A 288,358-nucleotide genomic window follows, 5' to 3' on the forward strand; every position below is an offset into this window, starting at 1 on the left:
AAATGTCTCCTTACTCTTCCAAAATCAAAGGAATCTGAGTCAAAGTCCCCAGTGCACTGCTGGTGAAAAATCAATCTCCCTCCTCATAGAAACCTCCCCCGGCGCTCTACGCACCACACGCTCGTCCTGGGGCTAATGCTGAGCAGACCAGTTTTAGGAGTCCTGCTCGTCAGAACACACCACTCACTGCTCGCAGAGGCGCATGGCAATTCCCTGAAGGCTGGTGAGGCACCTGGCCAACCCTCAGGGCTTCTCCCACAGCACCTGGGCTTCCCCTGCTGGGTCAGAGCTTCCGCCTTGGACCCAAGAGCCCTTCCTCCTCCCTCCTCCCTCCTCCCTCCTCCCTCCTCTGTGTCTACAGTCTCCTTCCTGGGAAAGCTTGTCTCAAAATGTCCCAAACAGTGTTGCTTCAAACACACACACAAACACACACACACACACACACACACACACCACAGACAGACACACACACCACAGACACACACACACACCACAGGCACACATACACACCCTCCACACACATGCACACACACTCACACACATACACACACACACCAGGAAATCAGAGCATCTTTACAACTCATTTCTGTCCTGAGAATGGCCCTGAGACAAGGTCTTTAGGGGACAGAAGAGGAAAAATGTAGGCCCAAAGCAAAAATTATACCTTAATAAATGAACTAGCCATGTTAGCAGAGTCTTCTTTTCTCATTAGTATTGCAAATTTGCTCCTTATGCAATGCATCTAGCTTTGGTTAATACTAAAACACCCAGTGGTTGGTACTATTGGTATATTAACCTTGGAAAAGTGAGTTAACCCCTATAGGTCTGTTTCTTACCACAAACTGGGGCTAAATTGTAGGTCACCTCATAACAATGACAATGAGAGTCAAAGGAAACAATTCAGGAAAGGTACAGGATTTGTGCCTGACCCAGTGTGTGCTCAGTAACTTCTGTGCTGAGTCATTCCCTCACACTATGGAGAACACCTTTCTCTGGTGGACCTTCTTTATTCAGTCTGTCCCTGCTTGGGGGAAGGCAGTTGTCCCACCCTATTGGAAAACCTCTTTTCCCACCCTGTGGAGTTTCTGAAACCCAATAAGAGACTGAGAATAACAATCAGCCGGCAGAAAGAAGCAATTGCCCCACTCTGTTGGAAAACCACTATCCCACTCTGTGATCGATAGCCTGAGGTTAATCAAGACTGAATACAATCAGACTGCAGGCAGAGGCGGGTATCTGGAGGCTTTGAGTCTTTGCCTGATCTAATTTGGGGCCCAGGGCTAGAAAAAGTAGAGCTTGGTGGACACCTTGGTCCTTTCCAAAAGCACCCAGTCCCAGCAGAGGGAGCCACAAGCTGTGGATTGCTGATAGCTCCAAACAGGGTACTCAGAAACAGCATCTGACACTGTTCTGCACTAGAGGTTGGGAGTCATAGCACATCTACCTAATACACAAATCTAAACAGGTAGCCAAAATGGGGAGACAAAGAAAAGCCCCAAAAGAAAGAAAAAGAGAATTTTCCAGAAGAAGACCTAAATGAAATGTAGATAAGAAATGTATCATACACAGAGTTCAGAATAATGATGGCAAAGATGCTCAACAGCATGAGAAAAGATATAATAACCATGAAGAGTGACATAGCACTAATAAAGCACACATTGGAAGGAATACACAGCAGATTAGGGTAATCCAAGGATCTGATCAGTGAATTAGAAGACAGCGTAGAAAAAAAATCACTCAATCAGGAAACCAAAAAGAAAAAGCAATTATAAAACAGAAGGACAGTTCAAGGGAGCTGTGGGAAAACATGAAACATTACAATATTCACAACATTAAAAAAGTGCCAAAAGGGAAAGAAAGTGAGCAAAGGATAGAGAAGCTATTTGGAGATAATTGTAGAAAAATTCCCTTACCTGGTGAAGGAAAAAGTCACACAAATTCAGGAGGCACAGAGAGTCCCAAGCAAAAAGAACCCAAACAGGTTCACACCCAGACATATCATAATTAAAATATCCAACATTAAAGACCAAGAATCTTAAAGGCAGCAAGAGAAAAGCAATTTGTTACCTTCAAAGGAGCTCCCATAGGCTGCCAGCTGATGTCCCATCAGAAATTTTACAGGTCAGCCAGGCCACGATGGCTCAGTGATTGGGCATCGACCTATGGACCAAGAAATCATGGTTCGATTTCCAGTCAGGACATGTGCCTGGGTTGCATGTTGGATCCCCAGTGTGGGGTGTGACTCTCTCATCATTGATATTTCTATCCTTTTCTCTCCCTTCTTCTCTGAAATCAAATATATATATATATATTTTTTTTTTTTAAGAAACTCTATAGGACAGAAGGGACTGACATGAAATATTCAAGGTAATGAAAAGCAAAGATCTGAAACCAAGATTACTATATCCAGCAAGGCTATCATTCAAAATAGATAAATAGATGGTTAAATAAAGAGCTTCCCAGACAGAAAGGCTAAAGGAGTTTATTATCACCAAACCAGCACTGCAAGAAATGCTAAAATGCTGTAATGAGAAGGAGTAGAGAGAGATAGAAACATAGGCATAAAGAATTAAAATGGCAATAAATAAGTAACTTACAATAATAACCTTAATGTAAATGGATTAAATGTTCCAATCAAAAGATATAGGGTAGTTCAATGGATTGGAAAATATGACCCAAATATGTGATGTCTAGAAGAGACAAACCTCAGAACAAAAGACTCACACAGGATGAGAGTGAAGTGATAAAAAAATAAATTTCCATGCAAATGGAAATGAAAGAAAATCTGGGTTAGCAATACTCATATCTGATAAAATATACTTCAAAATGAAGGCCATCATAAGAGATAATAAAGGTCACTATATAATACTAAAGGGATTGATCCAACAAGAGTATATAACCCTGATAAACATATATGAACCCAATATAGGAGCACCTAAATATATTTTTTTTAAAACTTCTGTGGGACTTGAAGGAAGAGATCGACAGCAATACAGTCATAGTAGGGATTTTAACCCTACCAGACCTGAGGCCCTGAACCTAACTGTCCCCTATACCTGGGCTCCTGAGCATTAAAGAGAAAACCAACATGATATAGAAAAATGTTAGTTACATGCAAACAAGTGGTTAGAATAAGATGGAACTTGGAGACATTGTAGAAAATAGGTCTAGAAAGTACCGAAAATTAGGTACAGCGGTATAGCGGCAGATTCGGAAATTACCGAAAAATCAGTACAGCGGTCTGGTAGGGTTAACACCCCACTGACTTTACTGGATAGTTCTTCCAGACAAAAAATTAACAAGGAAATAGTGACTCTAAAAGACACACTGGATCATATGGACTTAATTGACATTTATAGAACATTTCACCCCAAAGCTGCAGAATATACATTGTTCTTAAGTGCACAGGGGTCATTCTCAAAGATAGACCACATGTTAGGACAAAAAGAAGTCTTCACAAGTTCAAGAAGATTGAAATCATATCAGACATCTCCTCAGGTCACAATGGAATGAAATTAGAAATCAACTACAGTAAAAACACTCATAAACATTCAAACACATGGAGGCTAAATAGCATGTTATTAAACAATGAATGGGTTACCAATGAGAGGAAGAAAGAAATCAGAAACTTCCTGGAAACAAATGAAAATGAACACACAACAACCCCAAATCTCTGGGGCACAAGCAAAAGCAGTCCTGAGAGGGAAGTTCATAGCTCTATAGGCCTACCTCAAAAAACAAGAAAAATTAATAATAAAGTATTTAACCCTACTACTTAAAGAATTAGTAAGAAAACAAGAAGTAAAGCCCAGAGTAACCAGAAGAAAGTAAATAATAAAGATTAGAGCAAAAATAAGTGACATAAAGACTAAAAAGTAAAAAAAAAAGTACAAAAGATCAATGAAACCAAGAGCTGGCTCTTTGAAAATATAAACAAGATTGATGAAGCTTTAGCCAGACTCATCAAGAAACAAAGAGAGATGACCTAAATAAATAAAATAATAAAGGGAAGCAGTGAAGTAACAACTGACATCACAGAAATACAAAGGATTATAAGAAAATACTATAAACAACTATATGCCAACAAGCTGGACAATGTGGGTGAAATGGACACATTCCTAGAAAAATATAATCTTCCAAAACTGAATCAGGAAGAATCAGAAAACCTGAGTAGCCAATAACAATTGATGAAATTAAAGCAATAATCAAAAAACTCCCAGCAAGAGACTAAAAATGGCGGTGGAATAAATGGATGCTACACAGACATGCTCCCAGAACCAAACTAGAATTACAACTAAAATACAGAAAAACTTCCTGAATAATCATACAAAGACTTGCTAGAGAGAACTCTGATAACTGAGGACCGAAAGTGGAGACCACATAAAGACTGGTAGAAGGGGCAGAGGCATAGAAAGGCTGGTGGACTCCCACAGACAGCAACCAAATTTCCAGAGAGATGTCTCAACTGTGTGTGGGGAGTTGCCACTAAGAACTCTGGGGTCTAAACCCCAAACTCAGCTCCCCAGTAGAGAGCACCAGAACTGAGAAGGGTAGCCACATAACATCTGGCTGTGATAAGCAGCAGAGTTGCTGTCTACCAGGGAGAAATGGCTGGAAATTCAGGCATCTTCTTAACGGGCCAATGCACAAAATTCCCTGTGGAGCCACCCACCTTGTGCTCCAGCAGAGGAAGGGCAAAGTGAACTGAAACTGTGTGAGCAGAAACCAAGATCAGGGGGTCTGAGGTTAGAGCTCAGGAGGCAGACACCCTGGTTTCCTGTCCTGAGTCATTCCTTCATGCTGTGGAGGTCATCTTTCTCACAAAGACATTTGTTATACAGGTGACCTTGCCTGGAGGGAAGACAGTTGACCCACCCTCTTGGAAAACACCTTATCCTGCAGTGCAGAGTTTCTCAGGCCCATTAAGAAACTAAGAATAACAATTAGCCTCCAGGCAGAAGCAATTGCCCGACCCTGTTAAAACAAACTTTTGCCACAGCTGTGAACAATTGCCTGAGGGTAATTCAAGACAAAATCCTATTATTCTGTAGACAGAGGCAGTCTCTGGAGGCTTTGAGTCTTTGCCTGATCTAATTAGGCAGAAACAGCATGTGATACTGTCCTACACTAGAGATTGAGAGGTATAGCAGATCTATCTAATACATAGTCACAAACCATAGTCACAAAGCCAAAAGGAAGAGACAAAGAAACAACCTTCAAATGAAAGAACTAGAGAATTCTCCAGAAGAAGAGATAAATGAAATGAAGATAAGAAATTTATCTGATATAGCGTTCAGACTAATGATGGTAAAGATGTTCAACAGCGTGCGAAAAGATATAGTAACTATGAAAGTAGAAGTAAAGAATGACATAGCACAAATAAAGAACACAATCTATAATAGCTAAGATTTGGAAACAGCCTAAGTGCCCATCAGTAGATGAGTGGATTAAAAAACTGTGCTTACCTCTATACAATGGAATACTACACTGCTGTAAAAGAAAGAACTCTTATCATTCGCAACAGCATGGATGGACCATTATGCTAAGCAAAATAAGTCAGTTGGAGAAAGATAAGTATCACACGAGCTCACTCATTTGTGGAATATAATGAACAACGTAAACTGATGAACAAAAATAGATCCAGAGACATAGAAGCATCGAGCAGACCGTTAATCCTCAGAGGGAAGGCAGGGGAGGGTGGGAGGAGGAGGGATAAGAGATCAACCAAAGGACTTGTAGGCATGCATATAAACATAACCAATGGACACAGACAGTAGAGGGGTGAGGACAAGTGCCGGGAGGTGGGAGCAGCCAGGAAGAAGTCAATGCAGGGAAAAGGAGACATATAATACTTTCACAAATAAAGAAAATTTTTAAATGCCCTAGCTGGTTTGGCTCAGTGGATAGAGCATCGACCCTAGGACTGAAGGGTCCCTGGTTCGATTCCCGTCAAGGGCATGTACCTTGAATGCCTGTTCCCTGGCCCTGGTCAGGGTGCGTGCAGGAAGAAACCAATCAATGTGTCTTCCTCACATCGATGTTTGCCTCTGTCTCTCCTTCTTCCTTCCACTCTTTCTAAAAAATCAATGGAAAAATATCCTCAGGTGAGGATTAACAAACAAACAAAAAAGAATTAAACAACAAAAAAAAAAAAACAGCCTGGCACTCGCACAAGAACTGGCATATACTGTAGACCAATGGAACAGAACAGAGAACCAAGAAATTGACCCAAGCCATTATGCTCTATTAATATTTGACAAAGGAGGCAAGAACATACAATGGGATCAAGACAGTCTCTTCAATAAATGATGTTGAGAAAATTGGACAGATACATGCAAAAAATGAAAGTAGACCACCAACTTACACCATACACAAATGTAAGATGTGAAACCATAAAAATCTTATAAGAAACCACACACAGCAAAATCTCAGACATCTCCCAAAGCAATATGTTTACCAATACATCTCCCAAGATGATGGAAACTAAGGAGAAAATAAACAAATGGACTACATCAAAATAAAAGGCTTCTGTACAGCAAAAGAAACCATCAACAAAACAACAAGAAAGCCCACTGCATGGGAGAACATAATTGCCAATGATGTATCCAATTAGGGGTTAATCTCCAAACTTTACAGGTAACTCATACAACTTAACAAAAGGAAGACAAACAATCCAATGAAAAAATGGGCAAAGACCTAAATAGACACTTTCAAAAGCAGAAGGCCAAAAGACATATGAAAAAATGCTCAAAGTCACTAATCATCCGAGAGATGCAAATAAAAATGACAATGAGCCTAGCCCAGTGGTCGGCAAACTGCGGCTCACGAGCCACATGCAGCTCTTTGGCCCCTTAAGTGTGGCCACGAAGTTTCAATCGCACTGTACGTGCGCGCCCACGCATGGCATTTTGTGGAAGAGCCACACTCAAGGGGCCGAAGTTTGCTGACCACTGGCCTAGCCGGTTTGGCTCAGTGGATACAGCCTCGGCCTGTGGATTGAAGGGTCCCAGGTTCAATTCTGGCCAAGGGCACATACCTAGGTTGCAGGCTTAATCCCCAGTGTGGGGCCTGCAGGAGGCAGCCAATCAATGATTCTCTCTCATCATTGATGTTTCTATCTCTTTCTCCTTCTCCTTTCCTCTCTGAAATAAATAAGAATATACATATTTTTAAATGACAATGATGTACCATCTCACACCTGTCAGAATGGCTATCATCAACAAATCGACAAAGGACAACTGCTGGTGAGGATGTGGAGAAAAAGGAACCCTCGTGCACTGCTGGTGGGAATGCAGACTGGTGCAGCCACTATGAAAGACAGTATGGAGTTTCCTCAAAAAATTAAAAATGGAACTCCCGTTTGACCCAGTGATCCCACTTCTAGGAATATATCCCAAGAAACCAGAAACACCAATCAGAAAGGACATATGCACCCCTATGTTCATAGCAGCACAATTCACCATAGCTAAGATTTGGAATCAGCCTAAGTGCCCATCAGCAGGCAAGTGGATTAGAAAACTGTGGTACATCTACACAATGGAATACTATGCAGCTGTAAAAAAAGAACAACATAAACTAAGAACAACATAGTTTATGTTGTTCTTTTTTACAGCTGCATAGTATTCCATGTACAGATCCAGAGACAGTCAAACCTTAAAGCAGTGGTTCTCAAAAAGGGATTGAAAATTAAACCCCAGACTTCTATATCTACCATCATTTACCCCATAGAAATCAAAATACAAGGGCCTTATGATTTCAACTCGATGACATTATGGAAAAGACAAAACCTAGAGACAGTAAAAAGGTCAGTGGTTGCCAGGGTTGGGGTGGAGTGAATAGGAAGATCTTTAGAGCAGTCTAGTGATGGATACATGATATTACCCATTTGTCAAAATCCGTAAGTAAGATGCCCAACAGCAAGTGTGAGTCTGAGGGAAAGTGGACTCTGGCAGCAATGGTGTGTCAGTGCAGGGCCAGGGACTGTCAGCTCTGGGGTGGGGGAGGAGGGGAAGGGGAAGGGGGTGATAGTGGGGAGACTGGGCATGTCGGGGAGAGGGAGGGAGTATCTGGGAAATCCCTATACCTTCTTACTTTTGTTGTGAACCTAAAACTGCTCTTTAGAAAAATGAAGTCTTTTGAAAACTGTGAGGACATAGCATTCACAGAAACATTGTTTATGGTGATAAAAATGTGACCTCAAATAAATGTCTATTAGCAGAGGGATGGCCAAATGCATGCTGGTCACCCACGCACAGCCGTCAGGAAGCATGCGGTGTGTCCATGCACAGGCGTGTAATGGAACAGACCGTGGCTTCCCGTCACATCTGTGCAGGAGGCAGGGAGGCGTCTTGGGAGGGATAAGGGGAGAAGACAAGCAAAAAAGAAAAAGAAAAATTCTGAAAAGCAGCATTATGGTGTGACTCATTAATGTATTGATTTAAATACACGTGTGTGTGTGTGTGTGTGTGTGTGTGTTTACATGTGCAAATGGAAAACTTTATCTATTGGCTCTTTCCTCGTCGCTCATATCAGGCGTTCTCTGATTCCTCAGAAAATGTCTCTTCCTCCGAGGTAGACAGAAATTGGCCAAATATCATTTCACCCGTGGACTCGCAGCAACAGTTCTGGGTAAGAAAACTGCCACTTAGCCCTGACTGGTTTGGCTCAGTGGGTAGAGCGTCGGCCTGCAGAATGAAGGGTCCCAGGTTCGATTCCCAGTCAAGGGCATGTACCTTGGTTTCAGGTATATCCCGAGTAGGAGGTGAGCAGGAGGCAGCTGATCGATGTTTCTCTCTCATCGATGTTTCTAACTCTCTGTCCCTCTCCTTCCTCTCTGTAAAAAATCAATAAAATATACTTTTTTAAAAAAGAAGAAGAAAAGAAAACTGCCACTTGAATCTCATCAAATGAAGTTTTTGTTTTTCTTTCCAGCTGGGGCTTTTCCTTGGAAAAACAGCTCCATGAATGTTTAAAATCGGCACAGCTTGTCATCTGAATAAAATATGGCTGCATCAAAAATTGGTTCCAGGAAATTCAAAACCAATGCACTTTGTAAACTAAAATAGAATGGGAAAAGTTGCCCTGTCCGCAGGGAGATGTCCAAGCAATGCAAAACAAAGGTCGCTCTTATCAAAAGAAGGTTAAAGACAGCAGTGGGCAGCCTCCCCAGGAAGGCAGCTTGCCTCGCTGAGGGAATGAGCAAACTCACTCAGCCAACCGTGTGTCCCCAGGCAGCCAGCTGTTGCTAATTGGTCTCCTTTATTTTACTGCACTTGTTGGCAAATCGCTTGTTCAGGATCGTCCAGGCCTGAGGACATCCTTGTCTCATTAAGATCTCCACTGAATTTTCTGACTTTGACCTCATTTGAGTTACTTTAGCTTTAAAGCTTGATTCAGAATCTTCAATCAGATCTTAAAGAGTTGAAAAATGTTTACTGTTTCTCTGAGTAACTATCCAAACTTAGGGATGTTTAAAATAGCAGCCGATGATACGATTAAAAATAGTTGAAGAGAATGATTGCTTATCTCTGGCTCTCGCTTTCCCCTCGCCTTTGGGCCCTCCCTCACCCCACCCGGATCCCGGGGCCAGGGAGTTAGTTGTTGAAGAGCTGCCCCACCATCAGCCCAGACTGGAGCTCCCCTCGCTGTGGAGAGGACAGACCGCAGGGAATGAGGCAGGCTCTGTCCTGTGAAAGCCGTACACATGCTCCCCTTTCCTGGGCCCTCTGGTATTTCCTTATATGAGGACAGACACCCAGCTGTAGGCGCCACACTTGGCAAAATTCTCTAAGGCCTGAGGGGTGGCTGCCATCAACACATAGTAGAAAGCAGGGGTCCTGGCTGCCAGGCAAGTCCAGGGTAAGCTCACAGGGTAGGCTGCCCCCTGCTGGTTAGTCTAATGGATCCTTCCCAGGTCTTTGGCATCTTGGCATGTGGAGAGCAATTATGACATGACTAGAAGCCTGGTGCACAAAATTCGTGCACAGTGGGGTCCCCTCAGCCCAGGGAGTACCCTCTCCAATCTGGATTCCCTTGGGGGATGTCCGCCTGCCGGTTTAGGCCCAATTAGGACGACTGGCTCCTAATTGCTCACCTGCCTGCCTACCTGGTGGCCCCTAACTGCCCCCCCACCACCAGCTTAATAGCCCCCCAACTGCTTCTCCTACTGACCTGGTCACCCCCAACTTCAGCCCCTCTCCTGCCAGCCTGGTCGCCCCTAACTGCCCCCCGCCCCCCACCAGCCTGGTCACCTCTTACTGCCCCCCCCCCCAGCCAGCCTGATCACTGCTCATGGCCCCCCTGCTGGCCTGGTCACCCCACGCACCCTGCTGTTTAGTTATTTGGTCATCCCTCACTAACCCCCCTGCAGGCCTGGTCACCTCACGCAGCCTGCTTATTCAGTCATTTGGTCGTCCTCACTAATCCCCCTGCCAGCCTGGTCGCCCCATGCAGCCTGCTTGTTCAGTCGCTTGGTCGTCCCTCACTAACCCCCCTGGTGGCCTGGTCATAAGCAGCCATCTTGTGAGGGTGTGAGGGTCAATTTACATATTACCTCTTTATTATATAGGATGGTATGTGTTCCTGCATCATAACTACCCATGTCCTTGAGAGAGAGGAGGCGTCTTTCCCTGTTTTGCTCACTGGAGTGTCACACACACCTGGACACTTCTGCTCACTGTGGATGCTCAACGAATGCTTGCCCATGGATGGCCAGTTGAGGCACACAGATGAGCCTCGACTGGGGTGACCAGCAGAGGGACTCTGACTGCCCCAGGGCTGGGCCCCGATATCCAGGATGCCCTGTAACTGCCTTATAGCATCATGAGTGGGGGTTCTGCTACCTGTGCTTCCAAGGAGATGCCAGGCCAGTCCTCCCCCCGAAAGTCCACTCAGTCCATCATCAGTGACTATGAGCTACCATCTCTCCGTGTATTCAAGACACACAGTGACTTACGCCCTGGGAGGGGAGACAGCCCAGGTGCCTCAGGCAGTGGCGGCATACATAAACAATGTGAACTGTTGTTTCTCTTCTAGGTTTGAGATGAATATTCATTAAATAAGCATCACTATAGGCCTCAGATGATAGGTCAGATACTCTCAAATATTCACCTTGATTCAAACTATTGGATGTCAGTCAAATTGGCCATAATAAGAAAATACCCTTTTGACTGACATTCGGGTAACTAGTGTCTCCCCAAATGACCTTTTGTTATCTTGAGCCACACAACACAGAGGTGAAAATGAATTACATAAAGAGCGAAGCCATGGACAGCAGTATGGTGATTGCGGCAAGGGGCAGGGAGTAGAGGTACAAGAGAGTATAGAGGGAATAAATGGAGATGGAAAAAAAACAAAATAAAATGAAATAAAATAAAATAAAAGCGTGAAGTGTAGGATCTCTCTGGTTTGAGCGTCGTCAGCAAATTCTCAGAGGCTCCAGGCCCTGCTGCCTGCCTGTCTCCCTCGGCCTGGCTCAGTGGAACTGCCCTGCCCATCACCATCAGCATTGTCTGGGAACTTGATAGAGGTGAGAGTCCTAGGCCCACCTTACACCTACTGAACCAGAAATGGTGGAGGTTGGGCCCAGTAATCTGAGTTTGAACAAGCGCCTAAGGTGATCCTGATGCACACGAAGGTCTCAGAGCAACTAAGCCTTTAGAATGAGGTTTTTCATTACTGAGTGTTTCGGGGAAATTCTTGTGCAAATATCAGAAGAGAGTTGCTAGAATTCTTGCCAAAACAAGTCAATAAATAACTTACCTTTCTAAGGTACTGTGTGCAATGTTCAGAACTCTCAGAAGAAACTATATTTATGAATATATCATGAGAAGTGCATTTACCATATGGAAATAATATTCCCCTTAGAAAGGGGTTCACATGAACTTGGTGATTGGTCTGATAGGAAACAGACAAGAGGGGTCAAGAGTCTTCTGGTTGTCTCAGGTTACCTACCCCCCTTTTCATCTAGTGCCCACCTGGAACAAACCAAGCTCATTTCTCCCTCAGAAATGTACCCTAGTTTCCTAACTTATTTGGCCCCTTCCATCCTGAAACCCTATGCAAGCTGTTTTCCATGTTGAAGCCAGAATGGTTTTTCTGAAAATATGAGCTTGCTTAAAGCCCTTGAAGTATTATTATTTCTTACAGGATAAGAACAAAAACGTGTAACAATTGTAGAGAACCACAAGATACCCCAGGGGTTAAAGCAATCTAGAGAAAGGACAAAGCTGGATGCATCACAATTCCTGATTTCAAAGTATATTACAAAGCTACAGTAATCAAAACAGTATGGTATTGTCATAAAACAGACACATGGGTCAATGAAACAGAATAGAGAACCTAGAAATAAACCCATGTATATATGGTCAGTTAATACATGACAAAGGAAACAAGAATATACAATGGGGAAAAGACAGTATTTTCAAAAAATGACATTGACAAAGTGGACAGCAACATCACTGATCATCACAGAAATGCAAATCAAAACCACAGTGAGGTATCACCTCACACCTGCTATGATAACTATCATCAGAAAGACAAGAGGCAAGTATTGGCAAAGATGTGGGAAAAAGGGAACTTGTACACTGTTGGGAAGATTGTAAATTGGTACAGCCACTATGAAATACAGTCTGGAGTTTCCTCAAAATATTAAAACAGAGCTGCCATTTGATCCAGAAAGCCCATTTCTGGGTATACATCCAAAGGAAATGAAGTCAGCATCTTGAAGAGATACCTGAACTCCTGTGTGCGTTGCAGTATTATCCATAATAGCCAGGGTATGGCGACCACCCCAGTGTCTGTAAATGGAGGGACGTATAAAGAAGGTGTTATACACACATGTACAGTGGGGAGAGTATGATGAGAAGCAGCATATCTGCACGGTCCGAGAGGTCTGCCTCACTAGATTTTTGTTGGTGACAGAGGGGGAACGGTAACTCGACAGTGGAAAGCCTGGATGTCACCTTCGCCAAGGGATGCAAATGCCCTCGCCAGGACTGGGCAGACTCATACCATGCGCCTCCAGGAACATCCCTTCGGCTGTAGCTCTGCTGAAATGCATGAACTTTCAGCATCACAAACCTGATTTGAAGGATAGTCAACAAAATAACTGAACACTGCCCTTCAAATGTGTCAAAACCACAAAAGATTAAGGAGCAAGGGCTGAGGAACTATCCTGACCTAGAGGAAGCTAATTAGACTGGAGGACTAAATGCAAGGTGGGATCTCGGATGGGATCCTGGGCCAGAAAAAGAACATTACTTGGCAGGTGTGGCTCAGTTGGCTGAGTGTGGTTCTGTACACCAAAAGGTCACCGGTTCAATTCCCGGTCAGGATACAAGCCCAGGGTGAGTACAGGGGGCAACTCAACTCGTCCATGTTTCTCTCTTGCATCCATGATTCATTCTCTCTCTCTCTCTCTCGCTCTCGCTCTCGCTCTCGCTCTTTCTCTCTTTCTCTCTCTTTCACACCCACAGGAGAGGGGACGAGAGAAGCAAATACAATAACATTGCTGTGCTCTTTTTTTGCAAGTTTTTATAAACCTAAAAATATTTCAAAACAGAAAATGTTTAAAAAGAATAAAACAACAAAACAGTTTGGGTGGAGGAGGTGCTCAGGGGGCTGAGGAGGAGGCCCCAAGCCAGCCCCTCTGAACTCTACCTCAGTCCCCCCCACCCTCGGTGGAAGGACAATGGTGTGTTCTGGAGGAAGTTACAAAGGTCCAGCTGAGGGGGTCAGCGGTACCCGTGCTCTTCCATTGCTCTAGTTTTCAGCCTGGGACGGTTTAGCTCCTGGATGGAGCTATAACAAAACAATTAATTTAAACAAAATTCTGTTTCGGTTATTCAATGGCAGGCTCCTGGTGGTCCTTCTCCTTCCTGGAATACTGTGTAAAATCCCAACCCATTCCTCGCTGGGCTGAAAAGTGACTTAATAGCAGAAATCTCTGGAGCCTGATGCACTGGGCTGGGGGTCTGGATTCGAGAAGCTTTGGTTTCTAGAGCGTTGATTTCCCTTCAAAGCAGCTGCTTAATCCCACCACAGGCACTCTGAGCTCGAAAAGCGACGAGCACCTGGGCACAGAAGTGATGGGTATTTCCTAGCTCCGGTCCGGGTCCTGGGGAGCAGGCCATGTGGCCACACCGTGCAGAAGCCACGCCCTCCGCGGCAGAGGGCTGGAAGAATTTTCAAGGTGGATGTGAAGATCAGCATCCTCCTCTCGCTGTGCACTTCCCAGACGAGCAGAAGTTACAAGCTGGTTAACTGGTTTGTAGAAGGGTTTGGAGAACCATGTCATTCTCAAACAAGTGAACGCCACATCATACAGCCCAGACTTCTCAGATTCCAGATAAAGAACCTGAAAGCCCAGTGAAGCAAAGGACTTATCCACAGTTCATCGCTGGTCGGGGCAGACTAAGCTGAGAGAGCCTCCCGGGTGCCCCAGGGCACACAGGGGGCCACCTGACCGGGAGGGGGCCTCACAGACAAGCTCCTGGAGAAAGAGCACACGGCAGGCCAGTTCTGGGGATGCGTGGGGATTCGCCAATGAGGAGGGAGAAAGCGTGTTCCCGGGAGACAAATCCCCAGAGCTCACTGCTGAGAGAGAAGGCGGACAGGGCCTGCCCCTCCAATGGGGCCAGTGGGGACAGGGCCTGCCCCTCCAATGGGGCCAGTGGGGACAGGGCCTGCCCCTCCGATGGGGCCAGTGGGGACAGGGCCTGCCCCTCCGATGGGGCCAGTGGGGACAGGGCCTGCCCCTCCGATGGGGCCAGTGGGGACAGGGCCTGCCCCTCCGATGGGGCCAGTGGGGACAGGGCCTGCCCCTCCGATGGGGCCAGTGGGGACAGGGCCTGCCCCTCCGATGGGGCCAGTGGGGACAGGGCCTGCCCCTCCGACGGGGCCGGTGGGCAGCCAGGCGGCCGTGGAGCTGCGGAGCATGAGGAGCCTGGGAAGAGCTCGGGTTTGGTTCTGAGGACACATGGAGCCTCTGAGGACACTGCAGCCAGGACTCGCCTCTCGCCCTTCGGGCTCCACTCTAGGCAACGTCCACATGGGCTCCGCCTGCCCGACGGGTGGCTCAGAGGACGGGGACCCAGATCCGGGCGGACGGGCCAGCAGGAGCGGCAGGCTGCGGCAATCTCCGGCCGGCTGGGGTGTGATGCTTATTTTAGTGTCAACCTGACTGACCGCAGGCGCCCAGATATTTGGCTAAACATGATTTCTCGTGTGTCTGCGAGGGGCTGCCCGATGAAATTAGCATCGATCTGAAGGCTGAGTAGGGCATGTCGCCCGCCCCAACGTGCGTGGGAGCCTTCCAACCCCCTGAGGCCTGAAAGAGCGGGGGGGGGGGGGGGGGGGGGGGGCGTCCGCGCTCTCTCCTTCTGCCCGACTGGGGAGCTGGGACACGGTCGCCTGCCCTCTAAGACTGACACCTTCAGCCTCCTCATTCCCAGGCCTTCGGACTTGGGCTCAATCTTGTACCTCCAGCGGGCAGAATGTGGAACCTCTCAGCTTCCATACTCATGATACGCACACACACACACACACACACACACATGCTCACACACACGCACACGCACATGCAGGCACACACAAGGGCACACGGACACACGTGCACACACGTGCACTCGCACACACAGACATTCCAGTTGCTCACTTGCTCTTTTCTCCCCTCTCCACAAGCTTCTTCAGCCTTTACAAAGGGGAGGGCACCCAAAGGGGTATAGGTGCGGCCCACCTCTCTCTGGCCCTCCTTCCTGGCTGCTCGTGCTCTCGAACCCCACGGTTCTCTGAGGCTGAGCGCCCAGCCCTGCGATGCTCCTGTGAACAGCTGGGGTGGGGTGGGTCCCCCTCCTCGGGCTGGGCATCACCAATGCCCAGGTGCCCAACCTCACCGCACACCGTGCCCTTCCCTGCCTCACTGGGCCTCCACGCCGTTGCCTCCGGGCACCTGCTCCCCCCTGCAGACCAGAGGTCCCGGGGGCAGGAGCCCCAGGAGCAGTACTAGGGTCACCCCTCACTCTCCTGGCCTCAGAAGGACCTGGCAGCTCCTCTCCCGCAAGAAAAAGCTCCTCACCGAGGCGCTCCGAAGTGATGCCTGGGCTCAGCGAGCCTTTTGGTTAATGCTCAGTTTGTTTGAAGGTCATGTGATGTAAATGTGTGCTGTCCGCATGGGTCACATATCGGCTTAGAAAAGTAATTGGAAGAACACACACTAAAATGCTATGCTGGGCGGTAGGAGGTTACCTAGATTAATGTCCTATGTTATCCAACTTGGTACAGGAAATATGCGGCAGTTTTAGAACCAGAAAACATACATATAATTTTAATGTAAAATAAAATCAGGTTGCATTTTAAAAGTGTGAGAGTAACGTTGGTCGCGACATCATCTTCATTCCATAGAGGCTCACCGAGAGGGAGATGACCATGAAAACGTGGCCATGCCCAGGGGCGGCTGGTGGCTGGGGCCCACGCCGGGGCTTTTCCAGAACCTTCCTGCAAGCTGGGCTGGGGACCAGGACGTGGTGAAAAGAAAATGCTGATGGATTCTTATTCCAATAAAGGTGTTGATGTATAAAATATGTATCACAAGACTCTGCATTATCATTTTGGTCAGTAGTTAACTTCTTAATAAATAGGTTTTTATTTTCTGTGATATACTGCTTGAAAATCACTGGAAAAATATTTTGAGCCACGTGAAAACCCCGACGATAAACAGGCACATGGTGGAAAATGTGGCTTTACATTCTCCTAATAACCCCGCAGGGTGGGTCAGGGCGTGGAAAGTGTGTGAAAACCACAGAGGCCACCGTCCCGCCCCGGGCTCCGAAACCCTCTTGGAACCTGAGCCTGTGCGTGGGGCCGCCTCCCCACGGACCACGAACAACTCCAGACCCGCGAGGCCTGGGAACTAACTCCAGCCGCCTTCCCTCTGTCCTTCCTTCCTTCCTTCCGTGTCCTTTCTCTAGTCCTCTGTCCTCCCAATTATTTTACCTCTTACTAATACCTGCAGAGACAAGATGAAGAGGAATATTGTGAATTTGGAACACAAGGAGAAACACGTGAACTACCCGAATAATTGCGTTACTGGCATGTTGCCTGGACTTCAGTGGCTCAGGTGACTGCCCCAGTGCTTCCGAGAGGATAACCGGGGGCTTTGTCGAGCGTCCTCTCAGAGGCTTAGAACTACCACTTCCAATTTATAGTTTTTCCTGAGGTGTGTCACCAAAATTACAGGACAGTGCATTTCTCAGTGCTCAGGATGTGATCTAGTGACCCCTGGGGTCGCCAGGATCCTTTCAAGAAGTTCATGAAGTCAAAAATATCTTCATGATAACACTAAGGGGCTATCTGCCTTTTTCACTTTCATTCTATTATGAGTCTATGATGGAATGTTCCAGAGGCTACATGAGGAGTTACATCACACCAGATTGAGTACAGAATGATATGAGAATCCAGCTGTTTTCTATTAAGGTAGGCATTAAAGGTTTCTTTGTTTTAATTTCTAAAATGTTAATATCAATAGTTATAATCTACTTAAATAAGATCTGTAGGATCCTCAATAATGGTTAAGAATGTAAAAGAAGCCTGAGACCAAAAACTTGGAATACAGCTGTTCTAATACAACTAGCGACAGACAAATTTTTTTGATGGGCTCATTTTACTTTGGCCTGTGTGATATAATCTACTTGGAGGCTGGATATGGTGGCCAAGAAAAAAAGAGAATAGACTCAAATTACTACAATCAGTAATGAAGAAGGTGATGTTACCACTGACCTTACAGAAATAGAAAGTATTATAAGAGAATACTATGAACAATTGTGTGCCAACAAATTAGATAATTTATATGAAATGGACAAATTTCTAGAAATGCACAAACTGCTGAAATTGACTCAATAAGAAATAGAAAATCTGAGTGTACCTATAAGAAGTAAAGAAATTGATTAGCCATCCAAAAACTTTCAATAAAGAAAAGCCCAGAATTAGATAGTTTCACTGGTGGATTCTGCCAAATTTAATGTTTTTATTGATTTTACTAGAGGCCTGGTGCACAAAAATTTGTGCACTCGGGGCGGGGGGCGGGGGGTCCCTCAGCCCGGCCTATGCCCTCTTGCAGTGTGGGACCCCTCGGAGGATGTCCACCCCAGTGGGGACCCTCACTCCATGGAGGCTTGGCCAGCCTGGGTGACGGGCTGATGGCTGTTTTCAGGCTGGGGCCACACCCCCTTTAGGATGAGGGGTCCCCACTGGGGTGCCTGGCCAGCCTGGGTGAGAGGCTGAGGACCGTTTTCAGGCTGGCCAAGCACCCTGGTGACATAAGCTCCTAGCCTCTCCTTTTTTTTTTTATTCTGGGATTTATTTATCTTCTATAATTTAAACTTTGTTGCTTTCAGCAGAGCTCAGAGCTGGGCCATGGCAGGCAGGGAACCTTGGCTTCCTCCATCACTGGAGCAAGCAAGCCTCCTGCTCACTCCAGCTCCATGGTTGCTGGCCGCCATCTTGGTTGGGTTAATTTGCATATAGTCGCTCTGATTGGCTGGTGGGCGTGGCTTAAGGCATAGTGAAAGTACGGTCAATTTGCATGTTTGCCTTTTGTTATAGGCCTTTTATTATTATTGCCTTAAAGTATAGGATAGAGAGAGGAAGGGAAAGGAGAGATAGAAACATGGATGAGAGAGAATCATCAATGGGCTGCCTCCTGCACACCCACTATGGGGAACAAGCCCACAGCCCTGGCATGTGCCCTGACCGGGAATCTAAGTGGTGACCTCCTGGTGCATGGGACAACACTCAACCACTGAGCCACACCAGACTGGCAAATCAAATTCTACCAAATTTTTAAAGAAGAATTAATAACAATCCTTCTCAAACTCTTTCAAAACAGAAGAAGAAGGAACACTGTTTAACTCATTCTGAGGTCAGCATTATCATGATAATAAAAACAGACAAAGACATCACAAGAAAAGAAACTACAGAATAATATGCCTTCTGAATATAGTTGTAAAACACTCAACAAGCCCTAACCAGTTTGGCTCAGTGGATAGAGCATCGGCCTGCAAACTGAAGGGTCCCAGGTTTGATTCCGGTCAAGGGCATGTACCTTGGTTGTGGGCACATCCCCAGTAGGATGTGTGCAGGAGGCAGTTGATCAATGTTTCTCTCTCATCAATGTTTCTAACTCTCTATCCCTCTCCCTTCCTCTCTGTAAAACAATCAATAAAATATATTTTTTAAAAAAAATAAAGAAAACACTCAACAAAATATTAGCAAATTTGTGTGCCAACAAATTAAATAATTTGTTGATTATATAATTTAGATAATCAAATTAGATAATATGAGTCAGGATCATATTCAAAGGATTATATCCAATGACCAAATGAGGTGAACCCCTGGAATGGAAGGCTGGTTTAATAAATAAAAATCAAAGTTATGTATCCTATCTAATTAAAGAGAAACATGGTAATTAGCCATACGTCTGCTACCCTTCACATTGGCTAATCAGGGCGATATGCAAATTAACTGCCAACTAAGATGGCGGTTAACTGCCAACAAAGATGGCGGTTAATTTGCATATGTAGGCAGAATGCTGGGAGGCGAAAGGGAAAGGACGGAAGAAGCCCCCTGCCACTGACGGTGATTGGAAACCCAGGGGGGAGCTAAGAGCTGGGGGCAGGGCAAAGGCAGCCCTGGGGGCTGCTTTTGTCCTGCCCCCCCAGCTGTGATCAGAGAACCCAGCGCCTTTGCCTCCCCGGACAGTGATAGCAGGAAGCAGGGGTGGAGCCGGCAATGGGAGCTGGGCAGGGGCAGAGCCGGAAGTCCGGGGTGCTAGGGGTCCCTTGCCCAGGCCTAAAGCCTTGGCCAAAGACGTTAGGCCTGGGCACGGGTTGAGCCTGCAATTGCGGGGAGCTGGAGGTCCCCTGCACAGACCTAATGCCTTGGCCAGAGGCGTTAGGCCTGGGCAGGGACGGAGCCAGCCATCGCAGGGAGCAGGGGCGGAGTCAGTGATTGTAGGAAGCTGGGGGTCCCCTGCCCAGGCCTAAGGCCTCGGTCAGAGGCATTAGGTCTAGGCAGGGGCAGAGCCTGCAACCACGGAGAGCTGGGGGTCCCCTGCCCAGGCCTAACACCTTGGCCAGAGGCATTAGGCCTGGGCAGGGGTGGAGCCTGCAACCTCGGGGAGCTGGGGGTCCCCTGCCCAGGCCTAATGCCTTGGCCAGAGACATTAGGCCTGGGCAGGGGCGGAGCCTGCAACTGGGGAGCTGGGGGTCCCCTGCCCAGGCCTAATGCCTCCACCAGAGGCCTTAGGTCTTGGCAGGGGCTGTGCCAGAGATCCTGGGTAGCAGGGACAGAGCCGGGGATGGTGGGAGCTGGGGGTCCCCTGCCCAGGCCTGACACCTCTGCCAGAGGCCTCAGGCCTGGGCAAGGGGCCAATCCGGCGATTGGAGGGTGATGAGGGTCAACTCCTCTGGCCAAGGCATCAGGCCTGGGTGAGGGCGGAGCCAGTGATCGGGGGGAAAGGGGGGTTCCTTGCCCAGGCCTGAATCCTGGGCCAGAGGCATCAGGCCTGGGCCAGGGGCGGAGCCAGCAATTGGAGAGGTCTGGGGGTCCCCTGCCCAGGTCTGATGCCTGGGCCAGAGGCATCAGGCCTGGGCAGGGGGCAGAGCCAGTGATCAGGGGGAAATTAGGGTCCCCTGTCCAGGCCTGAAACCTCTGGCAGAGGCATCAGGCCTGGGCGAGGGGCCAATCCTGCGATTGGAGGGTGATGGGGGTCAACGCCTTTGGCCGAGGCGTCAGGCCTGGGCGGGGAGTGGAGCCAGCTATGGGAGGGAGATGGGGGTCCCCTGCCCAGGCCTTACACCTCTGGCGGAGGCATCAGGCCTGGGCAAGGGGCCAATCTGGCAATCGGAGGGTGATGGGGGTCGACGCCTCTGGCCAAGGCGTCAGGCCTGGGCAAGGGTGGGGCCCGTGATCGGGGGAGATGGGGTTCCCCTGCCCAGGCCTGAAGCCTGGGCCAGAGGCATCAAGCCTGGGATGGGGGTGGGTGGGGTGCCAAGCCGCAGATTGGTGTGAACTACAGAGGAAGCACCTTTTCTGACCGCTCATTGGTTAAGCTCCTTGTATGCCACTGGTAATATTCTTAGTAACTTGGGTAATAAGAATCCAAAACGGTGATCTAGGGTTTTTCACCACACTCCTGGTGAAAAAAACGAAGGTCCGCTGCTGGAGGGCTAAGAAATGTCATATCCTGCCCTAGCCACTTTGGCTCAGTGTATAATGCCTTGGCCTGCCGATGGCAGGGTCTGGGTTCAATTCTGACCAAGGGCATGTACCTAGGTTGCAGGCTCCTCCCTGGCCGGGGCCCAGGTCAGGGCTCATGCAGGCGGCAACCAATCAAAGTGTTCCTCTCAATTTGATGTTTCTCTGTCTTATCCTTTGTCTTTCACATTCTCTAAAAATCAATGGAAACATATCTTTAGGTGAGGATAAAAAAAATAATAAAGAAATTATTATTATATGAAAGACACATCTTGAAAATGCCTAAAGAAAGTTGTCATTTTTTCATGGTGAAGGGACTGGAGTCCGTGTTGATGAAAAAACCTTGCTGGCTGCGGTGACTGGCAGTGGCTGCAGCAGCGGGGTTATGGGGCTGGTTCCTTCCCCTGATCAGCCCAGTCACCTCCCACAAAGGGAGGCCAGACTGCGGCTTAGGCCCGCTCCCCAAGGGGAGCAGGGAGCGGGCCTAAGCTGTCAATAGGACATCCCCTGAGGGCTCCCAGTATGTGAGAGGGGGCAGGCTGGGCTGAGGGACACTCCCCACCCCCAGTGCATGAATTTCGTGCACCGGGCCCCTAGTATGTATATAAAAGCCTAAGCTCAATGCAGGAGTTGCCCCATGGTGGTCAGTGCACTCCCACAGCCAACCTCCTGCAGCCAGCCAACCTCCCACAGTCCCACCCCCAGGCTGGCAGGACCCCATCGGCCCCTATTGCCGGCCAGGCTGAGGTACCCCACCCATGCACAAATTCATGCACCAGGCCTCTAGTACATTAATAAAGAAGAAATTCACTCCTCAATGAGTTGCATTTAGGACTCAATACTTTTTTAAAGATATATTTTTATTGATCTCGGAGAGGAAGGAAGAGGGAGAGAGAGATAGAAACATCAATGAGAATCATTGATCGGCTGCCTCCTGCACACCCCACACTGGGGATCAAGCCCACAACCTGGGCATGTGCCCTGACTGAGAATCGAACCATGACCTTCTGGTTCATAGATCAATGCTCAACCACTGAGCCACGCCAGCTGGGTTAGGATTCCATACTTTCTACTCCACCAATAAATTGCTGTAAGATCACTAATTATATGTTCATTGCAGAATTTTATAAATAGGTTTTAGTCTTTAGCCCTTGAGGACATGACCACGTGCTGCTAGTTATCCTGTTGCCTGTCCAGGCATTTCTCTTCAGTGTCCCACCCGTGTCCCCTTTTTATCTACCCTGGAGAAGTGCCCTATGTCCTCACTCCCTAAGGTCTCCCTGATGCAGTCATCCTCTCTGGCTTAGCTACCACCTCTCATGTTTCCTCCCGGGCTTACTCTCCAGACCAGGTATCTGTCTGCCCACTGGACAGGGCAACCTGGGTAATCTCAGGAGGTTCAAGTTCAACACGGTTACAATTGGATTTCTCATCTTCCACTCCAGACCTTCTACTCTGCCTACATCCCTTGATATATTAAAGAAAATAACTACAACCCTATTATTTCATTAATTTATTACTGTATATATATTTACTTATTCTACCATCCCTTATCCCCTCTCTGACCTCTTCCACCTTCACCCAACCTCCTCCCCCTCCAGAATCACCACCCATGTCCATGTCCATGAGTGCTCTCTCCTTTTCTTTCTTCTTTGCTCAATCCCTTCACCACCCCCAGCCACCACACTCACACTGGAGCTGTCTGACTGCTCTCTGCACATCTTTCTCAAGCAGTCCAAGCAGTCATCCAAACCACCCTGGGGTCTGCTGGCCATGTCCTCTTCCTCAGTACCCAGCACCCAAGGGGCCACGAGTCCTGTAGGCTATTGCCCTGCTGCAGGTCTGCCCGAGTCCGAGTCTTCATCATCTCTCTCCTGGACCATTACTCTGGTCTCCTGAGTGGACTTTACTCTTCTTCTCCCTTCAGTTCATTCTCCACATTACAACCGAAGTGATCTTTCCAAAACGATCGTGGCCTTGTTACTCCGAATAACAAGACATGTAGATGTACCTGTGCAATGGGTGCACCTACACACACACACACACACACACACACACACACACACACACAAATGATACCAAAGCATTCTCTGTGTGCTTAAACACTGCTGAGTACTGGGGGGCTCCACTTATCTGACAGATAGTGCCTTCTTCTAGACCCAAACAAAGAAACCCACTTTTTGTAAAAACTTTCCCAAAAATTTCCCTTAAAACCTCATACATATCATGACACCCTTCCTTGTGCCCCAGTCCCTCCCCCTCACACACACACACATACACACACACACACACACACACACACACACATGCACCCACGCACGCATCCCATACCTCATACCTAGCTATGGTCAACCATCCAGCATAGCAGTAAGTCCTCACAACTCCCAGGTGCTTGAAAGCTGGGCTGTGGTGTTTGTCTCTGTGGCCTCAGTGCGTGCGCCCCTGTCTGACACACGGTGCATTAGGAGCCCACGTGATGTTCCCATGCGACTGAGGATACGTCCACACAGCGCCTGCTCAGGCCGCAGCAGCGGGGCCTGCTACTGGCTCTGAAACCAGACAGCACCACAGTTCCATCTGCACACAGAGAGCGAGGAGAGAACAGAAAGAACATACCTGAAGGTTGGGAAATTTGGGAAAGGCTAAAGAATCAACTCAACTTAAAAATGGAGGGTAACAAGGGGTTTGAATATATCTTCAAACAAAGCCCTTGCGAGGAAATCAATGGTGTCCAGGCACCAAAGACCAGGCTCTGTCTGCAGACGCTCCACGGCCGTGGCCTCGCTGGGCCCACCTGCTGCCTCCAAGTGCACAGCTGGCTGCTAAGCCTCTTCCCAGCGCGAGGGCCCGGCTCTCAAGTTATGAGTTAAAAACGGAATAAATACATACACATACGAATCGTTACACTGAACCTGAAGCTAGTGTAATGTTATGTAAATTATGCCTCAATTGAAAAAGACAGAATTTTAAAAATTCACAAATGTCAGCATGAGGAGCTCTGCTAGATGCAAGAAAGCATTTTCCGCCGAAACCGGTTTGGCTCAGTGGATAGAGCGTCGGCCTGCGGACTGAAGGGTCCCAGGTTCGATTCCGGTCAGGGGCATGTACCTGGGTTGCGGGCATATCCCCAGTAGGAGATGTGCAGGAGGCAGCTGATCGATGTTTCTCTCTCATCGAGGTTTCTAACTCTGTCTCTCTCCCTTCCTCTCTGTAAAAAATCAATAAAAAAATATATTAAAAAAAAAGAAAGAAAGCATTTTCCCAGAGGAGCCTGCGGGGCACAGCGTGAGCCCTCCTCCTGCAGGGCCTGCGCGGGCTCAGCCCTGGGTGGGAGGCCCAGGAGGTTTGGACCAAATTCCCCAGCCTGAGCCTCTCCGGTTCCGATAACCATCACTGGCCTGAGGCCATTCTTCCCAGAAGGAAGCCTGGCGGCTTCTCCCGGTGTCAGAAGGATCCGCGAGTGCGTCACAGGAAGGTGCGTCGTATAATCGCGGTGACATCTCCTACAGCGTGGCATGCTGTGAGGTAAGGAGGAAGTGCTCTTTGTACAAAATATAACTTTGTCCTGACATTCTATAAATTCAAATGCAACTGGGGCTATGTTTTCACAGCAGGTGGAGTTTCCCTCCAGCACCCGCGGGGATGGCGTCCCCTTTGTCTCTAAGAAGCTTGGTGCCAGGAAAAGAACCGCTCTCCGAAAAAGCACGTGACAAACCAGGGGCAGCTCACGGCCGACCTGGGTGTTCTGCCCTGACTGCTCCTCGAGTCTATCTTTAGCAGGATCTGATCGCTGAGCGCACATGCTCTGCGTCAGCTCAGCCCAGACATCAGCTACGATTTACTTCCAACGGCAGAGATGAATCTCCGGCCGGGAACTGCATTCGGTGGCTGCTGGCTAGTTTCCAGGCCATTTGTATTATGCCTCAAAGCTGTAAAGATGTAGAATAAAAATGGACATGAGATATCTACATCTACAGGTCTATCTGCTCCCCTGAATGCATCCGACAGCATGGAATAATCACTTTAAACATCATTAACTATGGTCATTTGTTCAAGGATCCATATATTTGGGGGGTGGAGGGAATCACCTTCCAGTAACCACTTGCCTCACTGTGATCTCCCTCTGAGAGAAATAAATTCTGAATTTCTTCCAGCTGCTGAAAATGGCAATCCCACCACAGCAGCGGGGAAAGGGCCCTCGTAGGTAAAGATGTTTAGGCCAGGTTACCACTTACGGTGCCTGGGTTCGAGCTGGGTGGGGGGTGCCAGCACATCCTGGAAACGACAAGGTTCACATTCGCATTCCAGTAACTGCAGCCTGACCTGCCCCGGGGGAGGCCCTTCCCTAGACGACCCTGGGGCTCTGCCTGCCGGCAGGACCGTCCTTTCTGGGACTCAGGAGGGTGGGATAGGAGAGAGAGACATGGAGCCTGGGCTGGAGGTGCTGGGGTCCAGCCCCAGCAGGTCCAGGGATCCCCAAAGGCGTAGACGGAGTCGGCGAAGAAGGAATGACATGGAGACGGAGTTCAGTTGATCAGCAGCCTAGCCAGGATCTCTAGCCAGGATCTCCGGCCAAGTTCTGGTCTGGATCTCCAGAGAGGTTCTGCTCTGGATCTCCAGCCAGGTTCTGTGTCCATGTTCTCTTGCTAGGTTCTCCAGATTCTCCAGCCAGGTTCTGTAGCCATGTTCCCTCGCTAGGTTCTCCAGCCAGTTCTGTCCAGGTTCTCCAGCCAGGTTCAGTAGCCAGGTTCTAGTCAGGTTCTCTTGCCAATTTCTGTAGTCAGGTTCAGTCCAGGATCTTTTGCCATGTTCTCTCCAGCGAAGTTCTTCTGTCTGTAGGTTCTGTGTAGGTTCTGTCTTCTTTCTGTCTCCTAAGTTCTGTGTTCTTACATCTGTATTTATACCAGTTGATTCCAATCCTATCAATCTCTATTACAAAGGTTAGGGCGTTTCTTATCTCCATTCCAGGGAGTAAAGATTATGTAGCTTAAGCATGATTGTTCGTAGTTAAAGTGATTAATTACCCGCCTGGCACTTAGTTAAGAGGTTTTATTCCCTCCCTAACTTCAGGGGAAAATCCCTACCTGGGGAAACAACCTTTCTCAGAGACCTTGGTTAAAACACATAGTGCCTAGAAGGTGAGCAAACATATTAAGAACAGTATGCCATATATGCCAGGTCCTTTGAAACAGCAAGGATGGACCGGCTCCCGGCATGGAGGCGGCCAAGCCATGTCACCGGGTCATGGCGTTGAGGTTTTGGGCCCATTCAGTTCAAATGTCCCTAACGCTTCTTCCCAGGAGGAGCTACAGCCCACACTGGCCTGTGGACTCCCGCCAGGAGCCAGCTTAGCTCGGACCCTCGGGGCCTTCTCACCAGGGCTCCTGGTAGAAGAAGCCTGATGCTCTAGGGCAGCCCGCAGAGGTGGAGAGTGAGCTTCTCTCTGCGCCGTCTGCAATGGCACTCGCTAGGCAGCACTCCCGGGGACACTGAGAAAAGAGTCACTCCGTCACTCACCTGTCGGCATCCAGGTGGAAATGGTTGTGGTTACAAACCTTCAGGGATTGGATCAAGTCTTCCGAGACCACCAAACAGACCCTGCTCTCCATCCAGCGGTTCTCAACTTGTGGGTCGCGACCCCTTTGGGCGTCGAACGACCCTTTCACAGGGGTCGCCTAAGACCATCAGAAAACGCATATGTAATTACATATTGTTTTTGTGATTAATCACTATGCTTCAATATGTTCAATTTGTAACAATGAAAATACATCCTGCATATCAGATATTTACATTATGATTCATAACAGTAGCAACATTACAGTTATGAAGTAGCAACAAAAATAATTTTATGGTTGGGGGTCACCACAACATGAGGAACTGTATGAAAGGGTCGTGGCGTTAGGAAGGTTGAGAACCACTGATCTAGAACATTGAAGATCAGGGGGGGTCTGGGTCTCAGCCAGTCCTGGCATGGAGATCATGCCTTCTGCCACCAGTGCGGCCACCAAGCTTCCACAGGAACTGCCGACTGTGCCGCCCCGATGCGGGCCGTCAGATTGCTCCTGCTGCCGCGGGAACGCACTCATATGCAGGAAACGTTGTTCCGTCTGGTTTCTGTCCTGTTTGCAAAAATCCAAGGTGAGTTCCAGGGCATAAGGAGGTTGAAAATCATGGCCAAAAGCAATGACTTCTACCGAGATGTGCTCATCCCATTTCTCTTTTTAAAAATATGCTCTCGCTGGCTTTAGGGTGTGGGGGTTGCAGCTGTGGGTCCCTGGAACAGACAGAACTGAGCCTGGCATCCTCTGTCTTATCACTTACACACTCCCTGCACGGCCTGTCTGCACTGAACACGGCAACGGGCGACAGAGTACCTGAGAAATGAGTCCTCCAATTCCCCGGCTCACAGACCTGAGCAAGTTACCAGACCAGAGGGGACAGGAGGCACCCGGGGAAGTCCCTGAGTTGAGGAGACAGAGCTGAGAGTCGGGGCGGGGGCGGGGGGGCCGAAGATGGCTCGAGTTCACAAGACAGAGAACCAGAGAGGAGAGGGCGACAGAGAATTCCAGAGATCTGCAGGGGGTGGCGCAGGCGTCTCCATCGCTGTGGAGGAGGACCTGCCCGGGCCGATGAGAGGATTAAAGGGGACAGTCCCAGGGTCAGCAGAGCAGGGCCACTGGGTGTTTCCCCGCCAGACCGAGCACCCGCACCTCCCAGTTCACAGCAGCACAGGCGGGGTGCGGAGAAAGCCTGCCTCAGTGCGGAGAGTAACGAATCCTAGACAGAACTGCTGTGGTCGCAAAGCTTACAAAACAAATCGTAAAGACTAGAAAGAACCAGGATGTTTCCATGAAACTTAACTGTGTCCCAGAACAAAGTTCAAGAATATTTATAGAAATACAGAAATATCCAGCACCAAACAAGGTAAAATTCACAAAATCTGACATTCAACCAAAAATTATTTGATATTCAAAGAAGCTAATACAACCCAGAATGAGGAGAAAATCCAATCAGAAACCCAGGCCAGGATCCGTGTGGCTCAGTGGTTGATCGTTGACCCATGAACCAGGAGAGCACAGTTCAATTCCGGTCAGGGCACATGCTTGGGTTTCGGGCTCGATCCCTAGTGGGGAGTGTGCCGGAGGCAGCCGACCAAAGATTCTCTCTCATCATTGATGTTTCTATCTCTCTCTCCCTCTCCCTACCTCTCTGAAATCAATAAAAACATACTTTTAAAAAAAACAACCCAGGTGAGAGAATTAGCAAAGAAGAACATTAAAACAGTTATTTTGAGTATATTTTATATGTCTTAAGACAGGAAAATTATTTTTTTCAAACCACCTAACTCAAACTTTCGAACATAAAAACTACAATGTCTGAGAGAAAAAATAAACAATAACATTAATAGCAGATTATACATTACAGCAGAAAAGATCGGTGGCTTTGTAAACAACAGCAATAAAAACCCTTCAAATTGAAAATGGGGAGGAATAATAATAAAGGAAGAAATCAGAAAGAACCAGGAAGCTTTGGGACAACTTCAAAAGGCCTCCGTACGTTAACGAGTTCCTGATGAGGAAAGGAGTGAGGAGGACAGAAGACGTATTTGAAGAAATAATAAATGAAATGTAATGAAAACCCACAGATGTAAGAAACTCGATAAATTCCAACCACAAGAAACATAAGGAAAACCATACAATTGCTTAAGATCAGGGACAAAGATAAAATATTTGTAAAAGTCAGAGAAAACAAAACAAAACATTAGGTAGAGGGGGAAGAAGGTACGTCTGACTGCAAAGTTCTCACCCAAATTTATGCGTGTGAGAAACAGTGGGGAGGAGAGAAAAACACCTGTTTACTAAGAACTCAATGCACAGGAAAATATCTTTAATGTCAAAGAGATGAAATTCAAACTATTTCAGACTTAGGAATGGTGAAAGGGTTCCTCCCCGCAGACCCACATGCCAAGAAACAGTGAGGGAAGTCCCTAAGGCGGGCGTGTGATGAAGCCGGCGGAAAGCGGATCTAACGAATGCATACAGCACAGAACTAGCCCAGCACGTCCGGCAAGGCTCTGCTCTATGGGAATGTTCTGCTGTCCTGGGCTGGGACCTCTGTGCGTGCGAGGAAAGAGGGAAGCTCCCAGAAGGTGCATTACTGTCAACACATTGCGAAGTGTGCACTGGCCTCCCGGGGAGCAGTGGGTAGAGAGGGACGGGCTCCTGTCCCCACTGGGAACGTGTGCAGGACACAGACCGACTGGAACCTTCCAGCGGTTGCTCTCAGCAAGTAGAGCCGCCCCACCTCCGTGGGTAGCCTGCGCTTCCCTGCCCTCCCTCCCACCACGGGAGGTTTCTGTGACTAGTTCGCCCCCAGGTAATCTCCCTCGTTCAAGGCCAAGTGTACCGTATAACAGCCAATCATGAGAGTAACATCTGTCGCATGCACAGTCCCAGGAGGCATCTTGCAGTTCTGCCAACTGCATACAAGAACTTAATATATTTTAAAAATCACAAGCCAAAGATGTAATATATTAGTCAATGTGCTGCTAAGAAAAGTATTGCTCTCAGGAAAAAGAAATCTTTTTGGGGCCGGATTTCATGTGCATATCAGAATAAATGGTGGATGGATTAAAATGTTACATATAAAACTGAAATCATAAAAATAGTGGAAAAAGATGTAAGTGGTCAGTTATCTTTCTATTGGACAAGTGTGGGGAGCTTTTATGCATAAAACACTGATGGAACTGACCACGTGCTGGTTGAAAATTACTACAAACAAATTAAACATGCACCAAGCAGGGGAAATGTCTGCATCGACTAGGGTAAAACTTAGCAGTCAGCACTTCAGGAGCTCACAAATTAGGTGAAAAAACTAATTGAAAAACAAACAAGGGTGGGTGGGGTGGGGTTCGGTGGGGTGAGGGCATTGGATGAAGGTCAAGCAGTACACACCTCCAGCTATAAGACAAGTAAGGCCTGGGGATCGTATGTGCACACGGGGAGTTGGCACTGCTGCCCGTTTACCTGAGAGCTGAGAGAGCAGGTCCTACGGGTTCTCGTCACAGGGAAAATAGTTTAGTAACTATAGGAGGTGATGGTTGTTAACTAGACTCACTGTGGTGATCCTTCTGCAGTATATGTCAATCACATCGTTAGGCTGTATACCTTAAACTTGCAATTTGTATGTCAGTTATATCACAATAAAACTGAAAAGATAAAAATAATACACAAGGGACAGACCTTCCAACAGGAAATACAAATGTGTAAGTATGTGTTGGTACAAAGGTCTGACCTCTTGCCCGGCTGGCGTGGCTTGGTGGTTGAGTGTCCACCTATGAACCAGGAGGTCATGGTTGAATTCTCCGTCAAGGGCACATGCTCGGGTTGTGGGCTCGATCCCCAGTGTGGGGCGGGCAGGAGGCAGCTGATCAATCATTGATGTTTCTATCTCTCTCTCCCTCTCCCTTCCTCTCTGAAATCAATAAAAGATATATCTTTTAAAAAACAATTTAAAAATAAAGGTTTGCCCTCCCGGTGAGGAGAGGCGCAGGTCTGACGCACAGTGGAAGGCCTTTCACCCATCAGACTGCAAATACTGAAAACACTGACCTCCTAGCTAGGGTATCAGCTCGGCTGCTGTTGAAATTGTTAAGTCAGAGCAACGGGTCTGAAATCAGATTTTAACAATGTGCATCAAGTATATTAAAAATCCTTTAAAATCTCTGACCTAAGAATCCCACCTCTAGGAATACACACAAAGGAAATTAAGTGGGAAAGAGTCAAAATGTCACAGCAGCGGCAACCCGCGGGCCGCGCGTCCCGGCCGCTAGAGGGCGCTCGCGGGGCGCTGAGCCCGGGCTCCCGGCGGCCTGGAACGGAGGGGAAAGCCGCCCAGGATGCGGTCTGGTCACTTCCTCACTTGGCAACACTCCTCCTGGGATGTCCTCCCTGGAGTCCCGGGCCCCCTGCTGGTGGAGGATCTCGAAGAAGCCCCGACGTTACATCCGAAAGCCAGCGCGTCAAGCTCCTGAAATGACCAAAGAGGCTCTAACCACTCTCTTCCCCTTCACAGCTACCTTTCCGGGCAAAGGAAGGCCTGCAATCAATGCCACGGGGCCGGCCGGCCGGCGCTCCCCTCCTTTGCCACCCCCTCCATCACCACCACCCCCCCCCCCCCCCCCATGTCTCCAGAGCTCAAGACAGAGGCAGGTGTGCCCAGGGGGTGTGCCCGGGAGGCTGGGAGGAAGACTCACCTTCCCCTTGATCGGTTAGTTTTGCATTTCCGCGCTTTTTTTGCATTTTTTCAAAAGGTAGGACACTTCCTGGCTCAGCCCCACCGCCTGGGAGAAGGCGCAGGTGCACCTGTAACCAGCGCGGATTCCTCCGCCCTGAGCCTGCGCGGCTCTGGGCGCTGCCTCTGCTCCAGGAACCAGGAGAGCAGAGACGGCGCCTCCTCTGCTTTGGCTCCCGGGTCCCCCTCCCCGAGGGTCCAGGCGGAGCCCGAGTGCCTCGGGCGTCCGGCCGCCCCCCGGGGGGCCCACAGCTCCCCGCTGCCTGCTGGGGCCTCCAGGGCCCAATGGCCAGATGCTGCAACCCCATCAGGGCGTCTGGGGCGCTCAGCGCGAGGCCGGTCCCATTGGCCGTGCTGTGGCCTTTGGCCCCAGAATGCCTTTGCACGTTCCCCTGCCTTTGCACGTCCCTTCCAGGGGACGGACCGAGGCCTGTGGAAAGAAGGCCCACGCGTGTCCAGGGCTGCCACTCACACGGGCTCAGCGGGGCTCAGCCTCTCCCAAACCAAGCTCTGGCTCAGCCCCAGGGTAATACGTTTCGGCTGTGAGCTGGCGGGGCAGGGCCTGGGGTGCCTGCGGGCTGGGCTGCGCCCTCCTCCTGAAGGCAGGGTCTGGGGCTGCGGGGACGCGCACACCTTTGCTTATTATTTATTTATTTATTTATTCACTAACCGGCACGGCTGTTCCTTCCCTCCAGCACTGCACACCAGTGTCCGCCCCAGGCTGGCGGCTGAGGCCCGGGATGGGGCCTCGGGGACCACAGAGCCACTGGCCTTGCTCACAGCATCGCCGCCGGCTCATGGGCCCCGCCCCCTTGGGGTTCGGACTCCGTCCTAAAGTGACAAAATCATTTTGAAACTGACCCCAAACTGGCAGGATGCCACCAGCATTTGCCCCTTAGGCCCCAGCTCTGGTTTTTAAGTCGGTGAGGCGGCCAGGAGTGCCAAGGTGGCGCTGTGGGCGCCCTTTCCTGGCCTCATGCAGCAGCGACTTCCTCTGAAAAACAACCTAACTTCTTATTTGTGTGACAATATCTGATTTCATACACAATAGAGAGTGGTGAGCTCACACGGAAAGCACAGACTTGTCGTTGTATCGGTGATTTTCATGAAGAACCATTAGGTAAAGAGGAGGAGTCCAAGGGGGGGTGACCTCACCAACACCAGAGCAGCCCTGGACCCAACCCTTCCCATCATGGAGCCCCCCCCACCCCCCCTGCCTAGGACTCAGCTGCCACAGTCGGAGCTCAGAGCCAGCAGGGGAGGGGGGTGGGGGGGAATCCGTTTTAATGGAACCTTCCATGTAGCTGAGGGTCAGCCTGCCCTGTCCTGTTGTTTATGGCACACAGAGTCCTTCTGGAAGATTCCTTCTCCGCCCTCTCCTCTCCTCCCCCTCCTCCCCCTCCTCCCTCTCCTCCTCTCCTCCCTCTCCTCCCTCTCCTCCTCTCCTCCCTGTCCTCCCTGTCCTCCCCCTCCTCCCTCCCTTCCTACCTCCTCCTCCCCCTCCCTCCTCCCCCTCCTCCCCCTCCTCCCCCTCCTCCCTGTCCTCCCTGTCCTCCCCCTCCTCCCTCCCTTCCTACCTCCTCCACCTCCTCCCTCTCCTCCCTCTCAGCCTTTCCTCCTGGAAAACTCAGCAGCATCCGTGGGGCAGCTGAACCAGGGTCCCTCTCTCCTTCCTTCAGAGAACGCTGCATCTGCTAAAATTGCCACTTCAATGGAAATTCATTACCAAGTACCTGACAGGTCAATGGCACCCCCAAACTCCCAACTCACTTCGCTTCCTGCTTCTAGGGTAGCTCCCACCTGGACACCCACGCTGTGGGCTTGGGGGCCTGGGTGAGATGAAACACTGAAGTGAGGGGGGTGGTGACCCCCACCCCGGCCTCGCGGTGAAAGGGCAGCGGGGACCCAGGAGCGGGAAAGCCGCCCGCACGTGCCCATCCTCGGAGAGGCTGGCATTGGGTGCCGTGTGAGGTGCCCTCTAAAGGCTTCGCTTTTCTTGTCTTTTCTTGTTTCTGGAGCTGGTGTCTTCCATCTGCCCACGAAGTCACTGTCCTTGAGGGCCTTGGATGGAGGGTGGCGTCCACACCGGACTGGCCCTTCCCCAGTCAGATCAGTAAAGACCCTCTTGTCGGAGGCCCCGCCCGAATAACTGTTTAAGGAAGCCCCGCCCCACACCTCCCTCCGGCACCGGTCCCTCGGTTATCACACGCATATAACAGGCAGCGGTGGCGCTGACTTCTCCGCCTGCCCCTGGGCCCAGGCCCTGAGTTACAGCTCGGCCACCTCACCCCGGGAGCGCTAGAGAGCAGATCAGGGACAATGAGGTTCGGTTTATTTCTATTTTTTAACAGGTTTCTTAAGATGTAATTCACACACCATATGACGCACCCACTTACGTGCATAAATCAATGATGTTTTATTTACCTTTATTGCTGAAAGTATTACAGACACCCCGTCCCCCCCCCACCCCCCCATACCTTAAACCAAAAATAAGGCCCGACCGGATCGTCAAACACCAGAAACACGCTCATCCGTCTCTGCTGTCATGACCTGTGGATTAAGGCCGGAGAGGAGAACTGCGCAGGAGGCGAAGGCAGGTCGCCGGGAGCCGGTGCAGCCACAGCCGGAAACCAAAGCCCCGGAGAAGCCAGGAGGAGGCTGGGACAGGCGCGTGCTGGAGGAGCCGCTGTTCTGTGCCTGAATGAAAGCCAGCTGGGGGTGCGGGGGGGGGGGGGGGGGCCTTACAAGGGGAGCAGCAACAAGGACGCGGGAAGATAGGAAAGGCGAAAGCAGGGCCTGGGCGCGGCGCAGGGAAGGGAGCCACAGCGAGGGACGAGCAAGGGCGAGCGCGAGGCCAGCGCTCTCACCCTCATTGAGGGGAAAGCTGGGGAGGCAGCCGTGCCAGTTCTCATAAACGTGTTAATTAAATGTGGACTCGGGGCAAGGCAACCGGATAACCTTGTTTTTAAGTTTATTAAAGCTGGGACAGTAAAACAAGGACGGGCTTAGCGTAGAAGCAACAGGAGAGGCAGGCTGGGCTGCCTTGGGCCCCTGGGAAGTGAGAGAAAAGGGAATCTCAGGGACAGGTTCAGGGGTGGCCGGGATGCGCTGCCGCTGCTCACTGCTCTCCTGGCTGCAGCTCTGTGGGACCCTGACTGTTCAGGAGACATAGGCCTGAGGGGGGGGGGGGGGGGGGGAGAAGAGGAAGGAGGGGAAAGGGAAGAGGAGGGGACAGGCCTGCTCCCCAGAGGGAGGGCACAAGGATAAGAAGATAATCTTTTTTATTATTACTGATTCAGAGAGCGAGAGAGACATCAATTTGTTGTTCCACCTAGTGAGGCATTCCTTGATGGATTGGTGTATGTGCCCTGACCGGGGATCCAACCGGAAACCTTGGCATGTCAGGATGATGTTCCAAATAACTGAGCCTCCCAGCCAGGCCCCCAAGATAATCTTTTGAACAAGATACTGAAGCTCAGCTTATTGTGGAAAAAGTAAGTTATGAGAATACCCAAGAAAATTCCCAAAAAAATAGAGAAAACAAGGGAAGCTGAGCTCTATCAGGTATTAAAACACGTTATAACAACACAGGAAGCAAAGCAGTTTCATAGGATAGATGGGTGCGTGTACGACATGGGAAGACCAAAAACAGACCCAAATATACATAAATATGGAAAGAAACAGACGAAGACAATTCTTCAAGTCTCGGCTTGTGGCTCACTGCTGACCGCCCAGGGCCCTCTCAGGACAGCCACAGGCCTCCGTCCTGCCTGCCCCCAGGTCAGAGCTGGGCACCGGCTGGGCGGCAGAGACGTCACAGACGCCCTTATGCTCAGATGCAGCCATGTGACCAAGTCGGGGCCAGGGTGATGGAACTCAGCGTGAGTTCTCTGTGTCATAGGGCAGCCAGCAGCCACAGGCAGCCATTTCCTTCCATGGGCAAATTCAACTGGAGTGTCGTTGGAACCCAGCTGCTCAGCCACAAGGGTTGCATTGCATGGTGCCTGGTTGGTGTGCGTTTCCATGAACCTGGTCATCTCCAACTTACAAGCAAGTCTTTTCCCGGGTCCCCTGGAGGAGGCTGCCCCACACCGACAGTGACCTCCTGTGGTCACACCGGAAATGACCACACCTAGGGCAGGGCTGGGGCCAGGTGAGGCAAGAGGGGCTGTGCTCAGGGTCCTGAAGTGAGGGTCACCTTGAACTCTGAGCCTGGACACCTCGCTGGCCTCAGGCTGGTCCTGCCCTGCACTGGGGGGCACAGAGCATCCGGAAGGAGAGCAGGTGCCCTGGCCGGGACCAGCTCCCCGCTGGGTCGGTATTTACTTCACAGCCCAACGCCCTTGCGAATGCAGCAGGGAAAGCAATTCCCGACTCATGATGGACGACGGCACACCACTTGGAAAAATAGAGGCTAGTCATCCTTTTACTCTTATCAGTTCATTGACAAACTCCTTATATTCCAACAAAAATGCCGCAAGGCACATGTAGGAACAGTTAAAAACTGGCGTCAAGTCCATCAGGGTAGGCCTGGACGGAAAGCTGTACAGCGCGTCCTCACAGGGACAGACATAGACATTAGCAAGAATTCAGCGAGTCAACAGGTGCTCACAGAGCATCTCCTAGGCACCAGTTCCACGAACCAGACACGAATGGAATTTCTGCTCTCAAGGAGGTGACATTCTGTCTGGGAGGAAGATGGAACACAGATGATAGATTAGATGGCATATAGGTATATGTGACACATATAATAGGTGATTGATAGACATATAGATTTTGGATGATTGACAGATTAGATAGATAGTGTAAGGAAGCAACATTTGCCACCCCAAAGTATGCCACTACAGCAGTGGTTCTCAACCTTCCTGATGCCGCGACCCTTTAATACAGTTCCTCATGTTGTGGTGACCCCCAATTTCATTGTTACAAATTGAGCATAATTAAAGCATAGTGATTAATCACAAAAACAATATGTCATTATATATGTGTTTTCCGATGGTCTGAGGCGACGCCTGTGAAAGGGTCGTTCGACCCCCAAGGGGTCGCGACCCACAGGTTGAGAAACGCTGCCTGCCCTACAGTGTATTGGCTATTTGGGATCAGACTCAGCTGAGAAGCAGCGGCCAAGAACACTCTGACCCCCTCTCTGTCCCCGAAAGCAGGCGCCCAGGCGGAGCCTCGTCCTCTCCCGTCAGGAAGCCCCGCGCGGAGAAGACTGGACTCGCTTAGCTTCCTCACCATCTAGTGCCCACGCCCACGTTTCTTGGTCTTGTCAGTTCCGCACACGTTTATTGCCTCTTTGTCTAAAAAGTATAGGAGCTGCCTGCTTTGGTCATTTCTTTAGGTCCCATGTCTATGAGACCTCCCTACATACATAATTAAACTTTATTTTCTCCAGTTCATCTGTCTCACCTCAATTTAATTCTTAATCTAGCCAGCAAAACCTAGAAGGGAAGAAGAAAATTTTTTTTCTCCCCAGCAATAGGTAAATATAGATAGATAGATAGATGATAGATAGATGATAGGTGATTGACAGATATCTAGATTATTGATGATTGATAGATCAAATAGATGATAGATATCTAGATTATTGATTATTGATAGATTAGATAGATAAATAAATAGATAAATAAACAGATAACATCAAAGAAAGGCTTTGGTGAAAATCAAGCACGTGGGAGTGAGGTGCCGTGTGGAACAGGCTGGGCAGGTGTGGGGCGCGGCCAGTGTTCGGACAGGTTCAAGCCTCGGACTGAGGCAAGGGCACAGTCCTCTCGTGGCCGCGTGCAAGGCCCAGCTTGGAGGGCAGAGCCTCCCCAGCGCAATTACAGCCAACAGCTAGAGTTGTGAACTTGAACCTGTGGTCCGAACACGTGGCCCCACGTGCCTGAGTGATAGAGTTCAGGTGCACGTAGTGGAGTGGGGATGAAACCCACGAGAATGCTGTAAACAACTTGATCACACCCCTACTTTGCCTCGTGGCATCAGCTATAAAATAAAGACACGGCTTGTGGGCGCCATCTCCTCATCAGGGAGGCAGCGTCCCACCGAGACCCAGCTTTCATTCTCATGTCTGTCTTTTCTAAGCTTTTCACCACCCCCACTCAGGGTCACTGAACCAGGCTGAGCTGGCGTGGCACATAAGGCGCCTGGGGCTGAGTGCGCCATGGCCGTGCCAGCTCCCCACAGTCAGGGAAGGGGTCTCTGGGGAGCTGGTGGTCGGGGCCTGAGTCATTGGGAGCGTGAGTGTTGCAAAGAGGTAGAGAAGGACACCCCAGGGAGAAAGGAAGGGGGTGTGGCTGGGGTGGAGAGTGGGGCACCGAGGAACAGGAGAGCCGCAGGCTGGTGGCAAGAGAAAGCTGTGGGCTTAGTCTGCGGTGCTGAGAAGCAGGGAAATAACATCAGATTTCAGCATCAAAAGGACCCTTCTCGTTGCCGCGGGACCACACATTCCAGAAGGTATGGAGTGAATGTCAAGAGCCAGCTGGGGGATGGCAGTGACTGACCAAGTGACAGGCAAAGGGAGCCTGGGGGAGGTGCTAGGGGAGGACAGGGAGGGGTGGGAGGTTGGAGGGGGAGCCCTCTGAGGAGCCAGGTGGGGAAGCCACGGGAAAGCGGGAATTGGAGGTGGTCCCAGACTTTTGGCTTGAGCAATGGGAAGATGGGAGAGCTCAGCGTGCAAATACTCAGCAAGTGGCAACAGATGCTGTGAAGGAAAAATACAAGCTCCAGGCCGGCTGGAGCAGGACGCTGCCATGTGCGTGAGCGCGGCGTGCGCGTCTGTGTGCGGTGCCGCCAGCAGGCACCGGCGTCTACCTCTGTATTCCGGCCCCAGCCCCCAAGTGCAAAGCCCTCAGTCTGAGTCATTCTAATGTGTTGTCAATAAGCCACATTCCCGCTGCTGCCTGCTCTATAGTTTGTATTTCTCTTGTTGTCCTGCTGCAATTTAGACTGGTTGGCACCTTTCCTTTTTCTCTTACTTTCTTACTTTTTATTGAAGGTTAAGTGAAAGAATAGCTTGTCAGGTTTTCACCAAGTGCCCACACGGTTACCCAGCACCCTGGCACCCCTGTGCGCCCTGCCGCCGCCCCCGGGGCAGTCCCTGCCTTCACCGATGGACGTCATCGGTGGTTGTACTTGAGATGCAAACGCCATTGCGTGCTTTTCACTCCGCGCTCGTCCCTGAGATTAGCTCCATGGCCGGGCGCTTGCCGGTCCTCGCTGGGGAGCCCACTCCCGACGACCCCGCGCTGGGCCCCAGCGGCTCCTAGTTCGGGGCTGTTACGAACTGTGCGTGTAGCTCGGGGTTTGGTGGCACCGGCTCTGCGGAGATAAACCGCGGGGCTCCTGGCCCACCGGGTTGGAAATGGTCAGCTTCAGTGGATCATCAACCCGTCCCCGCAGGGACCACTGGCCGAGCTCCCAGCAGCGGGGCCGCAGCCGCCTCCACCCTCCCCCCGGGTCGGCGCTCGGCACTCGGCATCCATCGCTGTGTGCGCGGCTCTGTGGGTGTGGCTGGGCTCGCACCTGGGTTGGTTGGAGGGGCTTCGCATTCTTTGGGCAGCACCCAGGGCGCATTGCCATCATCGGGCAACGTGGGGCCGCCCTGCTTCATTTGCTCCGGTATCTACGCTCCTTGGTGTGCCCACGCCCCGTCGGCGCCAGGGCCTCAGTCCGGCCGTCTCGCCTGCAGACTGTGCCCGCGTTCCCGGGCCACGCGTGCGTGTATTTCCAACGACGCGCAGGCAGTGCTGCATCCCGCTCGTTTCTCACTCTGTGCCGTGTGCCCTCGCTCAGCGCAGGGCTTCCAGTGGCCACCCGCGTGCTGTGTGCCCTGGGGGCTGTGTGTAAGCAATTCCTGAGCTAGCCTGAGCCTTTTCTAACAGAGGAAAGCCATTCCCTCCTGCCCTCCACGCCGCCAGCCCTTCCCGAGGGCTCCAGTGATCCAGGGCTCACCCCCGCCTTGGGGCCTTTTCAGCAAACACTTCTGGTGTGGGGCCCTCGGGGAGCTGGAGCCAGGCAGGTGGCATGTGGCCAGCGCCGGGAGGTTCATCCCCACGGGGAAGAGGGTACGAGGGTGCGAAGCAGTGAGCTGGAGCCTGAGGGGAGATGCCTCCGGCCGACTGGTCCAGGAGGGGCTGCGGTGCGAGTTGGCCAGGCCTTTTCAAAGCATCTTCGCGGAGGCCAGAACTTACTGGAAAAGGTTTAAACTATAGCTCGGAGCCTGGCTGGTTGGGCTCAGTGGAGCATCAGCCTGAGGACTGAAGGGTCCCAGGTTCGATTCCAGTCAAGGGCACGTGTCCGAGTTGTGGGCTCGATCCCCAGCAGGGGGCTTGCAGGAGGCAGCCACTCAATGATTCTCTCATCATGGATGTTTCTTTCTCTCCCTCTCCCTTCCTCTCTGAAATCAATAAAAAATATATATTAAAATCAATAAACTACAGTGCAGCGATTTGCATTCCCGTTTCCTGATGGTGAAGGACAGGGAGACCCTGCAATTACGCCTGCAGGCTCCCTTTCTGCGCAGCTTCTGCCAGCTCTGCCTGCTTCTGGGAACCGGGCAGGTGCCCCAGCTCCCTCTCCAGGCCCAGCTTGGTTGGCTTCGCTCCAAAGGCGTTAGAGACCTCCCGACGCAAACACTACCGTCCCATCAGTCAAAGCGCTTGGTTCCCAAGACTTACTTGATCACGCTTGCAACGTGGAGGCTTTGCTTGGCCTGGGGCACGCGTGTGGCCAGGAGAGCGGGCGGGGGGAGGGGGGGCAGAGTTGAGGCCCAGAGCTGGGGAACCAGCAGGCCCTTGGCATTCCTATTGCCATGGTCGTTGCTGGGGAGGCTGGCGGGCATGGAGGGCAGAAGCTCCACGGCTCCAGGAGGATCTCAGGGGCCTCTCTGAGGTCTCAGCAGAGCTCAGCAGCCTGGGTTTGCCCAGAACCAGCCTCCTGTCTCCAGGGAGCTGCTGCTTCCGAGGGTGGAAGCACTTTCCCTGTCACCTGCCGGCCACACCACAGGCTGGGGACGACCCTGCGCGCCCTGTCCCCATCCTGCAGGCACCTCGGGAAGGCAGGCCAGGAGAGCAGGTGCTGAGAAACCAGGTGCAGGGAGCTGGGCCTGTCTGCCCACGGAGAGCTTCCAGGAGGCTGAGTGCTGGGTGCGTTGTGGGCTGAGTTGTAACCTTCCCCCAATTCAAATGCTGAGGCCTTAGCCCCCGGACCTCAGCGTGTGACTGTGTTTGGAGACAGGACCTTTACACGGTTACGACGGTAAAAGGAAGTCACTAGGGTGGGCCCTATTCAACCTGTCTGCTTTGGACACAGGCCTGCACAGAAGAAAGGCTGTGCAGACACAGAGAGAAAGCAACCATGACACGCCCAGGAGTGAGCCCTCGGGCAAAGCCAACCCTGCTGACAACTTGAGTTCAGGCTCTCAGACCCAGGCTGTGAGGGAGTAGATTTGTGGTGCTTGTTACACAGCCCCGCTGACTGAGACAGGTGCTGGGAGCTAAGGGTGAAGGCAGGGCCCTGTGACCTGAGTGACCTGCCATCTCCTCCCAGTTGGACCAAGTCCTGAGAAGTCCTGGCAGGAGAAAGATACACCACCATCCTCCCAATGAACAATTCTCAAAATTCATCTGAATGGGGAGTGGGGGCGGGAGGGAGGGGCAGAAAGCATGCTGACCGTATTTCCTGAAATGTGGAGGAGAGACTCGCTCAGAACACAGAAAGACGAACTGACCCTCCTAGGATTATGTTCCTCTCTGACTCAGAGGTTCTTGAGTGCAGGGGAGACTGCTATTTGTTTCCTGCTTTCAGCACAGCGCTCTGGGTAGGGTGAGGGATGGAAGCACATCTGTAACCGCTGTGGCCAGACTGGGTCAAGGCCAAGCTCCCAGAGCTGGATGGCGCCCCAGGCTGCCCGGGGCTATGGATGGGCATCACCCACCTGACACCAGGAAGTGGGAGGAACAGTTGAAGGCTGTGGAGACTGTAACCAGGATGAACTTGACAGCAAGGATCATCTGTTTACGTGTTTGGGGGTGTCTCATCAGCACCTCCCAGCTTGTGCTCCAGCACCCCTGACGCAGGGCCTCCAGGGCCCGACCTCTGCCAATGGCACTGACGCGCTGAGACTCCAGGGCGGCTGGGAGAGCCCGGGGGGGGGGGGGGGGGGACAGGCTACCCTCACGGCTGAGGTTTCTTTGTCCCTTTAGAAGCTGGGACAGGGAGGAGGAGTGCTCGGCCTTGTCAGGGGAAATTTACAAACAAGACAGCAACTTGTACAGACATTTGCGCAGTTAAAACTGTCCCCTATGACTCAGAAGCCTCACAACCTCTCCCTCCCACACCATCGGTACCGAGGCCAGGCCGTCACCACGCCCTCTTCCTGGGACCTGGCCTCTATTCCAGCTGCTGGTTCCGTTGGTCCCAGGAGAGCCCCCTGCTGGCCTCACACGCTGCAAGCGGACAAGGTAAGGAGGCCAGGTGTGTGAGCTGCGTGGGGAGGCTGTAGGGAGGCTGTGCTGAGAGAAGGTGAGGCAGAAACATCCCTAAATGATGAGGGCTCTTCTCACAGCTGACGGCGTGCTCTCACCACGGAGAAGTAATCACCCCTGGGAATGGCCTCAGACCTGCTCGCAGGAAAGGGGCACTGACACCCCCATGGAAGGGCCTGGACTGTGGCAGCCACGCAGCCGTCCGCGGGTCCGCCAGCCCCGCTCTCCTCTCCAGCTGACGCCCAGCCTGGGGTCCCCGCTCCATCATCACAGACCCTTCACGTCCCGTGGGAAGCTGCCAGGCCAAGGCTCAGCGAGCACCAGGTGCTGTCGAATGAATGAATATCCAAAACCTGGTATTTATACAATGCACTTCTTCCCGAGCTGGAGATGATTACTCATAACAGATAAAGTCACGACACATGTGTACGGAAGGAGAATAGAGTAAATGCTTTTCTGTTTCAGAAAGAGAAGCCAGGGAAGTAAAGGATGTAGAAAAATGATTTATGCCTAATCACTGAGGCAGCTGGCCCTGAAACCACGGAGCCCTAATCCCAGAGGTTTCTATTTACCTGGAATAGTAAGAAACCTTTCATATGCCCTAACCAGTTTGGCTCAGTGGATAGAGCATTGGCCTGCAGACTCAAGGGTCCCGGGTTCGATTCTGGTCAAGGGCATGTACCTTGGTTGCAGGGACATCCTCAGTGGGAGGTGTGCAGGAGGTAACTGATCGATGTTTCTCTCTCATCGATGTTTCTAACTCTCTATCCCTCTCCATTCCTCTCTGTAAAAAATCAATAAAATATATTTTTTTTTAAAAAAAGAAAACTTTCATATGACACACGAAGGAGCCATGTCTGCCGTGTCCCTAGCCAGCCTTCTCCCTGTCACTCTGCAGCCAGAAGAGAGAATGTGCCCTTCACCCTGTCGATGGGCCACCTCCCCAGCCTCTGGGTCACCCAGGGCCTGAGTGAGGCCAGGGGACAAGGCAAAGGGAACCAGCGCGCTAAAACCTGCTGCGATGCGATGAGGCGTTCAGGGAGAGGGGCTGGAGCAGAGCTGTGTGGCTGGCCTCGGAGTGCACGGAGGTTTGGGGGGCTGGGGAGCGGAGCAGGGGGTGTTAGATGTGTGGTCGGGTTACAGACTGGATCTTCTCAATTATTTTCCAAACAATGCAAGTAATCAATGGGATTCTCTTTTAATTACCGTTGCCAACCGGGATGTCTTCTGGGAGACCACGCCAGGGGAAGCAGGGGAGTGGAGCCAGGGCTGTAGAGCTCAGATTCACGCCCGCCTACACTCGGGCTCCAGCCCCTCTAGGTCTGAGTCAGGGCAGCTTCCCCAGCGCTCCCATTGTTCTCTCCTTCCCCACAGACAGAGAGACGCTGCAGAAACAACACTGAGCCGCAGTGACAGTCTGCAGACACTGTGAGGACTAGAAACCCACGTTCAACGCAGAAAACCGCTTCTAAAGCATTTTGTCAGATTAAGACTCGGATAACCTGTGGCGCTGCAAGCTCAACCTGCGCTCCTCTCGGCCACAGGCAGCTTGAACACACACAGTTTCCCTCCCTGAGAGGCATTCCAATGGTCTTTTAAGTGAAGAACAAAGAAGGAAACAAGAATGGTTTGGAAGCTCCACAAACAGCCCCCCACGGTGGCCCCAGCCAGCACCTGACACGGGAACCAATCGGCTTACCCCTGGGGCCTGTCATGAAGTCCTGAGACCTAGGCTCCTCCCACTGGGAGACTCGGGGTCTGGGTGGGGTGACAGCTCTGCTCTGAATGTCCGGGAGCCCCTAACATTCACGTTAGAGCCCTGCCCCATGTATGGGCAGTTAGACGGGCCCTGAGGCGGGGCGGTGATGGGTTAGAGCCCTGGTTAGATGCCAGGCTCTCTCTCTCTTCCCCCCCCCCCCCCCACGAGGACACATCGGGAAGGTGGCCCTCTGCGAGCAGGAAAGAGCCCTCCCTGGGATCGACCCGGCTGGCTCCTGGGTCTCGGCCTTCAGCCTCCAGAGCTGTGAGAGATCTGTGTTCCTAGTGTTTCATGCTGCAGCCTGAGCTGACACACAGCCACACGCGTCCCAAGCTCCCCACTGCACTGAGGGCCGTGGGGGAGAGGGGTGGAGCAGGATGGCGAGAGCCTCGGGCTGTAGGTGAAGCGGCGATCGGAGGCCTCGGGGTGTCAGTGCTGAAACGCCCACAGGGCTTACCTCCGGGAGACGGCTTTGCCCTCGCTGCCCACCATGGTTTGCTACTGTAATACAAGGGCAAAAGGCGCTTTAGCATGGACACCAGTGACATCGTCCCCTGAAAGAAAGCTGCCTGAAGTTAAGGAAAATTACTTGTCAGGGATGTTATTAAAGGAAATGTATTCTGTTAACAATCATGTCGGGACACATCTCCCTCTCCGCCTGGGCCAGCCCCGGGGGAGAAGGCACGTGCCAGCAGGGCTGCGCCCAGGCCTCCCGCCCTGCAGGTGCCTGCTCTCCAGCCACCGAGCACCATGGGTCTCGGGCTCCCGTGTGGCAGCTACAAGCATGTTTATCAGGAAGGATGCATCCAGTCTTTAAGAAGTCTGTGACTGTGGTTTTACACACGCACGCGTGCGCGCGCGCGCACACACACACACACACACACACACACACACACACACTGTTTGTGGACTTTCCATCTGCAAGAGATAACCCCCTCCCCCAGAGAATGTGTGGTTAAAAATACCATAATTAGCCCTGGCCAGTATGCTCAGTGGTTACAGCACCAGCCCTGGCACTGAATGGCTGAGGGCTTGATTCCCAGTCAAGGGTATATACCTGGGTTGCAGGTTCCATCCTGGCCTGCCTTGGGCGCCTGCAGGAGACAACCAATCCATGCATCTCTCTCACATCAATGTCTCTCCCCCCTGCCCTCTCTCTCCCTCCCTCCCTCCTTCCCTCTACTCCCTCTGAAAAAAGAAAAAATATCAATGGAAAAAAATCCTTGGGTGAGGATGAACCAAAAATATATGTATGTATATACACCATCATTAGATCTTACGTGTTCTTATCCAAAAACAGATACGGCAACCACATGACAGGCTGGAGTGCTGGCTGAGCTGTGTGGCCCTCATCTGTCCTTTATACATGCACCAAGCCAGCAGCTGCACACCTAAACTTACCCAACGTCAGTTACAGCTCAGCGAGGCCGGAAAAAATACCACAATTAAGTCAATATTGTTTCAGGAAAAGAACTGCACCCCTGCGTGCTTTATTTCTGGGGCAAATGATGACCAGATTAACTCCATCAGCTACGTCTTTAGTCAATCCCAGTCCCCAGTCCGGTGGTCCCCTGAGGGGATAGAGGACAGGCGGGAGGTCCAAGTGACAGCATGGAGCCCCCCCCCCCCCTTAAGCCAACAACGCGGCCTTCCCCTCAGGGCCCAGCCCTCACCTCTGGGCCAAAGCCTTCTTCCCTCCTACCCGCGCTCTCCACGGGTTGCAGGGGAGCTGGGGCGTCCCTGGGTCCTGCGCACAGCTTGCTCCCCTTCCCAGCCCAGGGACCAGCGCAGTGGGGCGCGGAGGGGACTGGCTGGGGGGGTATCTCCGGGTCCCCCCCCCTCACAGTGCAGCTGGAAAGGAGGGAAGGTCTGGTCTGGCCACGGGACAAGCTGCCCAGCGAGGCGGGCAGGACCGGCTGCAAACCTGAACCTGTGGCTCCCCTCTTGCTCTTTTCTTTCTTTAAGAAACAGAGTTTATATGAGCTTTATTATTATTTTTAATTTGCTGATTGAGAGAGAGAGGACGGGAGTGGGAGGGAAGAAGGGAGAGGGAGGGAGGGAGAGAGAGAGAGAGAGAGAGAGAGAGAGAGAGAGAGAGAGAGAGAGAGAGAGATTGCTCCCCTTACTTCCGCACCCATGGGTCGCTTCTTGTATGTGCTCTGACCCGAGCCCAGCGGAGGCTCGAACCCACTGCTCCCAGCCAGGCGCCTCCTGCGCTTCGGAGCCGGAGCCGACGAGGTTTGGTCCTGACGGGACTACACAGCCTCGACATTGTCACTACTTCTTAGGATACGATGATGCTGTTATTCATTAAAAATAAATGTGAGCACAAAACAGAAGAAAACATCGCAAAGAAAGCACCGTTGGGGCACAGGCGCAGTCCTCCTGGGGGAGCTGGAGCAGGCAGCGCCGCCAGGGAGAGCCCGGACACACCGCCTCCTGCAGCGCGGGGAGGGCGGCGCCGCACAGGTCGCGGGCAGCGCGGGGAGGGCGGCGCCGCTCAGGGTGCGGGCAGCGCGGGGAGGCCGGCGCCGCTCAGGGTGCGGGCAGCGCGGGGAGGGCGGCGCCGCTCAGGGTGCGGGCAGCGCGGGGAGGCCGGCGCCGCTCAGGGTGCGGGCAGCGCGGGGAGGGCGGCGCCGCTCAGGGTGCGGGCAGCGCGGGGAGGCCGGCGCCGCTCAGGGTGCGGGCAGCGCGGGGAGGGCGGCGCCGCTCAGGGTGCGGGCAGCGCGGGGAGGCCGGCGCCGCTCAGGGTGCGGGCAGCGCGGGGAGGGCGGCGCCGCTCAGGGTGCGGGCAGCGCGGGGAGGCCGGCGCCGCTCAGGGTGCGGGCAGCGCGGGGAGGCCGGCGCCGCTCAGGGTGCGGGCAGCGCGGGGCCAGCAGCGGCGCCAAGAAGTGGGAACAGCTGGAGGCCGCGGGGGCCGGGCCGGGCCGGGGCGGCACCGCGCGCTTCCGCTGGCACCCACCCCCTTCTCCCCAGTGCTGGCCGCAGCACCGGGCCCCACGCCTGCCCAGGTCCCGGCTTCACCCGGAGAAGTTCTGAAAGACGGGGGCGGCCTCCACCCAGCTTTGGAAGCAGGCCGGGCCCCGCTCCCGGATCTGCTGGCGCCCTTTGTCGGTGATGACCTCCCCACTGGGCTTCAGGATCACAAGCTTGGGGGTGGCTGTGACGCGGTACCTGGTCCTCAGCTCACTGCGGAGAGAAGCGGGCAGGCCGGGGTCAGCGGGCGGGGAGGCTGTGCCCCCGCCAACCCTGCACAGCCTCAGGGCCACGCCCGCCAGGGGCCCGGGAGCCTCCTTCCTTCCGCGTCGCCCTCCGCCAGCCTGTCCCAGAGCGTCAGCAGCTGGGCTGCTCGGGCCTGTGCTGTTACAGAGCGAAACTCTCTCTCCTTATCCCAACCATGCATCCAACAAGCGCCCTGTAGACACAAAGCTCTGCACAATGTCTAGTCGGACCTTAGGGCAACAGAGAACCCCGAACACTACAACATGTAGTGTTAGGCTCGAGCCATGGCGGGCACAGGCCTCCCAGGCCAGAGATGTGCCCGGTGTCCCCAAGGGCACGGCCGAGGAGGGTCTGCCAAGGGGGGTCCACGGTTGGGGGATGTGGTACGTAAACCCTTTAGGGGTGGGAAGTGTGGGAAGTGTTCTGGAATCTCAGTTGTCCAGTCTGGACAGAACACAGGTGGAAAGGGCAGGCGTGGGAGACAGTGTGGTCAAATGCTGGGGGGCAGGAAGATGCAGACTGAGAGCCACTGGAGAGCCGGCAAGGGCACGGCAGGACCAGACCTGTCTTTGATGAGATGAGGCAGGTGTGAGAATAAGAATCCATTGAGTGGGGACACCGAGGCTGGGGGGCCGATTAGACCAGTGGTCGGCAAACTGCGGCTCGAGAACCACATGCGGCTCTTTGGCCCCTTGAGTGTGGCTCTTCCACAAAATACCACATGCGGGCGCGCACGTACAGTGCGATTGAAACTTCGTGGCCCATGCGCAGAAGTCGGTATTTTGTGGAAGAGCCACATTCAAGGGGCCAAAGAGCCGCGTGTGGCTCCCGAGCTGCAGTCTGCCGACCACTGGGTTAGACTATTCTAGCAGTCCAGGGCCTAACTGAAGTAGAAATGAGCAGGAAGGCAGGAAAGGGCTGGAGAGCCACAGACTCGGCAGATTCGGGGCCTGACGGAGGCGCTGGGTCAGGAAGTCCAGGAGCTGGGCCCTCAGGTGGAGAGGGCACCGTCGAGCAGCCTGGCCCACGCACTGGCTCACCCATGGTTCTGAGGGCTCTGCCGGGGCTGTTCTCTACCCGGGACATGAGCCACGGCCGGCTGGTTCTCCATCTGTCCCAACTGGTGACCTGGAGGCCAAGGTGCTCCAGCCATGGGGCCATGGGCGGGGCAGTGGTGAGAACCAGAGCGGGGGGATGGGGGGTCGAGGAGGGAATACTCCAGAGCCCAAGTGAGCGTGAGTGCGGTCAAGGAACAATCACAAAATGCGTGTGACACCAGCACTGAGCAGGTCTCACCTGCAGGGCACACGCCACAGGAACGCCTGCTGGCAAACGTGCTGTTCCTTCTTCCTGCGCCCACAACACAGGCAAGGAAGCCAGACAGGGTGGCCGGTCAGTGGTGCTGCCCCAAGCCAGGCCTGGGAGTCACCCCTCCTCTTGCCCACACCGCCTGGGGCTGAGGGATGCCAGTAAGCACGTCCCTGTCCAGGCAGAGGAGGGGCACTCGCACTGGTTTTGCGGGGGCTGCACTGCAAAGCCAAGGCCTAAGGAGCTCTGAGGACTAGGTGAGCACCTGGGCATTTTCCTTCTGCCGGGGCCTTGGCGGTGGTCCCCTCCAGCCATGCCAGCGGGACCTGTGGGGGCTCGGTGGTGGGTTCCTCTCTTCCTCCCACGACTCGCCATCAGCAGTCACCAACGGGCGGCTGTTACCATCGTAGCTAGCCCGTTCATATTACAAATGGGAAGGCAGCAAAGGGGAGACCAGACATTGTAAGCAGTTATCTGGGCAGCTCCGCCAGCAAGCTGCAACTTCACGCTCCCTCACCCACTGCCTGCAGGTCACTGCGGGAAAGGGCCCAACGAGGGGGAAAGGGATGCATGGGCAGTGAAGTCGGGGTGACGTAGGGAAGGCGCTGGCCTGTCAGTCTAACCTGGAAAAGGATAACTGGCTAGAGGGGGTGGGGCCACTGCAAGTGCACAAAATCCAAAGGATTCATTGGATAAGCTCCCGGTTAAAAACCACAGACAAAGGAATTCTCTCTCTCTCTCTCTCTCTCTCTCTCTCTCTCTCTCTCTCTCTCTCTCGCTTCGCTCCTGCTTCCTGGCACTGGCTTGTTCCGTGACCCAAGCTAGCCTGCCCAGCATGTGGCCGCGGACCCCACAGGCAATGGCCTGCAGCTGGGAACACTAGCTCAGCCAGCCAAATGCTGGACCAGACCTGAATATGGACTTCTTCCAGGGCAGAGGGAGATGGCACCTCGGTGGGGAACTCCCTTAATGTTACATCATCAATAAAGCTTCCTACCATACCTCACCCTCCCATGGAGGCCTCAGAAGTTCTTGTTCGTGTGGCACCCCAAGAACTCCACTTCCATCAGCAACATGGGGACACAGAGAACACCCCACCAATAACATAGTCACTGAGGGAAGACAGGCCAGGGCCCTCACCATGACCCAAGGGGGCCCAGGAGATTACTCCCCCAGCCCCGTAGCACCAAGCAGAGTGCTATGTTCTGAACACAGGACCTTCCCCCCTGCTGCCTGTATGCTCCTTACATTCTCTCTCTCTCTCTTTTTTTTAATATATTTGTATTGATTTCAGAGAAGAAGGGAGCGGGAGAGGGAGAGAAATCAACGATGAGAGAGAATCATTGATTGGTTGCCTCCTACACACCCCCACACTGGGATCAAGCCCAAAACCCCGGCATGTGCCCTTGACGGGAATCAAACCCGGGACGCTTCAGGCCGCAGGCCTATGCTCTATCCACTGAGACAAACCAGCTAGGGAACTGGCACTTTCAAAACTGTGTTATTTCAAAAGCTGTGCATAACTTGAATACTAAGCAAATCAAAAGGCATTTTATGACCGGCACTAGCCATGATGCTAAAATGCATCCTTTTGCCGAGTGAACCCCGGTCATTGGGACTTATCTTCGACGTGTGTCGCTACTCCTGCTGTGAGAGAAGTGGGCTTGCCCAGCTCACCTCTCCCTCCCATCATGCAAGCAGGTGTTGGAGAAAGAATCACACTTCCAGGGGACTTGCAAAGGTAGCTTCCATTTTTAATTGCCCAGAAGGAATGTCCTTTGAGGACAATTAATTTGGGAGGGTTCATGCCGCAGGGAAACCATAATCCCCATGGAAATGCACAGGTGCTCTGTAAACAAAGCCCAGAAACCTCCCGTGTGCCCGCCGAGGGCCCGGGTAATGCCCTCCGTGAAGCCGATTTAACCCAAGCCTGGAGCTTACACCACAGGGACCGCCAAGATGCCCACGCGAGGGCTCGAGCCACGTTCCCTCTGCCAACCCACCCTCAAGTCCTCCCTGCCCCTCCTCCCTCTTCCCGCAACCCCCCCCCCCCAACCCGCCCGCCCCTGCGGAGCCCGTGCGCAGCCAGGGGAGAACTACGGCCAATTTCTAGTTGATTCACAAACTCTGAAACCCAGCAAAGCTGAGCGTCCGCGCCGTCACGTCTCTAAACAGGAACGCGAGATGCTCCAGGGCAGGCGTTTGTGTCACCCTGACGCCGCCTCCGCGGTGCCGGCACCCGGTCCCACAGCTGGTGCGGGGCCGCGCTGGCGGCGAGGACATGCCAGCCACGCGCAGTGAAAATGAACCCGGGCTCTCCCCTCCCGGGCTCCGAGCCCGGCCCCGCACCGCTGGCCTGGGCAGCCACCCCTCGGCTCCGGTTCTGACAGAGCGACTTCCCGAGTCCCCTCCCTTCACACTCAGTCTCCCCGTGCGGTGGGGCTCCGCGCCCGCAGCGCCGCGCAGCTCGGAGAAAGGCAGGCTCTGCAGCCGGAGCGTCCCGACTCCGGGAGCGACCGCCCGGTCCCCGAACCGCTCCAGCCTCCCTGGGAACCTGCGCCAAACGACTTGGACCCGGGCCGGGGCTCCTGGCTGCAGGGACAGGAGGGCGGGGCGCGGGGCCCGGGCGAACCCCGGCGGCCACACTCACTGCCGGTAGGGGTCGTGGAAGGGGAGCGCCAGCCAGGCGCCGGGCAGCTGCCGCAGGAACCCTTCCATCTCCGGGGCGCTGCCGTCGGTGGACACGAGGACCACGGCCAGGGGCGCGGGCGGGCGCGCCTGCTCCACCAGCTCCGCGTAGAAGTCGCAGAGCAGCGGCGTGAAGTCGCGGCTGGGCGCGCAGCGGCCCGACGCGAAGTACAGCGCCACCACCTTGTTCTGCAGCGCCGCCTCGGCCTCCACCCAGGCGCCGCCGGGGGCCAGCAGGCGCCGCCCGCCCAGCACGTCCACCATGGCTGGCGCGGAGGGACGGTCGCTCGCGGCGGGTGGTCGCCTCTTTTCTCCCCGCTCCGTGCGCTGGCGGCGCAAGACCCTCCCGGGCATCAACACCGGCCTCGGCCGGCGACTGCGCAGCAGCGTCCGCACGGGGGAGGAGGCGGGGAAATGCAGACGCCTGCGGCTCCCGCGGCCACCGCAGCAGCTCCGCGCCGCGCCTCCGGCAGCGAGCGGCCCTCTAAGCCCTAGCGCTCTCCCCGCCCCTCCCATCGCCCGCAGCGCCCCAAAGTCTCCCCGCCCCTCTCTCCTCCTCTCCCATCGCCCGCAGCGCCCCGCAGTCTCCGCGCCCCTCTCCCCGCCCCTCCCATCGCCCGCAGCGCCCCGCAGTCTCCGCGCCCCTCTCCCCGCCCCTCTCTCCTCCCCTCCCATCGCCCGCAGCGCCCCGCAGTCTCCGCGCTCTCCGCCCACGCGCTTCTCTATCCTCGGACCCTGCCCTGCGCCTGCCCACTGCTCCACCTCGCGGCGCCCCCCCTGCGCTCGGTCCCGCCCCCCCCTGCCTGGTGTTCACCGAGCAGTAGGCCCGGGAGGTTCTGTCCGGAGGGGAAGGGAGGGGAAGGGCGGGTGGAGGGGAGACGACCCCGTTCTTTCCCGGGATTGCAGGACATCCTGCGCCTGGCCTGGGAGTCCTGTACTTGAAGGAGCTGCTGCTGCTTCTTTTTAAAAATCTTTATTTTTAATTTTTATTATGGAAATATTCAAGTATACATAACAGTAGAAATAGTATAATGAAGCCCAATGTTCCCATTAGTCCGGCGTCAGCAATCCACACTCACAGTACATTTGACATCACGATGTCCTTGTGAGGCAGCTTCTTAAAGAAGCGAAGAGTGAAGTGTCCCGCACCCGTGAGGCCTGGGAGCAGAGTCTCAGCTTCCGGCCGGGGCGGAAGGACACGCGCCTGGGCGCAGAATTTGAGGAGTCATAACTCACACACACAAACAAACAAAAACCCTAGGCGAATGAGGACAACTCATTGTGCTTGCTTTGGAGAGGGAGGGGCAGGGCTGCCGAGGGGGTGAAGGTAGACACCTGGATGGAGGTTGACCCCTCCCGCTCTCCCGCACCATGAGACTGACATGTTGGGACACTATGCACTTGGCAGAGCCAGGGCTAAGTTCACATTCTGTTGCCGGACAGATGGCCCATGAAGAGCGCTACCAAAGCCCCCATTCACTGTCGTCTTAGAAGAGTAGGAATTTACAGGCAAACCTGGATTCTCCAAAGTCTCCCATCTCCAACAAGTGGGTTCTTGGCCAAGTTCTTCACGGAAAATGTCTCAGTTGTCAAACAAAACTTCAGTTCTCGACCCAACAATCCTTTTGTGCTGATACCTGTATGGTCAGTTACATGTCTCTCAGGTGACAAACAAAGGAGAGAGTGCGTGAGTATGGGTCAGTTCACCACTAAACCTCAAACTGTTAACATCTCAGGAAATTGTGCTGTGAATATTTTTTGCTTTTGTTGCTACTCATTATTATCAAACTAGAGGCCCGGTGCATGAAATTCGTGCATGGGGGGGGGGTCCCCTCAGCCCAGCCTGCACCCTCTCGCAATCCAGGACCCCTCAGGGGATGTCCGACAGCCGGTTTAGGCCCAATCCCATGGGACCTAAGCTGGCAGTCAGACATCCCTCTTGCAATATGGGACCACTGGGTCCTAATCGCTTGCCTGCCTGCCTCATCGCCCCTGCCTGCCTCATTGCCCCTAACCACTCTGCCTGCCTGCCTCATTGCCCCTGACCACTCTCCTGCCTGACTGATCACCCCTAACCACTCTGCCTGTCTGCCTGATCACCCCTAACTGCTTCTGCCTTGGCCCCCACTGCTGCGGCTTCATCTGGAAGGACGTCTGGAATGACATCTGGAAGGTCGTTTGGCTGTCTGGTCTAATTAGCATATTATGCTTTTATTATTATAGATATGTACAGTAAGTCATATTGATTCCTAAGGTTAGTGATAGCAACAAAGTGAAAAGGAAAGTTGTGAGAACAACAATAGAGCTTAAAAAAGAAATAATTGCAAGTATGATGGAGATGTTCGAGTGTCTGATCTGGCTACCGAGTATGGAATGGCTAAATCAATGATTAGCACACTTTTATTTTATTTTAAAAGACAGATTTTCTACTTTTTATTTTATTTTTTTAAATATATTTTATTGATTTTTTACAGAGAGGAAGGGAGAGGGATAGAGAGTTAGAAACATCTATCAGCTGCCTTCTGCACACCTCCTACTGGGGATGTGCTCACAACCAAGGTACATGCCCTTGACCGGAATCGAACCTGGGACCTTTCAGTCCACAGGCCGACACCCTATCCACTGAGCCAAACCAGTTAGGGCATTAGCACACTTTTAAAACACAAAGAGGCCATCAAGAGTGCTGATGTTGCTAAGGCTGTGAAAGTGCTCATGAAACAACAATCACAGGCAATTGAAGAGGTAGGAAATTGTTGTTGATTTGGATGAAGGACAAGCAGGAGGTGACAGCATTTCGGAGGCAGTGACATGTGAAAAAGCAAAGATGCTGCAGCCTGACCTGAACACCCGAACAAGGGCTGAGGGTGGCTCGTCAGGCCTGGATAGATGCAAGAAAAGAGGTGGCCTTCATTGACGAGGCTGCCGGCTCTAACAAAGCAGCTGCGGGTAATTTCGTGATGGAATCTGAACAATCCTTCGGGGCCAGAGGACTTGTTCCCCAGCGAGTGTTCAGATGTGATGAGACAGGCCTCTTCTGGAGAAAACGCCCAGAGGACCTACATCCCACAGCAGGAGTCATGGCCGGGACGCGAGCCAGTGGAGGACAGGCTGGGCTGATTGCAGGGTGGGATGGAGTGGCCTTCAAATGGAAGCATCTACTGAAACCCTCGCGTTTTCAAGAAAAACAATGTCATAAAAAACAAGTTGAATTTGACATGGAGGGCTCCTAGCAAAGCTTGGGTAAACAGGCAGGTTTTTTTGTTTTGTTTTGTTTTTTAAAATATACTTTCATTGATTTTTTTACAGAGAGGAGGGGAGAGGGATAGAGAGTTAGAAACATCGATGAGAAACATGGATCAGCTGCCTCTTGCATGCCCCCCACTGGGGATGTTCCCGCAACCAAGGTACATGCCCTTGACCGGAATTGAACCTGGGACCTTTCAGTCCACAGGCCGACGCTCTATCCGCTGAGCCAAACCAGTTAGGGCAACAGGCAGTTTTTTATTGAGTGGATTCATGAAGTGTTTGCCCCATGTGTGAGGACATACCCCTGGGAAACACAAATGCCACTCAGGGCACTTCCTGTCCTGGCGGGGCTGCTGCCCGCCCCCAGGCCTGGAGCAGAGCTGCTGGAGGAGCACAGCTTCCCCACTGCGAGGTCCTCCCCACCTGCAGCGCCCGCCCCCAGCCCACGGGCCAGCAGGTCGTTTCTAACCCCACACAAAGGTCCTGTTTCAGAGGTGGTTTTCTTTTTATCCTCCTCACCCAATATATTGTTGAATATTCTCTATTTAATAAAAATTGATATGTTTTTATTGAATTTTAGAGAGAGAGGAAAGGGGAAAAAGAGAGAAACACACACACCCTGGGTCTGTGCCCTGACTGGGAATCAAACCCAAGACCTTCTGGTGTTTGGGACGACACTCCAACCAACTGGGCCATCCAGCCAGGGTGGTAGAGGTGTTGTGAGGTGACCTGTGAGACTAAGTTAACCCTCAGGGGGTCCTGGAAGGAGCGTTTTAATATCCTCACTTGCGTGAGGCTCATAGAGCATGGGGGAGTGTGCTCCAGGACCACGCAAACAGCTAGCACAGTGGTTCTCAACCTTCCTAATGCCGCGGCCCTTTAATACACTTCCTCATGTTGTGGTGACCCCCAATTTATTGTTACAAATTGGACATAATTAAAACATAGTGATTAATCACAAAAACAATACGTAATTATATATGTTTTCTCCGATGGTCTTAGGCGACCCCTGTGAAAGGGTCGTTCGACCCCCAAAGGGGCCGCGACCCGCAGGTTGAGAACCGCTGCGCTAGAAGAAACTGGCCAGAGCCTGTTACTGACAGAGCCTGTGCGGAATGAGGGGGCCTGGCTGTTGTGGGGACACTGTGTCCCTGGGCAAATCCATGGCCTGGCGGGGGTGGCGGTGGGGGAGTCGGTGAGGACACAGCCCTGAGCTGACCACCCAGGAGCTCCAGGGCCTTCAGAGGAGGGGGAAGGAGGCCATTCCTGCTTCACTCATCAAGGGAATGCTGGGAAATGAGCAGAAATGCAGTTTTATTGAGAAATATCACCCTGACAAAGAAGTAGCAAACCCTGCGATAAATTTGTTCGTTGACAGTGCCGTGTTTCACGTCAGGCAAGTGTTAAAACGCAGGCAAAACACAAAACTAGTGAATAGTCCTTTGGTTTATTTTTCTAGAGAAAGTGGAAGGGAGAAAGAGCGGGAGAGAGAAGCAGATGAACACATCCATGGGTTGCCTCCCGCATGCGCCCCAAGCAGGGCCAGGAATCGAGCCTGCAGCCGAGGTGTGTGCCCTTGACTGGAATCAAGCCCAGGACCCTTCAGTCCGTGGGCCAGTGCTCTATCCACCGAGCAAACTAGCTAGGGATTATTTTTGTTTTAAGGTGTTTACTTATAGATTAAAGAAAGTTAAAACAGGGAATTATCGGGGGTCTTGAATGGATTGTTTCAATTTACATTCTTTCTAATCGGGGAAAATGATTCATTTTTCGAAGAAATCACTCTCAGCAGCCTTCCGAATGAGTTAAGTTTGAGAACTGCAGTGCCACTGTATACTGAACTCAGAGGGAAAGCAAGAGGGGCTGCGAGCAGTGTACCAGTAAATCCTGTATGTGGAGGCCTATGACTTTTGCTAAATCTCAGAAGCAAGATGAATGGAATGTCCCTAAACTCTAAATATCAAAACTCTATTTTGATCTGTTTGGCTTTTTTTCTTAGATCACAACAGTGAACGGAGTGGAGAAAACATTCCAAAACTTTTAGTGCCACCCATCCACGGGAGAAATATCCGATTATTTGTGTAAACGCCGTGAGCTGAGGGGGCAGGTGTCTGTTCCCAGGAGAGCAGCCCACCTAGGGAGCCACCCCAGTGCTGACGCTGGGGCAGCCCTCCCTCTCCTCCAGGGGCTGACGCGCGCGTGTGTGTGTGTGTGTGTGTGTGTGTGTGTGTGTGTGAGGACTTCTCCCTCAGAGCTCCTGGCAGGCACCCAGGGGAGGGTGATTCATTCCCTCCCTCCTGTCTAGAGGCTTCTCCACCCCCTGCCCCCGGTCTTCAAGGGCCTTCTCGGGCCCTTCCTGTTGCATGAGGCTCCCGGGAGTGACAGCCTGGGTGGCCTGAGTCCTCCTCCCCACTTGTCCTCAGGGCTCCCGGCCCCCAAGCATGGCAGACACAATTAATCCCCAGCTACCTCAGCCCAAAGCATAAGGTTTCGGGTAACGAACTATGGGAAATCAACATAAAATACACAAGGTTCATACTCAGCTGCTGTTTTGGGGGGTTTCTCTGTGTGTGTGGTGTTTTTGCTTTGCTGGTCACACTCCCTCTTTGGTCTGCCGGCTGCCTCTTCTGGTTCTGCCTTTCTCATGGGCCCACCCCACTTCCGGACTGAGCCCCTCCCTCGGTTCCAGGCAGAATCTCAGTCAGCATGGGAAAGGCCACCTGCAGGCCTCGCAGCCCAGACCCGGCAAGCACTGCTGTCCCCAGGCAAGCAGACTCCGCAGCGGCCTCCAGCCCGGGCCCAGGGCCACCCAGCAGTGAGCACAGGGAGCTCTTTCCTCATCTTCCTGCCTTTCCTTCCTACCAGCTTTCCTTTGTTTTTCTCTTATTTATTAATTTTTTAAAATCTTTATTGTTGAGATTATTACATTTGTCCCTCTTCCCCTCCCCCACCCCCCGCCAGTACCCCCCTCCACCTGGTCCCTGCCCCACCCCAGGCCTTCACCACCCTATTGTCTGTGTCCATAGGTAATGCATATATGCATATAAGATCTTTATTTAATCCCTTCCCACTCCCAACCCCCCTTCCCTCTGAGAATCATCAGTCTGTTCCATTTCCATGCCTCTAATTCTATTTTATCCACCAGTTTATTCTGTTCATTAGATTTCTTATTTATTTTGATTTTTAGATTCAATTGTTGATAGATATGTATTTATTGCCATTTATTGTTCATACTTTTGTTCTTTTTCTTCTTCTACTTCTTCCTCTTCTTAAAGAATACCCCTTCCTGCTCCGCCAACAGTAATCAACTCTCCGTGTCTAGTTGTCCTTCCCTGGGACAGCTCCTGTAAATTAAATCACATGTATGTTTTTCATCTGGCTTCTTTCATTTTGTGTGTTTGAGGTTCCTCACATAGCGTGTGTCACTCATTCCTCTTCCTGAGCAGTGCCCCAGTGTGGACACGGCGTTGTGCTGGCCGTTCACTGGCTGGTGGAAATTGGGGCTATTATGAACAATGCTGCTATAATATTACATTTTCTGTAGACATACTGCCTTTCAATTCTGATGTGTATATTCCTAGGAACCTAGAGTCTTATGGTAAATTTATATTTAACTTTTAAAGAAATTACTGAACTGTTATCCAAAGAGTTGCAGCAGCTTTTCCACACCTTCACCAACATGTGTCATGCCTGTTTCTTGGATTAGTTGTGGTGGTGAGTGGGAGGTAGTATCTCAGGTGTAATTTGCATTTCCTTATTGACTAAGGATGTTGAGCATCTTTTTGTGTGTTTATTGGCCATTTGCATATCTTCTTCAGAGCAATCTACTCAAATCTTTTGCACTTCTACTTGGACTGTCTTCTTGTTAAAGAGTCCTTTATATATTCTGGATACCAATCCTTTATCAATATAATTTGCAAATATTTTCCCTCAGTCTGTGTTTTTTTCATTTTCTTAACAAGATTTTAATTTTGGTGAAGTCTAATTTATCAACTTTATTTTTTATGGATTGTGGTTTTGATGTTGTATATAAGAAAGCTTGGTCATGAATATTCTCATCTCTGATTTCTTCTAAGTTTTATAGTTCCAGCTCTAACATTTAGGCCTACAGTTCATTGTGATGAAGGGTATAAATTCAACTTTTCAAATGTGAATATCCAATTATTCCAGCCTCATTTGTTGAAAGGGCAATCTTTTTTTCCTATGAATTACTTTCCTACCTCTGAGGAAAACCAACCAATTAACCATAAATGTAAAGATTAATTTCAGGACTTTCAATTGTATCACTGAGATAGATGATAGGTAGGTAGGTAGATAGAGCAGTCTACATATATCCCCATCCCAGTACAATGCTATCTGGATTATTGTTGATTCATAGTAAGATTTGAAATCAGGAAGTGTTAGTTCTCCAAATTTCTTTTTATTTTTCAATATTCTTTTTGCTATTCTGAGTCTTCTGCATTTCCATTAAAATTTTAGGACCAGCTTATTCATTCCTCCAGCAAAGCCTGCTGGGGTTTTTATAGGGACTGCCACCTTAATAAGTCTCTTAGCCATGAACAGGGAAAGTCTCTCCCTGTATTTAGACCTCCTTTAATTTGTAGGCTTCAGGGTACAACCTTACACTTGTATTAAATTTATCCCAAAATATTTTAACCTTTTTGATGCTGTTATGAGTGGAATTAATTCTATTTTGGGTAGTTCATTGCTGTATTTATTGTATATAGAGAAATGCAATTAATTTTTATACATAACTCTCTTATCTTACAACCTTGCTGACTTGATTTTGTCACTGGATTTGTTGAAGGTTTTTTGGATCTACAGTCAAGGGAAATTGGCCTGTAGTATTCTTGTGATGTTTTTGTTTGACTTTGGTGTCAGGGTAATAGAGACCTCATAGATTAGAACTGGTAAGTATATCCTCTTCTATTTTCTGAGCCTGTGAAAGATTCACATTGGCATTTCTTTTTTACATGTCTGGTAGCATTTGCCAGTGAAGCTATCAGGCCCTGGGCTTTATTTCACGAGAAGAGTCTACTTTCTAGTCAATTTCTTTGCTATAGATCTATTGAGATTTTCTCATTCTTCTTGGCTAAGTTTTCGTCATTTGTCTAAGACTTATCCATTTCATTTGAGTTGTCCCAGGTGTTGGAATTAAGTAAATCATAGCATTTCTTTACAATTCTTTTCATTTCTGTAGGGTTGGTAGTAATGTCCCCCTTTCATTCCTGACAGTGATTTGTGTTTCTTTCTTGGTCGGTGTAATTAAAGCTTTGCCAAACGTGTTGATATTTTCAAAGACCCAGCTATTGGTTTCATTTTTTCTCTATTGTTTTTGTTTTATATTTCACTGATTTCCATATTAATCTTTTTCTGTTTGATTTATATTTATTTTGCTCTCCTTCTTCTAGCTAAGGTGGAAGCTTAGACTATTGATTTGAGATCTCTGTAATACAGGTTTTTACAGCTATAAATTTCCCTCTAAGCACTATTTAGCTGTGTCCATTAATTTGGATATAGTGTGCTATGCTTAGCACTTCTTAGGATGTGATGTTCAATTTATTTTATCAATTCCTGTATAATATTCAATTATAGATTTTGCAAAAAGGTAACAAGGAATTTAATATAAAACATAGGTTTCGAGTAAACCAGTACAAGTTCTCTCAGCTTCTAAAAACCTGAAGCATATTAAGACCTCTCTCCACTACCTATGCAGCACAGTGCAGTAATCGGATTAGCTGAGCCATCTAGAAAGAGCACTGGCTGCCGGGGTCCAACCCCAGCAGGTCCAGGGGTTCCCAAAGGCGTAGACGGAGTTGGTGAAGAAGGAAGGACACGGAGACAGTGTTCAGTTGATCAGCAGCCTAGCCAGGATCTCCAGCCAAGTTCTGGTCTGGATCTCCAGAGAGGTTCTGGTGTTTATTTTCTTGTTACATCCGTATTTATACCAGTTGATTTTAATCCTGTCAATTTCTATTACAAAGGTTAGGGCTTTCCTTATCTCCATTCCAGGGAGTAAAGATTATGTAGCTTAAGCATGATTGTTTGTAGTTAAAGTGATTAACTACCCGCCTGGCACTTAGTTAAGGAGTTTCATCCCCTCCCTGACTTCAGGGAAAAATCCCTACCTGGGGAAACAACCTTTCTCGGAGAGGTGACCTTGGTTAAAACACACAGCGCTAAGGGGAGCAAACATATTAAGAACAGTATGCTATATACGCCAGGTCCCTTGAAACATATGCTGTGCAGATGTTTCTTTCCTGCAGCGACTGTGTCAAGCAGCAAGGATGGACCGGCTTCCGGCAAATGTGTTCAGCATCAGACCCTGTGCACAGAGACACCCACGTGGTAATTCAGATGGTTTGTAGGCCACGTTCCAACCTCTTACATGAATTCTGTCAAACACACAGCTAAGGTGATTATTCAGAGAAATTCCAAGTGTACATGACAAATGCATTGTGTTGAAATACTATTATTTTGTTCCTATTTAAAGTAGTTGGTTTCTTGTAATAAATACTATCTTCCAGAGTTATAAAATATCAATCCACTTCCCAAAGTTAATGTGTGAGAGAATGAGACAGCATCCTGCAGGCGAAAATCATTTGATACAAGGATTTCCCTGTCCTGCAGGTTTTCTGTTGTTTTTGGGGTGTGTGTGTGTGTGTTTTTGTTAATCCTCACCTGAGGATATTTTCCCATTCACTTTTAGAGAGAGTGGAAAGGAGGGAGAGAGAGATTGCTGTCTTCCACACATACACCAACCAGGGCCAGGGATTGAACCTGCAACCCAGGTAGGTGCCCTTTACTGGGAATCAAACCTGCAACCCTTTGGTGTATGAGCCAATGCTCTAACCACTTGGCTACACCAGTCAGGGCTCTATTTGTTTTGTTTTAAAACTTATTACTAGGTATCCTTCCAGGAACAAAATGAAGTAACCTAAAGAGTCTTGAGTTCGTTTCTGATGAAATTACCAACATCATTTGAGTGTGAAAGCGTGAGGCCTGTTTTCCACCAACAGCCTTCCTAATGGCCGACAGCAGGTGAGGGTCACTGGAGCTAGATAGCCCTGCTGTGAATGGGCAAACACAGGAATGCCATGTGCTGCTGATCTCAGCAGCCCGAACAGCAGTCACAGAACCCAAGCAGAACAGCTTTAATCATGTCCACACTTCCAGTCTTTTAAGACTCTTATCTATATTAATAGAAGGGTAATATGCTAATTAGACTGGACATCTTCTGGATGTCCTTCCGGACAAAGCCACAGTGGTGGGGGCCAAGGCAGAGGTGGTTAAGGGCAATCAGGCTGGCAGGGGAGAGCAGTTGGGGGTGATCAGGCCGGCAGGGGGGAGCAGTTAGGGGGCAATCAGGCCGGCAGGGGGGAGCAGTTAGGGGGCAATCAGGCCGACAGGGGGGAACAGTTAGGGGGCAATCAGGCCGGCAGGGGGGAGCAGTTAGGGGGTGATCAGGCTAGCAGAGGTGGTTACAGGTGATCAGGTCGGTAGGCAGAAGTGGTTAGGGGTGATCAGACAGGCCGGCAGGCGAGCAGTTAGGAGCCAGTGGTCCCGAATTGCGATAGGGTTGTCAGACTGCCAGTTTAGGCCCAATCCTGCAGGAATCGGGCCTAAACCGGCAGTCGGACATCCGCCAAGGAGTCCCGGATTTTAGAGGGTGCAGCCCGGGCTGAGGGCCCCCCATGCACTAATTTCATGTACCGGGCCTCTAGTCTATATATATAAAAAGCTAGCAACCGGAATGCCATAACGACGGGAAAGACCAGTTGTTATGACACCCACTGTGGTCAGTGAACTGGCCCAATCAGGGGTGGGGCTGGCTGGCCAACCTCCCAAGGCTCCTCCCCACAGCAGGCCCCGCCCAATTGCCCCCCCCCCATAGGGGGCGGGGCTGGCCGGCCAACCTGACTGCTACCAGGCCCTGCAACCAAACACCGCTCTTCCCAACTGCAATGCAGGGCCAACTCCTTGAGCTGCAAATCCAGCACGGCCACAGCCACAGCCACAGCCACATGGGCACTGGGGCGGCTCCTTGGCTGTGAAGCCCTTCTTCCTGGGCCTGCAACATCTACAACAGGAGTGTAACTGAGATGGCAGCTACAGGACAGATCTCAGAACAAAGGAAGCAGTTCTCACTGCTCCTAGTGGAAGACAGCCTGAGGGGAGGCTGGGCAGCAGGGTCCCTGGGGGTCAGGAGGCATCCTGACTTATGAGGTCTGAGTGCCATCTCAGTGTCCAGCTGATAAAATTCATGACCAGGGACTACACTCGCCACTGGCCATGAGGCCTGGGCTGCTCCCTGGACTTCACAGCAGTGACGACAGGTGACAGCACCAACATTCAGGTGCCTGGGACACAGGCCTGGCCTTTGGTAAAGGCTGTGCAGTGGGCAGAGAGCCCTGGTGGAGGGTAGCACAGTGGAGGCTCACCCTGACTCTGCCTGGTGACTTCATGTGCTGCGGGCACTCGGAAGCCGTGCTGGGAACGACGGACACGCGGCGAGCTGGAGAGAATCTGCCCTGGGAGTGTGTGCTGATGCTGAGTCCCTGGACACTTCCTCAGTGCTGTGCTCACATCCTTCCCTTCGTGGGGATTGTTTTCTCAGACTCAGAAATCCAGCACTTTTGCGAAAGATTGCTCCAGACAGTACTTGCCAGTGAACAAGGACTTAACCATCTAACAATTTTCATGAAACAAAATTCCTAAAGTCTTCCCTTTAAAGATTATAAAAAGAAAACCAAGTGTTTGAGTATCAACCTATGAACCAGGAGGTCATGGTTCAATTCCTGGTCAGGGCACATGCCTGGGTTACAGGCTCGACCCCCAGTGTGGGGCATCCAGGAGACAGCTGACTGATGATTCTCTCTCATCATTGATGTTTCTATCTCTCCCTGTCCTTTCCTCAAAATCAATAAAAATGTATTAAAAAAAAAAAAGCACAAAATTATATTAACACTAGAGGTCTGGTGCACGGTTTCGTGCACTGGTGGGATTTGGCGAAACCGGCTCTGCGACATCCCCCGAGGGGTCCCAGATTGTGAGAGGGTGCAGGCCAGGCTGAGGGACCCCACCGGTGCACGATCAGGGCCTGGGAGGGGCCCAAGGGAGGGCTCCAGGGCATGTCCGGCCCTTTTCGCCCAGTCCTGATAAGCCAGACCCCAGCAGCAAGCTAACCTACTGGGCGAAGCATCTGCCCCCTGGTGGTCAGTGCACGTCATCGCAACTGGTCAAACAGTCGCATGGTTTGAGGGACAATTAGCAGCATATTAGGCTTTTATATATATAGATGGTCCTTAAAAAGAATCCTTAATAAAGGTATGACAATTTTATCTTATAGACATCATGATTTCACAAAGAGCAGAGGAATATTGGTAATATGGTTGATTATAAAAGGGACTATTAAGTCAAAACTAGGATTCTCTCACCCTGGCCAGGTAGCTCGTTGTCCTGATAGGACAAGGTTGTGGCTTCCATCTCTGGTCAGGGCACATATAAGAAGCAAACAGTTAATGCATAAATTAAACGAACAACAAATTGATGTCTCTCTCTTCTCTTTCTCTTTCAAGTCAATTTAAAAAACAAACCAGGATTCTCTCCACAGTATTGTAATGGGGTGACCCGTGGAGACGACCACCAGGGACTCAGATCAAAATTTAGGAGCCTTTATTAAGCTGGCCAGCGACTACAGTTACAGCACCCTGCCGAAACAGAGGCTGAACTGCAGTGCCGACTACAGGAGTTACATTTTATTATTAAATTCTGTGCAGGCCCAGAGAAAAATGTGTCTTTCAAATTCTGGGCCCCCCAATATGGAGGAAACTATTTATACTTTTTCCAGTCCTCTGTCTCCCAAATTTGGAATGAGACTTCCGGGCCTTCTGAGAAAGAAGGCCTGTGTGCTGGTAAGGGGCCATGAGACCCTATCTCAAGGCCTGGCAACTGTCTGGTGTCAGCACTGACAACTCTGGGGCATAGTTTACGGCCTCTCTGGAATGGGAGTAGTCCTATTTTCCTTATTATTTAAGACAGAAGCCAGAATAGCAGGGTTAAAGTTTCAAACAGCAGTTTTTGTATAAGATGGATACTTCAGTATAATGAAAATACCCACACACTGAAGGATTGTGGGTTCGATTCCTGGTCATGGGCATGTACCTAGGTTATGGGTGCATTCCCCACACCCAGTCAGGGCGATTGCGGGAGGCAGCTAATCTGTGTCTCCGTCACATCACAAGTTTCTCACTCTCTCCCCCCTCCCTCCCTCCATCTCTGAAAAACAATGGAAAAAATATCCTCAGGTGAGGATTAACAAAAGAAACAAAAAGCCCCACCTTGGTTTATGAGATGTGCAGCTGGTCTTTGCCCACTGATGGGAATATAGAGCCTTACTGAATTGGGTAATTCACCCAATTAAAGTTACGATGGCTGTCTACCCAAAACCACACCCAGCACTCCACCCTGCTCCAGCCTGACGCTGTAACTACAATTGTTTTTAAACAGGAAAATGAAACAAACAGTTTTAGGATATTTTCGATTATGAAGACACAGAAACTAGGAACAAGGTTTGGGTAGCAATGGGAAGCAACTTGAAACGTCACCTGGCAATTCATGATCAACCAGGACAGTGGGCGCATAAACCCGAGACAGCGGATGGAAGATGCAGCGTGACCGGCCAGGACCTGACCTCTTCTGGGGGAGGCGGGCAGCAGCAGCCCTGTGGACGCCAAAGGACCAACATGCTGTCGGCTAGTCAGCTGGGAGAATTAGGACTAAACTAAAAATACAATGCAACTTTTTGTACTTTTTGTGTTCTCGAGAAGCCAAACACCACTCTGGCTTCACTGAGAATTACGATGCAGCGGTGGAGCAGAGCCCTCTGTGGAGCAAGCAGTGAGCAGAACCTGGTGAGTCATCAATGCTGTCAGCAGCTCCGTAGCTTTGCTTTCTCAGGACACAAACGCGCTCTCGGTACCCACAGCCTCCATTCCCCGGGCGCGTGGAGAAACACGCAGGGGCCCAGCTGCCCTGGCCTTCATCACACCCCTGGCAATTGTGCTGGTTATTTCTCTCGAGCTCACGTTAACCTGAATGAGATTCTGTGGCTTTAAATAAAGCAGCTGGCTCTGCTTAGAGTGTGGGACCAAGGCTACTATCCATACCAGAAATTTAAGATGGGATGTCCAAAAACTACAGTGAATTTTAACGCCTGTAAGCTGTACCCTCCTAGAAACATAATCTACTTTTATTTTTTTCTCATTAAACTTTATTTTAATGGGTCTCAAAATTCTGTGACAGATTTTTGGTCATGTTGTTTCCTTTAAAAAATACTGATTTTAAAAACTAATAACTTAAAAACTGCCACACACACAAAAGAACCAAATGGTCGACAAAACATTCTCCTCTTCTGAATGTTTTACGATGCACTGTAATCATTAGCAGCCTTTTCTATTAAACTTAAATGGCCAATTGAGACAAACAGTCCTGAGACGGTTCTTCCACCACTGATTAAGGCGGGGTGGCGGCAGGTATTGGGGATAATACTCATTTAGCCTCTGAGCTTTCTGGGCAGGCTTGGCGACTTTGCCAGCTCCAGCTGCCTTCTTGTCCACTGCTTTGTTAACATCCACAGCATCTGTCTGTCTCTTGTCACAAACAGCAAAACGGCCCAGAGGAGGGTAGTCAGAGAAGTTCTCAACACACATGGGCTTGCCAGGAATCGTATCAACGATGGCAGCATCACCAGATTTCAAAAACTTGGGGCCATCTTCCAGCTTTTTCCCAGAACGACGATCAATCTTCTCCTTCAGCTCAGCAAATTTGCAAGCAGTGTGAGCTGTGTGACCATCCAGCACCGGTGCGTAGCCAGCACTGATCTGGCCTGGGTGGCTCAGGATAATCACCTGAGCTGTGAAGCCAGCTCCTTCCCCTGGTGGGTCCTTTTTGCTGTCACCAGCCACATGGCCTCGGCGAACATCTTTGACAGACACGTTCTTGACGTTGAAGCCCACCTTGTCCCCAGGAAGAGCGTCACGCAAAGCTTCATGGTGCATTTCCACAGGCTTCCCTTCTGTGGTAATGTTGACTGGAGCAAAGCTGACGGACCACCTGCCGGGTTTGAGAACACCAGTCTCCACTCGACCCACAGGGACAGGACCAATACCACCGATTTTGTAGACATCCTGGAGGGGCAGACGCAGGGGCTTGTCAGTTGGTCGAGTTGGTGGCAGGATGCAATCCAGAGCTTCAAGCAGCGTGGTTCCACTGGCATTGCCATCTTTACGGGTGACCTTCCATCCCTTGAACCAAGGCATGTTAGCACTTGGCTCCAGCATGTTGTCACCATTCCAACCAGAAATTGGCACAAAGGCTACTGTGTCAGGGTTGAAGCCAATTTTCTTAATGCTGGTGCTGACTTCTTTAACAATTTCCTCATATCTTTTCTGGCTGTAGGGTGCTCAGTGGAATCCATTTTGTTAACACCAACCATCAGCTGTTTCACACCCAGTATGTAGGCAGAAGGGCATTTTCACGGGTCTGCCCATTCTTGGAGATGCCTGCTTCAAATTCACCAACACCAGCAGCAGCTATCAGGACAGCACAGGCAGCCTGAGATGTGCCTGTGATCATGTTTCTGATGAAGTCTCTGTGCCCTGGGGCATCAGTGATGGTCACATACTTGCCGGTCTCGAATTTCCACCTCACTTCTGCTCAGCTTTCAGTTTATCCAGGACCCAGGCATACTTGAAAGAGCCCTTCCCCAGCTCAGCAGCCTCCTTCTCAAATTTCTCGATGGTTCTCTTGTCGATGCCCCCACGTTTGTAGATCAGATGGCCAGCAGTGGTAGACTTGCCAGAATCTACGTGACCAACGACGACGATGTTGATGTCTTTTCCTTTCCCATCTTGGGTTTGAGTTACTGGTGGTTTTCATGACACCTGTGTTCTGGCAGCAAACCCGTTGTGAAAAAGCCATAATAATCTACTTTAAAACTTCTCCACGAAGGGACCGATTTCAAATTATCATGGGAGAGGGCAAAGAAGTGATTCAACACAGTGCACCAAGGCCTACCAGGGATGGAAAGCAGATCACTACCCCCACTGCACACACAGCTACAATTCATTGGGAATAACTGTCCTTTTTAAAATACAGCTTCCGCCTGGCCGGTGTGGCTCAGTGGCTGAGCATTGATCTAATCACATGCCTGGATTATGGACTTGATCCCCAGTAGGGGTTGTGCAGGAGGCAACCAATCAATGATTCTCTCTCATCATTGATGTCTCTCTCTCTCTGAAACCAATAAAAATATACTTAATAATAAAGGCAGCTTCCCTCTTTGATAGTAATTCTTTCTGAAAGTAGACCTGCTATTTAAATTACTACCAATCGGACCATTGCCTGACATTGCAAAGTCCAACAACACTAAACAAAAGCAGGTTAGTGCTTGTGACTGCTGTGATGTGAAAACGTCAACAGACACGTATCTTTATTCAAAAAGCTTAGACTTACAGACAAGCCCTAAGTTACACTAAAATAAAAAATGTGGATGGACCATCCCACTAATATCTCAAGGGTGCTTATTATTACAATTGTTATATATGCAGATGCTAGTTTTCTGAAAAAACATAAAAACGGGAATCTTCCAGGCATTATATAATAAATGAAACTATGTGGAACTAAAGTGTGATCTCAAAGATTAAAAAAAAAAATCAAAGCACACATGGCAAGGTCTTAAATAACAAAGCTGCTATCTGTACAAGGCACGGCGTCCTGGTTCGATGCCAGCCTGGAGGCTCAGGCCTGCACCACGCACGTCAGCATCGCACTGGAGAGTCACAGGGCAGGATGCTCCCCATATACAGACAAGGAAAACAAGTGAGAAGGGCTAAATCATTTGCCTGGATCACACCAGCAGGAACTGGGCAAACAGATCTAGAACTCAGGGAGCTGGCTCCTTTCAATATTCTTTTTAGTATACTATGTATAGCTATCCCTTTTGTATCAAAACTAGAGGCCTGGTGTACGGATTTGTGCAATGGCAGAGTCCCTCAGCCTGGCCTGCGGGGATCGGCCAAAACCAGCAGTCCAACATTCCCCGAAGGGCCCCAAAGTGTGAGAGGGCACTCTGCAAAGTTGCTGTCACTTGGCAGCTCCAGTGTTGAGTGCCTGTCCCCTTCAGTGCACATCATAGCTACCAGCCGGTCACTTATGCTTTATATATATAGACAGATGTGCCTGTATTTGGAGACTGGGTGTTTAAAAAGGTGACTAAGCTAAAATGAGGTCATAAGTGTGGTCCTTAATAGAGACTATATCCTTATAAAAAGGAGAGACCAGGACAGACACACACAGAGGGAAGGACATGTCAGGGCACAGGAGGGAGACAGTGATCTACAAGCCCAGGAGAGAGGCCTACTGAGAAACCAACCCTGCTGACACCGTGACCTTGGATTTCCAGCCTCCAGAACAGAGAGTCAATGCCTGCTGTTGAAGCCTGTGCTGTTTGTTACAGCAGCCCAAGCTGTTACACGCATGTAGAATTTTATCACAAAGCACTTCTTCAGTGGTCTACCACAAGCCCTTACTCAGAGCATGACCCTTTAAAAAATACCATTACCAAACAAAAAATAGGGCCAATGACGATCGCTGAGCCATTTCTGTAATTTTTTATGAATGTGTGTGAATTAAACAAACGGACATCATAGTTCCCTGGGCTCTGGTGTGTTCTCTCTCCCGTGGACAGCTCAGAGGCAGTCCCTGCAGTTGTGGGTGATCAGACTATGAATTCTGTCGATCAGACACATTTTTGAGTCTTTAACCTTCTATTTCCCCTGCAGGGCTGTTCTAAAAAGACCACAATCTTGCCTCTCCAAGTGTGGCACATCAGATTCCGGGGAAATTAAGACACACACCCAGTGGTTAGAACTACTTACCATAGTATTACAGGACAACTCAATGCAACACTATGGTAAAAATGATGTCCCTAGTAAATACCAGACCCAGTGAACACAAGACCACAATCAGGAACAACTTTCAGGAAAAGAGCATGTCACCAGGGGCCTCTCTTGGTTTTCTAGTGAGCATGCCCACAGCTTATCACAGGTGTGTGTATACAGAGCATGGGTAGTAACTACCAGATTTCTTGCAAATCCGTTCATTAGGAGACAAATTCAAGGCAAAAGCTTTAAAGCTATTTTGCCATCTACATTTGAAGACAATTCAGAATGCTGAATTCAACTCAATTTGTTGATAACTCATGTTAACATCAAGGTTTTTAAAGACATCCTTCTGTCCTTTTCACATCATAATCTGCTTCAGGGGAGTCAACATGAAGACACGGAATTTTAAAGTTATAGGAATGTGTCCATCCTATGAAGGACTTTAGGTTGTTCACATGTTACTTCCAGCTCTTACATTCACCCAGAGCATGAATTTTCAAGCGTAAATGAAAGCAATGGAGGAAGATGAAAGTGGAGGCAGAAATGTGCCTACAATGTGGCTGGCAGCTTGCTCACCTATTAACGACCAACGTAAAAAATAAATGCCTGGAAAGGGCCCACCCATACTTCAGTGTTACCATCGCCACTTGGTCCAGTGCCCTCACGTAAAAGTGAAGCAGAAAGAATTCAATGTCATATTTATGCAAGATGATGTGCCAAGGCAATACCCGAAAGCCATCTGCCACTGGTTACCAAAAAGTTAAAAGAGTTTTAAGGCCAGCATAAGGGTAGAGACTATCTAAGAATGCCTGGCAAAAAAATTTAAAGACTCACTGAGTTCTCTGAAACACAGAAGACTAAAAACAAACTTACAAATACATGACATAAAACAAACGAATTACTATAAAAATTATGTGTAAGATTTTGTGTTATGGCCTGGCTGGTGTGGCTCGGTGATTGAGTGTTGGCCTGTGCACCAAGAGGTCACTGGTTTGATTCCCGGTCAGGGCACATGTCCGGGTTGCAGGAGGCAGTTGATCGATGATCCTCTCACATCGTTGTTTCTATTTCTCTATCCCTCTCCCTTCCTCTCGCTCTAAAAATCAACAAAACATTTTAAAAAAAGAAAATATGTGCTATGGACATAAACAAATCCACATTTTATAAGAATATTAGACGCTCAATGCACAAAATTCGTGCAAGGGGCTCGGTCCTCGCAGCCCCAGCTGGCCCTCGCAGCCCCGGCTTCATCCGGAAGGTTGTCGGACGGTTGTCGGACGGTTGTTCTGCTGTTTGGCCTAATTAGCATATTAGCTCTTTATTATATAGGATTAATTTAATGACAATGGAAAGTGCCTTTGAAATAGAAAATATTATCTACATTTCAGAGAGGAAGGGAAAGGGAGATAGAAAGAAACATCAATGATGGGAGAGAATCATCAATTGGCTGCCTCCTGCACACCCCCCACTGGGGATGGAGCCCACAACCTGGACATGTGCCCTTAACCAGAATCAAACCCAGGACAATTCAGTCTGCAGACTGATGCTCTAATCACTAAGCCAAACTGGCTAGGGCTATCTACGTTCTTGTAATGGAAATTATTTAAATTTCTTGAGCAGACTTCTCTCCAAAATAAAATATTTATTTTTGCTAGAAAAAAATAACTTTGGATTCTAATTCTTACTATACAGAGACATAGATTCCTACATTCTAGTGACTAATACCGGTATGACTTTTTATTAGGCAATTTGGAAATAAAGAAGTTTTTGCTATTAACTTATAATTAAGGTTACAAAAACTATCCACAGAAATTAGACTATAGATTATTCCGATCATCCCACTGCAGTAATGTAACTTTGAGGCTTTGACACAGCAGCGCTGAGGGTCTGAGTCCTGGCAGCCTCTGTGATCCTGGACAACATACTCAACATCCCCTCCCCACACCTGCACAACACAGGAAGTCTTGCCTTCCTCACAGGATTAAGAATTCAATGACGTAACGGAGGAAAGTACTTGGCAAGGTGCTTACTCAGCATCTGCAAGTGCTGTTCTGATCACAGAGCTGAGTACTGATAGGGAACAAGAAGGCAGGCCCATCCCTGCAGTCCCCAAGAGTGAGGACTGCTCTCAACAGACCCGACTGATGAGACCTGACAAAGAGCAGCCAGCAACCACCAACACTCAGACTACACTTGCTCTGTTAGTTTCTGGGAGAAAGGTTTCCTGAACTGTAGCTCCGTCACCACAAGACTACAACTAAGGGCCGGCCCAGGGTGAGCACCTGCGCTTCCAGGTTCATCTCCCCCCCCCACATTGTCTGTAGAGCCTCCCGCCAGGGCCAGGAGGCCACCCTGCATCCCCTTGGCTGTGCAAGACAAACCAAACTCAACCAGGAAACATAAAAACAAGGAATCTAATAAAGGCACATCATATACTCTACTTTCACTTCGCTGATTAAAATGACGCCGGTGAGTAAAACAGATACATATAGGTCACAGTAGTACCTACATCTCTTTGTCCTTGCCACTGAGAAATGAAGATGTTTTTACTACAGAATCTCACAGGTTGCTATTTAAGTATTCATAAAGCATTATAAGCAGCATACAAAGCAAGAATAGATATGAAAGTATAAAATACATATTTAATTCTATTTAAACAAGTTAAAATTTTATGATAAATTAAAATCTCTTATTAATGGCAAATCACAAACTTTAATATTTGGAACTATGTATATAATATATTTGGGATACTGATTAATGCCCCCATTCCTTTCAGATATTATTGAATATTATCATTCAAATAAAAATTCTATTTGTTTTTATGTATATCTAACATTTACACGTGGTGAAAGGGGTAAAAAAGGGTCACTTAAAATCTTAAAGTAAAACTTTAAAAACTTTTTTAGAAGGTTTTACACATCACATTTTGCTCATGAGCACAAAATTTACAGTCAAAAGTTGCACATAAAGGGTTTATTTTAAATGTCTTAAGGATAGGATAGAGTTACATCATAATTATAAAAATTACTTACAGAATTAACAGATTTATATAGTTTATACTTCTAAATGCAGAGAACAGGGAACTGTCTACACATTGTATAAAATAAAATTAAAAATGAATTCAAGCTTGAAAGATGAGGTCATTACCTACTTTTAAGATGTGAACACGAAGACCTCTGAACTATACACATTCATTCAAACTGCACTACGATGATGGAAAATACAAAAAGTGCAGCATTTCCAAGGAACCACAGACATTTTGACCATAATTACTTGTTTCTGTTTTGTCTTTGGATAACTTTCTCTCTTTTCTTTTTTTTTTAAAGACAATCAGCTTAAGAATGTTTTCAGGCACTACAATTTGTGACAATCAAAAGAGTCTTCCAATGGGTCCACAGCATTCAGCGATTCAAGCCCAATGCACTTCGGGGTTTGGCACGTAAAAATAATATAAATGAAATCTGGTTTAGAGGTCACTGTGATTGTTCTAAGATGCACAGTCCCTTCAAATGCTGCATGACACACATAACTGGAAAATCACCTCCTGTTGGCACTACATTTGCTTCACCAGTGCATTTTATCCTACAACCACTAAAACAGCACAGTAAGCAAATATACAGAAAACTGAAAACAAGTAAAAACAAAGATAAAAAAACAAACGGAAAAAAAACCTAAATTATCTTTAACATGCACTTTTCATTAGTTACATTGGACATTTTACTTAGAAGAGAGCATGCAAAAAGGGATGGTCTGCTTTAAGGTTTTCCTTCGAAGCTTTACATGGCAGCCAGACATCACACACGCACACACGACACGATAATACTATAGCAGGTCAGTGAGGAAGGCCAATACATTTTATACAGATTCAAGTCTTGTGTTGTCACAAGTCCCATGATAATTTTGGAAAATAATGTTGGATTCCTAGAACAAGGAGCCAACATTCAGATACCAGGAAAACGCAAGCAATGCATGCAGATCTGAAACATGAGCCTAAAATGAAGCCTGATATATTTGGCTAGGGAGCAGAATTAGTCACAGCATCAGGAAGTGTGGTATAAGCCACACACACACACACACACACAAAAGGAAAACAAACAACAAAAACCCTTCCCCTTCCTTCACCCTTAAAGGCAAAAAAATCGAACAATAATTAAAATAATAACAATAATCACTTGTCACATTCATCAAGAGTGGCAGACCATGTGATACTGAGAAGCTGCTAAAGGTACTTGTGGAAATAGCACAATGCAAGTCATTAAGGAATGCTAGAAATGTTTCCACTGACCCAACCCTCAGCAGGACACTCCGGCGAGCTTTGTTTCTCGGCCCGAAGTCACTGTGCTGTTTGTGTAGTGCACGTGCTAGACACACTCTCTCTCTGGGCCACATGTCCACTTGGGTTTGGGGAGCCGGGATTGGCCTTAGATTCACATGCAGGCACTCTTACAAGAGCCACCAGGAGAGCAGCGGACAGGCGTGCAGATGACACTAGTTGAGACACGGGAGGAGTACCTAAGACCGAGGTAGCTCACTGCATGGAGAAGCTCGCCCTTGGCTGCTGTGATGAGGCGCTGGATATGCTGTAGGAAACGTGGTGTGTACGTATATGGTGTGCGGGGTTACCATCCAACAGCACTCGGCGCAGCCTTCCTGGAGCGAAGTGGGCATCATGCAAACCACACGTGAGACCTTTAAACTACAAAATCTCTGACATCAAGGACAGCCATGATGGAGGTCGATTGACAGCAAGAGTGTTTAGCATTCTACCCAAATCTTAGGTAAGATTTCCAATCTCCCCGAGAGACTGGTTTCATGTAAGGCCTTTATCCTACCTTTCAAACCGCCATGGCTTATCTAAAACAAAGTGACACATGGGTGTATTGCTGCTAAACCAAGCACTTTTTTAGTTAAAACCACCTTGAAGGAACAAGCCAGGGAAGGATTCTGTGGCTAAGGGCCGCTATCAGTCACACCAACAGAAGAGCATGGGCCACTGATCCTGGTGTAACAGTGTCCACAGAAGCAGCACATTATAAGCAAGAACATACAGCACCCCAAAAGATGTCAGGAGATTGTAGCTGGTATTTGCCTAGACATTCTTTGTGGGGGAAAGCCGGGGAAAAAGCCTTTGGACCATAATCATGTATCAGTAATAGTAGCAATAAAAATGCAAGTGTCCCAGAGAACTTGTTCGAGGGCAACATTGTCATTCTTCAACTTACATTATTCATATAAAGTACTATGTTCTTCCAGGACCTCGCCACATACACGCAGGTGAGTGATGTGCTGTTGCTTTTAAATCTGTGTACCAAAATCCAGGTTACTGATTTGTACAAATAACGGACCCAACGTGCGTCCAAAATACACTGGCGTTACACTGTGTGGACCAAGCACCTGGGCTTTGCTTCAAAAAAAAAAAAAAAAGTATTTGATAAAATATGTAAACAAAAGAATTTACAAAACTTAGACTTAAAGGCAGCCTTTTACCCAGATTTCTAACTGTCTTATAAAATTCTACTGTGGGTCATTAGCTGTTGGGAAGTGATTTATATTTGGACTTACGGTTTGAAGCCTCCAAACTGGAAAAGGTGCTCTGAACTTTTGACTTTGAAACGAGCTGAGCATCCCTATGTGCTTCCTGTGCCCAAATTTAATTTTAAATCAGCAGCACTAATATGTCAAATATGACCGACTTGGGTCAAGCGCTCCTATTAAACTGGAGAAAATGATTTAACCCCATCCAATCCACAAAGAAAGGACTGCCAATAAAGTGTGTGTGTGCGCACACTCACGTACACGCGCGCAAAGATCTGTGTGTGCATATATATATATTATATACGTATACACACAGACATAGGTAGATACTGATACATATATATCTCAAAAAAAGGCAGTAACAAAAATACCAAACTATGCTTGCATTGTGGCAGCAGAATAAGAGAATGTTAAGAGTGAAGGGGAAATGGATAAAATTGATTACAGTTTTAATTGACAATGATACTAGTTTAACTTTTACCTGTAACTCCCCTCCAGACAGACTGACTTCTTTTAAGAGGAAGGAGTTGCTTACACAAAAGGCTTTGTGTTCACATAAATCTGTACTATTCAGAACAAAACCCGTTCTGCTGGCAGAGATTGTGGGTTCGCAGGGACATTTAAGCTTTCATTAAACTGGAAAGCAGAAAGTCTTTATGTCTACAAATTATACATTTAATAGTTCCACAAATTTGGCAAAGTTCATGACGACATCTAGGATGTTTTCACCAAATCGTAGACATAAATATGGAAATCATCATCAAACTTGATGAAATAGACAGACGGTTTGGCTTCTACTTGATGAATGACCATGCCAGTCCTTTTAGAGCCATCTTCTTTGGCATATTCCACTTGTTTGCCTACTAGGCTGTCCACAACTTCTCCTGGTTCCCTTTCTGCTGGAGGTGAATCATCTATATGTAAATAGTGGAGAAAAATAATTTATAGCCATTTTTTAGAAACATACCAACTCATATCTATTTTAACAAACATTTTTAATATCCTGGGTTTATCTTATCTAGACCAAGAGTCAGCACATTTTTTCTTCAAGGGCCAGACTTGAGGCCATGTGGTCTCTGTAGGAACTACCCAGCTCTGCTTTGTGGTGTGAGAGCAGCCACAGATGATACATAAATGAATGGTGTGGCTGTGTGCCAGTAAAACTTCATTTACTACCCTGACCGGTGACTCAGTCGGTTGGAACATTGTTCCATACACTAAATGGTTGTGGGTTCAATCCCTGGTTGGGATGTGTACGGGAGGCAACCAGTCGATGTTTCTCTCTCGCGCAAATCCATAAAAACAAAAACACATTTTTGGGTGAGGATTGAAAATAAAAACAAAAAATAAACAAAACTTCATTTACAACAACAGTGTGTTGATCCCCAAGATCTAGACATGTAAACAAATTTAAGAGTGCTCACCAGAAATCCCCTTGGCTCATGTTTAATTACGGCTATAATTACTTGAGGTAAGGACTAAATGAAGAAAAGGGCTAAGGAGAAAAAATCTAAATAATTATATGCCTTCTTAAAAATAAGTCTGAGTTACTCTAAAATAGGACTTCAAAGCAGACAATGCCTACTGGGATAACTAAGAATATGCTACACACTTAAAATGCCTAAGTACTTCTGCTCTTAAAGCTTCTTTATCCTCAACTTCACTGCATTACACATTGTCTTCCTAACCCAGTTTCAAAACAAAAGAGATTTATTTCTACAGATGATGTATTAAAGAATTGTAAACCTGAAACCTCTACGGTTTTATTAACCAATGTTACCCCAATAAATTCAATATAAAAGAAAACAAAAGATTTCCTATGCTTTAAAATTAGTTGCTAAGTGAACATGATCCCCAGACAAATTACAACTGAGTCTCCCAGGATGGCTGAAGCACCTGTATTTTTTAAAAGGTTCCCAGGAAAACTTAAGTGTGAAGGAACACGGCCCTATGACCTAGCAGGAACTCTGTTCTAGTAATACACATGTAATGAGAGCAAACCATCACCACCAACAACAAAGGAACAAAGTAACAGAGAAAAAAGGGGAAATGAAGGTAGGAGTTAACAATTCTATCTTTGGAAGCCTCTATAGGTCCTGAAGAACAGGCGCTTTCTCCCATGTACCAGCAGAGGGCAGGGCCTTCAGGTAGGGCAACCGGACATCTGGTTTTCTCAGGGCAATCCAGGCTTAAGCTGATCATCCCGGCACAATGGTTGGCAGTGTACCATTCTATTCTTATAGGGATCCTGGTTTGGATCATTAGCATGTTACCAGTAGTTTGCCTCTGAATACAACAAATTCTCTTATTGAATAACATGATCCAAACCCTATTCTGATCTCTGGTACTAAGACACACAAAAAATACAACTAAAATGTTTGAGCACACATATCTTATCAGTACTTTTTTTTTAAACAATAAGTGAAGAGGAAACCAAAGCTGAAATCTCTTCAAAAATGCTTTTCCCTCAAGCAGCAGCATCATACCACCACTTTCATGGCCCTTCATGTTTACAAAGGAATCCCACAGGCATGGTTCCCAGACATTTTACAGTAAGATGAGCAAAGAAACAAGGGACTCACAGAGGCCACTGCAGAGCTCTGACTCAGAGCATCAACACTGTTTCTAATGGCAAGAAAGCTTCCATACCACTCGCAAAAGCACTTAACAGTCTGGAGAGAGAAGATAGGATGGAGAAGTGGTTGGGATGGGAGAGGAGATGGGTAATGTGCAAATGACCACACACTTTCTATCATCCAAGTCCACAACACTTACTTTGACTGGATATATCTCTTTTAAAAAATAACTTCATACAGGTTGGAGTAATGCTCTTGAGAAATGCTTTCATGGTAACTCCTGCCTATATGAATACTTTCCATTACACATCTGTAACAAATGTACACAAACATTAAAAAAACAATCTAGAAGGTAGAAAGTCAGGGCCTGATGAACATCTGAGTAGGCTCACTGACTCGCTTGTTCACAGAAAGAACTGAAAAATGGGGAACAGAAGCCCTGGCCGGGTAGCTCGTTGGTTAGAGTATCATCCCTAAACGCCAAGGTTGTGGATTCGATCCCCAGTCAGGGCACACATAAGAATCAGCCAATGAACACATAAGTAAGTGGAACAACAAATCCATGTTTCTGTTTCTCTCTCTCTAAAAATCAATAGAAAAAAATAAAGGTAATAGAGATGCAGTCACACTACTAAAATCATATCTGTGTCTGCCCAGGGTTCCAATGTTTGAAGAAAGGATATGGAGTAGTCTTAAAAAGAACAGGCTAATTCCATTCACAATAGCATTAAAAAGAATAAAAAACTTAAGAAGAAATCTAACAGAAAATAGTGTAAAACTTATACTTTGAAAACTACAAGACACTGTAGATAGAAAAAAAAAATCTCAATAGATAGAAAAACATCCAATGCTCACGGGTCAAGACGGGAGTTCTCCTTGAACTGACCTAGAGATTCAACATGATCCCTTCCAGAGTCCCAGCTGGTTTCCTTGCAAAAACTGATTAAGCTGATTCCAAAATTCATATGAAATTTCAAGAGACCAGAAGAGGCAAAACAATCGTGTGTGTGTGTGTGTGTGTGTGTGTGTGTGTGTGTGTGACAGATTCACACTTCTGGACTTTAAAACTTATTACAAAACAATTTAATCAATTGCAACCAGACATATGAGCAAATGGAAAAGAAGTGGAAGTCCACAAATACACCCATACATCTATAATGAATTGATTTTCAACAAGGGTGCCAAAACCATTTAATAGGGAAAAGAATTGTGTTGGTATTTGTTTTCTTTTAAATGGTGCTCAGATAATTGTACTGTCACATGCAAAAGAATAAAGCTGAACCCGTAAGCTACATTATAAGCAAAAATTAACTCAAAACATATCAAAGATCTCAATAGAAGAGCTTAAGAAATAAAACTTAAGACTCTTAAAAGAAAACATAAGGGTAAGTCATTGTAGCCTTGTATTTGTCAAGAGATTACAAGATACAACACCAAAGACACACACAACAAAGGCAACATAGGTAAAATGGACTTCAGACCACCATCAAGAGAGTGAACAAGAACCCACAGAATGAGACAAAGTATCTGTAAATCACGGAGCTGACAGGAGACTTGAACATAGAATATTGACTCTTTCAACCCACAACAGCCAGCCAGCTGAAAAAAGTACAAAGGACATAGGCATTTCTCCAAAGACATACAATGAAAAGATACTTGATATCTTTAGTCATCAGGGCAATTAGATATCACTTCACAACCAATGACATAAAAAAGTCAGATAACAAGAAGTGTTGGTGAGGGTTGGAGAATCCAGAAGCCTCACACACTGTTGATGAGAATGCATTAACAGTGCAACCATTTGAAATCAGTCTGGCAGTACCCTAAACAATGGAAAAACAGCCTCAGATGAGGATTAATAAAAAGAAAAGAAACAACAACAGAGAGCGATCACTATGACCCACCAATTCCGCTCCTAGGTATATATATACCCAAGAGAAATGAAAACACCCACCCATTCAGAAACTTGCACACAAATATTTATAGCTACTGTCTTCATAGTAAATAAGATAGAGGACAATCCAAATGTCCATCAACAGGTGACCAAACAGAAGTGCTGACATGTGCTGTAACACAGACAAACCCTGAAAACAGTGCTGAGTGAGAGAAGCCAGTCACAAAGGGCCCCATACCACATCATCCATATGAAAGTCCCAAGTCCACAGCAGGGAAATAGCCACAGAAAGTAAATTACTCTTGGCAAAGAGGTAAAAATTTCACAACCTATGCTTATGTGTGACTTATCCCTATTAATTAAAATTAAAAATGTATCTGCAAAATAGTTTAGCAAGTATCTTGCTCTAAAATTCAAATTACTTTTGAATAATCAAAAATAAAAGTTGTCAATTCATACTTACTAGAATCAGGCATAATGCGAAGGTCCCCTTCTTTATAATCATCTAAGAGCTGGTACATGTACAAGACGGGGTCTTTCTCATAGGTGATGTAAAACCATGTGTTCATTATAGGGGCACGTGCCAAGACCATTCCCCTCCATTCGTCTTTAGAGCCATCCTCGGTCTCAAACATGTGCTCTACAGCTTTGCCAATCATTGTGTCGGCTAAGTGTGCATCGCTGATTCGAGATGTTGCTAGGAACAAAAACAAAAGAAAACCACGGTCTATAAAGGGTTTTACTGAATATGTACTGTGAAAACTGAACTTATTCAAATGGTGTCCACACGATACACTAGCCAGCATCAGAATCCTCTGGTGGTTTTTAAGAATTACCACCAAAATTACGTTGCTGGGCCTAGCGCAGATTTGATTCCATCAGAACTATTTTATTGCCCCAAGTCAGTTATTTTGAGAATATTTTTTCCTCTAAATTTTTCTGAACTCATCTGCTCTTGGTGCTATATCTAAACTAGGACTTCCTTCCCTTTATATTAACCTCTTACATAAATAACCACAGACCATTTATTAAAACTAAGAAATTAACCTATTTAGGTTTTTATTTTATTCTTGCTCCTTCAATTTATTTCCATAGCAACCAGAGTGACCTTTGTGGCAGTTTTAGGATTGTGTTATTCATTTGGTTTTTTGTTGTTGTTGTTTCTTTTCTTTTTATTAATCCTCATCTGAGGCTATTTTTCCATTGATTTTTAGAGAGTGGAAGGGAGAGGGAAAGACAGAGAGAAACACTGATGTGAGAGAAACCCATCGATTCATTGTCTCCTGCAACCAAAGTAGATGCCCTTGACTGGAATCGAACTGGGGAGCCAAGCTGGCCAGGGCTGTTGTTTTTTAAAATATATTTTTATTGATTTCAGAGAGAAAGGGAGAGGGACAGAGAGCTAGAAACATCAATGATGAGAGAAAATCATTGATCAGCTGCCTCATGCATGCCCTCTAATGGGGATCCAGCCTGCAACCCAGGGCATGTACCCTGACCCCTTGGTTAATAGGTGGATGCTCAATCACTGAGCCATACTGGCCCGGCATGTTCATTTGTTTAAAATGCACTCGTGTTTTCCTTTCACATAATTTGAATAATGAACTGCTTCTCATGGGCCTTCTCCTCTGGGCCCTCTTCACCCCTATGGTCACCTCCCTCCCTCCTGCCTTCACCTCAGCAACATGGGCACCTGTTTTCCTGGAACACGCCCTGCTCTCCTCATCTGGACCATGTGCTGCCCCCACACCTTCAGGGGCTGGCTCCTGAGCAGGTCTCCTCCCAGAGGCTCTCCACGATCACCCTGGGGAAAGCAGCCCCACCAGCCACAGTCACCAGTCACCTCACCCGGTTTTATTTCTTAATGGCATTTATCATCATCTACAGTTATCCTGTTTTACATGTTTGCTGACTTGCTTTTAGTCTACCACGATGCAAGCAGAGGCCTTTCCCATCCTGTTTCCAATACCAAGCTCCCAGTGGTTCCTATTTGTTGCATGAGTTCATTATTCTAGAGAGCGGGCTGTTCTGGACGGCTTGTGTGACTGGCAGCATAGCCTCCCCACTGGTGTGTCAGCCTCTGCAGCCCTGCTCCACCTTCTTTAAAGAGGTAGACAAAAATTACAAGCTTCATGTCTTTAACACTGGGAATTGCAGAGGTTCTCACTGATTATAAGGTTTCTCCTCAGTTTTAGACAAATGTCTTTAGAATAAATAAGCAAACATATTTTACTCATGAGTGCTTTTCTTTCAGTTAAATAAAATTCAAAGGAACAAAGATTAGAATTTCTTGGTAGAGATACTGCTTATCCAGTTTATCAGGATATTCTAAAAACATACAGTGGTTTTCTTTGCTTAATTATAGGATAATTAATAAAAAGTACATAGAATTCCCCACTGTGTATAATTTTAAAACAAAATCCAACAAATTTCTTCATATCAAAAGTTCTCAAACTTTTTGATCTCAGGACTCCTTTACATTCCTAAAAATTTGAGGACCCCAAAGAGCCATTTGTTTATACAGATGACATCAATATTAACTACTGATATTGAAATTATAAGAAATTAGTAGAAATTATAAATGACAAATCTAAAAATATTTATTTAAAAGTATCTACATAAACATTTTTTTAGTAAAATGTTTTTATTGATTTCAGAGAGAAGAAGAAGAAGGGGGGGGGGGCGCGGAAGAGAGAACATTGAGGAGAAAGAAACATCGACTGGCTGCTTCCTGCATATCCCTTTACTGGTTATTAAGCCCACAACCTGGGCATGTGCCCTGACCGGGAATTGAACCTGCGACCTCCTGGTACATGGGACCATGCTCAACCAACTGAGCCACACTGGCCAAGTATATAAACATATTTTTAGTGAAAAATAACTATCTTCTAACAAAAACTTAGTAAGAAAAGTGGACAGCTAGATTCTTATATCTGCTTTAGCATTCCATCTGTTAAATAACGTGATCAAAAAATGGGCAAGGACTTGAACAGACATTTCTGCTAAAATCACATACCAATGGTCAAAAAGCATAGGAAAAGATGCTCAAAATCATTAATCATCAGAGAAATGCAAATCAAAACCAACAGAAAATAACAAGTATTGGTGAGAATGTAGGCAAACTGGAATGCTAGTGCACTGTTGGTGGGACTGTAAAATGTTACAAACACTATGGAAAGCAGTAATTGTATGTATGTTGCTCAGAAAATTAAACAAAGAAGTACCATATGACCCAGCAAGTCCACTTCTGGGTATACACCCAAAAGAACTGAAAGCAGGCTCCCAAAGGGATATTTGTACACCCATGTTCATAGCAGCACTGACCACAACAGCCAAAAGGTTGAAGCAACTCAAGTGTCCACACACGGATAAACAAAACACGGTCTATACATGTAATGGAGCAGTATTCATCCTTGAAAAGAAAGGACAGCCCAACACATGCTACAACATGAATGAACCTTGAGGACATTATCCTAAGAGAAAGAAGCCAGTCACAAAGACAAATACTGTATAATATTTATGAAGTATGTAAAATAATCAAACTCATAGACACAGAAACTAGAATGGTGGGTGCCAGCGGTTAAGGGGAGGGAAAAAAGGGAAGTTGTTCAAGGGAGATAGAATTATAGATTTACAAGATGAAAAAGTTCTAAAGATCTGTGTCACAACAATGTGAATGAATATACGTAACACTACTGAACTGTAACCTTAAAAACAGTTAAAATAGTAAATTTTATGTTGTGTTTCTTACCACAACAAAAGTCTGTCAAATCTGTTGGTCTTGCCCTAACCGGTGTTCTCAGTGGTTAGAGCATCGGCCTGTGGACTGAAGACTCCCAAGTTCGATTCCAGTCAAGGGCATGTACCTTGGTTGCGGGCACATCCCCAGTAGGAGGTGTGCAGGAGGCAGCTGATCGATGTTTCTCTCTCATCGATGTTTCTAACTCTCTATCCCTCTCCCTTCCTCTCTGTAAAAAATCAATAAAATATACATTAAAAAAAAAATCTGTTGGTCTTGCCCTGGGCATCATCCCGTACACCCAAAGGCAGGGGACATACCGGAGTTTAGGATTTGATCCCTGGTAAAGGCAAATATGGCAGGCAACCAATCAATGTTTCTCACATCGATGTTTTTCTCTCCCTTTCTAAAATTAATAAAAACATATCCTCTGATGAGGATTAAAAAACAACAGTCTGTTTTTTACAGTTAGTTATGAGTGGCATTCTCTTATGTTAATAAAGCCACAGTAATACTCATAACCTGCATGTCTTTCTCCATACAAACTATAAACTTACTTTTGCCCACCCCTGTATTTATACCCCCACAGTTCCTGGAACTGTAGATTCAGCCCATGCACTGATCAATTTTTGTGGTATTAGGTGACTGATGTAAATAGATAGTGCTTGCGTTCCAATAAAAATAAAAATACCAATAATACAGAAGAATAATCAGAAAGCATCCATTTAAGTAATTATCTTTAAAGCTTATAAACGCAGAAATAGTAAAGAGAACTTACCAACTCTATCAGGGAGGACTTCAAGCGCAGACACTCTTTCATCTTTATTAAGTTCTAGTCCATAAACACAGTCAAATCCATCGTATTTTATAAGATACAAAGAAGGGTTTACAGGCACCTGGTCCAGAACGGTTCCTTTCCACTGGGTGACAGGGCCACTGCCCTCCTTCCACCCATGCTGAATCCTGCAGCCTACGATGTTCCGCCGAGGCTGGGACACGGGCTTGCTCGGCCCCACGCTGCTCCGGTGTTTTCTGTATTCACACATACACAGACACGGAAGGTATCAGCTCAAAGGTATGCACTACCGCACCCAACACAACTGCTGCTAGCTAGCATGCTCTTCCTAGACCACCAGACTGTGCTAGCTAACGGTGCCACTCAGGCAGTCCCACAGCCATGCAGTGTGGCTCACGGGGGGCTCTTCTCTACCACCATGTGTGTCCACGATGGGTTGGCAGTAGGAGCTTCTTGTGCACCCCAAGTGTGGACAGGCAGAAAAACTTCGACTACTCAGGGGCAACTCAAGCCCCAATATTAAGTTTTTCAGCCAAGTTTCCTAGTACAATCAACTCACAATTATCCCAGTTAATCAAAGAAAGAGGCACTTGTATATAGCATTACAGAATATAAGTGCATTTCTAGTAAACAAACAAACAAAAAAAGTATAGCGCTGGCTGGTGTAGTTCAGTTGGTTGGACATTGTCCCATAGACAGAAAGGTTGCTGGCTCTATTCCGGTCAGGGCACATGCCTGGGTTGAGGGCTCCATCATTGTGTGTGCGTGTGCGTGCGTGCGTGTGGTGGTGGGGGGGAGGGGGGAGCCTGCGCATGTAGGAGGCAGCCAATCAATGTTTCTCTCTCTCCCTTCCTCTCTTAAAAAAAACTCAGTAAAAATTTAAAAACATAATAAAGAAGAAAATTAGAAAGAAATGTATAACTACTCATTTTCATCAATTCTAATGCTCACATAATTTTGCACCCTCACCCCCCAGGCTTAAACAATAAAAATAAACTAGACATTTAAGTTTATTCTTAAAACTGCATTTCAGATGGGCTTATATCCATGTATTATACCACCATTACTTCTCTAGAAAGCATATAATCTTAAACACATTTGTCAAAAGTACTCACATATTAAAAATTATTGGGGCAACACCAAACTACATTCTTTCTGGATTATTAACAATTGAAAAATCTACATACAATGTAGTAGATTTGTAGTAAAAACAACACCTGGCTCTTGTTATTAGGAAAAAAAATATTTGTTTCACCTAGATATCCAACAAAACTCAAAGGGGCACGACTTGGCCTGAATACAAGCTGGCACCTGAATACACAGTCTATGCCAAGAATGAGAAAATTTAGAGAGAAAAGAATTCCCCTCCCACACTTTTTGAAATATATATGTTTTTATTGATTTTTAAAAAGGAGGGAACAGAGGGGGATAGAGAGAAATATCAATGAGAGAGGACCTCATCCTGCACGCCCCCTACTGGGGATCGAGCCAAAACCCGGGCATGTGTCCTGACCAGAGAATTGAACCAGCAACCTCCTGGTTTGTGGGTCAGTGCTCAACCCCTGAGCCACACCAGCCAGGGCCCCTCCCACACTTTTATGGCAAAGGCTCTTATTTGGTATATCATGAATAAAAGTTAGGAACAACTGGCATAAACACAAATACACTTTACAGAAACCAATTTATTATAGGCTGTAATATTTAAAACTACAATTATATATATTTCAAATAGACCAGTTTGGTAAATTTTAGTGTTTTATGAAACAGAAAAATAGGTTACAGCAAACCATTAGAATTGCCTCGACCAGGCCTGTTTTACCTAAGCAAGACGGGACGGACGCCATTTGGAGGGCCCGCAGAGGAAACTTCAATAGACGGAAAAAGGTTCCCAAGGTCCCATGCAGAGTGTGAGGAGACCAGGAAACACCCGGGCCACCCCAGCCCTCAAGGCTCTGCAAACACCCAGCAAGCTGCCTTCCACGAAGGCAGAGCCTGCACTGAGGAGGCATTGCTGGGGACAACATCCTAAATGAGGAGGATGGGGCCACAGGAAAGGAGGTTCAGAAGCTGAGGGCAAGTCCCAAAGGAGGCAGCCCTCAAAAGGTCTGATCAAGGCTACTCAGAGGCTCTACTTTCAAGCATGCCACAGGCAGAGACAGACAGCTGCAGCTGACCTGGAACCGTCTCACCCTCTCATGTACAGGAGAAAGGAGAGGACTGTGATGGGACCAATACAGGGTGACACTGTAACAATCGGAATGATGCGCCAACAGGCCATGGAGGCAGACCCACACTATGCTCAAAGGAAGAGGAAACGACCCCCTAACATTAGGCACACAGAGAGGCCATGAAAGGGCCTGATCACAGCAACAAGACAGCTACACCAGACACGAGGAGAAGCAGGCACGGGTCAGGAAACAAGTAACACTTGAAAACTTCTCAGAAATGACTAAACTTGAGGAATATAAAAAGAAATAGACACTGTGGGGCACATAAGGGAAATAGATGATGTAAAGATGAGGCAAAAAATGTAAGAATTAATAGATGGTGACAGGTATGGAATTTCAACTTCAATATTAACAGAATTACCCAAAACTAAAACCGAAGAAACAGAATACTGAAATAATGCAAAAAATTTTTCCTGAAATAAAAGATTTAAAATGTACAAATGCACATAGAGCTACAGACACTAAGACATTCTAGTAGAGCAAATGCACCTTAAAGAAAACAACATTTCTTGGGCACCCAGGCAAAAGAATTACATGTGTAAGGGAAAGAAAACCAGAACGTGACAGTAACACTATCGGCCACAAGACAAGGGGATAAAAAACTTTAGGTTCGCAGGAAAGAAAATGTAGCCAAAGATTTTATTATACGCCAAGAATTCTACACTGACCTCAAAAGTAAAAGGCCACAGACAAAGCTGTGAACGGGTGAGATTTTGGGGAACACTGATCTCACAGATGCTTCCTACAGAAGTCGCAGGACAGAGCTGGATACTCAAGAAACACTTGGGAAAGATTCAGCCTGGGGCCAATAGTGAGCTATGAGTGTATCTGACTGTAGAACAATCCTGGGAACAAGACAACTAGAATAGTATGTAACTGTTATCTGCTCTGACACTGGAGTTCACACTACTCTAAAGGGGAGGGAAGAACTGTAGAGTAGAAACAGTTCCATGTAACATGGAACAGACTCCCTTACATTCAACAGAGAGAAAGGGCAGAGACAAGGGCTAAATTCAATACTGTTCACTGAAGGAACCAACGTGTATCACCAGAAGGATAAGTAAATAAATAGGCTCTGCATGTAAACTTCCGTGGAAGAGAAGAAAAAAACAATGAAGTACTATCAAGTCTGTAAATTGAAAATATTAATACTCAAACAACAAAAGAAAGTAAAATTCAAGATCTTCTCATAATCCCTGGGAATGTCGCATTACGTCCAACTGGCCCTCTGTGGAAAAAGCCTGGTGACAGTGACTACATTTCCTTTGGAATACAGGCATTTTATAGAGTATACTAGAGGCCTGTTGCACAAAGATTCATGCAATAGGCCTTATTTTCCCCTGTCTGCTGGCACCGGTTTGCCTCCGGCACCCGGGGCCCAGGCCTTTGCTCTGCCAAGTTCTGGCCGGAGCAGGCCCTGGAAACATCAGGCCTCGCTGCTCCGCCGGCCCCGGAAACGTCAGGCCTCGCTGCTCCGCCGGCCCCGGGCCGTCAGGCTTTGCTCCACGGCTTGGAGCCTATGTATGCAAATTAACCACCATCTTTGTTGGCAGCTAACTTGCATATCACGCTGATTATCCAATGGGAGGCGTAGCAAAGGTATGGTCAATTACCATGTTTGTCTATTATTAGATAGGATGTTTCATCAGAGACAACCAATTACCTATCTTTTGATCTTAGGCAAAAAGTCCTAGTGATCCATGCTGGGTACAGATCAAGCTTTCCTCACAGCCAAGTCAGAGGCGAGTTCCCAACCTCACAGAGGAAGGCATTCAGTCGTATGCACCATTTTGCAATTCACTACCAAAACTGTAAGCAAATACAGCATCCTCACCAGTATGATGGGGAATTTTAATGTGCCACTTGGCTGAACCACAGTACTCAGGCGGCTCCTCTACTTTTCCCCCCCGTTAAGGGACTTTTGTAGAAAAACAACATGTAAACCAGCAGACCCCTCCATAATACAGGTCGGCCATGTCCAATCAGTTGAAGGCATAAAAACTGTTCTCCCTGAAAAAAGCAATTCTGCCTTCCAACACTAGCTGCACATCAGCTCTTCTCCAGGCTCTAAGCACTTTCTCTGTGTACACACACACATGCACACACCACTGGTTCTGCTGCTTAGGAGAACACTGACTACAAACCAAAAGATATTCTATCCTAGACTCAGAGACATGAAATTTATTGTACCATGCTTCTAAAAAAACCCATATAAATTCAGAAAACAAACAAACAAAAACATAAACTTAGTCCTGGCTGGTGTGGTTCAGTTGGTTGGAGCATTACCCCAAACAACAAAAGGTGGAGGGTTCAATTCCCAGTCAGGACATATACCCAGGTTGTGGGTTCAATCGGGATGCATGCAGGAGGCAACCAATGTTCCTCTCCCACATTGTTGTTTCTCTCTCTCTCCAAAAAAAAAATCAATAAAAAAACCACATCAATATAAACTTAGCCAAGTGAGGGCAGAAAAGTGCAACTGGCAAACTCAGAGCAGCGGTTTCCAGTTCAGCTGCTCATCCTTTCTGTGCTTATTGGTGGCCTTCTCCTGTGCGGTTGGCTCTTGAAGAGGGACACAGACATTCCTTCAGTCACCAGATTTCAGAACAAAAACCTTCTTCCCACTCACCTTCAAAATGGCCACAGGCTGTCTTTCCCTCTCTTCTGAACTGTACAGGAGACGAACATGGCTAGTGGGCATCTCTGTTCAAGTGGCTCCTGCATCCTTTCATTCTGATGACATGCAACCCTTTCTTTTGCACAGACTTTATTTCCTTACTTTCTCTAAGGGGATTTTAATTAATTTTTGCTGTGGTAAGTAATATGCCTGGGTCTGTTCCAACATGCTATTTTGTGTCTGCTTTCATTTCCTCATCCCTTTCTTCCTTTAATCTGTACAGTTAGAATGAGGTTTCTTTGCACCAAATAAACCTTATCTACAGCTCTTATTTCTAATCTTATAGCAAGGACCTCTATCTAACTTCCAAAAATATCAAATTTTTACTTACATTTTTCTACTAAAAACCTACAATTAAATCAAAACCTACACCAGTGATGGCGAACCTTTTGAGCTCAGCGTGTCAGCATTTTGAAAAACCCTAACTTAACTCTGGTGCCACGTCACATATAGAAATTTTTTGATATTTGCAACCATAGTAAAACAAAGACTTATATTTTTGATATTTTATATATTTAAGTGCCATTTAACAAAGAAAAATCAACCAAAAAATGAGTTCGCGTGTCACCTCTGACACGCGTGTCATAGGTTCGCCATCACTGACCTACACTTTCCCTTTCCCAAACCAAGCACGACTAAAAATAAACAAAAAAATTCTTAGTTAAAAAAAAAAAAAAAGGAAAATTTAAAAAACCAAACATATTAGCTCATAGTAACATCAGCTGGCCACTTTTACATTGCAGAAATTTAGACTTTTGTTCCAAATTGTTATTTTTCCTTTTACTACTATCTTAAGAACTTTTTAAACCATTGCCTTATTTAAAATAAACAAAAAAGGATTGTTGTTCCTTTTTCCTTAATGTTTCCACATATTTTCTTCTATTTTGTCGTTCAATATATCCTCTGATGAATCAGATAGTGTTCATAAATGTAAACTCTATATTATTGCATGCATCAAAGTATTATTTTGCCCTCATCCCTGAATAACCTAGGTACACAAGTCAGGTTCCAAATCCTTTTCCCCTCAGCACTATTATTGGAAAAATTACTTTCATTTCTTCTATTTCCCAGAGTCATAGACAACAGATGCCAATCTGATCCTCGCTCCTTTGACAATAACTCATTTATGTCTTTGAGCTGCTTTTAGATTTTTCTTTGTTCCTGGATTCTGAACTACCACCAGAACTTGTGATGTGTTTGTTTTTTAAACACTTTGAAAACATTTTTACTTATTTTTAGAGAGGGAGGGAGAGGGAGAAACATCGATATGAGAGCAGGACATCAATCAGCTGCCTCCTACCGGCCCCCCTACCGAGTAACAAGTGCACCTGACCAGGAATTGGAACAGCAACCCTTCGGTGCACGGGAGGACACTCAACCAACTTAGCCACACTGGCCAGGGCTTGTGATATGTTTTTAATGGTCCCTCACTAGCACTTGGTCAATCTACAGAAATCTGTGCAAAATTATCTTCATTATTTATTTTCCTCTTCCACCCCCTTTTTGAAGTTCGTATTAGATGAATGAATGCTAGTACTTCCAGATCTATCCACTGTGACTGAACTTCCCTTTCATACTGTTCATCAAGAACTCCTCAGCAAGCCCTGGCTCAGTTGCTGTGGTTCAGTTGGTTGGCTATCGTCCTGTGCACTGCAAAGTTGTCAGTTCGATTCTCAGGGCCAGGGCACATGCCTGATTGTGGGGCTTGATCCCCGGTAGGGGGTGTACAGGAGGCAGCCAATCGATGTTTCGCTATCACATCGATATTTCTCCCTATCTCATTCACCCTTCCTCTCTCTCTCTAAAAAATTTGAAAAAACAAAAACACTCCTCAGCTCAATTTTTCTTGAATTAGTTAAAACAGATAGGCTTGAAGTTCAGCCTGAATATCTTATATAGTATTTTTAATTTCTACAAATTGACTGTTTCCTTAGCTAATTTTGAAGTTTGTTTTTTTAATGAACATGCCCCCGATCCCTAAGGATAATGTTCACTTCCTTTTCTGCTTTCCTCTATGAACTCTTGGTTGGCCTTCTGTGCGGCCTGGTACCACCTGAGTGGTGGTTTTCTTCACGCTGCTGACTTCTGGTTAGCTCTCCTGTTCTATGTATGACTTCCTGTCATGCTGCCAGTATTCCTTGGTAACTGATGACACCTGATGTGCATACTTAAAATGCAAGGCAAGATAAGAGTTGTATCTGTGGCTGTAGTATATGACTTCAGGACAAGTCGAGGTCCAGGCCTCGGAGCATTAAGTGCAGTTTCTCATGAAGCAGCCATGGTTCAGGTAGATATAGGGCAGCCAGGAGTGAGCAGAGACCCTAAGTCAGGGAGGTAAAGTGAGCACCTGCTGTGGGTTTCTCATCTAGAGTGACTCTGGAAGGCATGGCCAGCCTTTACTGTCTCTGGCCTGGGCAGTAAGTGTCTAGCGCAGTGGTTCTCAACCTTGTGGCCCTTTAAATACAGTTCATGTTGTGACCCAACCACAAAATTATTTTTGTTGCTACTTCATAACTGTAATGTTGCTACTGTTAGGAATCGTAATGTAAATATCTGATATGCAGGATAGTCTTAGGCGACACCTGTGAAAGGGTCGTTCGGCCACCCAAGGGGTTGTGACCCACAGGTTGAGAACCGCTGGTCTAGCGCCAATACCCACTTTTTGGAGGTTTTCATTTTCAACTCAGAAAGTGGCTGTGAGTTTCTCAGCTCTGCTTAGTTTTTCTATGAATCTGTCCCCGTTTGCATTGTATCTTTCAGAAGTTTCTCAGTGTTCTGTTCTGCTGGTAAAATGACCTTTCTGTATTAATAATAACAAAAACTGCAAATTTTGAGGAGTTAATTTAACGTAAATTACAGTGAGATATTATTATCTCTCTGCTCATTGAATAGATACAACCCTTTTGGTAAACAATTTGGCACTCTGCTGCCCCAGTGATTCAACATCTAGGAAATTTATCAAAAGAAAATAATGAATGAGCACCAAGATATAGCTAGTGATGTTTTGGGCAAGTGTTCACAATAGGGGAAACTGAAAATAAAAATGTTCAACAGGTTCGACTGATTCAATAAGTAAGAGTGTATCTTTAAAATGAAATAACTACATAGCTATTAAAATCATAGAAAAGGATTTAAAGACATTTAAATACCTACAAATGAAGAAAATGTGACCACATGAAAAACTTTATACACACAACTATCCATTCAGATATGTAGAAAAGACTTTAAAAATAGGCATTCAATTATTAACAGCTGCAATCCCTGGATAATGGCAAGAGTAAAATGTTCATACTAGAAAGTTAAAAATTATATATTAATCAAGTCCTTACATTTTATTTTAGTTGCTAATTTAGATTTTTAAAGCAACAAAAAAAACTTTAATAAAAATTAAAGCTCACTTTAGTTGAAATGGTCTCTATAGAAGCAAACAATAGAACCTGTCAGACTACTGGAAGAAAGTGTGAAAAGAACACAAGCACCCTTTGGTCACCTCTAGACCGTGCAATCAAAGAGCAGCACAAGCAGATATGGGAGATTAAGGATTTAAAGTAACTTTTTCATTTAAAATGGGGGTTCCTTAAATATGGTGATTTTTATTTATGTTCCTCTTGATATATATATATATATATACTAGAGGACCAGTGCACATGTACCAGTGGGGTCCCTCAGCCTGGCCTGTGGCGATCCGGCTGAAACCGGCTCTCCCGACATCCCCCGAGGGATCCCAGATTGTGAGAGGGCGGATCTCGGGTGTTGAACCGGAATCTTCCGGGCTCCCTCCTCTCTGGTTCCGGGTGCGTCACCGAAGAAACGCAGCTGCCAAGTGACCGCAGCTCCTGTGTTAAGCATTTGCCCCCTGGTGGTCAGTGTGTGTCATAGCTACTAGCCGATCACTCAGGCTTTTATATATATAGACTAGTGGCCCGGGGAACAAAATTCGTTTATGGAGGGGTGTCCCTCAGTACGGCCTGGCCCCTCTCCACCGCGGCTCCCAGTCCTGTCCACCAGCAGCCCCACTCCCGCCACCGCCGCTCCCATGTGCTGACAGCGCTGGCCCCACCCACACTCGCTGATGGCGCAGAGCGATTCAGGCCAGTGCCAGCAGCAGGTGCAAGCGGTGGCTGCTGCCCCAATCGCCCCTCAGGAGCAGGGGGAGGTGGAGAAGCTCTCAGGGGCAAATGGGGCCAGCAGCCACTGCTCGCACCTGCTGACGGCACCGAGCGATTGGGACTGATACCGGGTGCCAGCAGCGGCTGTGAGCGGCAATTCTGTTGCCGGCAGCGGGTGCAAGAGGTGGATGCCAACCCCGATTGCCCCTCAGGAGCATGGGGAGGTGGAGAAGCCCTGATGGGCAATCGGAGCTGGCAGCCGCCTCTCGCACCTGCTGATGGCACCGAGTGATCAGGGGTGGCATCAGGAGCTGGGAGCAGGTGTGAGTGGCAGCTCCAGAGCTGCCAGCAGTGGGTGATAGTGGGGCCGGCGTGGGCACCAGGTGTGAGCACTGGGCAGGACTGTGGCGTGCAGGAGCAAAGAATTTTCATTAACCACCAGAGGCTCACCCCGATGACAATGACTGGCACCCCGCCTTGGTCTGGCGCCCCCACTCACCTGCTCCACCATTCCGCCATGGCCAATGCCCACCATGTTCCGCCCCTCCCCCCCCACCCTGGTGTTCAGCACACGTCATAGCAACTGGTTGTTCCGCTGTTTGGTCTATTTGCATATTAGCGTTCAGCACATGTCATAGCAACCAGATGTTCTACTGTTCAGTCTATTTGCATAGTAGGGTTTTATATGTAGAGATTATTGACACACTTGCCTTATTCTATTTAGTACTGTGATATAAAAGCAGTTCCCTTACTCTGTTCCAGCAGATTTCAGAAGAAAATATTGATTAAATCAAAACAATGGTCTTTTGCAAGATATACATCAGCAAGTAGAAGGGGAAAAAGCCTGCTTTTCTGATTACCTGTTGCTTGATAAAAATTCTATACTAATATTATCATTCCCAGCTTTGAGTGACAAATATAAAAACAGGAGAGAGAAAGAAGTCAAGTGTTCCATCCCAATCCTTATGGTTTCTCTCATTACTGGGTCTACACAGTGTACCTGGAAACACCTGAGATGTCCAAGTGCCCGGAGGGTCTTCCACAGGGCTATTCACTTTCACTGGTGTGAATAACATATTCACTTCCACTGCTATAACCAAGGTACTGCAAGTTGACTGAAAAGTATTACATGTTTTGACCAATTTAAAACAGTCTGCACAATGATTTAAACATTTGCTCTAACAGTTATCTAGTCTGTTTATGACTGAAATAACACATTTTTCAGAGATGAGACAACAAAACATGTTCGGGAAATATAGTGTGGTAATGAATATGAGTTCTAGAATCAGACTGTCCTGTTCTGAATCCCACTCAGTCACTTCTTAGTTGTATGACCTGGGACAAGTTACAGAACCTCTATATGCATAGAGGGGCTCATGTTTCCAACTTGAGAGGGATGCCATGAAAACTACAAGAAACTATAGCAGGTATATGGGGAGGAGAAGTACAATGACAATCTTTGTCAATGACTAGTGTTATGTCTTGAAGAAAAACATTCCCTGGAAACAGAGGTCAAATTAGTGTACAAAAGTAACAGTTCCTGTCCATTTTCCAGATGTATGTTAGTAGCAAACAGACGAAAGCGCCCAGTCATACTTTCCAACAGTGCCCTGAAATGGAAACTATCCACTATTCAAATTAGGGAAGAAACAGACTTATATTTGAAAACTGAAACAAAGAACCTCTATTCACCTTAGTCTCCCCAACTATAGTACTTTCCCTTCAGGATGTCCTTTCCATGCAAACGCTTTTCCCAAACAACCTCCTGGGAAGTCAGGCAAGGCTTGTCCCAAGCTTGTCCCCAAAATGTGGTGAGGAGTCTGGCCTGCAGGAAGGCACATGTAGCTTTGTTTCTATTTACTTTAAAAACAAAAACAAAACCCAGCTACATAAGGTTTCTGGGTGCCCAGGCACTGCTCTAAGCACCTCAGACCCGATTCCCTGAACCCCCGGGCACCCACGGGACAGGAACTGCTGTGCTCAGGACAATGACCGCTGCACTCCTCTGCTGTGCGTCCCTGGGACTCTCCCTCAAGCAAGCAGAAGCGCGTGCACAGGGGATTATTGCTCAGATGCCCTAGGCCAGTGGTTCTCAGCCTTCCTAATGCCGCGACCCTTTAATATAGTTCCTCATGACTGAACATAATTGAAGCATAGTGATGAATCACAAAAACAATATGTAATTATATATGTGTTTTCCAATGGTCTTAGGCGACCCCTGTGAAAGGGTCGTTCGACCCCCAAAAGGGTCTTGACCCACAGGCTGAGAACAGCTGTCCTATGCTAACATGTGCCACGGGACAGACCTGGCCACCAGAGGAGAGCCGCAGTGTGGCAGGAAGGGGAGAGTGAGGCTCCAGCTCTGCTTTTCTACAAACATTTCATCTGCAGAAAGGACTCTATGCTAAAGCTGAAAACCCATGACTCTAATCCAACACTGATTTTAACCATGAGTAAACGGAGCACCAGGCAGACAAAGCAGCCTGCTGAGCCCGCCACTGCGCAGCCCTGGTTCCCTCAGCAAAGCCCAGTTGCCAGCCAGCTTCAGAGCAGGGAGCTCCCCACCAGCATAGCCCCGCGTACCACTCCAAAGGCTACTATTAACTGCCACCATTGGCGAAATGGGGAATTTTATTTAGGTCCTTGTTTCTGTTATTTGCATTGAGATTAGAAAGACAGGAAAATGTTAACGTTTTCTTACATTTCAACTTCTCCCTTTTGCTACAGAGTAGCCTGTTCAGGCTTCTTCTAGTCTGTGAGACAAGCACACCTCCTATTTAAAGCACTGGCTGGAGTTCCCTGTGTCACAGAACATGCAGGACCAAAGATCCTTTGAACTCGTACACATATGATTTGCAAAAACCTAATAGGACATGTTAATTCCTTGTGCTTGAAGAGAAAAAGGTAACTAGTATATCAAAGCCATGAGTTAACAAACATAGCTTAGGATGAAGCAAATGAAACCTCTCACACAAAATGCATTCCTAACCGGCCAAGATCTCAGATCCATGAATGCCTGAAAACCTCTATCCAGAAATATGTAAAAATGGATAAAACAAAATATACATTACATTCTCAAAGGCATTTATTCTAACCTAAGTAGCAAAATCTGTTTTGCATGAACTGCTCTGGTCTTGCAAAGTTAATGTGTAGTTTCTTTTTATTCCCCACTGTATTTAAGTTTTTATCATCACCTTCTATTATGCCAAGAAATGGTTTACCATTTATAGTAATAATATGATGCTGAGTGGAGATATATTACACCAGTTATCAGATCACTGGATATGGCAGAGCCATGACAATAATGGGAAATAAAATGAAATTTAGAAGAACTTTATCAAACCTCAGGGACACAAGAGCATACTTACCTTCACATTTTAACTTCCCAGGTCATTTCATGAACTGAATATCACAGACATTTACAGTACATACTCACATGTTCATTTAAATGGACAGGTTTGCTTTAATCACCAAAAATTACTGAAAATAACTGTTTTTCATGCAGACCTTCCACAATAGCCCAGAGGCCTCTTGCATTCTTCAACCACTATGGCAGTGACCAAAGGCATAAGCCTTTCAACAGGAATAATTTGGAAACAACTGCTATAAGAGGCTCCGGGGTGCTGGGGTCAGAATCTATGATTAAGACTTATACTATCGCCATAACCGGTTTGGCTTAGCAGATAGAGCATTGGCCTGAGGACTCAAGGGTCCCAGGTTCGATTCTGGTCAAGGGCATGTACCTTAGTTGCGGACACATCCCCAGTGGGGAGTGTGCAGGAGGCAGCTGATTGATGTTTCTCTCTCATCGATGTTTCTAACTCTCTATCCCTCTCCCTTCCTCTCTGTAAAAAAGCAATAAAATATATTAAAAAAAAAAAGACTTATACTATCAGAACTGATCTGTTAGAGCGGTTTCCATGGTGTAGTAGCAGCCACCAGTAGTGGTGGATACTTGTGAAATCTATTGAATATAATATAATACAGGTGGATAGTATTTTTAAGATAATAGTATTCCAAATTTCTCCTTGGACATATTATATTACACACAAAAAACAATTTGAGGGAGAAAAAGTGGCTTCAGTCGTCTGGTACCTATAGAATTTAGGATTTATAACACATTTGTCACTAAAAATACACGGCTATTTAATTATCTTGCAACATGCAGATGCTTTCTCTAAATTATAAGCTCTTCATTCATCTGAAAATGTTATAAAGTAGTGAGTGTGCCAGGCAGTGTGCTAGCCAGGCCCTCAAGCATAAGCTATGGTTTCTGTACAGCAGACCCAAGACCCAACCTGCAGGCTGAAAGTGCAGCCCTTCTATAAAGAGAGTGGGAGAGGCTCATGGCAACCTGCCTTGAGTGATGCCTCTGCTACCAGTCCAGCTCCCATCACGCTGGAGGGGGAAGCAGAGCCCAGAGGCTTTTACAGGTTGGAAGGACAGACCTAGGCACATGTAGGCTAGGCCAAGGCCAAGGGCGTGGTCAGGGATATGACCCACTCCATGATTCAGCATGCAGTAAGGTTATGTGAGGCTGGCTGCTGTGGGTCATGAAGACCTCCTCACTTCAGGGGAGAGGGCCTCACATGACTGACCTCATACCCCACATAACCAAAGGCCACAGCCTGCTATTGAAAAGCAAGTTTCAGAATTGCTTACTTGTGGGATGTCCTTTTCTTCATCATGCTTGCAGATACACCGGCATGGCCTAAAAGAGAAGTGAGTGTAAGTCAATGAAAATTGGATTAAAAAAAAATAGTTCAATCGTAAAAAAAAAATTAACTTTGAAAACTATGACATAAAGCATGAAATAAAAATAAACTGTAGATGGCCATTCATTTACTGAACTTCCAAAAAGGAGATGTAAGGGATTGAAAAGATAAAATGATGAACAACAAACAGTTCATCTCCCCAAATTAGCCATAAAACACAAAACCAAAATCATGTTGGCAAGAAAATATAATCAAATTACAGTGACAATCCAACCCGAAAGTACTAAAAGTTACAGAATTTGTCTTCCTGCCACACAACAACTAAAAATCAGGACAGAAGATATGAAACACCTGGACCGAGATATTGAAAGGATATAGGACCAGAGAGCAGAAAGCCAGGCAGAGTCCCACACCAAGCTGAGCTACGTTCCAAACAATTGTGGGTGATGCTATATGAAACCAAGAAAAGCACTGTGGTTTTCCTACCGTGAGAGTCAGACTGGAGCTGGGGAAGGTGAGGTGCTGGGAGTTATGGACAGAATGCTAGCAATGAGATCTCAGAGGGGGCTCCAAGCATGGTGGGGAACCTTAAGATACTAATCTGTGCCCTGGGCAGTTTTGCTCAGTGTTTAGAGTACCGGCCCATGGACCCAAAGGTCTCGCTCAGGTTTGATGTCCAGTCAAGGGCATATACCTCGGTTGCAGGCTCAGCCCTGATTGGAATGTGTGGTGGAGGCAACCAATCGATGTCTCTCTCTCACCTTGATGTTTCTCTCTCTTCCCCCTCTTCTGTTATAAAAAAAAGAGAATGGAAAAAATATCATCCTCGGGTGAGGAGGAGGAGGAAGAAAGAAGGAGGGAAGAGGAGGGAGGGAGGGAGGGAAGGAGGAAGGAAGGAAGGAAGGAAGGAAGGAAGGAAGGAAGGAAGGAAGGAAGGAAGGAAGGAGGGGGGAGAAGAGGAGGGGGGAGGAGGGGGAGGAGGAGGGAGGAGGAGGAAGGGGGAGGAGGAGGGAGGAGGAGGAAGGGGGAGGAGGAGGGGGAGGAGGAGGAGGAGGAGAAGGAGAAGAAGAAAGATATTAACTTGCAAAGGCATGAGGTTGTTGTTCAAAGTCCATCTGCCTGCATCTCTGAACACTTGGAGAAGTCAGTAAAAAACAAAAAAAGGTGCCCCTTAACAGGAAGTCTGTAGAAGCCCTAAGAAAAAGAGCTGCTACAGATCCATCCTTCAAAAACAAGCTCCAGTATTAACCAGCAGACAGCAACAAAAACTGAACACTCCACAACAAATTTCAAAGGTCTAATGCCCCAGGAAAAACTACTAGACAGACAAGAGAGTGGCAAACTGTAACCATTTAACCAAGCAGGTTATGACCAAAATAGTGTAATTAGTGGGCAAAGAGGTGAAAAGAACTATAATAAATATGCTCAAATATCTGAAAGACACAAACATTTGCTCTGGCTGGTAAGCGTCAGTTGATTGGATGTCATCCCATGCACTGAAAGGATGCCAGTTTGTTTCCCAGTCAGGGCACAGGCCCGGGTTGTGAGCTCGATCCCCGGGCATTCAGGAGACAGCCGATTGAGGTTTCTCTTTCACTCGATGTCTCTCTCTCCCCTTTCTCTCTCTCTGAAAATAAAAAATAATTAGCAATGAAAAAAATACAAGACACAAACACTTAAAATAGAAAAATAGCAGGGAAAAATAAAACTGGGGAAAAATACATGATCTGAAATTTTAAAAAATTACTGAATGTGATTAATAGCAGATTAGACTCCATGGATAAAAAGTATCCAAAATGGAATAACACCAACAAAACAAAACAAAAAAAACCCTGGGAAAATAAATAGCTCAGTGACCTGTGGGACACAACATAAATGAAACTGGACTCCACAAGAGAGAGTACAGAGGGGTGAATGAAAAAAAACAAATCTGAAACATTTAACAGCAGAAACTTTCCAGATGTGGTAAGTATACAACCACACAGCTTACAAGATCAACATAACCAAAGTAAGATAAAAAACAAGAAAAACCATGCCAAGGTATATCCTGATCAAATTTCTGAAAACCACCAACAAAGTATTTTTAAAGCAGCCAAAGAACAATAGATATTAAAAACAGAGAAACAGAAAATACTAACTTCAGATTTGTTGTCAGTGCACTAAATCTTTAAGGTGCTGCTGAAAAAAACAAAGCATCCTGTCTGTGAACTCAGCATACCATATTACGCAAATACCTTTCAAACGCCCAGCATTGATAACACATTAAAGGGACATAGGTAAAGGCACCAATTAAGAGATCATATTAAAAGAGATAATTAATATCAAATTAACTTCAGGTTACTTCAAAATGATAAAAAGGTCCAGCCCCAGCTGGTGGTCCAGTGGTTAGGGCAGTAGCCCACGCACAGAAGGGTCGCAAGTTCGATCCCCACCCTGGTGGGGAAGCATGCAGGAGGCAACCAACCGATGTCTCTCACATCAATGTTTCTTTCCTCCTCTCCCTTCTAATCTCTCTAGAAAATCAATAGAAAAAATATCCTTGGATGAGGATTAACAACAACAAAAAATGATAAAAGGGTCAATTATTCAAGAAGCCGTAACAATTTTTAATGTGTTTAGAACCTAATTTCAAACTACTGAAATACATATGGCAAAAAATGACAAAATTTACAAAAAAATTGACATGCCATACTTAAGAGCTAAACTCTTTCATCCCAGTAATTAATGACAATGAGTAGAAAATCAGAAAGGCCCCTCATCTCCCCACCCCCACCCCTGCAGTGCAGAATTTTGTGCACTGGGCCTCTAGTACAATTATAAACAAAATTTTAGGAAGAGTCATAAACAATAAGGAAGAAGAGAGATGATTACAGTATCAGTCATACTGACAAAACCTAGCTTTCTCAGCAAGTCAGGCCAAAAGGAGAAAGAGTTACAACCTGCTTCATACTACAGGGCCCTTGTAGCCTCTGACTTCTTACACAGGCCTTTTTATACTTTTGATTTCTGTTCAGATTCACTGCCCAAGATCAGAGTTTTACTACTTAGGTGATAAATTCAGTATGGTAAAAATACCAAAATAACTAAAATTTCATGATAAGAGGTTTAATCCATACTGAGAATGATTATTTGTTTTATACTTCACATTTTATAGTCTGCAATATCTGAGTTCAGGGGTTGGTCGGGGTGAGAAAAAGCAAAATATGTCATATATAATACTCTGAGGGTGATGATTACAATTGGAAATAATCTCTAGGGACCAGGACTAATTGAAAGGTAATTTGTTCAATTAGTATATCCACAATAACTCCCAATAACTACATTCCCCTTCCCCAACACCCAGATATAAAACATAACTAGACGAAACCTTTGAGTATTATGTCACATATTAAATCATCAGGTCCAAACTATTGGTGTAAAAAAAAAAAAAAAAAGAAAAGAAAATCAGAAAGGATATAGAAGACATGAACATCACAGTCAACTTGAGTTAGATGACATTTATAGAGTACTAACCCAATAATGGCAAAATGCACATTCCCCCTGCCCCCAAGTTCACATGGGACATTAACTGAGATGCACCATATGCTTACTCATAATGCAAACTCTCAATACATACATTTAAAATAACTTGAAATCATATGATGTTTGTTCTTTGACCACATTAGAAATTTGGAAAGACCCCAGTGTTGAAAATTAAACAATCTTCTAAAAAAATCCATGGCTCAATCACAAAATCACAATGAAAATTTAATATTCTGAATTTTAAAAAATGAAAACACAATCTATCCAATATGTGTAATACAGCAAAAGCAGTACTTACTATATAGATCAAAATTTACACTACTTGGTAAGTATCAGCAATACAAATAAAACAAAGGACTTTTCACCATAAACTCAGAACAGAGGTTCCCCTAGGTGGAGGAAGAAGGCTTCCGAGTTATTTTTCTCCTTGACTTAGATTAAGGTGACCATTTGTAAACAAAAATTTCTGTACTACTGTTATATTTACAACTTTAAAATGTTAACTGAAAAAGAAGATAGATGGCCAATTGGTCTGTGTAAGACTGTTTTAATTCATAGATAAAGATGGTGAGCCTTGACCATGAGCTGAGAGAGCCATGCTCACCCACTTTCACCCTGCATGTCTTCATGCATGCAAAGAAGTGGGCAGCCCAGGGGCGAAGATAAGACACAGAATGGATGGAGGGCAAATCTACCTGAAGCATCCCTGGATCACCTCGGGGTGTCAGCAGGTAAGAATGAGGAGATATCAAATGCAAAAGCAAGTTCTACTACCACTGCACCAGGCATCGGGATCCTTTCCCTCCCTTTCCATGCTGAGCATACAAGGAAAGGGCAGCTGACTTTAGCATTTGGTGTGCCCCCAACGTAATAAACACATCCTTGTCCCTGAATCCTACAAAGCTTATCCTGGCCCCACACATCCCCACAAGGTTGACTTTCCCATTTACAAGAGTAGCATGGCAGAAACAATTTTCTATTGACCACTCAAGAAAAAGGTAAGCCATTCATAATTCATTCTTAATTCTTAGGTATGAATGGACAATGATCAACAGTCACATAACCTCAGTGGTAGAACTGAGAAAGATGGAAACAAGTAGCACCACTGTTCACAAAATGGTCCAAGAACTACAAAGATGAATAAAAGAATTGGTATTCTCAAGGAACTGAAGATACTACAGTCATAAATGGGAACAAGAGGCTATGAAAAGGGAAAACAAAAGTTCTTGAAATAAAAAAGAACAGAGAGAACTTCTTGTTTCCAGTACAGTATGTTAAGAGCTTGGAAGTCGTTACTCTGTCCTAACAAGAGCTGAACAAGCTGAAAAATCAACAACTCTTCGTAGGTTGGCCAAAGAAGTGAGGTCACAGAGCAAACTGCTGACCCAAAACTAGAGAAACAGACAAGCAAATACACAGATCAGGAGTCCTCAAACTTTTTAAACAGGGGGCCAGTTCACTGTCCCTCAGATCGTTGGAGGGCCGGACTATAGTTTAAAAAACTATGAACAAATTGCTATGCACACTGCACATATCTTATTTTGAAGTAAAAAAACAAAACAGGAACAAATACAATATTTGTATTTGCATGTGGCCCGCGGGCCGTAGTTTGAGGACCCCTGACACAGATTCACAACTCATTCAGAAGAGCCTCCAGGGAACCAGTGCCGGGGGAGGAAATTCCAAATAGTAATTGACCAACCGCTGGAGGCTCAGTGTATAAGTCTAAGAGGTAAAAACTCCAGAGAGGCCGAAACCGGTTTGGCTCAGTGGATAGAGCGTCGCCTGTGGACTGAAAGGTCCCAGGTTCGATTCCGGTCAAGGGCATGTACCTGGGTTGTGGGCACATCCCCAATAGGAGATGTGCAGGAGGCAGCTGATCGATGTTTCTCTCTCATCGATGTTTCTAACTCTCTATCTCTCTCCCTTCCTCTCTGTAAAAAATCAATAAAATATATTAAAAAAAACAACAACAAACAAACAAAAAATCTCCAGAGAAATACAATCACAGGAGAGTTTTATCTCCAGGATCTCTCTATCAGGTTCTCACAGTGAAGATCACTGAAAGATCCCCTCCTGCTTCCAACAGAGGGAAGGGAAAAGTACCCCCTTTGAAATATACCATAACATTCTGTTCTAAACTGGGCCTGCCCTCAAAACAAACAATTTTATCACAGCCTAACTGAGCTGAGGACAGGTAAATACCCAGCTCTCTAGCCCCCATGCAGTCCTGTCTCACATAAGGGGGAGGATACAGAAAAGCACTTGTGAAGGTCACAGCCCAGTGATAGACTCACTGAAAGACAGAGACCTAATCACAGCATTACAGAATGTATCTCTTCCCCCTTCCCTTACACCTCACCACCACCTCACTAAAGGCCCATTCACTGGAGTTCCTTTACCCAGTACATCATGTCTGGCTTACAAATAATTAATTGTTAGGCATATTAAAAGGCAAAAGGCACAATTTGAAGAGACAGAGCAGGAAGGAATCTGAAGCAGGCTTAGATATGGCAAAGTTGGAATTATCAGACTAGAAATTTAACGCAACTATGAATAATATGGTAAAGGCTCCAATGAAAAAGTAGACAGCATGAAGAAAAGGAGATAAAGATCATACAAAAAATCAAAAGGACATGGTAGAGATCAAAAGCATCTAACAAAAATGAAGAATGTCTTTGATGGATGTGATCCCCACTAGGGGGCATGCAGGAGGTAGCCAATCAATGTTTATCCCCAATGGATGTTTTTACCTCTCTATTTCTCTCCCTTCCTCTATCTATAAAATCAACTTAAAACACACACACAAACAAAAGCCCTGGCTGGGGTGGCTCAGTGGTGGCTGGAGTGCCATCCCATGAACCAAAGGGTTGTGCAGTTGTAAGGTATTTGCTGAATATGGTATGCTGAGTTCACAGGTAGTATGCTTTGTGGTTTTTTTTCAGCAGCACCTTAAAGATTTAGTGCACTGTTTTCTGGCTTACCTGGTTTCTGACAACAAATCTGGAATTAGTATTTTCTGTTTCTCTATTTTTAGTATCTATTATTCTTCGGCTGCTTTAAAAATACTTTATCAATGGTTTTCAGAAATTTGATTAGGATGTGCCTTGGCATGGTTTTTCTTGTTTGTTTTTTATATCTTACTTTGGTTATGTTGATCTTGTAAGGTGTATGGTTGTATACTTACCACATCTGGAAAATTTCTGCGGTTATATGTTTCAGATTTGTTTTTCGTTTATGCCTCTGTCCTCTCTTTCGTGAAGTCCAGATTCATTTACGTTATGTATCCAACAGATCACTGAGGCTATTCATTTTCCCAGTTCTTTTTTGTTGTTGTTGGTGGTGGTGTTGTTCCATTTTGGATACTTTTTATCCATGGAGTCTAATCTGCTATTAATCACATTTAGTAATTTTTTAAAAATTTCAGATCATGTATTTTTCTTGTGGATTCAAGTCCAGTCAGGGCATATGCCCAGGTTTTGGGTTCTATCCCATTTGAGACCTGTATGAGAGGTGGCTGGTTTATGTTTCTCTCTCACATAAATATTTCTCTCTCTTTCCCTCTTCCTACCCCTCTCTTTAGAATCAATGAAAAAATATACATATATACATAGGGGAAAAAAATTCTGACAAAGGGCAACACTTAGTAAAAGCACTGGCTTAGCCAATTACAAACCTAGTACAAAGGTTAAAAGGCAAAAGGAGGGAGGAAACCAAGATGACAGCATAGATAAATGTGATACTCACATACTCCCACAACCACATCAAAATTACAACTAAAATACAGAACAAGCATCATTCAGAATCACCTGAAATCTAGCTGGAAGGAAGTCCTACAACTAGAGAAATAAAGAAAGCACACTGAGTGGTAGAAGGGGCGGAGGCATGATGTTCTTTTAATCAGGAAGGATACCTTGGCTACGGAGGCCTCCTGTGAGGAGCAAGGGGTCCCAGCCCCATACCAGACACCCAGCCCAGGGACTCAGTGCAGGGAAGAAAAGTCCCTGTAACTTCAAGATGTAAAAACCAGCAGGGATTGTGACTGAGTGACAGAGAGGCCGACAGAGTCCCAGCAGTTCCTCTTAAAGGGCGAGTGCAAGGACTTAGTCAGACTCACTCCGTCTGAGCTCCAGCACTGGAGCAGCAGCCTGAAAAGATCCAGGAATATACATGGAGGAACTAAACTGTCTGACATCAGGGCAAGAACTTGGGGGCAGCTACCTCCCAGACAAAAGTGCTTGCAGAAGTCATTGCTCCTATACTGAGACCTCCCCTGCCAAGAGCTGACTGACAGGCACCATATGTGTCTCCATCAACCTGGCTCACACTATTGGCTCTGCCTTGGTGATTTGACCCCCCACCCCCACCCCAATCTGTTTGCAGCAGCTTTTTCATATGAATGGCCTGTCCTGGCTCAGGCTTCAGACTTTGCTAAAATCTCTCAAACAAGCTGCAGCTGGTGTCAGCGTGTCCCAAACCTATCAATAAAAGGCCCAAGATCTAGCACTAGCACCAGCCTGCCTTGCTTTACAACTGGGCCTTGGCTAGGCACTTCTAAACCTGATACAGACAGGAGGGAGCTGCAGATCTCTCTGTAGTTCCTGCCAGGTGGCCCCAGGCAGTGGCTAACTTCAGACCACACCAGATGACAACTCTACACATCCACAAGTGACACACTCAAGGGGCAGACTCAGTGAGCACCAAAGCCCAACTGAAGCAAATCCTACTCCTTAGGGGTATCTCCTGCACAGCTGCTCTTCCACTGTATTCCCAGCTGGTCCTCACAGCCAATGGGCCCGGAAGTCAATTCCTCCCAGTGACACCAACAGCAATCAAGGCTCAATTACAACAAGACAGTGCCCACAGCCCACAAAGAGGCACACATAGAGTGCCCAGCTCAGATGAGGAGAGGCTGAGCCTCTGGGCTCTATAGAACACCTAGTACACAAGGCCACTCCACCAAGTCCAGAAGATATAGCAGCTCTACTTAATACATAGAAACATACACAGAGAAGTAGCCAAAATGCAGAAACAAAGAAACATGTCCCAAATGAAAGAACATAAGAAATTTCCAGAAAAAGAACTAAATGAAATGGAAGCAAGCAAACTATTAGATACAAAGTTCAAAACTATGATTATAAGGATGCTCAAGGCACTTACTAGTAATGAGAGCTTCAAGGGACTTAGTGAGACTTTCAAGGATCTTAATGAGAATGTCAAAGACATGAAAAAGGACCAGTCAGAAATTAAGCATGTACTAACTGATACAAAGAATTATTTACAGGGATGCAACAGTAGAATAGAGGATTTCAAGAATCAAATCAACAATTTGGAATATGAGGAAGCACAAAACACCTAATCCAAAGAGCAAAAAGAAAAAAGAATCCAAAAATATAGTGTAAGGAGCCACCTGGAAAACTTTAAGCGTACCAACATTAGCATTATCCGGGTACCAGAAGGAGGAGAAAGAGAACAAGATATTGAAAACCTATTTGAAGAAATAATGACAGAAAACTTCCCCTACCTGTTGAAAGAAAAAGACTTGCAAGTCCAGGAAGCAAAGAACCAAAAAAGAGGAACCCAAGGAGGCACCAAGACACATCATAATTAAAATGCCAAAGGCTAAAGACAAAGAGAGAATCTTAAAAGCAGCAAGAGAAAAGCAGTTAGTTACCTACAAAGAAGCACCCATAGGACTGTCAGCTAATTTCTGAACAGAAACTATGCAGGCCAAAAGGGAATGGCAAGAAATATTCAAAGTGATAAAAAGCAAGAACTTACAACAAAGATTACTCAACCCAGCAAAGCTATCATTTAGAATTAAAGGTCAGATAAAGATAGTCTCAGAAAAGAAAAAGCTAAAGGTGTTCATTACCACCAAACCATTATTACATGAAATGTTGAAGGGTATTTGTAAGAAAAAGGATAAAAAATATGAACAATAAAATGGCAATAAATACATATCTATCAACAATTGAACTTAAAAATCAAAAAACTAAAACAAAACAAAACCGAACAAGGAGTCTAATGAACAAAATAAACTGACAAATAAAATAGAACCAGAAATGCCCTAGCCATTTGGCTCGGTGGATAGAGCGTCAGCCTGAGACTAAAGGGTCCCAGGTTAGATCCTGGTCAAGGGCACGTGCTGGGGTTGCTGGCTTGATCACCAGTAGGGGACGTGTAGGAGGCAGCCAATCAAAGATACCCTCTCATCATTAATGTTTCTATCTCTCTCCCTCTCCCCTCTCTGAAATCAATAAAAATATATTAAAAAAAAAAAAAAAGAACCAGAAGCATGGAAACATGGAACAGACTGAGGAATCTCAGAGGGAAGGTGGGTGGGAGGAGGATAGAGATTAACCAAAGAATTTATATGCATATGTGCATTACCCATTGACACAGACAACAGGGCGGTGAAGGCCTGCAGTGGGGCGGGAACCAGGTAGAGGAGGTAATGTGTGTGTGTGTGTGGGGGGGGGGGGGGGGGGGGTAGGGCGTCTGTAATACTCTCAACAATAAAGATTTAAAAAAGGAAAGACAAAAGTTGGAAGACGATGGGTAATTCCAACAATAAATTAAGAGATATACATAAGCACACAGAAAATAAGTAAAAATAATGTCAAAAACATAAACATATAAAGAGTGAATAACATTGTATTGATTTTAGAATGTATTCAAACATAGCTGAGTATATATGAAGCATATGGTAACCACAAACTAAAATTCTGTAAGGATATACAAAAGAAATAGAAAAGAATCCAAAAGCAACACTACAGAAAGTCACATACATACAAGAGACTAAGAGAATAAGAAAAAGAAACAGAACTACAAAAACAATCAGAAAACAATAAAATGGCAATAACCATTTTAAATGTAAATGGATTAAATGCTCCAATCAAAAGACATAGAGTGGCTGGATAGGCTTAAAAAAAACCAACAAACAAGACATGTACATACGCTGTCTACAAGACATCCTCTTCAGATCGAAAGTCACACACAGGCTGAATGAAAGTAAAAATGAGAGAACCAAGATGGCGGCATAGGTTAACGCTGGAGTTTGCTGCTTTGAACAACTACTTCAAAAGTGAAACCAAAAAACAGAAGGGACATCACCCAGAACCACAGGAACGCTGGCTGAGTGGAAGTCCTACAACTAGGAGGAAAGAGAAACGCATACGGACACTCAGAGGAGGCGCAGTGCTGAAGTCAAATTCTGAGGTTCGGAGTGCGCGGAGCAGACTGGCGGCGGAGGGCACGGTTGGCGTTTTCAATCGGGAGGGAGTCGCAGACTCTGAGCTCCAGATCCGGGCGACTCTTTAGGGACCCAGACTCAAACGGGAGAAGCAGGACTGTCTGGCTTCGGTCAGAGCGAGTGCAGCTTTCTCTCCTAGCTTTGCAGCGGGTGCTGGGATTCAGAGAGGCAGAGCCCCTGGGGACAGGACTGAGAGCCGCCATAACTGCTCTCTCCAGCCCACCCTGTTGATCCTGTGCGACCCGCCCCGCCCAAGCCCTGCACAGAGGCATTTGCCGGATAGCCTCAGGCAAAGGCTAGATTAGCACCTCCCTAGAGGACAGAAGTTCTCTCACTGCAGACACAGCTGATTCTCATAGCCACTTGGCCTGGAGGTCAAACCCTCCCTGGTATTAGCTACAACAATCAAGGTTTATAAGACTGCACACAAAGACCACTAGGGGGTGCACCAAGGAAGCATAACAAAATGTGGAGACAAAGAAACAGGACAAAATTGTCAATGGAAGATATAGAGTTCAGAACCACACTTTTAAGGTCTCTCAAGAACTGTTTAGAAGCCGCCGATAAACTTAATGAGATCTACAAGAAAACTAATGAGACCCTCGATCTTATATTGGGGAACCACCTAGAAATTAAGCATACACGGACTGAAATAACGAATATTATACAGACTCCCAACAGCAGACCAGAGGAGCGCAAGAATCAAGTCAACGATCTGAAATGCGAGGAAGCAAAAAACACCCAACCGGAAAAGCAAAATGAAAAAAGAATCCAAAAATGCGAGGATAGTGTAAGGAGCCTCTGGGACAGCTTCAAGCGTACCAACATCAGAATTATAGGGGTGTCAGAAGATGAGAGAGAGCAAGATATTGAAAACCTGTTTGAAGAAATAATGACAGAAAACTTCCCCCACCTGGTGAAAGAAATGGACTTACAGGTCCAAGAAGCGCGGAGAACCCCAAACAAAAGGAATCCAAAGAGGACCACACCAAGACACATCATAATTAAAATGCCAAGAGCAAAAGATAAAGAGAGAATCTTAAAAACAGCAAGAGAAAGAAACTCAGTTACCTACAAGGGAATACCCATACGACTGTCAGCTGATTTCTCAACAGAAACTTTGCAGGCCAGAAGGGAGTGGCAAGAAATATTCAAAGTGATGAATACCAAGAACCTACAACCAAGATTACTTTATCCAGCAAAGCTATCATTCAGAATTGAAAGTCAGATAAAGTGCTTCACAGATAAGGAAAAGCTAAAGGAGTTCATCACCACCAAACCAGGATTATATGAAATGCTGAAAGGTATCCTTTAAGAAGAGGAAGAGGAAGAAAAAGGTAAAGATACAAATTATGAACAACAAATATGCATCTATCAACAAGTGAATCTAAGAATCAAGTGAATAAATAATCTGATGAACAGAATGAACTGTTGATTACAATAGAATCAGGGACATAGAAAGGGAATGGACTGACTATTCTTGGAGGGGAAAGGGGTGGGGGAGATGCGGGAAGAGACTGGACAAAAATCGTGCACCTATGGATGAGGACAGTGGGTGGGGAGTGAGGGCGGAGGGTGGGGCGGGAACTGGGAGGAGGGGAGTTATGGGGGGGAAAAAAAGAGGAACAAATGTAATAATCTGAACAATAAAGATTTAATTAAAAAAAAAAGAAAGTAAAAATGATATTGCATAAAAACAAATGAAAAAATAAGCTGGAGTAACTACTTGTTTCAGACAAAATGGACTGTAAAACAAAGGCTATAACAAGGGACAAAAAAGGACATTTCATAATAATAAAGAGATCAATCCAACAATTTAACTCTTGTAAACATCTGCATACTCAATATAGGAGCACAAATACATAAAGCAATTATTGATGGACAGAAAGGAGGAGATTGACAGAAATATAATAATAGGGGACTTCTCCATTGATATCAATAAATACTTCATCAAGGAAATCAACAAGGAAACAGTGGCCTTAAATGACATATTAGGCCAAGTGGATTTAACTGATATATTTAGGACATTTCACCCAAAAGCAAAACATACATTCTTTTCAAGCGCACATGGAACATTTTCCAGGACAGACCACATATTTGGCTACAAAACAAGTCTCAATAAATTCAGAGACTGACGTCACATCAAGCACATTCTTTCATCACAATGGTATGAAACTAGAAATCCATTACAAGAAGAAAACTAAAAACACAATGACCCCAAAAATCAATGGGATATAGCCAAAGAGTCCTGATAAGGAAATTTATAGTAATACAAGCTTACCTCAAGAAACAAGAAAAATCTCAAATATTCTATCTAAACTTTCACCTAAAGGAGCTAGACAAAGAACTTTAAAACCTAAAAGTGAGTAGAAGGAATGAAATAATAATTTTAGAGCAGAAGTAAATGCAATAGTTTAAATAAACAAACAAACAAAACAAAACAAGGTCAAGGAAATCAAGAGCAGGTTCTTTGAAAAGATGAACAGCATTGATATACCTGTAGCCAAACTCATCCAGAAAAAAAGAGAGGGGGGCCCAAATAAATAAAATCAGAAATGAAAAAAAAGTGAAATAAACATCACAAAAAAGCAAAGGATTATAAGGTAATACTAGACACAATTATATATGCCAACCAAATGAACAACCTGAGAGAAATGGATAAATTCCTAGAAACATACAATCTTCCAAGACTGAGTCAAGAAGAAACAAAAAAACTGAACAGACCAATAACTAATAGCAAAATCACATACGTAATCAAAAACACTTCCCAACAAACAAAATCCCTGGGCCAGATGGCTTCACAGGTGAATTTTATCAAACATTCAAATAAAAATTAATACCTATCCTCCTCAAACTGTTCCAAAAACTGAACAGTGAAAGCTCCAAAATTCACTTTACGAGGCCCACATTACCCTGATACCAAAACTAGACAAAGACACTACAAAGAAATAAATTATACGCCAATATCCCTGAACACAGATGCAATAATCCTCAACAAAATATTAGAAAAGCAATTTCACAATTAATTGAAAAGATAGCCAGCCATTCCCCATGATCAAGTGGGATTTATTCCTGGGATGAAAGGCTGGTTCAATAGCCACAAATCAGTTAGTATGATACACCACAGAAACAAAATGAAGAATAAAAATCGTATCAAAAGAAAGCATCTTCTTTAAGAAAAGGAAGGGAAAAGAAAAAAGAAGAGGAACAAGACAGAGTTGTCCACTTTCACCACTTTTATTCAACACAGTATTGGAAGTCCTAGTCATAGAAATCAGACAAGAAAAAGATACAAAAGGCATCAAAATTGGAAAGGAAGAAGTAAAACTTCAGAAGACATGATACTATATATATAGAGAACCCTAAAGGACCCACCCAAAGAAACCTATTAGAACTAATAAATTAATCAGTAAAGGATATAAAATTAATATTCAAAAATCAGTTGCCTTTTTATATACTAGTAACAACACTATTAGAGACATTCAGAAACCAATTGTGCTCATAGTAAAAATTAACATAATTAACACATTTCATACCGCTCAGGAGTTTTCTCGTGTTTCGCGCGCCATCTGTTAAGGACTGCTCACGAGTGTTCTTGTTTTTCACGCCCATGGAAAAAGGAGCGAATCTAGATATTTATGTAAATTTTGTTTGGTCCCTCTTCATAGAGGAAAATGTTTTACGCAGTATCATACATTAAAAAAGTATTAGGGACTCAACTGGTGAGACGGTTTGCAGCTGGGAAGGGCAGAACTCCCCTGGAAAGCAGATGAAATCAACAGCAGCCTCCTGAGCACCACACCCTCTGTCTGAGGAACAGCAGCTGTACGTGAAGCCTCCCCACACCAGCCAGAAGAGCCACCACAGCTGTGAAGAGCACCCACCAGAGGAGCTGCTGCCAACTGAGGAGCAGCTGCTACCGCAACCGCCCGAGGAGCAACCACAGCCCAAGGACCCACTGCCATCCAGGGAGCAGCCACTGAACGACTCAACGTCTAGATATGTCAGTGAGATCAAACATGGGTAGACAAAGAAACCCCCAAAGGAAAGAGAAGGAGGACTCTCCAGAAAGGCAGCTAAGTGATACAGAGGCATGCAACATGACAGAAAAAGAATTCAGAATAAGGGTCCTAGAGTGCATAAACCAGATGGAGGAAAAAATCAACTTCTACAAGAAGCAAGAAGAAACAGATGAAAAAGTCAACTACCTATGCAAGAAGCAAGAAGAAACAGATGAAAAAATCAATAACATATGGAAGAAGCTAGAAGAAACAAATGAAAAAAATCAACAACTTAAGTAAGACCCAAGAAGAAATGAAGAGTAATACAGCTGCAATAAAAAACACCATTGAAAGTATCAACAGTAGACTAGGAGAAGCAGAGGACCGAATTAGTGAATTAGAAGACAAGGAAGCAAAACACACCCAAAATGTACTGCAATTGGAGAAAAAAATTAAAAGACAGGAGGAGAGCCTCAGTGAGCTTTGGGACAACATGAAACGGAACAACATACGAATAATAGGGGTGCCAGAACAACAGAAAGAGGAACAAGCATTAGAAAACCTATTTGAAGAAATATCAGAAAACTTCCCTGAGGTGGGGAAGAAAAAAGTCACACAAGCCCAGAGAGTCCCAAACAAGGTGAACCCAAAAAGACCAAACACCAAGACACATCATAATTACCATGGCAAATGTTCAGGACAAAGAGAGAATCTTACAGGCTGCAAGAGAGACGGAAAGTTACATACAAGGGATCTCCCATTAGATTACCAAATGATTTCTCAACAGAAACACATCAGGCCAGAAAACAATGGATGGAAATTTACAAAGTGATGCAAAGCAAAGGACTGAATCCAAGAATACTCTATCCAGCAAGGCTATCATTCAAACTTGAAGGGGAAATAAGAAGCTTCACAGACAAAAAAAGGCTAAGGGAGTTTATCAACACCAAGCCAGCAATGCAAGGAATGCTAAAAGGACAGGTGTAAAAAGAAGAAATAAAAAGCTCAGAAAGAAAACAGCCACACAAAAAAAGAAATGGCTACAAACAAGTACCTTTCAATAATAACTTTAAATGTAAACGGACTAAATGCTCCAACCAAAAGACATCGAGTGGCTGAATGGATAAAAAAACATGACCTATACATCTGCTGTCTACAAGAGACCCACCTCATTAGAAGGGACTCACACGGACTGAAAGTGAAAGGATGGAAAAATATCTTTCAGGCAAATGGAAAGGAAAAGAAAGCTGGGGTAGCAATACTTATATTGGACAAAATAGAACTCAAAGTGAAGGCCATAACAAGAGATAAGGAAGGCCACTTCATAATACTAAAGGGATCAATACAACAAGAAGATATAACCTTGGTAAACATATGTGCACCCAATGCAGGAGCACCCAAATTCATAAAAAAACTCCTGGAAGATATCAAAGGAGAGATCGACAACAATACAATAATAGTAGGGGACTTTAATACACCACTGACAGCACTGGATAAGTCCTCTAGACAAACAATCAGCAAAGATACAGCAATCCTAAATGACTCACTAGATCAGATGGACTTACTAGACAACTTCAGAACACTTCAGCCCAAAGCGGCGGAATATAGATTCTACTCAAGTGCTCAAGACATATTCAAAACTAGACCACATATTGGGTCACAAGCAAAGTATCCCCAAATTCAAGAAGATTGAAATCATAAAAAGCATCTTCTCAGAACATGATGGCATAATATTAGAAATAAACTACAATAAAAACAACCCAAAATACTCAAACACATGGAAGCTGAATAACATGTTATTAAATATTGATTGGGTTACCAATGAGATCAAAGAAGAAATTAAAAACATCCTGGAAACTAATGACAATGAAAACACAACAATCCAAAACCTATGGGACACAATGAAAGCAGTCCTGAGAGGGAAGTTTATAGCTCTACAGGCCTATCTCAAAAAACAAGAAAAAATGGTAGTAAATCAGCTAACTCTACAACTCAAAGAATTAGAAAGAGAGCAACAAGAAAACCCCAGAGTGAGCAGAAGGAAGGAGATAATAAAGATTAGAGCAGAAATTACAGAAAATCAATGAAACCAAGAGCTGGTTCTTTGAAAGGATAAACAAGATTGACAAACCTCTAGCCAGACTCACCAAGAAACAAGGAGAGAGGACCCAAATAAACAAAATCAGAAACGATAGAAGCGAAATAACAGACCCCACAGAAATACAAATGATTGTTAAAAAATACTATGGACAGCTCTACTCTAACAAACTAGACAACCTGGAGGAAATGGACAAATTCCTAGAAAAATACAACATTCCAAAACTCAATCAGGAAGAATCTAAAAATCTCAACAGGCCAATAACTATGGAAGAAATTGAAGCAGTCATCAAAAAGCTTCCAGCAAACAAAAGCCCAGGACCAGATGGCTTCACAGGGGACTTTTACCAAACATTCAAGGAAGAACTAAAACCTATCCTCCTCAGACTACTACAAAAAATTCAAGAGGAAGGAACACTTCCAAGCTCATTCTATGAAGCCAGTATCACCCTAATACCAAAACCAGGTAAAGACAACACAATGAAAGAGAATTACAGGCAAATATCCCTCAAGAATATAGATGCCAAAATCCTCAACAAAATCTTAGCAAATCGGATCCAGCAGTACATCAGAAAGATCATACACCACGACCAAGTAGGATTTATCCCAGGGATGCAAGGATGGTCCAATATACGCAAATCAATAAACATGATACATCACATAAACAAATTGAAAGAAAAAAACCACATGGTCATATCAATTGATGCAGAAAAAGCATTTGACAAAATACAACACCCATTTTTGATAAAAACTCTCAGTAAGGCGGGAGTAGAAGGATCATCCCTCAACATAATAAACGCCATATATGACAGGCCAACAGCCAACATCATACTCAATGGACAAAAACTAACACCATTTCCCCTAAGAACAGGAACAAGACAGGGATGCCCACTCTCACCAATGCTGTTCAACATAGTACTGGAAGTGTTAGCCATTGCAATTAGGCAAGAAGAAGAGATAAAAGGCATCCAAATTGAAAAAGAGGAAGTAAAACTGTCCTTACTTGCAGACAACATGATATTATACATACAAAACCCTAGAGACTCCATCAAAAAGCTACTAGACTTAATACATGAATTTGGCAATGTAGCAGGATACAAAATTAACCCCAAGAAATCTGAGGCATTTCTATACACCAATAGTGAACTTTCAGAAAGAGAGATTATAAAAACAATCCCATTCACCATCGCACCAAAAAAATTAAGCTACCTAGGAATAAACTTAACTAAAAAGGTAAAAGACCTCTACTCAGAAAACTGCAGGACGTTGAAAAAAGAGGTAAAGGAAGACATGAACAGATCGAAGAACATACCGTGTTCATGGATTGGTAGAATCAACATCATTAAAATGTCCATACTACCCAAAGCAATCTATAAATTCAATGCACTTCCCATTAAAATACCAATGGCATACATCACAGATCTAGAATGAACTCTCCAAAAATTCATCTGGAATAAAAAAAGACCCCGAATAGCTGCAGCAATCCTGAAAAAGAACAAAGTAGGTGGGATCTCAATACCAGATATCAAGCTGTATTACAAAGCCACTGTTCTCAAAACTGCCTGGTACTGCACAAGAACAGGCATATAGATCAATGGAATAGAATAGAGCCCAGAAATCGGCCCGAACCAATATGCTCAATTAATATTTGACTAAGGAGGTAAGAACATACAATGGAGCCAAGATAGTCTCTTCAATAAATGGTGTTAGGAAAATTGGACAGATATATGCAAGAAAATGAAACTAGACCACCAACTTACACCATACACAAAAATAAACTCAAAATGGATAAAGGACTTAAATGTACGACGGGAAACCATAAAAATTCTAAAAGAATTCAAAGGCAACAAAATCTCAGACATATGCCGAAGCAATTTCTTCACTGATACAGCTCCTAGGGCACTAAAAACTAAAGAGAAAATGAACAAATGGGACTACATCAAAATAAAATGCTTCTGCACAGCAAAAGAAACCATCAACAAAACAACGAGAAAACTCAGTGTGTGGGAAAACATATTTGCCAATGTCATATCTGATAAGGGCCTAATCTCCAAAATCTATAGGGAACTCATACAACTTAACAAAAGGAAGATAAACAATCCAATCAGAAAATGGGCAAAGGACCTAAATAGACACCTTTTAAAAGAGGACATTCAGAAAGTCAAGAGACATATGAAAACATGCTCAAAGCCACTAATCATCCGAGAGATGCAAATCAAAACAACAATGAGGTACCATCTCACACCTGTCAGACTGGCTATCATCAACAAATCAACAAACGACAAGTGCTGGAGAGGATGTGGAGAAAAAGGAACACTCGTGCACTGCTGGTGGGAATGCAGACTGGTGCAGCCACTATGGAAGACAGTATGGAGTTTCCTCAAAAAACTAAAAATGGAACTCCCATTTGACCCTGTGATCCTACTTCTAGGAATATATCCCAAGAAACCAGAAACACCAATCAGAAAGGATATATGCACCCCTATGTTCATAGCAGCACAATTCACCATAGCTAAGATCTGGAAACAGCCCAAGTGCCCATCAGTAGATGAATGGATTAGAAAACTGTGGTACATCTACACGATGGAATACTATGCTGCTGTAAAAAGGAAGGAACTCTTACCATTAGCAACGGCATCGATGGAACTGCAGAGCATTATGCTAAGTGAAATAAGCCAGTCAATGAAGGAAAAATGCCACATGATCTCACTTATTCATGGATAATAGAGACCATTATAAACTTTTGAACAATAATAGATACAGAGGCAGAGCTGCCTCAAACAGATTGTCAAACTGCAATGGGAAGGCCAAGGAGGATTGGGGGGCAGGAGGGAGGGGGGTAAGGGATCAACCGAAGGACTTGTGTGCATGCATATAAGCATAACCAATGGACATAAGACACTGGGGGGTAGGGGAAGCTAGGGGACTGTCAAGGGCCGGGGGGGGGGGGGGGAGGACACATATGTAATACCCTTTGTAATACTTTAAGCAATTAAAATAAATAAATAAGATAACGAATCTAAAAAAAAAAGTACTAGGAACTTTAATTGTTTTTGTAAATAAAAATGTTATAATTATTGAAAAATAATACCTAAAGTGCATTATGATGATTTAAATAACGTGCAGTTTGCCCAAAAACGTGCGGACCCTGGCGTATATCTTAGAGTTTTCTATGCGGTACGCAATGTGTTAAAATGTCCATAGTACCCAAAGCAATCTATCAATTTCAATGCCATCCCTATCAAAATACCAATGGCATTTTCACAGTACTAGAACAAATAATCCTAAAAATTATATGGAACCTCAAAAGACCTTGACTAACCTAAGAAATCTTGAGAAAGAAGGACAAAGTTGGATATCATGCTACCTGATATTAAACTACTAGAGGCCCGCTGCATGAAGAGATTCGTGCAATAGGCCTTCCCTTCCCCTGGCTGCCAGCACCGGTTTTCCTCCAACACCTGGGACCCAGGCCTTCATGGCTCCAGCCGGAGCCTTCAGTCTTCGCTTTGTGCCTACGTATGCAAATTAACCGCCATCTTTGTTGGGTTAATTTGCATACTCTCCTAATTGGCCTGTGAGCATAGCAGAGGGATGGTCAATTTACATGTTTGTCTATTATTAGGTAAGATATTATAAGTCTACAGTAATCAAAACAGCATGGTATTGGCATAAAAACAGACACATAGATCAATGGAACAGAACAGCCCAGAAATAAACACACACTTATATATGGTCAGTAATCTATGGCAATGGAGGCAAGAAAATACAATGGGGATAAGATTAGTCTCTCCAGCAAATGATACTTGGAAAACTGGACAGATAAGTGCAAAAAAAAAAAAAAAAAAAAAAAACTAGATCACTTTCTTACAACATATACAAGGATAAACTAAAAATGGATTAAAGACTTCAATGTAATACCTGAAATCATAGAACTCCTTGAAGAAAACATAGGCAGTAACTCTTTGACATCGCTCTCTGCAGTATTTTTTTTTAAATATATTTTATTGATTTTTTACAGAGAGGAAGGGAGAGGGATAGAGAGTTAGAAACATCGATGAGAGAGAAACATCAATCAGCTGCCTCCTGCACATCTCCCACTGGGGATGTGCCTGCAACCCAGGTACATGCCCTTGACCGGAATCGAACCTGGGACCTTTCAGTCCGCAGGCCAACGCTCTATCCACTGAGCCAAACCGGTTTCGGCCAGTATTTTTTTTTTTAATAGAAAATGTTTTCTTTACTTTGACCATGAACTTTTTTTTTTTTTTTTAAATATTTTATTGATTTTTTACAGAGAGGAAGGGAGAGAGATAGAAAGTTAGAAACATCTATGAGAGAGAAACATCGATCAGCTGCCTCCTGCACCCTCCCCACTGGGGAAGTGCCCGCAACCCAGGTACATGCCCCTGACCGGAATCGAACCTGGGACCTTTCAGTCCGCAGGCCGACGCTCTATCCACTGAGCCAAACCGGTTTCGGCTCTGCAGTATTTTTTAAAATATGTTTCCTCAGGCAAGAAAAACAAAAGAAAAAATAAACTAAAAATGTTTTTGCAGATCAAAGGAAACCATTAACAAAACGAAAGACAACCCACTAAATGGGGAAGGAACTTATTCATAAGTGATACATCCAATATGGAGTTAATTCCCAAATATACACCTGAGCACCAAAAAACAAAAACAACAACACAGAGGACCTGAATAGACTTTTTCCCCAAAGAAGACATACAGATGGCCAATAGACATATGAAAAGATGCTCAACATCACCAATCAAGAGGGAAATGCAAATCAAAACCACAATGAGATACCACCTCACACCTATCAGGATAGATATCAATAAATCAACAAACACCAGGTGCTCATGAACTACTGAAAAAGTGAGATTACAAATTGGTACAGCCACCATCTATATATATATAAAACCTGAATATGAAAATACAGTGGGGCCTTGACTTACGAGTGTCGTGACTAACGAGTTTTTCGAGATACGAGCCGTCTCTCGGCCGATTTTTTGCTTTGAGTTGCGAGCTAAAATTTGGGTTACGAGCCAGCTTCAGATACCCCACCGCTAGTTGGCGCAGCGAACATCACAGTGAACGCCACAACATCAGCCCAGCATCACATGTCTCACTCGTTCACTTCTTGATTTGACATATGAGTAATATGAGTTACGAGCTCCGTCACGGAACGAACTAAACTCATAAGTCAAGGCCCCACTGTAGACTGAGCAGCAGAACTGAACAACTGGTTGCTATGACGTGCACTGACCACCAGGGGGTGTAACCGGAACATGGAGGTGTCTGCCACAGTGGGACGGTGGAACAGGTGACTGGGGTTGCCAGACCAAGGCAGGGCGCTGGTCACTGTCATGGGGCGAGCTTCTGGTGATTACTGAAAACTGTTTGCTCCCATGCACCATGGTCCTGTCCGGTGCCTGCACCTGGTGTCCATGCCGGCCCGCTCCCACCTGCTGCTGGCCCTGATCGCCTCTCAGGGCTTCTCCACCTCCCCCTGCTCCTGAGGGGCAATTGGGGCTAGCAGCTGCCTCTTGCACCCACTGCCGGCGACAGCCCTGCTCACATCCGCAGCCAGCACCGGAGCTGCCACTCACACTCACTGCCAGCACCGGTCCCGATTGCTCAGCGCCGTCAGCGGGTGCGAGTGGCAGCTGCTGGCCCCGATAGCCCCTGAGGGCTTCTCCACCTCTCCCTGCTCCTGAAGAGTGATTGGGGTAGCAGCCTCTCCTCACACCCGCTGCTGGCATCAGCCCCAATCACTCTGTGCCTTCAGCGGGTGCGAGTGGGGCCAGTGCCGTCAGTGTATAGGAGCAGCCATGGCGGGAGCGGGGATACCAGCAGAGAGGGGACCAGGGCAGCAGTGGGAGGGGCTGGGCGGGTGAGTGGAGGATGGGCCGAGACCCGCCCCTTTGCCCACCACAGCCTCGCGGCCCAGTTCCTTTCAAGGTGCACAAATTCGTGCACTGGACCCCTAGTGGAAAATAACATAGAAGTTCCTTAAAAAATTAAAAATAGAATTACCATATGACCCAGTAATCCCACTTTTGGATATTTATCCAAAGAAATCCATAACACTAATTCAAAAAGACATATGCACCCCTATGTTCATTGCAGCATTATTTACAATAGCCAAGTTATGGAATAAATGAAGATAAAATAAATTTTAATTTTTCTTATTTAAAACTGAATGGATAACATTTTGTTCAAAATAATATTAGCAAATGGATCAGAGAAGGAATTAGAATATTTTGTATTAAAAGGTACTGTTACTACCATTGAAGTACTGCAATGTTAAAGTGGATTTGGAATAGTAAACGTACATTGAAAATTCAAAGGTTAAAAAAGTTTTTTAAAAGCATATACAGTTGACCTTGAACAATGCTGGGGTTAGGACAGCCGACACTCCACAGAGCCAAAAATCCACATATTAACTCCTGACTCCCCCAAAACTAACTACTAACATCCTACTGTTGACCAGAAGCCTTATCAATAACATGAAGACTCAACACTCTTTATATTATATACTGTTATATTATATATGTTTTGTATTCTGTATTTTTATAATACCGTAGAGAAAATGGTATTAAAGAAGTTGTAAAATACATTTACAGTATTTAGTGGGGAAAAAAATCCATGTATAAGTGGACCTGTATAGTTAAATCCACACTGTTCAAGGACCAATGGTAACTGACATGCTAAAAAAAACGGAATTATGTAAAACTAGAGGCCTGGTGCACAGATTCATGCACCGGTGGAGTCCCTCAGCCTGGCCTGCAGGGATTGGGCTGAAACCAGCTCTCCGACATCCCCTGAGGGGTCCAGATTGTGAGAGGGTGTCCTCAGGTGACACATCCCAGAATCAGGCTCCCTTCTCTCTGGTTCCAGGTGTGTCACCCGAAAACCGCAGCTACCAAGTCACCACAGCTTGGCAGCTCCTGCGTTGAGCATCTGCCTCCTGGTGGTCAGTGCGCGTCAGATGGTCAGGTGGTCACTTAGGCTTTTATATAGAGAGATGCTCAATTAAAACCATAAGAGGCAGAAAATGATTAGAAGACAAAAATTGGAAGAAGCAATGGCAAATAGGATACAGTAGCAAATATGGCAAATACTAATCCAACAATCAACTTAAATACCAGTGGCCTAACACACCAATTAAAACAGATTGTCATACTCCATCAAAAAACAAAACCACACTGTATGCTGTCTATAAGAAATACACTTTAGCCTAGCTGGTTTGGCTCAGTGGATAGAGTGCCAGCCTGTAGACTAAAGGGTTCCAGGTTTTGATTCCAGTCAAGGGCACATGCCCAGGTTGTGGGCTCAATCCCCTAGGGGGGTGGGGGGTGGGGCATGTAGGAGACATCCAATCATCATTGATACTTCTATCTCTCTCTCCCTCTCTGAAATCAATTAACAAAATATTTTTTAAAAAAGACACATTTACATTAAAAACAAAGAAATGGGAATGATATGCCACACTAACAGCGATCAAAAGAAAGCAGACACAGCTATATTAATATCAGAAAGAGATTTCAGAGCAAGGAAATGTCACTGGGGATAAAGGCATTTCACTCTGACAAAGATGTCAATTCTCCAATATTACATAACAATCCTGGATGTATACATACCTAAGAAGAGAGCATCAAACTATAGGAGGCAAAACTGACAGAGCTACAAGGAGTAATAGAAGAAAATTCATTATCATAGTCAGAAGACTTCGATACCTCTTTATCACACATAAATGGACAGATCCAACTAGGACATAGTTCAACTGAATAGCTGATATCTATCACCTACTTTATCCAACATCACCTTCTCAAGTTCCCGAGGAGTATTCATCAAGATAGACCATATTCTGGACCATAAAACACAGTCAGATATAAAGGCACTTTTTGGTTTGTTTTGTTAAAAACAAAAAACCCAGGGCACAGGATTTTTGTTTGCAGGCACTGACCTGAGGCGTCTGTGGAGAGAGGGCAACGGGGACTGGAGTTGCCTGAGGAGAGGCTGGGGTGGGAGACATGGAAAAGAGATGGCCAGGAGGCCTGCAATTAGCCCCCCCCACCCCACTACTGAAGCCCAGCAGCCATTTTTCCTAAGAGGCTCAGGCCCCTCACAGCAGCAACAGCTGGGGAGAAAGCAAATACCCAACCCACGGGATACACTGGCCCCACGCTCAGGTACAGTCACGTAGGCTGGGTACCCCACGACGGCTGGGGTGGGGAGGGCCTTCATATCACCTGTGACATTATCATGGGCTGCCTGACGGCCCTGCCCATGGTGTCCTCCCAATCACGCATCCGCAGAATTTTGTATGTGCCTGTGAGCAATCTACTTGTTGACTTGCAGATGTGCCTCTGGGAGTACACAGTATTGAGGACCAAGCCTCGACTCTGCCACTAGGGTTCACAGAGGCTACCCGAGCCCGGTTATAGCAGTACTTGTACGTGCTAGGGCTGCTACAAGGATTAAATGAGCTACTGCACAGAACACCCTCAGCCTTGTCTGCCACCTGGCAGTCTGAAATGTGGGGTTGTCTGATACGACAGCTTTCTTGTGCCTGTGTTTGTGTGCAGTGACAATGCCACTCACTCGTGTTATTGAAACAGGGCCTCTGAGCTCTCGTCATTGATGTTTCTATCTCTTCCTCTCCTTCCTCTCTGAAATCAATAAAAATACATTTTTTAAAAATAATATACTTGAAGGCATTAAAGGCAGGAAAACAATCCAATTAAAAACTGGGCAAAGGATCTGAATAGACACTTCTCTAAAGAGGACCCACAAATGGCCAACAGGCATATGGAAAAATGCTCAACACCAATCATCAGAGAGAGGCAAATTAAAATTACAACGAGGTAGCACCTCATTCCTGCCAGGATGGCTATCATCAATAAATCAAGAAACAGCAAGTGCTGGTGAGGATGTAGAGAAAAGGGAACCCTAATACTCTGCTGGTATATGAGTGACTGGTGCAGCCATTGTAGAAAACAGTATGGAGTTTCCTCAAAAACTTAAAAATGGAATCTATCTTAAGAATACCAAACATCAATCAGAAAGAATATATGCATCCCTATGTTCACAGCGGCATTATTTAGTGACAGATAAGATATGAAAACAGGAAAAAAGCAAGGAGAGAGAACCAAGATGGCGGCATAGGTTAACGCTGGAGTTTGCTGCTTTGAACAACTACTTCAAAAGTGAAACCAAAAAACAGAAGGGACATCACCCAGAACCACAGGAACGCTGGCTGAGTGGAAGTCCTACAACTAGGAGGAAAGAGAAACGCATACGGACACTCAGAGGAGGCGCAGTGCTGAAGTCAAATTCTGAGGTGCGGAGTGCGCGGAGCAGACTGGCGGCGGAGGGCACGGTTGGCGTTTTCAATCGGGAGGGAGTCGCAGGCTCTGAGCTCCAGATACAGGCGAGTCTTTAGGGACCCAGACTCAAACGGGAGAAGCGGGACTGTCTGGCTTTGGTCAGAGCGAGTGCAGCTTTCTCTCTGAGGTTTGCAGCCATTGCTGGGACTCAGAGAGGCAGAGCCCCTGGGGACAGGACTGAGAGCCGCCATAACTGCTCTCTCCAGCCCACCCTGTTGATCCTGTGCGACCCGCCCCGCCCAAGCCCTGCACAGAGGCATTTGCCGGATAGCCTCAGGCAAAGGCTAGATTAGCACCTCCCTAGAGGACAGAAGTTCTCTCACTGCAGACACAGCTGATTCTCATAGCCACTTGGCCTGGAGGTCAAACCCTCCCTGGTATTAGCTACAACAATCAAGGTTTATAAGACTGCGCACAAAGACCACTAGGGGGTGCACCAAGGAAGCATAACAAAATGCGGAGACAAACAGGACAAAACTGTCAATGGAAGATATAGAGTTCAGAACCACACTTTTAAGGTCTCTCAAGAACTGTTTAGAAGCTGCCGATAAACTTAATGAGATCCTCGAGAAATCTAATGAGACCCTCAATGTTGTGATAAAGAACCAACTAGAAATTAAGCATACACGGACTGAAATAACGAATATTATACAGACTCCCAACAGCAGACCAGAGGAGCGCAAGAATCAAGTCAACGATCTGAAATGCGAGGAAGCAAAAAACACCCAACCGGAAAAGCAAAATGAAAAAAGAATCCAAAAATGCGAGGATAGTGTAAGGAGCCTCTGGGACAGCTTCAAGCGTACCAACATCAGAATTATAGGGGTGCCAGAAGATGAGAGAGAGCAAGATATTGAAAACCTGTTTGAAGAAATAATGACAGAAAACTTCCCCCACCTGGTGAAAGAAATGGACTTACAGGTCCAAGAAGCGCGGAGAACCCCAAACAAAAGGAATCCAAAGAGGACCACACCAAGACACATCATAATTAAAATGCCAAGAGCAAAAGATAAAGAGAGAATCTTAAAAGCAGCAAGAGAAAGAAACTCAGTTACCTACAAGGGAATACCCATACGACTGTCAGCTGATTTCTCAACAGAAACTTTGCAGGCCAGAAGGGAGTGGCAAGAAATATTCAAAGTGATGAATACCAAGAACCTACAACCAAGATTACTTTATCCAGCAAAGCTATCATTCAGAATTGAAGGTCAGATAAAGTGCTTCACAGATAAGGAAAAGCTAAAGGAGTTCATCACCACCAAACCAGGATTATATGAAATGCTGAAAGGTATCCTTTAAGAAGAGGAAGAGGAAGAAAAAGGTAAAGATACAAATTATGAACAACAAACATGCATCTATCAACAAGTGAATCTAAGAATCAAGTGAATAAATAATCTGATGAACAGAATGAACTGTTGATTATAATAGAATCAGGGACATAGAAAGGGAATGGACTGACTATTCTTGGGGGGGAAAGGGGTGTGGGAGATGCGGGAAGAGACTGGACAAAAATCGTGCACCTATGGATGACGACAGTGGGTGGGGAGTGAGGGCGGAGGGTGGGGCGGGAACTGGGAGGAGGGGAGTTATGGGGGGGAAAAAAAGAGGAACAAATGTAATAATCTGAACAATAAAGATTTAATTAAAAGAAAAAGAAAAAAAAAGAAAAAGGAACACACACACACACACAAAAAAAAGATATGAAAACAGCCCGAGTGCCCATCAGTAGATAAAAAAGCAGAGGTACATTTACACAATGGAATACTATTCGGCTATAAAAATGAAGGATATCTTACATTTAACATTAACCCAAGCAAGTTGAAAACATCCAAAACTTGGAAGTAACCAAGATATCCCTTCAGTCGGGAGTAAATAAACTGTACTATGTCCAAACAATAGAATACATTCTATACTAAAAAAAAAAATAAATGAGATATCAAGCCATGAAAAGACAGATAAACCTTAAGTGCATATTACCAAGAAAGAACCAATCTGATAACACTTCTTACTGTATGAGTCTAAGTATATGATACTCTGGAAAAGGCAAAACTATCTTCTATCTATACATATAAAAGCCTAAGCAACCAGCTGACCAGCCCACTGTCTGACAGCTATGACGCACACTGACCACCAGGGGTCAGACTCTCAACGCAGAAGCGGAAACCACAGGCATGGAAACATGGAACAAACTGATGAATCTCAGAGGGGAGATGGAGGGAGGAGGGCGGGAAGAGATTAACCAAAGATCTTCTATGCATACTAGAGGCCCAGTGTATGGATTTGTGCACCGGTGGGGTCCCTCTGCCTAGCCTGCAGCTCTCCAACATGTCCTGAGGGGTCCTGGATTGCGAGAGGGCACAGGCCAGGCTGAGGGACCCCAATGGTGCATGATCGGGGGAGGGGAGGGAGCGCGGGAGGACTCCAGGGCGTGTTCAGCCAGTCCCACCCAGTCCTGACCGGCTGGACCCCAGCAGCAAGGTAACCTACCGGAAGGAACATCTGCCCCCTGGTGGTCAGTGCACATCATAGCTAACGGTCGAATGGTTGAATAGTCACCTAGGCTTTTATAGAGAGACTAAAGGCCCGGTGCATGAATCCTTCAGCCTGGCCTGCGCCCTCTCACAATCCAGGACCCCTCAGGGGATGTCAGAGAGCCAGTTTCAGCCCGATCCCCGCAGGCCAGGCTGAGGGACCCTAGTGAAGACAATAAAAAGCCAATGGGCTGAAGGGATTAAGAAGTACAAATTGGCAGATACAAAATAGTCATGGACATATAAAGTATAATACAGGTAATATAGTCAATAATATTGTAATAACTATGTACTGGACTTATGGGGGGATCACTTTGTAAGTTATATATATATAAGTGTCTAACTACTACACTGTACACCTGAAAAAAATATAATATTGAATATCAAGTTAATTAAAAAATGAAAAAAAATATGTCAGTGGTTGCCAGGGGTTGAGGGTGGGGGAGGGATTAACAGCTGGAGCACAGGGATTTTTACGATAGTGAAACTATTGTGTATGATACTATAATTGTGGATAAATGTCATTTTACATTTGTCAAAACCCACAGAATGTATAACACAGAGTGAGCCCTAAGGTTAACCCTAGACCCTGGGTGATGATGCTGTGTCAGCGTGGGTTCATCAATTGTAACAAATGTACATCCTTATGTGAGACTATACTACTGGTTGAGGCTAGGGAGAGGAAGGGGTATATGAGAAATCATTGTACCCTCTGTTCAATTTTGTTGTAAATTTAAAATTCTTCAAAAAAATTAAGTGCATTTTTAAAAGTCCTTTTGAAAAAAATGAAGAGGTATTATTAAGACTTATTCTTCCATGATCAACACTTAAATAAGAGATAAGTGATGCCTTTAATGTTGAGGAAAAATAATTTTGAACCCTGTACCCAAGAAAACCAACTGATATTTACATTCATGTATGGGCTCAGAATTCACATCTCACACAAATCTCTCCAAGTTTCAGAGGATACTCTTAAGAAACCAAGAGAGAAAAGTGCACCATAAACACACATGAGCCAAGCAACCACAGATATAACCCTGGAATGCAGAAGGCCAAAAGGGCATCTGTGACGCTGGCTGAGAGCCATAGAGATGAAGCAAGAGACCAGGGACTCACGGAGCTGTCAAGAAGCCAGCACCACACAGTAGGAAGATAAATTAGTCTTATCATAAAGATTAATAACTGACATTTTTCAAAAGAACTTCTGAAAGGAGACTAAAATGGAAAGCCAAACAGGCCCATACATGACAAGATATTCAAGCTCACACTTAAACTACACTGAGACACACCATTTCTCACCCATCGGATGGAAAAAAACCCATGTAGTTGGGAATATACTACTCTGGAAAGACAGTAGGAGAAACATATCCATACTGCTTGCTGGTAGGAATGAAAATGGTACAAGGTCATGGAGGGGAATCTGGTGGCATCCCACAGAATTACACAGGCACTAAGATATGACTCAATCTTTCCCGGCAGGTGTAGCACAGGGGTTGAGTGTCAACCTATGAACCAGGAGGTCACAGTTTGATTCCTAGTCAGGGCACATGCCCAGGTTGTGGGTTCGATCCCCAGTAGGGGGTGTGCAGGAGGCAGCCAATCAATGATTCTCATCAATGTTTCTATCTCTCCCTCTCCCTTCCTCACTGCTATTAATAAAATAAAATGAAATTATTTTTAAAAAAAGATTTGACTCAATCCTCCTATTGGGCATCTATCCCAATGAAAACACTGATAAGACATATATGGACCACTGCAATGATTATTTCTGATAGCAGAAATGTAGAAACAACCCAAATGTCCAAATGACTGACTACTGAACAAACTAATATGCTACATCCACACAAATTAATTTTATATAATTGAAAAGAGCCATGAGGAAGATCCCTGTACATTGCTAAGGAGTGGTCACCAGGACATACAGTTTAGTGGAAAACAGAAAAGTAGATAGGTGTGTATATATAGTCACTGATGTCAGTTTGTAATGGAAAGTGGGTTATATCACCTCTATGAGCATCACAGAGTTTTCAGTGGAAAACAGAACAAGATTCTTTACTAGGTACCTACATCTCTTTTGTTGACAGAATTGAGAAAACAGTTGTATTTACAAATTACGTGTTTTAGGACTCACAAAATAGTTAAACTATACTAAACTGCCCAGGCCCGATAGCTCAGTTGATAAGAGTATTGTACCAATACGCCAAGGTTGCAGGTTCAAACCCCAGTCAGGGCACATACAAGAGTCAACCAATGAATCTGTACGTAAGTGGAACAACAAATCAATGACTTTCCCTCTCCCTTCCTCTCTACAAATCAATCAATCAATACAAAAAAAACCCTGCACTAAACCATGATGGACAAGAAAAACTATGCACACTAAACTTTTCTAACAGAAGCGCATTCAGACACATGTCCCAAAACTACCAACTTTTAACTTAACTTTGGTCTTTATCTTTGGAACATCTGAATTCACACAAGTATGTTCCAGCAACTCAACTGGATTAGCAATATCAACAATGCCCTCCACACCACACTCACTGCCTCTAACCCTCTCAGTTCACGCATTCCTCCCCTGTGAGCACCTTTTCCCCTGTGAAATTTCCCTGGGAAGCTATCAAGGTGACATCTCCCTGCTGCGTAGCCATTTAATAAGCCCAGCTTTGAAAGACCAGCAGTCATTGCTGAGGGTGCCACTTCAACAGGAGGTAAAGGAGTAGGACTTTATAACTTTTTAGGGTGAAATCAGGAAATCTGATATGTGATATTTTCATACAAGCAGGAAATCTGAAATCTCTATAGAGAAAACACCCACAAATAGTAACATGTGAAGGCCCCAATAATATATGTGAAGTCCACCAGGAAACAAGGCCCACTTTCGCACACACAGATTCCAATCAACTTCTCTGTGCCTTGCCAGAAGATCTGCCTTAGGCTGAAAGACATTTAAGAGAAACCTCCGGATGAAACACAGAGACTAAAAGCAAAGAGACACAAAGACACACATAAGAGGCAGAGCTAATTCAAGAAAAGCTTTAAAAAAATATAATATTGAGCCTCAGAGATATAAGCTACTTACATCTATGAAATAAATAATAGCGACTTCAGAGGAATGGCAGTGTAAGGGCGCAACTTTTCCTCTCCCACAGACATTTCAACAAGTTACCATATATAATTCAACAAAGAAATCCCTGCTTAACCCACACATACCTGAGAGACCCCCTCTGTCCCACAGAGAAAGAGAATCACAGAACCCTGCCGCTGCTTAAACTCCCAAGAATCACCTCCCACTGCTCTTATAGTCAGGTCCAGGAGCATATTATCTGTAAACCAGGAGCTACTGCAATAGAATCGCTGTTTCCCTCTGTGACTGATCTCCAGGATGGGTGCTTGGGGCATAATGGCAACCATTATGGTGAGGATAAAACAAACCCCCCACCCCCGGCAGTGCGGCTGTACTGTCCTATGGAAGCTGTGAAGGTTCAAATCTGGGAGACCACAGAGGTAAAAATTCTAATAGCACCATCTACTAGAATATAGTAGAAAGACCTCTTCAGAGATAAATGCAAAAACAAAGAAGGATAGTAAATACCTTGAAAAACCATAGCAACAAAAATGACCAGAAAGAACATCAAAAATCCCTAGAAAGCAGGCTGGAACACATGGATATATGTGATATAAATGACAGAGATTTCAACTCTGTAGTTCTGAAAATACTCAGATGCGAGAAAATACTGACAGGCAATTCAGTGCACTCAGAAAACAAATCAATGAACAAAATGAGTATTTTAACAAGGAAATTGAAATTTTAAAAAGAACCCATCAGAAATCCTGGAAATGAAGTATGCAATTAAGGAGATAAAGAGTGATCTACTGAGCATAGAAAACAGAACCAAGCAGTGGTTCTCAACCTTCCTAATGCTGCGACCCTTTAATACAGTTCCTCATGTTGTGGTGATCCCCAACCATAAAATTATTTTCGTTGCCACTTCATAACTGTAATTTTGCTACTGTTATGAATCATAATGTAAATATCTGTCTGATATGCAGGATGTATTTTCAGGGGTAGCAACCCACAGGTTGAGAACCACTGAATTAGAGGACATAACTAGTGATACCAAAGATAGGAATCAAGAAATGACACAGAGGAAAGAAGAGACCTGAGAATAAAGAAAAATGAAAAGACTCTACGAAACCTATCTGACTGCATCAGAAAAAGCAGTATTAGAATTATAGGCACTGCAGAGGAGGAAGACAGGGAGCATGGAATGGAGAGTCTATTAAACAAATAGTGGATGAGAACGTCCCAAATCTATGGAAAGAACTAAATCCTCAAATCCAAGAAGCAAATAGAACACCTATTTACCTCAATCCAAAGAGGCCCTCTCCAAGGCACGTGGTATTGAAGCTGTCAAAAATTAAAAGAAAAAATTCTCAAAGCAGCCAGGGAAAAGAAAGAAGTGACCCACAAAGGAAAACCCATTTTCATCCGATTTCTCAGCAGAAACTCTACTAATCAGAAGAGAGTGGAACCAAATATTCAAACGTCTGAAAGAGAGGAATTATCAGCCATGAATAATATATCCAGCAAAATTACTCTTTAAATATGAAAGAGAAATAAAGATATTCCCAGACATACAGAAGCTGAGGGATTTTATCACCAGAAAACCTCCACTGCAGGAAATACTCAAGGGAGTTATTCTACCTGAAACATAAAACATAAGGTAACAATGCTATGATTAAGACAACTAAAAAAATTACAGCATAAACAGGGATAATTTGTGACAACAAAAACATACAAGGGAAGGGGAAAGGTCTGAACTGGCAAAGGAAAATGAAAATCAGATGCACTCAAAAGGAAAAAAACTACAGATTATATATGTAACTTAATTCTTTATACACCTAATGGTAACCACACACAAAAATCCCAAACCAGGACATATAGCTTAAAAATAAAATTAAAAAAAAGGAAAAACAAAAACAAACAAACGAAAAAGGAAACAGATGAAAGATGTATGGAATACCACCAAACAAAAATAACACAGAAACATAAAGGAAAAGAACCAATGGAGGCACAGAGCTACCACAAAACAAAAAATAAAATGGCTATAGGAAATCCTCAAACATCAATAATTACCCTAAATGTAAATGGCCTGAATTCACCAATAAAGAGGCAGAGTTGCAAAATGGATTAAAAAACAAAACCCAACCATACGCTGCCTATAAAAAGACATATCTAAGCTGCAAAGACAAAGGTAGATTCAAAGTAAAAGGGTAACAAATGACTCTCTAAGCAAATAACACACAATAAAGCAGGTGTAGCCATCCTTATATACGACAACATAGATTTCAAGAGAAAGAAAAAAGAGACAAAGATGGATACTTTGTAACAGCGGTTCTCAACCTGTGGGTCGCGATCCCTTTGGGGGTCGAACGACCCTTTCACAGGGGTCGCCTAAGACCATCGGAAAACACATATATAATTACATATTGTTTTTGTGATTAATCACTATGCTTTAATTATGTTCAATTTGTAACAATGAAATTGGGGGTCACCACAACATGAGGAACTGTATTAAAGGGTCGCGGCATTAGGAAGGTTGAGAACCACTGCTTTATAATGATAAAGAAAACAGTACATCAAGAAAACATAACACTTCTTAATATATATGCACCCAACCAGGGAGCACCGAAATATATAAAACTACTTACAGAACTAAAGGGAGAAACAGATCAAAACACAATCATAATTGGAGACCTTAATACTCCATTGACAACTCTAGACAGATCAACCAAACAAAAAATCAATAAACAAACACCAGCATTAAATGAATCACCAGACCATTACGGGCGCCCAGCTAGCTCAGTCGGTAGAGCATGAGACTCTTAAATGAATCACCAGACCAAATGGACAAAATTACATTTACAGAACATTTCAACCCAGAACATCAGATTCTACATTCTTCTCCCACACACTTGAAACATTCTCAAGGAAGACTGTATGTTGATCACAAAATAAACATCAAAAAATTCAAGAAGACTGAAATTACACCAAGCATATCCTCTGACCATGATGCCTTAAAACTAGAAATCAACTGCAGAAAGGAAGAAAAGAAGCCCACAAATACGTGGAGGTTAAACAACATACTACCAAAAAATGACCGAGTCAAAGAAGAAATAAAAGATGAGATCAAAAGATATATAGAGACAAATGAGAATGACAATACAAAATATCAAAACCTCTGGTATGCAGCGAAAGCAGTAACAAGAGGGAACTTTATATCATTACAGGCCTATCTCAAACAAGAGTAATCCCAAGTAAACAACCTAACATCACATCTTATAGGTACTACAAAAAGAACAAAAGCAACCCAAAGTCAGCAAGGAGAAAGGAAATAATAAAAATTAGAGCAGAGTAAGATGAAATAAGAGAACAAAAAGACTACAAAATTTTAATAAAACAAGAGTTGGTTCTTTGAAAATATTAATAAAATTTACAATCCCTGGCTAGACTTAGTAAAGGGAAAAGACTTATATAAACAAAATCAAAAATGAGAGAGAAGTCACCACGGGCATCACAGATATACAAAGGATCATACTAGAATATTATGAAAGACTATATGCCATCAAATTCAATAACCTAGAAGAAATGGATAAGTACCTAGTAATTTATATATCCTTCCTAGACTAAATCATGAAGAATGAGAAAATCTAAATAGACCGATCAGCAGTGAGGAAATTGAAACAACTATCAACCTCCCAAAAAAAACAAAAGTCCAGGACCAGATACCTTCACCAGTCAATTCCACCAAACATTCAAAGAAGATTTAAAACCTATCCTCTCAAACTCTTACAAAAAATTAAAGAGGCAATACTGCCTAATACATTCTACAAGGCTACCAAATAACCCTGATACCAAAACCTGGCAAAGATAACACATGAAAAGAAACTATAGACAAATATCTGTGATGAATATAGATCTAAAATCCTTAACAAAATACTAGCAAATCGAATACAACAGTACATCCAAAAAATGATACATCACAATCAAGTGAGGATCATTCCAGGGGCACAAGGCTGGTTCAACATACACATATCAATCAATGTAATAACCACATTAATAAAAGGAAGGATAAAAATCATATGACCTTATCAATAAATGCAGAAAAAGCATTTGATAAGATGCAACATCCAGTTATGACTAAAACCCTCAATAAAACAGGAATAGAAGGACAGTACTTCAACATAATAAAGGCCTCAGCTAACATCAAATTCAAATGGCAAAAAACAAAGCTTTTCCCCTAAGATCAGGAACCAGAGAAGGATGTCCACTCTCACCACTCTTATTCCACACTAGTGGCTCAGTGCACAAAATTCGTGCACGGGGGAGGGGGTGTCCTCAGCCCGGCCTGCACCCTCTCCAATCTGGGACCCCTCGAAGGATGTCCTACGGCCAGTTTACAGGGATCGGGCCTAAACCAGCAGTTGGACATCCCTCTCACAATCCAGTACTGCTGGTTCCTAAACACTCACCTGCCTGCCTGATTGCCCCTAACCACTCAGCTTGCCAGCCTGCTTGCCCCCAAATGCCCCTGCCGCCGGCCTGCTTGTTCCCAAATGCCCCTCCTGCCAGCCTGCTTGCCGCCAACTGCCCCCCCTCTGCTGGCCTGCTTACCCCCACTTTCCCTCTCCACTGGCCTGCTCGCCCCCAACTGCCCCCCCCCCCCACTATCCTGATCACCTCCAACTGACACCCACTGATGGCCTGCTTACCCCCAACTGGCCCCCCTGCTGGTCTGCTTACCCCCAAAGGCCCCATCCCCCACAAGCCTGATCATCCACAACTGCCCTCCCCTCTTAGCCTCTAACTGCCTCTACCTTGGCCCCGCCACCGTGGCTTTATCCAGAAGCACGTCTGGAAGGTCTCCTGGAAAGTCTCCCAGTCTAATTAGCATACTACCCTTTTATTGGTATAGAGACCTGGTGCACAGATGGGGACCAGCTGGTTTGCCCTGAAGGGTGGCCCGGATCAGGGTGGGGGTTCCCTTGGGGCGTGGGGCTGCCTGGGCGAGGGGCCTGTGGTGGTTTGCAGGCCGGCCACGCCCCCATGGGATAAGGGTCCCCACTGGGGGGCGTGGCCAGCCTGGGTGAGGGGCTGAGGGCTGTTTTCAGGCTGGCCACACCCCCTTCAGAGTGGGGGTTCCTGCTGGGGTGCCTAGCCAGCCTGGGTGAGGGGCTGAGGGCTGTTTTCAGGCTGGCCAAGCCCCCCAACGGGGACCCTCACCCCTTGAGGGTGTGGCCAGCCTGGGTGAGGGACTGAGGGCTGTTTTCAGACTAGCCACCACCCCTTCAGGGTGGGGGTCCCCACTGGGGTGCTTGGCCAGCCTGGGTGAGGGGCTGAGGGCCGTATTCAGGCTGGCCACACCCTCTTCAGGATGGAGGATCCCGTTTGGGTGCCTGGCCAGCCTTGGTGAGGGGCTGATGGCTGTTTGCAGGCTAGCCAAACCCCCCAGCGGGGACCCTTACCCCATGAAGGTGTGGCCAGCCTGGGTGAGGGGCTGATGGCGGTTGGCAGGCTGGCCACACCCCCTTCAGGGTGGGGGTCCCCGCTGGGGTGCCTGGCCAGCCTGGGTGAGGGGCTGATGGCCGTTTTCAGGCTGGCCACGCCAATGGGCTAGAAGCAGGTATCTAGGATTTATTTAACTTCTATAAGTGAAACTTTGTAGCCTTGGTCTGGCTCGAAGCCTGGGTTGCTCCTGGCAACCGAGGCCCCCAGCCCCTCCTTGAGCAGGGGCCACACCCACTGAAAGCAGGTATCTGGGATTTATTTATCTTCTATAATTGAAACTTTGTAGCCTTGAGCAGAGCCCACAGCTGGCCAGGGCAGGCGGGAAGCTTGGCTTCCTCCTCCATCGCAAGGGGCAACCCAAGCCTCCTGTTCACTCCAGCTCCGTGGCTACCAACATCTTGGTTGGGTTTATTTGCATACTCACTCCTGATTGGCTGGTGGGTGTGGCTTGTGAGTGGAGCAGAAGTACGGTCAATTTGCATGTTTCTCTTTTCTTAGATAAGACTAGAGGCCTGGTGCACAAAAATTTGTGCCGGGGCGGGGGGTGTCCCTCAGCCCGGCCTGTGTCCTCTCACAGTCTGGGACCCCTCGGGGGATGACCACCTGCTGGTTTGGGCCCGCTCCCTGGGGGAGATTGGGCCTAAGCTGGCAATCAGACATCCCTCTGGCAGCCCGGCAGCCCTCGGGGGATGTCCATTTGCCAGTGGAGAGCAGGCCTAAGCTGCAGTCTGATATCCTTAGCACTGCTGAGGAGGCGGGAGAGGCTCCCACCACCACCGCTGTACTGACAGGCGGCAGCCTGGCTTGTGGCTGAGCAGAACTCCCCCTGTGGGAGCGCACTGACTACCAGGGGGCAGCTCCTGCATTGAGTGTCTGTCCCCTGGTGGTCAGTGTGTGTCATAGTGACCAGTCATTCCCAGTCTTTCTGCTGTTAGGGTCAGTTTGCATATTATCCTTTTATTATATAGGATAGAGGCCTGGTGCATGGGTGGGGCCGGCTGGTTTGCCTTGAAGGGTGTCCCGGATGAGGGTGGGGGTCCCACTTGGGTGCCTGGCCAGCCTGGGTGAGGGGCTGATGGAATTGAACCAGCCACCTTTTGTTGTACAAGGTGACTCTCCAACCAACTGAACCACACCAGACAGAGCTGGAGTGCCTACCTTTTTGCTATAAGTCTTTGGCACTATTTGACATTTTCAACTATGAATTTTTATTAAAGTACTAGAGGCCCAGCACGCAAAGTCGCACAAGACCCCAGACCCGCCACACTGCGAGACCAAGACACGCCGCGCCACCAGACCCATCAATGCACCTCCTGGTGACCAGTCGTTTGGTCATTACAGCGTTATGGTCACTGGCCTTTTATAATATAGATGCCATAAAAGGAGGAAAATTGCAGCTATTTGGTAAAATAGTAAAAATGGAGGCTAACTCTAAAGGAAAACTATATGAAAAAAGTTATACCATACAATAGGACTTACTGCCCAATGTCATTAGGTATATAAACCTGTTATCTTTAAAATAAAACTCACTAATATATTAAACTATATTTAAAAATGTAAAAATTCCATTTCGAATTTTCACCGAATCACTCACACTCTATGTTAAACACTACCCGGTATTTACCATGGTGGCAGTGTAAATTCTTTGACATGCCTCTCATTCAGCACAGCACATGCTCCCTCCCTTGAAACTTGGGCAGGCGCCTGGACTGCCTCAAGGAACAGAATCCAGCAGAAGTGAACCTGTAAGGCTTCCAAGGCTCAGACAGAAGAGACCACGCAGCTGTTCCAGTTCCTCTTAGGACACTTCCTCTGAGAACCTCCATGTGAGAAGCCCAGCTATCCACCTAGAAAAAGACTTAGGAGCTGGACTGTTGAAGCCCCCAGCCTTTACCTCTGGGATGGCACCAGCCTAAGGGCATAGCTGAATCAGCATACCAACTCTGGAATGCCTACCTGGGCTTCCTGTTACATAAGAAAAAAAACAACAACCCTCTTTCCGTGAATTTTCTTTATTTGTAAAGGGCACATTCATTACTGATACAGGGATTTAACAGCAACAGACGCTTAGTCCTTGTTAACAAGAAGAATGATTAAGACAATTTTATAATCAATACTGATCAAGGAGTCAGCAATCTTTCTAAAATAGGTTCTATCACATAAGTGGAAAACAATATGACCTCATGGCCTAACAATAGGCCAATAGAGTACCTACTTATCTTTAGCTTAATGCCACATGCTCTAAGAAATAAGAGTCAAAAACGTAAGATCACATTATTGTTTGTTCTACCATTAAATCATTTTTTAATGCAAAGCTCAAAAAACACTTAGTGGAAAACAGGTTTATAACTTGGTAGACCACATGGGTTGCTGACTTCCAGAAAAGTGGCTTCCTTTCTGGAAAGTACATGTTCCCATGAACTTATTTAAAACTGTATATTCTGAAGGTGTATTTAGCAATGCCAAACAAGCAACGAGCTTGTTTTTGTTATTGAAAAAAATCCATCAACCCATTTTTTTATACAGTGTAGACAAAGACTGTTACTTTACTTAATTTTCCACTGGCCGCTAAAGCACCTGAAATAAAGACACCACTCCAAAACATATGTAAGAAATGTGAAACTGGAAAACACTTAAAAGTAATTAGCAAAAGCTTCTGGCATCCTAAGTTTTCAGTTACAAAAAGCCAATTACTGTGAAGTTTTCTTGATTTCTTTATAGAAATGAATGATTCTTCACCAATGGCTACTAACCTCAGTCCTTTCCCCCTTTCAATAAAAATCTTTCTGTGAACTCTCTTAAATTCAAATTTTTTAACAACATAAATACATCACCAGGTTGCTGCAGAGGCCATGCAGACATTTTCTTTGAAGTACAGTGGTAACTAATATTTCATTTACTATATATTAAGCATAAAATGTTACTATACTGGAGACCCCCTAAAACACCAAAAATAAAAACAGAAATTATAAGATCAACGTACTTGACTGGATTCACAATCTCTCCCTCAAATATAGTAACACCCCCTGGTTTAGCTCTTTCAATTACTTATACCATACACACATCACCTTAATTAGCTCACTTTCCTCCTAAGATGATTTCAAACGCAATGAAGAAAATAAGAATGTTGAATTTGGAATGGTGTGCATAAAAAGAACTTAGGAAAACCCAACTATTTAAATGACAAATGTGGGAGATTTCATTGATCAACAAAAACCTGATGGCAATATCTACAACAATTAAATTGAAATAGAAAATACTTCATTGTAAACAATATGGTCACCAATCATAATGCTTTTTGTACAGCAGCTATAATGTGCCAGGAACCTAGCTAAGCACCAAACATGCATAAGCTCGTTTACACCTCATAATATCCCCAACAAGTACCTACCCTAACAGTTGCATTGTTTAAATCAGAAAAACCAAGACTCAAGAAGTTACAAAATGCACCAATGTTCATATGAATAATGAGAGCAGGATAGGGCTGATGAGAGCTGGGAACAGAGTAACAAACTCTCAGATGACTTACACTTCAGTCTGCCATCACTATTGAAAGTTAATCTTATTGACAAATATTGAACAGTTACATCAATATTATTATAACATAATACAAAAGAGAATCTAAAATAAAAAAGAGATGAAGGGTACATAAAAATCTGAATCCCTGTGGCTCTTATAAAGGAATTCCAAATACTATAGTTAATAAACATAAGAAATAGTTCTAAACCACAGAGCAACCATTTCTGTAAGATTAATAATTTCACTAGCGTAATTCTCAGATTCATTTTATCAAAGAACCTTAAAATGTTATGATACATTGTTTTCAAATGTGTTCTGTAATGGAGAAGAACCTGGGTCCCACAGAAAACATCACTTACTTATTTTATAGTGTAGCCTATTAAGATTTGAGGATGGGTAAAAATCATGCAAAGTCTAAACTTCTATTCTAGATGTATTAGCTGTCACAAAACCTGCAGTTTATCTTTTTTCCTTCAAATTGTTATAAATATCCTAAATCTTAGTAAATCTAATGCTCATCTATTCGTCTCATTTTCACTTCCTCCTTCAAAATGAAATGACAATTCCTTTATTGACTGTAATCCTACTAACTGGGTATTTACAATTCACTTGCTAAATTTACTGGACATCTACAACAGGACAAAAATTAATATGATCCTACCTCTCAAAAAACTAAACCTGTTTCTCGCATGTATGTGTATGAAATCCTGCAAATCACAAAGCTTTAAGAAGAGCAAACCACTAGGAATTATGTGACAGTATTCTACAATTTTATAGCTATTTTCAGTTTATCATACGTAAGGTACGCAGAGAGCTGCACTGCCTACCTGCATCAGCTCTGGACCGCTGGCCAGGTGTCTTCCCGAATGGGGTCTTCATTCATCTGCATTTAAGTGAGCAGCAGAGCTGCTGAACTAGGGTGAAAATTCAATATGCTCCAATTTGAAACTGTGCACAGAAATTCAATGTTCGTGTTAATCCATCATCGACGTGCCTCTTTTACAACGTCAGCGAAAATACGTGAAATCATAAGCACTCTGTAAAACAGTGAAATAACAGTTCATTACTACAGCATCACAAGAGCAAAATAACCCGAGTAAGCCATAGCTGTGACATCACATTTTAAGCATCACATTAACTAAAACACACCCTGCCCAGAAGCAATTAACTTGATTTCCTCAGACCTGGGTGCCAGGACAGCTCTTAGCCAGGGAAAAAAGGAAGTGCTAAATCTTTCAAAGAGGAAGTCTGGGGCATTTGCAAGACCCCAAAGTATAGTTTCTCAGAAGTCAACTGTAACACAATATGGCATCCGACTTCACCCACTGTAACTCAACGCATTTTGCTGCCAGAAATCAGAAAAGGGTGATGCTGGGGTGTCATAAAAGGTTTAGACTGGTGTGGACCAGTAATGGCAGCCACCCCTTTTCCTATTAATCCTCTTTTCTGCATACACTTTAAGAACTGGTACCTGCTATACCTCCTTTTCCACTACTATCATACATTCTTGGCAACACACGATCCTTTCAACAACCTGCCCCCTCAATTCTTTAACTTTAATCCTTACTTCAAACTATTGACCCCTCCTTTTAAGCCACCTGTCTCCAGGTCACAACCTCAACCACTCATCGCCAATGACTGCAATACCTCTGGAATCTTTGTTTCAAGCATCTCACACTTAAAACCACCTCTGATCATTCTACTTTCTTACACTAACAATCTCACACCAACAATTCTCTGATGTAACCATTACCTCCATCATGACCACTTTTTCATTGTCCTAATTCAGTTTACTCCTTGCTTTTCTCCATTTTCTCCCTCCTCTTCCTGTCAATTTTGTGGCAAAGCCCTAACCCAACTCCCTGCCTACCATGCCCACAGCTTAAGCTGGTCAGCATGGCTGAAAAACTGTAAATTTAAAATCTCATGTCGCAAGTAAGCATGCAAGAATACTACCCCAATCTCAACAGATAAGGTGTTAACATCATAGATATTTTTACGCTTAAAATGTCTAATTTCATGCCAAAGAAAAAGACCGTTTGCGGGAAGTTTTAATTCATTACTTTATTTTGAAGAAAAGTGTTGCTGAAAGCTTCAGGAAGCTTACGGTGAACATGCTCCATCTCAAGATACTTGTGAACACTGGCTTAAACTCTTTTCTTTTTTCTTTTTTTTTAATATATTTTATTGATTTTTTACAGAGAGGAAGGGAGAGAGATAGAGAGTTAGAAACATCGATGAGAGAGAAACATCGATCAGCTGCTTCCTGCACATCTCCCACTGGGGATGTGCCCGCAACCCAGGTACATGCCCTTGACCGGAATCGAACCCGGGACCCTTCAGTCCGCAGGCCGACGCTCTATCCACTGAGCCAAACCGGTTTCGGCGGCTTAAACTCTTTAAAAGTGATGATTTCGATGTGAAAGACAAAGAACATCTGGGTCAACCGAAAAAGTTTGAAGACCAACTATTACAAGCATTATTGGATGAAGATGCGTGTCAAACACAAAAACAACTTGCCGAAAGATTAAACATTGCTCAGCAAACAATTTCTGATAATTTATAAGCATGGGAAAGATTTTAAAGGAAGGAAAATGGGTGCCACATCAACTGAACGAAAGACAAATGGAAAGACAAATAACTCATCAGTAAAATGTTGCTTCAACGTCATGAAAGTCTTTTTTTGCATCGAATTGTGACTGGAGATGAAAAGTGGATTTATTTTGAGAATCCCAAACGCACAAAATTATGGGTTGATCCAGGTCAACCATCAACATCGACTGCAAGGCCAAATCACTTCAGAAAGAAGACAATGTTCTGCGTTCGGTGGGATCAGGAAGGTGTGAAAACCAGGTGAAACCGTTAATACTGATCGCTACCGACAACAAATAATCAATTTGAATCACCCTTTGATCGTAAAATGACCAGAATGGGCCAGAAGACACGGCAAAGTAATTTTGCTTCATCACACGCTTCAAAACCAGTTAAAGACACATTAAAAGATCTTGCCTGGGAAGTATTAACCCACCCACCGTATTCACCAGACCTTGCTCCTTCAGACTCCCACTTGTTCCAATCAATGGCACATGGCACACGCACTTTCTGAGCAGCACTTCAGAACATACAAAGAAGAGGAAAATTGGGTCTCTGAATGGTTTGCCTCAAAACAAGAAAAGTTCTATTGGGAAGGTATCCACAAATTACCTGAAAGATGGGGGAAATGTGTAGCTAGTGATGAACATTACTTTGAATAAAGCACTGTTAATGTTTCTCTTGAAATTATCGTGTTTTCTTTTATTACAAAATCCATATTATTAACTGATACACCTAGTACATGATGTTGTATTCCTCAACTTTGAAAACATCCCAGGACTCCTTTCATCCACTTCTCTTTATAAGGCTAATTCAAAATTTAGGAATATTTTAATCTACACAAATATCAATGTAGCCTATATCTTAGTAAGCTACACTGGTTCTGTAACAAGAAGAATTTAACTGACTAATGTTCTAAAGCAGTGGTCAGCAAACTCATTAGTCAACAGAGCCAAATATCAACAGTATGACGATTGTAATTTCTTTTGAGAGCCAAATTTTTTAAACTTAAACTATATAGGTAGGTACATTGTTATTAACTTAATTAGGGTACTCCTAAGCTGGCCTTTGCTAAAAATGTCCTCAATCTGATTGAGGTACGTTCGCTGAGGTCGACCCCTTCCAACTCTCCCATCCACACTCGTCTTGTATACTTGTTTCGTCTATCTCCTTTCGTTCATCCTCTCTATATGTCCAAACCATCTCAACATACCTTTCTCAATCCTCGACACTACATCTTCTTTCACTCCACAATGTTCCCTAAAATTAACTTAATAAACTTTACTTAAAGTTTTAAGTCTTAAACTATAGGTACGTTGAGTAAAACTTCTTCAAAATAGACTCGCCCAGGCCGAAAACCAACTTCTGCGCATGGGCCACGAAGTTTCAATCGCACTGTACGTGCGCCCGTACATGGTATTTTGTGGAAGAGCCACATTCAAGGGGCCAAAGAGCCACATGTGGCTCGCGAGCTGCGGTTTGCTGACCACTGTTCTAAAGTATTGACTTTTCTCTCCAGGATATTTAAGCTTACCACTTTCTATTGCTTATCACTTCATTAAAATGTTCAGGTTGAACTTGTTACACTTTTAAAAAGTATAGTCCTGGTCACCATGGCCAGTTGGTTGAGCATTGTCCCATGCACCAAAAGGTCACTGGTTCATTTCTGGTCAGGGCACATACCTGGGGTTTGTGGGCTCAATCCCTAGTAGGGGGAGTGCAGGAGGCAGCCGATCCATGTTTGTCTCTCACATCAATGATTCTTTCTCTCTCCTCCCTCCCTCCCCCTCTCTCTAAAATAAATAAAAACATTTTTTAAAACTAGGCAAAACTAAGAATTTAAAATAAATAAAATAAAAAGTATAGAATATAAGTTGTTGAAGGAAGAGTTGCAATAAGGGGAAGGACTTAAGATGCTTTAAAAAAAACAAACAAAAAAAACACACCACAGTATTTTTATTGATTTTAGAGAGGAAGGGGGAGAGGGAGAAACACCGATGAGAGAGAAACATCACCAATCAGCTGTCTCCTGCATGCTCCCCACTGGGGATCAAGCACACACCCAGGCATGTGCCCTAACAGGGAATCGAACCAGTGATCTGTTGGTGCATGGGTCGACACTCAACCACTGAGCCATATTGGCTGGGTCACATGGAGCTTTTTGAACAACATAAGAATGCAAAATTTCAGACGAAATTCCCTCTCCATTTCAGTTACAATTAATATTCCAACTGTCTAATATTATCCCAACTCCTGTTAAGACCAGAAAGAAATGTACAGAGACTGAGCCAAAGGAAAACACTGAAAAGCATTAACTAATGAAACAATGGCTTCGTTTTGTGTCAAGTTGCCATATAAGACTTTGAAAATTCATTCAGAGCTTTCTCACTCTTTTGACTAGAAAGGGCAAAACTTAAGTACATATTTTAAAAAACCGAAACAATTTTGCCTTATGTTATTCTACTAAGTGGTTAAAAATTAGACAAACTAAATGGAAAAACAATTTAACTTTACATGCTGACAGCAAAATCTCATTATTTCCAGGATAGTAGGAATTATCAAATTTTTTCAAGCATTACAGAAATGTTGTCACATGGAGTTTAACTTCAGCCCATAAAAAAGACAGTCCTGTATTCAGATACCCAACAGATGCCAATACCACTAGGATGACGGAGCACAATACTGCACAGCACCACAGATCACCAGAGTACCTGATTACAAATGCTGCCTCACAATGCAGGCACAAGCGGTTCAGCACCACTCACAGCAAGCAAACCACACGTCGGAGACTTCCCTGATCCACAATGCTGCACCTAAATCTACTTGATTTGCTAGACCTAATTTCCAGTTTGTAGGAAATAGAGGTAATACAGGAGCAAGTGGAAAGTTTCTACAAGACCCACGGGCCATACTTTTCAAAAAGTCAGACACAATGAGTAAACCCTGAATGAATGGTTTGGAGAAGAAAAGCGAGGAGATATTTAAGACAAATGGGGAAATTTAAATAGGAGACAAATAGTATATGAAATTACGTAATTACTAATGCCCCATGTATGAAATTAGTGCATGGGTGCGGTCCCTAGGCCTGGCCGGCAATCGAAGCGCTAGCATCTGGCGTGGAAGGGCAGGTCCAAGCTGACATCTGGGCCCTGGGTAGCACCTGAGCCCTCACACGCCCCGCTCCACCTGAGTCATGGCGCCCAAGTTCTCATGTGGAGATGCGGTGAGCGCGGCCAGACGTCGTGGGCCGGGGTGCAGTGTGGGCCTGTAGGCTGCCCACCGGTGCCACACGGAAGCTGGGCAGGCAGTGCACTCTCTCCGGCCAGCCTCCCAGACCGGCTCCTGCATGAACCCATGGGGAGGCCGCACAGGTGCAGGGCAGGGTCCTTACGGGCACTCGGCACCTGAGCGCCCGGCGCTCGAGCCCTGGTGTCCCAAGGGAGGGTAGCAGGGGGAGTGAGAGCAAGCTCGGCGGACACCCCGCATTCTCACCGCACCTCCATCCCTGCCATCTCCATCACCAGGTAGCCTGCGAAAGGTTGCAGCCCTCAGCCCAGGCGCCACGGGAAGTTGGTAACTGCCACCCAACCCCAGTTCCCCAACCCAGCCCAGGCTGCTGGTCATCATCTGCAGGGCAATCAATAGGTCGGGGCCAGGATCCCCGCCCAGCTCCCTCAGCGCCTGGGAGCCTGACAGCAGTCCTGCCCCCCGCCGCTGCCACTAGTCGCCGTCTGCGGATCGGCCCCTGCTAACACCCACCTTGGCCTAATGCCCTCCGCTCACCTGCTCCACCATCCCGCTGTGGTCCCACTCTCGTAGGGCCCACCAGGGCCAGCAGCACCTCCACTGCCACCTGCTGCCAGTGCCGCATCATCAACACCCGCCATGTTCCGTGCCACCCCCTGGTGGTCAGCGCATGTCATAGCGAGTGGTAGAACTCCCAGTCAAACTCTTGGTTGAGGGGACAATTTGCATATTAGGCTTTTATTATATGGGAGGATCATTAGCCTTTAAGAGCACAATAATTACATTGTGGTTATGCCTGGAATATACTTGTTTATAGAAAATGCATGATGAAATTTCTAGAGGTAGACTGTCATAATGTCTGCAGCAAACTTCAAATAGTTCACCCAAGGAAAATAAAATATACAAAGAGAATGAAGTGAAACTGAAAAAATACTAATTGTTGAAACTGGGTAAAGAGCATACTAATTTTTTCCTTTTAACTTTTATTTCAACATGGAATTTTTCATGATAAAAAGTAGGGGAGCCCTGGCAGGTGTGCTCAGTGGTTAAAGCATCAGCCCACGCACCGAAGGTTCACGGGTTTGATTCCTGTCAAGGGTATGTACCTGGGATGCAGTTACATCCCTGTCTCTGGTGGGAGGCAACCAGTCAATGTGTCTCTCTTGCATCGATGTGTATGTGTGTGCCTCTCTCTTCCCCTCCTTTCCTTCCACTCTGAAAAGGCAATGGGGAAAAAAATATTCTCAAGTGAGGATTAATAACAACAACAAAAAAGGAGGGGAAAAGAAGATCCTGATTTCCCTTTGCTAAGTTCATCCTCATTAAATACTAGAGGCCTGGTGCACGAAATTTGTGCATGGGTAGGGTCCCTAGGCCTGGCCTGTGATTAGGGCAGATCAGGGCCTTCCAGCTGCTGGCTGGGGCCTGCCTTTGTTCTGCACTCCGCCCTGTGGTCAGCGCACGTTATAGCAAGTGATCAGTCTCTCAGTCGAACTCCCCCACGAACAATTTACATATTAGGCTTTCATATATCCTATATAATAAAAGAGAAACATGCAAATTAGCCATCCCTCCGCTACGCTCAAGCCACACCCACCGGCCAGAGTGGCTATGCAAATTAACCCGACAAAGATGGTGGTTAATTTGCATATGCAGGTGTCAAGCGACCCAGGAGGCAACGGCGGCCACTCCTGCGGGCTCCTGGGACCTTCGCTGGCCCCGGGAGGTGAGGCCGTAGCCACTCCCGCGGGCTCCCGGGACCTTGCTGGTGGAGAGCAGAGCCGGGGAGGAGCGGGGAAAGCAGGAGGTTTGGAGGACTTGGCAGAAGTCCCACCCCACAGAATCAGCCAGAAACAGCCTTTGGTCAGACAGCTCTCAGTGGCCTGATAGCCAGGACTCTCATTCACCTGCATCTCAGACCATGACAGTAGAGAGGTGGGACTATGTCTAAAGAACAACTGTTGATACAACGTAGCTCTGCAGCTGAAAGATGCTGGCATTATCGACAGAAAGTGTCTGCAGAGCGGCGTGCGTCTGATCTTGAAAGAAGGCGGCGCCTGCAACGGGATGTATCTGAACACCAGCTACTGGAAAATGTCGCTCTGATGACAAAAAACACCGGCATTATCGACAGAAAATGTCTAAAGACCAATGCACCTTTGAAGTTGAAAGAAGGCAGTGGTGATGACAGAGTATGTCTAGAGAACAGTCATCAACAAGTACTACCAATACTAGTAGGAACTGCCTTCTCAGCGAAAATGGAGTATGCAGTTCTCGAACATAGTTGTGGTGGAATGACTGTTCGATGTGAATTTTGCCTATCACTAAATTTCTCTGATGAAAAACCATCCAATGGGAAATTTACTCGATGTTGTAGCAAAGGGAATGTTTGTCCAGATGATATACATTTTCCAGATTACCCGGCATATTTAAGAAGATTAATGACAAACGAAGATTCTGACAGTAAAAATTTCATGGAAAATATTTGTTCCATAAATAGTTCTTTTGCTTTTGCTTCATGGGTGCAAATATTGCATCGCCATCAGGATATGGGCCATACTGTTTTAGAATACACGGACAAGTTTATCACCGTACTGGAACTTTACATCCTTTAGATGGTGTTTCTCAGAAGTTTGCTCAACTCTATATTTTGGATACAGCCGAAGCTACAAGTAAAAGATTAGCAATGCCAGAAAACCAGGGCAGCTCAGAAAGACTCATGATCAACATCAACAACCTCATGCATGAAATAAGTGAATTAACAAAATCATACAAGATACTACATGAGGTAGAAAAGGAAGCCCAATCTGAAGCAGCAGCAAAAGGTATTGCTCCCACAGAAGTAACAACAGTGATTAAATATGATCGTAACAGTGACCCAAGTAGATATAATTCTCCCCGTGTAACCGAGGTTGCTGTCATATTCAGAAAAGAAGATGGAGAACCTCCTTTTGAAAGGGACTTGCTCATTCACTGTAAACCAGATCCCAATAATCCAAATGCCACTAAAATGAAACAAATCAATATCCTGTTTCCTACATTAGATGCGATGACATATCCCATTCTTTTTCCACATGGTGAAAAAGGCTGGGGAACAGATATTGCATTAAGACTCAGAGACAACAGTGTAATCGGCAATAATACTAGACAAAATGTAAGGACAAGAGTCACACAAATGCAGTATTATGGATTTCATCTCCTTGCGTGGGACACGTTCAACCCTATTTTAAATGCAGGAAAATTAACTCAACAGTTTATTGTGGATTCATATTCAAAATGGAGGCCAATCGGATAAATTTCATCAAAGCAAACCAATCTAAGGTGAGAGTTGAAAAATATAGTGGTTTGATGGATTATCTCAAATCTAGATCTGAAAATGACAATGTGCCGATTGGTAAAATGATAATACTTCCATCATCTTCTGAGGGTAGTCCCAGAAATATGCAGCAGTGATATCAGGATGCTATGGCAATTGTAACAAAGTATGGCAAGCCCTATTTATTCATAACCATGACATGCAACCCCAAATGGGCAGATACTGCAAACAATTTACAATGCTGGCAAAAAGTTGAAAACAGACCTGACTTGGTAGCCAGAGGTTTTTTGTTTGTTTATTTTTTAAATATATTTTATTGATTTTTTTACAGAGAGGAAGGGAGAGGGATAGAGAGTTAGAAACATCGATGAGAGAGAAACATCGATCAGCTGCCTCCTGCACACCTCCCACTGAGGATGTCCCCGCAACCAAGGTACATGCCCTTGACCGGAATCGAACCCAGGACCCTTCAGTCCACAGGCCGACGCTCTATCCACTGAGCCAAACCAGTTAGGGCAGTAGCCAGAGTTTTTAATATGAAGCTGAATGCTCTTTTAAATGATATCTATAAATTCCATTTATTTGGCAAAGTAATAGCTAAAATTCATGTCATTGAATTTCAGAAACACGGACTGCCTCAAGCTCACATATTATTGATATTAGATAGTGAGTCCAAATTACGTTCCTCTAATTCCCTTTCAATGGGCATGAATTTTGTGCACCGGGCTACTGGTATATATATACTGAACTATCCAGGCTTGCAATTTGCCCAATCATCTTTAAAACACTGACAATTCTATGACATGACTGTTGCTGCTAGATCTCCAGCCATATCTAGCAGAGCCAAAGCAGAGTTTGCTTTTTGTAAATCCCCTATCTAATCAACCCCACCCATGTACCAAAGGGGTGCTGGTTCCTGGAACAGGCAAGCATGTATGGTGTCTTCCTTTCTCTGGGGTAGCTCACACACCAGCACCCCTACCCATCCTGCCATATATAACCCTTTAGCATCCACCATGAAGCACATAGGACGGAAATCCATTCTTGCCTCAGCCCCAAGATGTACCTCATATGTAAGTTCCCTTAATAAACTTTTTTTTTTATATATATATATTTTATTGAGTTTTTACAGAGAGGAAAGGAGAGAGATAGAGAGTTAGAAACATCGATGAGAGAGAAACATCGATCAGCTGCCTCCTGCACACTCCCCACCGTGGATGTGCCCGCAACCAAGGTACATGCCCTTGACCAGAATCGAACCTGGGACCCTTCAGTCCGCAGGCGGACGCTCTATCCACTGAGCCAAACCGGTTTTGGCCCTTAATAAACTTTTGATGTAATGCTCAAGTTGTCAGCCTCTTTGTTTGGTCTCTCAGCGCAGAAAAAAATTTCCCAACAGTTATGAATTTAGTTTTGAACCTCAATACTCTTTCTGTAATGATCTCAAAGAGGATCAAAAGAGTCTCACAAATTTCCTGCCATCATAAATATATACAACTGTGAACCAAAAGAGGGCTATGCAATAAAGCTGACAAGCTCAGTGACTAAAAGCACCCACACAGTATGGTCTGATAATAAATTCCTAACTGGGCAGGTCATGACAGGTAGTCACACCCCAGGCCTATAGCTTCGTTAGTAAATGGTTAATCTTTACCTTAAGCAAGCCTGCCCACTGTTTTTGTGCATCTAGGATAACAAACCTTTAAAATGGCAGAATAATTTTCTTTTCCAGTCTTCTGAGAGGCACAATCTTGGCACAGAGTACAAGACCATGAGACTTCTTGTTGTTATCTTGCTGCCAGCATACCATCTCTATTTACTATAAATATTAAATGTTAACCATCCTGCACCCATCGATGCAAAAGATTTCTCTCTCCAGTTTGCTTTTTCATTCAATACTAGATATTTCCCCATCTTGCTTTGTCCTTAATTTAACACTAATGGATTTCATGTAACTTTCCCTATGTTCTCTCCTTTGGTTCCAATGTATAAAATGAGCTGTGAAACTGCCATTCTCTCCAAAGCATTTTCTCAATCAGTAAGATCCTGCTTCCAGACATGTCCTCAAACCTGGCTTGAATCAATGCTTATAAAATTTTTGATAAGTACAAATGTTCTTTTGTCGACACAACACACCACAGTATTATTACTAGTACCTTTTACTTTCGCAATCATAGAAATGACAAATCTTTCCAACACAGTATTTTATTTCTCAAAATAGCTCTTAAGCTCATCAACTACTTCTAAATTAAGTTATTAAGCCCATCACAGAATGGACATGACTAGAGTGAATGAGCCATCAGGGCATTAGTGATCAACCTGTAAAAACCAAATTGGCAACTATTGTAAAACAAAGAATTTGGCTGGCCTTTGTCCCGGTTCTTGGGAAGCACCCTCTAAATCCTTGGGATTTCCTGAGTGACAGGAGTCCTTGTAATTCAGGGTGTTAACAAGGTAACTCCAGATGGGGGCTGGCCAATCCAGAAAGACCAACTACAGGATAGAGGATTTCCAGGGAGGGAAACTAGAGATTGAGTTCAACCTCATCGCCAATGAATCATGCTTACATAATGAAACCCCAGTAAGAATTCTAGACACTGAAGCTGGAGTGAGCTTCTCTGGTCAACAATGCTCTGACTCCATGCAGTCACATCCACGTGAGGGTGATGGTCCTAACTCCACTGAAAAGGCTTGCTGACCCTCCCGAACCTCACCCTGTGCATTTCTTCTTTAGGCTGGTCCTGACTTCAATCCATTTCTGCTACAATAAAACTATAATTCATAAGTATAGCACTTGAGTTGTTGTAGTAAATTGCTAAACCTGAGAGTCTTGGGAACCCCGAATTTGTAGCCAGCTGGTCAGAAATGTGGTGACCTAGGGACCCCCCCGAGCTTGCAGCTAATGTCTGCAGTAAGGGCAATTGTGTGAAGGATGGTACCTCAGCCTGTGAAGTCTGACCTACTCTGAGTTAATCTCTTAATATTCCCTATCATCAATTATTGTTAATCAATGTTAACCTCAATATCTATATATATAAAAGCCTAAGCGACTGGACAGTGGTCAAAGCGCTCCCACAGCAGGAGCACCACCCAGCTGACGGGCCCCAGACACTGCCCCGGCCCACGACACTCCCCGTGTGCCTGAACGGCAGGTGCAGCAAGGCCAGTATGAGCGGGAGTGGCATAGCGCCAGCCCGGCGCCTGCTGCTAACCGCACTACTTCATGCTGTGTGGTATCGACGTGGACAGAGCCCAACGAGCTGGCAGGTAAGGCCGGGCAGTGGCGACACAGAGGTCCACTGATCCCCACAGGCCAGGCCAAGGGACCCCACCGATGCACGAATCCGTGCACCAGGCCTCTAGTATCTATACTAATAAAAGAGTAATATGCTAATTAGACCAGGAGACCTTCCAGACATCCTTCCAGACAAAGCCATGGTGGCAGGGCCGAGGCAGAGGCAGTTAGGGGTGATCAGGCCAGGAAGGGAGGGCAGTTGGGGGCAAGCAGGCTGGCGGCAGGGGGAGGAGGGGGCACAGTTGGGGGCGAGCAGGCCCTCAGTGGGGGGCAGTTGAGGGGGCGATCAGGCCGGCAGGGGGGGAGGGCAGCTGGGGGTGAGCAGGCTTGCAAGGGGGGCAGTTAGGGGCAAGCAGGCCAGCAGGCAGAGTGGTTAGGGGCAACCAGGCAAGCAGGCAGGTGAGCGGTTAGGAGCCAGCGGTCCTGGATTGCGAGAGGGATGTCCGACTGCCATTAGTCAGACATCCCCTGAGGGGGTCCCAGATTGGAGAGGGTGCAGGCCAGGCTGAGGGACACCCTCCCCCTACCCCCATGCACGAATTTCGTGCACCAGGCCACTAGCTTTTTATAAGGATCAAAAGGTGTCGTTTTAGTATCTTAAAATATAAAATTTGTCTTATCACTTAACACATTACTAAAGATACCATGTTACATTAAAATTGTTTTCATATTTTTATAACTATTGATTCACGAGACTGCTAAAAGATCCATGGCACAACACTCACCTAAAGCTACTGGCAACAGACAACTCTGAATCCTTGATGAGTCTTTAAAGGATATCTGCAGGCATCAAGATAAAGAATGAAGTAACTCCTGGTAAGAATGGATTAATAATTTAGACCTCTTCTAAAAGCTAAAAAAACAAAAAAACTAATCTAAAAGAATACCGCTAACAAAAACTATCAGGAACACCAAGGTTTCTTATTGGAGTGGCTAATTCCAAGTCAGAGGCTGGAACACCTTGTCATACCAGAAGCCAGGATATTATCAAAGCCAGGAAGACAACACTAAAGTTGTGTCAAAGAGACAAAGGGGATTGTTTTACACTATTTTCATGACTTTTTATGATTAACAACTTCCACAACATAAATGTGAACGCACACATACTGACATATCCACCAAAACTATGCTTGAAAGCATCAAAGAGCTTGAAGATAGAACTCACAAAGGGAAGTAAGCCCCACATTTAGAACCACGTTTATCCCTGAGAGCAACTGGCAAGTGTTATGGAACAGCTCAAAGGCTGACAGCTTTACAAGGTGAGGGACCAAAGCCCAGAACCCAGGTACTACCAAAGGAAGGAGAGGGCTGGTGGACCCATGTCACGTGAGCTGGAATCCAAAATTGCTCTCAGGAGCTGAAGGAATGGAAAGAAACTAGGTAAGAACTGCAGCCAGCCACTACTCCTCTTTACCCTGGAGCTGAACTGAGGTGATCCCAGACTGTCCACTCCCTCAGATGCCTGGCAGAAGCAAGCACAAACCCTGTCTAGAAAATATCATCCTAGACCCCAATAATTTCAAATTATTTAAAAAATGTAATCTACTGCATGTGCACACATGCACACACATGCAATCCAGCTGCAAGAGACAAAATAGAAACTAGGACAAACAAACAAACAATAAATAAAAAGGTAGACATTGGAGTTGCAAAATCATAATTTAAGGTTGGGGGGAGGGGAGAAGGGTACAGAAATAAATAAAATTATTAAGTGAAAAATAAAATAGCTGTATTATATTCAGAGATAAGACATTAAGATAGTAAACTTTGGTAGAAAACTATCAAAGAACCAGATTTTCCAGTAGTAAAAAAAATACAGTAAACTCAATAAATAAGATAATAGATTAAGATCAAATAGGATAGGAAAAACCAAGATGGCGGCATAAGTAAACACCTGAGATTGCTGCCTCGCACAACCACTTCAAAAATACAACTAAAAGACGGAACAGACATCATCCAGAACCACAGGAAGGCTGGCTGAGTAGAAATTCTACAACTAGACGGAAAGAGAAAAGCATACCGAGACTCAGAGGAGGTGCAGTGCAGAAGTAAAATACAAAGGTGCGGAGGTGCATGCGGACTGGGCTGGCGGCTGAGGACACGACTGTCTTTTTCAATCGGGAGGGAGTCTCAGGCTCTGAACTCCAGTTCCGGGTGAGTCTCTGGGGACCCAGACGCATACGGGAGAAACGGGACTGTCTGGCATCAGTCGGAACTCGAGGGCAGCTTTCTCTGAGGCACACACAGCGACTGCCCGGGCCTCTGAGGACAGGACTGAGAGCAGCCATACTGCTCGCTCTGCCCACTCTGTTGATCCCCTGGGGCTCCGCCCTGCCCAAGCCATGCCCGGAGGCTTTTGCATATGAAAGGCCCAACCCTTTGTAATCTGAAAATTACTTAACAAACTGCAGCTGCCCAAGGCCCCAGGGCAACTTGCATTGCTTTACAGCTGGCAGTCTGCAGGGTAGCCTCAGGCAGAGGCTAGATTAGCACCTCCTTAGATCCAAGAGCCACTGTACCCAGTGGTCAGAGTGGGACCATCCAATTAGAACTCTGTAGATCCATAAGGGACAGACTCAGCGGGCAGACTCAGTGAGAACCAAAGCCCCACTGCAGCAAGTCTTTCCCCATAAGGGTGTCTTCAGTACAGAAGTTCTCCCACAGTAGACACAGCTGATTCTCAGTTAATTGGTCTGGAGGTCAAATCCTCCCAGTGTTACCTACAACAATCAAGGCTTAACTACAACAAGACTGTGCACAAAGCCCGCAGGGGGGTGCACCGGGAGTGTCTACCTCAGGTAGTTGGGGAGACCGAGACACCGGGTCCTGTAAGACACTTAGCACAGAAAGTCACACTATTGACACAGCGAAGCATAAAAAATGCCGAGACAAAGAAACAGGACACAAATGACAGAAATGGAGGAAAGCAAACTACTGGATATAGAGTTCAAAACCACACTTTTAAGGTTTTTCAAGAATTTTCTAGAAACTGCCGATAAATGTAGTGAGATCCTCAAGGAATCTAGTGAGACCCTTGATGTTGTGATAAAGAACCAACTAGAAATTAAGCATACACTGACTGAAATATTATACAGACTCCCAACAGCAGACCAGAGGATCGCAAGAATCAAGTAAAAGATTTGAAATGCAAAGAAGCAAAAAACACCCAACCGGAAAAGCAAAATGAAAAAAAGAATCCGAAAATACAAAGATAGCGTAAGGAGCCTCTGGGACAGCTTCAAGCGTACCAACATCCGAATTATAAGGGTGCCAGAAGAAGAGAGAGAGCAAGATATTGAAAACCTATTTGAAGAAATAATGACAGAAAACTTCCCCTACCTGGTGAAAGAAACAGACTTACAAGTCCAGGAAGCGCAGAGAACCCCAAACCAAAGGAATCCAAAGAGGACCACACCAAGACACATCATCATTAAAATGCCAAGAGCAAAAGACAAAGAGAGAATCTTAAAAACAGCAAGAGAAAGAAACTCAGTTACCTACAAGGGAGTACCCATACGACTGTCAGCTGATTTCTCAACAGAAACTTTGCAGGCCAGAAGGGAATGGCAAGAAATATTCAAAGTGATGAATACCAAGAACCTACAACCAAGATTACTTTATCCAGCAAAGCTATCATTCAGAATTGAAGGTCAGATAAAGAGCTTCACAGATAAGGAAAAGCTAAAGGAGTTCATCACCACCAAACCAGGATTATATGAAATGCTGAAAGGTATCCTTTAAGAAGAGGAGGAAGAAGAAAAAGGTAAAGATACAAATTATGAACAACAGATACGCATCTATCAACAAGTGAATCTAAGAATCAAGTGAATAAATAATCTGATGAACAGAATGAACTGGTGATTATAATAGAATCAGGGACATAGAAAGGGAATGGACTGACTATTCTTGGGGGGGAAAGGGGTGTGGGGGATGCGGGAAGAGACTGGACAAAAATCATGCACCTATGGATGAGGACATTGGGTGGGGAGTGAGGGCGGAGGGTGGAGTGGGAACTGGGAGTAGGGGAGTTATGGGGGGTGGGGGGGAGAGTAACAAATGTAATAATCTGAACAATAAAGATTTAATTTAAAAAAATAAATTAAATAAATAAGATAATAGTAGGCTGGCTAATCTTGTTAAATATTAGTGAACAAAGAAAAATCAGAAGAAAATACCCAGAATGAAGCATGGGGAAGGTAAGAGACTGGGAAGGTCTAATACATTAAAATGAACACTCAGACATTTCCACAGATTCAGTAGGACTTATAAACACAAAATATAAATAAAAATATGTAACTAGACACATCACAATAAAAGTTGAAAACTAAAGACAAAAAAAAATCATAAACACCTGAAATAAAAAAGATAAATTCCACCCATGGGAGCTAATATTTATACTTTGGAGAGAGGATAAAATAAGTTTTATTTTAAACAGAGAAAAAGGAGGAGGCTAGGTCACCGTGTAAAAATACCTGTTCACAGGCCAACTCAGGAGTCAGTTGCACACATGGTCAGTTAGTCTTGGGATTCTGTGTGTTTACAAAGGTGGGGGTTGTCTCCAAGTTTTGAGGGGCCAAATTCTGACTCCGCCTTCTGGTTGGGGCCTTGTTAAGACTTCCAGGGCCACCACAGGGTTTTCCTGCCATTAACAGTTTCTTTTGATCCTGCCTGGAGGTGGGGGAGGGGGAGGGGCTGGGGCTCTGGTGAGAGGATGTCAACTCCTACTTCCTCACTCCACTTGGAGGATCCCCCACCCCCACCCCAACTTCTTTCTATCCTGCCTCATTCCCTACAGAGAGACTTCCATCCCTCAAATCTTTCAGGGGTGATGAGGGAAGAGGGTTTGTCTTCAGTAACTGCTTCTTGCTGACAAGAGCTGTGGTCCCTGCCTATGTAGGCTATGGAAGTCTCTCTCCCTGCCTGATCTAGGGGAGACAAGGGAAAGGGAGTTGGGGCACAGCGCTGATGTTATTGGCTGGGTCCTCTAAGTCAGGGATGGGTCCAAAGCCTTGAAGCATCATTATCTTGACATGGAACTGTTGTATCCAACAGTAATAGCGGTGGCTAGACACTCTGATGGTGGGTTTACTCCATTCAGAATCAACTCCACACCTAGAACAGTGACAAGAAAAGGGACCTAGAAAGGAAAGTGAAGACCCATGGCTGGCTAGCCACGGAAGTATGTTACGTGTCCACTTCCATGTCAGGAACTTCTGCTTGTCCTTCACTCGCCCAGGAAAACGCTCAAGGATGAATGGGAGTGAGAATAAAGCAAGTTTTATTCAAGTAGAAAAAGAGAACGAGGCCACTGAGCAGGCACCTCTGTGAATAAGCGAAAAGTACATGTCTGAGTGGACACAGACTAACTCAAGAATGAGTTGCACCATGGGAGCAAATATTAAACTGACTTACAGAAAGAATGGAAGCTGAAAATGTAATTCAATGACCTCTTTCAATGCCTCAGGAGAAAGCTGACAAGTTAGGATACTATACACATCAAAAACATCCTTCAAAAGGAAGGTCAATCTGAGACATATTTAGACTAACATACACTCAAGAGAACTCACTATCAGCAGTAACAACAGGCGGGAAACAAAGTGTTCTTCAGGGAGAAGAAAGTGTTCAAAGATGAAGGGGTTGGAATTATAGCAAGGAATGAAGAGCAATAAAGAGGGTAAATCAAACAAGCTATTGACTGCACAAATTAATAATACCTTAAGATAAAATATACAGAAAATTATAACAGTACAACATTTCACAACATTAGTGAAGTGCCAAAGAAAGGGGGAAAGAACCAAGTATTAGGTTCTGAGAGGTCAAAGATGCACGTATTAAGTAACTTCCAAATTAACAAGGGAGAAAAATAATAAAAATTAGCACCCAAAGGACAGGAAAAGCCACATAAAACAGGTACACTAAACTAACAGATTAAACCCAACTATGTCCATTATCTTGTTAAATGTTGTCAACAGACCAACTGTCCCAATTTTAAGAAATATTATCAGACAAGATTTTAAAAATTCCAACTGTCGACAACAGAATTATCTAAAACATAAGCACAAAGACAGATTGAAAATAAAGGGTACAAAAATATATACACTGCACATAACCTAAGATAATGCAGCCACATGACTATTAAGATTAAAAAAAAAACTTCCCCTAGCCAGTTTGGCTCAGAGGATAGAGCGTAGGCCTGAGGACTGAAGGGTCACAGGTTCAATTCCAGTCAAGCCCTGGTCCAGCTCCTGATGGAGGCAACCAACCAATGTGTTTCTCTCACATTGATATTTCTCTGTCTTCCACTTTCTCTTAAAAAAATTAAAAAAAAAATCAATGGAAAAATATCCTCAGGTGATTTATAAAAAAAAAAAGATAAAATTTTACTTCCAATGATACTTTTGCATTAAGGAGGAATACAATGACTTTAAGTCCTTTAATTTATTTTTAGAGAGAGGAAGAGGGAGAAGGGGAGAGAAACACTGATCTGTTGCCTCCCATCCCACAACCTGGGCATGGGCCCTGAGCACGTGCCCTGAGCAGGAATCAAACCAGGCACCTTTCAGTGCACAGGATGACATTCAACCCACTGAGCCACACTAGCCAGGACAAATGGAATTATTTTAAAAAACAGAATTGACGAGAAAGATATGTCATTCTAAGCACGCATGCACCTAATAGCATAACCTCAAAATAGATAAAGCAAAAATGACCAGAACTAAGAATATTAATACATTTATCTTGGCAATCAATACAAGCAGCAGACCAAAAGGGGGAAAAAAGTTTAAGGATGTGGAAGAATTTAACATGATTAGTCAAGTTGAACTAACTGACAATCGCATCTGCCCTGGTCAGGGACCTCAACTGGTTAGAGCCTCACCCTGATATGCCAAGGTTGCGTATCTGATCCCCATTCAGGACATATACAAAAATCAACCAATGAAATGCATAAATAAGTGGAACAACACCCAGGCCAGTGTGGCTCAGGTGGTTAGAGCATCGTCCCATGCACCAAAAGGTTGCCAGTTGGATCCCTGGTCATCTATGTGTTTCTCTCTCGCACCAATGTTCCTCTCTCTCTCTCTTTCTCTCCACCCCCCCCCCAAAAAAAAACCTAAAAAAATGGAACAACAAAGCCCTCTCTCTCTCTTTCAAATCAATCAATAAAAATAATAATAATAAGACACTACTGCATCCACATTCTTTCCAAGGATACACAGGACATTTACAAAAATTGATCATCTCTTTGGTCATAGCTTCAAAAAATATCATGAACTTTAATTAAACAGTGTTCTGATCACAATGGAATTTAGAAAGCAATAAAAAAACAGGCAGACACAAGAGGATTTTTAGAGCAGCAAAGCTATTCTGTATTTTACTATAATGGTGAGTACACACTATGTATTTGTAAAAACCCAATGAATATACACACCTAAAGTGAATCCTAATGTAAACCATGGATTTGGGATAATAATGATGTATCAATGCAGGTTCACTGATTGTAAAAAATGTATAATGTGGTGCAGGACATGGGAGGCTGTGCCTGTGTGGGGTCAGGGAGTACAGGAAAACTTATACTTTTTATTCAATTTTGTTGAGACCCTAAAACTGCTCTGAAACATAAAGTCTTAAATTATTTTTAAGGTTTATCTAAGTTAATAAGTATACAATGGTTACAAACAACCCCAGAAATTTCAGTTACTTGAAACAAATTCCCACTCCCTTCTTCCCCTGCTCTCCCCCGCCCTCCTCTTTTCTCCACCCACCAGTCCTTCCTCTCTCCTCCGTCCGCTCTTGGTAAAAGACCCGCACTGCAGGAAGCTCCATCACTGGCAGGAGGAAGATGTGGCAAATCTCACTATTGCTCCTAGAAGTTTGTGTGACAAGTCTTTTCTGCTCACGTCACTGGCTAAGACAAATCACATGGCCACACTCAATTTAGGAAGCAGGAACCAGAGTAAGACTCTACTAACCACCCACTGGGATGACTAAAATTAAAAAGACTAACAATGCCAAGTATTGGTGAGGGTATGGAGCCACAATAATGTATTCACTGTAGCAGAAATTGGTATGTCTACTTTGGAAAAGTCTGGCACTATCTATGAAGACTAAACACAGGCATAATGTGACCCAGCAATTCTACACAACAGAAAAGCATGCCAGAAACATGTGCCTGAATGTTCACAGCAAGCCCAGTCCACTCACTTAAGTCCCATACCAGCATGAAAACGGAAATGAGGTGAGCCCCTTAGACCAGTGGTCGCCAACCGGTGGTCCACTGACCAATGCTAGTTTGTGAGGTCCGAAAGGTTGGCGACCGCTGCCTTAGACCACCTACCATGCTAGCTTAAGTGAATCACTCAGCTGCTCTGCTGAATCCATCACCACCCTCCCCCTAGATCAGTGGTTCTCAAACCTTCCTAATGCCGCGACCCTTTAATACAGTTCCTCATGTTGTGGTGACCCCCAATTTCATTGTTACAAATTGAACATAATTAAAGCATAGTGATTCATTACAAAAACAATATGTAATTATATATGTTTTCCGATGGTCTTGGGCGACCCCTGTGAAAGGGTCGTTCGACCCCCAAAGGGGTCGCAATCCACAAGTTGAGAACCGCTGCCCTAGACCATGCATCCCTTACACACACTTTCTAGTAGGAGAGATGCTAAAGCAAGATACGGGGATACCTCTGAACCAACTTTGGCTGAAGGACTCCTCAGTGGCCTTGCTTAAACTTTCTCAGAACTGTACTGTAGCCCTAGCCGATTTGGCTCAGTGGATAGAGCGTCATCCTATGGACTGAGGGGTCCTGGGTTTGATTCCAGTCAAGGGCACATGCCCAAGTTACGGGCTCGATCCCCAGTGTGGGGAGTGCAGGAGGCAGTTGATAGATGATTCTGTCTCATCACTGATGTTTCAATCTTTCTCTCCCTTCCTCTCTGAAATAAATAAAAAAATAAAAAGAACTGCACTGTGGTCATAAGACTTTTCCCACCAGATGTTCTCTCCATCCCTTCCTCCTGCACATGCATCAAACCTGGCCTCAAGCCCTAGCTGGTTTTGCTCAGTGGATAAGTGCGTCGGCCTGGAGACTGAAGGGTCCCAGGTTCAATTCATGTCAAGGGCACATGTCTGGGTTTCGGGCTTGATCCCCAGTAGGGGTCATGCAGGAGGCAGCCAATCAATGGTTCTTTGATGTTTCTATCTCTCTCTCTCTCTCCCTCTCCCTTCCTCTCTGAAATCATTAAAAAAAAAAAAAAGGCTGGCCTCCCTCCCTCAATACAGCTAAATCTAATCCCAACTTGCCATCTTTTTGTTTTAGGGGGACCTGAACTAACAGTCTCAACCTGGAAACAAGCTAATACTTAACAGGTGAATGAGTACCCATGAGTAATATGTGAATAAATCATACATGAATAGAGAGATGACAACTGTGACCACATGAATAAAATGCATGATGAAATTACTGGCAGTTCCACAGATGGTGTGTCACACACCATAAATGTGTCACTACGTCTGTACTTACAATATATTTCATTTTTGAACGTTAAAAGAAAATACAGGACTGAAGTCAAGAGTCCCGAACCCAAAGGTGAATTTACTATGTTGGCTCAAATTAAGAAGCTATTTGAAGCTAAAGTGTTACTTTCTTACACAGAGCCCTCCTCCCCCTTTCTCCATCAGTCCCACCCCCAAGAGGTAACCACTGGTAAGACTCCTACGAATCTAATAAAGTATTGTTGTGCAAATATTTAAAGCATACAAGTACACGAACATCTTAAAACACACATATGCATGCATACAAGACAATATACAGTGCTATACAACTTGCTTCTCATACTAAATGTTGTTTTCAATGCAGTGTAGTGAATTTAGAACAGGTATAAAGATCATTTATTTTAAGCTGTTAACCCCAATACTCTCAAACATGCATATTTGCATATTTGTACAAATGCATCTATACAATCAATTCCTAGTAGTGGAATTGCTAGGCCAAATAGAGTATGTGCATTTTAAATTAAGAATATATAGTGAAGTCACTTTCCAGAAATGTTCTACCAAATTATAGTCCCACCAATGACATGAATTATTTAAAGGCCATGTAGTGGCCTGGCCTGGTGGCTCAGTTGGTTGAAGCATCATCCCATACACCAAAGCCTGCATATTTGATTCCCAGTCAGGGCACATACCTAGCTAGGTTGCAGGTTAGATCCCTAGTTGGGGTGCATACAGGACACAATGAATGGTGTCGTTCTCTCATTGATGTTTCTCTTTCTCCCTTCCTCTCTCTCTAAAATCAATAAACATACCCTCGGTCGAGGATTAAAAACATTAAAATTAAAAATAAAACCCGGCTGATGTAGATTGAGCGTCATTCCATGTACCAAGAGGTCACCAGTTTGATTCCAGGTCAGGGCAAAGCCCAGGTATCAGGCAAGGTCCCTGGTAGTGGGTGATGCTTCTCGCTCATCAATGTTTCTATCTCTCTCTCTAAAATCAACAAAAACATATTTAAAAAATAGTAATAAATGCCATGGCCCTGGATGGTGTGGCTCAGTTGGTGGGACATTGTCCCATGTACTGAAAGATTGCCAGTTTGATTCCTGATCAGACCACATGCCCGTGAGCTCAATCTCTGGTAGGGGTCATGCAGATGTTTCTTCTCTGTCCTCCCCCCCCCCCTCCTTTTCTCTCTCTCTAAAAATCAACAAAAATACTTAAAGAAATAAAGGCCATGTATTTTAGGTGAACCTTACTTCGCCAATAATATCCCAAAAATTGTGAAAAATAATTACAAATGGGAAGTATATGAGATTACACTTATTTTTTTACTGTGTCAATTTAAAGGAAAACTTTAAACAACACCAGAGTAAACAAGAAAATTACCAAGTTGTAACCCAGAGATTAATTCTAAATAAAAAAGTGACCTGCCAACCTAGGATCCAACTATCCCCACTGCACTTAACTTCAGCAGTTCAGTCCAGCTAATTCCCGCTGTGATTTCTGCTCTACAGAAAACAGTGACCAGTGCTCTCAAGAAAACTGAGCTCTGGCCATGGACAGTGTGGCTCAGTTGGTTGGACACGGTCCAGTGCACAAAAAGGTTGCTGATTTGCTTCTAGTCAGGGCACATGCCCAGATTGTGGGCTCGATCCCCAATAGGGTGCATGCAGGAGGCAACCAATCAATATTTTGTTCTCACATCAATGTTTCTCTCTCTAAAAAAGAAAATCAATCAAAATATTAAAAAAAAAAAAAAAAAGAATACTGGCCCTAACCAGTTTGGCTCAGTGGATAGAGCATCGGCCTGCGGACTGAAGGGTCCCGGGTTCAGTTCTGGTCAAGGGCATGTACCTTGATTGCGGGCACATCCCCAGTAGGGAGTGTGCATGAGGCAGCTGATCGAAGCTTCTCTCTCATCAATGTTTCTAACTCTCTATCCCTCTCCTTCTCCCTTCCTCTCTGTAAAAAATCAGTAATATATATTTTTAAAAAAAAAATACTGGACTCCCCTCACAAATGTCTCATAGCTGTGGGATAAGGCATGAACACTGAATCGCCCAGGGTGGGCAAGCAGGTCTTTCATGACAAATCCACTCCAACACTCCAGTCCCTTAAATTTATGAACCCTTCCTCTATGGTACACCAAGGTAGTTCTAGCTGCTCAACTTCGCTTAATTAGCACAGGTTACATTTTGAGAGGTTTCAGGTGCAACAGGGGACCTTTGTAACCCCTCAAACTACAACACTGAATGCAGACTCTCTGCTTATAGGCCCATATCAATAAATTCAGTCTAACCCAACTTTAACTCCTTCCACCATTATCCTACATCCTTAACATTCATTCCCAAACATAGTCTCCAGGTTCCTAACTATATAGTGGCAAACCAGACAACCTTTTAGAAGGTAGCACACCTCCTGGGTCATATTTTGCAACTCACCTTTTTTTTCTCAAACTTTTATTGTTGGGTATTACAGATGCCCCCCTTATTACTCCCAATGCCCTCCTTCACCTGGTTCGTGCCCCACCCCAGGCCTTCACCACCCTATTGTCTGTGTCCATAGGTAATACATATATGCATGTAAGATCTTTGGCTAATCTCTTCCCCATCCCCGCTTCCCTCTGAGATTCATCAGTCTACTCCATGTTTCCATACCTGATTCTATTTTATTCACCAGTTTATTTATCATGTAATACAGGTTTGATGGTGAGGAATTCCTTTAGCTTTTTCTTGTCTGTGAAGCTCTTTGTCTGATAGCTTTGCTGGGTAGAGTAACCTTGGTTGTAGGTTCCTGCTTTTCATCACTTTAAATATTTCTTGCCACTCCCTTCTGGCATGTATAGTTTCGGTTGAGAAATCAACTGACAGTCATGAGTGCTCCTTTGTAGGTAACTAACTGCTTTTCTCTTGCTGCTTTTAAAATTCTCTGTCTTTAATCCTTGGCATTTTAATTATGATGTGTCTTGGTATGGGCCTCTTTGGGTTCCTCTTGTTTGGGACTCTGCACTTCCTGGACTTACAAGAAAGTTTTCTGTCATTATTTCTTCAAATAGGTTTTCAGTATCTTTCTCTCTTCTCATTCTGGCACCCCCATGATGCTAATGTTGATACGCTTAAAGTTGTCCCAGAAGCTCCTTACACTATCTTCATATTTTTTTTATTTTTTGCTCTTCCAGTTGGGTGTTTTCTCCTTCCTCATTCCAAATCATTGATTTGATTCTTAGAATCCTCTACTGTTGAATCCCTGTAAATAATTCTTAATTTCAGTTAGTGTGTGCTTAATTTCTGACTGATCCCTTTTCATGTCTTTGATGTTCTCACTAAGGTTCTTGAAATTCTCACTAAGATACTTCAAAGTCTCACTAAGTCCCTTGAAGGGCTCATGTGTAACCGTGTAACAATGGTTAAGTCTGTAGCCAGTAGTTTGCTTGCTTCCATTTCTTTCATTTGACATGTTTATCTCCACATTTTGGATGCTTCCCTGTGTTTGTTTCTATGTATTAGGTAGAGCAGCCTTATCCATTAGGTATCCTGTAGGATCCAGTGGCTCAGCCTCTAGGTGTGCCCCTGTGTAGGCTGTGTGCAGTATTGTTGTAGTTGAGTCTTGATTGCTGTTGGTGTCACCAGGAGGAATTGACCTCCAGGCCAATTGGCTGTGAGGACCAACTGGGACTACAGTGGGAGAGCAGCTGTGCAGGAGACACTCTTATGGATCAGGACTTGGTTCAGTGGAGCTTTGGTGCTGAGTCTGCCCCTTGAGTGTGTCACTTGTGGATGTGTAGAGCTGTAATCAGTATGGTCTGAAGCTGTCCAACGGGGGTACTGGCTCTGGTGCCTTCCAGGAGGTGCAGTCAGCCACTGCCTAGGGCCACCCAAAGGAGCTACAGAAAGGTCAGCAGATGGCTGCTTCTTGTATTGGGCTTGTGAAGTGCCCAAGCAAGGTCCAGCCATAAAGTAAGGCAGGCTGGTGCTAGTGTCAGGTCTTGGACCTTTTATTGATAGGTTTGGGGCACACTGACGCCAACTGCTGCTTGTTTGAGAGATTTTAGCAAAGTCTGAAGCCTGAGTTAGGACAGGCCATTCATATGGGAAAGTTCATGCAAACAGCTTGAGTGAAGCTGCAAATTGGATGGGGCAGGTTCTGAGGGAATCACTAGGGTAGAGAGACAAGTGTGAGCCAGGCTGATAGAAACTTGGATATGGCTGCCAGTCAGCTCTGCAATGACCCCTGCGAGGATCCCCATCTGGGAGAAAGCCACCTTGAGTCCTACTCAGATGTCATACAGTCCAGTTCCTCTCCATACATCCCTGGGTTCCCCAAAAGCTGCCTAGAGCTGGAACTCAGAGGGATCGAGTCCTAGTAAGTTCGTGGACCAGCCCTTTAAGAGGAATACCTGGGCCTCCAATAGCCTCCGTGTCACTCAGCCACAATCCCGACTGGTTTTTACAGCCCAAAGTTATAGGGACTTCTCTTCCCAGCTCTGGAACCCTGGGCTGGGGCTCTGGTGTGGGGCTGGGACCTCTTGCCCCGCAGTGGGGCTTTGCAACAGAGATATCCCTCCTGATTAAAATATGGCAAACGTGGGTGTTGTACCAGCCCATTCTGAACCTCCACACCCCCTACCAGTCTTGATGTACTTTCTTCTTTACTTCTCTAGTTGTAGGATTTCCATTCAGCCAGCTTTCAGGTGATTCTTAATGATGTTTCTTTTGTATTTTAGTAGTAATTTTGATGTGGTTGTGGGAGGTGATGAGTACTGGCATTTACTTACCATCTTCATCCTCCACTGCACCTCACACTTTGAAATCTGCTTGGACTATCCTAGGAGAGGCCAATTACAGGTTTTTCAGGGAATGGAGATTAAGTTCCTCAGACACCAAATGTAAAGACTTGCTATTGGCAAAGGTAGTCCAGCAGAATTTAGGGTTTCAAGGTCTCCAGGTTAATCAGAATCTGACCATATGCTCTTAATTCAATTTTCAGGATCCCATTCCTTACCAATCAATGCTTTCACTTACAAATTGGGAGTTCAATTTGTACCTTTAGGGCAGACACAGAAACTCACTTTATGTAGAACCTGAGTTGGGAATTTAAAACCCAAACTCATCATTTTGCTTTGTAATGTTTTAACTTGGCTGAATCACATTCCCCAGAATTTCCTCTCCTGTTTATTTCTGGTTTGGGCAGGCCACAAGAGACAGTCTTGTGCAGCAGGCAGAGGGCACAAGGCAAAGGGACACCCACTGATCTTCCAATTGACCTCACTGATTCAAGGCATGAGATTGGGCCTGCATCAGCTGCAGCACCTGCTTGTACCTTCCCTTCCCTGAGCTCCTCTGCTTCCTGGGCCAAGTGTGTGTAATTAGCTCCATGATAAGGGTCCAGCTCTTGTAGGTCACCCACACAACCAAGGTCACAGACAACAGAACTAACACAGCTTTCAATCTGGCCTGCTGTGACCTCTAGCTTGTTCAAATTCTCTTCCCCACTACACATCCATCTTCCATTCCCAAATGCTTGCTCTGTGAACATCAAAGTCCAGCATCAGCCATATAGATAACAGCCTTATTGTCTATAAGCTGCTCCGTCAGCTCCTACACCTCGTTAACTTGGGTCCCTAATAACCACCGATTGAGAGACCTCTGTGCAGAAGACCAGACATAAACACACAGCCTCCACCTTCTCTTGGACAATACTAGTTACTGTCCAAGAGGTTTGAGCACTCACAAACCAGACATTGAGCAAAGTAGTATAAAGTAATTATGAGCAAAAACAGGAACAGTCTCTGCTTTCATTAACCTCAGCCTTTTTTGGAAAATAAAAATTCGCCCTAGCTGGTTTGGTTCAATGGATAGAGCATTGGCCTGCAGACTGAAGGGTTCCAGTCAAGGGCACATGGGTGGGCTCGATCCCCAGTAGGGGTTGTGCAGAAGGCAGCCAATCAATGATTCTGTCTCATCACTGATGTTTCTATCTCCCTCTCCCTTACTCTCTGAAATCAATAAATCTACACTAAGAGAAACATGCAAATTGACCACCCCTCCGCTATGCCCACCAGCCAATCAGAGGGAGTATGCAAATTAACCCAACAAAGATGGCGGTTAATTTGCATACACAGGTGCGGAGCAAAGACTAAAGACAGCGTAAAAGGAAGCCAAGCACTACAGAAGGGAGCGAAGCAGCAGAGAAGGGAGGGAGCCAAGGCAGCGGAGCCAGGAGCAGAGGTGAGGCAGCGAAGAAGGGAGCGAAGCCCGCCTCCCGCCCCTAAGGGCTCCCGGACTGTGAGAGGGGGCAGGCCGGGCTGAGTGGCCACCCCTCCAGTGCATGAATTTTCATGCCCCGGGCCTCTAGTATACATATAAAAGAAAAGAAAAATTCATAAGTTAGGTAAACTAATGTAGCATTATAAATTTGATAAGCATCAGGGAGAATAGCAACGTCTCTAATAGGAGGACTAGACTTCCTCCTATTGGTCAAAAAAACCTTCAGCAAATGGATGGCTGTTTTAGTGGGTATGAGGGTTTCCTGGACTATTGTCTCTACCTTTATTGGACAAATGTACAAACTCACACAGAAAGACTTCATGCAAAAGCTATATTTGAGACAAGCTCTAAAGACTAGGAATAATGAAACAAGGGCAGAAAGCATTCTAGGCAGAGGAAAAGAACGAGTGCCACACTCCCTGGTGGAGATGATGGGCACAGGAACTAGCAGGACTAGCATGGCTACAGCTAGAAAAGCAAGGGGAGATGTAGTGTGCCGTGAGGCAGAAGTCCCAAAGCCCTTGAGGCCATGTGATGTAGTTCTGTCTTTAAAGCAATAGGAAGCCACTGAGAGTTTTAAGTAAAAGAGTGACATAATGAGATTTTTTTAAAATATAATTTTTGACATTACCGGAATTACAAACATATTGATTGACTTATCACCCCAAAATCAATCTTAAAGCTATTCTTGTACAAATACAAAACAATATATCCACAAAGTATTCACTGAAGCGATAGAATATAAACAACCCAACTGTTCATCATTAGGAGACAAACTACAAGCACAAAAGAAAAAAAAAAAGAGCTCATATGAAGTCATCTCCAGAAAATATTAAGTAAAAAGGAAGAAACAGTGAACACAGAGTTCTAGACTTTGTTTAAGAAAGGAAGAGAAATAAAAAATACATGTATAAACTTATATTTGCAAAAACCAGAAACTAATAAAAATGGGGCAGGAGGGGAACAGGTACAAAGGACAGGAATGGGAAGCTGTAAACATACCTTTGTAATACAGCCTTAACTTCTAAACCACATAAACGTTTACATACTAAATACATTACGTAAATTAAAACAATCCTTACACGTTAAGAATTTCATGCAAATAAACCAAATAATCAAATCAGTAACATAATCAGAGAGAAAATATTTTAAAATGATTTTGTAATTCAGAATGTCAACTATACATCCTTATGTGGATAAGTTTTAGGAACAAAAATAACTAATAAAATATAAACCTACAATCATTTTTATTAGTGTTTTCAAACTACTATATTTATATTGTAGGGAAAAGTAACTAATATTGCTAAAAATGTAAATTTTTCAATGGTATGAAATGGAAACATCCATAAAATCAAAATGTATCTATCTCAAGTCTGTCCAATGAAAACAGGGGCATCCCAGTAGCAATCAGGACGCATACCACTAGATTCTGGTACCTAAATTCCACTCCAGATAAAAGAGGTTAAATGAATCGGCTGATAGCACTTTATCTGCTCAGTGTTTCTGGCTGTATTGGGTTTATTTGTGAGACTGGTGTAACAATAAAGTGAAATCTTCCCCTCTGAGAAAATAAAAAAGAACCAGCTAACAGGTACTGGGCAGGAAAAACACAAAACGTGTCTCAGACACCTTGTGTCAGGAGCAAGAAACAGTTCAAAGATGAATGGAGCTGCATCAGGAAAACTACCTTGAAAGGACACCACCATACCCAAGTTAAGACAAACTGAAGAAAAAGAGTGATTACTACTTGGTTAAACGCACTGGATCCACACACAAAAACAAGTGCTACAGTGATGCTCAAAAGATAAAGAACAAAAAGAAACACAACCAACTAACCCAGTGAATCTCAACCTTAGAATCATTAGAATCACCTGGGAATCTTTTTAAAATCCTGATTTCTGGGCCTCATCCTCTGGAAATTCTGTTTCTTTGTTACTAATGTTGTGGCCCCACCCCATGACTTCATCGGCCTTCCCCAATCGGCCAGACTCTGGGGAGACAAGATATCCTACACTCCAAGTCCTTCTCTCCGCCTTCATGTTGTTCAATGCCTGTCCATGGTTTCCCCCACCTACAGGATAAACACCAACTGCCTTATCGTGATATGTATAAGTATTTAAAATCTGGCCCCAAATTCATTCCTAGAAACACGGGCTGTCCCAAACTACAGGTGGCATCAGCAGGGGTGAACATCATCATCATGATCAATACCCATAGGGCACTTACTATCCAAGAGCCACTCCACTGAAATGTACACTTGAAGTAGGTGTCCCCATCCCATTCTACAAATAAACATAACATCCAAAGGAGTAAAAGATAACGAGGGCCATGTTTTGGCTGGGATTCAAACCTAGGATTGTCTCAAAACTTTCTTCATGCCTTTTCTCCTGCTATCCCTTCCATCCTCTCCTACTCTGTATTTTGTAGAAGCATCACCTTCTCTTTCACAATACCCTCTGCATAAAATGTTCTCATTATATACAGGTGTATCTTCCCTACAAACTGTTAAGGTCTCTAAGGGCACAACTTTATTATGCCCATACATAACTTGTTCTGGAAAAGACTTCAGGGGAAGGAAGTCAACAATGTTTGGCTTCAGCTGCTTTTTTTTTTCAGGAATTGTAAACACTACAGTCTATTTAATTCTCATAAAAGCCTTATATAACAGGTTTCATCGCAGTTTACAGATGAGGAATCAGAAGTTCAAAAAGGAAAGGTGAGCCCTGGTCAGGTAGCTCAGTTGGTTAGAGTATAATATCAACACAAATTTTATTCCTCAACAAAGGTTGGGGGTTCAATGCCCAGTCAGGGCACATACAAAAAGCACCCAATGAATGTATAAATAAGTAGAACAAATCGATGTCTATCTCTATCCTTAAAATCAATAAGTAAAAATAATTTTTTTTTTTTTAAAAAAAAGGGCTACATGATGAATCAGCTATGTGACTTTGGACCAATGGGGCTGGATTTCAACCCAACTCTTCTGAGTTGAAAGGTCATTCTATCTCTATGTCCAACTCCAAAGCTCATCTCCTTTTCACAATACCATAATGTCTTCCAAACTGAACAAAATACTTGGACAAAATAATTGATTCCCATCTCCCAATTTATTCTTATTCAAAGAGAGAAGAAAGAAAACACATTTAATTAAGCATCGAATAAGCATAAGGAAATATTTACATGAATATATATTAACTGCTTTCTCAGCAGTTAAAATCCTAACAGCTAAACCAAAGAAATACCAAACTGCATTATTTTTAATCTCTAAAATAATCCACATTGGTAACTTCAGAAACAACAGGATCTTTTTCATGTATTTCTAACATACCAAAAGTTAATTAAGGAATGCAGCCAGAAGTTGTAACAGTGCAATCAGGTACGTAATCCAATAGTGAAAACACTGTAATTAAATTTCTTGTAGGTAAGACTTCAAATAATTCATTTCTCATCAATGCAGTAAGAGCCAAATCTGATGCAAAGGCACACACAAACATCAACCTCTCACTTCAAAATTAAAGGAGAGGCAACATTATCTAAAATACACTGTAAGGACCCCCATGACCAACATTACCTAGATTTCAAGGGCATTAATAGATATTACACTAAAAACAAAACAAAGAGAGATCTGAGGCCAAATATGAAAAACACTATTGCACTATTTCTCACAGCCCAAATGTAAAAATGTGAATTGTGACCCTAGAACAGTGGTTCTCAACCTTCTCGTCCTTTAAATACAGTTCCTCATGCTGTGACCATCCATAAAATTATTTTCGTTGCTACTTCATAACTGTAATGTTGCTACTGTTATGAATCGTCATGTAAATATCTGATATACAGGATAGTCTTAGGCGACCCCTGTGAAAGGGTCGTTCAACCGCCAAAGGGTTCGCGACGCACAGGTTAAGAATCGCTGCTCTAGAAGGAAAGGGATAGCATTGTTTCCCAAACTTAGGTGACCAAGGAACCTTTTGTCTATCCTGTAACAGCTCCTAGAACTACAGATGCTCCTAAAGTTACAATGGGTTATATCCCAATGAATCCATTGTAAGTTGAAAATATCATAAATCGAAAGTGCATTCAATACACCTAACCTACATCATGGCTTAGCCTAGCCCTAGCCTACCTGAAATGTGCACAGAACACTTACATTAGCCTACAGTAGGCCAATTATTTTTTAGTATATTTTTATTGTTTTCAGAGAGGAAGGGAGAGGAAGAGAGAAATAGAAACATCAATGATGAGAGAGAATCATTGATCGGCTGCCTCCTGCACATCCCCTGCTGGGGATCAGCCTGCAGCCCATGCATGTGCCCTGGACCGCAAACGAAACTGGGACCCTTCAGTCCACAGTCTGACGCTCGATCCACTGAGCCAAACCGGTAGGGCAGTAGGCCAATTATCTTGAGCTTCATCTTTCTCACCAGAAACCGGACACACAGATGGACACATGCATGTTTTATAGACATGATGGAATGCAAAAACCCAAAACAAGATTCCCAAAAAGGTTCCAAAACTATGCCAACATAGTTCACTGTAGAGTATTGATGTGATCAGGGGCCTGCCTGGGAGCTGCGGCTCACTAGCCCAGAACTCAAAATTCAAAATTTGAAATACGGTTTCTATTGAACAGGAATTGCTTTCACGTCATTGTAAAATCAAAAAATCATAAATTGGGAACAATCTGTACAGTCACAAAGAATTCACCTTAAGTAACACTGCTTCGGATAGTCCAGAACTAAGTAAATACTGTATTCTGAACTGGTAATTAAAGGTATGGTTAGAAACAGTACTAGGGAAATTCTCGGGATCAAGTCTTTTTAAAAAATCCTAAATTGAACGTAAATTAATGACCAGAGACACTCTTTCCTTATCCACTTCACAATATTTTAACAGTGACTATTTCTCTACTCAAAATATTAGAAATAAAAAAATTCTATTTTATTCCTCACAAGAAACTGATGCCTACTACTGATAATTCTGGCATTTTGTGCAACCTTTACATATATTATCAGCCCGATAATAAACGTTCTATAAATTAGTAGCTACTACAATTTTTTGGCGTTTGCCCACTAACTAGAAGGGAGCTGGAGGTCTCATTTCACTTAAGCCCCATCTGTAATTTCGCAACCAAAGTTCATAACCTCTTAAGAGTGTTCACAAACTCCATCTGTCCTAGTATTCATCCCCAAGTATAGGTTTAATTTTCACTTCCTAACAAAGCTATGTAGAAAACAATTACTGTGTTCTCCCTTTACAACGCATCTTCCAGAAAATCCCAGCAGAAGTTATATAGGTTGTTACCATACCTATAGGTATGTCTACTCAAGTCACGTTAAGCAATGTAAGCCTTTAAAACAGTGAAATGTTTATCTCGAGTTGCTTTGTGACGTATACGTAAAATATTCCGCACTCGCCACTTCAACACGCAGGAAAAACCCTCTCCAAAACCCGGAATCCGAACCCCAAATCAAAGAAAGCAAATTGGAACAAAACAGCTGCAGAAACAGATCCGGGATGCCCACGTCCAGGCATCACCGCGGAGACCGTCACTAAATCCCGGTCTCATTACAGAAAAAGGGGTCGCCCCCTACCCCCCCGGAGGGGCAGGCGGACCCGAACCCACGGCGCTGCGCAGTGTCCGCGTCAAGGGAGGCTCCCCCAAACGCTGCGGAATGCGCTCAAGGTCATCGCGAGGAGGTGTCGGCGGGTGCGAGTGCACCGACCTCGCCCGCCTCCCGTCCCGCGCCAGGCGCCGAGGGCGCGGGATGCCGCGCAGGGAGCGGGGCGGTGGGCGTCACGGGAAGCCCCGAGCAGCCGCCTTCTCCGCCAGGCCCACCGCCAAGACCCGCGGACCGCGCCGGGCTGCAGGTTACCACCCGCAGAACCTCCCCCCAGCCCCTTCCTTCCCCGGGGCCCCAAGGGGTCCCACCGCGTCCACGCGTCGCCAGGGATCCCGCCCCGCCTAGTCCCGGGCCCCGCAGGCCGGCCCCGCCCCGCCCCTCCACGCCCCACATCTCTCCCCCCTTCCCCACATCCTCTCCTCCCTCCCCTTCCTCTCCCGCCCGCCCCCCAAGACCCAGGGGACTCGTACCTTCCCCCTTCCTCCAGCCCCTCCCCCGCCTGGGGGTCCCGTTTCCCAGCCGCAGCCCAGCCCGCGTTATGCAACTCACCCCTCCCGCCCCCGCCAGCGCCCGCCGCATCGGCCCCCTCCCCAGGTCGCACCGCCCGCCCGGGGCCGCGGCGCCCGGAACAAAGCGCGCGGAGCTGCCGGGCCAGGGGCGGCGGCCATGTTGGCGGGGGCGGTGAACAAAGGCGAACGGCCGGAGGCCCCCGCCCGCGGCCCGGCCGGCAGGGGGCGCTGTACAGCGCCACTCGCTGCCCGGACAATGCGCCGTGGCCCGCCGCTCCCCGGGCGCCACCGCCCCTCAACAAGCCCGCCGCTCCCCGCCTCGCGACGCCCGCTCCCCTGCAGCACACGGCCTTACCTGCCGGCCACTGAGGCCGCTGTCCTCAGCCCGCGGCCCCGCCGTCCCGCGCCGCGCTCCCGCCCCAGTCCGACCGAGCCAGACGGCGCCGCCCCGCCCCCGCTCCGCCGCCGCCGCCGCCGCCGCCCGCCCTCGGCCGCACGGCGCACGCGCACTGCGCCCGTCGATTGCGCCGGCCGCGCCGCCCGGCCTCGGCCCTACGGGCCACACTGCGCAGGCGCCCCAGGCGATGGGCGGGGCCTGAGCTACTCACCTGGCGGCAGGGTGGGCGGGGCGGAGCGGGACGGAGCACTGCAATGCCCAGCGGCGGGGCGGGGCGGGGCCTGGCGGGCAGTGGGACGGACCGTCACCTGCAGCGGAGCAGAGCCTGACGCTACCCACCTGATGGCGGGGCGGCGGGGCGGGGCTTGGGTCCGCTCACTTAGCTGTGCCGGGCCGCAGGGGCCCAGGTGCGTGCCGGGAAGGGGCGGTATTCGGAGGGGGAGGTCCGGGAGCCCAGTGGGTGCTACTGACGCCGACGTCAGGCCTCCCGGGAAGTTTGGGTGTTCCGCACAGTGGGAGGCCTATAACGGAATGGCCAGCTCTCCTTGTCCTTGGATTAAAGCAGCAAGTCGTCCTGCGGCGCTCGCTGCCCTTCGGCTGAGGCCGGACACTGGCACAAGGGTGCCCTCGGTCTGAGCCGTGGCTCCATCGACGGCTCCTGCTCGCGCGGATCCCTCGGCCGCCCCGCTGCTCGGACCGGGCCCGTCCGCTCACCTGCCCTACCTGGAGAGTAGGGGTGAAGGGCGGCGTCTGCAAGACCGACACTCCCCCCCCCCCCCCGTGCCCGGCCGCCACCGCAACGGGGGTACACGCCCGTCTCTCCTGAGACCGGGAGCCACGCGTGCCATGGCCACAGGAGGACTTGCTTGACTTTATTTCGCCCCAGGCGCCCTTTGAGCGTCAGGGTAGGTGTTTGCAGGAGGAGGAGCGAGAGGGCGGGACAGTTCTGACTCCTAAGGAGTTGAGTGCGGGACCTGGAGGCTGGCTCCCGGTTGGAATCCTACCCTGGCCAGTGTTCTCCCCTTCGTCCAAACTTGGTTTTCCTCCACACACCCACACCCCCTTCAGCGCTCTCTCGACCCCCCCCCCCAACACACACACACACACACACACACACACACACACACACACACACGCCGGTGTCCTCCAGCCAGTCCCTGGGCAGACGCGGTTCCTCGAGTGCAAAGGCTCAGCCTGCCAGCCAAGCGTGAGGAACTGCCTCCTCGCGTGTTGGGCTGAGTGGCAGGACTTGTTACTGGAAAGCACTCCGTGTGCTCTCACCTGCAGCTCTTGGGGTTTCACCGGCACCTTTTCTTCCCAATAAGATGGCTCCTGCCATGTGCCTGCTGGAACAGCGCTCATCTCGGATGACGCGTGGGCAGGCGCAGGAAGCTCCCAGGCCGGCTGGGGGGCCAGTTTAGATACCCACGCATACAGTGCATCTCCCGCTTAGCGGGGGGTATCGGGGATGGTTACTTCCGTGTGTGTGTGTGTGTGTTTAGTGTTGATGGCCCAGACAATAGTGGAGCCTTTCAGGAACAAGAAGGAATGGTGCCAAGGAGTCAGTAGCTCCCTTGGTTTTCCCACCTCCACGCTGTTGACTTTCGGGGTCAGATAATACTTTTTCAGGGGGAATGTTTGACAGCATCGCTGGCCTCTTCCCACTCAGATGCCAGCAGTACCCCCATTCCCCCAACGGTATCACAACCAAAAATGCCTGGAGACAATCCTGGTTTAAATGTTGCCTCTAGTAATGATCGTTAGCGCTCTCAAGGCCAAGGAGCTCAGCCAGCCCTTTGTTTGAAGGGCCACACTCCCCAGGAGGCAACTACAGTTCCTGCTAGAAGCATCTCAGCTGTTGGAACGGCATTGGGAACAGTGGAATGTATGCCCAGGCAGCTCTGTGATTTACAAACATACCTTCTTTCTTCAATAAATGTTACGGCTTTCACAGCGGAAAAATAAAAGTATCTCAGCTGCCCTCTGAAGCCTTACGCAGCATACTGAATGTCAAAAGTGGGTTTTTACATCACCCAAGTATATCAGCCAAAATAATGTTTAAAATAAATTTCGTCACGGGGAAAATATGACAAATCCAGATTGAGAGATTATCTGGGTAATCTAGTTCCACCGGACTCTTTAAAAAGTCAGTATCAAGGAGAACAGAAAAGTTAGAGAACCGCTCCATAGGGGATCACCAGCAAATCATTCTCCAGCTGGTTGAAGGAAAGAAGCTATGAAGGACATGGGGGCAGTTGGAGAACTTTGTGTGAGAATATGCATTAGACTAGAGAGTATTGTGGAATCATTAAGTGTTTCAGTGTTGTGATGGCTGTTGATGAGAGTGCCTTATTATTCGGAGACGTGTGTGCTGAATTATTCAGTCAAGAGTTCTCCTGGGTCCAACTTTCAAATTACTCAGAAGCATCTATTTTATAGAGACATAAAGCCGATGCAGCAAAAGGTTAACAGAACTGGGTGATGGGTATATGTGTGTTCATTGAGCCATTTCTTTACAACTTTTCTGAAAAATAATTTTTTTTCAAAATAAAATAACAGAAATGCAAAATACTAGCAAACAGAATTTTATTTTGTTGCGATCTCTTAGTCAAGTTTTGGTATCGGTCCCACAGCTCTCAAAAAAAAAAGTTGGGAAGTATTTCCTTCTCTTCTATTTTTTTAAAGTGCTTGTGTAGTATTGACATTGTTCCTTCCTTAAATATTTTATTGAATTCACCAATAAAGCCCTCTAGACCTGGGCCTTTCTAATAAATGGAAGAAATTTGATTCTAAATTAAATTTCTTTATAGATTTGGGGCTGTTTAGATGTTCTTATGTCATATTTGCTAGTTGTATTTTTCAAGGAATTTGTCCAAGCTGACATGTTTTTTTTTTTTAAAATATATTTTTATTGACTTCAGAGAGGAAGAGAGAGGGAGAGAAAGAGAGAAACATCAATGATGACAGAGAATCGACAATTGGCTGCCTCCTGCATGCCTCCCACTGGGGATCGAGTCTGCAACCCGGGCATGTGCCCTTGCCTGGAATCAAACCCAGGACCCTTCTGTCCGCAGGCCGATGCTCTATCCACTGAGCCAAACCAGCTAGGGCTGACTTATGTCTTGAATGTGGGTTATAGACCAAAAGATGGATAGGCATTTCAAGCACAGAGAGTTGCAGGGTCAGAAGTATGGAATGAGTTCAGGTGGGTGGGTATAAGTAGTTGTTGCTAGAGCATGAAGTGGTAGAAACAGATATTGACACCAAACTGTAGACAGGCTGCTCTGAGCCCTCTTTTCAACTATGCCTTGTCCTTGGGCCTTGACCTTGGCCTGCCTAGTCCAGCTATAGCCAAAATCCTGTTGAGTCAGTTGGGAGAGAATTCCTCACCCTTGCTTTCCTAGATTCCATTGCTAGGCCTATGAAATATATACTGTCACATTATCATGAGAAAAGGCATACAAATGTATTCATTTTTTTAATTATATTTTTTATTTGTATTACAACTGTCCAAATGTATTCATTTTAAATATTATATGCATGGAGGCATCATAGGAAAAAGACCCCAAAAAAGCAGTAAGAGCTTGTACACCCAAAGCATAGGGGATATGGGCTTCTTAGGAGAGAGTCAGGGATATTTTTTAAAAAGATGACTGGCCTTAGAACAAATGGGAAGTTTGGGACAAACTGTCTGGATGAAGTGGTGACTTCTAGTCTCCTCTCCTAGTGGGTGGAACTCCCAGGGAGGGGATGCAGGACAACAAAATTTTTTTTGGAGGATCTGTCTTTAGGTGAATCAGTGAAGTTCAGAGAAGGGCTCTCCTAGCATTTGCTGTTTTGCAAGTACCTTCAGCTCAAAATAATCAATATATACCAAAGTGCATATTTTGGGTGGTATGTCTTAAATTTCTTCAGTATCTGTTTACCTGTGTGTCCTGATTTCTGACCATCCCAGTCTGTCTTCAGCAAGAATCCTGTTAAATAGGTTTATATAATAGTAATGATTTTCTAGTTTATAAGTTTGTAATTTTAGGGTGAACTCTAGAGTGACATATTAAGGGTCAGACTTGACCACTTAGGTAACCACCTCCCTGTGTGTGTGTGACATAGATAAAACTTACCCCAAATTCCTCCTGTACTCCACCCATAGGAATGACACATGTTACTGATAACCAGCTTGTACTCTGATTAACACTTGTGTGATGACATATGTTACTGATAGCCACCTGGACTGCCGTGGGCCAGAACAGGCTTAAAAATGGGTCCCCAACTTCAGACATCGATCATCTTCCTGATCCACACTCCCCACTGCCTTGCTCCACGCCGGAAGGCAGAAGAACGGCCGGACCTCTGATCGTGAGACTTCGGTTGCCCTCCTCCCGCTGACTCGACCCAACCAGCCAGCCAGCCACCCAAAGATGGATCCGCCGCTGCCCGCAGAGGATGCCACTCTTCCCTGGGGCGCCGGTTAAGTCTGAGCCCGCAGCACCAGGTACCTTGTGAGTAATAAAGTGTGCTGTGTGATCTGCGGCTGCATATTCTTGTGTGGCGCCATTCCTCCGCAGTCTTAACTATATTAATGTCAGGTCAGATGATAGTGCCTACCCTCGGTCCTGCTTGCTTAGAGTCGTCTATTCGAGAGCCACTACTTCATGCTGAGCACCTGCACGGTTAAGCTTATCTCAAGGGACGCCTTGGATAGCGCCCCACATACTCTACTGACAGTTTAGCAAGAATTCCTACCCTGGATGTCTCCTCTTAGGGACTCTCCTAGCATTGACCATCTCCCTCCCCCCCACCCCAAACACACACACACACACACACACACACACACACACACACACACACTGTTTGTTGGCTTTAAACCCACAGCCTTCTGTCCTGCTTTGAGAGTTGGGCCACAGTTCTCGCCCCTATTATAATACCGGTAGTCTCAACACCCTATTGCCATAGTGCTGAATAAAGTTTTCACTGCTGTTTTAACAAGTGTCAGAATAATTTTTTTCTTTAACAGGGCCATGGTCTTAAGAATTTTTTAAATCTTTGAGGCATTAGAAAAAATCTGATGGTTAGATTTCTCAGTACAGTGGGACCTTGACTTACGAGTTTAATTTGTTCCGAGACCGAGCTCGTTAAGGAGCTCGTTAACTCAAATTACTCTATCAACTCAATGCTCGTTAACTCAAATTACTCTATCAACTCAATGCAAAAAATCGGCGGAGAGACAGCCGGTATCTCAAAAAACTCCTTAGTCAGGACACTCATAAATCAAGGCCCCACTGTACAAAGCTTGAAGTAATGATTCCTTTTGATGGGGTTCAGGACATCTTGGCACCTTGAATATTTTAAGCTGAAGAAATTGGAGAACTGGTAGGGTAGGTCCTGGAAGAATTCTCTAACCCGCCCCCTCCCCCGGTCCCTCACCCCCTGAAACAGTTTATAAGACTCTTCAATCAGAGGTGCCTTCCTTGTACCAGAGAAAGGAGCCTCTTATCTCCAAGGCAGAGGAGACGCTGAGAAGATTCTGAGAAACAGGCCCAGCTGTCTCCCCCAGGTCACCACACTGACTTTTTACCATTGTTCTGTCATATTCCTCCATGACCATTCACTCTTCCTCTCCAGCATAAAAACACTCAAGTTAGCGGTTCCTTTGGGCTCTCATTTACTTATGAAGGCTCCAATGTCATGTAAAACTTCCATTAAGTAGCTCTGGCCAGGTAGCTCAGTTGGTTAGAGTGCCATCCCAATATACCAAGATTGTAGGTTCTGTCCCCACCGAGGATACTCGGGATGAAAAGGCGCCACATGCTAACCTGAGTAGCTCAGGGAAGGCCTGCATGGAGACCTTGCAAACTCAGAGACCTGAAGTAAACACAAAGGATGATCTAAAATTAAAACTTTTTAAACTAAAAGCAGTTTATGGTGGGTAGTCATGTCCTCCCTGTTAATCAGTGTCTTCCCTGACGAAGGTCCATCTTTATCTTAACTAAGCCTGTCTATTGTCATTTGCTTCTAGGATAACATTTCTTTGGAAAGTCTGGGTAACTCCCCTTTTTCCAGACCTCACAAGGCACAAGATGTGCTGGGCTGCATATCTGGTGCTTTGGCCAGATGGGTCATGCTGTGCTGTCTGTTCCTAAAACACATAGATAGGAAGGTCTGACATCAGGCCAGGCCTTGAGATATGGTCTCATGGCCCCTTCCCAGCACGCAGGCCTTCTTTCTCAGAAGGCCCGGAAGTCTCATTCCAAATTCGGGAGACAAAGGACTAGAAAAAGTACAAATAAAGAGAGTTTCCTCCATATTGGGGGCCCAGAATTTGAAAGACACATTTTTCTCTGGGCCTCCACAGAATTTAATAATAAATGTAACTCTTGCAGTCAGCGCTGCACTTCAGCCTCTGCTTCGGCAGGGTGCTGTAACTATAGTCACTGGCCAGTTCAATAAATCTCGCTTGCTGTTTAAGACCTAATTGGAGTCGGTGGTCTTATTCTCGTGAATGTTGGTCCACAACACAACCAGTGCACCAGGACAGAGACCATAAATCCTCTCATTGTTTTATGTTAATTTTTTTTTACATTTATCTTTATTGTTGAAAGTATTATAGATAATTCCCTCTTTTCTCCCCATTGAACCACTCCCACTCCAAGCCACATGTAAGGTTAATCATTAACTGTTTATCCTGTATCCACTAATATAAAAGATGTGTGCATATCGTTTTACTTTTCATCCAATCCCAGAGGTTCCCCCACCCCATCCTTTGCTTTCTCCCACCTTCCTAATCTATCACCAAACACATACAACCATTGAATGCATAAATAAGTAGAACAGCAAATCAATGTTTCTCTCCTCTTCTCTCTCTCTTTCAAATCAATAATTAAGTTTTTAAAGAAAAACTTACAGCCCTAGCTGGTTTGGCTCTGTGGATAGAGCATCAGCCTGCAGACTGGAGGATCCCGGGTTTGATTCCAGTCAAGGGCACATGACTGGGTTGTGGGCTTGATCCCCAGTAGGGGTGTGCAGGAGGCAGTCAATCAATGATTCTCTCTTATCATTGATGTTTCTATCTCTCTACCCCCCCCCCTTCCTCTCTGAAATCAACAAAAATATATTTTAAAAAAAGAAAGAAAAATTTACCTTAAATAAAATGTATACTTTTCTCCTGTTATTCTGTCTTTATCAGTTTAATTTTCAGACCAAGCCAGGGACCCTGTGAGGGTCAAAGACAACTTTTTTTCCTTCCCTGTGCTTCCTGGGGATAGCTACATTAGGTTTTCCCCTTGCAGCTAACTTTAGTGAAATGAAATTAATGGCAATATATTGTTCCCCAAATTGAAGGAAAGGTGAGACCCAGGCTTGGAAAGGATAAAGACTGAGAAGACTTGAGAGTCCTGGAGCAGGAAGAGATGGGTGTCTCCCCATGGGGAACTGGGAAATTTTCAACCCCTTTATAACTCTGCTGAAGCTCCAATTCTGGTGAGAGTGGGTTTGTGTGGTCTCTAAAAGCCACAGATCTCAGCTCTACCTGTACCCTGAAATCTAGAGGGAAGTTTTTAAAAACATGTTGATTTCCTAGCCCTACCCCAGAGATTCTGGTGGGTGGTAATTGGTTGGACTCCCTCTGGGCCTTGGTCTTTTCCAGAGCACCTTGGGGAGAGGAGTGCTCCCTGGGGCGGGGCTGAGAGCCTGCACCCACCTGTAGGTGCTTTGAGGCAGGTGCCCTGCAAGTTGTTCTCAGCTAGTGTGGGGGAAACATAACTGCAAATAAAATCCTCTTTCACCCCAGAACATCCCTCAACAAAGTGTGGAGGGAAAGGGGCCACATGTTAACCTAAGCTCAGGATAGGCCTGAGGGCAGCCTTACAAACTCAGACACCTAAAGTAACCACAAAGTATGGCCTGAAATTAACTTTTTAACTAAAAGCAGTTTGTGGCAGGTGGTCATGTCCTAGGCTAGAATCTTCCCTAAAAAAAAAAGTGAACTTGAATTCCAGACAAGATGACAGCATAGGTAAGCACAGCACTCGCCACCTCCCACAGTGACACCAGAATTTACAACTGAAATACAGAGCAACCATGACTCAGAACCACCTGAAATCTAGCTGAACAGAAGTCCTACAACTAGGGCAGTGGTTCTCAACCTTGGCTGCACATTAGAATCACCTGGGAATCTTTTTAAAATCCTGATTTCTGGGCCCCATCCTCCGGAAATTCTGTTTCTTTGTTATGGGGTGGGGCCACAGCATTAGTAACAAAGAAAGAATTTCCGGAGGATGAGGCCCAGAAACCAGGATGTTAAAAAGACTCCCAGGTGATTCTAATGTGCAGCCAAGGTTGAGAACCACTGCACTAGGGAATTACATTAGAAGCACATGGAGACTGGTAGGAGGGGGCAGAGATCCAGGTGGAATCATGGAACCAGCTGGTCCAACACCCACGTGAGGCAGTTTAAAATGGGAAGAAATACTTGGCTATGGAGGTTTCCCAGAGGAGATGGGGTCCCTGCCTCACACCAGGACCCCAGCCAGGGTTCCAGTGCTGTGAAGAGAAGTCCCCATAACTTCTGGCTGTAAAAACCAGTGGTGACTGTTGCGGAGTGACACCTATGCTTCTGGAGTTCCAGGCAATTTCTCTTTTAAAAAAATATTTTTATTGATTTCAGAGAGGAAGGGAGAGGGAGAGAGATAGAAACACCAATGATGAGAGAGAAGCACTAATCAGTTGCCTCCTGCACGCCCTCTACCAGGGATGAGCCTACAATCTGGTATGTGCCTTGACTGGGAATCAAACTGTGACCTCAGGTCGATGCTCAACCACTGAGCCACAATGGCCTGGCCAGGCAGTTCCTCTTAAAGGGCCTGCACATGGACTTACTTGGACTCACTCCTTCTGAGCTCCAGCACTGGGGCAGCAGTTTGAAAGGAACCTGGGACATTTGGGGACGAACTAACTCATCTGGAATCAGGGCAAGAGCTGGAGGGCAGCCTGCTCCCAGACAGAAGTGCTGGCAGAAGCCAGCATTCCTTTGCTGAGCCATCCCTGTCACAGAGCTGACAGGCTGGGCCTTATCTGCATCTCCATCAACCTGGCTCTCATCTTTTGCTCTGCCCTGGTGATTCCCTGACACCCTGCCCCTCCCTTCTTGCAGTCTCATCCAAACCATTTCCAGTGGCTTTTCCATACAACTGGCCTATCTTGCCTCATTCTTTGGACTTTGCTAAAATAAAACAAGCAGCAGCTGTGCCCCATACCTCTCAATAAGTGGCCCTAGGCCTGGCACTAGCAGCAGCCCACCTTGGTTCAGAGCTTGGCCTCTCCTGGGCACCTTCAAGAGCAACACAAATAGCAGCCATTTGCAGATTGCTTTGTAGCTCATGCTGTATGGCCCCAGGCAGGGGAAAGGCAGAGGCTGACTTTCCACCTCTTGGGAGGCCCCAGAGCCAGTGCACCCAGTGTTCAATTTGGACCACACTGGATTACAACCCTACCATCTCCACAAGTGACACACTCAGGGGGCAGACTCAGTGAGCACCAAAGCCCCACTGAAGCAAGTCCTGCTTCATAGGGTTGGCTCAGAGACCTATGGAGTGGGTCTTCAGCTATAATTGCAGCTGATCCTTGCAACAGATTGGCCTGGGGGTCAATCCCTCCTAGTGACTCCAACATAAATCAAGGCTCAACTACAATAAGAGAGTGCACACAGCTCACACAGGGGCACACCTGGAATGCCCAGCCCAGGAGACTGGGGAGGCTGAATCACTGGGCGCTATAGGCCACCTACTACACATGGCCACTCTACCAATTCTGGGAGACATAGCAGATCTACCTAACACAGGGAAGCAGCCAAAGTGCAGAGACAAAGAAACATGTCACAAATTAAAGAACATAAGTAATCTCCAGAGAAAGAACTAAATGAAATGAAAGCAAACACACTACCAAATACAGAGTTCAAAACAATGGTTATAAGGATGCGAAAGGAACTGAATGAGAACTTCAAGAAACTTAGTGAGAATTTCAAGGAAATTAATGAGAACATCAACAACATAAAAAAGGACCAGCCATGCCGAAACCAGTTTGGCTCAGTGGATAAAGCGTCGGCCTGCGGACTGAAAGGTCCCAGGTTCGATTCCGGTCAAGGGCATGTAACTGGGTTGCGGGCACATCCCCAGTAGGAGATGTGCGGGAGGCAGCTGATCGATGTTTCTCTCTCATCGATGTTTCTAACTCTCTATCTCTCTCCCTTCCTCTCTGTAAAAAATCAATAAAATATATTTAAAAAAGAAAACAGTCAGAAATGAAGCATGCACAAACTGAAATAAAGAATAATTTACAGGGTATCAACAGTACAGGACACCGAGAATTAAATCAACAATTTGAAATATAAAGAAGCAAAAATCACCCAATCAGGAGAGCAAAAGGAAAACAGAATCCAAAAATATGAATATAGTGTAAGAAGACTCTGGGACAACTTCAAGAGTATCAACATTTGCATCATCAGGGTACTGGGAGAAGAAGAGAGGGAGCAAGCTATTAAAAATCTATTTGAAGAAATAATGACAAAAAACTTCCCCTACCTGGTGAAAGAAATAGACTTACAAGTCCAGGAAGTGCAGAGTCCCAAACAAGAGGAACCCAAAGAGGCCCACATCAAGACACATCATAATTAAAATGCCAAGGGTTAAAGACAAAGATAATTTTAAAAGCAACCAGAGAAAAACAGTTAGTTACCTACAAGGGAGCACCCATACGACTGTCAGCTGATTTCCCAACAGAAACTTTTCAGGCCAAAAGGGAGTGGCAAGAAATAATCAAAGTGAGGAAAAGTAAGAACCTACAACTAAGATTACTCAACCCAGCAAAGCTATCATTCAGAATTGAAGGTCAGATTAAGAGCTCCACAGTTAAGGAAAAGCTAAATGAGTTCATTACCACCAAACCAGTATTACATGAAATGCTAAAGAGTCTTTTTTAAGAAGAAGAAGCAATAAAAGATAAAAAATATGAACAATAGACAAGAACCTCCACACATCTTACGGACTGCAGCTCTAACCCAGGAGGGAAGAATGTCATGGCGGCGGCCAAGCTCTTGAACCTGTCCCTGGTGGTACACAGACCTGGGGACCTGCACCTGGAGAACTATATTTCGGAACCAGGCCCAAGGAAGATGCTGCTTAAGATGCATTCTGTTGGAATCTGTGGCTCAGAAGTCCACTACTGGCAGCACGGTCGAATTGGGGATTTTGTTGTGAAAAAACCAATGGTTCTGGGTCATGAAGTTTCAGGAACAGTCTTAAAAGTAGGATCATTGGTAAAGCACTTTCAACCAAGTGATTGCGTTGCCATCGAGCCTGGTGCTTCCTGAGAAACTGATGAATTCTGCAAGATTGGCCAATTTAACCTGTCACCGTCCATCTTCTTCTGTGCCACAGCCCCCGGTGATGGGAACCTCTTCCGGTTCTATAAGCACAATGCCAGCTTCTGCTCCCAGCTTCCTGACAATGTCCTCTTTCAGGAAGAGGCCCTGATTGAGCCACTGTCTGTGGTGATCCATGCCTGCCAGCGAGCTGGAGTCACCCTGGGGAACAAGGTCTTTCTGTGTGGTGCTGGACCAGTTGGACTGGTCAGTTTGCTAGTGGCCAAGGCAATGGGTGCAGCTCAAGAGGTGGTGACTAATCTGCCTGCCTCTCTGTAGTCTAAAACCAAGGAAGTTGGGGCTGACTTTGTCCTCCAGATCTCCAAGGAGGACCCTCAGGAAATCAACAGTAAAGTGGAAGATCTCCTGGGGCACAAGCCAGAAGTCACCATCGAGTACACTGGGGTGGAGACCACCATCCAGGCTGGCATCTACGCCACTTGTGCTGGTGGGACGTGATGCTTGTGGGACTGGGTTCTGAGATGACCAGTGTGCCCGTAGTGCATGCAGCCCCCCAAGGGGTGGAGATCAAGTCGTGTTTCGATACTGCAACACATGGCCGATGGCAATTTCAATGCTTGCGTCCAAGTCTGTGAATGTAAAGTCCTTAGTGACCCATAGGTTTCCTCTGGAGAAAGTGCCGGAGGCCTTTGAAACATCCAAAGAGGGACTGGGGTTGAAAGTCATCATCAAGTGCAACTCCAACAACAGGAATCCCTGATGTTAATTGAGCTCTGCCCTCATTCCCACCCTCTCAGCATCTCAGGGCTAAATGGCTAGGCAAGGGTGGGCTTTAAGGCAGAAGTTTTTTTTTAAGTAGTAAGGATAATTAAAATAATTCATTATAAACAGAGAGCCTTACACAGAAGAGCTGGTAGGCCTTAAAACACAAGTAGGGATAGTTGGGGGAACCTGTAGTCACAATGACTGTTTCTGCTGAGCAGAGTTCAGCAAGTGGAGCCGAGAGTGTGGCCGGCAGATGTGGGAATCCCCCTCCTTCCCGCAGCGCCTGAGTTAAGTGAGGAAAGAAATCTGTCCCTTGAGTTCCTGGTTCCACCGTGACTGGCCAGGTGGGGGATGGGAGGCTGAGTTATGAAGACACAACTTCATTAACTGGCCCAGAAGCTGATTTTCAGGAAAATCTGCAGCTCGGGGTCTGGGATGAGGGGCTGTCAGCAGTTTTAGTTTAAAGCACAGTGTTTCTAGACATGGGTGCTATTTGGTTTGATAACAAAAAAGAAGAATAAGGGACTGCCCTTCCTGGGTCTAGTGTAATTATAAACCCAATCAAACAAATAAAACCAAAATCCCACATGAGGTTAAACCAGCTTGCATTCCCCAAATGTAGAAATAGTCAGGGAAATGAAAAAAAAAGAAAAAGAAATAGTCAGGAAACTACTCAACACTGCTTGAAGACTGCCTCTTTTGCAACCTGAGAGAATTGTGTTTGCAAGGTGAATAACCACCTTCCTAACAGTTCCCCCACTTCCTTCCACTCTTCAGGGGCAGCCACTGCAGACTTCTTTGTCACTAAGCAACCAGGAGATACCTAACTAAGGACAGTCACAGGGAATCCCCAAGGGAGACCTTAAACCATGGCTTTGATTAGCCTGGAGGGTTTGGTCAGTGCACCACAGGAATAGCATCCCCTTCTAGTCTCAGACTCACGCATGATTATTATACAATTCCATGTAATTCTGAGGAGGCAGAAGAAAGCTAGATAGACAGATACGGGGACCCTGGGGGGTAGAGGGTGGGGAGTAGGGGGGAGGAAGTAAAATCAGGCAGGGTTGTTAGGGGGCAGAAATAGAATGTTGAGTACTAACTATGGTCATTGAAAATATAATCATGCTCTGTTAACCGTGATTGCCTTGTTCTGGTTAAAGAAGGACATTCTGACCTGGCTGAGAGTTGTATGCTCCTGGGACCTGGGAGTCAACCTTTGAATGCTGTCCATTCTCATTCAAGAACTGCCTATTATCATGGAAAGATTAACAACCTTGTTGCCCAAACAACGGAGTCCCACCCCAGCCTCCTACTTCCCCAGGCCTGTAATCCCTACTTCCCCATGTAATCTTTGTCCTACCCTATATAAGCAGCTGGTTTATGGTGGGGGGTTGGAGAGCAGGTTTTTGTGGATGACCTGCTGCTCTCCCATACTGCTGGCATCAATGGAATAAACACTCATGTATGATTCAACCCTGTCTCTGCTTGACTCAAGTAGTAACAGGCAGCCCAGACCCTTTGATTCTCAGGTTACAGAGTTACTAAGGCACCCCAACTGGGTGGGGTAGGAAGGCCAAGTGTGAGAGGCATGAGATTTAACATGTATGACTATTGCTAAGAGAGGCAGCTTGCAGATAACCAATCACAAGGCAGTGAGGCGTGTAAACCAATCTCAAGGATGTAGCTAAGGCAAAATTCTTTGAAAGGACCAACCAGGAACTAACAAGCATCCTATATAATAAAACCCTAATATGCAAATCGACGGGATGGTGGAATGACTGGTCGCTATGACACACACTGACCACCAGGGAGCAGACGCTCAATGCAGGAGCTGCCCCCTGGTGGTCAGTGCGCTCCCACAGGTGGAGCGCCGCTCAGCCAGAAGCTGGGCTCATGGCTGGTGAGCACAGCGGTGGTGGCAGGAGCCTCTCCCCCCTCCGCGGCAGCACTAAGGACCTCTCTGGGGATGTCCGCCTGCTGAGGGCACAGGCTGGGCTGAGGGACCTCCTCCTCCAGTGCACAAATGTTGTGCACCAGGCCTCTAGTAATATATATATATATATATATATATATATATATATATATATAATATGGCAGGAGATGCTCTCCCTGTTGCCCACATGGCCTATGGCCACTGGGCCTCCACACACAGGCTCATAGACTTCCATTAGCGTGGATGCTGAACTACACCCGGCTGCAACATGGAAAGGAAGCCTGGACGCTGGCTGCTCCTGGAACCCCAGCGGCACCTGTTCCAGGACTGGCTACTCCCAACAAAATTCAATTCCACTAACCGTCTTTGCCTGTGACTTCATTCTCCAATTTCACGAGACAACGAACTCAGACTCAAAACCCCCACATTTTGGTTTCAGTTCTGGTAACTATAAACAAATTTTTCCCCCTTCTTATAGCCAGTTAAGACTCTTGGTATCTTTCTGAATAACCTCTCTAAAACTGTGACCTTATTTTAATTTTTCTGTGGAACAGTTGGGTCCAATCACATTGAGCCCATTTGTGACTTTAACATTATTAGTCATGAATGAGGATATAGTAGTTGTGACATAGCTTGGGCTGCAGCCTTTAACCCCTCACTTCAGCTGTGGGTGGAGGGTGGCTTTGAAGAGGTTCTGGTTTTCTTGTGACCGGGGAAAGCTGAGCAGTGCCTGGAATTCCTCAAACTGCTTTGGGTAATAAATTCTGCTTGGTAGTGCTTGAAAAACAAAAAATGAACAAGAAAATGGCAATACATGCATATCTACCAACAATTGAATCTAAAAATCAAAATAAATGAATGAGTAATCTACTGAACAAAATAAACTGATGAGTAAAAGAACCAAGAGGCATGGAAACATGGAATAGACTGACAAATCTCAGAGGGAAGGGGGGAGGAGGACCGGGAAGAGAGTAACCAAAGAATGTATATGCATCTATGCAATACCTGTGGATCTAGACAATTAGGTGGTAAAGGCCTGGGGCCGGAGGAAAACTGGTGTAAGGGAGTAACGGGGGTGGGGGAATAGGGAGACGTCTCTTGCCGGCGGCTGACAAGCAGATCCTGAGTGACAGATGAATGGATTATTTTGACACGTTTCTGTGAAAGAGAGGCTAAGGGACTGCTTGGCTATAGGAGCCAACAGCCCTGTTTGCTTAGGCTTTTATTGTAACAATAGCTTTAACTAAAGTTAACTACTAGCAGGGTAAGTATTCTTGAGAAGACACATGAGATTGTAGTGTCCTTTAAGCAAGAACGTGTCTAAGTAAACATCCAGGGGCTCAGACTTGTTTGGAAAAGTCAAGGCAGGGGCTGCCTGCCTTCAGCCAACTTCTGTCCCATGCCTCCCCACAATCTCTAATACTCTCAACAACAAAGGTTTAAAAAAAAGTCGATCTTTACCTTAACTGAGCCTGTCTATTGTCTTTTGCATCTACAATAACATTCCTTTGGAATGTCAGGGTAACTCCCCTTTCTCCAGACCCCTCAGGGCACAACTAATGCACCAGGTTGGATACCACAAATCCTCTCATTGTTATCGTTATTATCGTGTTAATTGTTGACTGTGAACTATCCAGTACCCGCTTAGGTAAAAATGCATGTGTCTATCATTTTACTTTTCCTCTAATCACAGAGGTTCCCCTCCCTCCCTCTGCTTTCTCCCTCCTCCCTATTCTATCACCAATGGATTTTATGTAACCTATTTGCAACATCTCTTTTGATTGTAATGTATAAAATAAGGTACAAAACTCCCATTCTCTGGAGCATTTTCTCAATCCGTTGAGATTTTACTTCCCAGCAATTGCCAACATTTCAGCTCACATAAATTCACAAAAATACTTACAGGCTTGAATATTCTTTATGTTGACAAGAGGTAGAAGCGGAAGAAACTCTTATTACCAGGTAAGCATTAAATCAGAGTGTGATGCACAGTATAGGCAACTCACTGAAAGGATTGGGGAGACTGAAAGGAATCCCACACTTTGGTTCATTCCCAAGGCACACAACCATCGTCTTAGGTGAGCCTTCCCATTTGGTTGGTGAGAGTTCTTTTGTTAACACTCATCTGAGGATATTTTCCCATTGATTTTTAGAGAGAGTGGAGGGAGGGGGAGAGACAGAGAGAGCTAGAAACATTGATGTGAGAGAGATGCATCAACTGGTTGCCTCCCTCATGCACCCTGACCAGGGCCAGGGGTAGAGCTTGCAACCAAGGTAGTGCCTTTGTCTGGAATTGAGCCTGGTGTTGTGGAATTGGTGCGAAAGAAGCAACAGGAGAGAGACCTTTAACCCAAGCAGCGCTGCTGGCTCAGGGGATTCAAAGATCCAAAGCCTGAACCAACGATACAATGAGATTGCCCCACATATATATTCCTAGGTTTCTTTGTTTTCTATCTGTTTCCTAACTGCCAGGCTTTTGTGGAGGGCTTCCTTGCCCTTCCTGAGTCAGTCAGCCTGGGGAAGGTAGGTTGTATCTAATGCCTGGTCTGGGTGGCGCCAGTGAAGTCCCCTCTAGCTAAGCTGTTACATTCTTGGTTTATGGCCCTTTGTAAATTGGGAGTAATTAGGAAAACAGGTCTTGCTAGACCAGGTTGTTAAGAAAGGGGTAGTGACTTAATTACAGGCTATCAAGAAGGTACAATAGGATACTGATTACCGGAGCCAGGCTGCTAGCTCTCCTTCATTCTCTCACACTGGGACCCTTCCATCTGAGGGCTGACTGACACTGTCCACTGAGCCAAACCCGCCAGGGAAGCTTTGCCATTTGGAGTCGGGTGACAGGCTGGCTCCCCTCCTCCCAGGCACGGGCTGGGCTTCTCAGAGACCCACTCCGAGCCCTCAGGAAACATTGCTTTAAGACCAGGGAGAGGCCATTAAAGACCTACATTCATTTAAAAAGGACAGGCAAAGACATTCTAACAGAAAGGGCGAGGAAGAAGTCTCTTATTTTCACTGGGATAACGAAGCCTCCTTTCAATTCACGTTTGTTCCAACTGGGGAGCGGAGCCCTCTCCATTTGCCTGCAGCTGCCCTGTAATTCCCGCATTTGCTGGCATACAGACTCCCCACCCGCACCCTCACCACCACCCCCTCCACCACCTTCCACCAAGACGAGGCCCTCACTGTCTGTCCTACAAGGATTTGCTCAGTCACTGTCCTGAAGCTTGGCTCAGCAGGGCCTGGGTGTGAGTTGGAATGTGACCTAGACTTGGGCTCACAAGGAACCAGCGGCCCACTGGCCTCAGACCGTGAGAGCTCTGGGAAAGGACTAGGATGCTGGCTGCCAGGCTCCAGACACTCCGCAGCGCCCAGAGCACCACCAGCGAGGCCACAGCGTGTTGCAGATGGGGGTGTTGTGGGTTTCTGCGGTTCTGGAGGGCCTTGTCTCACCGGCTGTTCTGGCGCGTTCTAAGCAAAAGGCTTGCATCATCCTTGCAGGAAGTCACGGTCAGCGGCAGTGGTCACCTTTTACAAGGGCAAACATAATCTTCTCTTGTTAACGTATGAAATATCCAAACCTGTAAAGAATTCTTTGGTTTATTTGAGCCAAACTGTTGACAGTTGCGGGAAGCAGAATCTCACGGGACTGGGATAATGCTCCGGAGAATGGTGGTTTTTCACCTGTTTTTATAGATTGCAATCAAAGGAGGAGACGTAGGTGGGTTACAGAAATCCATTGGTGAGAGTTTAGGGAGGCGGGAGAAAGCAAAGTGGGGAAACCTCTGGGATTGGATAAAAAGTAAAATGATAGACACATACCTTGTTTACTTAGGTGGGTGCAGGATAGTTAATAGTCAACAATTAACACGATAATTATGAAGAATTTGTGTCTCTGTCCTGGTGTCCAGGGCATCTGGTTGTGCCCTGAGGGGGTCCGGAAAAAAGGGAAGTTACAAGTTACCTTGATGCAAAAAGACAATAGGATCAGTTTAAAGTAAAGATTGACCTTGTCAGGGGAGATACCGGCCTAGGAGGCGACTGCCCACCATCACTGCTTTTAGTTAAAGTTTAATTTCAGACCATCCTTTGTGGTTACTTTAGGTCTCTGAGTTTGCAAGGCCGCCATGCCATGCAGACCTTCCCTGAGCTTGTCAGGTTAGCATGTGGCCCCTTTTGTCCACAAGCCAACTGTTGACAATTGCCGGGAAGCAGAATCTCAAGGTCATGAGATAATGCTCCAGGAAATGGCATTTTATACCTTGTTTTATACATTACAATCAAAGGAGGAGATGTAGGTGGGTTACATAAAATCCACTGGTGATAGATTAGGGAGGCGGGAGAAAGCAAAGCAGGGAAACATCTGGGATTGGATAGAAAGTACAATGATAGACACATACTTATTTTACTTAGGTGGGCGCAGGATAGTCAACAGTCAACAATTAATGCAGTAACAATGAGGGGACTTGTGGTCTCCACAGAGTGGGGCCTGGGCTATGAGGGGTCTGGGAAAAGGAAAAGTACTTTGACATTCCAAAGATACGTTGCTGGAGATGCAAAAAGACAACAGGCTCAGTTAAGGTAGAGATCAACCTTTGTCAGGGAAGATTCCAGACTAAGTATGACCACCCACCACAAACTGCTTATTAATTTAAATGTTTTCATTTCAGACCATCCTTTCTGGTTCCTTTAGGTCTCTGAGTTTGCAAGGCCACCACGCAGGCCTTCCCTGAGCTCATCAGGTTGGCATGTGGTCTCTTTCGTCCACACTCTCATCTAATGGAAGGCACGATAGGAAAGAAACTCCAAACGCCACCAGTGGAAAGGGCTGTGCTTAAGAAGAATCCTTCCCACAGCTGAGTGGCACCACTTCTCTTGAAGTATGGTAGCAACCATCAGGTAGAAACTGTAGTTTAACTCTAACCCTGGTGTTTGGCTTAACAATAGAAAAGTTATTTTGATTTTCTGAATTGTATAAATCATCCCTTTCGATTGAATGCCTTATTGATTGAATGACTATCCTATTGATTGTGATCTTACTGGTTATCGAAGCACATTCTTCTGTACCTGGGAAACAGGACAGCACAATTACCCTAAATTGTTTTAGTGGCCACAGGTGGTGCGTTCCAGCTGACTCAGTGGTCCCGAGACCAGAACAGCACAATTACTCTAAATTGTCCTGACAACTCAGTGGTCAGGAGACCCGAGGGCTCTAGATAATGTATTTCTGTCAATTCAGTGACCCCGAGACCCGAAACTGTAATTAACATGCTTAATTCTGCTTCTGTAATCTGCTTTTTTGGGAGCCAGGTGCCGCATTCCAAACCCTGGGATGTAATCAATACCTTTGTGATTTTTGCCTATATAAGTCTGGATTTGCCACCATCTTATTGCTATGAGATTTGGGAATGGCCCCTCATAGTCCCGGATTGCAATAAACGTGACTCTTTAATTCGACTTCTTGAGGCGTCCTTCTGTGACTCGCGGGGTGCGTTACAACACTCTCGCCTTGGACCGCTTTCCTGCGCTCGTGTCCACGTTCAGAGCACGAGGCCTGCCTCTGGGAGCCGCAGGGAGACTTGGAGCAGCTGCCAGGCGGGAGGCTTACAGGAAGTGATACCGCTGTAATGAGCTAACTCTCACCTCTGCGTCTGGATAGTCAGTGACCAGAAATCATGCAAGCACACATGGGTGCTCACCCCGTTTCATCCAGGGAGCTGTATATAAAGTCATGCTTCTTGTCAGTGAATGTTTATTCCACTTTTACACTAAGTTTCAAATAAATACCAGTACATTTCTGGCACAAATTCATTTTGTTGCCACTATCACTAGCCCTAGCTAATTTTTAGGCTACTTGAATATGTTATTGTGTCAATGTAAGCAATGTTTTAACCTGCAGAGAATTTTCCGTATGAGTTTATTTGAGCTAAACGGATGATAATTGCTGAGAAGCAGAATCTGAATGGATTGAGAAAATGCTCCGGAGAATGGCAATTCTGCACCTTATTTTATACATTACAATCAAAGGAGGATGGGTAAGTGGGTTACATGAACTCCACGGATGATAGATTAGGGAGGCGGGAGAAAGCTGAGCAGGGAAACCTCTGGGATTGGATATAAAGTAAAACAAACAGACACATGCTGTTTTTACTGAGGTGGGTATAGGATAGTTGGCAGTTAACAATGAACAAGATCACAATAACAGTGAGGGGTTTTGTGGTCTCTTCTCGGGTATAGTGATGGGAGTGGGAAAAGGAAATGACCCTGACATGCCAAAGGTATGCTAGTGTAGATGCTAAAGGACAATAGACGGCTCAGTTAAGGTAAAAGATACCAGCCTAGGGCATGACTGCCCACCAGGACGTGCTTTTAGGTAGACGGTTTTAAGTTCAGACCATCCTAAGTGGTTACTTTAGGTCTGAGTTTGTAAGGCTGCCACACAGGCCTCCACTGAGCTTCTCACGTATAGTATGTGGTATGTGGCCCCTTTTTTGTCCACAATTGTAAAGAAATGATTTCTTTCCCCCGCATTGACTTTAAAGAGAGGAAGGGCACAGGGTGCGGCGGGGGTGGGGGGGGGGCACAGAAAGAGAGATCAGTTTGTTGTTCCACTTACTTATCATTGGTTGATTCTTGTATGTGTCCTGAAGCAGATCAAACTGGCAACCTGAGTATTGGGATGACTCTCTAACTGTTACAGAAGGCAAAAGAAATACCAAGCACACTTCCTAGAGAAAGGGAGGGACCCCGTTTATTCACACTAGTGGGCTCTGGGAATCATTTCCAGATCAGAGTGAAGAGACATGCGGAGAGCCTGTCGGCATATATCCCGCTGGGGTCTTTGTGTTGCAGATAGGCCCCCTTCTGGCCCTGCAGGAGGCCCCAGTTGTCAGGCCACATCTGATGGTCCGTCCTGGCACCCGCATAACAACCCTCCAACGCCCCCCCCCCCCCCCAGGGCAGTGCATTGTTCACAGTTTCTATGGCCTGACACGCCTTGCAAGACCAGTTTCCTCCTCATAACCACCTGACTACCTGGCCAAGGCAAGAAGTGATTTTGTTAGAATTTTGACAAGATCTCTTTGCTCTAGTTATTTTTCTACATCTTTAATAGATTTTAACAAGTTGACTGTATTTTTTTTAGAGCAGTTTTAGGTTCACTGTAGGGGCTAAAAAAGTATTACTACTTTTCCTCCCACTCTCTAAGTGTTTCTGGGCTGGGCTAATTATCAAATTAACAGAGACAGATTAACAGAAGAAAAATGATTTTTCAGACTTATATATATGGGAATTCACCTAAGCATGAAAATTCCAAAGGCGGTGAGGCAACATTATGTATATAAGACACTTTTGCATAAAAGAGAAAAGGGGTCGGACAAAATAATAGATTTCAGAAGCAAGAATGAATGACTTAGAGGTAATTGAGGAAGAATGAAACACATGTGGCAGGAAAGTCCTTGCTAGGCAACTCAGAAACGATGGGACGCAGGGGTATCTCGCTAGCAGCAGTGAAGTATAGTAGCAGTCATCTCAGGTGGAAACTGTAGTTTCACTTTAACCCTGCTATTGGGCCTAACAATAGAAAAGTTATTTTGATCTTATAAATCATCCCATTGGACATGGACCGGGGCATAGTGTGCTAGGGGTGTGCTAGGGACATAGGGGCAGGGACCATAGCATAGAAAAATTACTGGTTGTCTTAGAAAAACAATGTATTATGATTAAACCCAACCAGGTGTAACCCCGTTTTCCTCCCATTTGTACTTGTGAACTTTTTGTGAACTTTTTACCCTGCCAGTTCTAGGAACAGCTAACGAAACGCTTTGTAGTTTTTGCAAATGAAAGCTTTGCTGCACTCTCGGTGGGGACTGCAGCTGCGAGGCTCCCTTGTGAGGAGGTACGTGCTGTAAGTCGCTGGCCAGCTTAATAAAGGCTCTTAAATTTAAATTCTGAGTCGGTGGTCCATCTCGCTGATTGAACCCATAACAGCAGCACCCCCCGCCCCTTCCCAGTCTGAAGCCCTTCTATTGCCCATGCTTAATTCAAATTAGGCTAAGGTGACCTCTAAGATCTCCTTCCTAACGCAGGTTTCTCTGTCTGAATCCTTCGGGCAGGAAACTGGTGAGGGTCAAAGTTTCCCTCTGAGTCCTGTTTTTCTAATAAACAGCTTAAAAGCAAGACCCAAGAGGCAGCTTCAGGTGGCAGAATTTTGGTTCCCTCCAACAGTTAGTTTGAGAAGAAGGTACAGCGAGTCCCCCAGACTCCCTGCCCCCACACCTGCACAGCCTCCCCCTCGCCAGCATCCTACCGTTGCGCTGCATCTGTTGCAATTGATGAACCTACATGGACACGTCATCATCACGCAGAGGCCAGAGTGGACACCAGGGGTCGCTCTCGGTGTTGCACATTCTAAGGTTCAATGTGTCGTGCCATGCATCCACCAATACAGTACCCCAGAGAACACTTGTCTGGTTTGGCTGCTTTTCTGGGCCTGGAGCTGAGGCACAACTGAGGCTTAGATGCTATCTCTAGGGAGGAAAGGTCAGGGGTCCAAACCGCATGACCAGCGATGTGCCAGGGGAGGAAAAGCCACCCTGGGGGCAGGCCCTTTGTTGTAATGTCCCCACGAGTGGCACAAAGGACGCAAGATCAAATCAATGAGTCATTTAATCAGTAAAGCCGGCGACTGCAAGGGAGAAGCGGCCCCAAATCTCCCAGTGCCCCCTTGGCCGAAACATCAGACTTATATAGGCAAATGTCACAAAGGTATTGATTACATCTCGAGGTTTGGAATGAGGAACCTGGTTTGCAAAAGCAGTTTGTTACAGAAGCTTAGATTGAGCAAGTTAGTTATCTACAAAGATTAATTATAGTTTCAGGCCTTGGGACCACTGAGTCAACGGCAACACATTATCTGGAGCCACTGAAGCCATTTAAAGTAATTGTGTTGTCCTGGTCTCCAGGTACAGAGGAATGTGTTTTGAAAGACCAATAAAACCACAATCAATGAGGTATTCAATCCACAATCAATGGGGTACTCAATCGAGTGGGATGATTTGTATAAGTTTGGAAAATCAAAATAACTTCTCTATTGTTTTAGCAAGCAGATAATTACAGAAGGGTTAAAGTATTAAACAGCAATTGTTACCCGAGATGATTGCTACCACGCTTCACCTTTTTCCCCAGTTTGCCCCTTGCTAGGCACCTGGGGCTTTCTGCGCTGGTGTCCCTCTTTTGGTACCTGTCCATTGTCCTTGCTCTGCTCATGTCTGTCTAAATGCCTATTACACAGTCATTCATTTAAAAACATATTAGTATTGTTTAATGCTTTATTTTTAAAATGTTCAAAGTATTGTACAGTTGACATACAATATTATAGTTTCAGATGTACAACCTAGTGGTATGGAGCGGGTGTGAGATGGGGTAGTGGTGGTAGGATTCTCTAGATAGGGTGGTAGGCTCTCAGCCTGCTGAGATGGAGGAGCCTTAGGCTGGAGAACAGGGGGATGGTCAGAGAGATCAAAAGTGGTAAAAGAGGAGAAGGATTTGAGTCTCTGGGGCTTAAAAAAGGAAAATCTAGGAGGGAGAGCAGCTAAGGGCAGAGCGAATGGTTAATGCAGAAAAGGGGAGGTATCAGCAGGGAGAGTAGGGAGAGATAGTTTCTTGTTGATTTTTACTTACCTGAACTATGCTGGACTCAAGGCCGCAAGCTGCTACTAAGCACAGTAAGTTTTTCTCTGTCCCGTTTTGTTCTCTTTAATCCTTCCAATTAGACTGATACAATATACTTGAGATTACATAGGGAAGCAGTTCTTACCTGCTCTTAGTAATCTAAGAAATACTGGCTGTTTAATCATTAAAGGATTGAGGTTTCTAAGAATAAGGAATTACTGATAGAAGGTCTAAGGCATGGTTATGCATTTTTAAAGGACACAGAAAGGAGGTTTGAAGGCTAATTTAGAAGTATAAAATTTATAAAGGTTGTGTATGTAATAAGAAGGAGAAGAGAAATGTTAAAAAGAAATTAATCAAATAATACAGGCCAGTAAGCCAGAAAGAGTAAATAATTTACATTCTGCCTCCCTAAACAGAGGGTAAATTGTTATGCCAAAGGACTTAGGGGGGACTGATAATAACTCTGGAGAGTCCATAAAAAGGACTGGCAAGGAAAATCAGATCTTAAGGCAGGTCACTAGCTTTTTCTCCTTACATAATTCCTCCAAAATTTGGCAATACTTAATAAATAAATCATGGCAATACATTTCTTTGCATAAATGCAATAAGACCGGTTTCCAATAGTGGTTTTATTGACTGAAAACTTTGACTGGAGTATCATGTTTTAAAGAGCCCTGTCTGAGCTCTGAAGACTTGAAGCCAATAAGAGTGCCATGGAGAAAGCCTGGCATCTTGCTTGGTAGCCCTGAAAATAGCTGGCGCTGGAGCATCTGGCCCACGCCCTACCATCACTGGCGGTTGGTCAGACTACAAGGGGAGCAATAAGGGCACCTCTGTGTCCCTGCAGAACCCCCACGCACTCTGGACCGTGACGAGTAGGAGGGCTGCTGAGAAGGGCCTTAAAGCAAGGACAATGGGCCCAGGCAGAGCCACTGCAGGTGAGGAATTCACCTAACTCAGCAGATACTACAGGCAGGCCTGATGGCAGCTAGATGGCTTGGCTTCCTGGCCCTACGGGGCACATTAAGATTCAATCATGAAATTCCAGCAAAGGTAGTCAGTTACCATTCTTGTTGTGTTTATGCAAACAATCAGTAAATAAATTAGTATTTTAATAAACAGAGGGATAATTTTAAGGAGAAAAACTCTATTTCAATAGAGGTTATTAAAAATGAAATGCTTTCTTTCCCTCCCACTGGACCATTTGTTACAGTTTGTCTCCTCCTGGTCACAAGCCCACCTCCTATGCCCAGGCCTCATCGTCCCTCTGACAGACAGCAAGGATCTCTTGGCTCTGAGAGAAACTTCTGACCCGCCTCAGCAGGAAGTAATTAAAGAAGAAATCCAACGTCTGTTTTCCCTGAAACAATTCTGAGCCAGGATCCTTGAGGTAATATAGGAGGCAGTTAGACAGACATGAGCAGAGCAAGGGCGGTGGGCCAATTGGCACTGCCAGATGTAACTAAGTCTTTCCAACTCTATGTATGTAAGACAAGGGGACTCCCCAGAAACAACAGGGAACTAGGCTGCAGACGAAGCAGCCCGGGAGGCTGCCCTAAAACCAGTGGGGCCTCTACAGATTCTCGTGACTCTTCCAGACCCTGAACTACCCATCTCACCAGCTTACATGGAACCCCAATCTAGAAAAGCTGAAATCCATACCAATCTTTTTTTTTTTTTTAATATATTTTATTGATTTTTTACAGAGAGGAAGGGAGAGGGATAGAAAGTTGGAAACATCCATCAGCTGCCTCCTGCACACTCCCCACTGGGGATGTGCCTGCAACCAAGGTACATGCCCTTGACCGGAATCGAACCTGGGACCCTTGAGTCCGCAGGCAGATGCTCTATCCACTGAGCCAAACCAGTTAGGGCCATAACCAATCTTTACTCAAGTTCTTTCAGGCTTTACAGTCTACCTAGAAAGCAGACCAGAAGCATGTCCGAGATGCTTTGCCTGCATCCAGTTCATCCCTTCCAACCTGGTAACTCTGTTTGGGTAAAGAAACTTCCCACCCAAGGACTAACTCCTACTTGGAAAGAACCACTCCCATGGCAGTCAAGGTCAACGGGATCCTGATGTGGCTTCATCATACCCTTGCTCAAGACAGCCCAGGCAAAATAGAGAGTCCAGGACTCTTCGCACCCTCTAGAGATTACTCCTGGCACTCATTCCAGGCCCTTATCTTATAAACAGGCCCACTGACTTTATTCAGCAAAGAATTAATTCTATCAAGCTTATCGTCCTCAGGGGTCAATATAACTCCCTCCCCAACAATGACCCAAAAGAGTCAATGATTTGACTCATGTACATAAAACCAGTGGGGAATGAAGTATCCATCTTATATAAAAACTGCTGTTTGAAATTTTAACCCTAATAGTATGGCTTCTGTCTTAAATAATAAGGAAAATAAGACTACTCCCACTCCAGAGAGGCCGTAAACCATGCCCCAGACAGAGTTGTCAGTGCTGACACCAGGCCAGGCCTTGAGATATGGTCTCTTGGCCTCTTCCCAGCACGCAGGCCTTCTTTCTCAGAAGGCCCGGAAGTCTCATTCCAAATTTGGGAGACAAAGGACTGGAAAAGTATAAATAGAGAGAGTTTCCTCCATATTGGGGGTCCAGAATTAGAAAGACACATTTTTCTCTGGGCCTGCACAGAATTAAATAGTAAAGTGTAACTCCTGTAGTCGCTGGCCAGCTTAATAAAGGCTCCTAAATTTTGATCTGAGTCCCTGGTGGTTGTCTCCGCGGGGCACCCCATTACAGCGGGTGCCAAACAAAGCCCTCTGCCTTCCCCATCTGCCAGAAACAGGACATAATTCCCACTTACAGGGTGTGCCAGCGAGGGTGTGACCTGGATATTCAGTCTGGTCAAATAATTGAATTGATAGCCCCTCTCTGGGAACTGACCTTTAGGCCACTTCACAATGGACATTCTACTTGCTTAGACCACATTCCACTTGCTAAGACCATTATCTCTCCCCTCCGGAGTTTCTCAGAATCCGGACCTGCGCAGAGAATTCTCCACCCAGAAAAAGCCGGCCTAGAGTCCTTTAAAAACCTCCGACTCCCTGTCTTTGGGGGCTGGTGCCATTTTGGGGCTCAGCCCAACTAAGTTTCCAGATGGCCTAATAAATCCATAGTTCTTTACCCGCTTTGGCCTTGTGCATTCCTCCTTCAGTGACTCTAACACTGGACTCTTTTATTTTTAAATATATTTGTATTGATTTCAGAGAGGAAGGAAGAGAAAGAGAGATAGAAACATCAATGGTGAGAGAGAATCATTGACCAGCTGCCTCCTGCACATCCCACACTGGGGATCAAGCCTGCAACCTAGGGATGTGCCCTGACTGGGAATTGAACCATGACCTCCAGGTTCATAGGTCGATGCTCAAATGTTGAGCCACGCCAGCTGAGCTGACCTGGACTCTCTTTTTTAAATCCTCACCCAAGGATGTATTTTTTTTCATTGATTTTTTTAGAAAGAGTGGAAGAGAGAGGGAACGACAGAGAAATATCAGCGTGAGAGAAACACATGGATTGGTTGCCTCCTGCACGGGCCCTGACCAGGGCCTGGGGCTAGGGAGGAGCCTACAACCGATATACATGCCCTTGACTGGAATCAAACCCAGGGCCCTTTAGTCTGCAGGCCGATGCTTTAGCCACTGAGCCACACCTGCTAGGGCTGATCTGGACTCTTAATCACCACGATGCCTCTGGACTCCTAGAGCCTAGAGGTGGCATTGGAGGAGTCATGTCCATCACAAACCTGCTCAACAACCCTGTCTTCCCTGACTCCCCCCGCATTCACCCCCCGAGTTTGCTGCCTCTGAAGCCTGACACCTTTGCCTGAGTCTTGTCCCTTCTTGCCAGCTGCACTGCTTGTTACTGTGGGGAGGGGCACCTTCCCTTCCCTCCTCTGGTGGTTTTGGCTGATTGAACAATTCAAGACAAGAGCATAATCAACAAGAGCAAGTCAAATATAATTTCGTGTGCATTGGAACCCCACATACATGAGAGAGTCTGAGACCCCCACCTCATGAGAATTTCAGAGCTAGAGAGGCCAGTGTAGGTGGCATCCTGAGCTACGGGTGAGGTGAGGGGGCCTAGTAGTCCATCCTGCCTTGGGGAGAGGTCAGAAAACGATATTTCTGGTACCAAGGCTCCCAGTACAGATGCTTCTACATCACTAAGCGGGGAGCAGAAGTTTTTCTTGAGCTCAGAGGGTCTTGGTTGCCTTTAGCTCAAAGTCATGCACCTACTAAAGGCACATCCCTGAGTCTCCCGGTGTGGGTGTGTGCTGCACAGATAACACACTGATGCTCTCTTCTCGTCCCTCTAATTTGCACCCGGAGAAGCCTTGGGGGAAGAGGGAATGGGCGTTTTCTTCCCCTACAGAGCGAATACCTCCCCTCCCGGCAGTGGGACACCCCATCAGTGCTCGGAGCTCGGCTTGGTGGCTTAGAAGACAAGGGCCGCACATTGCCCCGCAGGCCAGGCCCACAGAGCCACAGTGTGGTGCTGCCTTCCACAGCCACTGAGTAAAACATGGTGAGCACCTGTGCCAGCAGTCAGCTGGGCCCTGGGACAGTTCTGGGGTCACACAAAACAGCAAAGCAAAGTCTCCCCCTGTCAGGAGGGGCAGGGGGGAGGGAACCTCTGGACTGACCTTCCCTTTCCTTCTCCCCGCTACGCTGCACCCCAGCTCCTCCATCCTCATCCTCCATCTCCTCAGGGCCCTGGGACTGTTGGCTTCCCACCTCCCCTCTCAGGCCAGCAGCACCTCAAGAGTGAGGGCGGACCCTTAGCATCTTCTCGAGTCTGAGGACTTCAGAGCTCTGCCCTGAGGGCTTAGTGTGCAGATCACCCCAACATTGTGGGGACAATGGAGGCCTCCGGATGAGTGGGGGCCACATCCCCTGACTCATCTCACTTATTTGAAGTTCTTCTGGCTAGTTTGTCCCTGGGAGCAGGTGGTAATTGTGCTTACAAACCCAATGGAGCAAACCCATGATGGTTCACATCTCCAGACGGAGAGGACGGAGATCCCCAGGCTGCCTGGAGGGGTGTCTTGTCTCATCTGAAAATACAGTTTCCTGCCTCTTCCATTCCCGTAATTACACACACACACACACACACACACACACACACACACACACACACCTGCCCCAATTTAAATCTGCTGGTTCACAAAGACTCTCCTTAACCAAGTCCTACTCAGCCTCCTCATGCTTGGCCTGAAGACAATCTGGGCAAAGAACCTGTTAATCAGTTTAGCCAGCTCCCCCCACTCTTGACATTTGGTCAAATTCCTCATCCCCACCTTTGAAAGGAGTTTTAGGATAAAATAGGCAGGTTTAGGGAGTTTTAGGAATAAAGAGGGTCCATGGGGGAGGACTGCATAGGTGAGGGCTTGGAGCTGCCAGAAGACATACATTCCCAGAGGAAAAAAAAGAGCGGGGGGGGGGGGGGTTGCCACAGGATAAGGAGAGAGGAAGACACCCACTCACAGAAGACAGGGAAAGCCACAGGCATGGGGAGAAAGAGGCAGCAAACTTTCAGAGGACAGACAAGTGCCGACAAATGGAATTCTACCGCTGAGGGGGAGAGAGGAGGAGCACCACGTGGGGTTGGGCTTTGAAGCTGATAGTCTCCCAGTTGGAAGGAGTATGAAGAGAAAGAACTGCAGCCTTTATAAACCTTAGCAAAAAGGAGCTCGGTGGGTTACCCCCTTGGGACACCCTCCCTGCGTGGGAGTCTGTACCTGCTTCCAATAAATTTCCACCCTTTTCATCTGCCACCTTTTGCCCATGGCTTCATTCTTTGAATCTGTCTGGACAAGAACCCGGGAAAGAAATCACCCTTGCATCCTGCTCAGGAAGACAGCCCGACTCACCTGATGTCTAGCCACCCTCACTGGGTTCAGCAAGCATCCTGTTGAGTCCTTTAGCCAGAATCCCCACCCACCCCACCCCACATCTCCTCTTTCTCAGGGACTCTCCACCCCTCACCCCTCACTGCTCCTTGGCTAACCACCCACAGCCAGCTTTGCTGCATCTGATCTGGGGCCGATCTCTTGCCCCTATTGTAAAGGTAGTCTTGAATAAAGTATTACTTATTGTTTGAACAAGCGTCAGAATAATTTTCTTTTTGTTTTTAAATAATAAGTGTTTTTATTGCTTAAAGTATTACAAAGAGTATTACATATGTCTCCCTCCCCCGCCCCCCCCCCGCCCTTAACAATCCCCCAGCCTCCCCTACCGCCCAGTGTCTTATGTCCATTGGTTATGCTTATATGCATGCATACAAGTCCTTCGGTTGATCTCTTACCCCTCCCCCGTCCTGCCCCTCAACCCTCCCCGGCCTTCCCGCTGCAGTTTGACAGTCTGTTCGAGGCAGCTCTGCCTCTGTATCTATTTTTGAGAATAATTTTCTTGAAGCTTGTTTGAGAAGAAAACAGAAGTCGCCTAGAGCTTGCTTCTTGTCTTCTTCCTCCAAGTAAGCAGACTACAGCCAGTGTGACTGTGGGGTGAGATCCAAACAAATGGCTATTGAGGTAGCACTGATTCAGGCAGAAGTCCAAACAGTGTTCTGATTAGGAGGCAAAAAGCAAGGGAACAATGACATCAATAGAAAGAAGGCATTTCTATGGGTGCAGATAACATAACAGTGATACTAATTCTAAAGAATGTTTTTAATCTTCAATCTGGGAGTCATCATGTCTACTTTCTTGTTAGCTCTGCAAGCAGTTATTGGGGATACAATGTTTCTTTAGACCTAGTTCAACGGCGATCATGCCCAGGTTTCCGGAGAAAGACCTACAAGGCCGTTCCTCTGGGGTGGCAGCTCTGACTCCATTTAAAAGCGGCTTCGTTTGCTTTATTTATTTATTTACAGCTTCAATGCAGAGAGTGTGTTATCTCTACAGCTAAAAATAAATTGGAATTCTAGGGAAAAAATCTTCTAGATGTCAAATAACATTTACAGAAAAAATTTACCCGAGAGTTAATATAATCCAACAGTTTACATTATGTTTTTTTAAAACTTCTATATAAAACCCAGAATAGAAAATGTATAAAATTTTAAATTAACATTTTAGATGATCTTCCTAGACTATGATTTCTTCTTGACCTGGAGCCCAACTGTCAAGGTTAATTAAGAGAAAGGGAAGTAGTGGTGTGGGGGGCAGGGGCCATTATAAATGCCACATCAGTTAAAAATTCAGCCCTAGCTGGTTGCTCAGTGGTTAGAGTGTTGGCTTTCGGACTGAAGGGTCAGGGGTTCAAGTCTGGTCAAGGACATGTGCCTCGGTTACAGATTTGATCCCAGGCTCTAGTCGGGGTGCATGAGGGAGGTAACCAATCAACGTGTCTCTCTCACATTGATGTTTCTCTCTGTCTTTTCCTCTTCCTTCCACGCTTTCTAAAAAAACAACGGAAAAAATATCTTCAGGTGAGGATTAACAACAACAAAAAATTCAACCAAACAGAATATACTCCAGCATCTGGAGTTTCTTTTTTCTCGGTGACAGTGAATGTATGGTTACTGGGGAAAACAGCAAGAGTGTCCATCGTCTTCCAGGTTCTACAGCCGCTGCTCCAGAACACATCGCTTGGTTTTGAGAAGCAGCAGGGGGAGTCCCCTGGGAACGGGACGTCTGCATGTATAGAGGATTGGGCGGTGTCTCCCGCTCTGCACCAGGAAGAGGCAGATGACTAGGTCAGCAGAGAGTCTGCTTGACCACCTGTGGATGGAAAAAGGCCACGTACTAACCTGACAAGCTCAGGGAAGCCTGCACAGCGGTCTTGCAAACTCAAAGCCCTAAAGTAACTACCAAGGATGTTCTGAAATTAAAACTTTAACTAAAAGCAGTTTACAGTGGGTAGTCATGTTCTAGACCAGTATCTTCCCGGATAAAGGTCAATCTCTACTTTAACTGAGCCAATTGTCTTTTTGCATCTAAGATGACATCCTTGTGAAATGTCAGGATAACTTGTAAATACCCTTTTCTGGACCAAATGTGCCTGGGCGCCAGGACAGAGACCATAAATTCCTTCATTGTTATTAAGTTAATTGTTGACTGTTAACTAGCCTGCAAGTACCTGAGTAAAAGAAGTATGTGTCTATCATTTTACTTTTATTTTTATCATTTTACTTTTTAAAAAAAATATATTTTTATTGATTTCAGATAGGAAGGGAGAGGGAGAGATAGAAACCTCAATGATGAGAGAGAATCATTGATTGGCTGCCTCCTGCACACCCCCTACAGGGGATTGATCCCATAACCGGCATGTGCCCTTGACTGGAATCGAACCCACGACCCTTCAGTTGGCTAGCCGACGCTCTAACCACTGAGCCAAACCGGCTAGGGCAGTCAGTGGTCAGCAAACTACGGCTCGCGAGCCACATGCGGCTCTTTGGACCCTTGAGTGTGGCTCTTCCACAAAATACCATGTACGGGCGCACGTACAGTGCGATTGAAACTCATGGCCCATGCGCAGAAGTCGGTTTTCGGCCTGGGCGAGTCTATGTTGAAGAAGTGGCGTTAGAGGAAGTGGGGGGTGTCAGTCGAGACGCAGCACAGGTGGGCCACTGGATACGCAGCGCGGGGGAGGTGCACGCGATTCATGCACGAGTTGAGTGAGCCAGTCGGGTCGGCAGTCTCAGTGCAGTGGTTAGTGCTAGTCGTGTCTGCAAATCGCGCGCGGGTGACAAAAGTACCTACTCGAAGCATAAAGTTACCTCTATTTTTCCAACCAGCTGCAAATCCTGCAGGTATTTTTGTCATCAATTTAAGAATTGTAATTCTTTTGTGTTGGTGGCTTTATTATTATAAAATGAAACATTTTTCAGGTGCCCTGTTTGAGATGGCTACAAAGAAGAAGCAAAGAAAAACAGAAGACGAAAACCATGAATTTAAAGTTGAATGGACAGAGACTTCTGCATTTATTCAAAACTTAAATGGCCTTCTGACCTGTCTTATTTGTCAGGAAACATTGGCGCATAACAACAAATCAAATTTGGAGAGACACTTTACAACTAAACACATGTCATTTAGTACTAAATATCCTGTCGGTGATGCAAGGAAGAAAGCAGTTGAGGAACTTCAGAAGAGTCAAGAAAAATCAAGTTCTGTATTTAATTACTGGATGCAATCTTCCGACAATGTTAATATTGCAAGTTTTGTGGTTAATCAAGAGATTGCTAAGAGAGGAAAACCATATACAGACGGCAAATACATAAAGAATTGTTTTATAAATGCACTCGAAGAGCTATTTCGGGATTTTAAGAACAAAGCAGATATTCTAAAAAAAATTAAAGAGTTACCATTGTCTGCTAAAACAGTGAAGGATAGAACAGTCAAAATGTCTTCGAATATAACCAACCAGCAAGTCGAAGATCTTAAATTGGTTTCAGCTTTATCAATAGCAGTTGACGAGTCTTGTGACATAAATGATACAGCGCAAGTTTCACTTTTTGTACGATTTACTTCGTCTACAGGTCCGAAAGAAGAACTTTTGGGATTATTGCCACTCAAAGGTCAAACACGTGGAGAGGATATAGCAAATGCTGTAACTGAGTGCATTGAAGAACATCATATTCCACTCAAAAAAACTGTCTCAATTTCAACAGACGGGTTGAAAGTATGACCAGTGTAAGAAACGGGTTTGTTGCTATTTTGAAAGAAAAGTTAATCATGAGATACTTACTTACCATTGCATCATTCATCAAGAAGCGCTTTGTGCGCAGACATTTCCAGAAGAAATTTGCAAAGTTATGGAATTGGTGATTAAGATTATCAATTCCATTATAGCTAAAGCTCTTATTTTTAAGAATTATTTTTAAAAAAACATATATTTTATTGATTTTTCACAGTACGGAAAGGAGTGGGATAGAGAGTTAGAAACATCGATGAGAGTGAAACATCGATCAGCTGCCTCCTGTACACCTCCTACTGGGGATGTGCCCGCAACCAAGGTTCATGCCCTTGGCCGGAATCGAACCTGGGACCTTTCAGTCCACAGGCCGACGCTTTATCTGTTACAGAAAAACTGGACCAGAACCAAACAGCGCTCTGAGAATTTGGAGTTACACTTTATTCACCGCAGCGGGCTCAGGGAAATGAATCCAAATCTAAGCAAAGCTACAAGCAGAACTTCCCCCTTTTTTAAAAAAAATATATTTTATTGATTTTTTACAGAGAGGAAGGGAGAGAGATAGAGAGTTAGAAACATCGATGAGAGAGAAACATCAATCAGGTGCCTCCTGCACATCTCCCACTGGGGATGTGCCCGCAACCCAGGTACATGCCCTTGACCGGAATCGAACCCGGGACCCTTGAGTCCGCAGGCTGACGCTCTATCCACTGAGCCAAACCGGTTTCGGCAGAACTTCCCTTTTTATAGAAGAGCCAGCCCTTTGTGTGCTTGCTGGCGGCGGCCTTGAAAACTATACAGTTCTATCCAATTAAAAAATGCACCTGGCATGGCATTGGGTGTATCTAGTTTCTGGCCTACAAGGTCAGATAGCTAAGTTTATCTCCCCCACTATTCAAGCAGGCTAGAAAGCAAAGTTACTTTTTCAGAATAAGAGGCCATCCAAAGAACAGCAGAGAATTCCAAACAGTAGTTTTACAGAATAAGGGTTTTCCTTTACATATCCACTGAGCCAAACCGGTTAGGGCATAGCTAAAGCTCTTAATCATCACCAATTTAAAGAATTTTTAGTTGAAATGGAGAGTGAGTAAGCAGATCTTCTGCTGCATAACAAGGTATGTTGGTTATCAAGAAGAAACGTTTTGAAACGTTTCGCTTCCTTATTAACAGAAATTAAAGCGTTTCTCCCTGAGAAGGGTGTTCACTATCCAGAACTAATGAACGATCAGGGGATCCAAAAATTTTATTTCATGGTAGACGTTACGTCTCATCTAAATCAGCTTAACCGTAAACTACGGGGGGAAGGAAACAGTTTTTTTGATGTTAGAAGAAGTTATTTCATTCAAAACAAATTATCTCTTCTTGCTCAAGATTTTGAAAGAGAAACTTTGATTCACTTTCCAAGGCTGTTGAAACGTCGCCAAGAAATAATTCTGATATTGACATTTGCTATTTCAAAACACCTTTAAATATGAGGGAAGCTTTTCTCAACAGGTTTCAGGAATTCAGAAACAGCAAAGCGACGTTAGTCTTTGTTAAAAAACCTCTCAATGCTACTATAACAGAATTAAATTTTTCTCCCTTTAATATTGACATTGGCAACTTTGAAATGCAATTGCTGGATTTAAAAAACAAAGAACTGTGGAGCTTGAAGTTTGAACGTCTTTGTGCTGATATAGGAATATTGGAGAAAAACAAATGTGGACTTAGTTCACAGCACAAGTGGCCTGCTTTGGAAGACCTGGAGAAGAAGATATGTTGATTTTTAACACCTGGACTAGTATTCCTGACTCATATAATCAACTGAAAAAACTAGCGTTTGCTGTTCTTTCCTTATTCGGGTCTACATATTTATGCGAACAATCATTTTCAAGCATGAACCTTATCAAGAGTAAACAGAAGTTGTCTTATTGATGAGAACCTGGAATCGTGCCTAAAATTAAAAACAACAACATACAAACCTGACTTACCCAAACTTTCCAAAGAGATGCAAGCCCATTGTTCACATTAGTGTTTGTCATTCATTGTCATTATTTAATTTTATGGATATTGTAAGGTAAATTGTAAGGAATTTAATTTTATCAATAAATAATATCGTTATTAAGTATGATATCAAGTTTTATTCAACGTACCTATAGTTTAACTAAGACTTAAAACTTTAAGTAAAGTTTATTAAGTTAATTTTAGGGAACGTTGTGGAGTGAAAGAAGATGTAGTGTCGAGGATTGAGAAAGGTATGTTGAGATGGTTTGGACATATAGAGAGGATGAACGAAAGGAGATAGACGAAACAAGTATACAAGACGAGTGTGGATGGGAGAGTTGGAAGGGGTCGACCTCAGCGAATGTACCTTAATCAGATTGAGGACGTTTTTAGAAAAGGCCAGCTTAGGAGTACCTAATTAAGTTAATAACAATGTACCTACCTATATAGTTTAAGTTTAAAAAATTTGGCTCTCAAAAGAAATTTCAATCGTTGTACTGTTGATATTTGGCTCTGTTGACTAATGAGTTTGCCGACCACTGGGCTAGGGCTATCATTTTACTTTTTATCCAGTCCCAGTATTTTATCCAATACTTTCTCCCACCCTCCTAATCACTAATGGACTTCATGTAACCCACGTACATCTCCACCTTTGATTGAAATGTGTAAAACAAGGTGAAAAACTGCCATTCTCTGGAGCATTATCCCAATCCTTGAGCTTCTGCTTCCTGGCAATTGTCGACAGTTTGGCTCAAACAAATGCACAAAAGGTCTTTAGAGGTTTGAATGTTTTTACGTGAACACACCTTAGCCCTGTTTACCTGGCTCTTCCTGGTCACCCCATAACTGGCCTCCTCCCCCCCCCCCAGCACCTTTCTTTTGTTTTTAGCTGAAGATGGTGTTCAAGGTGGTGGCTGGTGCCTCTGGAGAGTTACCCAGTTTCCCTGGTCTCTCCCACGTATACATGAGGTGCACGTGTGGATAAACTTGTTTGTTTTTCTCTTGTCAATCTCTTTCATTACAGGGTGGTAGAGCGTGTGTCAGTCAAGAACTCAGAAGGTAAAGGCAACATTATTTTTCCTCCCCTACACTGCCGCACATGGATTTAAAGTTCCCAAATGAGTTGCTAACTTCACTTTTCCAAGCCCAAGTTTCTGACCTGTTTGTGCTTTTTGGTTTATTTGTTTGTTTTGTTGTGTTTTCTCCCCATATTTTTAGTCTATTTTCTTTTCTATCATCCTTGCTCTCTTTTCTCTTTCCTAATTCTCTTTTTGCTGGTGGTCACTTTTGTTGGGGTGATAAGGGTTTTGTGTACGTTTGTGTTCTGTTCCTTCTGTGTCATGTCTTGTCTTGTTGTATTTTATGCTGTTTGGTCAGCACCTCCACAACAGCTGGCATGATGTGACAGGGAGCGAGCCACATCATCAGATATCTCTTTGTTGGCGGTTAATTTGCATATCACCCTGATTAGCCAATGGGAAGCATAGTGGAGGTATGGTTAATTACCCTTTTTGTCTTTTATTAGATAGGATAAGTACAGACTTCCACGTGGGGAGGAGGAAAGAGTCCCACAGAACAGACTCCCATGTGGGGAGGGGAAAAAGGTCCCCATTTTTTTTCCCTTTACTAAACTCCTCAGGGCATAATCTCCTACCAAAGCATGAGACCCTCATTGTTATCTTGTTCCCCATGTACCCTCTCCATGTGCTGTAAATGTTGTTAACTATCCTATACCCACCGTGTAAAAGAGGCATGCGTCTATCATTTTACTTTTATCCAATTTCAGAGATTTCCCTGCTTTGCTTTCTCCTGCCTCTCTAATATAAAATTGCCAGCATGTCATAAATGCAAGAAGAAGTTTCATCAAAGGTTGATGGAACTTGGGGATTCAGCAGGGCTGAATACATATTATCTGCTGCTAAAGGCATTTCCCCACACCTAAAGATTTGCATAGATGATTGCTTACTGCCAGACAGCTGAGGGCATTTCAATCTACATGTTATTGCCTCCTGCTGGCCAAACACCTGAACAGCCGAAGGCAGTGCTCTCAAAACTGACATTGCCTCTGTATACTAAACCTAACCTTTGATATGTATATCTACTTTGCCTTAGGACAATTTGTGTTAATAAAGAGGGAGGGGTCCTGAGACAGACAGGACTTGGTTTCTTTAGCTAAGTCTCCTCTGGCTCCCCAAAATGCCTTCCAAAATTATGTTCCTTTAATAAGTTACCACAGCCCCTTCTCCAGATTCCTGAACCCTTCTAGATGCTGGAGAAGACGTCCGGCATAACGTAAGTGGTAAAACTGCCTTTTTCTCAATCCATTTAGATTTTGCTTCTCAGTAATTGCTCTCAGTTTGGCTCAAATAAACTCATAAAAAGTTTCTACAGGTTTGGATGTTATGGTTCTATTTCAGAATAGTAGAACATGAGATCTACCAGATTGCTTATGGCGAGTGTTGTAGTAAAATATGGAAATGTTTTAAAATGCCCAAAAATGTTAAAAAGGTTTTAAAAGGTTTGCGTTAACTGTCCTGAAACGTAAAGTGTGATATTAAGGACACATTCCCCACTGCCCTGAAGAGTGTGCATTCCATTGATAAGGACTTGAACTCAGCCTGCTGGCTTAGAGTGACTTGCCCTGATAACCACATGTCTGATGACTATACTCCTCCCCTCCCCAGCGTGAGACCAGTGCTTACAGGTCTGTTTACTGATATGCCCACTGGAACTAAAGTTAAACTTGAGGTCTTGTTCTGCATTTTGTTGACCAGAATCCCTCTATGCCCCCTGGCCTGCCGTGGGCACTACAGGCTATTTAAAGGGTCCCCGAACACCATTCGAGTTGATCATGGCTTGATCGCTGGATGCCTGGTCATCGCTGATCACTCTGATCCCTGCGCTGCACTGGTGGCTCTGATGGCTGGGAGTTTACCTTCGCTGATCGCCTTCAGCTTGGGCGCAGTCCCCTCCCCACCCGCTCAGCTCCACTCCATGCAGAAGACAGACAAACGGTGCGGCCTCAGATGGATCCTCGCTGTGCGTGTGCAGGCATCTCTGAAGGCCACGCTGCCCTGAAATGGAAACTTGGTTCCTGACCTGCCCAGTCAGCCAGAGAAGGCGCTGCTGCCGCCAGAGGAAGCCAGCTGTGGGAGCTCCCTGTAAGCCTGTTCCCCTGGCGCCAGGAATTTGTGAGGAACAGTGCGCTGTGTGTTGATAAGCTTTGTGCCCACTGCAATGATACAAGGAGAGTAATTGCTGTGTGAATTGCAACTGTAACTATTTGTGTGGCATAATTCCTCCGGCAGTCATAATTACACCAGTATAAGGTCAGATGGAATTGCCTACCCCGGTCCTGCCTGCGTAAAGCAGTCTTTTTGCTGGCAACTACTTTGAATGTCGGAACACCTGCACGGTGCAAGTTTATCTCAAAGGACGCCCGTCCTTTCTCGGACAGTGAGGATGAAACTCAACCAGTGTCTTGTTCCCAGGGCCTGGGAACAATTCCCCTTGTGCCTGGAAATGGCATTGGTAATTCTTGAACGATAATTTGTAATCACGGTTTCTCATTTTAGTCCATAACTTCTCAGCTGGCTGCCTTCACCTGGAACATTCTTTTGTTCCTCTAAACCTTGTTAACTGAGCTGCTGGTTGCTTATCTAGGACAACAGATGGCAACATTTCGACACAACTTAGCTCATTCTTACATCAAAAAACTTATTTCTAAAAACAACTTTTTGGGGGCGAGAGGAGAAAATGGCGGCTGAATAGGCAGCCCTGTCAGGCACCTCATCCCAAGAGCCAGGCTGAAAATACAGCTAAATTGGAGGGCATCATTTCACCTGGAATTTCCAACTGTGGTCCAGCTGAGGAGGTGACTTATACCAAGGAAGAACAGGGGGCACCTGGAGACCGGTAGGAAGCGCAAGATCATGAGACGGGGTTGCCCAGAGCACACACACCAGCCAGGGTGCTGGTGACCTACCTCCAGACCTGTGGCAGCTCCATCCGCAGCATCCGTCTCCTCCAAGCAGCTACGAAAGGTAGCAAGACTGCTGGCAGCAGTGGAGTCTAGACTCAGCAGACCACAGCCAGTGCGGGGAGAGCTGTGATTTCAATTGCCTTTTAAAAAAAATCTCTAACCCTAGAGCACAGGAGTTTTCATTTGCAACTACATACCCGAGGCATTGGTGCAGGGAGGGAGGCATGCATTCGAGGTGCCTGAGGACAGGCGGGTGTGGTAAGCCGGACAGGGAGACCTGGAAAAGCAGCAGCCAGGAGCCCTGCATTGGGTTGTTCATATGCTTCCAAACCTGAATGGCCATTTTCCGTGGGAGGAGCTACCTGGGGGAAAAAACCCCACCCTAGGTGATGCAGCCTGCCACACCCTGCATTTTGAGTTTACTGAGGAAACAAGGGCAGAATCTAAGCTCACAGGTCTGAACAGTCTCAAGGAACCCCCAGTGATGGAGTGGAGGAGGGCCATCCGCCTCACTATTCTAGGAAACAGACTGATAAAAACTCCAGAGTCTCAGCTCACCCCATTGGTCTTCATACAGGACCTCTGTCCAGCCAAGAGCAGGGTAATATTTTGGGCCACTCGCGGAGGAGTAGCTCTGGGACAAGAAGAAACACACATCATATTCTCTGAAAGCAAAACAATATCAACCCCACCTAAAGCCTTGTCAGAAACAGACTCTTGAGTGAGTAAGAGTGACAGCTGGCAGATAAGCAAAAAAGGCAGATTGGCCCCTCCTGCTTGAAGCCAAGGCCTGTGGAGACAGACACAAGCAGTGGACCGGTGGATTGCTTGGAGCTTTAAGCAGGTGCTAAAAGCCAAAAGTCAGTGCCTGACAGTGGTTAGCACTTAAGTACCTCACAGGAAGCCCAGAATTGGCAGACAGAACAGAAGAGTGGGGTCCTAAGCCAGGTCCCACAGGGCATTAAAACTTGGCTGAAGCGAACAACACTTCACTTCATTTTTATATTTTTTATTTTATTTATTTTATTTTTTGCACCTTTTTATTCCTCTCGTCCCTTTTCTTCCTCCCGTTTTTCTCCTTCCTTTCTTTTCCCCCTTTTTAATAATTGATCTTCCTTATCTTTCTGCTTTATTGATTTGTTATTATTCTAGTCTCTGTTGTTTTGTTCATATATCTAATCCACTCTTCCCTGCTCCTACTCAATTTCCCCTTCTCTTTTCTTTTTTTTTTCACGACTCAATTATTTTTATTCCTCTCTTCTCATTCTCTTTTCTTGTTCTCCTAAATGATTAACTTCTTTCATTTCCTAAATTCAGGATTATCTGCTCTCTCCTCTACTCTCCTTTTGAATTTTTTTCATCCTTGTCTTCTTTATTCTAAACAGTGGTCCTTCCCCTATTCCTTTAATTCTTTAATGTTATTTTCTTTATTTAAGCTCTGCATCTATAGATTATGACACCCCACATTTTGGGTATTTTTTGTTTGTGCTTTTTGGTTTATTTGTTTGTTTTGTTGTGTTTTCTCCCCATATTTTTAGTCTATTTTCTTTTCTATCATCCTTGCTCTCTTTTCTCTTTCCTAATTCTGTTTTTGCTGGTGGTCACTTTTGTTGGGGTGATAAGGGTTTTGTGTACGTTTGTGTTCTGTTCCTTCTGTGTCATGTCTTGTCTTGTTGTGTTTTATGCTGTTTGGTCAGCACCTCCACAACAGCTGGCATGATGTGACAGGGAGTGAGCCACATCATCAGATATCTCAAGTAGGGAGCCTCCCTAGAACACCCAGCCCAGGAGACCTGAGACACACAGCACCACTGGTCCCACAAAACATCTACTACATAAGACCAACCCCCAAAATCTGGGTGGCATAGCCATTTGATCTAATACATAGAAACAAATTCACAGGAACAGCAAAAATGGGGTGGTAAAGAAACAACCCTCAAATGAAAGAAAAGGAGGAATCACTAGAAAAGGAATTAAATGAAATGGAGGCAAGTAATTTGCCAGAGAAAGAATTCAGAGTAATGGTTATAAGGATGTTCAAACGTCTGGATGAGAAATACATGCAACTCGAGAATCATAAGGAGCTGAATGAGATATAACACCACATGAGTAAGAATCAAGAGAAAATGAAGAATGACATAGTGGCAATAAAGAACACAATGGAAGGTTTCAACAGTAGACTAGAAGAAGCTGAGGACCGAATCAGCAAGTTAGAAGACAAGATAGGAAAAAACATCCAAGCAGCACAGCAACTGGAAAAGTTTTTTTTAAATACAGGAGGAGAGTCTAAGGGAGCTCTGGGACAACATGAAATGAAACAACATCCACATAATAGGGTGCAGAAGGAGAGGAGGCTGAGCAAGGGATAGAAAAACTGTTTGAAGAAGAAATAATGACAGAAAACTTCTGGCTCTGAGAAGAAAAAAGTCACATAAGTCCAAGAAACATAGAAGGTCCAAATCAAGATGAACTCAAAAAGACCTACATCAAGATACATCATAATTAAATTGGCAAACATAAAAGACAAAGAATTTTAAAGGCTGCAAGAAAGAGACAGAAAGTTACCTACAAGGGATCTCCCACTAGACTATCAACTGATTTCTCAACAGAAACACATCAGGCCAGAAGAGAGTGGCATGAAATATACAAAGTGATGAAAATCAAGGGACTGAATCCAAGACTACTCTATCCAGCAAGGATATCATTCAAAATTGAAGGTGAAGTCAGGAACTTTGCAGACAAAAAAAGGCTAAGAGAGTTTATTACCACCAAGCCACCAAAACAAGAAATGCCAAAGGGAATGTTGTAAAAAGAAATATAAAGGGAGGAAAGAACACAGGCATAAAGAATAAAAATAGCAGCAAACAAGTATCTATCAACAATAAACTTAAACATACATGGTTTAAATGCTCCAATCAAAAGACATAGGGTCGCTGAATGGATAAGAAAACATGACCCATATATATGAGACCCACTTCAGAACAAAGGACTCACACAGAGTGATGGTGTAGGGATGGAAAAAGGTTTTTCAGGCAAATGAAAATGAAAAACAAAACAAACAAAAACCCTTACAAAACCAACAGAAAAAACCTGGGGTGGTAATACTTATATCTGACAAAATAGACCTCAAAGTGAAGGCCATAACAAGAGATAAGGAAGGCCACTTTCAGATACTAAAGGGACTGATACAAAAAGAGGCTATAACTCTGGTTAACATATATGCACTCAATTCAGGTGGATCTAAATATATTAAAAAACTTCTGGAGGATATCAAGGGAGATTTTGACAATCATAGTAGTGACTTTAATACCCCACCGACATCATTGCATAAATCTCCTAGACAAAAAATCAGCAAGGAAATAGCAATCCTAAATGATACTCTAGAACAGGTGGAACTAATTGACATCTTCAGAACATTCCACACCAAAGCTACGGAATATACATTCTTCTCAAGTGCATATGGGACATTTTCAAAGGTAGACCACATGTAAGGACACAGGCTAAGTCTCTACAAATTCAAGAAGATTGAAATCATATTTAGCATCTTCTCAGACCACAGTGACATGAAATTATAAATCAACTACAATAAAAACACTCAAAAATAATCAAATACATGGAGGCTAAATATCATGGTATTAAACAATGAATGGGTTACCAAAGAGATCAAAGAATAAATGGAAAACATCTTGGAAACAAATGAAAATGAACACAGACATCTCTCTCATAGATTGTTATCCAAAATCTATGGGACCCAGTGAAAGCAGTCCTGAAAGGGAAGTTCATAGCACTACAGCCCTACCTCGGAAAAAAAAAAAACAAAAAACAAAACCCAAGAAAAACTGGTAATAAGTTATCTAACCCTGCAAGTTAACGCATTGTATGCGGGAAACGTATTTATACGTTTTACTTATACGTTTTACATTGACTGGTAGTAGAGCGCGGGACACGTATTAATACGTTTTTTATAGACTAGTGGTAGAATGCAGGTAACGTATAAATACGTAAACTAAAGTTATCGTAATTTTACTGAACGTTGCCATTTGCACAAAAAATTAGCAAAAATGGCCTGCACCACCTGTTAGCACCTGATAAAAACTACCTGCAAACAATGTGTTAAATAATTAGAAAGAGAACAACAAGAAAAGCCCAGCATAAGTAGGAGGAAGAAAGTAATAAAGGAATTTATTCCAGGGATGCAAGGCTGGTACAATATTCACAAATCAATAAATGTAATATAGCACATAAACAGATTGTAAGAAAAATCACATGATCATATCAATTGATGTGGAAAAAACATTCAACAAAGTCCAACATCTTTTTTTTGATAAGTACTAGCCACAGCGATCAGACAAGAAGAAATGATAGGCATCCAAATTGGAAATGAGGACGTAAAACTCTCATTGTTTGCAGATAATATGATACTGTACGTAGAAAACCCTAAAGACTCTATCAAAATCTACTAGATTTAATAAATGTATTTAGAAATGTAGCAGGATAGAAAATTAACACCCCAAATCCTTAGCATTTTTATATCCCAACTACAGGCCTGGTGCACAAATTCATGCACCAGTGGGGTCTCTTGGCATGGCCTGCGGGATCAGGCCAAAACTGGCTCTCTGACATCCCCTGAGGGGTCTCGGATTGCGAGAGGGCACAGGCCAGGCCAAGGGACCCCACCAGTACATGATCAGGGCTGGGGAGGGACACGGGTGGTTGGCCAGCTGGGGAGTGACTGCGGGATGGCTCTAGGGCATGTCTGGTTTGTCTTGCTCAGTTCCAACCAGCCAGATCCCAGCAGCAAGCTAAACTACCAGTTGGGGCATTTGCCCCCTGGTGGTCAGTGAATGTCATAGTGACTGGTCCACTGTCTGCCCCCTGGTGGTCAGTGCACATCATAGCGAGCAGTTGAGCGGTCTTAGTATATCATTAGCATATTATACTTTGATTGGTTGAACGGATGACCAGACACTTAGCATATTAGGCTTTTGTTATATAGAATATTGAACTCTTAGAAAGAGAAATTTAAAAAACAATCCCATTTACCATTGCAATTGAAAAATTAAGATACTTAGGAATAAACTTAACCAAGGAGGTAAAAGACCTGTAGTCGGAAAACTATAGGATGTTGAAAAAGAGATAGAGGAAGACATAAACAAGTGGAAGCATATACCATGTTCATGGATTGGTAGAATCAACATCATTAAAATGTCCATATTACCAAAAGCAATCTGCAGATTCAATGTAATCCCTATTAAAATACCAAGGGCATATTTCATAGACCTAGAACAAACATTCCAAAAATGTATATGGAACCAAAAAAGACTGAATAGCCACAACAATCTTGAGAAAGAAGAACAAACTTAGAGGAATCACAATGCCAGATCTCAAGTTAGACTACAAAGCCTCTGTGCTCAAAACAGCCTGGTACTGGCACCAGAACAGGCATATTTCAATGAACCAGAACAGAGACTCCAGAAATTGATCCAAGCCACTATTTTCAATTAACATTCGGCAAAGGAGGCAAGAGCATACAATGGAGTCAAGACAGTCTCTTCAATAAGTGGTGTTGGGAAAATTGGACAGGTACATGCAAAAAATGAAACTAGACTACCAACTTACACCATACACAAAAATAAACTCAAAATGGATAAAGGACCTAAATGTAAGACATGAAACCATAAAAGCCCTAAAAGAAACCATAGGCAGCAAAATCTCAGACATCTCTCATAACAATATGTTTACAGATACATCTCCTAGGGCCCTGGTCGGGAAACTGAGGCTCGTGAGCCACATTCGGCTCTTTGGCCCCTTGACTGTGGCTCTTCCTAAGCCTTAGGAGTACCCTAATTAAGTTAATAACAATGTACCTACCTATATAGTTTAAGTTTAAAAAATGTGGTTCTCAAAAGAAATTTCAGCCAAAACCGGTTTGGCTCAGTGGATAGAGCGTTGGTCTGCGGACTGAAGGGTCCCAGGTTCGATTCCGGTCAAGGGCATGTACCTGGGTTGCGGGCATATCCCCAGTGGGAGATGTGCAGGAGGCAGCTGATCGATGTTTCTCTCTCATCGATGTTTCTAACTATCTCTCTCCCTTCCTCTCTGTAAAAAATCAATAAAATATATTTAAAAAAAAAGAAAAGAAATTTCAATCTTACTGTTGCTATTTGGCTCTGTTGACTAATGAGTTTGCCGACCACTGTCCTAGGGCAATGGAAACTAAGGAGAAAATAAAAGATGGGACGACATAAAAATAAAAAGCTTCTGCACAGCAAAGGAAACCATCATCAAAGTGAATAGAGAGCCCACTGCATGGGAGAACATATTTGCCAAGGATACATCGATTAGGGGTTATTCTCTAAAATATACAGGGAACTCATACAACTTAACAATAAGAAGACCAACAATCCAATTAAAAACTGGGCAAAGGACCTAAATAGACACTTTTCGAAAGAGGACATACAGATGGCCAAGAGACAGATGGAAACATGCTCAAAGTCACTGATCATCTGAAATGAGATTTCACCTCACACCTGTCGGAATGGCTACCATCAACAAATGACAGTGCTGGTGAGGCTGTAGAGAAGGGGAACCCTCCCTCATTGCTGGTGGGCATGCAGGCTGGTGCAGCCACGGTGGAGACCAGTATGGAGTTTCCTCAAAAACTTAAATACGGAACTGCCAGTTTGTCCGAGAAAGGAGGGGCGTTTATCTGAGGCATCCTTTGAGATAAACTTTCACTGTGCAGGTGTTCAGACATTCAAAATAGTTGCCAGCAAAAAGACTGCTTTACGCAGGCAGGACCGGGATAGGCAATTTCACCTGACCTTATACTGGTGTAATTATGACTGCCGGAGGAATTATGCCACACAAATAGTTACAGTTGCAATTCACACAGCAATTACTCTCCTTGTATCATTGCAGTGGGCACAAAGCTTATCAACACACAGCGCACTGTTCCTCACAAATTCCTGGCGCCAGGGGAACAGGCTTACAGGGAGCTCCCACAGCTGGCTTCCTCTGGCGGCAGTGGCTGGGCCTTCTCTGGCTGGCTGGGCAGGTCAGGAACCAAGTTTCCATTTCAGGGCAGCGTGGCCTTCAGAGATGCCTGCACACGCACAGCCAGGATCCATCTGAGGCCGCACCGTTTGTCTGTCTTCTGCACGGAGTGGAGCTGAGCGGGCGGGGAGGGGACTGCGCCCAAGCTGAAGGCGATCAGCGAAGGTAAACTCCCAGCCATCAGAGCCACCAGTGCAGCACAGGGATCAGAGTGATCAGCGATGACCAGGCGTCCAGCGGTCAAGCCATGATCAACTCGAATGGTGTTCGGGGACCCTTTAAATAGCCTGTAGTGCCCACGGCAGGCCAGGGGGATGTAAGGGACTCTGGTCAACAAAATGCAGAACAAGACCTCAAGTTTAACTTTAGTTCCAGTGGGCATATCAGTAAACAGACCTGTAAGCACTGGTCTCACTCTGGGGAGGGGAGGAGTATAGTCATCAGACACGTGGTTATCAGGGCAAGTCACTCTAAGCCAGCAGGCTGAGTTCAGGTTCTTATCAATGGAATGCACACTCTTCAGGGCAGTGGGGAATGTGTCCTTAATATCACACTTTACGTTTCAGGACAGTTAACGCAAACCTTTTAAAACCTTTTTAACATTTTTTGGCATTTTAAACATTTCTATATTTTACTACAACACAATTGACCCAGTGATCCCACTTCTACAAATATATCCTAAGACACCTGACACACCAATCAGAAGGGATATATGCACCCCTCTGTCCATAGCAGTGCAAGTTACAATAGCTAAGATCTGGAAGCAGCCCAAGTACCCATCAGCAGGTGAGTGGATAAAAAAGCTGTGGTACATTTACACAATGGAATACTACACGGCAATAAAAAAGAAAGAACTCTTACAATTTCTAACAGCATGGATAGACCTGGAGAGTATTTTGCTAATCAAAATAAGCCAGTCAGAGAAAAGTATCACATGATCTCACTCATATGTGGAATCTAATGAACCAAATACACTGATGATCAAAAATAGACCCAGAAGAACCAAGATGGCAGCATAGGTTAACGCTGGAGTTTGCTGCCTTGAACAACTACTTCAAAAGTGAAACTAAAAGACAGAAGGGACATCACCCAGAACCACAGGAACGCTGGCTGAGTGGAAGTCCTACAACTAGGAGGAAAGAGAAACGCATACGGACACTCAGAGGAGGCGCAGTGCTGAAGTCAAATTCTGAGGTGCGGAGTGCGCGCGCGGAGCAGGCTGGCGGCGGAGGGCGCGGTTGGCGTTTTCAATCGGGAGGGAGTCACAGACTCTGAGCTCCAGATACAGGCGAGTCTTTAGGGACCCAGACTCAAACGGGAGAAGCGGGACTGTCTGGCTTTGGTCAGAGCGAGTGCAGCTTTCTCTCCGAGGTTTGCAGCGGGTGCTGGGACTCAGAGAGGCAGAGCCCCTGGGGACAGGACTGAGAGCCGCCATAACTGCTCTCTCAGGCCCACCATGTTGATCCTGTGTGACCCGCCCTGCCCAAGCCCTGCACAGAGGCATTTGCCGGATAGCCTCAGGCAAAGGCTAGATTAGCACCTCCCTAGAGGACAGAAGTTCTCTCACTGCTGACACAGCTGATTCTCATAGCCACATGGCTTGGAGGTCAAACCCACCCTGGTATTAGCTACAACAATCAAGGTTTAACTATAAGACTGCGCACAAAGACCACTAGGGGGTGCACCAAGGAAGCATAACAAAATGTGGAGACAAAGAAACAGGACAAAATTGTCAATGGAAGATATAGAGTTCAGAACCACACTTTTAAGGTCTCTCAAGAACTGTTTAGAAGCCGCCGATAAACTTATGAGATCTACAAGAAAACTAATGAGACCCTCGATGTTATATTGGGGAACCAACTAGAAATTAAGCATACACGGACTGAAATAACGAATATTATACAGACTCCCGACAGCAGACCAGAGGAGCGCAAGAATCAAGTCAATGATTTGAAATGCGAGGAAGCAAAAAACACCCAACCGGAAAAGCAAAATGAAAAAAGAATCCAAAAATGCGAGGATAGTGTAAGGAGCCTCTGGGACAGCTTCAAGCATACCAACATCAGAATTATAGGGGTGCCAGAAGATGAGAGAGAGCAAGATATTGAAAACCTATTTGCCGAAACTGGTTTGGCTCAGTGGATAGAGCGTCGGCTTGTGGACTGAAAGGTCCCAGGTTCGATTCCGGTCAAGGGCATGTACCTGGGTTGCGGGCACATCCCCAGTAGGAGATGTGCAGGAGGCAGCTGATCGATGTTTCTCTCTCATCGATGTTTCTAACTCTCTATCTCTCTCTCTTCCTCTCTGTAAAAAATCAATAAAATATGTTAAAAAAAAAAGAAGAAAAAAAAGAAAACCTATTTGAAGAAATAATGACAGAAAACTTCCCCCACCTGGTGAAAGAAATGGACTTACAGGTCCAAGAAGCGTGGAGAACCCCAAACAAAAGGAATCCAAAGAGGACCACACCAAGACACATCATAATTAAAATGCCAAGAGCAAAAGATAAAGAGAGAATCTTAAAAACAGCAAGAGAAAGAAACTCAGTTACCTACAAGGGAATACCCATACGACTGTCAGCTGATTTCTCAACAGAAACTTTGCAGGCCAGAAGGGAGTGGCAAGAAATATTCAAAGTGATGAATACCAAGAACCTACAATCAAGATTACTTTATCCAGCAAAGCTATCATTCAGAATTGAAGGTCAGATAAAGAGCTTCACAGATAAGGAAAAGCTAAAGGAGTTCATCACCACCAAGCCAGGATTATATGAAATGCTGAAAGGTATCCTTTAAGAAGAGGAAGAGGAAGAAAAAGGTAAAGATACAAATTATGAACAACAAATATGCATCTATCAACAAGTGAATCTAAGAATCAAGTGAATAAATAATCTGATGAACAGAATGAACTGGTGATTATAATAGAATCAGGGACATAGAAAGGGAATGGACTGACTATTCTTGCGGGGGAAAGGGGTATGGGAGATGCGGGAAGAGACTGGACAAAAATCGTGCACCTATGGATGAGGACAGTGGGTGGGGAGTGAGGGCGGAGGGTGGGGCGGGAACTGGGAGGAGGGGAGTTATGGGGGGGGAAAAAGAGGAACAAATGTAATAATCTGAACAATAAAGATTTAATTAAAAAAAAAAATAGACCCAGAGACATAGGAGCATTAACAAACTGTTGAACCTTAGAGGGAAGGCGGGGGAGAGTGAGTGGGAAGGGATCAACCAATGAACTTGTATGAACATATGCATAACCCATGGACACAGACAAGGGGGTGGTGCGGGTCTGGGGGTGGGGACAGGAGGTTAATGGGGGGAAAAGGAGGACCTATGTAATACTTTCAACAATAAAGATTAAAAAAAAACTTAAAAAACCCACAGAAAAAGCTTTTTGCCCTGGCTGGTGTGGCAAAAAAGTTGTTTGGGCCCATTCCATGTATCAAAAGATACCAGTTGGATTCCTGGTCAGGGCACATGCCCAGGTTGTGGGCACTATCCATAGTAGGGGGTGTGCAGGAGGAATCGGATTGATGTTTCTCTTCCTTCCTCTTTTTCTAAAAATCAATAAAAGTATAAAATAAAATAAAAACAACTTTTTGTGTCTTTGTCATAAACAAGTGGATTGAAACAACTTCACTGAAGTCATAAAGTGGATTTAAATCACATCAAATCACTACACTATGTTCCCATCACTTTATCAGGCAGCTCTTCCTGCCTCTTGGGCTGGGTCACGAACCCCCAGGAAACCTGCAGCTCTCTCTGCTCCACATTCCTTTTGTGGCTGCTCACAGCTTGTGGGCCTTCCCCCAGGATGGAAGCTGTGTGCTCCCAGCTCCTCAGTCCACATCCAGCCTGATTTGTGTAGAGAATAAATGGATACATTTCATTCCCGAGTTTCCTAAACATTCTTTGGCTTGGCAACATCCTGTTCAAGTTATTTATATGTAATTCATCAATTATCTCATTTACTCTCTGCAGGATGCATTTTCTTCCCTACATCTAAGGAATTTATAATTTTGGCAATAAAGTCAGGCCTTAAAGACATGAAATAGTGGAGACTCACACCCCCTCGTGGCAGAGAAGAGCATTGTCAAACATCAAACACTAGTACACTACAAGTTTTACAGGTAGTTAAATAAAACCCAAAACTACAGCCTAGAAAACTTATTTTTGTACATGTGGCCCACTACTTTTGTTTCCTCTGAGGCAAGTTTCTGTCTCCATCCTTCTGTCTGTCTTTAGAGTCCTGGTTGCTTTCTTTCACGGCACAAGTTCTCTCTCATCTCTGGCGAGCCCACACAGGCTCACGGAAACTCTGGGACTGGATTGCTCTCAGCAGGAGTGGGCAGAGAAGTGGCTGAGGCTAACTTGGGGGTCTGCCCCCCACAACTGCATTCCAAGATGAGACAGCCTTCCCTCTGGGTGTGCACACAAGCTGTCCAAGGCTCGCCCTTGCACCCCCCCCCCCCCCCCCCCGCCGGCCACTGTACCTCCTAGTCCACCTGCGGTTCCCCTGCTATGTCCTCCATCAGTGCTCTCCTGCCTGCGTGCAGTGCTGCAGAAATGGGCTGGGATTTCCCTCTGCCTGCCCATCTGCGTTGCTCACTCCACCCGTGTTTGCTGCCCGGTGCCCATTACACCCGTCCTTCCCCTTCGCTTCTGCTCGCTGGTGGTTGCGGTGACTCCCAGCCACAGCACAGACACGGAGAGCCAAGGACACGGGGAGCCAAGGCGGGGCGGGAAAGTCTGGTGAAGGTCTGGCTGCAAATGCGCACATTTACTATGTTGAATTGTGCTACACGTTTGAGTGTGGATGGGATGGGCATAAGCTTGAGGCAAGGAGAGAAAGGTTTCGGTCTGACGAGGAGGTGCATAGCATGGCCACTTACTGAGACGGAAGAAAGGGCGCGAGGCAGGACAGGGCCAGAGTCAGGGCTGCTCCTCTCTATATGCTATGTTTGAGAAACCTATACTTGCTATAGGGGTTCAGAATATGTCACTCCAAGCTATGCACCTTAGAATACTGATTATTTTCCATTAAAGTTCCTTGAGGCATAGCCAGTGCAAGAAGGGCACTCTGACCCGCCTTTTTCCCCCAAAAGCAGGAAATAAGTCTCCTTTCAGCAGAGGCAGGGAATTTAGGGCTGAGAAGGCTGTATCCACGGACCTGGTTATGTCCTCACTAATTTACTGCCCTGCACCCCCTTCTCTGTCCTCTCAATTCCTCACACATTTATTCTTTTCTTGTCTGAAAGGAACAAAAGCTGCCTGCTGCGGTCACTTCTTTGCATTTCATATTTTTAATAGGGCTCCCATAAGCACAAAATTACATTGGTTTTCTCCTGTTAATATGTCTTAAAAATTCTTTTTTGAAGATTAAAGCCTTTGTTTTAGAGATATTGGATTTAAAGTGGCAGTCTCAGAGGGACAGAAGGACCGCTGTAACTTGAGAGTGCATCACAGCTGAGTGGCCAGAGGTCAATCTCCTTAGTCAAATAAGTGTTGAAGCGCCTGGATGAAAAAGGAAGCTATATTGGCTAGCACATTTGCTATAGTCATAAAAACCGAAATATGGCTTTCTTTCTAAATTTTTTTTTCATTGATTGATTTTTTTAGAGAGAGAGAGAGAGAGAGAGAGAGAGAGAAACATTGACCTGTCATTCCACTTCTTTACGCACCCATTGGTTGCTTCTTGAATGTGCCCTGACCAGGGATTGAACCCACAACCTTGGCATGTTGGGATGATTCTCTAACCAACTGATCTACCCAGTCAGGATTCCTGTTAATCTGTCTTATGTCAGTTTACTTATTAGACCAGCCAGAGAACCTAGAGGGGAAGAAGAGAAAGGTTTCCTCCCTTGTGATCCACACAGTTGCTTGCAGCCCCTGAAACTCCCCACACTTCAGAGCTCTCTCTGCTGCTCGCGAGCCAGGCCCCTTGAACAAGGACGACGTTTGCACATACTCCAAGCGTGTTCACCACCGGCAAACTCTTACGCAGCTTTAGAAACCATTCAAAGAAATAGAATAACTACTTTAAACCTCATCTTCGTTAGTCACTTAATGAAAAGAATATTTGTTCAGAGAGAAATAAGTCAAAGGCCATGATTCTCCTCAGAGTAGGGCTGTAGGTAAGGCACCACTAGCTGCTTAAAGTGCTCCTTCGGCAGGTGTGCGGCCATGCGGTGGCCCCCCTGAGATTGCTGTGTCTAATCTAATAATCTCCGACCCTGCACTGGAAAGCAAGTTCCTCAGGCTGGCCTTGATGCCTTGTGTTTGGACAAAGTTCAGCATGGGGTAAGCAATGACTAGTGACAAACTAAGACAAGCTTCGGAGTAAGTGACACACACCACTGATCTGTACACTTTAAATGAGTGAACGTGTCTGACATGTGAATTATATCCCAATGAAGCTTGTTATAAAATAAATGAATGGTGAGGCAGGTGCCGTAATAAAGGCAGCTTCCAAGTCTGCAGGGACAAGAGGAGCGTGAAGATGCCTTTCCAGAGCTCTTACCGGACGGAAAGCAGACACTCCCGAGAAACGAGCTGCCTCAGTGCCCTCTCCTGGGCCAGGTTCATGGCTGAGAAGAAGATAAACAGTGGGCACCCTGCACAAGGCCCACCCCCTCAGTGTCTTGTCACGTCTCTGCAAATCTGTGGTTCTGAGAAGATGTTATATAAGCCTCAAGCTGTAACCACCTCTTTGAGTAACGCATCATTGTCTGGTGTGTGTGTGTGCTGCGTGGGTTAATAAACTGCTTCTCTTGTTGATCTGTCTTTGGTTAATTTGCATGACCCCAGTCCACGAACAGAAAGTTTTCCTCTCCTACAGGAGGACCTGGGGAGAGTGTTTCTTCCCCCACCTGTGCAATGTGCAGGAAGCCACCACTTGCCAATACTGTCATGAGTGTGCACCAAGGAACGCGGGAGGCCGATGGACCTTGAGCGTTAGCAGGGCTGACGCCAGGCCCCGATTGTTTGCGTTGAGAAAGCGGTGGCTCGAAGCAATTTCCTGGCCTGATAGCCTCCAAGTAAATGTTTACGGGGCCTTACTGATCTTTACTGGCCTTAGAGACGGTCTGTCTGCTACCTGTTTGCCGCGCTTTACTGAGGGCAAGATGTGTGTCTAACACTGAACAAAAAGCGGATAAGCCCAGGTCTCAGTGTGTCTCTTCAAGAAAGAGGCTCCGCCTGGCCCCCACCCCTTAATAACTCACATTTCTGTCTAGCATTTTCATTTGTGCGTCGGCCCCTCCTTCAGATCCTGAACCCTGCCCTGCAGGTCGCGGCAACAATGGAGAGTGATTTAGTCATTCATAGATCTGAGGGGAGCGGGCAGCGGAAGGCACGGGAAGGAGTGGGACCCACCTGATGGGCCACTTAATGGGGTGAGACTGTCAGGAGGAGATGACCTAGTGGCCCTCTGAGAAACTGGTTTGCTTTCTGTGACTAATGTATGCACTGCCCATCTTACCTGGAGCCCGTGTGCCCTGATGGGGATGTTGGACTCCAGGCTCAGAGGTTGTTAACGAAAGAAGATCTTAGTGGGCACTTGGGCCATTGTACATGGGAGCATATGTGGGACCATTAAAATGTGGCGTAAAATTTCACAGTGGCAACCTTATTCTTACATGATCCGGAAGAAACTGGATTTTAAGATGGCACACAAAGGTTAAGAAAGAGTGTGTTAAAAGACTTCAAAACGGTGTGGATACATATATATTTTTATTGCTTTCAGAGAGGAAGGGAGAGAGAGAGATAGAAACATCAGTGATGAGAGAGAATCATTGATTAGCTGTCTCCTGCAGCCAAGGTCCACACGGGGGTGGGGGTGGGGGGTCGGATCAAGCCTGCAACCTGGGCATGTGCCCTGACCGGGAATCCAACCTTGGCCTCCTGGTTCATAGGTCGATGCTCAACCACTAAGCCATGCTGGCTGGTCAAAAACTGTATGGATTTTTAATTCTTAAGTTTCATTGCAAATTTTAACTAGGACTGTTTCCTTTCTTGGGGACCACAACGTTTTTACACCGTGCATGGGCAACCAAAGTTCTGAGGTAACAGGGGACAAGAAGTGACTTTCTTGCAAAAACTGACCTACAGGCAGAGCTTGGAGGAGCAGCATGAGGCCACTCCACTCCTTATCCCCGCCAGCCAACAATTAGCAAAAAAAAAGTTTTTTCATGTGACGTATTCAGAAAACAAGAATAAAGAAAAGGGTAAATTTAACTTTTAATTTCCAGTTGTTTTTCACTTCAGACAAGTGAAAACATCACGAAAGTGTCTTCCATCGACAGTGGGAAGAGTCAGGGTTGGGACGACTGGAGGCGGTGGTGGCTGGAACAGCTTTACGTGAGGAAAGCTATTTTGCGTCTGCGCTTCCTGCTAGAAATGGCCAGCGTGCTCTGTAACAGCCAGACCGGCTTCCTCTCTCCCAGGATTTCGCTCTTCAGTTAAAAGGGGTGTCAGTCCCGAAGCCTTTCCAACGGCAGGCCCTTCAGGCTCTGATGAGCCCCGTGTGACTGTTGGCAGAAATGGCCACCAACAAACCAGTGATTCTGACTGTAACACAGGCAACTGAGAAGGTAGGGCCGCTTGGAGTGAGGAGGTAAACATGAAAGAGACACGCTCTGAGGAAGTTCATCCGTGTGCCGGGGAACGCTACGTGCTCTGAGCCGAAGGCTATGGGGCTGGCTTTATTGACCCATCATCTGGTTCGGCATTTTTTGGACCCTATAGAAACAACACACACTCTCTCTCTCTTTAAAAAAATAAAAATAAAAAAATATATATATTATTGATTTCAGAGAGGAAGGGAGAGGGAGAGAGAGATAGACACATCAATGATGAGAGAGAATCATTGATTGGCTGCCTCTTGCACAACCCCCACCTGGGATCAAGCCCACAACCCAGGCATGTGCCCTTAACCAGTATCGAACCCGGGATCCTTCAGTTGAAAAGGCTGATGCTCTATCCATTGAGCCAAACTGGCTAGGGCTGGAAACAACATTCTTTTTGAAACAGATGAATGCTATCGACATTTAGGAGTTTCTGTTGATGATCTTGGCTCTGTAAAGTGATTTGTCACCATCTCTGGGGTACCCATGTGGTTGCAGGCGGTATCTTTATGAATGCAACACCAGACAGGCATACTATGGAGAAATTAAGTGGAAACTAGTAGTAATGTCAATGTACTATTTCTACCGAACATTTGGGTTGATCTATAAACGCTGTCAAAGGCTTCAGTTTTTAAAATTTACCTATTTCTAGGTATTTATTTCAACATTTATGAATTGACAACATTGACAAGGGTTTGTGTTTTTAAGTCTCAAAAGGTTCATATTGTTAATGAATACACGTCAATAAGCACATCCACATTGTACAGAACATGGTAATTAACATGTAACGGTGGTATGATCTATTGTTATTTCTCCCCTTTATTGGAAAACCTTACTTTTGACTGTTTTTTCCAAAAATAAATTATACAGTTGCTTTTGATGATATGTTCTTTTTCATTGCAGCATTTTTTTTTGTTAATCCTCACCTGAAGGTATTTTTCCCATTAATTTTTAGAGAGAATGGGAGGGTGGGGGGGAGGGAAGAGAGAGAGAGAGAGAGAGAGAGAGAGGGAGGGAGAGAAACATTGATGTGAGAGAGACACATTGATTGATTGCCTCCCACACACACCCCAACTGGGGCCAGGGATCGAACCAACCTGCAACTGAGGTAATGTGCCCTTGACCAGGAATTGAACCTGGGACCCTTTGGTGTGTGGGTTGCTGCTCTAACCACTGAGCACACTGGCCAGGGCTCATTGCAATATTTTTAAGAAGTGGTTTTTAAGACTCCTAAGAAACTATAATATTAACCTTTTTGAGTATTTTTAAATGAATGCAATTAAAAATCCTAGATTTAACTTTTCATAATTTTATTTTTCTTACACCAGTCTGAGCATTACTTTGAAATAATGTACATACAGGAAAAGAAGAATAAGAAGAATACTACATCTTTATGTATAAAGGCATATGAATCTCCTCCTAACACATACTAAAAAATTTAACTCCTGGGTTGTAATAAATACATGGAGATCATTTTGAGACAAAAAAGAAAAGAAAAAAAAAAGTCTCCCATCAGCAGACTCAAAGGGTTTTATTTATTTCTTCTTCTTTTCCTCCCGAGGATCCTGGGGCACTTTACATGGATTGTGAAGCTTCATAAATAACGTCCCTTACACGTAGCGCATACATTGTACCCTCAGTGACCAGAACACACTGCGGACAGAACTTAATTCATCATGACAGGCTGGTCACCAGCCACCCGATGGGAAAGATACTGACTGAACAAGGGACTATTATGGTTACGTCTCACATAATGGCTGATTTTTAAATTACATTTAGTAATTTATTGGCAAATATGATAAATGTTCTGTCTTAATTAAAATGCTATTTTTAGTAAAGTGTGTCAGAAATCCGGGCACAAGCGACAGAAACCTCACTCCCAGGGCGGGTGCCTTGGCTCCAGCCGCTGGCAAGGCGCTGGTTCGGCGCTAGGTGGCGCCCGCGATTCGGACTCTGGTCTGGAGAGCTTCCTCCTGGGGCTGGTCCCCCCCTGCTCTGCTGTCGGAAGCAGCGCCTCGCGGTCCCAGAGAGGCAGCATCCTCAGGGCCCTGCGGGGGCGGCACCTGCCCTCCTGGGCCTCCGGGTGGCAGGGCGGCGGCTGTGCAGGGCTTCAGCACAGCCCGGCCTGGGCCTGGGCCAGCAGCCGGGTCCGTGCCACATGGGCCGGTGCCCGAGAGCAGAGGGGGGCCCCCTACTCCCGGAAGGAGGAGAAAGGGGTTCTGACCTGGCATGAACCGTTCTTCTGAAAACAGCCCAGCAACAACGAGGCCTTCTCACGCGCAAACGTGCCTGACGGAGCCTTGCAGGGCCTGTCAGCTGGTCCTCCTGGCTCTTGGGATGATCGTCATGACGAGCTCTTGCTTTCCTTCATCATTGTTGTTATTTATTCAATCCATTTTATTTATTTTTAAACTTCAACTTCATTGTGATAAGCGCACTTCACATGAGAGCCAGTGTAAGTGCAGTGCCATCGCCCACGGGCACAGCCGCCAGCACTTCCTCCTCCGGCACAACTGACGCTTCACGTCCACCGGACAGCAGCTCCCGTCGGCCCTCCCCAGCCCTCGGCACTCACCATCGGGCTTTCTGCTTCTGTGCAGGGGCCTGCTCTCGGGCCCTCAGGTACGTGGCTCCCGCGGTGTTGGTCATCCTGCGAGGGGCTGGCTTCACGCGGCGATCTGCGCCAGGCTCCTCCACGCCGCCCACCGGCAGGCCTTCCTTCCCTCTGAGGCTGCGCTGTGTCCCCCCGCATGTCTGTGCCTCTGGGTTTATCCTCGTCCTCGGGGGACCCAGGCGGTCTCCACAGGGCGGCCCTGTGGCTGAGCTGTCCTCTCTCCTCTGCAGCTGTCGCCTCCTCTCTGCATCACCGTAGCAGCAGTTTAGTGAGAGTTGGAATGTGGTGGATCTCAGCATTCCTGAGCCCCCCCCCCCCCCCGCCCCTTTGGAACATGTTTCTAGAATTCGGGGTCTCCGAGGTGCAGCTGAATGTGGCACCCAGACTCCTGATTTGGAAACCCACTGGTTTTGCTGCTTGAGAGAAATGGGGTGTAAATACTCTCTCACCCCCGGGAAGATTACAAAATAAAGCCTTTGCCATCATCCAGGAAAGGGGGCTGGATTTAATAGGTCGTAAAAAGCTCTTTCCTTCTTAGGGAGAATCAGAAGGCAGGGGTTGGGGGTGGGGTGGGGGAGGGGGAGTCCCTGGGGGAAACAGGAAGAGGGAAAGAAGCATTTTCCGGAAACAGAGGAGGGATGGGCTTAGCACGGTGCCACCACGGGTCCCAGGCCTACGGACCCTATGCCCCACCCCATCATCCCACGTGGTGCCCCACTTGGCAAATGTCCCAGGACACCCACCAGCCCACGAATAAAAGTGGAGAAAAACACGGCAGTTGAATAGGCAGACCTGTCATGCACGTTGTCCCAGGGCCAGATTGGAAATGCAGCAAAATTGGAGAACATTCACCTGGAATTACCAGCTGAGGTTCAGCTGAGGAGGGGACATATCAAGGAAGGACAGAGAACCCTGGGAGACCGGTAGGGAGGCGAGGCTGTGAGAGGAGCTGACCCAGCTGCAAGAGGCCGCAGGCCGGAGAGGAGAGGGCGCTGGGCCCCGGGCGGCTCTGTTACCTCAGAAGACAGGCCCCAGAACCCAAGCGGAGAGCCGAGGCCCACACAATGGCCATTTTTCCTGGGAGGAGCTAGCGGCTCCCAGAAGCCACAGGGCAGGTACAGAGAGCCCTGCCCTGGGTGACACAGCCGGCCTCCAGCAGGAGCCCGCAGCCACACCGGCACTGTGCGCTTTCCAGAGGACACAAAAGCGGAGGCCAAGCTCATGGGTTTGAACGTCTCCAGGCCCCTCAGTGACTGGACTGGGGGGGGTCCATCCGCCCGACTAGCCTGGGAACCAGGCGGGTACTCTCCCCACATGGAAGGACCGAGAAAAACCGCAGGTTTCCAGCCGGCACCTCTGGTCTCCACAAGGGCCTGTCCCCCGGGGGCAGAGCAATACTTTGGGCCACTCCTGGAGGGGCAGCTCTGCGACAGGGAAACCCGCCCTCCGCATTCCCTGAAAGCTGAACAGCACCTCCCTCCACCGAGAGCCCTTTCAGAAACAGGCAGCTGAGTGATGCGATTGACAGCTGGCTGACAGGAAGGGAGCCAGAGGAGATGCGCCAAGCAGGCCCTGGGCCCGTGGCTCACAGACCTCCTCTGGAGGGCAGACCGGCCCTCCTGCTGGCAGCCAAGGCCCGCGGGGACAGACACCAGCGGTGGATCAGTGGGTCCCTGGACCCACAGGCAGGTGCTGAAAGCCAAAGGACAGTCCTCCTCTGGAGGGCAGACTGGCCCTCCTGCTGGCAGTCAAGGCCCGCAGGGACAGACACCAGCGGTGGATCAGTGGGTCCCTGGACCCACAGGCAGGTGCTGAAAGCCAAAGGACAGTCCTCCTCTGGAGGGCAGACCGGCCCTCCTGCTGGCAGCCAAGGCCCGCGGGGGCAGACACCAGCGGTGGATCAGTGGGTCCCTGGACCTTCAGGTAGGTGCTGGAAGCCAAAGGACGGTGCCTGACAGAGGTTAGCACTGTGCACCCAACAGGAAGCCCAGAATCGGCAGACAGAGGGCACTAAACTCCACCGAAACAAACGCCACTTCACGTTACTTTTCTCCCTTTTTTTTCCTTTCACTTTTTTCCCTCCCCTTTTTCTTCTCTTTTCTTTTTTATGTTTTCTCTTTCCTTTCTTTTTATCCCTTTTTAAATTTATCTTCTTTATCTATCTGCTTTATTCATTTGTTATTATTCTAGTCTCTGTTGTTTCAGTCATTTATCTAATTTTCTCTTCCCTTTTCCTACTCAACTTTTTTTCTTGTTTCTCTCTCTTTTTTTTTAATATATATTTTATTGATTTTTTACAGAGAGGAAGTGAGAGAGATAGAGAGTTAGAAACATCCATGAGAGAGAATCATCGATCAGCTGCCTCCTGCACATCTCCTACTGGAGATATGCCTGCAACCCAGGTACATGCCCTTGACCGGAATCGAACCCGGGACCTCTCAGTCCGCAGGCCGACGCTCTATCCACTGAGCCAAACCGGTTTCGGCTTGTTTCTCTTTTTTCACTACGCATTCCTCCCCTCCCCTTTTCTTTTCTCCTGCTTTCTCATCTTTTTTATTTTTCTTATTTTAGGTCTACCTGCTTTCTCTTCTATTTTCCTTTTCAATCTCCTCCCCTACCTCTTCATTTCTTTTCTTTCTTCTTTATTTTAAACCATTTTCCTTCCCTTCTTCCTCTAATTCTTTATTCTTATTTTCTTTATTTCAACTCTGTATCTATATATTCTGTCCCCCTTTTTCTTATTGTATTTTGTTTATGTGTTTTTTATTTGTTGTATTTTGCTTTCTCCTCGTATTTTTTCTTACCTTTTTTCCTATCATTCTCACTCTCTTTCCTCTTTCCTAATTCCCTCTCCTCCGGCGGTTGCTTTTGTTGGGCCCATAGGGGTCTTGAGTACATTTTGGTTTTGTTTCTTCCGTTCCATGGTTTGTTGTGCTGTATTTTGTTCTGTTGGGTCAGCACCTCCACCACAGCTTGCACGACATGGTCAGGGCTGAGCCACATAGTCAGCCAGACTGAGAGCAGAGCCCATCCACAAACGAGACAATAACATTCAAGACCCAACTACAACAGGAGAAACCGAATAACTCAAGTCAGGGGCTTTCCTGGAGATCTAAGAGGCTGCATCACTGGGCCCCACAAAACTCCTGCTACATAAGACCACCCCACAAAATCTGGGAGGCACAGCAGTCTGATCTAATACATAGAAACAAACACAAAGAAACACCACATGTTAGCACACAGACTAAGTCTCTACAAGTTCAAGAAGACTGAAATCATATTAAGCATTTTCTCAGATGACAATGGAGTAAAATTAGAAATCAATTACAATAAAAACACTCAAAAACATTCAAACACAGGGAGGCTAAATAGCATGTTATTAAACAACTAATGGGTTACCAATGAGATGAAAGAAGAAATAAAAACCATCCTGAAAACAAATGAAAATGAACACATAACAACTTCAAATGTATGGGACACAGTGAAAGCAGTCCGAGATAGAAGTTCATAGCACTAAAGGCCTATCGCAAAAAAAAACAAGAAAAATTTAAAATAATTTAACCATACAACTTAAAGAATTAGAGAACAAAAAAGAGAGCCCAGCATGAGTAGAAGAAAGGAAATAATAAAGATCAGAGCAGAAATAAATGACATAGAGACAAAAAAAATACAAAAGATCAGTAAAACCAAGAGCTTGTTCTTTGAAAAGATAAACAAGACTGATGAACCGTTAGCCAGACTCATCAAGAAACAGAGAGAGAAGATCCAAATAAATAAAATCAGAAACAAAAGTGGTGCAGTAACAACTGACACCACAGAAATAGAAAGGATCATAAAAAAAATACTATGAACGACTATATTCCAACAAACTGGACAACCTGGATGAAATGGAAATATTCCTAGAAAAATATAATGTTCCAAAATTCAATCAGGAAGAATTAGAAAATAGGCTGATAACTACTGATGAAATGAAAACAGTAAAAACAAACAAAGAAACAAACAAAAAACTTCCAGTAAACAAAAAAAGCCCCGGTCCGGGCGGCTTCACAGGGGAGTTTTACCAAACATTCAAATAAGAATTAACATCTAGACTCCTCAAACTATTCCAAAAAACTCAAGAGGAAGGAACACTTCCAAGCTTGTTCTTTTTTTTTTTTTAATTAAATCTTTATTGTTCAGATTATTACGTTTGTTCCTCTTTTTTCCCCCCATAACTCCCCTCCTCCCAGTTCCCGCCCCACCCTCCGCCCTCACTCCCCACCCACTGTCCTCATCCATAGGTGCACGATTTTTGTCCAGTCTCTTCCCGCATCTCCCACACCCCTTTCCCCCCCAAGAATAGTCAGTCCATTCCCTTTCTATGTCCCTGATTCTATTATAATCACCAGTTCATTCTGTTCATCGGATTATTTATTCACTCGATTCTTAGATTCACTTGTTGATAGATGCATATTTGTTGTTCATAATTTGTATCTTTACCTTTTTCTTCCTCTTCCTCTTCTTAAAGGATACCTTTCAGCATTTCATATAATCCTGGTTTGGTGGTGATGAACTCCTTTAGCTTTTCCTTATCTGTGAAGCTCTTTATCTGACCTTCAATTCTGAATGATAGCTTTGCTGGATAAAGTAATCTTGGTTGTAGGTTCTTGGTATTCATCACTTTGAATATTTCTTGCCACTCCCTTCTGGCCTGCAAAGTTTCTGTTGAGAAATCAGCTGACAGTCGTATGGGTATTCCCTTGTAGGTAACTGAGTTTCTTTCTCTTGCTGCTTTTAAGATTCTCTCTTTGTCTTTTGCTCTTGGCATTTTAATTATGATGTATCTTGGTGTGGTCCTCTTTGGATTCCTTTTGTTTGGGGTTCTCCGCGCTTCTTGGATCTGTAAGTCCATTTCTTTCACCAGGTGGGGGAAGTTTTCTGTCATTATTTCTTCAAATAGGTTTTCAATATCTTGCTCTCTCTCATCTTCTGGCACCCCTATAATTCTGATGTTGGTATGCTTGAAGCTGTCCCAGAGGCTCCTTACACTATCTTCGCATTTTTGGATTCTTTTTTCATTTTGCTTTTCTGGTTGGGTGTTTTTTGCTTCCTCGCATTTCAAATCATTGACTTGATTCTTGCGCTCCTCTGGTCTGCTGTCGGGAGTCTGTGTAATATTCATTATTTCAGTCCGTGTATGCTTAATTTCTAGTTGGTTCCCCAATATAAGATCGAGGGTCTCATTAGTTTTCTTGTAGATCTCATTAAGTTTATCGGCAGCTTCTAAACAGTTCTTGAGAGACCTTAAAAGTGTGGTTCTGAACTCTATATCTTCCATTGACAATTTTGTCCTGTTTCTTTGTCTCCACATTTTGTTATGCTTCCTTGGTGCACCCCCTAGTGGTCTTTGTGCGCAGTCTTATAGTTAAATCTTGATTGTTGTAGCTAATTCCAGGGAGGGTTTGACCTCCAGGCCAAGTGGCTATGAGAATCAGCTGTGTCTGCAGTGAGAGAACTTCTGTCCTCTAGGGAGGTGCTAATCTAGCCTTTGCCTGAGGCTATCCGGCAAATGCCTCTGTACAGGGCTTGGGCGGGGCGGGTCTCACAGGATCAACAGGGTGGGCCAGAGAGAGCAGTTATGGCGGCTCTCAGTCCTGTCCCCAGGGGCTCTGCCTCTCTGAATCCCAGCACCCGCTGCAAAGCTCGGAGAGAAAGCTGCACTCACTCTGACCGAAGCCAGACAGTCCCACTTCTCCAGTTTGAGTCTGGGTCCCTAAAGACTCGCCTGTATCTGGAGCTCAGAGTCTGCGACTCCCTCCCGATTGAAAATGCCAACCGCGCCCTCCATTGCCAGCCTGCTCCGCTCACTCCGCACCTCAGAATTTGACTTCAGCACTGCACCTCCTCTGAGTGTCCGTATGCGTTTCTCTTTCCTCCTAGTTGTAGGACTTCCACTCAGCCAGCGTTCCTGTGGTTCTGGGTGATGTCCCTTCTGTCTTTTAGTTTCACTTTTGAAGTAGTTGTTCAAAGTAGCAAACTCCGGCGTTAACCTATGCCGCCATCTTGGTTCTCCCCAAGCTTGTTCTATGAGGCCAGAATTACCCTAATTCCAAAACCAGATTAAAGATGCTACAAAAAAAGAGAATTATAGGTCAATATCCCTGATGAACAAAGACGCTAAAATATTCAGCAAAATATTAGTAAATTGGTTCCAGAAATATGTTAAAAAGACCATACACTATGACTAAGTGAGATTTATTCCAGGGATTCAAGGCTAGTACAATATTTGCAAATCAATAAATGTGATACATCACATAAACAGATTGCAAGACAAAACTCACATGATTACATCAATTGTTGCAGAAAAAGCATTTGACAAAATCCAACACCCTTTTTTGATAAAAACCCTCAGCAAAATAGGAATAGAGAGATCATACCTCAACATAATAAAAGCCTTATATGATAAACCTATAGCCAACATCATACTCAATGGGCAAAAACTAAAACCGCATCCCAGTTTCACCACTCTTATTCCACATAGTACTGGAAGTCCTAGCCAAGTGATCAGACAAGAAGAAAAAATAAAAGGCATCCAAATTGGAAAGGAGGAAGTAGAATTGTCATCATTTGCAGATGACATGATATTGTACATTGAAAACCCTAAAGACTCCACAAAAAAACTACTAGATTTAATAAATGAATTTGGTAATGTAGCAGGATACAAAGTTAACACCCAAATATCTATGGCATTTTTATACATAAATAATGAACTCTCAGAAAGAAAACAAAGAAATCAATTGCATTTACCATTGCCACAAAAAACTAAGATACTTAGGAATAAACTTAACCAAGGAGGTAAAAGACCTGTACTTGGAAAACTACAGGACGTTAGGAAAAGAGATAGAGGAAGATATAAACAAGTGGAAGAATATACTGTGTTCATCGATTGGTAGAAAATCAACATCATTAAAATGTCCATACTACCCAAACCAATATATAGATTCAATGCAATCCCTATTAAAATACCAACAGCATATTTCACAGACCTAGAACAAACATTCCAAAAATATATATGGAACCAAAAGAGACCCCAAATAGCCACAGCAATCTTGAGAAAGAAGAACAAAGTTGGAGGGGTCACAATACCAGATGTCAAGTTATACTACAATGCCACTATAATAAAAACAGCCTGGTACTGGCACCAGAGCAGACATACTAGTATACATCAATGGAACAGAACAGAGAACCCAGAAATCGACCCAAGCCATTATGCTCAATTAATATTTGACAAAGGAGGCAAGAGCATACAATGGAGCCAAGACAGTCTTTTCAATAAATGGTGTTAGAGAATTTGGTCAGATACATGCAAAAACATGAAAGTAGGCCACCAACTCACACTATTCACAAAAATAAACCCAAAATTGATAAAAGACTTAAATGTAAGTCGTGAAAACATAAAAATCCTAGGAGAAACCATAGGCAGCAAAAATCTCAGACATCTTTCATTGCAATATGTTTACTGGTTCATCTCCTAGGGCAAAAGAAACCAAGGAGAAAATGAACAAATGGGACGACATCAAAACAAAAAGCTTCTGCCCAGCAACAGAAACCAGCATCAAACTGAAAAGAGAGCCCACTCAATGGGAGAACATATTTGCCAATGATACATCTGATAAGGGATTAATTTCCAAAAAACATATAGGGAACTTACAGAACTTAACAAAAGGAAGACAAACAATCCAATTAAAAAATGGGCAAAGGACCGAAATAGGCACTTCTCCAAAGTGGACATACAGATGGCCAAGAGACAGATGAGAACATGCTCCAAGTCACTAATCATCTGAAAGATGCAAATCAAAATGACAATGAGATATCACCTCACACCTGTCAGAATGGCTACCATCAGCAAATCAACAAATGACAAGTGTTGGTGAGGTTGTAGAGAAAAAGGAACCCTCATCCACTGCTGGTGGGAATGCAGACTGGTGCAGCCACTGTGGTAAATGGTATGGAGTTTCCTCAAAAGTTAAAAATGGAACTTCCATTTGACCCAGTGATCCCATATATATCCCATATATATCTAGGAATATATCCTAAGAAATTAGACATACCAATCAGAAAGAACATATGCACCCCTATGTTCATAGCAGTACAATTTAAATAGCTAAGATTTGGAAACAGCCCAAGTGCCCATCAGTAGATGAGTGGATAAAAAAACTGCAGCACATCTACACAATGGAATACTTCACTGCAGTAAAAAAAGAAAGAAATCTTACCATTTGCAATAGCATGAATGGACCTGGAGAGTATTATGCTAAGTGAAGTAAGCCAGTCAGAGAAAGGTAAGTATCATATGATCTCACCCATATGTGGAATCTAATGAAGAAAATAAACTAATGAACAAATAGATCCGGAGACATAGAAGCATCAAACAGGCTGTGGAATCTCAGAGAGAAGGTGGGGGAGGGAGGGTGGATTGTGAACTATACTGGTGTTGAGTTCTTAGCTGGGGTAATCCCAGGGGGTGCCGGTTTTCTCCAGCACCTCTGGAAGGGCCCAAGCTCTGACCCAAGGTCATGTCTTCTCCCACCCTCTCCCACTCCCCTTGCCCCTGTGGGCCCTCTCTCCCAGAGCACGCATTAGCAGATACACTACCTGTCATTCCGGGCCCCCTCTAATTTATTACCAGAAAAGTCCAGACATGATTATATCTGCAAAATGGGGCGGAGCGGGGAAAGCACCACGTGTCCTATAGAGCTCCCAGGACCGGACAGGCTTTACTTCAGGCCACAGCGCCTCTGAGAACGCAAAGAACTGTGCCCTTCATCTACTTGGCCTGGTTTTTTAAGGAGGAGAACCTTGTGCTCACTTTGGAGGTGACTTTAACCTCAGGCTTAATCACACATGACATTTTGTTCCAGAGAAAAACTATTTTTGGAGGCAAACTAATTTACTTTATGTGGAGTCTCGCATCAGACACCCCTGGGCTGGGACCCACAGTGCGGCCACTGACTGTGTTTATAACCCTGAGCTCCTCACGGCTCCTCACAAAGCGTCGGGTTCTTCGTTTATGAAGTGGCATCTCAACACCCCTTTCCGGTTTCCTTGGCCTTGCCTGCACTACAGGGAGGCCTTTCGTTCATGTACTGATTTTCTTTTCTAAAGTGAAAATTCAGCTTCACATCACAGATTCACTTCCAGCTCCTTGGAATGCTCCTTTCTTTGGCTCAAAGGTGAGACTAGACGGGAAAGCCAGGCAATGCTTGGTCGCCTGAAATAAGGACGGGGCGGGGGCAGTGCCAATGCTGTCCGCACAGGCTGTGCACCAGGGGGCTCCGAGTCGCAAGCCGAGTTTCTAGAGTTGTTAGCTGGCAGCCGAGGAGCCCCAGTCGTGAGGTGGGAGCCATCACTCAGTGTCTCCGCCATACAGGACCAGCAGCGCCTTCTGGGCGTCCCCCTTGGCGTCTTGCTGGGCGTGGTAGTACAGGGACTTGGACACTTTCTCTTGAATTCAGACCTAATTTTCAACAAGTCCACCTCGCTGTGGAGACAGTGATGCTGATCTGATCCTCATCACGAGTCCCCTTGCCCATCATGAGCAGAGGCAGTCAGCAAAGTACAGGGGCTTGTCTGGGTACAAGGGGCCAGGCTCAGGAAAGCCCTTTCCAGGCCTCCGGGACCTCCTTCTGGATGCTCTGTGACATGTCAGAGGGACGGCAGCGCGGTACCTGCCAACTACTTTCTGCACGTGACACACGCTCCCATCAGACACGATGCTGATTCCCTTGGGAACAGCAGTCCCTTTCCCCTTCACTCCAGCATCACAGATGCCGGGGCATTTGGTCAGTCAGGCCATAAGCCATGACAGAGCCCTCTCTGCTCTTCCGCCTTTCGCCAGGGCAACCACCAGCTTGCGGAAGTCACCAGATGTGTGGGGAGTCAAGTCCCTCTCCAGCTCAGTCGCCTACATTTCCTTGTGGACTCCGTTAGTTTCCTGCAGCTCCTGCTCGCTCCGTGAGCAGATGGCCTCAGCGAGCCAGCCCGGCTCGCTGCCCGGCTCAGTGCCCGGCTCCTCCGTGGAGGCCTTCGGCTGGGAAGCAGCGCCCTGAGCAGGTGTTTCCAATAGGCCCGCACCCCCATCTCCAGGCGGCCGGACAAGGCCGACCTTGGTGCTGAAGCAGGTTCCTCTTTTGTCCTTCTCTGTTGTGGCTGTGGTTGGTCAGAAGGTTGACAGTGGTGACCGCATCCACACTTTTGGTCTTCATGGCCATTTCAACGTTCAAAGCACCCCAGTTGCCATCAAAGTTGGTGTGGGCTCTGACTGCCCCGTCCCCGTTGAGGGGTGTAGAGTGGCCACCCTCCGAGCTGAGCGTGGGCAGATTGAAAAGTCTCGTGTCATTGGCGTGCTGGAGTAGGACCCATGACGCACTGCAGTGGAGAAACCATCCAGAGGCAAAGCCCTACGGTGGAGGCGTTTGGGCTTTCTCCCTGGCACCCCATCCAAGCGCACTGCCGGGAAGGTTGCCCTGAACTTAAGTTTCGGAAGCACCGGAAAGACTGACCCCTGCAGGCCTGAAGCTGGACTGCATAACAAGCAGGTAAGATCATTTGGGGGCGGGGTCTCATGAAAGTCTCTCCAGACTTTATTTTCCTCGTCTGCACACAATGGTGAGGACAGGGATGGTTTGGAAGGTTCTGTCCGATTCAAATGATATCAACCCTTGATACTTAGATATAGCAGGAGACATGATTTAAAATACTTTGGGAGATAATGAGTCTTGGACTTAGAATTCTCACTCAGGAATGAGATTTTGAATTTCTCACGTGACCCCTTGAAGGGTTCCTCTTGGACATTTTTGTCCAACACTGCGTTGTCTCGCCAAGAAATGAAACTGAATTTGGCTGTAGCGTTGATCTGTGAAAGCTTAGAGAGCAGGGGCTGTGGGCTTCTTGGGCCAGGCCATCTAGCACAGCTGTTTGCACAGCTATTGTGGGAAGCAGCCACAGACCCCACCATTCCTCGAGGAGAGAGAATGAGCTTAACATTCATGGGTCAGCGGGAATGGACGAATTCTGTAATTAATCTTAAGCGGGGAGACAGATCCACACCTCTGCAAGAGCTGCGGGCTGACCTGAAAATCAGCTCAAGCCCTGCCTTCAGGCATAAATGAATGTACGTTTACCAGAGTGCTCTGCTCTGCTACCGCAGGACGGCGGTGCCTTAGAAAACACGTTTGGAATCTGCTGGCCGAAAGGACAGGGATTCCCGGTAGAGGGTCCAGTTGAGTGAGCACCTTCCCGCACCTGAATGATCTGTGAGGGTGAGGGCCTGTGTGACGCAGGCGCAGTAGGCAGCAGCTCCATCCCCTCCCACACTCCTTTGGTTCTGACGGTGTTTTTAGCTTGGAAGTCCCCCTCCGAGAGAACAGCATGGCACTAAGGAGGCTCAGAAAGGTAAATGCTTAGGATTTGAGACCCGTTCGCAGAAGATGACCGGCTGCATCCCACTTGCCCAGGAATCGCTGGACAAGGGTACACCTTTCAGCATCTCTCCCCACACCTGCGCCTGTGTGCGTGGTGTGCCAAGAAAGCTGTGCCTAATGTAATTCAGTCCTTCCTCCATCTCCTGCCCCCTTCCAGGGGAACTGAAGGAACCACAGAAAACAAACAAACAAACAAAGGACGGGAGGGTGGGGAGGTGAAGCCAGAATAGAGAAATTAGCACAGAGAGGAAGAAAACCCGGAACACGCCGGCGCCAACCACCACACCATCTTTAAGTCAAGTGTAGAAACACAGCAACGGGTTATTCAAAAATAAAAGCATTATGAGAACATTAACAAGCAGCCAGAACATTACAGAAGGGGTATTTCCTCTGCCTGAAATAGGAGACCAGGAAAGCCGGGGGGAATTCCGGTTATGCAAGCATCTGAGGGCTCAGGCTCACAGCAGATGGCTCTGGGCCCTCCGGTTAAATGCTGTACATGAGTCCGAGTGTTTTGCCCTCTAAATTTTTAAATTCTGTCTTGTAACCACCATATGGTCCCCTGTTATCTGCACGGTTATCTGCCAGTTGAGCAGTGACTTATTTTACTCCAAACATCCTTGCAGAGTGAAGAAGGCCTTGGTACTAGTGGACACGCTGGTGAGAGCCCTGTTTCTGGAAGTGATCGCTGCGTGTCCCAGAGCGTGACGCTCACCACAGGCCCCGACACCCACGCGCTCACAGGAGGCTTTGCGGGCGCAGACTTGTTGGACCAACTTCGCGATGAGACTCTGCTTATTCATGCTCCTCATTTTGCACACACTGAACAGAAGCTTAGCACCACTATGGAAACGGAGGCAACCTCCTGGCCGGCAGCAGCCCCGCGCACCTGTCACCACGGGGACGCGGGGACGCTGGCTGCTCCTTCAGCCTGTCCCCTGGGCCCAGCGGAGGCCGCCGGCTCAGCCCCAGCCGCGCTGTCTGTGCGCTCCACGCCGTCGCTGCAGCTCCGCGCCACCGGCTTGTGGGCTTGTCGTGTTCCATCCATTGCTTCCGGGGAGCGTGGGCTTCCTTGCCAAGCCCATACCTAGTTTTGGCGGTGCCACCGCTTGTGGTGTTTAGAGTAAACACTGGGTCACCCGAAGAAGCAATAAACTCTGGCCTCGTTTTGAGAGTCAGATGCAGGGACAGCGGCCCACAAAGCGGCCTCCATCCGCGAGCGTCTGCAGCTCCGTCCCTCGTCCCTCCTCCCTCGCACAGTGTCTGGCTGCAGCCTTGCTCCGTGCCGCATTGGTCGGCTTCATCGCGTTTCTTCCTTTCCTGGGAGGCAATGGGCAAGGAAGACAGGAGGCCGCGGAGGGAGAGGAAGCCACCCCTGCCCTTTCTCAGCTGCCCTGGAGGGCCTGCTGGGGACGCGCGGGTTCCATCCTGTGTGTGTGTGTGTGGGGGGGGGGGGAGGGGGGCGCGGGGACGGCGGGGGGGGGGGGGTGGTGGGGAAGGGGACAGGTAGCGAGCCTCACCCAGGTGCTAGGCGGGCGCTGCTTCTGGAAAAGAGAAGAACCCATTGGATATGCCGCCTTAAAACTAATGCTTGGAACTTGCAGGGGAAGGTGGCTGGCTCACCGCGGACAGGCACAGGAGAAACACACAGAATGGCCCCCGGGGAGCCAGCGAGGAAAGAGGGGCGGAAGCCCCATCTCTGGAAAGTGATGGTCAAAGAGAGCAGCAGGCTTGGTTAGCAGAAGTTTCTATCCTCAGAGCACCACCCCCCCCCCACCCCAAGTAAGGGGGCGAGTGGGTGAACAAGCCTGCGGATTCTCACCGGCGCCCCTCCTCCCACCCGCCTCCTGCTACAGAGATCGCCCCTAACCACCTCTGCCTCGATCTCCACCACCGCAGCTTTGTCCGAAAGGATGTCCGGAAGACGTCCAGTCTATCTTATCTAATTAGCATATTGTCCTTTTATTAGTATAGATATGCATAGACAAGGGACACGGGTGTTAGGTTAGGTGGCTCAGGAGGTGGCGCAAGAAATAGAGAGTCCAGTGAATCAGAAAAGAAAGGAAAGGAAAAGGTTTATTTCTGCGTCCCCGGGAGACCCACATGCCCCAAGGACAGGGCACGTGGATTCACGCCAACAGGGAGGGGGACGCTTATTTTATACTGCAGTTGGGTGAGGGGCAGGGACATGAGCTGAGGTATTCAGTTGAGGAAGTTTCAGCTGCAGGGGCCAGCCAGGTATTCAGGAATGAGTCAGTATCTGTATGGGGGTCGTTGTGGAGTCAGGGAGAAGCCTGTATCTGTGTCTGGCATGCTGATCTGTTAGACATGCCAGGGGGAGTCCATTATTTCGTCACATGTCTGCATGTATCTGATTCTGGGCTCTCTCTGACCTAACATCCTGGCCTTTTGGTGATAGGGGGCAGCGACTCGTTCTGACTGCTTCCAGCTGACAACAGGCGACGAGGGGGTGGGGGTGGGGGGGGATTTAAAGGCCAGGGTTAGGCAGAGGCAGGTTGGAGGGGAGCCGAGTGTAGGGATGGAGCAGGAGCTGATTCACAGTCATCCGTGACATCTCCGTGATCCGGGAGTGGATGAACTTGAGACAGGGGGCTAGGAGAAAAAAGACACAGATGAGAATCAGGGGCCCTATCATGGGTAGGACCCAGGTAGCTAAGGGGTTTTGGAACCAGCTGGAAGGAGAGCTGTCCTGGAAGTGTCCTGCATGTAGTTCTTCACTCAGCTTAGTCAGGGTCTGTATGTTTTGCTCCACTACTCCGGACTTGTTGATGTAGTAGCAGCATTCTCCCTGAAGGAATATGCAGGTCCCTCCTTTTTCTGCAGTCAGAAGGTCTGAGGCGAGCTGGTTCTGTAGGGCTACTTGGGCTACTGATGTCAATCGCTGCTGTGGGGAGGCTAAAAGAGGCGGTAGTAGACTCCAGGGCTAACTGGAGCTTGTCATTAAAGTACTGAGCAGTGACCAGACTGTTCCCGAGGGCCCCCCAGTGAGGCCTACCGAGGTAGTGATACTCACCCCTAACATGACAGGGAGGAAGGCAGCCCAGTAGGTCCAGGGGTGGGATGGAAGGAGCAGCCAGGTGAGCTCCGACTCTCCATACAAGGTTAGTTGGGGAACTACCGTGACCACGAAGCAAGGCCCGGGTCAGAGGAGTTCATGCAGTTGCTTAAGGTGCCGTTGCACCAAAAGAAGGTACCTGGGCTGGCCTTGGTGAGACTGGCTGCGGTGTGGTATGACAGTCTCTCCTGTGGCAACCCCATAGGTATTGACATCTTGATTACATCTGTCTGGGTTCCGCTGGTCGTAAGCAAAACAGACATGGGGTCAGCCAGTATTGGACACTGACTGGATGTCGACAGTCATCCAGATCTTTGTCTGGCATCCGAACAGAGGGCAGTCCTGAGATCCTACCTGCCGGATGACTTGTTTGCCGTTCTGGTGGTGGGTTTCATGGACCTTGAATCTCCACACATAAGCGGGTGGGGGTTGCTGTAGGTTGCTCAGGGCCGGGAGGAGAAGGAGGAGGGGAGGGCAGTTAAGGCGAACCTTAGTGGGGCCCAACACCTCACATTTATAGAAGTCATGTTGCTCTGGATTCCTCTTGAGTCTGGAGAGGTGGTGCCAGGACAGGTCGTGGGTCACCAAGCAGCTTGGCCACAGTGGGGGCTGTGAGGGTTACAGTGTGAAGTCCCATACACCTAGGCTCCAAGGCTTGTGATTAGGTTCTTAAGGAGGACCGAGTCACCATGGTGAAGGGCTGGTTCTTGGGAGTCCTGGCTGGTCGGCTCTGGCTTGGGCAGAAATCTGTTTTCATGTTCTCGGAGCAATTGCCTGGTTAAAGACAGATATGAGAGATACGTACCCAGGGGAGGGGGATCAGTAAGGAGACGGTGGTTGAGCAAGAAGAGTCAAAAGGGCTCAAGAAAATGGGGCTCCTTGGTGTAGCCGGAGTTTGGTTGGGGCCATGGGCAGGAGGTCCAGCCAGGAGCTGCAAATTTCTAGAGAGAGTTTAGTTAGATGGTTCAATAGGTTGGAATTGAGTGTCTATGATGAGGGTTTGAGCCAGTGACAGAAATCCAGCAGGATGTAGAGGAGGAGGGATTGATGTTCAAGAGTAGATGGAAAGTTGTGTTGATGAGAGTGGGCATAGGAGTTGGTCCAGGGTTCGTAAATAGAGAGTGACACTAGAGGATTTCCCATCCAGACAGTAGAATTGATGACTCCCTCATCATTCCGTGTCCGTTTCACCTGAAAATACAAAAAACCTAAGCAAGATTGGAGGGTCCCTTGCTAGGTAAGAGCCTGTGAGGAATGATGGGTCATCCGGTCCTGGATGGTGTCGCCGAATCTTCTTTGGGTATAGTGGGAGGCACTCGGTGAGCCTGAGGGAGGTAGGTATTGCAGTGAAAGTGGGAGGAAATGTTAGAATGCGCTGATATCCAAGGGAAAATGGAAGGAGCAGTGGAAGCCAGGGTCCTGGAGGCTGGAGAAAAGGCGGGGAGAGGGAGGGAGCAGGTCGCGCAGCCTGTTCCCAGGCCTCTAGCTGCTTGGATTTTAAAGTTGCCGTGTGAAGTCCCATCCACCTAGGCTCCAAGGCTTGTGATTAGGTTCTTTTCCTTTGGGAGGGGTGGAGGGAGATGGGGCGAGGTCAGAGCAGTTTTCAGTTCAGAGGAGGGGACAGTTGTGGTGGAGATAAGGAGAAAAGGCGTTCACAGCGAAGACTGAGCTAGGCGAAAACTGAGCTAGGCTACTGTGGTCTGGGACAACAGGGCCCCATAACGGGATGCATGGCAGTGGGGAATCGGTGTCCCTGTAAAGGGAGGGGGCCAGGAGTGGGAGGAGCAGGGAGGCTGGAGTGGGGAGGCTGAAGGGCAGGGTGGCCACTAGGATGGTGAGAATATCTCGTCCTAAAAGGGGCATGAAGACATGACTAAGAACAAGTGGGTTATAGGGCTATCATGAAGGAGGCGAGGAAGGGGTTCGGTGGCCAGCAGGCAGGTGGATTTGCCGTCAATACCCATGTCCGAGATCTTGGAAGGATAAAGGGGCCCTAAAAAGAAGGGCAGGGAAGAGAAGGCAGCCCCCATGTTGACCAGGAAGGTGACCTGTGGCCTTCAGTGCAGCCCTGAGCTCGGCGAGGATGATGGGGTCATCAAGGCTGGGCGTCTTTAGTCTTCAGCCAGTTCCAACATGGCCAGCGGGTGGGTCATGGCCTGGAGGGGCGGCCCCCCTACGCTGAGGCGCAGAAGGCCCGCCACTTTTCCAGGGCAGTCACTCTTCGAGTGACCATTTTCACCACACGCCTGGCAGGGCTTGGTCGGAGCTCAGGGCCAGGGGCACTGCATTGCCCAGTGGCCTTCATTTCCGCATTTGAAGCATTCTCCGGGGGCATTCCTTTCATTGCACCCCCACCGCTCATAGCCCCCTTAGGGCCATGGCGGCTGCCGTCAACCTCAGGGCCACAAATAAGGCGTGACTGCAGGTCCACCTTCTGTGGAAGGCAGGCCTCCCATTCTTACTGTGCCTGCTCCTCCAGGGCATTAAGAACCTTCAAGGCCATTTTTCACTCAATCTTGGACCTGGGTTTGAGGACTAATAAAGACCTTAAAGGTCAGGTTAGAGAGTGGGGGGGCATAGATTCAGACTATGCCCTTAGTTCCTGGACGGTACTATGGCAGGGGTAGAATGGGCGCAGAAATGGAAGAGGCTGTTTTGGAGCTGATGTTCTTAGGATTTGGGCTCTAGGGGAGAAGGAAGCTTCTCGTTAAGAGGGTCTGAAGAGAGCACAGCTGCAACCTCTCGCAAAGGGAACTGGCCGGCCACCTGTGAACTAAAGTGCTGGCAGTCATGGGGGCGGAGTTTCCGCGGAGCGCACAGAGGAAGGCGGGCGGTTAGACCTTACAGAGGGCACTGCATGGGGTACGGGTTACTAAGGCAGGCTGTAAGGAGAGGGGAGAGAGCGGGAGAGGTGGCCTGGGTGGGCTTGGGAGAGGTATCGGCAGTTGAGTTTAAAAGCTGCAACCTCCCAGGGGCAGAACGGAGGAGGAAGGACAGAAGGAAGGTAGAGCCTACGGACGCGTGTGTGTACCGACTGGGAAAGCAGGCAGGGGCGGCGGCGTGCAGAGGAATGGGGTTGTACAAGGTGGTTTGAGTTTCCTGCCGCCACCGTGGGGCGGGCGGAAGAAGGGAGACGGGATCAGGAGGCGGTGGAGAAGGCGTGGCTGGAGGAGAGTCCAGCAGGGAGGGAGGAGGGGAGAGTGTGGACGGACAGGGGCTTATGCTGGCGGGAGAGCAGGCGGCTTTCACTAGGGGAATTTGGGGGAGTTCTTGGGTGGAGGGGGTGGGGGGATGCAGAGATGATGGCGGTGCCGTTGCCGCATCCCACACACAACACATGCACCCACCCCCACACGCACCGCACACACTGCAGGCTCGGCGGTGCGCGGAGCGGCAAGGCAGCCCAGAGGAAGGAGGAAGGAGGGGGCAAGGAGAGTAGGCAGAAAGAACTGTGGGGGGAGGGGCGGGGACGCAGCAGAGAGAGGGAGCAGTTTTCAGTTGAGAGAGAGAGACTTGGACACATTTCCCAGTTCGCTGGCAGAAATTACTGAGATCGGTGTGGACGGTAAAGTCAGGTTGGTGTTTTCAGACTGAGGCCATGCTACGTTACAGAAAAAGGATGCAGGTCCGGGACAGGCCCCGTGTTTAGCCAGATCGGCGAGCTGGCACCCTAGAGGTGTGCTCAGGTCAGGTTTGGAATTTGGATTCCCCCTGTGCTCGATCCCCGTGGCCTGTAGCGGGGCTGAAGGCTGGCGTCCCAGCGGTTTAACCCACGCTACGGACGGACAATTGGGCCAGGGAATGTAGGACGGCTCACTACTTCCCAGGTCTGGAGGAGCCTTCCTGGAAGGGTCCGGAGAGGCAATCTCTGACGTGGCCACGTTTTACAACAGAGATGCCGGCAGGCGGGTGGCCACCTGGGACCAGCACGGGGGTGGGGTGGGACTCACCGCTGATGCTGCGAAACTTGGAAAAGTTGCAGAGCTGAAGAGATGAGGGCCTGATGGGTCCAGAGCCACAAGGAGGGGGAGGCGGGCACCCCAAGCCGTGGAGGGACGGCCAAATGGATTGCTCGCACCACCCGGGTTTCAAGGCACCAAATGTTAGGTTAGGTGGCTCAGGAGGTGGCACAAGAAATAGAGAGTCCAGTGAATCAGAAAAGAAAGGAAAGGAAAAGGTTTATTTCTGCATCCCCGGGAGACCCACGTACCCCAAGGACAGGGCACGTGGATTCACGCCAACAGGGAGGGGGGCACTTATTTTATACTGCAGTTGGGTGAGGGGCAGGGACATGAGCTGAGGTATTCAGTTGAGGAAGTTTCAGCTGCAGGGGTCAGCCAGGTATTCAGGAATGAGTCAGTATCTGTATGGGGGTCATTGTGGATTCAGGGAGAAGCCTGTATCTGTGTCTGGCATGCTGGTCTGTTAGACATGCCAGGGGGAGTCCATTATCTCGTCACATGTCTGCATGTATCCGATTCTGGGCTCTCTCAGACCTAACAATGGGCAATAGGATAGTAAAGGCCCCACCTCTGGCCAGTGGGCAGGGGCGGACCCCGGCACTTCCCATCCAGCTCTGCCTGAGAACAAGGTGGGGCTGAGTGGCAGAGACCCAGAGAGAGAAGGGTGGGTGTGGCTGGAGAGGGCAGCTGTGGGGCTGCAGCCAGGGCTCCCCAGGGGGCTCTCCCCAAGTGGGGAGAGGAATGTGGACAGCGCTAGCCAGCCCCGCATCCTTGAGCTGGACTCGCCTTCCTGTGCTTTCACCCCCATGTTTCTGGGAGCCGTGCTCCCCCTGCAGCGCTGTGGGTCAGCATTCGGCCAGATTCAAGTCCATGAGTCCATGTGTGGAGCCCAATGGCCATGGGCCATGACCGTTCAGGGGAGTGCATCCTCCTGTAGCAGGAGTCCCAGGAGCCAGACACCCTGGAGCCAGGAGAGAGAGAGGAAGCAGGGCGACTTCCTTTGTCTAGAACAGCAGTTCTCAACCTGTGGGTCGCGACCCCTTTGGGAGTCGAGCAACCCTTTCACAGGGGTCGCCTAAGACCATCGGAAAACACATATAATTACATATTGTTTTTGTGATTAACCACTATGCTTTAATTATGTTCAATTTGTAACAATAAAAATACATCCTGCATATCAGATATTTACATTATGATTCATAACAGTAGCAAAATTACAGTTATGAAGTAGCAACGAAGATAATTTTATGGTTGGGGGTCACCACAACATGAGGAACTGTATTAAAGGGTCGTGGCATTAGGAAGGTTGAGACCACTGGTCTAGAAGTTTATCTGTTTAGATTTCACGTGCTTGCAGTGGCCACACCGTCCTGGCCAGGTGTGATTGATGGGCAAGCATTTTCCATATAACTCAGACCTTAGCGGGCATGAGTCTAAACTGCCTTTGTTTAGTCTCTTCCCCCAACAACGAGTGGGAACAGACCTGGAGTGTGAAATGCAGCTTTGTGACAAAGCTGAACAAATGGCATGCCTGTACTCCTCGGTCCCCCTTCACTCCCTTCCTGTTAACTAACAACGGTTATTACAGTGGCATCCGTGGCATCCTGCTCTTGTGAGATGACACCCTCAGGAGAAACTGGGTGAAGTGAGCTCAGGACCTCACTGCATTAACTCTTACAGCTGCATGTGAATGTACATTCTCTCTAAATAAAGGTTAATTTAATATAAGTGTGTGACTATGGCTGTGTTACACCTCATTCCTACTGTCACACCAGCCCCACTTTTATGCTATTTGCTTACCTCTGAGGATTTGAATTTCTGAACGCCTCTAATGACAGCTAAATCGCCAAATGATTAACTGATGATTTAAAAGATGTTATTACTTGTTGTATGTCAAGAGTTTGTTGTTTTTCTCCATTCTACCTCACTGATGTATTTCCCCTTATACATATCACCAAGGACATAGAGCCAGGATTACTGTATAACTTTAAATACACACACACACACACACACACACACACACACACACACACACGAGAGGCCCAGTCCACAAAATGCATGCATGGGTAGGGTCCCTAGTGGCTGAGTGCCTCCAGCTGGGACCACTATTCCCCCCACCCCCTGCCTGCCACCGCCGCCAGCCTGCCTCCCTTTCCAAGGTTGGCCGGCCGGCCCTGCCCACTGGTCTAACGCTATGTCAGACTCCCAGTTGAGGGGACAATTTGCACATTAGGCTTTTATTATATAGAATACAACACATTAATAGTTGGACGTGGAAATTCTGCAGTGGTTTTGCTGAACCTTTATCACGGAATGGCTAAGTAGGAAAGGTAGGTGGATGCCATGAGCAGTGAGACCTAGGGGGTTGGAAAGAGACTGTCATCTACATGAAGCAATGGCGGTGAGTGAAACATTTCCAGGAGGCGAGGTTGCATTCAGTAATGGTGCCTGCAGTATGCCAGCGAGTGTACTAGGGAACTGAGGATGGAGCTGTCTGTGGGCTCACACAGATAGAGGACAGAGGAGGAGCCAGGTCTGCAAGTGAGGAGAACATAACATAAAATACTGTCTTCCCTGTCATCTTTGCTAAGGAACATAAAAGACCCAAGTCAAACCTGAACCCACAGCAGTGCACTGAGCAAGCTGTCTCTGCAGCTGAATGGCCTTAGGTGCTCCCAGGAAGTAACACATGAAGAATGAAACACCTGAAAGGCTAAGACATTTGTGTAATTATGGAACCTGCTGGGGAAGGAACAGCTGTAATGAAAGCCACAGGGAAAATGTAAAACGGAGCATTGTGGGTAATCCTCTAATCACACTTTTTAACCAGAGAAAAGCCCTCTCAGGCATGTCCTTTTATTCCCCTACAAACTCAGGGCTGAATTCCTGAAGAGCAAAGTTATTAAAACCAGTGAACATTCTTTAGAATATCTTTACTCACTCGGAAAGACAAATGAAGGGTAAATATTCCAGAAAAATAATCAAGTCCTATAGTTTTCTGTAAGGGAAGTGTTTTCTGTCCTGAGCTCATAGCACATTCTGATCTAGAAACCAATATTATCACAGTCTCCAAGGCAGACGGACTTCCACCCCCGTGTTCTGTGGGCACCGTCACTGGCCTCAGACCTCTGCCTGCTCCTCTAGCACTGTCCTGCCTACATCTTCTCATGGCTGCCATTCCCGTTCCCCAGCTCAACCACAGTACTCCACTCACAGCTTTGGCGAGAGCCGAAAGCATCTGCCATCTATTGCAAAGCACAGGAGTGAGCTTCTGGTCCTTAACACTCATTCCTGACATCCCACCTCCTCCAGGAAAACAATTTTAACTGACAAGAAACATGATAGCAAATGCACATCCTCTTTTTTATCCTGTGAGTCACCCCAACACCTCCCTCATCTTTTTCCCACTTATAGATTACTGCAAAATAACCCCCCAAATCAGTTTATAAACAATACCCACTATGTTATGCTCTTAATTGTACAGCCAGGAATGCAAGCAGGGCCCCACGAAGATGGCTTGTCTGCTCCTTGGGGTCTGAGTTCCCAGCTCAGGGGACTCAGATGCAGAGTGGTGTCACCAGAAGGCTTCTTTACCCGCTCACTCTGTGCCTGGACTGCTGACTCGAAGGCTGGACTCAGCCAGGCCTGGAGCCCCTGCATGTGGCTTCTCTGTGGAGAAGGGGCTTCCTCCTAACATGGCTGCTTCAGGGAGGGTGTACTTCTTCCCTGAGGGCCCAGGACTCCACCAGTGCCTAGTAAAGGAGGCAGAAGCTGCGTGGCCTTCTATGGCTCCATATCAGAAAGCTCACAGCGTCCTCTCCACCACATTTTTTGGTCAAAGCAGCCAAAAGCCTGTTGAATGCCAAGCAAGGGACAAAGACTGCTGGATGGGAGTGATCCCACTGTGATCAGCTCGTTATTAACAATAGGGAAGGAGCAAAGAGGGAAGCCAGACACTAAAGCCATGTCATTTGGGCAGCTTCACCAGGAAGTTGCAACTTTGTACTCCGCAGGGAAACACTGGCCTATTCCCTGTAAACACTGGGGGAAAGGATCAAACAGAAGGGACATAGATGCATGCCCAGTAAAGTGAGGGTGACATGGGGCCAGGACTTACCTGTCAGTCAGACCTGGGAGCAGAAATCATTGGCCAGGATGGCCGTGGCCCCTGCAAGCAGGTGGACACTTGGGAATACATAGTCTCCTACACCAAGGAGTTCTGTCTCTCATTGCTCCCTGCTCTTGGTCCTGTGTGTCTCGTGGACTCTCTTGTTTTGCTCCTGCACAGGTTTCCTCCATAGCCACGTGGCCCTATGGCCCCACATGCAATGCACTAATGCACTGAGCGGGGAAACCCAGTGAAGCCAGCCTGGCGCTGGGCTGGACCCGGCTCCAATAGGGAAAGGAAACCCTGGACACTAGCTCTGAAGCCCCAGCTACACTTTTATGGCAGGAAACGGGAATGGCACTTAGGAAACTCAGAAATGTAATTCCACAAAAATAAAGCTTCCTACCATATCTCATCCTTCCATGTGAGTCTCAGAAAACTCCTTTTCTCCGGATATTGCAAGATATCTACCCCCAATAGCAACCGGGGAGATGAGAAACTCTTTCCTCTATGAACAGGAGGAGCTGCAAAAAAATTTGTAGCATTTTTTTTTTTTTAGTCTAAGAATGATGGGCCTTTAGACAATGACAACAGGCTCACACCTGACAGCGCCACAGCAGGAGCGGGCAGAGCGGAGACAGAGGCAGGGAGTAGGCGCTGTGGGGGCACCAGCCACGCCCTGGGTTGCCTGTAGCTGCTGGGGTGGGGGGAAGGGTGAGAAGGGTTGGCCACAGTGACTCCAGAGTGCCAGATCCAGGTGGTCACAGCCAAGGGCTCACGGAGAGCGGGCATGCCACACACCTCCCAGTGCCGGGCACCACCCGGAGGTCAGCGCAGGGAGAAGCCTCGGCGAGGTGCTCAGGTCCTCCCCGACAGGGCGGGCCAGCCTTCCATCCAGGGTGCGGACAGCAGCCTCCCTGGCTGTGGAACAATGTCCTGACTGCGCACACCTCAAAGGTGCTCTGCCTTTGACTCCCACGTGTGGAATGTTCCTTCTCACCCCAGCCCCCCCTCCAGACCACAGTTCTTTTCTTCTCCTCACCGCCCTGCTCCCCAGCATCATCTCCCGCCTGGACGCCCTGACATCTTCACTGCTCTCCCACACACGCTTGTGCTCTGCTCAGCATACCTGTCTCTGCCCTGTACCTGGGGAATCATGAAAACCCAAGTTTCCTTCTCACCAGCTGCCGATGCTTCAGAGGTTAAGATAAGAGTCTGTGGCTTGACCTTGAAGTCCCCGTGTGGTTCATTCCCTGGTGACCTATCTTGTCACCCAGCCCTGGGCGGCTTCACCTTCCCGAATGCCTCGAGGTCTTTGCACATGCTGGTTCCTCTACCTTGAATGCTCTTCCTTGCAAGCCCCTCTCACCTGCACCCAGAAACCCTTACTTACAATGCAGCTCTCAGCCCAACAGCACTGTCACAGAGAAGACTTCTCCACTCCCAGAGTGAACCTGAGCCCCGTGATGCGTTCTGACAATGCCCTGCACTTGCCCTTCCTCTCTCCTCCTTTAATTCACGCCCTTGCCATGTGACCTTGCTAATCGCCCCAACAAGAGGTGGGTGTACACAATGGACTCTTCCCAGGGATTTGCTTTGGCCAATGGGGTATCACAGAACATAATGCAGGAAGCAGTTTGAAAGGTGTGTGTACATTTGGGCTTGCTCTCTTGCTGTGACTGGACCCCCAAGACCTCCAAGCCTGCTGCAGGCCACTGAGGTCGCATGGAGAAGAACTAAGGCTCTTTGTGTCCTGGCGGGAGGTCATCCTGTTACAGAATTTACCAAGCAACCGAAGAACACACAGGAGCACTTGGAGACACAGGAAAACCCATTTATTTTCAGATGTTTCACATGTACCAGTACGGTGACTCAGGGGAGACTGTTTCTCTCCAAATCCTGAGGAAACCAATATGGAGGAAGCTTTCCCTTTATACCCTTTGGTTTCTTTGTCCCCCAAATATGGGATGGGACTTCCAGACCTTTTGCGGGCTTTGCAAAAAGCCCTGTGTGTTGGGGTGGGGGCTGTGAGACCATACCTAAAGGCGTGATAACCCCTCCAGGGGTTGTTCATGGTTTACGGCCTCTGTAAAATGGGAGCACTTAGGTAAACAAGTCTTGCAAGACCAGATTGTGGAGAAAGGGGCAGTGACTTGATTGTAGGCTAACAGGAATGTGCTTTAGGTCACTGCACAGATTCCGATTGCTAGCCCCCCAGAAACGTCTCATTTTCCCCATCAATCCTGCACCAGCCAGCTGCCACCCTGCCCTCTGACTCATCACAGACACAGGAGAGATCGAGCAGACACCAAGCAAGCTGGCCAGGAGGCAGGAACCAGCTGTGCCGTGATCAGAGGCTTGCGGCTGGGAGCCGCCACAGCTGGGGGGAGCGAGTGGACATTCAGGTACTTCGGGTCTTCAGAGCATCAGCAGCATCGCCGGACTGCAGGCTTCATGAAGGCAGGTGCGCTCAGCTCGCCCTCTGGTCACTGGTGCTCACAGCAGCCCCCAGCGCCACGCAGACTCCCCATGATTTACCGTGAGCAAATGGAGTGAATAAGTCACGCGTCTCCACCGTGGAGACACCATTGCCTGGGTTTCTGGCTGTTAAAAACAAGGATCTGCCTGGGTGTTTTCTCATGCTGTCTCTCCGGGATCTCCGGGGGTCACTTCTGAGGCCTGTGGAACATTCCTGCTCAAGCCAGCCCGCCCTCCCAGCAGCTCTGCTCTGGCCCCTGCCCGCCTGTCCCGTGTCTGTCCGTGTTTTCACCTGAAGCAGCAGCGTGGGGCCAGGCTGTGGGGGAGTAGAAGTTGTGGTGTGACCCCCCTCAGGGAGCACACAAGTCCAGAAGGCCTCCCAGGGCGGGCAGGGGAGACCTTGCCACCCCACCCGCACACTCCCAGCTGTTTTCAGCTGCTGGCAGACAGGTGAGCACCCTAATGTTGGAGGCGGGCAAGTCATCGCCTGACTTGGGAACAGTCCGCTCCCCAGAGGACAAGGGACCTCTCAGAGTGATGGCAACGGCACAAATCTCCCCAGCGCTGGCGATGCCGCAAGTGCACATCGTGGCCAGAACGTAGAACAGGTGCGACTCACTGCACAGACAGTCTCAGCAAAGACCTGCAGAGCCAGTCGGTCCTGCTCTCCCCGCTCCCTCTCTGCCAGCTGTGCTCCCGGTCCTCCAGGCTGGGCACGTGGAGGGACGAAGGAAGGCGGTGCCACCCGCCAACTCTCAGTAGCTCTGTGGGTGCTGTAGAGCTACCCCGGCTGGTCTGCTCTGTCCGCCATGCTCCCAGCGGCAGCAGGATCCCCCAGCCCACGGTGTCCACAAACTCCAGTGGCCACGGAGCATCCCTCAGCCTGGGCAGCATGGCCCAGGGCCCAGGGTGTCTCAGAGACGTCTGTCTCTCAAGATGCTGAGCCCCTTCCTCCATGGTCCCCCCGGAGCCCTCTGTGAACTTGTACTTAGTCTCGGACTCCTCAGGGCTGCAGCTCGCAGGCCCTGGAGGGGAACCGACACACATCCCGTTACAGATGTCCATGTGGGGTCTGGTTCTTGTGTCCGTTGTTGTGGGGCTACCCCCAGCACCCACCGACATCCCTGTGGAGATAGCAGCCATGTCTTCCTGGGTAATGGGTTTTCCCCAAAGCAGTCTAGGTAGTTCTAGAAAAGGCGACTCCACGGAGAAATTCAGAGAGCAGCATCAGCGGGGCCGAGGTCAGGGGCACGCCTGGCAGTTACCCAAGGGTGAACATTCTGGCCTGAATCGTGTCCCTCCAGAATTCATTTGTTGAAGCCGTAAGCCCCTGTGAGACTGCACTGGGGGATGGGAACTGCAAGAAGGAATTAAGGTTGAGTGAGGCCTAGGGGTGGGGCCCTGTTAGGGTAGGATTGGCCCTGCACACACTCCGCCATGGGAGGACTCAGGATGGAGGTGACTGCCCGCAAGCCAGGGCTGGGACGCACGCCAAGCCCACCATGCTGACACCAGAACCCTGAGAAATGGGTGTGTGCTGTTTAAGCCGCCCGGCTGTGGGGTGTTGTTAGGGCAGCCCAGCTGACTGGGGCAGGACTGGACCAACCAGTGCAAAGGCGTGAGGCTCTGTGAGGTGAGCACAATGGGCAGAGCGGTGATGAGAAAGGCTGTGGCCAGGTGACCCTCATAGGCTGTCCTGACTTTGACTTTTGTTCCCAGACTGGAGGCTAGGGGAGGGTTTGATGAGAGCAGGACACTTGCACCTGCATTTGCAGGGTCGCCTGGTCTTGGAGCGGGTGCAGGCGGGGCGGGAAGGCCTTAGGTGACTGGAAGCGCTGGGAGGGCGAGGATGGAATCAAGTTCTGTCCTAAGAGTGGAGGCCTGTCCTCAGGAGGTGAGGTGTGAGGTGTGAGGGAAGGGGAGGCCAGGCCGACACAGCTCTCATCCTGAGCAACTGGAGGGATGGGGTGTCACCCTGTGACCCCGAGAAGCTGGGGAGGAGCAGGTTCTTACTTACAAACCCTTTTTTAACGTTCAGTTCTCATCACCCGGTGGCAGGCTGTCTTGACATACAAATGAAGGTGACGCGGTCCCCGCCTCTAGGAAGTTCATTCCTATGAGAGCCGCGAACCCTCATGTCCAGCCAGCTCTGCGCTGTAATGGATGTGCTTGGCTTCTACGTCCTAGATTCCATTTATATATACACAGGAATGAAAATACACTTGAAAAAAAAGTATTCCACTTAGGCCAAATTAGGTTGTGCTTTTCAAAACTCCACATTTTTTTCACTAAGAGTTGTAAAAGCGTCACCAAATTTTAATTGACAGAAAGTCATTTTTTCTCTAAGCATTTAAATATATTTTATTGATTTCAGAGAGAAGAAGGGAGAGACAGATAGAAACATCAATGAGGAGAGAGAATCATTGCTGGGCTGCCTCCTGCACACCCCTCACTGGGGATAGAACCCGAAACCCAGGCATGTGCCCTGACCAGGCATCAAACCACAACCTCCTGTGTTCATGGATCGATGCTCAACCACTGAGCCACGCTGGCCAGGCATCCTGCAATCATTTCTATGAACTTCCAGGAAGGACGAATGCCTCATACGTAGGGAGGGTATGGCCCAGAGAGCAAGTGTGAAAGATGAATCAGCAAAGCGCTGGGTGCTGCGATGACTCAGAAACAAGAGGGAAAAGAGAAAGAGGAGAGAAGGCGGAGCACAAACAGGAGACCATGGCGGCTCTGCAGATGCTGGCGGGGAGGCGCGGGTCCCCCTCCGCTCCGATGCTCCTGCGCCCGCCCTGGGGGAAGGGCCTTCTGCCTGGGGAGGCCTTCCTGTCCCAGCTCCATGGATTAGGAGCCAAAATGGGACGACACGTGTGACTCTGGGGAGTGGGAGAGAACATGTCACAGTTGCCTGCGATGTCACTGGGTTTACCCAGGTCCTTTGCACTGACCACCGATCAGTCCACACACCTCTGTGTAAGGTGCCTGAGCGCCATCAGTCACCACGGAGGCAGGCACTTCCACAGCTACTGTGAGAGCGGCTACAAGGTTACAGACTCAGAGGAAAATAAACATCAAGGTTGTGATTTTCCCACAGAGGGTAGCAGGTGTCAGTAAACCCAGTGCAAACATGGCCACACTGTTACAAACAATGACTGGGAATAACCTGTCACTGAGTGGCGCCTCTGAATGACCGCATCCTTCCCGTGAGGGAAGGAGCCTGACTCTCCTAATCCTGCCAGGCTCTGTGTTATTGTTTGTGATTCATTAAGTCTTTATTGTTCAGAGTATTACAGTTGTTCCTCTTTTTCCCCCATAACTCCCCTCTACCCAGTTCCCACCCCACCCTCCTCCCTCACTCCCCACCCACTGTCCTCACCCATAGGTGCACGATTGTTGTCCAGTCTCTTCCCGCATCCCCCTCACCCCTTCCCCCCCCCCAAAGAATAGAGAGTCCACTCCCTTTCTATGCCCCTGATTCTATTATAATCACCAGTTCATTCTGTTCATCAGATTATTCACTTGATTTTCAGATTCACTTGTTGATAGATGTGTATTTGTTGTTCATAATTTGTATCTTTACCTTTTTCTTCTTCTTCCTCTTCTTAAAGGATACCTTTCAGCATTTCATATAATACTGGTTTGGTGGTGATGAACTCCTTTAGCTTTTCCTTATCTGTGAAGCTCTTTATCTGACCCTCAGTTCTGAATGATAGCTTTGCTGGATAAAGTAATCTTGGTTGTAGGTTCTTGGTATTCATCACTTTGAATATTTCTTGCCACTCCCTTTTGGCCTGCAAAGTTTCTGTTGAAATATCAGCTGACAGTGGTATGGGTGTTCCCTTGTAGGTAACTGAGTTTCTTTCTCTTGCTGCTTTGAAGATTCTCTCTTTGTCTTTTGCTCTTGGCATTTCAATGATGATGTGTCTTGGTGTGGTCCTCTTTGGATTCCTTTTGTTTGGGGTTCTCTGCGCTTCCTGGACTTGTAAGTCTCTTTTTTTCACCATGTAGGGGAAGTTTTCTGTCATTATTTCTTCAAATAGGTTTTCAATATCTTGCTCTCTCTCTTCCTCTGGCACCCCTATAATTTGGATGTTGGTACGCTTGAAGCTGACCCAGAGGCTCCTTACACTATCTTCGTATTTTTGGATTCTTTTTTCATTTGCTTTTCCGGTTGGGTGTTTTTTGCTTCTTCGTATTTCAAATCATTGACTTGATTCTTGTTATCCTCTAGTCTGCTGTTGGGATTCTGTATAATATTCTTTATTTCAGTCAGTGCATGCTTAATTTCTAGTTTGTCCTTTATCACAACCTTGAGGGTCTCATTAGATTTCTTGAAGGTCTCATTAAGTTTATCGGCAGTTTCTAGAAAATTCTTGAAAAACCTTCAAAGGGTGGTTTTGAACTCTATATCCAGTCATTTTCTTTCCTCCATTTCTTTCATTTGTGTCCTTTTTCTTTGTCTCCAAATTTTTTTATGCTTCCCTGTGTTGATAAAGTTGTTTTCTGTGCTAAGTGTCCTCTAGGGCCCAGTGGTTCAGCCTCCCCAATTACCTGAGGAGGACACTCTTGGTGCATCCCCTTGTGGTCTTTGTGCACAGTCTTGTTGTAGTTAAGCCTTGATTGTTGTAGGTATCACTGTGAGCAATTGGCCTCCAGGCCAATTGGCTATGAGAATCAGCTGTGTCTGCAGTGGGAGAACTTCTGTGCTGGAGACTCCCCTCCGGGGCAAGACTTGCTTCAGTGGGGCTTTGGTGCTCACTGAGTCTGCCCCCTGAGTATGTCCTTTGTGGTTCAATGGAGCTGCAAACTGGTAGGTCCCACTCTGACCTCTGTCTGGCTCCTGGCTCCTGGATCTCTAGGGAGGTGCTAATCTAGCCTCTGCCTTAGGCTATCCAGCAAAAGCCTACCTACAGGGCTTGGCAGGCTGGGCCCCACGGGATCAACAGGGCGGGGATAGCAGTTATGGCTGCTCTCAGAGGCTCTACTTCTCAGTGTCTGGGCAATAGCTGCATGCCCCTCTGAGAGAAAGCTGCCCTCGAGTTCCGACCAATGCCAGACAGTCCCGCTTCTCCTGTATGAGTCTGGGTCCCCAGAGACTCTCCCAGAATTGGAGCTCAGAGCCTGAGACTCCTTCCCGATTTAAAACGACAACCGGATAAAATTCTTCGACATCAATTCGGCATCTGATCAGCAAGATCTCCCACTTGGAAGTGTATATGATCCTCATCAAGACCAACCCTTTGGGGGATTAAAAATGGTGGCCGAGTAGGAGAATGCTGCATGGACATGCTCCCAGGAACAAGCTGGAATTACAACTGAAATATGGAAAGGCTTCCTGAATAATCAATGGAAAACTCACAGGAGAGAACCCTGATACCTAAGGACCGAAGGTGGAAACCGCATAGAGACTGGTAGGAGGGGCAGAGGTGCAATAGGGCCGGCCGGGCACCCACAAAGAGCAACTGAAGTCCCAGAAAGATATCTCAGCTGTGGGGGGTGCCAATGAGAACTCTGGGATATAATCCAGAAGCTGGGCTCCCCAGCAGAGACCACCAAACTGAGGAGGGTACCCACATAACATCTAGCTGTGAAAAGCAGTGGGGTGCTGTCTGCCAGGGAGAGGCAGCTGAAAGTTCAGGCACCCTCTTAAAGGGCCAATGCACAAAAATTCCCTGTGGAGCCATTGACCTTGTGCTCTGGCGGAGGGAGGGTGAAGTGGACTGGAGCTGTGAGAGCACAACCCAGGACTGGGGACTCGGGGGAAAGAGCTCAGAAGGCAGACACCCCAAGTTTCCTGGGCTGAGTCATTCCCTCACTCAGCGGAGGACATCTTTCCCACATAGACATCTGCCCTGCCTGGGGAGAAGACAGTCCACACACCCTATTGGAAAACACCTTGCCCTGAGGCCACTTAAGAGATTAAAAGTAACAATTAGCCTCCAGGCAGAAGCCACTGCCCCACCCTGTTGAAAAAAACTCTCCCTACACCCGAGGATGATTGCCTGGGGCAATTCAAGTCAGAATGCTATTAGTCTGTAGACCAGTGGTTCTCAACCTTCCTAATGCCGCGACCCTTTAATACAGTTCCTCATGTTGTGGTGACCCCAACCATAAAATTATTTTCGTTGCTACTCCGTAACTGTTATTTTCGTTGCTACTCCGTAACTGTAATTTTGCTACTGTTATGAATCCTAATGTAAATATCTGATATGCAGGATGTATTTTAATTGTTACAAATTGAACATAATTAAAGCATAGTGATTAATCACAAAAAAATAAATAAATAAGTAAAATGACAACCGCGCCCTCAGCTGCCAGCCCTCTCCACATGCACCTCCGCATCTTAGTATTTTACTTCCGCACTGCGCCTCCTCTGAGTCTCAGTGTGCTTTTCTCTTTCCTTCTAGTTGTGAAATTTCCACTCAGCTAGCCTTCCTGTGGTTCTGGATGATGTCCGTTCCAGGTTTTAGTAGTATTTTGAAGTGGTTGTTCGAGGCAGCAAACTCCGGTGTTCACCTATGCTGCCATCTTGGTTTCTCCTTCTGCCAGTCTTCTGGAGCGGTACCCATCAACTTTGTCAATACCTTGATTTGTATATATAATCTTTTGTGAAGTCGAAAATCTTCCTGTCACTTTTCTGTGTGTACTTAGAGCATGGTGTGCATGTTCATGTGACATCGTGCCCGCTATTTACTGCCACTGCCCTTCAAGAAGGTGAGTCTGCTGATAAATATTCATCCTGACAGTTTTCTGGAAATTATGGAAAAGTTCTCATAGCTCAAATACAATATTAGGGGATAAAGATGCTCCTTTACTACTCTTCTGCCTGGAAAGCATTTTATTGCCTTTTTTACAGTTTGCATTAAATATATGACAATGCTAGCAAATGAGATTTGATCTGCATTTATAATTCTATTCAACAAACAAAAGTCTTAAACACAGAAAACATGGTGTAGCACGCCATACTTGCTGTGGTAGCTTGTCCCCATAGACAGACATATATATGCGTACATACACGTTACCACAATGGTAGCTATAAGTCTGGAGTGCATTCTGTTTAAAGGATCGCTCTGCTTTGCCAACTTCAGTTCATTTAAACCGCACAGCAACCCTGCAAGGTGGCATTTTACCTCTGATTGTATAGGTGAGGAAGCTGACGTTTTGATAAATTAAATAAAGTGATAACTTTTCTATAACTAGTGAGTATTGGCACTTGGATTTGAGACTAAAAGCCGACTGGACTTCGGAGCCCAGGCCCTCCCCACTGTGCACCTCCAGGCCCTGCTCCCCAGTGGGAGTCTTGCTGGTGGGCTCTGAGGGCAAGGGGAGGCATGTGCGCCTGGAAGGCAGGGGACATAGTTTAACTTCACGCTGTGTCTGTGTGGCCATTCACAGGTATTCCCCTGACAGGCAGCTTTTACTAATGCCTTCAGTACCCAATGGTTCCACTAAGTTGTATGAGTCTTAGAGAGCCAGTGTGCATTACATGGTGCCCACAGTCATGCCCTTCTAGGAAATGGCAGCTCCGCATAAACAAGGCCAAGACCGAGGACGGAAGTTCTGGTAAAACGCATTCACGCACAAACTCTTACTGACTTCCTGCTCCGAGTGCAAAAACTTTACATGGATATACAGACCTTACATGGTTTTTGCAATTATTTGCAATGTAGTTTTGCAAACTATATTTTTCTGCATTGCATTCACTAAGAGTAGAATTTTGACAATTTTCATGCCAACTTTTACTTTTCTCTTGGTCAAAATGAAGACATTTATAGATTAGATAAATAAATACGATATTTATATATAGATTGATAAATGTATTTATAAATTAGATACTTATTATGGTAAAATATATAAATGTAACCCACATTTCCAAAACTGAGAAGCTGCTTTAATATGTTGTTATGACTGTACCATGAAGTGCTTCATAGAGAATGATGTATCAATAATATACTCATATTGTCTATAAAACAAAATCAATATACAGATATATTATATAGTTTCATTTCTGTGAGGAAGAAGAGTATATTTTCAAGTTAACAGAAAGGTCCTCCCAGTAATGTCATCTCTGGTTAGTGACATTACAGAAGAATTTTATTTTCTTCTGTGTGCTTTTCTCTTTTCTTGAATAAAACTTGCTTTCAGATTAGATTTAATAAAAAATAAATATTGAACATAAATGCAAGCCTCAATTCTTATTCTCCAATTCACTTCAAGAAAGTAGAAAGGAGATAGTGTGTCTATAAAGAAAAATCCCATCACGGGAATACGCGGGGGACAACGGTAATAAGTGCCGTTGAATGCCAATACTAACACTGGCACATGCAGGAATTCAGTTGTTCCCGTCTGTGGGAAAAGGCAATACTATTTTTGAAAAGTTTCATGTCATTAAGGTCATCTGTTTTTATAAAATGATATAGGTGGGAATGATGTTCCCTTATACATATAAAGCATCATGGAGAGAGCTCTGGAAGCCTTTAAAATCAGTTGAGGAGACCTGGGCTCAAATATCGGCTCTGTCCTTTTATAGGTCTGCGAACTTGGGCAAACCACTTAATATCCCTTTCCAAACTGTAACATGAGGAAAATGAGGCCAATGCGTGATTGGACCCACTGGCTCACACAGGACTTGGCAGCTATTCCTGCTTTTGTGATGATGACTTTCGGACTTCTTCCCTTAGCTGTGGGAACAACAATGTCCCACATTAAGTCAGAAGGACCTAAGGGCAGACATGGATTGCATGGTGCCACGGACAGCCACGAAGCAGAACCTGCCCAATTCGCATTCTACGGAAACGGACTCTGTTATTCATTTGGTAAAAGTCTGGTGAGTGAGAGCTGCACATTAGCTCAGCAACAGAGGCAAAGAGGTGAGACTTAGCTACTTCCTTCATGGCGCTCAGAGTCAGGTGGTGGCGACAAGTGAGTAACCAGGCAGCTGTCATCCTATGCCAACTGCTAGGAGTTTTGGAAGCACAGAATATAGGAACACCTGGGCACATCACAGACTGCAGATGCCCATTATTTACCTGGTACTCTATGGGCACAGAGCCTCCACAGGGCACCATCCTGTGCCCCTCCCAGAGCCAGACTTGGGGAGGACGGCGGTGGAGTCAGAGCGGGTCTCCAGTGGGTGCGATGGTCTACTTGAGTCTTAAAGGATGAGGAGACCAATGAGTGAAGACAGCGGGCAAGGATATGCCATGGGCAGGAAGGAGCTGGTATTTGAACCCAGTGCAGTCTGGGAGATGTGGTCTGCCCTCTTCAGGGGCCTCAGAGAGTTCAGTGTGACAGCAGGAAGGCGGCTGGAGGGAGAACATACGGACAATAGTTAGTACTAAGAGGCCCACCATGCAGTGGCAAATGGTTTGGAAGGGTTTTAATAAAATAACTGATAAAAGTACATGACAAAAAAAGAACCATAGTATTTACTTTTTTATTTAGCCATTTGTACTTTAGAAAAGAAGATGGTTAAATACAGTTTATTTTTGAATCAGTTGTCTAGTATTTATCAGACAGGATGTAATACTACTTAGTGTCATTGGTAGAAAAAGAATTAAATGTCCTCACTTTGGGGCAATTTTTATAAAAATATATTTTTATTGGTTTCAGAGAGGAAGGGAGAAAAAGAGAGAAATAGAAATATTAATGATGAGAGAGAATCATTGATCGGCTGCCTCCTGCATGCCCCACACTGGGGATGGAGCCCACAACCCGGCCCCGTAGCCTTGACCAGAATCGAACCTGGGACCCTTAGTCCGCAGACCAACACTCTATCCACCGAGCCAAAAACGGTTAGAGGGGGCAATTTAATTGGAGACTTAACGTGACCTTCAATGAAACTATTGGTCACTGCTGTCTTCTGCTGTATATATTTTGTGGCTAAAGAGTAAATAATGCTCTCAAATACCACTTTCAAACATGCCGTTTCAATCCCTAATATTCAAGCTGATTAATTAATAAATTAATGCTATACATGTCCCCAAATTCATTGCAGGACTAGATGAAAGAAGTCCATATGCTTGGGACGATTTTAAGCCCCCAAAGCAAAGGCCACGTCAATTTTTTTTTTTTTATCCTCTCCTGAGGCTATTTCTTCCCACTGTTTTCTGAGAGAGTCCAAGGGAGGGAAGGAGGGAGAGAGAGAGAAACTTGAATGTGACTTCAGGTGCATGGGATGATGCTCTCATCCACTGAGCCACACCTCTGGGCTCAACTGTTTCTTTCATGAGCCAGTCCATGCAAAGGGTGAAATGCAAGGACAAGTCAGGAGATGCATGGGATGGTGTCCGCTGGGCACTTGAAAGGCTCTGACCGCTGTGTTGGCATCAAAGGCCACGGAAGGCCTGGGAGATGCTTCCCTGCGTCCCCTCCATTGCCCCACAAGGTGAGGGACTCCCTCCCAAGAAGGCTCCTGGGAAAAGACTCCCTGTTTGCTCACTCACAAGGCAGCGTATTGGGGTGCAATCCCTGCTAGCTGCGGGCTCTGCTCTGGATGTGGGGGTGCGGCCCCAGTCAGGTCAGGGCTCGGGTCCACTCCTCAGGAACCTTCCTCCCTGGCCGGGGAGGCGGGCGGCCAGGGCAGCCATGGAGGGAGGCCCTGACTCCGGGCCGGGACGCACAGAGAAGCTGGGGAGCCCGGAGGAGGGGTCACATGCCCGCAGGATCTGCGGGCTCCCGCACTGGCTGTGACAGGCTGGGGCCTCCTGGGCCCTGGGGAAGGCGCCTAAGCGCCCGCAGAGCCCGAGGCAGGCAGGGCAGGTGTGGCACGGGGACCGGGTCTGGAACAGGCTCCTCGTGCAGGGCCAGCGGGTGCCCAGCTCCTGCCCCACAGCTGGAGGCCCAGGTGCTGGAGAGCCAGGAAGGGCGTGGCCAGTGCTGAGGCCCCGCCCCCTGCCCTTTGACCTCTCCTCCCGCGCTGGACAGGCACGTGCACAGTGTCCAGTCTCCGTTGACGTTTCCATGGAGACATCAGAGCTCCTGGCCCACGTTGGCTCAGTGCGTGCGAGAGTCCCAGCGGAGGAGGAAGCGAAGGAGCAGCGCTCCCGGTCTCCACTCTGACCTCGGCTCGCTTGGCGCACAACTTGCTCTCCATGGGCAATTTGCTTTCCAGGTTTCTTGTTTTAATCCGTGGCCGCCGCCGCTGGGCCTTGCCTGGTGGCCGCCGCCCGGTGGCTTTCGCGGTGCGCAGGAGGGATGCCCCGCCTGGCCGCGCCCACCCCGCGGCTCCTGCACCTGCCCTGGGCCCTGGGCACCGGGCCCGCACCCGGGGTCCTGCACCTGCCCTGGGCCCTGGTTACCGGCTCCTCCCCTGGGGTCCTGCACCTGCCCTGGGCCCTGGGCACCGGGTCCTCCCCTGGGGTCCTGCACCTGCCATGGGCCCTGGTCACAGGGTCCTCCCCAGGGGTCATGCACCTGCCCTGGGCCCTGGTCACAGGGTCCTCCCCCGGGGTCCTGCACCTGCCCTGGGCCCTGGTTACCGGGTCCTCCCCTGGGGTCCTACACCTGCCCTGGGCCTTGGTCACAGGGTCCTCCCCCGGGGTCATGCACCTGCCCTGGGCCCTGGTCACCGGGTCCTCCCCCGGGGTCCTGCACCTGCCCTGGGCCCTGGGTTCGGGCTCTTACCCCGGGGCCCTGCACCAGCAGCAGCTGGCTGTCTCACAGTGGTGGGAAGGCCGTGTCCTCTCCCCGAGACCGGAGGCTTCCCTCTGAGGCTCCGCCCCTCCGTGGGGTGGGAGGACCCCCCAGAGAAGCCCCGGCTGTGTTTCCGTTATCCCAGGACGGTCTACATCCCTCCTCCCTCGGGCAGACTTGATCTCCCCAGGAAGGAAGTCCAGGTTATGAAGCCCAAACCAGCCAGGACCATCCCACTTCCTCCTCCGAAGGACCTGGAGGTGAAGGTCCAAGAAAGGTCCCCAAAAGGGAGGCCAGAGAACCAAGACCATCAGGTACAGAACAAGGGACAGCGTGACCAGGACAGCCCCTACCGCCCTGGGGGCCCCCTGCTGACATGGAGGGCCCCAGAGCCCACGGGGGTCCTCCCTGCCGGCAAGAGCGGTCCTCGGCCGCTGGGCCTCCCTGCCCAGCACCCACAGGGCAGCGTGAGTGGGAGCACCCCGCTGTCTCCCTGGAGCTGCTCCTCCAAAGGCGGGGTGGGCGCAGGCTCAGGCAGCCGTGAGGGAGGTGCCCTGCCTGCTCTGCAGCCAAACGCAAGCCCCCTTGGCTTCCTGCAGCCACAGAGCCCCGCAGAGGGAGTGCTGCGGGGAGACCCCCCGCCCAGCGTCCCAGTGTCACCACCTTTGTGTGAGGAGGTGGAGGCTCCAAAGCCATCCAGCAGCCATCCTCCACCCGCCTCTGCCCCCAGGAAGTCCTGCAAGAGAACCATGCCCATGCCCCTCCAGCTCCCGCTGCCCCCACTGCGGTGGGATCGAGGGCAGCTGCCCCCGCCTCCTAAGCTGCCCTGCCTTGCAGGTGCCTGCATCCTGGGCGCTGACCCAGAGGCCAGGGCGGGCTGCAGTGCCACTCAGTCTGCCCCTTCTCCCTCCCCTCCTAGCTCAGCCATGGCAGACACCCTGCCCCTGGCCACTCACCCTGGCCAGGTCGCTGCTCCCATCACAGCCGGGGCACCTGATGGTCTCACCTCTCAGCCGCCCTTGCATGATGTGCACAGTGACATGGACACCACTCCCCCTTGCTATGCTCGCACTTACCCTGAGTCCACTGTGAGGATCCGGACAATTTACCAATCCCCTGATCTGCAAAGGGACCCTCCAGGCCCCCCACCGGCCGACAAGCACTGAAGGACCGCTGCCCTCCTCAGACCATCCCATTGGCCCCACCCATTCCTCAACCCACCTGAGGGACTCCTCCAGGTCCCAGAAGGGACCCTCTTCCCGCAGTGCTTCTGTTAGCGCCCAACTTCACACTATGGCATTGGCGTTGCCACCGAGAGGCTAGACACCGGGAGCAGCATCTCAGTTTGCCGGTTCCTCGGCAGGCCGACCTGTGGTTATGGTCCTGCGGCTCCCATGGATGGTGCCAGCTGTGGGGTCAGTATGTCCACCTCAGGCCGCACTCAGCCACAGTAGCCGGAGCATCCGCGTTAGAGATGGACTGAGGCAGGCACACAGCCCTGCTTCTGCGTCTCCCTTTGGCCATAAGACCAGGGACCCACCTGGCCACAGCCTGGCCGCTGCGGAGGAGGAGCAGGCATCACCCCAGTGCGTGGATACGCTGCTGGTTCCACCTGCAATCCCACCCCCTGGAGCCCAGCTGTCATTACACAGGCGGTGTGGTGACAGGGAGGGCACCAGTCCCCTGATGGAGGCGCTAGTGTTCACTTGCCATCAGTGCACTGTGGCCACCTGGACAGGGCACCTCCTGCAGTCGCAACAGCCACCACCATGGAGAATGAAGGTACGTCCGAGGCATGTCTGTGTCCCCCTTTCCTCAGGCCTCCCAGGCTCTCCTGGCCGCATGGCCTCCATGATGCGTGCAAGTCCCCCTTGTAGTTGCACTTTCTTTCCAAGCCCGGGAACCACCTGTGCAGAATGCAGGTGATGCGATGGGAGGGCCCACATCCCTCCCCTGATGGGAGGACCTGTTACTCCCACTTCCCATCAGAACAGCTGGGGCCCACCTGGCCAGCACACAGCTGGTGCCTTCACAGGGAGGGGTCTCACCTGTGATGGGAGGCCACCGTGTCACCGCCTGCCATCAGATCCCTTGCAGCCCAGCTATCCAGTGATGGGGACAGCACACCTGCCAAGGCTGGATAGGCTTATGGGGCCCCATTCATACTGAGCCTTGGGCACCCCTGACCCACACAGCAGTGCTATGTGGGAGAGCACCAGGCATCTCCACAGAGAAATGTGTGCTCTCAGTCAAACACCTGCCTCCATCCCCCAAGGTCGGGTGCCCCTCTCCCTTTGGAGGAGCCAGGACTGTGTGTGGAGGCTCCTGCTCAGAGCAACGGTGCCTGTGCTCGGGCAGGGCAAACGCTACCTTTGCATTGGGGCATCTGCCCAGGGATTCCTAAGAGCCACCAACCAGTTCTATCACAAACCTCAACCAATTAGGACACCTTCCTCCGCAAACTGTGTGTAGCCATGGACTTTGCTTCACTGTGAAGAGGCTTCGCCCCTTCAAGTGAAACTTAACCTGCTGGTCCTACATCAAGTCAGAGGGCCACACCGCAGGGGTCTGTGTGCTTGGGGCAGGCGGCCATTGAGGGTGAGGGACAAATGAGCCCAGGTGAGAACTACCTGCAACTGAAATCCCTTCAGTAGCCAATCTGCTCGCCTACCCACTGCTAGCCCTCCCTGCCTTGTATCTTCTGTATCAGCACATAGAACAGTGGTTCTCAACCTTGGCTGCACATTTAGAATCACCTGGGAATCTTTTTAAAATCCTGGTTTCTGGGCCTCATCCTCCGGAAATCCTGTTTCTTTGTTACTCATGTTGTGGCCCCACCCCATCACAAAGAAACAGAATTTCCGGAGGGTGAGGCCCAGAAATCAAAATTTTAAAAAGATTCCCAGGTGATTCTAATGTGCAGCCAAGGTTGAGAACCACTGACATAGAACTTCCTGCTGTGTTTCCAAATAGCCATTCTGTGCTCAGGCTGTTCTCTCCTTCTAGACACCTCTGTGCGACTTCCTTGCCCACCTTCAATTTGATAATCCTTGCCCATCATTTAAGACTTTTCTCAGGCATCTTGTCATTCAAAAGTCTCCTTTGTCTCTTGTCCCATCTGGACTAGGTGCAACTCTTTTATGTCCTTGGAATCCTCCATGCACATCTCTGCTCTCACACTTATCAGATTGTATTATAATTCACAGTGGATACCTCTCGGGTTCTCCCTAGAACATGAGGTCTTTGATGATGGATGATGTTCATTCATCTCTGAATCTTTTGCAACAGATTTATCTTCTATGTCACAGTAGGCACTTCATGAAATGGTTGATGCCTGTATGAACAAATGAATAAATGAAAGCTTCATCCTTTGGAATCAAGTTTTGATGGGATCAGAGATAATACAAAATATAAACATCCCAGCTGAAGCAATAGATTGATGGTATCTTCCCAGAGCTTTTTCTTTGTTAAATATATTTTTTATTGATTTCATAGAAGAAGGGAGAGGGAGAGAGAAGTAGAAACATCAATGATGAGAGAGAATCACTGATTGGCTGCCTCCTGCACGCCCCCACCAGGAATTGACCCCCCAACCTGGGCATGTTCCCTGACTGAGAATTGAACTGTTACCTCCTGGGACACCTACTGAGCCACGCCGTTGGCCAGGCCCATATCTTTTTCTCAGTCCTTGCATGTGAGCAGTAGCACACACGGAGGAGATCTGATTTAAGAAACAATCCCCTCATAAGTCTGTACAGAATGGAGGAACTGCAGGTTCTATACAGGCATTAAAGCAGAGTCTTTGGTCATATAGGCAGCATGCTCTTTAACCAAAGCAAGGAAACAATACTGGAGAAATGTTATCACAAGTCCCATCACAAGTAGGAAGATATGGGTGATAACCTGTGTCTCAGGCGTCACCTCTGACTGTCTGATCCTTTCATCAAAAGTAGGAAACAGAGCCCAAAGTCAGGCCCCAAGTCAATAACAAGTGTGTGGGCAGGAATCCTGGGGGCATGCGCGATGGCGGTGTTCCTGTGAGAAACCCGCATTACCTACTGTGCCAGTGCTTCCTTGCTGTGGGAGCCTGGCTGCTCAGTTATGGGAGAAGAGGAAAGGTGATGAGCACAGGGAGTTCACAGGGACTCTAAGGCACTTTCAGAGCTCTGCTACGACAGTTTCCTGTCCTCAGACCAAGGAGTCACTGCCAGGGCTTTTTTGTTCTGTATTGGCTATATGATCCCTGATAGCCAGCCTGCAGCCACAAAGGAAAGAAATCTCCTCTGCTTCTCTCTCGTCGTTCCACAGGTAGTTTCCTGCCTTTCAGTGAGGTTACTTCACAGCAAAAACTACAGAAACGTCCTGCAGTTCATCAGCCTGCATTGCCTTCAGTCTGAACCCTGACTCTTCAATCACAGCGAACTCATTTGGAATCACACAAATTTAAAGGTCATGACATTAATCACAGATTTACCTAAAGCCCTTTCTTCCTTTTTGGAAGGGGTGGCTTGTCATGGGGTAGGCGGAGTCCTTCATGGTTTCTGCCGCTTGATCAATTTCATATGTGGTTTTCTGATATGATGACCAAATATTTGATACCAGGGTGCTATCTACATAAGGGCCAGTGACATAAGGTTATGAGAGTGGTTCGTGGTTTCAGGTAGGGGTGCAATGGAGTCAGCACGGAGCAGTGTTAGTTAGAGGACTGTTCATTCTGTGGAACAGTGAGTGGGCATTCCCTTCACTCTAAGCCATAATCTTTATAGAAAGCCCTGTTTGGCTTTTCTTAACAATCAAACCTGGAGGGTCTTATGACCATATAAAGTGGGTGGGGAGGCGTGAAAGGGAGAGTTCAAGGATGTGCTGGTGATTCCGTTTTTATGAATAAGACTCTGAGCAGATGGAAATGAAACCACATCCTTTAATGGCAGGGAGGAGAGAAGGTCTGAAGGAATCTGCACTATCACCTGCACACCTGCCATGTGGAAGCTGGGCGGGCTGAGACGGACTCTCTGTTGATTTAGATGAGTGTGATGGCTCAGGAAAGCTGTGCTGACCTCTGCACTTGGTGTGGTTGCTCTGTGACTGTACAGCCAGGGAGAATGGGGGAGTGTCCCCCACTAGCCAAGTTGGCAGGTGGAGATTCTTACACTGAGCATGGAGGATGACTAGAAAGATGAATGGAGAGGGCTCCAGGGCACTGAAAGCTAGAAAGATAACTGGATAGAAAAAGCCCTCCCCCCTCTCTCCCTGTAGACCCCCAGCCTTGAGGAGAAAGGGGTGATGTTCTTTGAGACAGAAGTCCACCATTTCCCCAACTCATGGCACCTGAAGTAACTTCTTTCCCTTTTGGAGCAGTACTGGTCTCAGGAGGCTGGCTGTCACCGGGTCAGGCAGCTGAACCTGCATTTTGGTTTCAGTTCCATACGCCTCTTTTTATAGTGTCTCATAGTAAAACCCAGGACCTAAATCTATCCTAGCTATTCTATAAATTGTTTCAGAGATGTCTTCAATTTTCCTAATTTTGAAACTATTATCATGTAATGGATTAGCTATAATATAAAATTAAGCTTTTGCGAGGTAATTTATGAAACTAACTGCTTACTCTTTCATTTTTTTTGGGGAGGGGGCAGGGGGAGCAATACATAAAAAAAATTGGAGAAAGAAATATACAGCATGTCATAGCCCCAAACAATCACCTATCAACATTGATGAAGATCTCACACAAGTAAATGCGAATCAGAAGAAACTTCAAGCCCAGAGCTGGGATCAAACAGCTTTGGGAAACGCGTTCATTCAGGACACTTGCTGGAAAACAGGTAAAGTGTGTGCATTTGGTTTGGGTCTTTAATAGGTTGTTGGGCATAAAGTGTGGTTCGATTAGTTTCATTTGTTTTTTATTTGTACTATGAACTGGACAGAAACTCGGTGCAAAGGAAACCAAATAGAATACAGAAAACTGGAAGTTTAGACAACATTTTAAAAATGTGTACAAAAAATGAAATGATTAAAGTTGTAACGTCATGTTCCCGAATGATATAACAATAATGATACCTCCACTAGAAAATGTGATAAATATAATATCATACATAGTTAATGTCATCTAATCATGCCATCCCTTGTTAATCACTTACTCAAACAGCATTTGCTTCTCTTGAATAGTGCTTTGATCTGGTCTGTATTCAGTAATTGGATATAAAAAGAAAGCAATGGACTATAATTAAATTTTAAGAAAAGAGAGTACTAGCCATTGAATATAAAGTTTAAAATTACTGTATATGTAGAATCCCTTGAAAGCATTCTCCACGTGTTTTGACTTGAGACGATGTTTCAAAAAACATACAAAATACAATACCATAAAAAATCTAATAAATGATAAGTAAAATAGTGTTTAAAAATGAACAGCTTTCTTCTTCTAATATATTTTAAAGGAAATTATATGTATATCAATAAGTTACGTAAAAACAAATGTACTCATGGGGGAAAGATTAGAAAACATATTCAAAATTATAATAGTAGCTATGTTGAGGAAGTTTATTATTAGTGAATATTTCTCTATTTTCCATATTGGGTAATACAGTTATTTGAATGGAGCAATTTATGTTTAAATCCCATTAGGTAGGAATTTTCCTACATCACTGATTGATACATATTAAATACCCATCAAAATGTGTTGAATGAAAACTTAGGACATTTATTTCATTATAATGTCTTCATTAGATTCATAAAAGTAGATTGTCCGAATCTTGACATTTCCTGCCCCGGCTTTGTAGGCTGTTACCAGGCAGCGAGGCGTGTCCTCCAGGCAGTTCTCCGTGGAGGGAGGTCAGCCCTTGGCCTGCAGAGGCTCACCTCTGAGCTCACTGCTGCCCGACGTCGTGCAGTGCGGCCTCGAGCAGGTTACTCTGTGTGACTCAGTCTCCCCATCTGAGCAGTAGGTGTAATGACGTCTCCTTCCTAGGACTGTGTGAGGACCGAATGTTTCCTACATGTAAATCTCTTAGTGGACTGCATGCCCCATTGTAAGGGACAGATACATGTTGAGCCTATTGTCAGTGTGTTGTTGAGGTGGTTATTATTATTTTTATTATTAGTGGACGTTTCTACCTCTAGCTGTCTGGCCAGTATGTTGTTTTCAGCCTCTAATGCCCACAGTGGTTTCTGCCTCGTGCAACAATTCCCGTGTAAGTCTGATTGAGAGAGATTAAAATCTTGCATTAGGCTCTCAAGGGAATCATTAATCTCCAGATGAGTCTTGAAATACAGATAATATCTGCCTCGGAACTCAAAGGCGGAGAATTGAAGACTCTGAAAGTTGTCTCTCAGGGTTCAAACAGGAGAGAGCTTAAGCCCTTCAGAATGGGTGTCTGCCTGCCTTGCCTCAGCCTGGGGAGCCTGGGGTGAAGGGTGGAGGGATGAGGTGGGGACTGGAGTAGACGCCTGATAGAGATGAGCTGGGAGTGAGGAGGTGGGAGCACTCCCAGGAGAAGGCTTTTCTTCTCTCCACTCGGTCCTTCTCCTTCAAGCTGTCCCCTCACTGGCATCACAGGCCTTCGGGAAGCAGAGCTCTGGGGGGACCAGACGACAGGGCAGGGGCGCTGGCCGGCTGGCTGTCTTCTGCTGTGATGGCCCCAGCGTCTATGGTCTGCGGGTCACTTCACATTTGTGGCAGGAAGGTACATTACGCTATTGTGCAGCCACAATGTCAGCTTCCAAAGTGACAACTTATTTTTAAAAATTTATCAAATAAATGACTTTCTTAAGGTGCCGTTAAGGAAAGGAAATTCAGTTGAAATCTGTAATTCTGAGTTTTACAAATCTAGACGCGATTTTATTGCCTGCCTGTGTTTTCAGTGGAAATTAATTTCACTAATGATTACCTTCTCGGTGCAGGAGTTTCAGAAATGGTGTTCAGAGCAACAGGAAAACTGTCCCTGGAGAAAATGAACTTGGTCATCTAATGGATCAGAACTTTGTTTAGAAGGACAAAATTCCACTTAAGATAAGTCACTGGTTACTACTTCATTTTATAAACCACTGAGCTTTTATTTAGCATATAATTTTATTCTATTGTTATCACGTGTTCTAATTTCTACAGTTATATTTTGTTTACTTTTTAATATCTGCCTTTCTCACGTGACTAAACTCAGTAGCACCCAAATTTCATTTTCCACTTACTGGTAACTGAGAATGCACACTACAGATGATCAAGAAACGTTGATGAGAAAATGAATGAATGATTTTTTTTTTCCGTATCCCCGTAGGAAGAAAGGGGACAGGATTTTTATCAATATACTAGCGAATGAACGAAATACAATATAAAATGAAGAAAATTTCAGCTTCAACTTTTAAAAATAAATATAATAAATAATGAGTGTGGGATGAAATAAACACTTTCAAAGATGTCTGGAGAGAGTATGAGTTGTAGACTTTCTGGGAAACAGTTTGCTTGTTTTTATCAAAAATTTTAAATATTTCATTCTCAGTTCTCACCATTTTAATCTGTAGCAATTTGGTCTAAAACATAATTAAAGACATGCTCAAAAAATGGGAAAAGATTCATTTACACTAATATTAAGTTCAAACAAAAGGAAATGATTAGATACATTATGAAATATTACATATCTTGTAAAAATAATGTTTTTGAATGATTTACATCAAATGGTTCAACATTAGACATTAATGCTTTTAAATTTTTAAAGATATGAATGGTTTAAAAAGTATGACATAGTGTACATGGTATCATAATTTCAACTTTAAGAAACGAATTAGTGGCTGAGAGTACAGAACTGAGTCAAATGAACCAGGTTTGAGTACTGACTCTGCCATTTAGTTGTGAGTTAAAGACATGACATTATCTAAGTGAAATGAGCCAGTCAATGAAGGAAAAATACCACATGATATCACTCTTTCATGGATAATAGAGACCATTATAAACTTTTGAACAATAATACATACAGAGGCAGAGATGCCTCAAACACATTGTCAAACTGCAGCGGGAAGGCCGGGGAGGGTTGGGGGGCAGGAGGGTGGGGGGTAAGAGATCAACCAAAGACTTGTATGCATGCATATAAGCAAAACCAATGGACATCAGACACGGGGGGTAGGGGAGGCTAGGGGACTGTCAAGGGCGGGGTGGAAAAAGGACACATATGTAATACCCTTTGTCATACTTTAAGCAATAAAAAATAATAATAATAAAATAAAATAAAATAAAAAAAAGAAAAAGAAAAAGAAAGCACATGACATTATACAAATTATTTAACCTACCAAAGTTTTTATTTTTTCCTGTAAAATTGACATAATATTATTAGCACCTGCTTCTGAAGTTATTATGAGGATTAAATGAGAGGATGCATTATTACTAATACAAAAATAATTGAGGGAAATCAAGAAAACATTGTGATTTCTCTCTTTGTGATGGCATACAAATGACTTTCCCCTGTAAAATTCCCATATTTTCTAAATCACCTATAATGAAAGTATTTTTTATGATCCAAAATAGATATTGATAATAAAAAAGAGTCCTCTTAGAGGACTCAAATTTTTTTAATGTGAGTGAGCACATTCATATTTATAACTTACAATTTCCTTTTTAAATATTCTATGTATTCTTAAAGAAAACACATTAATCAAGTTTTGTTTGTCAAGGAAATAAACATCAGTCCATTAAGCACATAACATTCTCACTTCTGAGAGTTTAGCTCTCTCACAATATCTCTAATTTAGAACAAAGATGAATATCAAGGAAAACTCTGACAACAACATACGCCCTGAACCAGCAAAATAAATGGTGGGGAATCTGCACTAAACCTCGTATATTTTCTTATTGAAAAGGCCCTCAGTCTTCTCTCAGTGCCATTGTCTGTCTGTCCTTTGTCTGTGTCAATTCTCTTCCTGTCATTGTGCGAGCAGGGCCTGAGGGGCACCCTCCACTTGCTCCTCTTTTCTGGCCTTCCGCCTGCCACAGTCACGTTGCCCCAGGCTGTCCCTGGGTGGTGTGGGGGGTCAGAGGGAAATTCAAACCACCTTTGTGTCTTACTGGCTTATTGGATGTTCCTGAACTGGTCTCCTCCTCTCTAGTCTCCATCCCTTTCATGTCACCCCCTTGCCCCCATCCCGCCCCCCTTTATACCCTTTAGCTGAAATGCATCAAGACTTGCCATTGCTCTGCAGACCAAACTGCAGGCAGGGGCTGCCCCCCTGGCCTTCCTGTGTGGTCCCTGCCTGCTTCTGCAGCTGCATCTCTCCTCGCTGTCACTTATGCTCAGCTGAGATCACAGCACACACTCCTTCCCGTTGCCTACATTCCTCATATTTGCTTGCCCATTGGCCTTTCCCCAAACGGACCTCTGACTTGCACACACACTCGGCTCTTCTTTTCACCTGTGAGCTTCAAGCTGCTCATCCTTTGGGGCTCAGCGTAGACACCTTCTTGGAGAGGCTTTGCTGATCACCCAAGGCCGGAGCCCCTGATGCCATCCTCTGATTCACACCCGCTGTTCCTCGGATCCCAGCCCTGACTGCACAGTCTTCTCAGAGGCTGCCTGCTCTTCCCTTGAATATACTAGTTACTCCTAAAGTAGCTGAGCCACTTCCTTTCCAAGCACCATGTGAGGAGCACCAATTATAAGTGAGAGTAAAAGCCGTTATTGACAGATACACCGACCAAAGTAGAAATGAACAAGCTAGAGAGGAGACACCATAAGGAACTGAAAAGCCTTGGTATCTTTTAGACAGAAGCAAAGTCCTTGAAAGTTTCATTAATAGAGTTCAAGACCATGTCCAAAAACAGTATCTCGGAGAGAGGCATGTCAAGTCAAATAGAATGAAACTGTATTTGAAATACCAGCAAAATAGTTGAAATAACATTTAATCATTTATTACATTTGATAATTGCTTTAGTAAATTATCATGACTTCAGTGTCACCTGGTAATCTCAAAGTGGTCATTTCTGTTCTAGGTGTGTCTACCGTGTTTCCTTCGTTATTGCAGGATGATAAATGATAGAAAATGTAGTTGTGTATACATGTAATTGATAAAATGTTCTCAAAATATACAGTTTATAGAATTATACAATTTGAAGAGTTCTGCAGATAGAATTGATTGAACTGGTAAATTACTGTCTTTGCCGACTTTGCGCAGCCTTTGTAGGTAATAAAACCAACATTGTTACATTGATAGATGCAAATCTACTGCTTTGATGTGGACCAATGTTCAAGGTTTAAGGAAGCAGTTAAAGGAAAAGGGAAGATAAGAGCTTTACCCATTGCATTTGAGGTAATCATTACAAACAAATTAAACACCAACTTAGTTCTTCTTTAATCACACGAAGTATTGATGTGAAATATCTAAACAAGCTTTGGATCAAATAGGAGAGCTCACAAGGAGAATGGTCACTGCTGGTCGTTTTCAAAGAGAACAAGCCCTTGGCTGGGAAGCAGGAAGGGACTCTTGCATTTGTTTGCTGGCCCTTCTGTGTGCGCCCATCTGCCCATTGCATGTGCCGGGCGTTATAATGACACAGCAGTGACTGTGCATCGTGACATTAAAATGTTCTTTTCTCGGTGGGAAATTTAAAAATGGAATAAGTGACCATTTGGAGGGCATTACTTTTAAATGATTACAGTGGAAATCCCCAATCTTTACATTTCATTGAACACTTAATTGAATATTTTATCCCATTTTTAAAATGTCATTCTTCTTTCACAGGTTGGAATAGAAGGAAATTTGGATTACAAAGCTATTCTTGATGGAGTCGGGAATGGTAGTCGCCTCGGTAAGCAAGCTATTTGTAGACACGTCCCTCCAGATTTGGATGCATATGAGTTGTTACAAAATTACAAAAACCAGCTGTTCCAAAAGCAGAAAGGAGCAATCTCTCACTTTTCACACTTGATGACTGACACATTGCACACTAAAGAACAACTTATCCGTCATTTTTGTCTATAATCCATATATTAGCACTACGTGTCCCAACCGCTACTAGGCACTATATAAAGGCCTGTTTTACGTATGTTCCTCCTGAAAGGCAGGAGGAAGAGTTATTAAGAACATTTTTTTGGTAAATACACCCAAGTATTTTCATCCCTTCTGGATTGAATTAGTTGTCCTTCAGCAAGACCAACAGTGGTCAGTGGTCAAGAGCCCTATTACAGTGAATGCTGCCTTTGGAAGAGGACCTCAAGGCGTTCCCTGGGTTCACTCACCCATTCTTCCCTCTGGGGCCCTCTTCCCGCTGGTGTGATGGAGCCAGTGCTTCACACTGAACGGAATAAAGACACTGACCCCTAATGTTCTTCAGCTGAACAGTGTTGTGTAGTTTGAAGTCTCACAAAACATTGATGAGTATCAACAATTCGGGGGAAAGATGGTTTTGAATCACATTATAAATTTGGACTATCCTTAGCCCAAGCAATTCCAATTCATTGAAATTTTGTCAACATATTAGTTGAACAAATTCAAAAGGAGTGATATAAAAACTTGTCTAATGCAGACAAAATATGCAGCCAGTATAAGCACTCTAAGACACCACTGGCCTTTTATTTTACCAGGACAACCCCAAAGGGTGTGCACAAGATCTATTGGTAGTAGATGATAGTGTGGGGAGCACAGTCTATAAGCCTGTGATAAGTATATAGGTGCCTGGTGAGTACCTGAAATTGAGGGAACACTTCGCAATACAGCTGAAACTCACCCAAAATGATACTGAATGTAAACTAATTGAAAAATAAAATGAGACATAACATGAGGGATGGGGGGAGTATTCAGATTAAAAGGAAAATAAAGAGACATAAAGCAACAACTATATACTTAACAGATGTGTATGTTGTCTAAAATCTAAGAAAGATTATTTTTAATGACTGCATTTTAAGTCTCCCCCACGGTGAGTAAAATCAGAAATATATGGGAGCCCTGGAGGAAGGCCTGGCAATGGCACATTCTAGGCTTCTCGGTGTGACTGTGACCCACATCCAGTCTCCTGGGACTCAGTCCAGCAGCAGCAATGGGAACAGTCAGCATGCTGCTCACAGTCCTCTCCATTCCACCCTTCAGGTCACCTTGGAACATGAGCTTCCTCAGTCCTGTGTCTAAATCAGTAGGGAGAGTGCGTGGCAACGCATGAAAGAGGCTTCTCCACAGCTTTCTGAGGACGGTCCTTGGGTTTGTCAGACGGTGGCAGGAGCAGTGGCGTGTGTTCCTGTTCACTCATCGCAATCACACTGCCAATAGGTGGTAATTTTTTTCAATATTTTACAGGCACAGTCATGTTATTTGAAAATTGTGATGTTATCATTTATTCCCATCGAGTCTTTTTTCCTTTATCTGACTTTATTGCAGTGTATACTGTCCAGGGCCATCCATGTTGCACAAAAGTAAGATTTCTTTCTTTGTAATGGCCACATAGCATTCCATTGTGTAAATGTACGGCACTACAGCGTCTTTATCCACTCTTCTATTGATGGGCACTTGGACTGCTTCCAGATCTTGGCCATCTATACTAATAATAGAGGAATGTGCAAATTGTCCTGGATGCCTTCACAGCAATAGTAATGACCAATCAGCAGGCTCCGTGGGACGACCAGGCTGGCAGGGGTGTTAGTGAGGGACGACCAAATGACTGAACAGCAGGTTGCGTGGGGCGACAAGGCCAGCAGGGGGGTTAGTGAGGGAAGACCAAATGACTGAACAGCAGGCTGCGTGGGGCGACCAGGCTGGTGGGGGTGGCCATAAGGGGCCACCAGGCTGGCGGGGGAGAAGGGTTGGTAGGTGAAGGCAACCAGGCTGGCAGGGGGTGCAGTAAGGGGCAACCAGGCTGCCAGGGGGTGGGTGGCAATGAGGGGTGACCAGGCCAGAGGAGAGGCAGTTGGGGGTTTCCTGGCTGGTGGGGTGTGGCAGTTAGTGGCGATCAGGCTGTGAGACAGAGGCAGTTACGGGTGATCAGCTTGGCAGGGGGGCAGTTAGGGGAGATCAGGCAGGCAGGCAGGTAAGCAGTTAGGAACCAGCAGTCCCAGATTGAGAGAGGGATGTCTGACTGCCAGTTTAGGCCTGATCCCCCGGATTGGGTCTAAACTGGCAGCCGAACATCCCCCGTGGGGTCGTGGATTGGAGTGGGTGCAGGCTGGGTTGAGGGGATCCCCCCATGAACCGATTTTCTGCACTGGGCGTCCAGTTGTAAATAACACTGCAATGTACAGAGGGTGTACATATTCTTTTGAATTAGTGTTTCAGCATTCTTAGGACCTATGCCAGCCGTGGGCAAACTATGGCGCACGGGCTGAATCCAGCCCGTTTGAAATGAATAAAACTAAAAAAAAAAAAAAGACCGCACCCTGTTATGTAATGATGTTTACTTTGAATTGATATTAGTTCACACAAACCCTCCATCCATGCTTTTGTTCCCGCCCTCCGGTCCAGTTTAAGAACCCATTGGTGCCCTGGAGTCAAAAAGTTTGCCCACCCCTGATATGCCCAGAAATGGAATCGCTGGATCAAAAGCCAGTTCCATTTTTATCTTGTTGAGGAAACTCCATGCTATTTTCTACTGTGGCTGCAGGAGTCTGGAGGATGGAAATAGAGGTTGCTTGGGGCGATGACTCAAGGTGCAGTGAGCAGGTGATGTTTCATTGAATTGTATACTTGAATGCTGTACGGGTTCGCAAACCAATGTTATCCCAATAAATCCAATTAATGAAGAAAAAAGAAATAGAAAATTAGCACTTATAGACCTGTATATAACATGATTATTTTTCTAGTAAATCATTGTTGTTGGATTTGATAAAAGTACTAGTGGCCTAGTGCATGAATTCGTGCACATTGAAAGGAAATGAATTAGGTGAAATATTTTAATATTGCTACTTCCCCTTTATTGATAATAGCAGTTTCAACCAAATTCATGATAGACAATGACCGATAGAAACACATGCATTTAATTGGCTCCAGAGAGCTCTATATGTATTGCGCATGCGCGAGTCAACTTAGCCTTTTATAGATATAGAATAAACTTGTTTAGTTAGACCTTCTTTCTGATTTAGCGAAACATTTTTCCAGCCCCGTAAAGCACCCCAACTTCTCTTTCAGGTAATTGTCAGCAACACAGCAGTAAATATCAACAGGAAGCAGATTATGATTGTAGATTATGCAGGGAGAATGAAGGTTAAAATATTTAACTGCATTAGTGTTTGACTATATTCTGTGCAGTGAGAAAGTGTGAAGTCATTTTCCAGGTCCTTCATTTCTTACTATTTTTCAGAGGGGTCAAGTTTCTAAGCTTTCTAAATCTCCATTTTCTGGCTAATGAAAAGAGAATAGAATTCCACCAAGTGTCCTACCTACCTATTCCAGGACTTCTGTGAGGATCAAATGAAATGTTCACAGGCAAACGCTTCACAGGCATTTGGTTAAAGTGTGAAATGTTTGCACCTGGCCATAAAGCAAGACTTGTTCCTGGGCTAAAGAAACTCCAACAAGGCTAGTCGGTAGGGAGAGGAAGCTGGGCGTTGCTACTTGATGTCATTACCTGGAGCCCACAGCAACCGATTCCTAGCTGGATTTGCCTATGGGCCGCATTTTGTGCCATGGGGTTTTGGCAGCATTGGCTGCGATTTGGTGGGGTGTCGCTCTGGGGTGGTGGTGAGGCCTGTGTCCCACTTGGGGGAAGCTGAGTGTTGGTTTGTCAGGGCCGTGGCCGCGGTGCTGACCAGTGCACATCAGGGCAGCTCCTACATTGTGTGTCTGTCTCCTGGTGGTCAGTGAGCGCATAACGACTGGTCGGATGGCAGGAGGGACACTTAGCATATTAGCCTTTCATATATATATAGAGTAGAGGCCCGGTGCATGAAATTCATACATGTGGGGGGGTCCCCTCAGCCTAGCCTGCACCGTCTCCAATACAGAACCCCTCTGGGGTTCTCCGACTGCCGGTTTAGGCCAGATCCGTTTGGCCCAATCACCAGGATCAGGTCTAACCAGCAGTCTTACATCCCTATCACAATCTGGGACCGCTGGCTCCTAACTGCTCACCTGCCTGACTGCCTGGGTGCCCCCAACTGCCCCACCCCACCAGCCTGGTCACCCCAACTATCCACCCCCCGCACCCCCGTCACAAGCCTAGTCACCCCTGACTGTCCCCCCTGCTGGCCTGGTGGCCCCTAACTTCCCCCCTGGTGGCCTGGCTGCCCGTTTCTGCCGACCCACTGGCACAGTCGCCACCAACTGGCTACCCACTGGCCTGGTTACCCACAACTGGACCCCCTACTAGCCTTGTAGCCCCCAACTCACCCTTTCTGCTGCTGGCTTGGTCACACCCAGCTGCCTCTCCCTCCCAGCCTGATCTCTCCCAGCAGCCTGCTGTTCAGTCATGTGATCGTCCCTCACTAACCCCCCTGCCAGCCTGGTTGCCCCACAGAGCCTGCTGTGAGGTCATGTGGTCGTCCCTCACTGACCCCCTGTTTGCCTGGTCGCCCCACGCAGCCTGCTGTTCATTCATGTGGTCGTCCCTCACTGACCCCCCTTGCCGGCCTGGTTGCCCCACGCAGCCTGCTGTTCGGCCATGTGGTCGTCCCTCACTGACCCCCTGTTTGCCTGGTCGCCCCACGCAGTCTGCTGTTCAGTCATATGGTTGTCCCTCACTGACCCCCCTGCTGGCCTGGTCGCCCCACGCAGCCTGCTGTTCAGTCATATGGTTGTCCCTCACTGACCCCCCTGCTGGCCTGGTCGCCCCACGCAGCCTGCTGTTCAGTCATATGGTTGTCCCTCACTGACCCCCCTGCTGGCCTGGTCGCCCCACGCAGCCTGCTGTTCAGTCATGTGGTCGTCCCGCACTGACCCCCTGTTTGCCTGGTCACCCCACGCAGCCTGCTGTTCGGTCATCCATCTGGTTGTTTTGGTTGTGACGGTCCCTGCCTTTTTATATTTGTTAGGACTGTTCTCTGCAGATTAGAAATTTAAGACAACAAAACAAACATGTTCCATCACCACAAGGTGTGAAAAGCTTGAGAAGCACAGCCATAAAGCACCCCCTGACCCACCTGGGACCCCAGCCTCACCCCCTCTGACCATTTTGTTACTCCAAACATGCTGTTCCCTTTCCCGGGGTTCCCTTCCATAGCACACCCTCCGATTTCAGAAGTTGTCAAACAGCGTCCACAGCAGGCACCCTGTGGTGCCCAAGAATTCCTAAAACACCCACCACCTGACTATTTAGTCAGGTCACTGCCCTCTCTTCCCTTAGAAGTGCAAATAAAACAATGACAGCAGCCAACTCAAAAGTCATCTGGTGTGAATGAATCAAAATTATACCAACGTTTTTGTCTGATCTGCAAAAAATATATATATATCTGTTGTGCCACAGAACTTTCATACTTAATTTATGTGCAGCGTGAGATGAAAAAGATTAGAAATTGCTGTCGTATTCTAATAAACCAGCTGGTTTAAACTGTCCCAACCAGCTGTGGGAAGCCCCCTATTGTCTCCAGTAGCAGAGAGGTGTGGACAAGGAACCGGAAGACTGGTGACCCTTGATGCCCTGGCAAAGGTCAGGGCTGTGCACACACTGTTAGTTCAGACAATGGTAGCTGAAGCAACTTCCCCATTTCTTATTATGGAAATCCTTGCTGAGGGGCTAGTCTGCCTGTTCCTGGAAATTGCCTGCCTAAGGGCTCTGGGTGGATCCCAAACCAATAAAAGGTTGGTGAGGCCTGAGCACCAGTGGAAGTCCTTCTCCTTGAGTTGGACTTGCCCGCCTAGCCCCACAATATTTCCAAATTATTATTTCTTGTCTTGTCTCTTTCATTTGCCTGCTGCCCTCTCCCAAATCCTGAACTCTGAACCACACAGGATGTGAGGGGAACAAAGAAACATACAACTCTACACACCAGCTTTCTAAATGCTATTCCAGTTTGCAAAATTCCACTCATTTATTTGATCATGAAATGTTCACAAGAATCATACTTCAAATTTTATAGAGATTTTTAATGCATTAATATCATACAGTACTCCATCCCTCTTCCTATGGCTATGTACATTTGCGAGTCAAATGTCATCTCTCTCAGATGATCATTTTCTGGATCATTTGGATGCTAAACCTTATCATTTATGTTTAAGGTTGGCATCAAAATATACCACCTTCCCTGGCAGGTATAGCTCCATGGTTAGAGCTTGACTCCGGGATTGGGTGTGATTCACAATCAAGAGCACATACCTGGGTTGCAGGTTCTGTCCCAGGCTCCGGTGGGGGCCTGTGTGGGAGGCAATGAATCCATGTGTCTCTCTCACATCAATGTTTCCCTCCCTCTCTCTTTCTCACATTCTTCTGCCACTCCCCTCTCCCTCAGTCTCTCTAAAAAATCAATGGAAAAATATCCACCAGTGAGGATTAACAAATATCGATGTCACTCCTTCCAGAAGTGCTGTACCAACTACTGCTAGCTTTTAGCCAAATTGGTATGGAATACGTTTTGGTTCTATCAGACTGCAACCTCTGGCCTTCCATATAGAAGAGGAAGGTTTGTCCAAACCTGGAGGCACACAGGCACTTGCTACCCAAGATGGAAATTCATAGGGCAACTCACAACACCACAGACCAAAAGAACAAAGCAGAGGGCAGGGAGTGCAGCCAAGAAGGCTTTAGGGAGGAGAGGGGCAGGCAGAGAGGGCTGCACACAGCAATGCCTGTGCCGATGGTCAGGGCCAACCTCGATGATCAGCATTTCAGTGAAGGACTGTATGAGCTCCTTCTAGTTGTTTGTTAGTTCCATCATTTTTGTTGAAAAAGAGACAACATTAGCCCCAACCCAAGCCAAAGCCCATAGCATTTATTCTCTCCAAAGCCAAAGAAAAACCTTGAGGGGGCTGGATAGTCAAGGCCAATGGAATCACAAAGGCCTTGTTATCAATACACCAGAATGGCCAAAGGCCGCTCTGGGCATGTGCCTAAACGGGATGTCCAAGGACTCTGAGCCTGGGAATCCTAACCAGGCCAAGATCCCATGAGCGGGTGCAAGGACACAGGGTAGACTTTGCCCTTCAGTAGCCAATATGATTGATGTAACTATTGGCGTGAAGCCTTCTCTGTCTAAATGGTGTAAAAGCAGGTGACTGACCAGCTGGCTGGCTGGAGGAGGCTGGAGTGGGTGAAGAAGTCTGCTGGAGAGAGCAGCTGGGCAGGAGAGAAAGGAGACGCTGCTGAGCGGAGAGCTCGGGTACCGCTATGATGAGAGGCGGTGAGTCCAGGGGGCAGCGTGCGGCTGCTCAGAGAACAGCTGTGGGTACAGAGACGGATGCTGCTTGATGGGAAAGATGCATGTTCACCAGCCGGTGTCCGGCTGCCTGCCTGTGTGGACTTTGCTGTGAGGACTGTGTTGTCTGAAGGCTGTGTGGCCACTGGCTTCAGCAATAAATGCTCATCCTTATACACCCATAGCCTCTCATGGCTTCTCTGTCTAAGACCCAGGGTCCAGGGAGGTCCAGTCCCAGGCAGAGGCCGGACCGGACACCTGTTACTGTGAGCAGAGGAGAGAGGAGGAACTTGGGCTAAGTCCCAACAGTCATCCAGGGGGCAGGGCTCAGGCAGGAGCCAGCCTGGCGAAGTGGAACGGGAGCATTTGGAGAATAATGGCCTCAGCCACTCAGAGCACCAGGGCTCGTGCAGGGCTCCTGCTGCTGCTGATAAAACTGCAGCACCCACAGAACTGGAGCCCTGTGTTCTCAACACCCCCCAAAACACACACATACCACAACCTAAAACGCAGTTCCAAAGACATGCGATTCTCTTGTACACACAGCTAAGCCCAGAAATGGCCCCGCCTCCAGCAGGAGCTGAACTTCATATTCCTTAGGTGGTGGAGGGACACCACCTCCTCTCTTCTTTGTAGCAATTCTTGGGTCTAACACAGGGAACAGGTTCAGATAATACAGCCCCCCCTCCCTCGACCCAACTGGATTCATAACCGCAGCCTCCCCTCCTTCCGTGACCCTCCCTCCCTTCCTCCCACCTCCTGTGTCTGGGATGGGGGCATGGTGTGGGAGGACACACACACACACACACAAACACACACACACACACACACACCCCCAAGAGGCAAAGGCAGATCTCCTGGGGACTAGGAACAGAAAGCAGCAGGAGGTGAGCTCAGAGTTCACTGGGGAAGCTGCGTTCACGTTCACTTCTGTAGGGAATGCTCAAGTCCCAGCCCCATGGCTGTGTTTCTAAACACATGTAACCAACAGTCAGCACTGAGTTAACGGAATGTGCCAAGTGCGAATGCTGAGCACCTTAAAGGCGCGATGCCATTTTTTCCTTGCAAAACCCTCATGTAAGTAGATACCATTTTTATTCCCATTTTACAGGTCAAACTGGGAATATAAGTGAACTGGAGTCTGAGTAGATCTGTGGCCTTTAAGTGGAAGCAGGATTCCTCGGTGACTGTTTAACACGCGCGACTTGCCCTTTTTTGCCGAGCCTGCAGGTCCACCCCGTGTGGATCTGACCAGGTGGTCACTGCTGTCAGCGAGTTTCACACACAGATCAGCTCTGGGTGGCACCGCCTTGAGTAGCTACAGTACATGGTCAGTTCTCCCCAGCACGATGCCTCTATCCACCCCTTTCCCAGGTGCCACCCAACATCCTCCCTGCGTCCCTGCCGAGGTTGATGCTAGGTTTCTGGGTGCTTAGAAAAAGATTTCATTACAGCAGGTGCCACTGTACTTGCAATTGCTTGGACCTTAAACTGGGTCTCAGCCCAGAACAGTGATGGCGAACCTTTTGAGCTCCCGTGTCAGCATTTTGAAAAACCCTAACGTAACTCTGGTGCCGTGTCACATATAGAAATGTTTTGATATTTGCAACCATAGTAAAACAA

At 46.3% G+C, this 288,358-nt stretch overlaps 2 protein-coding genes and 2 pseudogenes across 8 annotated transcripts; 1 reads left to right on the plus strand and 3 right to left on the minus strand.

Moving 5' to 3' along the window:
- Positions 1 to 45,256: 45,256 nt before the first annotated feature.
- NXNL2 (nucleoredoxin like 2) lies at positions 45,257 to 51,429 on the minus strand. 2 transcript variants are annotated; one of them, XR_013996635.1, is made up of 4 exons: positions 50,975 to 51,429; positions 46,819 to 46,983; positions 45,929 to 46,094; positions 45,257 to 45,752 (listed from the first exon to the last, which is right to left on the minus strand). XR_013996635.1 is itself a non-coding variant. In XM_081103055.1 (3 exons), the coding sequence occupies exons 1-3, from the start codon at positions 51,364 to 51,366 to the stop codon at positions 46,079 to 46,081; spliced, it is 573 nt and encodes a 190-aa protein (XP_080959181.1). In that variant the 5' UTR covers positions 51,367 to 51,429; the 3' UTR covers positions 45,921 to 46,078. The 2 variants fall into 2 exon arrangements, 1 of the variants encoding a protein (XP_080959181.1); XM_081103055.1 differs by lacking the exon at positions 45,257 to 45,752 and having other exon boundaries at positions 45,921 to 46,094.
- Positions 51,430 to 65,693: 14,264 nt separating this feature from the next.
- On the minus strand, positions 65,694 to 67,168 carry LOC308528190 (elongation factor 1-alpha 1-like; annotated as a pseudogene). The gene has a single exon. The product of its transcript is annotated as an elongation factor 1-alpha 1-like (transcript).
- A 5,357-nt stretch (positions 67,169 to 72,525) lies between these two features.
- SPIN1 (spindlin 1) lies at positions 72,526 to 173,165 on the minus strand. 4 transcript variants are annotated; one of them, XM_081103403.1, is made up of 6 exons: positions 173,036 to 173,165; positions 139,188 to 139,467; positions 97,420 to 97,468; positions 83,726 to 83,979; positions 79,672 to 79,905; positions 72,526 to 75,652 (listed from the first exon to the last, which is right to left on the minus strand). In XM_081103403.1, the coding sequence occupies exons 2-6, from the start codon at positions 139,237 to 139,239 to the stop codon at positions 75,453 to 75,455; spliced, it is 789 nt and encodes a 262-aa protein (XP_080959529.1). In that variant the 5' UTR covers positions 139,240 to 139,467; positions 173,036 to 173,165; the 3' UTR covers positions 72,526 to 75,452. The 4 variants fall into 4 exon arrangements, with proteins under 4 accessions (XP_080959529.1, XP_080959528.1, XP_080959530.1 ...); XM_081103402.1 differs by having other exon boundaries at positions 139,188 to 139,397; positions 173,063 to 173,163; XM_081103404.1 differs by lacking the exon at positions 173,036 to 173,165 and adding an exon at positions 151,501 to 151,589 and having other exon boundaries at positions 139,188 to 139,426.
- An 11,007-nt stretch (positions 173,166 to 184,172) lies between these two features.
- LOC308527505 (sorbitol dehydrogenase-like) lies at positions 184,173 to 185,870 on the plus strand (annotated as a pseudogene). Its single transcript has one exon. The product of its transcript is annotated as a sorbitol dehydrogenase-like (transcript).
- The last annotated feature ends 102,488 nt before the right edge of the window (positions 185,871 to 288,358 follow it).

Source organism: Myotis nattereri (genome assembly GCF_964212035.1).
Source record: "Myotis nattereri genome assembly, chromosome: 12".
NCBI lineage: Eukaryota > Metazoa > Chordata > Mammalia > Chiroptera > Vespertilionidae > Myotis > Myotis nattereri.

Bases quoted from the DNA above. Each gene is read 5' to 3' on its own strand.
- SPIN1 (XM_081103403.1), bottom strand. From the start codon at position 139,239: ATGAAGACCCCATTCGGGAAGACACCTGGCCAGCGGTCCAGAGCTGAT. The intron at 97,469-139,187 runs GTAGGCAGTGCA...CTTCTCTTTTAG, and splicing joins GCGGTCCAGAGCTGATGCAG to GCCATGCCGGTGTATCTGCA. The intron at 75,653-79,671 runs GTAAGTATGAAT...ATTTACATATAG, and splicing joins TCGCATTATGCCTGATTCTA to ATGATTCACCTCCAGCAGAA.
- NXNL2 (XM_081103055.1), bottom strand. From the start codon at position 51,366: ATGCCCGGGAGGGTCTTGCGCCGCCAGCGCACGGAGCGGGGAGAAAAG. The intron at 46,984-50,974 runs GTGAGTGTGGCC...TTCTCTCCGCAG, and splicing joins TTCCACGACCCCTACCGGCA to TGAGCTGAGGACCAGGTACC.